Source organism: Danio rerio, chromosome 18 (assembly GCF_052040795.2).
Source record: "Danio rerio strain M-AB ecotype USA chromosome 18, GRCz13ab, whole genome shotgun sequence".
Taxonomy (NCBI): domain Eukaryota; kingdom Metazoa; phylum Chordata; class Actinopteri; order Cypriniformes; family Danionidae; genus Danio; species Danio rerio.
Window position 1 is genome coordinate 19,827,523 of NC_141038.1, and position 243,793 is coordinate 20,071,315.

General features: G+C 36.8%; 5 protein-coding genes and 2 long non-coding RNA genes across 21 annotated transcripts in view; 4 read left to right on the forward strand and 3 right to left on the reverse strand.

Moving 5' to 3' along the window:
• Positions 1–75,648, forward strand: part of LOC147832798 (uncharacterized) — a 273,558-nt gene extending 197,910 nt beyond the window's left edge. For 4 of the 14 annotated variants that reach the window (XR_015514851.1, XR_015514855.1, XR_015514864.1 and 1 more), the window contains exons 5-7: positions 15,029–15,278; positions 22,822–22,904; positions 24,476–29,841. The gene's annotated coding sequence lies outside the window, so the exon portion shown is untranslated. Of the gene's footprint in view, positions 1–4,641; positions 4,766–15,028; positions 15,279–22,821; positions 22,905–24,475; positions 29,842–43,147; positions 43,379–49,574; positions 49,767–50,516; positions 50,574–50,673; positions 50,711–54,401; positions 54,470–71,049; positions 71,166–73,157; positions 73,273–75,159 lie in introns of those variants that run through there. The other 10 variants (XR_015514854.1, XR_015514865.1, XR_015514856.1 and 7 more) reach the window with 8 other exon arrangements.
• LOC147832799 (uncharacterized) lies at positions 2,553–5,462 on the reverse strand. Its single transcript, XR_015514909.1, has 2 exons — positions 3,177–5,462; positions 2,553–2,725 (listed from the first exon to the last, which is right to left on the reverse strand). It is a non-coding gene; the product is annotated as an uncharacterized LOC147832799 (long non-coding RNA).
• Positions 75,649–101,359: 25,711 nt separating the features above from the next.
• n4bp1 (nedd4 binding protein 1) lies at positions 101,360–117,834 on the forward strand. Its single transcript, NM_199787.2, is given in 7 exon segments — positions 101,360–101,868; positions 104,886–106,408; positions 111,276–111,406; positions 113,118–113,214; positions 114,052–114,159; positions 116,150–116,251; positions 116,359–117,834. Coding segments are annotated over 7 exon segments (2,577 nt in total). The 5' UTR covers positions 101,360–101,559; the 3' UTR covers positions 116,666–117,834.
• Positions 117,835–122,822: 4,988 nt separating this feature from the next.
• Positions 122,823–129,557, forward strand: LOC147839703 (uncharacterized). Its single transcript, XR_015514903.2, has 2 exons — positions 122,823–123,374; positions 126,752–129,557. It is a non-coding gene; the product is annotated as an uncharacterized LOC147839703 (long non-coding RNA).
• A 4,807-nt stretch (positions 129,558–134,364) lies between these two features.
• On the forward strand, positions 134,365–166,580 carry siah1 (siah E3 ubiquitin protein ligase 1). Of its 2 annotated transcripts, none has more exon segments than NM_199521.3 (3): positions 134,365–134,530; positions 154,267–154,323; positions 164,409–166,580. In NM_199521.3, coding segments are annotated over 2 exon segments (861 nt in total). In that variant the 5' UTR covers positions 134,365–134,530; positions 154,267–154,313; the 3' UTR covers positions 165,260–166,580.
• Positions 166,581–169,977: 3,397 nt separating this feature from the next.
• Positions 169,978–224,422, reverse strand: lonp2 (lon peptidase 2, peroxisomal). Its single transcript, NM_001008573.2, is given in 15 exon segments — positions 169,978–170,597; positions 173,976–174,160; positions 181,920–182,127; positions 187,174–187,292; positions 194,337–194,464; positions 200,661–200,787; positions 200,987–201,137; positions 208,035–208,176; positions 211,183–211,441; positions 216,077–216,171; positions 217,600–217,763; positions 217,845–217,967; positions 219,549–219,680; positions 220,947–221,181; positions 224,093–224,422. Coding segments are annotated over 15 exon segments (2,523 nt in total). The 5' UTR covers positions 224,326–224,422; the 3' UTR covers positions 169,978–170,375.
• Positions 224,423–226,970: 2,548 nt separating this feature from the next.
• il34 (interleukin 34) lies at positions 226,971–243,153 on the reverse strand. Its single transcript, NM_001128701.1, is given in 7 exon segments — positions 226,971–227,805; positions 231,173–231,341; positions 231,484–231,684; positions 234,785–234,865; positions 235,325–235,431; positions 239,871–239,971; positions 242,893–243,153. Coding segments are annotated over 6 exon segments (642 nt in total). The 5' UTR covers positions 239,911–239,971; positions 242,893–243,153; the 3' UTR covers positions 226,971–227,761.
• Positions 243,154–243,793: the final 640 nt, after the last annotated feature.

The following is a 243,793-nucleotide window of genomic DNA, read 5'->3' on the forward strand; positions in this document are numbered from 1 at the left end:
TTAGCAGGATAACGCACCATGTCATTAAGCTTGAATCATCTCAGACTGGTTTCTTAAACATGACAATGAGTTCACCGTACTCAAATGGCCTCCACAGTAACCAGATATCAATCCAATACAGCACCTTTAGGATGTGGTGTAATGAGAGTTCACGTCATGGATGTGCAGCCGACAAATCTGCTGCAACTGCGTAATGCTGTCATGTCAATATAGACCAAACTCTCTGAGGAATATTTCCAGTACCTTGTTGAATCTATGCCACGAAAAATTAAAGCAGTTCTGAAGACAAAAAATAGGTCCAACCTGGTACTAGTAAGGAGTACCTAATAAAGTTGCTGGTGAGGGTATTAATCAGAAATAAATACAGTGCCTATATAAATATCATCATACCCCTTTGAAATAATTACTTACTTAATCACGCAGCCTGAAATCAAATCACAAACCAAATAAGTTTTCTAGCCTTTGAAATATCTTTGTAGCCTTCTCCCAACCTTTCTACAACTTTATCCCAAAGGTATTTTGAAAGTCTGGTGTAATGTGAGTAAAGGTATATTTTCATGTTATGATGATTTTCTTTAGGTACTGTATATTGTCGTTTTTGAAGTCCTGGAACAATATTACATATTTGTATATTCATCCGCTGTTATTACTGTTATTCATTTTGCAATATCATCGTTGTTAATAGGTCTGCAGTTTTGTTTCGTTTTTTTATAGTAGTAATTGCTACTCTATAGTTTTAAGTAATTTTTACTATTTTTAGTAATTGCTACCCTATAAATATTTGTAGTTTAACACATTATTTTACATACATTTAACAGTGCCAATTTTCCTACAAATAAACATCAGCGCTCTAGTGTTAGTAAGCATGCATGCACTCATATGTGTATTTGTGTTCGTGCGTGTTTAAATTCTGCTATTGGTCGTCCCTCTGGTGTTGTGTGTTGTGCAGTGACTAGTTCTGAGTAATACTCTGGTGTCTGTCAGCATGCATTAGTGACATTTGTTAACGTCATGCCCTACTTCCGCTGCTCCGCAAAGCTGTAGAGGTGCTCATTTCACTGGAGAAAAGCCTGCCTGCTTAACGATGATCACTGTTAATGAGCACCGCCAACAACATCACATTTCAGAGCATCGTAAAACCTGCAAAGCCACAGGGACTGTTAAATACAGTATGTTGAACAAAGTCATTAATGATGCAATGTTGAGCCATTGTTTCAAGATATAAAAGTTAATGAAGAATGCACGATGAGGTTCAGGTGTTTGAAAGGCATTTTATTGGAACTTCTAGAATAGATAACAGCATTGATATTTGGAGTAGGTAGTTAGATTTCAAAAACTGGATCTTGTGATTACATTTTTTGTATTACATGTCTTTAGTAAAGGGTTCCTATTTTACCCCTTTGACTAGATAAGCCTTTGGTGTCTCCAGAATCTGTCTGTAAAGTTTCAGCTCAAAATACCCATCAGATCATTTATTATAGCCCCCAGAATCTGCTCATTTTGGTGTCTGACTACAGTGTAGCTGTTTTTGTAGCCTTTGGATTTGAATCCAAATTAACTGCTTCTCCCCCCCCATTGTTTCCAGATAAACAGCAGTTAGATATAAAAACAAACTCAGATTAAGCTGAATTACAGCTCATTAGTCATAAATATCAAGTAAGTTTATTTCATGTGTCTTGTTTGAGTTTATTCAAGCCTCTCTGAAACGATGAATCACACAAAAATTAGAGTGTTTAAAATGTAGATTTTACTGTCTTTATTACAAACATTATCTGTTTTAAAAACTTTTTAAACTTATAAAAGTCATAGAGAGTTGGAACCGATATTTAATCCTAGTTTCTTTGCAAAACAATGTTCTTTGGACATGTGTATACATGTAATTATAGAAACATGGCACCTGTCAATCAAATCGGTGGGTGAGGAAATCCGCACTCCTGTGTCAGATTGTGGTCAGCCTCGAAATCACTGAGATTTGGGTCCTATTTTAACGTCAGGAAATTTTTAAAAAGAGACTTTTTGGGTTAATATCACTCCAATATGACTGTGGACACAGTATACCTACAGTTCTATCCAAACAGCTTACAAAAAGTAAATTTCATCATAGGTGCCCTTTAAGTCTTACAAGGTTCTAAATAAATCAAACACCAATACCCAAAATGTACCCCAGACATGTTTAGGGGAAAAATAATTAAAAGAATTATAATAATATTTTTTTTTAAAAATCAAATCAAACACCAATTCACATTCCACAATTTAAAACTTCCAAAGCTTCTTCAATATCTCAAACTTTTCACAAAGTTCAAAAACTTTATTCAAAACCACCTCACAGAATTATGATTTAAAATGCACACAATCTCATTACAATGACATTTTATGAATAACCCAATTACAATTATTTTAACAACATGGAAATGAATTATTGATAACTTATTGTCAATAATATTGTAATGTATGTCATATTAGTTAGTTTGGAATGCAGTGGTCCCTTGTTAATTGTGCGAGATACGCTCTAAAAAATAAACCACAGTAGGTGAAATCCTTGTTGTCGTCAGTTTTTTTTTTTTTTTTTTTTTACAATTATTTTATTATGTTTTAAGGCTATAAAACCTTTCATCTTTGTTGAAACTTATTGCTGTCATTCTTATGTTAAGTTCTCTCCTTCTTTATGTAACTAACCAAAGATTTATTTATTCCTTTAATACCTTTAGTATGTCCAGTAGTCCAACTTATTGTTCAATGGTTAGCATCTCCCTCTGCCTTTTGGGTGCTGCTACCGCAAATGCCTTTGACGCAAACATACAGTACAGCATTTCAGAGTCGCACTGCTAGCAGTCGAAGATTCATGTAGATTTGGCAAGCTGAATGCATTCTGTACTGTATAGGAGACATGGAACAGAGGAGATTACAGTTTTTCTCAGTGGCTTTGGTGCATTTCTCACAACACTATTCACTATTTGCTCAACAGTTAATGCATTTCTCAAACAATCAGTACAAACTGCAAAATCTAGTAGATAACCTGCAAAAGTGTGTCCCTTGAGGAATGGACAACTCATTCGTCAAAAGCAATAATTGATGTCAATGAAAGTGTCAGTGTCATCAAGATGAAAGTCCTGACACCATTGTCTATGAACAGGATAGTCAAATGGCTTTGCCATGTTTTCATTAGGACATTTTACTGTCCTAATGATTTTTTTTTCAATTCAAAAAAGTTGAAAATGTTCAAGACAGCACTATATACTATTTGCACAGCCATTTGAAAACTACAGTAAAGTTAGACATCACTGCATTTAGTGAGGTATCTGAGTCAAGACACTGAATGTGTATGTTTGACATTTTTACTTTATTTGCTCTTTGCACTTTTTTTTACACTAATTTATTCACAGCATTGCGCAAAAGAATAAATAAACCCTTATTTACAACAAACATAAACTGTAAATCATTCATGCAATTGTTCAATTTAGAAGACATTTTTAGAAAAAAAAGATTGTAATAAAATTTTCGTGACAAATTTTGACAACTAGTTTAAATTTTTGTTTGTAATGACTCAAGTAATGAAATAAGGACTATTAGTTTTATATGGAATGACTTTTAAGCATTCACAAGTTTAGTTCATTTTGATTGACATGACATAAGCAAATGATAATGTTATAAATAGCAGAGAGTTGTATGAAAGCAATTGATGCATGTCCAAAAGCGTCTGCAATTTGAAATGCATTAACTGTTGTGCAAATGTAAATAGTGTTGTGAGAAATGCACCAAAGCCACTGAGAAAAACTGTAATTTACAATGGTCTACAGCCAATCAGGATACAGAACACAAATTCACTGTAGAAAAAAAACGTTAATTTGTACTAAAAAAATCATCCAAACTGGGAAGCTGTTAAAGGTGAACAGCGTTATAGCAAGGGGCCACTGTATTCATAATATAAAGAATAGGCTATTTGAATGTCAATTCTATGCTTCTGAATTTTGGGAACAAAAGAATAATAAAGTTGGTTCAGAAGTACTTTAAAAGTAAGTCAAAAGAAGGTAGATTACATTTCCTAAACGTAATCGACAGTAGGTTAGATTACAAATGTTATTTGGAATCTATAACAGTATTAGTAATCCATTCAACACTAGACACCAGCTCTCTCAGCCAACTGGAACAAGTGGAGTGTATAAAATTGTATCTATTGACAGTTTAGACAGAATATTGATTCCATTCTCTGTTGTCAGGCTGCCAAAAAAGGTACTTGACGGGGAGTTATTACTAAAGAACTGAATGTTTTTCTATCTCTCTCTTCCTCCTTTTATTTGCCATAGTTCTGTTTGATGCTCACACACACACACACACATACACACCAGGGTGGCAGGTGTGAGAGGCTGGGTTTGATGTCACATCGGGGGCTCGTCCCTTCCCTATTAGGCTGAGCAGACCACCTGTCTGGCTCTTGGATGAAGAGCTGTGCTTCAGGCCCGCCGGACTCATTAAAGCCCCACGAGCAATTACTGCCTCCTCCTGCCGAGAAATCGACCCCATGCCCCACCGAAGCTCAGCTGAAATCCCTCAATCCTCTCCTCACCTCCTCCCCATCTTGTGTTTTACCAATTCACAAAAAAAAAAAAAAAACTACCTGCAATGACCCACATGTATTCATAGATCTCTTCCAGAAACACCTCCGCAGTCCCGATGACCTACTGCCCCGTCTCTGAAACTCTGTTGATCAATGCTTTTGATTCATGGAGATCCAGACTGATGTTCCCAGCACTTCTTTGTCACACAGGTAATTTTTTCAAGGTTTTGTGAACTTCCTCTGCTTCTTTAACCCTTGCATTTCATGTGTTGAACATTCAGGCTTTATTGATATTTCCCAATTCGTGTTGCTTCACCACAAATGAAGAGAGCACGCAAAAACATCATTAACCTTCAAAAAGGCACCACAATCGTTAGCATTAGCTACGCATTTCACAGCACAGGAGCTATTATTAACCTTAACTCTAGAGACAACAGCTTAGGCTGAAATGGTCACTCATTCCTGAGGGTAAATTATCAGTGGGCCCATATCATTTATAACCGACACTAAGCTGGAGGTTTACAAAAAAACGAACTGATTGGCTTTCAGAGTTATAAAGTCATCTGGGTCTGCTTTACTCAGTCTGTGTCTTATTTTCTGCAGTGTGAAAGAATTTCGCTACCTTGACAACAGAATCAATGTTGGCTTTTTTGAAGGTCCAAATACATATTTCAAAGTATTTGAATACCACAGAGTCCATTTGTGCTCACTTTAAAAAATCTTCCATGTGATTAACAGTGACCTCTGATGGATTAATTGTGTAGTCTAGGTTACACAATGTATTGATATCAGTTATTAAAAAATATTTTGAAATATTGACCTTGTTATATCAGTTTTTTCCATTGCAGAGAAAAATACTATAGAGAAGGTAAGTGTTTACTTATCCTTTACTTAGCCTTATGCGCACGCATGATGATTGAAATCTAATATTTGTTAACTTAGGGTGCTTTCACACCTGTGAATCGATTCAGTTGTTCCGAAACAGGGATTAAAATTGTTAGATTGTTGCTCTTTGCTCTTGATGCGGTTCTCTTTCACACTGCAAATTTTCCAAACGGACCAAAAGAGCTAAACCAAGTTATGTGTGAGTAAACTCTCCTCACATTGGTCACAGTTTCACAGTTATTTTGCAGGGTGCACGCGACGAGTCTGAAGAGCGAGGAGGGATGCGGTGGGGATGGGTTAGAAGGGTGCACAACGAATTTGAGGACTGGGAGGGAGACGCGTGATTAGCGGGAGAATATCATGTCTGCATTTGCGGGAGACTACCGAAACTTCTGGGAGACTTCGTATTTCTGTTGAATGACCTCCCTCCCTACTCATAATTTTCTCTTCTTATAGTGGTATGCCTATTACATATCCATAAAACACTGATATAACCGGGATCGGGTCGTTTGCTTTCTCACTACAATCGATCCGCTCCAGAGTTCGTTTCAGTCGAGCCAAGACCACCTCATTTAAGCGATCTCGGAGCAATTGATTTGGCGCGGATCCAAGAGCGATTGGTGGCTTCACATATGCCAAACGAACCGCTCTACCTGGGCAAACGAGGCAGGTTCCGAAACAAAAGTGTAGGTGTGAAAGCACCCTTAAAGTCAAGTGCTATTTTGGGGTTTTCACCTGGATTTTGCCTAACCAAATTAAAAAGCTTCCCATTTACAAATGCAGAGTTGTAAATGCAAAGGAAAAACCCTTTGAATTTTCATAAAACACTGTTTAAAGTGATTAAAATAATGGTATATGTTGTCTGATTTATAATAAACCCCTCCAAAAACAAGTTTTTTTTACTTAAATTTGAAAGTGTACCTTTTAGGTTCTGTGTGGTCAAGGTTCCTGCACACGTCAGTAATTATAAGAAAAAAGAAAATATCGCTCTTATAATCTATGCAAAAGTTGTTCAATTCCAACTGATGAGAGAGCGGAACTACTTATGGGGGTATTGGGCCAACACAGACCTTTAAAATTTGAAGAATGCAGAAGTAAATAAAAACACGGTATACCGTGTCCTGGAGTTTAGGAGATTAATATTCGGTTGTCAAAACCACTTCTTGATCTGTCGCAAATCTTTTTAAATAAAAGGATGTCTTAACGCATGTTAGAAGTGATCTGCTTGAGGTAGGTCAATTGAAGCATTGAACTTAAGAGATCATGCGCCAGACTGTTTCGTCGTGTTTCGCTGGTAGTGTTTTTAAATAAATAATTATTTAGACCTATTTAATTACTCATGTATTGTTTATGTACAATAAATAAGACATAAAATAAAACAGCAAAATATAATCAACATCGAAAATGTAAATGAAAACTGTAAATGAAAAGCTAATATATTGACTCTCTTAGTCCTATCACTTTAAAATAACAAACACTGTACATCTCTCTATATTTAGGCTTAAAAACTGCTTTATTTAATTATTTATTTATTTATTTAGACCTACTTATTTATATGTATGTTTGTACTTTCATTTTAAGCTGTGTTTAATTTCTTTAATTTTACTTTCCAAGATGAATCCTAATTTCACTTAACATGTTTACAATGAGAATAAAGCTTGTTAACAAGTTTTTTAATGATTAATGAAGGAATTGTAATGCTTTGTTTCATTAGTTCATCTTCATTTACAAGTAGCAGGGTATTTACAGCTACTGTATTTATCTGTCCGTTTGCATCCCGTCCCTTTGTGCCCCCTGGAGGCATAGTTGCAAACTGCGGTTATGCCTAAAAATACATTCTTACTCCATTGGTGCGGCAGTACCACTTGCGGCGGTAATGCTTTTTGTCACAAACTAACCTAAGCTAATTTAATGATGAAGTTAAATTTCAATGCACATAATAGCTCCACTGAGTATTGAAACAGTTTTGACTTGGAATTATTTGAGCACAACTTCAATAAGAACTTGAAAGACTTCAACAGCTGCGATAGCTATGGGGGAATAACAGTTTAGGTGCGATCATGTCCTACAGGTGACCCGCTGCAGGAAAAAGAAAGAGAAACAAAGACAAAAGGTAGCTGAACTATTTTTATCATTCAGTATTGAACTGCAGCCTTAGCAGAGCTACTAAAAGACTGTCATCTCTGCTCAGTGCGTACAGAGGAGAGGAATGAAGGATTGCTGACATTTATTTTCCACATTCTTCAGCAAACACAAAAAGAGAGAGAGCGGGCCAAAGTGCCTGGTGAGCGGTGTGTTTGAGCATATGTGTAAATAGGGGTGTGGTTTTACTGGAACAACAAATTCTCTTTCAAGGGAGCTGCGTCAGCACAAAATGCTTTTTGCACTTTGTCAGAGGTCATATTATGTAGATGCACACAAACACACAGCGTCGTCTGAACATCTGTTTGGGTTAAGTGGAAGCCTCTAACAGACTGGCTTCCCTGCAGCTTGAAAGTCTCCTAAGCCATTTTTTCCTATTATGCCACGTACAGGCAAACACACAATCCTACATAGTCACAAGTTTTTGCCCTTGACATTCAGACTTAGCACACAGCTTTTTATGTAAGAAGATCGGACTGAACTGTCTGTCCGCTAATGCTGTGGAGACTACTTGAGAAAAAGGAGATTTATTAGCTATTAAGTAAAATGTTAATATTTGTTTTATTTTATAACTGTCTGATAATCGTTATTCAATAGCCCCTTTTATACAGTGATACCGCTAAATATGCAGAAAATTTCAGAACGACTTTACTAGTTAATTCAAAAAAGTGCTGTTCACAAAGGCAAAGGCGTACTGGACTTTTTCAGGAAAAGACCATTCACACATCTATTCCAAACCACAGTATTGGGATTGGATCTGTATCGATTGATACTCAGAATTTTGGTATCGAGATCGGATACAAGTTTCTAGCGCCGCAGCATCTTGTTGTCATATTTCCATTACATTGTTTGCTGATTTTATTCAACCAAACTAGTATAAGCCTAGTATTTAGTGCAAGTTGTTGCTACTTTACCTTATGGTCAGTGCACTAGGTGACTGTGTTATCATCAATAACACTTGTTTCGCACAAAAGTAAAAAATGAAATCTTACCTAGAAAATGTTCTGTTTTTGTGCTTTGTTTTCTGTGTTTGCTCGTTACTACACCTGTACACAGCTCTAAAGTCCAGCATCTTCAGATTGGTTTTAGTCTTGACTGGTGCGGTTGAATGACTTTTGTCCTCGGAGCACTGTACAAATGTGGCGGCACTATTGACTAATGATTGTGAAAATGACTAACAACTAGCAGCTACAGGTGTCTGGAAAAGTATTCAAGGCTTTTTTTTATAAACAGCACGGATGTGAATGCATTTGAATGTTCTGATTGGCTGGAGTAGTCGTCTCACGTCAGCATGTTCAAGTCATGAACGCACTTTTTCCGGCAATTTTCCTTCTGCGTTTACACAGATTAGCATTGTGGCAAATTACTGGTAATGTTACAACTTCTCTTTCTGGAAAATTGTCATAAAGAATTTACCAGTATTTTCAAAAAGAGCATGTTTACACATGATCCCTTTTCAGAACAGTCTATATGTGTGGAAGGGGCTATTAAAGCATTTTTGTTGTTTTCAGAAAATAACGATTTATCAGAATATCATATAGGTTTCTGTTGTTGTGATTGAAAATCAAGGTTTTTCCACCAAACATTGACTTCTAAACTCTAAAGTGAAAACATTGGTATTGTGTTGTCTCTTATTTTCCATAGCTGTACATTCACATGCAGGTCTTTTATTATTCAATTGGCTGTAAACTGTTTTATTTTACACCAAGACAATATTCATTTCTCTCTCTCATTGTTTCACTAGAGAAGGCTGGGGTATTGCAGATTACATTTAAGCTGTCTAAATATGGATTCTGCACTGTCGAAAAATATTTGTCATTTGCATTACTACATATCTTGGAATGCTTTTCTCCAAAAATTCAGTTTCTTTTTGGCTGAATAGTGATGAGCAAAAACAAATTTCAGGGCGATGATTCCAAGGTGAGTCTGTCTGTTTGATTGGTTGATTAACAGATGCATGAACTGACTGATTTCCCTCTGTGAATTTGTCTTAGCTTACCTGTCTCAGAGCTTGCACTCCTTGCTGAGACCCCCTGTTCCCATAGAAACAGAGAACAGCTGGACTGTCAGGCCAGGTGTGTTTGATTGACGGGGTCACACTAAGCTGTCCCAGGAGTGGACCGGAGGTGGAACCCCACAGTCTTTTGACTGCTATGCTTTTAGTTGTGTGTCATGTACCTTTATTAATGATGCACAGTAAGTCTAAACGCCACTGGCTATATAACAGCAGACATGTTCTATTTCAAGTTTGACGTTGATGGTTTAAAGGAAAATCCGAACTATAAATATGTTACTATATTTGGTTGCAAATATTGTTTGTCACAGAGAGAGTAGTATTTGTATAAAATGACATAAGGGTGGACTATCGATAATGTAACTAATTTTTTGGTTAAACTATCCCTTTAAAGTACAGCTTCACATCCATTTGTACTGACACTTTATTAGATACACCTTGCTAGTACCGGGTTGGACCCCCTGTTGTTTTTCAAGCTGTCTTAATCCGTCATGGCATAAATTCAACAAAATAATGTGATGAAATCACACAGTTGCTGCTGTTTTTTACTGCAAATCCTTGATCCAATTCTACCCCATCCCATGTTAACCTGCAGAAGGAATACTAAAGATGGAGAGCCCCAAAGTCTAGTATTGTTGTATACACAGCTTTATTTGAAGAATTGTGTAACAGACAAGGATCAAAAAAGAGCATACAGTGCCTTAAGGGGTAAAGAGACTCATCACACATCGTTAAACACAGAAATAGGCTAAAATTAAGAACATGAACGGAGCAAAACCAGAATAAAGGAAACACTGAGAAACTATCCCAACATAAAACAATACTGAGCAATTAAGGTGTGTGGAAGTGGTGCTTATATAGTGTATGTGTAATGTCCCGCAGCTGTGTCAGTGTAATCAAAATTCAGAGGGGTAAACAGGTACAGGTGTGTGGGTGCAAAGTATTGTGGTCAGTGTAGTCTAGATAAGTGGCAGAGGGTATATGTAGATGGATAGTGATAATTGTAACAGGAAATTTCAGTTACTTTTGCCTTTATGTCAGCTTGAAACCGCTTAAACCACCAAGAAGGCGTTTTTGCTCATAGAACGATTAGAATGGTTTATTTTTTTAGACCATTCTCTCTAAACCCTAGAGATCCGCAAAGGCCTCTAGACTATGCTTATTTTAACAAAATAAAATATGATCATGCCTTGATTTTTAATTATTTAATTAGGACAGTAAGGTCTGACTTTGCTGAGACAAAAGTCTTGTCACTTAACTAGAATTAATGTACAGTATAGAATATAAAGTCATGGTGCAGTGGAAAAAGAATTAATTTTGTACATGACTCCGATGAGCTTGGACAACTGTATCCATACATCTCTGCAATGACTCAAATAACTTAATAATAAAGTCATCTGAAGTGACAAACGAAGCGTTTTTACAGGACTCACAGAGTTCATCAAGATTCTTTGGATTCATCTTCAATGCCTCCTCCTTTATCTTCTCCAGGCATGCAGTAATGTTCATGTCTGGTGACAGGGCTGGCCAATCCTGGAGCACCTTAACTTTCTTTGCTTTTAGGAGCTTTGATGTGGAGGCTGAAGCATGAGCAGGAGCGCTATCCTGCTGAAGAATTTGTCCTCTCCTGTGGTTTGTAATGTAATGGGCAGCACAAATGTCTTGATACTGTACCTCTGGCTGTTGATGTTGCATCCACTCTGCTGATCTCTTGCACCCCCACATACTGAATGTAACCTCACACCATGATTTTTCCTTCACCAAACTTGAGAAATTTCTGTGAGACTCTTGGGTCTATGCGGGTTCCAATAGGTCTTCTGCAGTATTTGTGGTGATTAGGATGCAGTTCAACAGATGATTCATCAGAAAAAAATCTTACCTTCTGCCACTTTTCCAAATGAACAACTAGAAGTCAAGTTATTATTTATTGCTGTTACAACTGAGATAGATGACAAGACTTTTGTCAGGTAGTGTAAATTATATATCAGCATTAACAAGCAATTATAGGTGTACCTGATAAAGTGTACACACTGAAAATGGAAATAAGCATTTCAGATGGCAATCCTTGTTTCCTCTATCACTTTGTAAAACAATTAAAATCAGAACAAGGTTGCGTGTGTTGTAAAAAAAATAAATGAGTGAAAAAGAAGAGAGAATCCAGTCCAGAAGACTCAAAACAAGCAGAATTTCTTTATTGGGACGTGTTGGTTGATTTGCAGTCATACAGCGTCTTTAGGATGTCCATGTGTCTGCAGGAGCCTCCTGGAGGTCCGCAGTCTGCAAGTTCTATCACAAGTATGAATTAAGACAAAGATTTCATGTCTATATTGTGTTCTTAGGAGGAGGGGAGATGGCTAAAGAAAACATGCAAATTCAGTTTTGGAGTCAGCAGGGTAAATTGGGTTAGAAACCGACTGACCACACAAGTTAATCAACACAAGGGTTTCAGTAATATAAATGCAACACCCGAAAAACCTGCCTGTAGCATTTGCATCCCTTTGGCTTAGCCAGTAGTCAGAAAGACAAAAGGGTAAATATCCCACCTAGCCGCGATGTTTATGAAATTATATAATTAAAAACCAAATAATAGAACTTTTCAGTTATATGTAGATTATTGTTCATTTGAAATTAGATTATATAAATTTATATTTCCACACGTGTATATTAAGAAATTAATCCTACCATAGTTAGGTTATTGGATTTGTGTGTCTTCCCTTCATGACAACTAACCCAGCTACATTCAGCCCTGGTGATATATATATATATATTCGCCAACCAAGGAGTGACAATATACTTTAGTGTGTGTACCCTGCTCCATGTATATTCAAAGCAAACACTGGTCTCATGCATTGTGAAGATGGGAAAGCACACACCGCTGGTTCTGGGATGAGGAGGGGTTGATTGAGTTTGCTTTAACAGAAGCTGGGACAGGAGGAGTGAAATATGGGAGTGACAATATTACAGAACACCGGGACACCTGGAGACCAGCCAACTCCCACAACTAATGTCATCATCTGTTCCAGCGAGTGTGTGCGCATGCTGGGGGAATAGAAGGGGGATCGTCGTAGAAAAACCAATGTGTGATTGAATGATATGGGTGTATGGTTTGTGTAAAGGTGTGAATATACACACAATTACATATAAACCGTTGTGTGAGTAATATGTGCGACTAAAAAGGTCTCATTTGCAGTCTGTGGCAGTAACATAAAGAAATAGTTCAGCCGTGTGTGTGTGTGTCTGTGTGTGTGTGTGTCACGGGTGTGATGTTCATAATGGAGCCCTTCTGTGGAAGGTAATTGCAGCTTTCAGGTCATTTGCAAGAAAGCCCCCAATTAATGGAATCATAACGCTGCATCCTGCTCCGCCTCCGCCTTCACCATACATTTGATCAGGAACGCCTTCCCACTGTCGCCTCTCTTACTCCTCCATCACTCGCGCTTTGTTTGCCCAGATCCCTTAGAACTGTGAAATAATGATAGTTTTGAATGTGCAGACGATATTGCATTAACACATGACTTTGAAGAGCACAGGAGGATGATCAGAGGAGGGGATTTTTTTCCTTTTTCTACTGAGAGTTTTGCCTACAGGGAGCGTTTTCTGCTGTGCGCTGGTAATGAGCGTGTGTGGATGGGGAAAGACTGTGCTTGACCCTGTTGGCTCTGTGTGGTTCTTGAAAGTCCAATATTTGAATCCTACATGTCTAAAAATATCATCGGCTCATAAATATTTGATCTGCTTTTTCTTCTATTTACAGAACAAAGATGTTTGTTGTTAACCTCTTGGTTTAAAATTTTGCAGTTAAATTTAATAACTGTAAAAAAAATGTCAATATATATTATGATATATATATATTAAAATATAATATAATTTTATATAATTTATACAGCCCATATTAATCAAAATTAAGGTAAATTTAAAATTACTAACAAAATTTTAGAAAGTTCTGCCTTTTTTTATTTTAGGAAATTTTAAATTAACTTTAACTAATTATAAAGAACTCGGTTCAGGCATTTGGAAAAATCAGGAAAGTGGAAAAATAATAAAAATATTTAACCCTTATGTACTGTTAGACATGTTTTCGTCCACTCTGGGGTGATTTTAAGTTTTAATTTGGCCATAACTTTTTCTTTGTTTCAGCTAGCAGAATGATTTTTGGGGACAGATCTTGTTTTGACATATATTTTGAGAAAATGCTTTGAAAATTGTTGAAGAACTCAACGATACACTCTGGGCAAATTTACTACCCTTTTATTATGTTCAGGATAAAAACTGAATTACTACTAAATTTAAATGCTGTTAATATGCATCAGATTTTTACATTCTTTTGCATAAATCTGTTACTCAACCTCAGTCCTGATAAAAAAAAAACTAAATTATCTTGGACATGTAAAACAACCTTTGATGCATTGTATTTGATTGATTTATTTTTACTTTTTTTCTCCCCAATTTACTGTTGGTGGCTGTTTTTGCTCCATTGACTTCCATTATAACCACATTTTTTTTCCATTACAAAACCATGACACAATATAATCATGCATTTTTAATTGTCATTTTCCCTGTTGGAAAGAGAACAATTTAGTCATTTTTGTGTTGATAGTTCACCATTAACCCTTTAGATGGGTTAATCTGTGCAAACAAGCTTAGTTTTTGGATTTTATGTGGAGTATAGCAGCAAATGAAAATGTGTATGTGTGTCTGTGAGAGTGACATTTGCACACTTACCTCAATGTATCTGAGAAAATCAAAACATGGATCTCAGGTCTTAGGACTACATGGAGTAAATAAAAATGAAGACTGTGTATTTATGCACCAAAAGATGTGGTTATATTAAAAGTCAATGAGACAAAAACAGCCACCAACAGTAAATTAGGGAGAAAATGTTTAAATCTAACAATGCATCAAGTCCAGTGTTGGTACTAATCTTTCACATGTCCAAAACTGTAATAAAAGGTAAAAAAAATAATAATAATTATCAACATCATTTTGTGTGTGTGTTTTTTTTCTACCAAATCAGTGACCAAATCATTTGTGAACTTGGAAATTAAAGAGTTAAAATCCTGTTATTTTTAAAAACATTTAGTAGTTTTGATCAGGACTGAGGTAGAGAAAAAATGATTGAAAAAATACATAATCATGCAGTACTGTACTTAGAGAATATACTTGTAATTTCTTTTTCTTTATATTAATGGGTTAACGTTGGGGCACATCTGACATTTTCTGGATGCTGATACCCGCTGTGACTAACCTAATAGCTAAATCCTGTCTCACCATGTTAAGAATGAACCCTAGTGATTGTAGTTCAGTTTATCTTACTCCGGCCTAACACTATAGCTACACATTTTCTCAGACCGAAGGAGAAAAACTGGTTTTGAGGTACAGTGTTTTACAGTAGAGTGTATTAGAAATCTCTTTCTCTCTCTCTCTGTCTGCAGAAGGTGAACTGTGCGGTCACTGAGGGGCAGTGGAGAAACTCACTGCAGAAGAAAAGAGGAAATTAAATCAGCGGGATGCACAGGTTTGGGGCAGATGCAATGAGTGCCAAGTGCAAACTAATTTAATTGTGTGTGTGGGCCTCTGTCCCTCGATGCCCGGCCCAGACCAACCACCCCACGACCTTCACCACCCTATAGCCTGCCATAGGGAGAGCACAGTCTGCTGCAGGGGGTGCTGGGAAAACTCTTGGTAAGTGCTCTGCACCTGATTTGACACGTTGTGTTTGCATGTGTGTGTAAATATGATTATTGTGTTTTAAATGCTCACACCAGACACTCGTTTACATTTTCTTGGCATATTCCAATTATTAAAGGGATAGTTCACCCAAAAATGAAAACAGCAGATTTCCATAGTTCTTTGAGTATATGTATTTACTTGTCTAAATGTGTGTGAATTAAAATTTATCCAGGTTTTAAATTAATTTCACGAATATTTTGTGATATAATAATAGTAATATTAAAATGTTCATATGATTCATTTACAACACAGTTTGTAAAGTAATATTATATAAGAGACTTGCTTTGTTTACCAAATAAGTGGATCTAATTAAATTTGCATTGTAAATATTAAATAAAAGTTAACAAGCTATTATTTTATTTCATATATTAAGCTTTTAGTTATGATCCTCCTAAAATCATTCCAAATAAATCCGCAGATTTCTTTACAAAATTCTCCACAGAAATAGCAAAAAATGTCCAAAGATTCTGTCTGGCCCTACTAATGGTCAGCATACCATGGAAAGAATGCTTGAACGTGAGGGGTTCAACTATATATTTGCTAGTTATTTTATTTTCAGTATCTGAGATAAACTGCTGGTGCTTTCAGTATTGCTATTAATGTCAATTAGTGTTGAAATGGTGATCAAATTTACATTACAAACATTTAAACACTGAATAAAGCACATAAGTACCTCTGGTTATCATTTTCAAAGTAGCTTATGATGCTTTTCCAGCCACTATGTAGCAGAAACTGAGACTGGTTGTAAAATAGACACTTTGTATGCCACTATCATGGCTGGTTAGGACAAAAACTCCTATTAAAATGGAAAACATCCATTTAATCATGTGTTGCGGCGTCACATCACAGTAGTTATTAATTAATTATAGCCTTTATTGTGTTCATGATTTTAGACATTTTAAAGCACATAAAACTCCAAATCATCAACTAAACATGAGCATAATAAAACATAATATAGCTAACCTAATGAAACATAATGAAAATCTTTTTTTAGACAATTTTCTTTTTTTAAATGCTGAAAACATTGCAATAAAATATTTTAAGGAAGAAATTAGGTACAATTTTGTTAATTTAATTCATGTTTGAGAATATCCTGTGTGCGTTTGCATGTAAGTCCAGAAACAAATTTTTTTTTTTTAAGTTTATTGCACACTGGATCCTCAAATTCCGTCTGTAATTTTCACACGTCAAAAAAATGTATTTGGGTCAGGGTGGGACCAAGCTGGAGTGCTTACTCTGATCCCCGGGGCTCTGCATTGGTTGGGGAAATACCAAGTTTAATCAAAACAAACAATTACTTAAGATTGGCTTAAGATTGGAAATTAAAATCCAGGAAATGCAACCAGAAGCTGGAAATTAAAAAAATTAATACATAAAATAAATTCAATTTCATGTTGTGTGTATTGTCTGTCATAATTTTTTTTGTTCCCATTTTTCCACATCTGAAAAGATGTTTTGAGGGGTGTTCTGACAATTCAGGGCTGCCGTACAAGCAAAAACCAAAACCCAAAATGGCATTTGAGAAGCTGACTTTGGTGTGTGTCTGTGTGTCTCCGTACCTTAGACAAGCTGCCAAACTTTGTTCAAGATCAATTGATTCACAGACATTGGTGATCTTCTTTTTAATATGTTATTCCAGTACCACTATAGCAAATTATCAAATTGAGGCACAGACATTTTGAAGTAAACTTTCAAAAAACGTCAGAACATTTCAGACTTCACTATGCGAAGACATTTACTGTTAAAAACTAAACAACATCTACCATTTAAAAAAAGCCTGCTTGCCTATTGCACATTTAGAGCAAAACTGTTCGGTCCAAATTTTTGGCCAGTTGATCATCTCTACTCATATGGCTGAAAAAGAGAGTGTTAGCTAAACAGAAAGCTGCAGAGAAAATGTAGCATCTCAGATGGAAAAACAGATAGAGAGGAAAAGAGTGAGATCGGGGTGTGATGGAGTGGTTGGAAGTGCCACAGGTTCGTTGTGATGGTGCATGCTGTTGTGTAAGCCAAACAAACAACAGGTGTTGAGCTTCTAAAAAACTCTCTTGCTCCTTACTGTGAGGAAATCGGAGTCGGCAGACCTGTGAAGTTCAAAGCAGGAGAAAAAAAACATTAAACAACAGAAGCAACATCACTCTCAGTGTGGATGGGAAATCAAATGCCATGTTAACGTGTAAACGCACAGATATCAAGTATACATCCATGGGAGCTGACAAATATTACATGAGAGGATTTTAGACTGAGAGGAATTTACAATTTCTAGGAATACACTATTCCATGTTTTTACTGAGATCTACGCTTTCATTCACAAATATGGGGTTGGTACATTTTTAAAAATTAATTCTAATGCCTATTAAAACTAAGTTTTTTAACTAATTTCAAGAGTTCCCACTTAGATATGCTTGGCATTTATAGCAGGTTTGGCATGCTGTACCGGGAGAGAACCCTGAGCTCGGAGATATTTGAGCCCAGGGCTCCCGCCCGGTCAATATCAGCGGATCCAAGATCAGGTAGGTCTCGATTGCTCCCCCTTTAGAAGGGGAGAAAAAGGAGGAGATGGGTGGAAGGGGGGATTCTTCCAAAACGAAGATAGAGGAATAAGGAGAAAGAAATCCATTTATATTAATCTAGGATCATTCTGATTGGATTATTACTGATTACGGATAAGTGGCCAGCAGTGCACAATCATATCACGTGCTCCTCTTGAAATTAGTTTGTGAATCTTCACTTTGAGAGGAGCTTGTTGTATGATTGATCGCGGCTTGTCTCTCATTCATTATCAGTAATATTTCAATCAAATTGATCCAAGCCTACTCTAAATAGACTGTATAAATAGGGCAGCTCTAAAGACCTACCTGATCTCGGAACCTTTTACATGCTTAAAAAAACCTGGCAGGAGCCCTGGGCTCAATTATCTTTAAGCTCAGGGTTCTCTCCCAGGACAGCATGCCAAAAAAGCTGTTTATAGCATCAAGCAATATCTACACTACCTGACAAAAGTCTTGTCATCAATCCCAGTTGTAAAAGCAACAAATAATAAGTTGACTTCTGGTTGATCGTTTGAAAAGGTGGCAGAAGGTAGATTTTTCCAAAGAATCATCTATTGAACTGCATCTCAATCATCACAAATACTGCAGAAAACCTATTGGAACCTGCACAGACCCAAGATACTACTAGAAATTAGTCAAGTTGGTGAAGGAAAAATCATGGTTTGAGGTTACATTCATTATGGGGATGTGCAGGAGATCTGCAGAGTGGATGGCAACATCAACAGCCAGAGGTATCAAGACATTTGTGCTGCCCATTACATTACAAACCACAGGAAGAGTTCGTAAACAGGATAGTGCTCCTTCTCATACTTCAGCCTCCACATCAAAGTTCCTGAAAGCAAAGAAAGTCAAGGTGCTGCAGGATTGGCCAGCCTTGTACCCCAGACATGAACATTATTGAGCATGTTTGGGGTAAGTTGAAGGATGAGGCATTGAATATGAATCCAAAGAATCTTGATGGGCTCTGGGAGTCCTGCAAGAACACTTTCTTTGCCATTCCAGGTGACTTTATTAATATGTCATTTGAGTCATTGCAGAGATAAAAAGATGCAGTCGTCAAAGCTCATGGGAGTCACACACAAAATAAATTCTTTTTCCACTGCACCATGACTTTATATTCTATACTCTACAATATTACTGTTTAGTGACAAGACCTTTGGGTAAGCAAAGTTGGTAAAATAAGCATAATATAGAGGCCTTTGCCTTTCATATAAGCCACTTCTAAAACCCAATGATCAACTAGAAGTCAAATTATTATTTATTGTTCCTGAAACCTGGATAGCTACAAGACTTTTGTCAAGTAGTGTAGGTGTGAACTCTTAAAATTACATTTTTACAGGATTCAGCATTTATTTGGAAGAATTTATTCATCATTTTTATTTGTTTTCCCTCCCTTTTGATTTATTTAATTCGTCATTGCTCAAAAGAGGTAGTTTTAAATAAAACATTAAATAGTCAGCATACTGAAATATATAAGAAAAGCAAACTAAGATGAAAAACTAGTTTTAAACATATTAAACAAAACATTCTTCCTGTACTATTGTTTTGTAGTTTAAAAGCAATTATTTAATATAAAATATAAGTTATTTGATAATTTTATGTTTTAAACTGTAGATTTATAAATGATCATTAAAGTGATAGAGTACAATCATGATAGCCATTCTGCATTTAATGAAATGCTTTATTTTATAAAATAATATTGACTATTTACAGGTTCATCTGCTGTTTATTTTGCCACAAATTAGTTTTAAACAGTTTTAACCATTCCCAAATGTTAGTAAAAGTGTTCTTATAAATAACAAATAAAACACAGCATGTTTAGTTTGACTCACTGAGGCTGACAAACATTTTCTGAAGGTTGAGTAATGACCATTTGTTGACAAAATGCTTCATTTTTAAAGAGTTTCAGGCTCTGTTTTGTACCCAATTTGCAGAAAGTGCCACTTGTTTTTATTTGCGCCTGACTTCCTGATGAGGAAGTCATCCTGATGAGTTATGTAATGAGGGGAGAAACACACATTCACTCATTTGTACAATGGCCATTATAACACAGAACTTAATAGCATTTATTTTTCCATTTATCATTAATATAAAAGGCTTCCATGGCGAATTTAAATGTTGGTTTGTTACTAAAGCTGAGCTCAGTGGTTCTTCCACTCATTTGCATTCTCTCTCACTCTCTCCTCTTCGTTCTGCCTTCCTCTCTTTACTTCCTCTTGTGTGAGTTTAAGTTGGAGTGAAGTTGGTCTTTCGGTCCAGCATGTGCTGTCATTCACTCTCAGCTGCACTGATTCAATTTTCAGTCCTTTCACGCATGGTAAATGGTCCTGTTTTTGGTCATAGTTAACCAGTAGGATTTCAATGAATCTCCTGCTTATTTATTACGCCTTCTGAAACATTTCATTGAAGAATGCTATTGATCATGTAACACATAACTCATGCATGATATTAAAAATCAAGAGTAATATCACATTCTCACACATTCATTTCATCTACATTGTTACACCTTTAATTAAGATGACTTAGAGTATTCAAGGATGTGCTAAATAATCCCATATTTAGCTCCTATACAATTCTTTAACATTGATAAATATGACTCAGATGCTGCTAACAGCACTTACCACAATTTAATTTTTTTATCGTCTGAAACATGCTGTGATATATTCCAGTACTACAATTACCATCAAGCAAATGAGCTCACATTTGTGGCAAACGAGAGAGGCACGTGAGATGCTGCTATTTTCAGTTTTCCTTTAACTCGTCAAGGCTTGATGTATTTTGCAAATGCTGTTTATATGTCACAATAATTTCTGTTTGTTTTATAATGAAATTATTAATTCAATTTTCTGGCCTGAATACTGTACAATTTCTAGAACTTGTTTTGGAACTAAAATACCTAAAATACTAGTGTGGAATATGGAACTGAAATGTATACTTTCAAGTTTGAAATAGACTGCATAATACTGTATATTGATAATTGATAATACTATATATATGAACATTATTTCAATTTCATTTAAATTTATTTAAACATGTTGTAGTAAAATTTTACCTACTATATTATCAAATTTTACTGCAAAGGTGAATCAGCCAATACAGCCTGATATCATGAGGAAACTTAACTGTTTTACATTTTGTCAATATATTGGCTAGTTTGAGTTTAGTCGTATGAAATTGTATGATTTTAAAAAAGAGGCGTGGCACCCAACCCCGCCCTAAACCCAACCACCGTTGGGGGATAAGTAAATTGTACTAAAATTCACGAATAAGATTGTAGGATTTCATACATGTTAGCCACTAAATCAAAAATTGCCATTAGATAGCATTGGCTAATCAGTTGTTTCAGTGAAATTTATTCAAAATTTTGAATAAGTGACAGTTGATGCTTGAACTAAGGAGAAATTTCAAAAGAATTTTATTTAGATAAACTAGGTTGGATCTTGAATCTAATTTGTTTTATAGAATCGTGTTAGTTGATTTTGTTTCATAGAGATTCAGGTAATTGAGAAGAGAATATTAACATTGATACTGCAACAAATCACTTCTGTTCAAGTGGTTGAGTGAAGATGAAAAATATCAAAACTTATTCTAATAGGCAATTGGTGTCATTGGCAGAATAATTGGTGGTTCAGTCAACTGTGGCAACCTCAGGGACTAAGCTGTTTTGTGAGTGATAACAAAGTGCCTTTAAGGCAAGTCATTTCACTCAGCAGCCATTTTTTGTTCTGTCAGAATGGGAAAACATCAAATTTTCCAAAAAGCTTTTTTCTTTAAGTGCAGTTGGTTCATTTCAAAATACAGAAATTAGCTTTATGAGAAAATATTTCTTATGTCTGTAAAACAAGGATTTGGTGAGATTCCAGTGTGTTTGTTGATCACAGAAACTGTCATAAAAGCACACGTCTGGTCCGAGCTTCACCCTGAAGAAATATCTGTCTATAGTAATCGATGATTGGCTCTTGTACTAGTCGGTGGGGCTTTATTTGCTATATCGACTGTTACACTTTTCCCTGTTCAAAACTATACAAGTGTATTATAGTCTTTGCTTATAGTGAGATGCAGTAAATATGGTATGATGATCAGAATCGACTGAGCTATTTGCACCGATGTTCCATGTTGCTGAAGATGAAAGATTTGAACATGCATTGGATGTTTTGATAAATATGGCTCATAATGCTTTGTGACCTTTAAAACACTTAATGCCAAGTGAGCCATATTGAATGCTGAAGTGGTTTATGTTTGTGTGTGTCCGATAGTGTGTTTGGATCGTCCTGGGCACAATAGGGCATCGTCAAACAGAGGGCACTCCATGTGGGTGCATTTGAGCCAGAAATTTGATGGAGAGCTCTTTCATTTGATGTTGTCTTTAAAGGGCTCTCCAGTTTGGGTTGAGGTGGGTGGTCTTCTCTAATGAGGAGACCAACCTTAGTCCAGGTCAGCCTTTTTTTTCCCCCTCTTTCTCTCTCTCTCTAACTCACTCTGATGCTTTCTCTCTCTCTTTTTCTGTCACTGGTCTGTATAGTATCATGCTGTTCTTAAGTAATGGCTCAGGATGGTGAGCTGTTATCTGCTATCATAGCTTCTTACACATTCAGTCTTTTGTAAAAGGTGCAGACACCGGCACAACAGACTATATTTTCAGATGATAATCTCTAAAAAAGCCTATATATATATGCATCTGGAAGTATTACAACTGTTTTTGTAAGCTGTTCTAAGTTTCAGGAGGGGTATTTGCCAAATTCTTTGGCAGATTTTGAAACCCTTTTTTTCAGCACCAATTGATTGTCACCACAGTTTGGAAAAACGTTTGAAAATTGGCATGGCCAACTGCATGACACAAATGCAGAAAAAATTAGCATATAGTCTGCTTCGTTTTATAAGATCACTGGAAATTTGGAAATTTGGAAAACCGCATATTTCATTTATTTCATTTATTCATTCAGGAACACTCCCAAAGCATGCGTCTGTGACCGAAGTGCGACCTCCGGTGGACAGCAGCAGACTCCAAAATGAGACACAGATTCAGGTAGATATTCCTTCTATTTTGTGCAATTGCTATTATTTAGAACACAATTTAAATCTGCCTTTAAGCTCGATCATTACACTCCTGTTGGTCATCAATCTGACAACCTGCTCTCGTGTTTGTTTTGATCCAGAAATGCAATACCTAGTTCAACCACTGGGTGTACTGCACCTTTAAGCAATTTGGTCATTTGGGCCAGTTAAACTCATAAAGAGTATAAATAGTTTTTGTGTCTAAGATACATGATCTAAAGACAAGAATACAACATAGAAACTCTTATAAAGCAAAAACAAACACTAAGCATTGTTCCATAAAACATGTTTCACTTCAAGCAATTTCACAGTTTAAAGTGTCTGTCATGGGAAATCAATGTGTGCTGTCATGAATAATTAAGCAAAGTATCTTTTAAGGTGAGAACATGCTGTCTCTTCAATAATTACGATGCACTTATGTGTTATTGATTATTGTAGCCATTTGCCACGTCACAACCTGTGACATCAACATAAGTTCAATTAAAACATTTTAATTTCTACAAAATTAACAGATACTTACGTTGTATTAATGTGCAACACATATGAATTGATGTGCAGGATAAACAACTTAAAATCTCTGAAAATTGTGTTTAATGTTTGAGTCTTTAAACAAAAGAGTACTAAAATTGGAATGACAAGTATTTGGAGGCCAAAACCCAGAATTGAGTTGTTCTGTTTTCTTGGTATTTTGTGGTTAAATGTCTGAAATAAGGTTTGTGGTTAGAACAAGTTTAAGATATTTTCACGTTTTATTGTATGCCATAAAATACATCAGCAATGCCCCCTTTTAAGACTTTAAAGTCTTGTCTTGTAAAATGCTGTTGCTAACAAGTGAAAACTGAATGTTGCTGGAGACATTAAACATCATCACACCAGTGAACCAATTTACTCACTAGCTGCTTTTACAGCCTCATTTGTTATGTCTATAAATGCAATTTTGCAAACTATTCTAACTGGGAGAGTTGTCTGAAGCCTAATGATGATAATTTTGAAGTAATTTGAGCATAGTGTAACTCATTTATAGTCTACATTTAACTGTTTGCCAAAACAATTGTGTTTAAGCTTCAAAAATAATTTTTAAGAAGATTATGAACAGTCATGTATAAAAAATACGTAAGAATAATATACTTTGTAAGTCGCAGTTGTCATTTTTTGCAATTCAGAAGGGAATTTCCTAAGTTCGAACGCACAATGTTTTTGTTTTGTTCTTTGTTCATTTTTTGGTTATACTTTATAATTTATGGTCTCAAAATAGACTATTCTGACTGTTCTGATATCAGCTTATTTAATTATATTAACGATAACTTGATAGTTTGCTAAAACGCTAAATATTCTAATCAGTTAGTTGCATGTAGTTTTTAAAGTTACTTTACTTTCAGTATACAGTATAGCTAACTGAACACCTAAATAAGGCATTTAATAATATGGTGTAGCCATTTATTTCTTCTTATTATTTATTTTATTTTTTACAATAACTGACCAGCCTCTTCATTTGAAACTAAACTGAAAAATCATCCCTTTAAATCTAGATCTTTTTTGCAGAAATCATTCTACCTTCTCTTGAAATCTCGGAAGGGTGCGTAATCAGGCAAAGCAAGTCAAGCACTTCATCATTGATTTGTGATTAACCAGGATCCAACAAAACAGGACAATTATATCAACAATAATGTTTAATTATTGTTCAGATTGGCTGATTCTGGTCTTTACACACTTTTCCTTTCTTTTCTCTCTCTCTCTCTCTCTCTCTCTCTCTTTTGAGCAAAATGAGAGCGGCTTTTTTGGGTGTTGAAGATCAGGGAGGACGTTGTGGCCTTTTGTGACCAGCAAGGTTTTCATTCAACCCACTGATTGAGCTTTCAGCTCTTCATTCATAATTGAAGGCCATTAACTCCCATGGTAAGTGCTTGTAGTTTAATTAGCTGGTCTGATGGCCGGGGTGCTTCACCAGTGAGCACTGAGCTTTAATTGAGTCTTCGGTCAGCGGGCAAACCGGGACAGTGATCTAGATCACCTTCAGCACAAATAGCAGTGAAGGTGAACATTTTAAATGCTGCCTTTTTAAGTTTCATTGCTCTACAGTGTACCAGAACATCCATGCATTTGCTGTCCTAAAAGTGTCCTTAAAGGCTAAATGAAAAGATGTGTTAGAATTAAAAAAGTAGTGCTACTAGTCTATGTTGTTGTTTTTTGTACTAGTTCTGATTATATTCTGTATTTTAGAGATGGTTTGCACACATTTGAACTATCAATAGTCTTGACAACAGCACTCATCCTAATAAAGTTTCACCCTGAAACTGTAAACACTGCTGACACGGCACTGTGAGAGTCATTTATGTAAAGGGAACACTGACCCATCGCTTTTATATATCAGGCATGCTCAAGTAAAGTTTTCCAACTATCCATTGGTTTCACCCAGAACACAACACAATTGTAAAACACGATTCTTAAGTTGTTTTTGAGACAGCCTATTTGTTTTATGTTTAATCTACTTACATTTGTAAAAAAAACAATTAAGTTAACTTAAAGAGCCATGAATCCCTCCTGTCTCAGCAGGGGTCAACCTCTAGTTTGAAAAAAGTCAGGAAAGTGGGTCCAGTTTTGTTTAGGTGAGAGTATCGAATGGCGAAAGAGGGAAAGGTTTGCATGAAAAGGGGAGTTTCAGTATGTGCACGCTGATTTTCAAAGGGGCAACAAAAACACAGACGCAGATCGAAAGTGATTTGGAGAGCAGCGTTCACAGCAGATCTGACAGCTGTGTGGAAGTGGAGGATTTTCAGTCCATAATATTGTAGTGATATTACTGTAAACTTCTGCTTGTAATTAAATCATTTTCACTAGGGTATGTCTTTAAAACCTGAAGTAGTACTGCTGACGATACTAACTAACTTTGCTACCTGAATAAACCTAAACACAGAACATTGATCACACACTTACCAAATCTGTAGAGACAGGACAATCAACACTGAAGAACTGGAACTGTGTCTTTTTTTAAAAGAATATGAGTGGCTAATCCGGATTTCACCATTTCCAAATGTGAAATGCCCACGGGTAAAAAATGTTCCTTAAAAACATTTTTTGTTGGGTGTTAGCAGACCACTGTAATCTACACAAATTGGGTCCATACGCAAGCTGTGCTTTCATCGCAGGGAAATGGAAACAAAACCTTCTTTGTGGCACATTTATAAACGTAACACTGACGACCCATGTCTCAACAATTCTTCTTCTTCTACTTGTTTGAATTACGGCAGGCAACACAACGTGGCATCTCTCTGTACATGGTAACAAGTAAGAAGTCTCCAAAGCTCTAGCATGTATATCAATGAAGTTGCATCTCGTTCACAATAGAGAGTGCTGATTCGAACCAAGTCTCTCATGAATTAATGAACAGATGTGCTGAAAACAAATGATGTCACTTTGTACCAGCCGATACAGACAGCCAATCTTCATGCTGGAATTTACACAATCATCTCGTCATCGTGATGTAGCTTCAAAAAAATTATATTTTTTTATTATGAAATTGCTATTTTTCAGATTAATTATTTAAACTGGGCTGAAACAACATAGTTGCTGAGTTTTTTTTAGGGGACAACCTAATAGACAAATAATCGGTTTGTAAACATTCAAGATGCGTGCGCAGCAGAAAAAAAAACCTGGAGCGCTACCATTTACAGCGAGGGAATGACATCCGATACAGTACAGAGTTATTGTTGTATTATATTATATATATCATTTACATAATGCTTTCAGCATATTATAACAGCTTGTCACCCAGTGATAAGCACTTATTCAGCAGAATTAACATTAAAGTGAGCGGCGTTCTTCTGACAGGTCCAAAAGCAAAATGCACTTGTACAGCAGTGTATGTGAACTTACTTTTTTACATTTCATTCTAAGCATTCAGTGTCTGCAGTTTAATTAACCATATTTAACTGTTTTTGCTGAAATCATACATTGCTGCAATCAAACAACAAGTAATGTGTATGAGTCAGCATAGTGTCAACTTACCTGATATAACATGAGAACTGCAGAGTCCGGCATCTTTAATTACATCCACACCTCATTCAGCTCTTTTGTTGGCTGTTAGCCAAAGACGTCTGCAGTTGGCATTCAAAGCAGTGTGGTGCAAGGTAAAATATGTTTTTTATTTTTTTTAGATTTTGGCATCCTACTGCACAACACGACATGTTTGCTATTGCAACTGGTCTTTTTTTGCAGCCGGTATGCATGGTTGAACCCATGTGACGTCATGTGTGACGTAGGTTGGTAATTACCCTATTGTTTTATATTCAATTCACTTAAATTTGTAAAAACTGAGTTAACTTAATTTCATGTCATAACACAAATCAATTATGTGGAACCCATCCCTTTTTCATAGTGTACAGACAATTGTAGTTTATAATATAAATAAACAGCGTTATTTACTCTGATTATTTTTATTATTATATCCCTGAATATTTATATACACAGCCAAATATGCCTCATTCAACCCCTTTCGGCTACAAAGTGCATAGGTTCTCTCCTAAAGTTGTGAATTGCTATTAAGCTGTAGATGATGCAGTCATTTATAACCTTTTTGAAAGAAAGTATTTTATGGACCTATGTCTTATAAAATATTTTGTGTTCAAAAGAAACATTGGTAGCACTTTAGTTTTTGTCACAATTCGCAGTATTAACAAACCATTAACTAATACTACTAGCTTAATAAATCACAAATTACTTGTTTATTAATAGTTACTAAGATGGGTTTAGGTTTTGGGTAGGATTAGGCATGCAGAATAAAGCTGCGGTCACACTGGGCTTTTCCTCCCATAGACTTCTATTCATGCGCAAGCGAATGCGTCACACCGGAAACGCAGGGTCATGCATCAAGTTTCGCAGGTTGCTGCGGTGCAAATTTCAGTCCCTCAGACCTGTGAAATCGCATCACTTGACTGTGTGAGACCAATCAAGGATCTCTGGACAGAAATTTAAAACATGGAGCAATCGCTCGCTTTTTTAAATGTCTAATAAGCTTGTTTATTCCCGCCCATTTTCGCAGCGCCATACAGCAGAATTTCGCACACACAAACTCTAGTGTGACCGCAGATTAAGCTCCTACTGTTACAAAAGAAACCAGGATAATCCAACTGCTAGTAAAGGACAGTTTAATGAAGTGCAACAATGAAAAAGTCTTAAAGTGCTCAAAAAGAGTAGAGAGACTTAACAGACTGTCGAGAAACAGACAGCTTCCACAGGTCCAAACGAACACGTCATCCGACAGTCTAAATTAAAAAGAAAACCTGGACATTACACACACAGGAACATGAAAACAACAACGGACTGATAACCAGCAGTGAAACACAGACTCTATACAATATAACTCGCAAAACAGGCATCAGCTAGAGCCCGCTGATTAGGTCAGCTGATCAGAAACCACGCTACCATGATAAGGTAAATAGACACACCCACCCTCACACACCACAACACACGACATAACACATAACATACAGAAAGAACACACAGACCCATAAACCGTGACACCTACTTTATAGCAACTAATGAACAGTTAATACTAATAGCCAGGTAATAAGCCAGTGGTTAATAGAATGAGTTGTGACCTAAACTAAAAAGTTACCGAAACATTTTTAGCATCATGAAAACGTGCTGCTTAATATATAATTTGTGGAATCCTTTTTTACGTTCAGGATAGTTTTATAAATGAAAAATTCAATTCTTAACAAAATAAATGTTTGGATCAGTTTTGATCAATTGAATTCATCCTTACAAATGCATGTACTATTTGTTTATCTGACCTCTGTTTTTTCCTTTATCTTGTTCCTCTTCGATGTCTATCACTTGTTCTTCATCCTTCTCTCTTTTTCATTTACTCTCTTCACCTTATCTGAGCTTCCACGCTCTATCACTTTATTCACTTATATATCTCCCACTTGCTTCCTACATCTGCTGGCATGTGTGTGTGTGTCTGTGTTTGTGTGCGTGTTTATGATTGTGTAGGAGTAGCAAGGAGGGGAAGCTCAGCTGTTCATAAGATTTGATGGGTATAGGTGAGGTTTTCTTACACTTTTCTCATTGCAGCGATGCCAGGGGGCAACTAATGTGAACAGAACAATAGACATAGCTTCTCCGCAAGGCCAGGCCTTATTGCGAACAAGGAACACAAAGCTGTTTCATAAAGCCTTCATTCATTTTGTGATGACTGTGAAGAAGTTTTTTTTTTTAACATGTTCAGTCGTGAGCATTTTCTTAGAAGAATGTATGCAATGCGTAGGCTACAGACACGATACAGCGCATAGGACAATAGCATGCATGCGTCAGAAGTCAGTGATTTATTTATTTTTTCTTCATTTAAACTGTGTCAAATCAGTAAACACATTCAATTTTAATTTTTCTAATGCAATATCATAAACATTTCCTTGCAGTTGATTTTCATTTCATGTATTAAAATGTATTGTTTTGGGGATGAGTTTTTACTCAGACTCAGAACAACAGCTGTCAGTTGGCTCACAACTAAGACACACATCCATGAGGAAACCAATGATTAGAGTTTACAAAGTTAAAATGCAAAGAAATAAACCATAATTTAACGTCCTGCTTCATATGTTTATATTCATACTTTCATATAAACATAACCACAATTTGTTATATCATTATAAAGATAACCTTGTTAACACTATAAATGAGGACTTCTCTCTTCCTAAATCCCTGGGTTTGAATGCAGACACAGGGAATAGCAGTGCAGCAGGTCTCTTGCCCTGTCTATTCCAACCATTAACCCTGCCGGTAATCTGAAGGATATTAACCATAGGCGAACAGCAGCACAGATATAGGTGATGTGTCTGAATGGTAACAAACTCAACTGATAAAAGACAAAGTCTGTCATCTTCCAATTCTTGTACAACTCTCTCGACAAAAAATTCTTGCTGCAAACCAACAGTTACAACAAAAACTCTGCAATCTGAAGAAAAAGGCCAAGGACAGACATTGATGCATTCTTGTCCATTTTCCTGAACTTTCTTTCCCCTCTGGTATTGATGAATATTCAGGTGTGACTGGTAACGAGTGTAGTAACGTTCGTTGTTGTGTGGGAAGAAGAAGACAGGGTCGGCGATAGCAGGTAAATAATATACTTTTATTTTTTTATTTATCAATGCACCACACGTGTAGCAGTTCAGGTGTGTGTGTGTGCTCTCTCCTCTCCCTGGCTGCTCCTTCTCTTCTCCTTAAGAAGGGTGTCTCGACGGCTCAATCACTAGAACAAACAGGTGTTATTTATTATTTCTGATTGGCCTGCTGATTAGCCGCCAGGCTCTGAGCATGCTCTCCCCCCTTATTGGGTGTTCGATCATGCTTACCTCTCCACATACCCCCACCGCCCGCCTCAGGCCGGGGAGCCGTCCGGCCTGCAGCCCTCCCCCCCCCGCCCTGGAGAGGAAGTCGGCTACAGCCATCTGTGCCCCCGGTCTGTGGATCACCTTGAATTTTAAAGGCTGTAATGCTAGATACCAACGGGTGATCCGCGCGTTGGTATCCTTCATACGGTGGAGCCACTGGAGAGGAGCATGATCTGAACAGAGGACGAATTCCCTGCCCAGGAGGTAATAGCGAAGAGTGAGAACGGCCCACCTTATCGCCAAACACTCCTTCTCTATGGTGCTGTACTTAGCCTCACTCTTACTGAGTTTGCGGCTAATGTACAGCACCGGCCGTTCTGCTCCTGCCACCTCCTGGGAGAGAACCGCCCCCAGACCCCGATCGGATGCATCCGTCTGTAAAATAAAGGGGAGAGCAAAATCAGGAGCGTGCAATAGCGGCCCCCCGCAAAGTATAGATTTTACCTTTGAGAAGGCCTGTTGGCACTGCTCCGACCATTGGACGGTATCCGGTCCCTCCTTTTTAGTGAGATCGGTCAATGAGCTGACAAGGGCCGAATAATTAGGGACAAAACGCCTATAATATCCTGCCAGCCCCAAAAACTGTCTCACCTCCTTTTTGGTCTTAGGCCTCGGACAGGTTGCAATAGCTGCAGTTTTATCAATTTGAGGCTGCACCTGCCCGTGACCTAAGTGGAAGCCCAGATACCTTACCTCCACTCGCCCAATTGCGCACTTCCGTGGGTTGGCCGTGAGCCCGGCCCGTCTCAGCGCTGACAATACTGCCCTCAGATGTTGCATATGCCGCTGCCAGTCATTACTGTAAATGATGATGTCATCTAAATAAGCAGCGGCATATGCTGTGTGAGGGCTGAGTATTTTATCCATCAGGCGCTGAAACGTCGCCGGTGCCCCAAACAGCCCGAACGGAAGCGTCACAAATTGGTGTAATCCAAACGGCGTAGTGAAGGCTGTTTTTTCGCGGGATATTGGAGATAAGGGGATCTGCCAATATCCCTTTGTTAAATCCAATGTCGAGTAATACCGAGCAGCACCTAACCGGTCGAGCAACTTGTCAATACGCGGCATTGGATAGGCGTCGAATTTCGACACAGCATTGACTTTTCTATAATCCACACAGAATCGGACCGAGCCGTCCGTCTTGGGTACCAAGACAATCGGGCTGGCCCAGTCACTGTGGGATTCTTCTACTACACTCATTTTCAACATATTACTCAATTCTTCCTGAATCACTTTTTTCTTGTGTTCAGGCAGGCGATACGGCCGGGTCCTAACAACCACGCCCGGTTCGGTCTCGATGTGGTGCTGAATCAAATTAGTTCGACCGGGCAGGGGTGAGAACACGTCAGAATACTCACGTTGAAGGTGCCGGATATCGATGAGCTGGCTAGCCAAGAGATGATCGCCCCCTGTGACCAGAGCGCCCGGCCGCTGGCGGCCAGTGCTCTCCGGCCCCAGGTCATCTTCATTTGTAACCAGTGTAGCCAGCATCACCTCTTCCGGCTCCCTCCACTGCTTTAGCAGATTAATGTGATATATTTGACGTGAACCAGCCCTATCCGAACGCACTACCTCATAATCGAGATCGCTGACTCGCCGTGTGACCACAAATGGCCCTTGCCACTTAGCGAGTAATTTGGAGCTGGAAGTGGGTAGTAGTACAAGGACTTTATCTCCCTGTGAAAATTTACGTAGTTTAGTGCCCTTATCATAACGCCGGCGTTGGTCATCCTGGGCCTTGAGCAAATTCTCTGTAGAGAGCCGCCCCAGGGTGTGGAGTTTTGCTCGTAGGTCCAGGATATATTGAATTTCATTTTTACTCTGTGAAGGTTCGTCCTCCCAAGCCTCTCTAACAACATCTAAAACCCCACGGGGCTGTCTGCCGTAGAGAAGCTCAAAAGGGGAAAACCCCGTGGAGGCTTGGGGAACCTCCCGCACAGCGAATAATAAGGGCTCTAACCACTTATCCCAATTTTTCGCGTCCTCGTGAACGAATTTACGGATCATTGATTTAAGCGTGCGATTAAATCTTTCCACCAGCCCGTCTGTTTGTGGGTGATAGACGCTCGTGCGAATAGATTTAACGCCCAATAATCCGTAAAGTTCGCGCAATGTGCGTGACATGAACGCAGTGCCTTGATCAGTGAGAATCTCCTTGGGGATTCCCACTCGGGAGATTATACGAAACAGAGCCTCCGCAACACTCTTTGCTGAGATGTTACGGAGCGCTACTGCTTCCGGGTATCGGGTTGCATAATCCACTAGAACTAATGCAAACCGATGCCCGCGTGCGGATCGCTCTAATGGCCCGATGAGATCCATACCAATTCTCTCAAAGGGGATCTCCATAATTGGTAATGGGCGCAAAGGCGCTTTTGGGGTGGCCGGTGGGTTCACCAGCTGACATTCACGGCATGTAGCGCACCATCTGCTGACATCACCGTGAATGCCCGGCCAAAAGAATCGGGTCATGAGGCGATTTAGTGTGGCCGCCTGACCTAAATGTCCGGCCATAGGATTAGAATGAGCCGCCTGGAAAAGCATTTCCCGACGGCTCTTTGGTACTAATAATTGGGTTGTATCCTCTTTTGTCTGAGCGTCTTGGGTCACTCGATACACCCTGTCATTAATTATCGCAAAATACGGATAGGAGAGGGGCCGATCAGGCTGAAGGTTTTGCCCATCTATAACCTGCACTCTTTCGAGTGCATGTTTTAGCGTTTCATCACGCGACTGCTCCAGGGGAAAGTCTTTACACCGGGAAATTCCCAGCCCTTCCCCTGAATCAGTACGCGATGCCACTGCTTGGGATTCCCCCAGCTGAGCGACACGCCCCCCATCTGGCGATTTCTTCTTCCAAGAAACACCCGCACATAAGACTCCTAATAATCTATTAAATCCAGGCCAATTTGTTCCCAGAATTAGCGGGTGTTTGAGGTGCGGGTTAACTGCTACCTCTACGCTATGCTTTTTACCCCGGAATTGAATATCTATCGCCGTTAGCGGGTAGTGAATTACATCCCCGTGCACACACCTTACCCTTACCGTGCGGCTCGTATCCAATGCCGGGTTTTGAAGCAGGCTTTGGTGGATGGAGGTCTGGTTACACCCCGAATCCACCAAAGCTTGATATGTACCCCCTTTCATACTCACAGGTATCCGGTATAGCCCGTCGCGACCGGGGGCGATGGTTGGTGTGGCGGGGACGCGGATCAACGCACTCACCTCCTTTGCGGAGCAACTCTTTAGTGCGCTATCCTCGTGCCCGCAGCGCCAATGCATCGGCCCAGACCTTCCCACTATACCCCCGGGGCCAGCAGGACCAACCGATTGAACCGGAGAGAGACCTGACGCTGTCTTAGAAGCAGCCAGGGGTCGAAACTCCACCCCTCCGTCCTGATAGGCGCACCCCCTCAACGGGACCTGCTGCTAATCCGCCTCTGTGCACTGCTGTCTGGGTGCTGGTGGTGGCGGTCTCCGCAGTCTGGGCCTGGGAACAGGACGGGGGAGAGAGAGAGGCAGAGAAAGAGGGGGAGAAGAGAGAGAAGTTATCTCGCCGACCCTGGACTTCGCCACCAGGTGATCCTCCGCCAGCTGGATGGCCGTCTCCAGATCCTTGGGCCGGTGGCACTGGACCCACTCCGATGTTCGGGAGGGGAGGCGGGCGATGAACTGCTCCAGCACCACGGCATCCATTATCTGAGCGACAGTCCGGCCATCTTGTAGTAGCCATCTGCGGCAGGCATCACGGAGCTGCTGGGCGAACACAAAGGGCCGACCGCTTTCGGTCCATTCCATCGAACGGAAGAGCTGGCGTTGCTCCTCTGGGTTGCGGCCGGCCCGCTGGAGAATGGCTCGCTTCAGGTCGTTAAACTCCAGGAGATTTTGGGTCGGTAATTGCTGTGCGGCGAGTTGGGCTTCGCCCGACAACAGCGGGATGACTCTTACCGACCACTCGGCCCGTGGCCAGCCACACGCCTCCGCCATCTTCTCAAAGAGGTCCAAGAACGCTTCCGGGTCGTCATGTGGCGCCATTTTGGAAAAATCGATGGGAGGGTGGGCGGCAGATGTCGGAGCGGGCCGGATCTCCTGGGTCAGCAGACTCCGGATTCGCTCGCGGTCCTCCCGCTGGGCCTCCATGAGGACTTGGAATCGTTGTTCTTGGATGTTTCTCATTTCCACCAGCGCATGATGTTGTTGTTGGTGGAGGACCGTGAGGGCCTGGATGGCTTCCGCAAATGGCAGTCTTGACGGAGTGGTCATTCTGGCAGCAAAGTTTCTTCTTCTTCCCGGGTTTTCGGCACCACTGTAGTAACGTTCGTTGTTGTGTGGGAAGAAGAAGACAGGGTCGGCGATAGCAGGTAAATAATATACTTTTATTTTTTTATTTATCAATGCACCACACGTGTAGCAGTTCAGGTGTGTGTGTGTGCTCTCTCCTCTCCCTGGCTGCTCCTTCTCTTCTCCTTAAGAAGGGTGTCTCGCCGGCTCAATCACTAGAACAAACAGGTGTTATTTATTATTTCTGATTGGCCTGCTGATTAGCCGCCAGGCTCTGAGCATGCTCTCCCCCCTTATTGGGTGTTCGATCATGCTTACCTCTCCACAACGAGGTTTTGTGCATTATCTTTGATAAATTTTGATTAAATCTAAACAGATGAGTAAATCTTTTAGTCACTGGTTAACTTCAACAAAATAATCATTCATTGCTCTCCTTTGGTATTTAAAGAGAAGGAAGAAATGTCTTGTGGTCACATGTATCCAAAGTTGGCCATAGTTCCATAACTCTCAAGTTCAACACTGCATAAGTTGGACTTCATAAATTGGACTTTACTTCTGAATTGACTTTTATTGTTTGATTCTGTAATTGGCATGATGCACTTTCATCTGGAAAATAAAGTGTTAAGTTTTGATGCAGTCTGAATTCTCCTGAAATCTTTTATATTCAGTAGGTTATGTGGAGGCTGCTGCTACCTTGATCTGTGTACATGTTATCCAAACGAATTGCACGAGACTATTTGGAGCAGTCGGCTCTTAAGCTCGGAGACTATTCGATTTCATGATTTAGCAAGGGGTGAGCAGGCGGCAACAAGACTAATTGGGTATGAGTTAACTTTGCATTCTCTGACTAACTTAAGAATAAAACACGTAAACCCCAAGGCGTGAAAACTCGGCAATGTTGGCATTGGGTCATTAGTAAACATAAAGCTGAAGAGTATGATCAGATATAATCAAAACTCTAAATTGATTCATGAACGACAAATGTGACCCATTCCTAATTAAAAATACAGTCTAAACTTGACGTTCACTTAAAATTGGAGTCAGATTGGAGAAAAGGCTTACACGCATTTAACCTTTGACCATCCATCTGATTCCATCGTTGGGCTGATAGAATGGATCTTATATTTATATCCATGTATTAAGTGTGCTAACATATGGTACTTCAGGTAGCCCAAGTTTGAGTCCTTGCTCTTGGATCTTACCCGATCCCATCCCTTTGTTTCTCTTTCCAACTTTTTCCCTGTTACTAAACTGTCCAATCCCAATAAAGGCACACATGTCAAAAATAAAACCTAAAATACTGTGTGTTGATATTATTATTATTATTATTATTATTATTATTATTATTAAGTAAATTAAGTTGCTTTAATGTTATTAATTGTTTGTTATACGTTATTTTGGGGGCTGGGGTATTTTCACCCACAGAACTGCTGCTCACTGGATCATTTCTCTTTTATAAACGTAAATCCCAGAAGATATATATTTATTTACAAAACACTTACATCTTTGAACAACAACATAGAATCTCAGGAACGACAAAGGTGTAGACAATACAATACCAGGTCTAAGGACTAACAAAACTCAGGGGTATAAATACATTACATGATTAAACTGATAACAAACAGGGGTTAGACACAAGTGGAACTAATAAACACTAACAAACTGCGGGAAAACATAACAAAGGTGTCATCAGACATAACAAAAACATATGGACCACTACACATGAGAAACACACAACTCTGACAAGATTAGCCCGTATGTCACATTCTCAAACAATCATGCCATGTCTGAGGACTCTTAAATCATCCTTTCCTCCTCATTGTGATCGTTCTGACCATGTCTTTATACATAAAAGCATTATGTTACTGTCATGTGATTGGCTAATTAGAGATTAGTGAAAAGGTGTACCTAATAAAGTGGCCAGCCAAAGTATGCACAGTGAAAATGCACCTCCTGTAGGCTGCGTGTGGTATTGGAAGATAGCGATAATAAAAGTAAGACATCATCACTGAACACGCTAAATGATATCACCTTCATCTTTGGGAGGGTGAATGAATGATTCTCACTGATGCCTCAAGGCTTTTGCCTTAAGATGTATGAAGATATACTATAAACATTGGACCAGACTGACTGTCCATCTGTCTCACCTCGAAGTGATGGTGTGTGTGTGAGTGTTGATAGACTCATTTGCAGAGCTCCTTAACAGGCTGTTTTTCAGGAAGCTTTGGCATTGACAATTGCCCTCTATTTCACATCTCTGAAAATGTGTGATTCTGTCAGTCTCTCTGGCTGAGAGGGATTCCTGTGGGGATCTGCAGTACCTCCACTACAATGCTGATATGATATTAGGCTGATGTTGTGTTACTGTATACTGGTGTGTGTGTGTGTGTGTGTGTATGTGTTGTTGTTGTACTTGTTATATCTCCTACAGCATTATCAAACCCTTTTCTTCTTGCTTGTTCTTCATTATGTGTATCACATTTTCAGTTTCAGTTAAAGGTCATTTTTGGACTCTTAATACACTCTGACTGTATCTTTGTTTGTTTCTGAGTAAATAAGCCACCCCAGAAAGAATGCACAGTCAGTGTGTGGAGTTTTGTGGAATGGATTTATACATGTAAAATATTTTTATATTGTAAAATGATACATTTTTGGGCGGCACAGTGGATCAGTGGTTAGCACTTTCACCTTACAGCAAGAAGGTCACTGTTTTGAGCCCCGGTTGGGTCAGTTGGCATTACTGTGTGGAGTACGCATGTTCTCCCCGTGTTCATGTGGGTTTCCTTCAGGTGCTCCGGTTTTCCCTACAGTCCAAAGGCATGTCATATATAGGTGAATTGAATAAACTAAATTGGCTGTAGTGTATGTGTGTGAATGAGAGTGTATGGGTGTTTCCCAGTATTAGGTTGCAGCTGGAAGAGCCTCTGCTGTGTAAAACATATGCTGTATAGATTGTCAGTTCATTCCGCTGTGGCAACTTCTGGTAAATAAAGAGACTGAGCTGAAAGAAAATAAATGAATGACACATTTTTTCTTATATTTTAAATAGACACAAGTGTACAACTCTTAATCATCATCAGTGGTGTAAAGTAACAAATTACAAATACTGAAACTACTGTAATTGAGTATTTTTTTCTCTTAGAAATAGCAATTGACTAAGTAGTTTTAAAAATGTGTGCTTTTACTTACCCTTTTACTTACTTTTACTTACTGTTCCTTTGCTTTGTGCTTCAGTTCAGCTTGCTCCGGCCCTGCATAAAAGGTATATCGCATCATGATGAACTACCTCACACCCAGCAAACACAAGACGTCAACATGACATCAGATTGATGTTCTACCCCAACGTCATGGAAATGTTGCATTTTGTTTATAAATGAAAATTCGGTTTACATCAGAACCCAATGTCAGGTCTACGTCAGTGTCCAACGGTCAGCCTAATATCAACCAAATATCAACGTCTAATGATATTATTGCTTGACTTTGAGTGGATGTAACCACTATGATGTCTATCAGATGTTGGATTTTGGTTGCCATACCTGACGAATAAATGTCAGTTTTTGATGTCTATGAGACATTGGTTTAAGATGTTGGCTCAACATTAGATTTTGGTCACTTTCTAACCTAACATAAAAAAATCTAAATATCGTAATTTGATGTCGATATTGGACATCAAGTTAATATTGTCCTTAGATGCTGGCTAGACATTGAATTTTACCTAACTTTACAACCTAAATCTAACTTTACAACCTAAATCTAACCTAATATTAATGTCTTATGACATTGTGTGCCTGCTGGGAAATAACTAAATGAACTACAGAATGTTATGTTTACACACACATGTAACAGTCAACTTTATCAAATGAAATGAGTGTAGTTAACTCAACTGACTGAAAGTTCATTCTAATAATTTAAAAAAGGAGTTTTGAACTCAGTGTTGAAGGTAAAGAGTTAATGGAATACTTCATTACTTCAACGTAACTGGAGTAAGTTCACAGTACTCATTAGTTTTTTATGGTTTGTAGCCCTCGGTTTCCTTAGATCAGGGGTGGCCAAACCTGTTCCTGGAGAGCTACCTTGCTGCAGATTTCAGTTGCTACCCATATCAAACACACCTGAACCAATTAATTAGCACCTGAACACCACGTGATAATTACAGGCAGGTGTATTTGATATGGGTTGCAACTGAAATCTGCTGGACGGTGGCTCTCCAGGAACAGGATTGGCCACCCCTGCCTTAGATGGTTTGAGTTGCCTTAACTTATTGGGTTTTACGGTACTCAGTTGGTTTGAGTTCTCTTCATTTATTGGGTTTTACTGTGCCAAAATTGCTTCTTTTACTCAAATGGATTAAGTTTCTTAACTTTTGGGGTTTAATAGTGTAGGAGTGTAGTAAAAAATTTGCTTATATTTTATCAATATATATTTATTATCAATATATAATATATTATTATTTATATATTTTAAAGGTTTGAGTGGTCTGGGGCCTGCTTGCATTGGTGATCTTCTTCACTGCATACTTGATCTAGCCTCATCTGCCTCTTGCATTTGTTTGTAATTCATTTTAATATTTACAAATACAAGTATGGATTTTGTGTGTTGGTTGATTTGTAGAGCATTTTGGTCAACATTTGGTCCCAATCCCAATTCTATTTTTGTAGCTCTTCCCCTTTGCCCTTGAAACACCTGCTCTCGTCATCATGATCTCTTACTTCAAATGAGATCGACAATCACAACTGCTTCCAGTTGCGTTATTTTTTGGTATTTATCTTTAGGAAATCACAGAAAGCAACGATATCATGTTTTCATAATGATTTAATAAGGCAATAATCTCGTAAATGTACTGTGCATTTGAACAGTGGCCATATTCATCTATGTAAACACACCAAAAACAACATTAACATTATAGGAGACACCGTAAAAAGGTCATCACCAGACAATAAACTTTTCCCCTTAGCCCTACAGCTTCAAGCTAAAAAGAATTGGGACACCAATTGGGTAAGGGTAAGGGCTAAGGAGCAGAATTGGGATCGGGCCTTGTTGTTTTTAAATGTGATATATAAATAAATCAAACAAACAATATATAGAGCATTGAGAACAGAAGCTGCTCCAATTCTGCTAAAATAAGAAGAGCTTTCTCCTGATTTCTGCAGGATTTTTTTTTTCTTTTAGGTTTTTTTTATGGGTAATAAAACAACAGTGATATTACTTTAATGTGATAAAACTGTTTAGTCAATCATTCCTATTAGATTGCCTTATAGTACTGCCAATAAATCTGCACTTCGACTTATGACTTTAATGATCTGTTTTTGACCTCAGGTGGCTTAGTTTACCCTTCAAACAACAATCTCTGTCCGAGGTGAGAAGAAAAGACAAGATTTGACAGCCACTGCACCAAGGGAGCAGCCAAAACTACAAGCCCTGACACCCTGAGATTGATTGATTATGTCTGTCTTGGCTCAAGCATGAGGTTGCAGTCTGCACAAATTTCGGCACTTTGTTTGTCCCAGCCCACTTCTCAGTTTCCCTCTGCGTACACCTCACACAAATACAGACGCCCGTCTAGTTTATTACATTAATACCAGGCGTTTCACCTCCTGTCAGTTGCAGAATGACAGTGGTGAAGAGTGTGACAAGGTCGGAACAGTCTAACTAGATTACATGGAAATTAGACGAGCGTGCACATTTCCACTGATGCCTGGGAAATGTGCTTGCAGCTCAGTGGAGTGTGTGTTAAACCACAGGATGACAAGACTGTCTGCTCTTGGGTCCCTGTGAGCCTTATTTACACAACCTGTTTATATTTAGAACCACATACTGTATCGTATAGTAAGATTTGGAACAGAGAAAAGGTTCTTACTGTTTGCACTTACTGTATATCCAAGTGTCTTGGACTGCTTGTTTAGAGTACGCTGATGATGTGTGTTTTAGGGATAGGCTGGTAGAAGGTTCTGACGGTATGATAACCTTCAATGAAAATATCACGATTTCACGGTATTGTAATTACTGCTCTGAAATATGTTCTTTTAAAATGTCTGGGTTAAAAACCCTAAAAGTTTGCACTTTGAACTCAATATATTTTATTTTGAGAAACATTTTAAATATATTGCGACAGTAAACGTAAAAAAATCACTGATCATACTGCAGTCTTAGTTTCAACAACACAGTTTTCTTTACCATTTTAAATGGCATCCTAGAATATAATTTTTGCTGGAGATACTGTTATCCTAAAAAAACAAAAAACTTAAATAAATAAAATTTGCTTTATTAATGGTTTAAAAAAATCAACAATACACTCTGGGCAAATTTACTACCCTTTTGTTATGTTCTGGATGAAAACATCAACTGAATTAAACAGCTGTAAAAATGCATCAGATAAAATATATATATATATTTTTTTCCCATTATTCTGTTAATTAACCTAAGTTCTGATCAAACTACTAAATTGTTTTGAAAATTACAGGATTTTAACTCTTTAATTGCCATATTCATAAATGATGTCACTGATTTGATGAAAAAAAAAACACAATGGCGTATTTTCAATATTAAAAGGTAATTGTGGACTTGATTTATTTTACCATTTATCAAAGTCTTGGACATGTGAAACGACCTTGCCTTTGATGCATTGTTTTTGATTATTTTTTTCTTTCTAATTTTCTGTTGGTGGCTGTTTTTGCCCTATTGACTTCCATTATAAGCACATTTTTTGATCGCAAAACCATGACACCATATAATCATGTATTTTTTATTGTTGGTGGTTCTCTCTGTTGGGAAGAGGTCATATTTGTCATTTTCACTGTTGATCATTAGTTGGCACCATTAAGCCTTTAGATAGGCTCGTGCAAAAAAAAAAAAAAAACTTAGTTTGGATTTTATATGGAGTATAACAGCAAATTAAAGTGTGTGTATGTGTGTCTGTGAGAGTGAACTTTGCGCACTTGCCTTGATGTGTAAGAAAATCAAAATATGCATCTCAGCTCTCAGAACCACAAAAACAAAGGCTGTGTATTTATACACCATTAAATGTGGTTATAATGAAAGTCAATGGGGCACAAACAGCCACCAACAGTAAATTAGGGAGAAAAAATTAAAATCTAACAATGCATCAAAGCCAATGTTGTTACTAATCTTTCACATGTCCAAGACTGTGATAAAAGGTTTAAAAAATCCAATCTACCTTTTATATTGAAATAACATAATTATTAAATAAAAAATTAAATAAATAAAAAATATGTATAGTTTGAGTTTGGAACTGACGGCTCTTTTGTGTTTGTTCTTGGTGAATAAATGCAATCAGTGTAGTAACAATGCAGCTAAAAATTATTCTGAAGAGCATATCCTTTTTATCAAAATGATATGCAATTGTTGTAGTAATGTGTTTACAATACAACCAATGTAGTCAGACTTCCAAATAAGACACACATCAGTTTTTTTAGTGAACAAATAACAATTAATGCAACTGATGTAATTCAATTGTGGGTATAGAAGGACCTGAATTATAGGTAAAAAATATTTTCAATTAATGATAAACATTCAACCAATGGGGTCATATCTCATTGTAGTTTTGTTTTGCTACAGATGACTCTATTACAAATAACCAAATACCTTTTTTTTTTTTGGTGAATAAAAATCTTACAACACAATATTAATTCTTTTTACACTGCAGCATGAGTTTATATTTAATACTGTACATTATTTCTGTTAAGTGATAAGACTTTGTCTTTTGTTATACGTTGCTGTCCTAATTAAATAATTGAAAATCAAGGCATGATCATGTTATATTTTGGTTAAAAAAAAAAAAAAAAGCATAATCTAGAGGCCTTTGCCTTTCAAATAAGTCACTTCTGATACCAAATGATCAACTAGAAGTCAAGTTATCATTTGTTGTTGCTAAAACTTGGATAGACTACAAGACTTTTGTCAGTTAGTGTATCTAAAGGTAATGCTTTTTTGTGTTTGATCAGTTTACAGATTTGTGAAACATGAATTTGGATACAATTTAGTTTTTTAGGGAATATACATTTTCATAAACTTATTATGGTAATAATAATTAATTATTCATACTTATATGCACCTATCCCTAATCATAACACACATCCTATCCCTTACCATATAGTAAGTACATGTTGTTACGTAATACTTAGTAACTATACTAATAACAACAGTATATTTACACTGTTACAAGTAATAAAGTGCAACCTGAATTAGTTATGCTGCCACATTTATTCTTTGTATGTTGTTTTTTAAGGTGAATAATAAATAGATAGTATATTTGTTGCCTCTAAATTAGCTGAGAGGTTATTAAAAAAAGAATAGTTTAAAAAATATTTCTGAAATGATATCATTTGACAATGAAGCTGCATTCCTCTTTGTAAAATATTTATTTATTTTAAAGTAGAAAATCATTGCTAATCTGCAGTGACTGTTATGGAAGCGGAGTTGTTCAATTCTTAATGATTCTTATCCCTACAGACTAGGCTCTGTTTTTGATGGATTGTTGCTTCAGAGCCGGTGTAAAATATACCGTGTTTCTGTTTGTTCTCAGGTGCCAGTAATGTCCTGGTGGTGCTGGACAGAGATGGGTCATCGCCTCCCTGTGTCCCCCACGTCCTGTCTGCTTGCTGACAGCGAGGGCATGGCCCGTTCTGACCCCTGGCTCTCAGTCCCCTGAGGTGGCTAACTTCATTTCTGCACAATTGAGTTAGAGCCCAGATTATCCCTGCATATTCAGCAGCCCTCCCTGTTTCATCTTCCACCTACACACCCATCAAAACAAGTGAGCAGACACTATTTCAGATACCTGTACATATTCATGTTTACCAACCTTGAAAAAGGCAGAATGCTCTATACATATATACTATATATATATATATATATATATATATATATATATATATATATATATTGTATACGTGCATATGTTTGCTTATGTGTGTGTGTGTTTACTCATAGTACCTGACTGGACAGATTTCATATGAACAAATTCTCCTGGTGTGTTTATAATAAATCAGCTTTACCAGAGTTGTGCAATGCACCATAAATCACTTATTGTCTTGATGCAGACAATTTTACAGGATCTCTCCCATCTTTCGCCCTCCGTTGCCATTGTGTGTGTGCGCAGGGAGCGTGATGCCTCGTCTTGCCTTGGCTCTTATGAAAGCTTTATTGGATTCCACCATCCCCGAAGGGAAAACGCTTTAAATGTCTTTGCAATTATACCTCTAATAACAGCGCTGTGCACTTGGGCCAAGCCAACGATAAGGAACTGCAAGTTAGTCAGTCAATAGAGGGGCTATTAATCTCTGTCACCTGCCTGTCAAGATGAGTCGAGCAACAGCAGAGGCGTCTCTTGACCTGTGTGTGCGTCCCGGCACCGTTGAGGAACTTCGTCAGAGCATCAGTCTTTATCAGAGAGGGTGGCGTGTGTGTCTGTGGACCAGAGCAGAGATTTGTACATGCTCTCATGGGACTCACTTTAGGCTGAAGCGTTCAGAGAGGGAGATGGTCATGAATGCAGACGATTATTGGTTGCCACTGTTTGTAATTTGCTGTGGCCTTATACGCTCAGCGGCATGTCATCACCTGTCTCTTGTTCTTGACATTGCCTTCATATTGTTAAAACGTGCCCTGAAGCGGTTATTCACTATATAATATGCAAATTAGGATAGATATCCATTTTGTGAAGTAGGCCTGTTTCAACATTCTAGTAAATCACCTTAAAATGATAAATTGTCATCATTTACATACTCTTATGACTTTTGTCTTCCATAAAACACGAAGAAAAAAAAAATGTTGTGGCCGACACACCAAAGATTATCATTTTGTGTGTGTTTGAAATTTAAGCTAAGATTTAAAGCTAAACTGCCAATTATTAAGGATGTAACAATACACTCTTTTAGCTTTTTTTTTTAAAGATCGTTAGCCTTAACATAACACATGAATATTATTGAGCATGTCTGGGGTAAGATGAAGGAGGAGGCATTGGAGATTCAAAGCATCTTGATGAACTGCAAGAATGCTTTCTTTTCCATTCTAGATGACTTTATTAGTAAGGTATTTGAGTCATTGCAGAGATGTATGGATGCAGTCTCCCAAGCTCATGGGAGTCATACACAATATCAATTATTTTTCCACTGCAGCATCACATTATATTCTATATTGCACATTATTTCTTTTAAGTGACAAAACTTTTGTCTGAGCAAGGTCAGACCTTACTGTTGTAATTAAATAATTGAAAACCAAGGCATGGTCATATTATATTTTGATGAGGCATTTGCCTTTTATATAAGCCACTTCTGAAGCATGATCAACTAGAAGTCAAGATAGATAGCTATCTATTTTGTGAAGTTAGGCCTGTTTCTTCAACAATGTAGTAAAACACCTTAAAATGATAATTTGTCAAAATGTACATACTTTTAAGTTGTTCCATATGTGTAACAGAGGCCAGCTAATGAAATGACTCTCCCATACGGAGAGTCGCTGGTTCGATCCCAGCTCGGAGCAGGTTGAGTGGTGTAGGACCGGCGGGGTTACATTGGTGCCATGACCCAGAAGGGAGTGAAGTTTGAGGATGAGTGTAACAGAGGCCAGCTAGTGAAGCGCTGTGCAGAGATGCTAGAGGCCATGGTCTTTAGCCTACTTGTTAGAGCAATTGACTCCCATGCGGAGAGTCACCAATTTGATCCCAGCTCGGAGCAGGTTGGGTGGTGTAGGACCAGCAGGGTTACTTTTGACTTTTGTCTTCCATGGAACATCGAAAAAAGATTTTTTTTTTTTTTGGCTGACGCACCAAAAATTATAATTTAAATATTTTAAAAATTTCTGTGATATTTTAGGCTATTATTAGGGATGTAACATTACACTCTATGCACATATTTTTGTATATTATTAGCCTAAACATTTTTTTTTTTCAACTGAAAAAAAATCTAAAATATAGCTTTGAACATTAGTTAACCATTATAGATTGCATATATTTATTTAGAGCAGTTGTTCTCAATTCAGAGAAGCCCGAACGAAGCTTAACACAATGATCTTGAGGAACTCCTCATAGAGAGACATTGCATGCTGCAGCTGTGCTAAGGCTGTAGGACATCCATGATCCAGTCCCATTACTATGATAATGATGCTGTGCTTTCCAGAGTCATTTTAAAACACTGCCATGTTCAACCAATATAAAGTGGATCACAGGTATGGTGGGCGGGTAGGAACAATGAGTAAATAAAAGCAGAAGCACACTTGAATTGACTTAGATTGACAGATCTTGATTTACCATTCACCATAATAGAAGTCCACTGGAAACTGGAAGATCAGCGCTCATCCACTAGCATCGTGTTGTTTCTTAGTTATTCTTTACATGCTCTTATGCAGCAGTTTACTTTTCCACCAAAACACAGCTGTTCCTTATTTGATTGGGTTAACTAGCCATCAATTTGAGTAAGCTAATAGGATCCATAATGACAGCCTCGTCATTGACTGAAATGTGGGGGTATTAAAAAAAGTTAAGCCGTGGCCACACTGGACTTTTCTCCCTATAGACTTCCATTCATACGCATGCAAATGTGTCAGACAAGTTTTGCAGTTTGATGCGTTGCAAAGTTCATGCTTGGAGAACTTGCATCACGTGACTGCATGAGACCAATCGAGGATCAACACATGACCTCTCTGGACAGAAATTTTAAATATGGACCAATCGCTTGCTTTTAAAATGTCTAATCATATTGTTTAATCCTGTCCCTTTTTGCAGCGCCATACGACAGAATTTCGCGTGCTCAAACTCTAGTGTGACTGCAGCTTTACTTTCAGACTATTAATAAACAGTGTTAATTTCTTCAATATAAATAAGGGTAAACAATTAGAACATGCATATAATTAGATACTAACAAAAACTAGATTAACTAAAATGTAGTCAAACAGGTAAAAACTAACCAGCATACATTTTTATTATAATGCCCTATATTGCTCTGTTCATTGATTAGTTTTCAGGTTGGGTTACTCACACAGCAGACCTGTCAAGCTTCTTTTTGTATCAAGCCTAAGGCAACAAACTTTTTTTTAAAAGAACATTGATGAAATTAGCACTGTCAGATGGTCGGCATGGCAAGTTTTGCATGACCAACTTGAACATGAGCAAAATCTGCAAGAGTAAGACCTTCATGTAAAACTCCCATCACACAAATTGTTGTTAGAATGACTGGACTTTACTTTTAAAATAAAAAACAGGTATTTTTTTTCTACATTCAGCTTCAAGAACACACACAGATCAGCCTTTTATCCAAACAACTGATTCATAAAATCAAGTCCCAGCCCTTCTTTTTTCTTTTTCAGTAATGAGTTTTATTTATGTCACAATAGGGAAGAAAGCACTTGTCGCTATGCCAGCACCAAAATATTGCCAAGTGGTGCTCGCTGCAAAGCCATTTGGGCGAGCTGAGCTCCGGCGAGGGGGAGCTTGAGCTTGAGCTCCACCTTTTTTGCACTTCTTCTACGAGTGATGTCACTGGGGGTAGGGTTAGGGGTGGAGTTGGTGTACGCACTAAAACAGCTTACAGGAGGAGGAGCGAGAGCTCATGCTCCCCCTCGCTGGAGCTCAGCTCTGCTCAAATGGCTCTGCAGCGAGCACCCTCTCAAATATTGTTCCAGCATTAATATCGCAATGTTCATTCATTCATTTTCTTGTCGGCTTAGTCCCTTTTTTAATCCGGGGTCGCCACAGCAGAATGAACCGCCAACTTATCCAGCAAGTTTTTACGCAGCGTATGCCCTTCCAGCCGCAACCCATCTCTGGGAAACATCCACACACACATTCACACACACACACATACATACACTACGGACAATTTAGCCTACTCAATTCACCTGTACCGCATGTCTTTGGACTGTGGGGGAAACCGGAGCACCCGGAGGAAACCCACGCAAACGCAGGGAGAACACGCAAACTCTACACAGAAACGCCAACTGAGCCGAGGCTCGAACCAGTGACCCAGCGAGCTTCTTGCTGTGAGGTGACAGCATTTACATTTAGTTATTTAGCAGACGCTTTTATCCAAAGCGACTTACAAATGAGGACAAGGAAGCAATTTACACAACTATAAGAGCAACAATGAATAAGTACTATAGGCAAGTTTCAGGTCTGTAAAGTCTAAGAAGGAAAGTATTAGTAAAAATTTTTTTTTTTTTTTTTTGAGTACATTACCTGCATTACCTGCGCCACTGCTTCGCCAATATCGCAATGTGTGAATCTGCAATAGTAGCATTGCAGAATGCGCAATGTGGATGCAGGATTATAGTTGACCAGGTACAACTCTACAGAACACGTTCAGTAAATTGTGAAGTCATTTCAGTTTAACCATGATAAAGTGAATGTTTATCAGTTGCTATTTTTAAGGTCTGTGATTAAAACATTTTAATCGAGTTTAACACATACATTTGTAGCTTTGATAAAGATTAATTAATTAAGTCATTCATTTTTTTAGTACCTTTTTTCATCTGGGGTCGCCACTATGGACAATTTAGCTTACCCAATACACCTATGTCTTTGGACTTGTGGGGGAAACCAGAGCACCCGGAGGAAACTCACACAAACACGGGTTGAACATGCTAAGTTCACACAGAAATGACAACTGATCCAGCCGGGGCTCGAACCAGCGATCTTCTGGATATGAGGCGATTGTTCTACCTACTGTGCCACCATGCGCCACTTAATAAAGATTAATTGTATTTCATTACTCAAGTTTTACTGGAGGTCTGGAAGCTTAATAGGAGGAGAAACAGCAGTGGAAAACATGAGAGAGCTAGGCCTGGATGCTTTAATTTTAGTTTTGCTATTAGTTTAGCAGTAGTCTCCGTGAAAGAATGTCGCTGCCTGTGTTTTTATGTTTATTGATCATTTTTTAAAATTTCATTGAAAGATTTAAAAATTTGTTGGTTCCCCGCCTCCTCCTTCCCAATGGCTAGGGAGTCATTAAACCTTATTACATATCGTATCAATGAAGACTATATATACTATTAAATACTCTTAGAATCCTTCATTTGTATATTTTTATATTTTACGCAGATTCACTCCTCTTAAATCAGCCCAACTAATCTGAAATTTACAATTATTTTTTAAAAGAGTTATTTAATTTATCTGCTGAAATATTCAACATAGGCTCATTATGTAATCACTGGTCAATCTGTGCTTTTAAAACACTATCGGGTGGGTGGGGGTATCAGTCAGTCAGTCAGTCAGTCAGTCGTCATCGGCCTCTGGTGGATTTACGTGAGAAGAGCTGGTGCGAATGACACCCGGGATAGAAATTTGAGATCTCAAAAAGCGTACACAGGGGCCTCTGGTGGATTTGCAAAAACAAAAACTGCAAAAAACCATAGCTCCTGGGACGTATTTGGCACTCTCCAGAAATGTATAGAGGGGTATGTTTTCAGAATGAGCCTGGGTTCAACATTTAGAGATAACTTACGAAACTTGATTGCAATAAAAAATATTCACAACATGCAAAGTTGCAACGCTGGCTCTCACAGGCTCCTAATTGGACAATGTTCCCAGTTTAAATATGCAGGAGTTTAAAGAAACACCCCATTGTTTCTTTATTCCTTTATTGCTTCCTCCCATCTTCTTCTATCTGGTCCTCTGAACAAAGTTGCCATTTCTCATTCCTGGATCAAACACTCATCATGACCAACCCTTGTTCTTTCCCATCTCCCAGCTCTCCGTGACCTTCCTCGGCTTCTCTCACTGTTTGATGAGCAGAATGCGATTTGAAATTGCCCCCTGCTGCCAGGCTTCTTTTAAATGTCCGGGTCACGCAGGCTCCGAAAGACGGGGAAGAGAAAGAACTGAGGGACGGAGGCGAAGAGAGAGTGGGGGAAAAGCATGATGTAGATGATTGCTGCTGCAGTTTACATAATGAAAGACGTGACCTGGAAGGTCTCTATATATGGAAATCTTTTTGAGATATTTGTTGTGATCTTTACAGGTTTATAAAGGTCACTGGGTGTTGTGAGAGCAAGCTGAAAGGGAGTTTGCTGTGTTAGTGCTGATCATAATGCCAGCGCACACCGTGACCCGCTGAAAACAAACAGACTGTTGAAGATATAGGACAAGAGCTAGAGAGAAACACGGGGAAGTGAAAAATTCAGCGTCTACGCCAAAGAGGAAGCACTGCAAGGTATAACACAGTGTTCCATCCAAGACATTCCACCTTTCTCCATTCATTTTTAATGTGCCATATATCTCTGCTACACTGAAACATGACATCTACCCTGAAGTGTGGGAGACTTTCATCAGGGATTCTGTGTGCGTCTGTCTGTGTGAGTGTGTATGTGTGTGTCTAGGTAATAGAAACAGATATAGAGACCTGTGAATAGTAATGCCTTTCCAATGCTTATTTATGTCGATGAGGATACAGATTTGCATGTGCAAAATGTATGAAAGATCAAAAATCAAAGCATAGTGCTTTAAGACGTGATGCAAGATGTCTTATTCACACACACACACACGCACACTTACACAGCCTTTCCATCATCTGTGCTGTAAAAGTTAAATGCCCTGGGCCGTCCCCGCCTGGCTCTAAACGCTGTTGAACGTCATTGTTTGACTGCCGCTGTAAAAACAGAGTGCCTCACTCGTTCTCCCACTTATCACTTCATCCTTCCATCTGATCCCTCCACTCTATATCTCATAAATCTGCTATCCTTGTGCGCTTGCTCTCCTACTTCATATAAATCCATATCGTATTCATTTATTCTTCAGTATGAGGTTCTCTCTTATCAACGTGAGCTTTGCAGCTTTATATTCTCTTTTGTATATTCACCTTGTACTTCTTTCTATCCTCTAATCATTTGTTTCTTTGTTTTCTAATACTTTAACCCTTTTTGTTTTCCCCATTTTTGTCTTCCTATTTCTTTATTACATTTAGGAATGCATGCTTAAATAGATGCAAATGTATTGCTGAAAAATGAGCATTCACCTCCTCGTAAGTACAAAGAACAACAACACCTATTTTCTTTTGTTATGAATCAGCAGAATAATTATTAAGAATGATTTGTGGACTGAGCAAAACTTTTTTTTTTTAGTGGTTAAATAAATCCCAAGATTTCACAGAGACCCCAACTGATATTCAGCAGTCTGGCTGATTAGACTCCTGTGTAATTTCGCCCAGTGGTGGTTTTTAATCATACCACAGGTAGTTGCCGGCACTTATTTGAGCAATTGCCACTTCTGAAAATTAGTGCATGAGATTGTGCCTGCATATGAGTGTATATTGAGAAAATATGCAAACGTGCAATATTTATGTTTGTGAGGATCATTGAGGACTTTAACGTGTATGGATTTTTTTAAATTCTGCATATAATGTGGTAACCAGCATTAAGCTTTTAAAAAGATGTAGATCTCAGAATGATCTCAGTATTTTAGGGGATTTGTAAAATATATAACAAAATTGTATCTACAGCTTAACAAAAATCTTAATCTACTTTGTTTGTCATCTGTATTCAACTGCTTGACTCTGCATTAGTGTCACAGTTCATGGCAACTCATCCAGTTTTGATAAATCAAGATGAGTAGCCATTTATTTTTCTCGAGAACTGGAACTATGCACTGTAAAAATGCACTCTGCTGGGTTGTCATAACACAATGTTAGCTCAAATATGAACAAACTCAACATTAGGTAAATTCATCCTTTTATTTATTCATTTTCCTTCAGTTTAGTCTGTTTATTTATTAGGGGTTGCCACAGTGGAATGAACCATCAACTTATCCAACATATGTTTTAAACATCGGATGCCCTTCTAATCGCCACCCAGTACACTATTTAGTTTATTCAATTCTCCTATACTGCATGTCTTTGACCCAGCCGTGGCTCAAACCAGCGACCTTCTTGCTGTGAGGCGACAGTTACCCATTAGGTAAATTCTTTTGAGCTATAGTTCAATCATACTTTTTAAAACAAAGGTTGAGTTTGTCCATATTTGGCCCAATGTTGGGCTAAAGTAACCCAGCAGTTTTATACTGGGCCTCTCAGTTGTCAGTCAAAAGGTTATCCATTCATATCTCCATAGATCTATGTCAGCGTTTGGATGCATGAATATTTATCATGGGCAACACAATGGCTCAGTGGTTAGCACTGTCGCCTCACAGCAAGAAGATCACTGGTTCGAGCCCCAGCTGGGTCAGTTGGCATTCCTGTGTGGAGTTTGCATGTTCTCCCCATGTTGGTTTGGGTTTCCTACGGGTGCTCCGGTTTCCCCCACAGTCCAAAGACATGCTACTGTATAGGTGAATTGAATAAACTAAATTGGTCATAATTTATGTGTGAATGAGTGTGTATGGATGTTCCCAGTACTGGGTTGCAGCTGGAAAGGCATCTGCTATGTAAAATAAGTTGGATAAGTTTGTGGTTCATTCTGCTGTGGCCACAGGGACTAAGCTGAAGGCAAATGAATGAATAAATAAGTATGTATCATGAAGATTATGTACATTGATTGCATTTTGTTTTGCACTTCAATTAAGCTTGATACTTTTTTGTCTGACCAAGAGTTTTATAAACAGAAATACTAAGGGAATTATCAAAAAAATTTATGTAACAAATTATAATTCAAGAGCGCACGGTGGTTCACAGCAAGAAGGTCCCAGCTTGGCCAGTTTGCATTTCTGTGTGGAGTTTGCATGTTCTCCCTGTGGGTTTCCTCTGGGTGCTCCGTTTCCCCCCACAGTCCAAAGGACTTGCTGTGTATGAATTGGATTATCTAAATTAGTCATAGTGTATGAGTGCAAGCGTGAATGTGAGAGTGAATAAGTGTTTCCCAGTTCTGGGATGCAGTTGGAAAGACATCCACTGTATAAAACATTTGCTGGACTAGTTGGTAGTTCATTCTGCTGTGGCAGCCCCTGATAAATAAGGGACTAAGCTGAAGGAAAATAAATAATTACAATTCAATTTGCTATTATTAAAAAAAGCAAACGCAAAAAAATGTCACATGACATGAAAATCCTTCTCTCATACTTATGCAGTCTATTCATGGTTATTTTCTGAAGGGTGAGCAGGACTTTATATATATATATATATATATATATATATATATATATATATATATATATATATATATATATATATATATATATATATATATATATACTGCTTTATGGCATTAAAATAACCGCAGACTAAGTAAATGACTGAGTTACACATGTGTGTGGCCAAACTAATTAAATACACCAAATAAATATAAAAGTATTAACACTATAAATAACTAAAATGTTGGCATCCACACAAACAATCTGTGTTGAGTCAACATTAAGGAATTAAGTTAGCTTATAGGTTTTGACAAATTTAAGTGGATTGAACATCCAACCCAAAAATGTAAGAATTGTGTTATTTCAGCTCATTTTAAATAAGCAGTTTAAACAAACAGCAAACCTGTGCCACTAGCATCAGGATTCTTGCTTCACCATACATTATTTTTTTAATATTTTGCAATATTCTGTGAAATGTTGCAACTTATTATCTTTATTCAACTTCAAATTATTTCCCCAAAGAACAACATTGTCAACATTCATTTAGTTGTTCAAGCGTGAAACGAGATGAAAGACTGTAACCAGCGCCATCAGGATCAGCAGGCTAGTGCAGAAACTCCATTAATAATAATGGGGTAAAATAAACTGTCATATTTTAAAGACATGGCGAGGGAAAGTAGAATTTATTTCAGTGCTTCTTGTCCAATCTGAGACCTACTTTAAATCGTATATCTATCAGGCACAAGACTTTTGGCCAGCGGAGAAATTAAAATGGTCGTGCCCAACTGAGTCTGGTTCTCTCAAGGTTTTTTTTCTTTACTCCCATCAGGTGAAGTTTTTTTCCCTCTCCGCTGTCGCCACTGCCTCGCATGGTTCAGGATTGGTAGAGCTACGCATCGATGAATTTGCTCTTCAGTGTTTGAACTCTCAGTAATGATTAAATCACACTGAACTGAGCTAAACTGAACTGAACTGAACTTAAACACTAAAACCTGAACCACACTGTTCCAATTACTATGACCATTTATGTGAAGCTGCCTTGACACAATCTACATTGTAAAAGCGCTATACAAATAAAGCTGAATTGAATTGAATTGAGGCAGTGAAGATCACTGATTTTTAAAGAAATCCGATATTAAATGTGGCAATTTTGTTTATAATGTAAAGACCGGAACCGGTTCACCGGAAGCGATGAGGCTGGCTGGCTGTGTGCATATACCGCTTTACCTTTTTCTTTCTTTAACATTTCTCAGTTTATCTCACTTTCAGTTTTAGCGCTGCAGTGCAAATGAATGGGATTATCAAGCAGATAAACTAGCCAACATTGTATTAAAAACATGTCTTAACTATGTATGCACTTTTCGGAGAAGTGCCATCTTCCTTATTGTACTAACTTATGACATGTTAAAGATATCCCCGCTCACCAGAAGGACAAAAACACCACCATCTACTGTAGTGGACTATAAAAAATCAACTATAATATTTAACCATATAATGTAATAAAGTATTCATGATCTTTCAATATCAACATCCATGTATCAATATAATATTGCCTTGGAAAATTTTGCAATACTGTTGCGTATCGATATTTTCTCTCACCCCTAAAAAGTATTTGATAGTGAATTGAGTGTCACTGCCACCCTGAAGGACCTTCTGTCACATTGCAGTGCTGACAGTGATGATGCAGACTGCAGTTCACTAACCCACAGGGGTCAGAGGTCATGCTAGAGGGGTCAGTGCAGGCTGTAAGCCCTGAGACAGTGATTGACAGATGGCTCTGTGTCTGCAGCATGGGTCAGGATGCTCAGTGTGGCACTACAGCGGGCCGACTGATGCAGCACTCGGCTGACGCAGCAGGTATGATTTCCACTTACTCTGTGATGCTCTTGTCCAAACTGCTGACATAACATAACACAAGCTGCATATAAAGATGTTTTTATAGTTTAGCTTTATTTAATTTATTACAAAGCAGAATGATTTTGAACATTTCTTAAAACATTTCTATTTTAAGATATCTAACCCTTTAGTGCACGGTGTCACCATATAGCAACATGATACTTAGGTTAATTTTGTTGCCACTGTTTCTTAAAGACCAACATATTTTTTTTTTGTTGGAAAGAGAAGACATTAGAGTAGCCAATGATGTGCTTTGGTTAAGTCACATTACATGCTGTGTTTTTCTGTAGCATGATTTGTGACAGACTGGCTTTTATTTTGAGTAGTTGCTAAATGCAAATGTAAATGTCAATAAAAACAAAGGATCAAATTATGTCAGATCCAACAAAAAATCTGAAACATCACCTTCATTAAGTTAAGATGACATATTCGCAGCTCAAAAAAAGTTTTTATCAAATTAGCTTCTTGCAAATGAATCAAATGTATGTGTTACCAAATGGCAACACTGTCCAATATTGCAATGGCTTAGCTAGCTAGCAAGGTCAGCTTTGAACTTTTAAGTTGTAACAATAACAACATTACAGCTAGTAATATCATGTTGATTACTTTTATGTTAATGACATTTGCATTATAGATAAAATATAGTTTTAATGACAATACTACTTTTGAATAGATATGAAAACAGGGAACAGTGTATTAGCGAGCACCACCATGTTCTATGGAAAAAGAAACAAGAAAAAGACAGAACTGGGTATGAAAGTGCGAATGAGGTGGGTTTTAGTGACCATGAGAATGATGCAGACTGGACATTTGATAGAGACAATTCAGGTAAGTTAGCTCAGAGGCAGATTAGACAGGCATAGTATAATATATAAACATTGTTAGCTAGTAACTACATTATTCTGATGCATCTGGATATACTAGACTTGTTATTTATTTGTTATAATATTTACTGGGGGAAATATTTATAATTACTGTATGTTGTATACATGATAATACAACATTGGGTTTGTTTTTAATAATATTCAGCATGGAATGAATGAAAGCTGTTGGAATAAGAGTTGATGGAAAGTATGTATAAGCTGTCATTTTTAAGTTCTGTGTTAAAGCTTATAATACTGCAACACCAATTAAATTATTTTAAACAACAAAATGATTAATTATAAGGAAAGTTTTATGTTTTAATTTTCTAAGTTAGATCCATTGTTGGACATTGTTGCCATATGGTAACATTTCATAAGATACTTTAAAAAAATAATTACAAATTTTTCAATTTTTTTTTTTCACAGCACTTAAAGTTAAGCCAATTTAAGAAAAGAAAAACAGTCAAATTTTTTTATATAGATTTATTATAATGTGTGCAGTAGAGGGTTACATTTTCAGTAGTCATTAGTTCAGTCCTCAGTGTCAAATGATAATTCAGAGGGCGATCTTAAAGGAATTGTTCACCCAAGAAAAATACAATTTTGTCATAATTTACTCATCATTTACTTCTTCCAAACCTTTTGAGTTTCTTTTTTCTGTTGAACACAAAATAAGATATTTTGAAGAAAGCTGAAGACCTGTAACCATTGACTTTAATAGTTGTTTTTCTTATTGATGTAAATGGTTACAGGTTTTCAGTTTTCTTCAAAATATCTTCTTTTGTCTTTAAAAGAATAAGAAACTTAGAAAAGGTAAATGTTTGGAAAACCTTGAGTGAGTACATTTTTATTTGGGGTGAACATTTTATTATATGTGTATGCTCAGAAATTAAGGTACAGGAGCTGTCACTGGGTCAGTACCTTTTCAAAAGGTACATACTTGCACCTAAAGGGTCCATAATGGTACTTCAAAGGTACTTTTTAGCCGTATAAACACATTTAGTTCATTTACTTTAATCATTACTAATGGAATGTGAAGAGACTTTCAACCAGCCCAACAAAAATGTTTCTGAAGACAATCACCTATTGCACCGTTAAGCAGGGCCGGCGCGTAAATAGAGCGGCAGACTAGAGAGGGCGGCCCTAGGCGGCCGCCTAGGACGGCAGACTAGAGAGGGCGGTGTCCCCTACACTACCCTCACCTCTCGCGCCCTTAGTTATAACTGTGTCTAGGGCAGTGTCCGCAACACTACCCTCACCACCCTCACCCTTAGTTATATCCACGTCTAGGTTGGCAGAATAGAGAGGGCGGCGTCCGTGACACTACCCTCACCACCCGCACCCTCAGTTATATCCGTGTCTAGGGCGGCAGAATAGAGAGGGCGGCGTCCGCGACAGCTTCCTCGCCCCCGTCACCCGTACCCCCCCCTTTCACTTAAGGGTTGTGGGCGAAGTCAAGGGTTAAGTCAAATTCTAGTAGAAGAAATGCATTGAATTTTACTAGTAACCATCAGTACATCTCTCACACTCCCAGATGCTCAATCCACTTATGCATTTAATTCTATACATTAAGTCTACATTAAGTCACTAGAGGACAGAGGGACTCCTGCCACACCAGTCCTCTCATTATTCATCAACAGCTTGCCAATGCTTTTAACTGCATCTGCATATTCACAGGGAATTGTGGGAGATGTTGTCCTATGGGGCCGGGACGGGGTGCCACATCTGCTTTGCTCTTGAGAAGTCATTGAGTGAGTCAGAGAGAGAGAGCGAGAGTCCAGGCATCTTCTCTGACTGCGTTGTCTTAAACTGCTCAGCTCCACAGCATTAAGCATCCTCTCTGTTTAATGAGCGTCTGCACAGCAAGGAGAAGCGCGTCCACACTCTCCTTTCCTGTCATTAACGTGCCGACAGAGGGGACACGGGACGGGCTGAAATGGAGAAATAATAGGCAATTTAGCGGTGCGTGGAGAGAAGAGGGGGATGAGAGGGAGGGCAGGGTCATCCCTCGCTCTGTTTTTAGGGGATCCTTTCCTGTCATCCCTGCAGAGCCGCGGGCAGATAATGAGGAGTTGCCTGCAGCATAAATAGGCTTAAAATAGAAAGAAGGAATAAATAACTTTTAATAGAAGAGTATGGCTGATGGGTGGAGAAGGGATAAGGTAGGCGGCCCCCCAATCCTTGGACACCTCACCACATGCTCTGTCCCTCTGTCCTGTCTCTGTCCTTTCTTCCAAATGCTGTCTTAGAAGGACAATCGTTGGACAAGGACAGAACAGTGCAAAATGGCTGGAAAATCTTCATTATTTCTGACTGAATTGTTTATGAGGTCTTGATTTTTGTAATTAAATCACACTTTGGATTTGGTAACTAGTTAGTTCATAACTTAGTCTCACGGTTGAATGTCAGATTTTAGGTTGAATTTAATTTAGATGAATTCAGAGAGCTTCCTTATCCACTATACTGTATACAACAAAGGTCAAAGCATTGACAATTGTCCAAACATCTTATGTGACTTCAGTGGTTTAAATGTAACCATACAAATCTACAAGAATAAACTACCTGACAAAAGTCTTGCTGCCTATCCAAGTTTTAGGAACAACAAATAATAACTTGACTTCTAGTTGATCATTTGGTATCAGAAGTGGCTTTTATGAAAGGCAAAGGCCTCTAGATTACACTTATTTTACCAAAATAAAACATTCTCATGCCTTGATTTTTAATTATTTAATTAGGGCAGTAAGGTCTGACTTTGCTTAGACAAAAGTCTTGTTACTTAACAGAAATAATGTCCAGTATAGGATATAAAATCATGGTGCAGTGGAAAATAATTAATATTGTGTATGACTCCCATGTTCTTCGAGGACTGCACTCATGCATCTCTGCAATGACTCAAATAACTTATTAATAAAGTCATCTGGAATTGCAAAGAAAGCGTTCTTGCAGGACTCCCAGAGATTCTTTGGATTGATCATTAATGCCTCCTCCTTCATCTTATCCCAGACATGCTCAATTATGTTTATGACTGATGACTGGGCTGACCAATCCTGGGGCTTCATGTATCAATGCTGCGTACGCACAAAAACTTTGCGTATGCCAGGTTTCACGCTCATGTTTGGATTTACTAACGATGAAATGAACGTTGGAATGTGCCGGATTCGAACCAGCAAGTTTATGCTCGAATGTATCAAAACATGTTGGTATGCGTTTTACGAGCTACGTCACTCACGCTATTAAAGCCACTACAAAATTTTACACATTTCTTTTTTAATCCACTCATCAAACACTGCATTAGCTAAACTATCCCACTTTATTTTTTTTCTTTTGTTACTAAATTCCGGAGAACAAACTTGCAAATAACACGGTTTTTCTCCGGTCTATCTCCGAAAGCAGCACCTCCAATTCACTTTCTGTTCATAGTTTCTCTTTTTACTTGCTTTTGCTATTGCTTTTTAGTTGAGTTTTGCCAAAGTAGAGTCATTAGCATATTCATACGGGGTAGCAGGCAGGGAGGGGTTTTGCGCTCGTGCATGTGCGCTCAGTTTCATGTTCATTCGGATGTACAAAGAGAATATGTGTGGGATTCGGCGTACACAGTGTTTCATACATCAGAATTTTTTACTGCGTACGCACATTTACAGCTTTGTGCATACGCAATGTTTTAGTATGATTTCAACGCAACTCTTCGTACATGAGGCCCCTGGTGCACCTTGATCTTCTTTGCTTTCAGGAACTTTGATGTGGAGGCTAAAGTATGAGCAGGAGCGCTATCCTGCTGAAGAATTTGCCCTCCTTTGGTTTGTAATGTAATGGGCAGCAAAAATGTCTTGATACCTCAGGCTGTTGATGTTGCCATCCACTCTGCAGACCTCTTGCACCCCCCACATACTGAATGTAACCCCAAACCATGATTTTTTCCTTCACTAACTTGACTGATTTCTATGGGAATATTGGGTCCATGCGGGTTCCAATAGGTCTTCTGCAGTATTTGTGATGATTGGGATGCAGTTCAACATTTGATTCATCGGAAAAATCTACCTTCTGACACTATTCCAAATGATCAACTAGAAGCCAAGTTAATATTTGTTGCTCTTACAACTGGGATCGATGACAAGACTTTTGTCAGGTAGTGTACTTGTGTGTGGCTAACAAAAACAAAACATATTTATAACTACTGCATCAGATCAAGGTGCGAATTTACAGCAGGGAATACAATGCTTGTGTGTTTTGCTGCTGACTCTGTGTCATACTATCCTCACCATAACATACCCTTTCCTGAGGCTGAAGAGAAGACATAGGTGAAAAAGTCTATTTTTTTGTTGTTTTTGGTGAACTAAAGTGTTTTCGAAGCTTTATATAATTACAGTAGAACCACTGAAGTCATATGGAATGGCAGATCAGAGCCAACTGGTGTCGTGCATTGGTTTGTGGTTACTCTCACAACTTGCAAATCTTAAAATACTGCAGGAGAACTCTCTTCTCATTCTGTTCTTAATTCCTGCTTTTGTTTGAAATATATGTTACTTGTTTTTTTAATACAGCCTCAACTAAAAGTGTAGAGGTCTCCAACTCTGACTCTGCTGAAATTTCTCCTACAGCTGCTAATACCGACACAGCAATTTAATTCAATTCATCTTTATTTCTATAGTACTTTTACAATGTAGATTGTGTCAAAGCAGCTTCACATAGAAGTTTTAGTAAATTGAAACAGTGTCAGTCCAGTTTTGAAATTCAGTTCAGTGTGGAGAAGTTGCAGGTGTGAGTAGGTCACCGGCTGGTGTTCAGGCTGGCCCACCGGATCAATGCAGAGACTCGTCTGTCACTGGGGTCTTTCAGGAATTCAGGAGTCTCATTGTCTCCACTCCACACCACAGCATCTGCTTAGGATACGGGCCGAGTCCAGGATTATGGAGACCTCGGGATAAGGAGAAACAGACTAACATCAGTAGATGTCGTTAAAATGATGTCTTTTGTGAAGTGTTCCTTTAGAGCAGGGGTCTCAAACTCGAGGCCCGCGGGCCATTTGCGGCCCTCAGTGCAATATTTTGTGGCCCGCGCCGACCGCTGTACACTGACAGAATCAGCGGAGCGGGGAGAGAGAGCGCTCCCCGCTCCGCTGATTCTATCCGTACACAGCGGTCACTGGCATTCCCCGCCCGCCGTGTAAACAAAGGGGCGGGGATGCCGGTGACGTCATCACGCACCCCGCCCCTTTGTTAGATGCTGTGACGGGCGGGAAGTGTTTAGGAGGGAACTCGCGCCGGCCAGAACCAGGGTAAGCTGTTCCCGCCCCTGCCTGCCACTTAGCTACCTATCTGCAGCCTGCCACCTACCTAGCTACAGCCTGCATCTTATATATATTATAGGTAGATACAGACTTGTACAGACTGATGTGACTGGAGTGGGGTGGGGGTGTTTTATTTATACATATATACGCCTTTTTTTAGGTGAGGGAATGGAAGTTTTGAGTGAGTTCCCCCACTTTTTCCCCAACTTGAAGCGCTGTCAAGTCTCTGGCAGCAAGAAGTAGGCAAAAGATGCCATGTTCAGAAGAACTGTTCATAATCTTCACTCAATGTTCTATTAATGTTCAGGACACTTCATGATAATTAAAACTGTTAATAATGACATTTGAGGACTTTTTTTTTGTGAAATCCCTTATGCGGCCCAGCCTCACCCAGACTTTGCCTCCTGCGGCCCCCAGGTAAATTGAGTTTGAGACCCCTGCTTTAGAGGATTGGGATTTCAAAAGTTATGATTGAAGTACTGTCTGAATTGGATAAGTGATTCCCAACTAATGCAATGGACCAGAGCTTGGCATGTAACGCTGTGTTAAGCTGTGACAAAAATGGCATTGGTCCTTTGCTAAGCAGGTATGCAAGCTTTAATGCCGCGTTCCAGACACAGTCAGAACTAGGAATTTCAGCAGTGAAAAATACCACTTGCATTCAAGTTAGTTGTGCATACCTGCACCTGAGGTGTGACTATTTAATAACATTTTATAATTAAAAGAAAATATAATACTGTCTGTCTTTTGAAAACAACTGCCAAAAAAACTAAATAATATTAAAGCTAATATCTTGTCAGAAATAGTCTTTAAGGGCTACCAGTTTCCCCGTACTTGGTTGAGGCTGAAATGGCATCCGCTGCAACAGTAGTTGGAAGTTGATACCAATGTGGTGACCCCTTATAAATCACACACTAAGCCGAAGGTAAAGGGTTTCTTCATATTTTGGCCTGTAAAATTAATTAAATTTATTTTTAAAGTTTCATGTACAGTAAGGTAGCTCAAAGATAACAATCCCACTGAGGAAAACAATACAAAGCACATAGGCTGTAAATAAATCAAAAAGTAGAAAACATATAATATATGGTGTGTAAAAAAAAAAAAACAGTCTACTGGTAGGTGCCCCCCGAGACCACCTCCTCTTGCAAAAAATATGAACTCTGCATATGGGCTCATCATCTTGCAAAGTCAGTGAAAGCTGAAAAGTAACACCAATAGCAGGGAGGTGTCTGGAGGTTTTTTACTTCAGATCTGTGTTCTCATTCAAATATCTAAAATTGTTCTTTTAAGGTCTGAGTACATAATATATTAATGAAATATACATTTTTTGTCTTAGTTCCTTTATTAATCCAGGATCACCACGGCGGAATAAACCACCAACTTATCCAGCATATGTTTTACATAGGTTGCAGCTAGAAGTGTATTTGCTATCACTGGAAAACATCCACACACACTCATTCACACACACACACACACTACAGACAATTTAGCTTGCGGAATTCACCTATGCCACATGTCTTTGGACTGTGAGGGAAACCGGAACACCCGGAGGAAACCCATGCAAATACGGCGAGAACATGCAAACTCCAAACAGTAACGCCAACTGACCCAGCTGAGGCTTGAACCAGCGATCTTTTTGCTGTGAGGCAATCGTGCTACCCACTACGTCACCGCGACCCTTAATAAAATATTGCTATTTTGTATCATTAAGTAATATATATTCAGTAATATTTCTCGATATTACTGTTTTCACTTTAAGCAAATATATTGAGCAGAGGAGGCTTTCACAAAAGTTACTGACTCCCTACAATAGTGTATTGTAAGTTTTGCTTGCTTGAATGATTAATTGAGCTCGTATGCACTTTCATTAGTATTTACTTCCCAAACATTTATTTACTTAATGTCATAACTAGGCTAATGTTTAAAAGTACACACAGCTGTCCTCTTGAGACAGGAAATCGCAGAAAGAATAACTGTCGCTGAACAGCTGCACGTCTGTTTCTAAAATTGCAAAATATCTCTGTTTGAAAGTGTGAAGGTACTCTTAACAACCAACACCTCTTACCGTTTCCAGGTGTAGCTGAACCCAAAGAATAACTGTGTTACCTCAAGACTGTGTTGTCTCTGATGTGATGAGACGTGATAATGAACATGTTTGGCAGGTGGGAACGGCAAAGCTGCAGGAATTTGAAAGAGTCTAAAGTTAACTTAATTACCAGCTTCTCGAAGCTAGCGTTTTTGTTTTTCGCTCTCCTCACCTGTGGCTCGGCCTCGTCTAAAGCGCTACCTCGCGACATCCACAGACAATTAGTAACTTGAATTTGTGTGCGCCATAATACATCAACAGGCGAAGGTGCACAGCTGTGAGAGAAGGATAACTGGGTTTCATTTCCAACTTGGTGACTCTGATGTGTGGCAGTGGCAGGGAGGGGAAGAGGAAATCGGTGTAATTATTCTCCGTGTGCAAGGGAACCAGCTGGGGACCCCTTCAACAACATAGGCTAATTTATATCTGCGTGGCACTTTCCCGGTTTCTGACAGAGCCCCTTTCTGCTCTCCAGACTCTCCTGTCCGCACTTCTGGGAGTCCTGCTTATAGACTGCCTCCAATCTCTTGCTGTTGTGTGGCTCTGCCGGTGAAGGAGCTAGTCATTATGGGAGTGAGCGGATGCCTCCGATTGAGTCACTCGCTCTCGCTTCAAATGAACTGTCGCCTCGTGAGACTCAACTTTTTAATCATTGACTTTTAAATGAGAGGTTGCGCTGGCTTTGTCTGTGGCTGATTTCTGTGTTTTATAAATACTTCAGTTTTCGTTCAGCCAATTTATACTGTTGGTTTCATGAGAAATTAACATGAGCTTTATTTTAAAAGTGGATGTAAATGAACAGTATTCCATTCCAAGAACATTTAACATTCATGAAACCTTTTTCATTCTACAGAAAATCTCACACTATTGTATTTACAAAATGTGAAATGTGACCACACCGGGTCCCCCTCCTGTCAGCTACAAACAGGAAACTGAGGCTACAATTCACACAGGCTCACTAACATTGGACATTAGAAGATTGGAAAATTGCTGCGTGGTCTGAGTCTCGATTTCTGCATCAAAATTTAAAAATCGAATTTGGCATCAACAAGCATAGAACCATCCTGCCTTGTATCAACGGTTCAGGCTGGTGGTGATGGGGTAATGGTGTGGGGGATGTTTCCTTGGCACACTTTTAGCAGCAACTGATCATCGAGTCAATGCCACAGCCTACCTAAGCATTGTTGCTGACCATGTCCATCCCTTTATGACCACAGTGTGCCCATCTTTTGTTGGCTACCTCCAGCAGGATAACACACCACGTCATTAAGCATGAATCATCTCAGACTGTTTTTTTTAACATGACAATGAGTTCACTTTACTCAAATGGCCTCCACAGTCACCAGAACTCAATCCTATATAGCACCTTTTGGATGTGGTGAAACGGGAGATTCGCATCATAAATGTGCAGCCGACAAATCGGCAGCAACTGTGATGCTATCATGTCAACATGAAATAAAATTTCTAGTACCTTGTTGAATCTATCATGCATTGATATACAGTATGTCTTGGGAAGTCATGTTCGGATTCCACTTTCTCACTAAATTATGCTTAAATACTTTGAACAATATAAGCATTTACAAATATGGACAAGCATTTTAGACCCCATAACAACTGATCAGATCTTAATAGCATGTACATTTAGCCCAGTGTTAATATAGATAATTACAGCTCATTTTGAATAGAATTTAGACCCGTTTCATTTTCCATTGACTGTTATTTATTTTGATTATTAAAAACAAAAGTATATCAATGACAGCAATAAATATAAATGACGTTTTGGCAAACAATCCCATCATAACAGGTAACTGCATTGCTGAAGTTAAAAAGTGCTATTATCTTCAGTTACAAATGTCTTAATGGGTTGAAAATGGCGTCAGCCTGAAATACAGCGGTGGACATGCTGAGAATACTGCCGTCTGTATGTGGATTCTGAGCACGGTTTCATATTTTCCTTCCATGTGTACAGCAGCTGTTGATTTGATCTTCCCTTTCAGCAGCTAATTAGAGTCTTTTAGTTCCTGTGAGAAAAGGTCACTTTCTCCCTCTGCACAGATGCATTAACAAGCCAAGTATTAATACACTCACCTCCATGTACAGGTCAGACTAGAGCAGACAGCTCCTTCACTTTAAAACAGCCTTTTCCCTTCGGCCTCTCCCCCCAATTTAACTCTCAATTAAACCGTCTATGCTTTGGATGTTACAAAATGGCCGGTGTGTATGCTAGTCTGTTTTTTTTTTCTCTCTCTCTCTTAGTAGTTTAAAGACAATTGATTTTCGGTTCAAAATAGCTCACATCTGTGTCCTTCAGAGGCTGTTTACATGCACCTGGTAGTAACATCCGTCTCCAATGTGTCTCTGAGAGCAGCTTTAACTGAAAGTCTCTGATTTCACTACCAAATGTACATTCAGTGACAGCCTGTAATCATGAAAAAGATGTGCCTATAGCAACATTTTTGCTAAAATATTATTACGTTGCGGCGAGGCAGTGGGTAGTGCTGTCACCTCACAAGAAGGTCGCTGGGTCGCTGGTTCGAACCTTGGCTCAGTTGGCGTTTCTGTGTGGAGTTTGCATGTTCTCTCTGCCTTCGCGTGGGTTTCCTCCGGGTGCTCCGGTTTCCCCCACAGTCCAAAGACATGCGGTACAGGTGAACTGGGTAGGCTAAATTGTCCGTAGTGTATGAGTGTGTGTGTAGATGTTTTCCAGAGATGGGTTGCAGCTGGAAGGGCATTCGCTGCGTAAAAACTTGCTGGATAAGTTGGCGGTTCATTCTGCTGTGGCGACCCCGGATTAATAAAGGGGCTAAGCCGACAAGAAAATGAATAAATGAATTATTACGTTGCAGTTATTGCACATACACAGCAGTTTCAAAATGAAAACGCAACTTCTTTTTATGGCAAAAGGTTCTTCACGACGTTTAAGTTTTTGGTATGACAATTTTTACAGTACTTTTACTGTAATTTGTTTACATTTTACATTAGCAGTAAAAAAAACTTTATTCTTAGTTTTCACTATTGAATTTAATAAATTCCAAACCAGCGACGAGCTTGTGTACAACCTTTTTTATTATTCAATGATAAGTAATTTTCAGAATAAGTAATTTTTATTTATCAATCTATCTATTTTGTAATACATTAATACATTTTGTAATAAATAATAAATGAATAAAACATTGATAAATTTGTATTTTTCATTTCAATTTCCTTTTTCATTTACATTAACTCTCATTTTTGTCTTCAGATACAGTAACAGTACTTGATAATTTTGATTACAGTAGAATGCTGCCAACTTGTAATATGCAGTCTTACTGTAAAAGTTTTTGAATGACTAACAATGCAGTGCATATTACAGAAGTGAATTATAAAGAATGTATGTGGCATTTTAGGAGGCGTTTTTGCTGGAAATAAATGTCAATTTGTGGCAAAGTCTAAGAGTGTAAAAACATGGTTTTAATACATAAATCCATTCACCCTATTCTTTGTGTACGAGCAGGCATAGCCATTTGAATCTTTTTGGCTTGAGACTTCCGGTCTCATTTACTTTTATTCGTTTTTAGACATTCAAATTGCTCATTATGCTGCTTGATGTTGCAAACTGATATTTTCTTATTATAAAATAACTCTTTGTATAGTCATGCAAACACTTGTTAATAGAGCAAGTAGTTTGACCGTTTTCAGCGTTTATTATTCCTAGTCATTTCTCCCTTATAGGCAACTGAATCGGAAGTTCTAAATTAAGGGCAATAGACTTAGCATTCCAGCTTAGTCTAGCAGGTACATACTATTTAATGGTTTGATTGATGAGTTAACATGCAATTTAAACGTGCTGGTGCATTTTAAAAAAAAATTGTGTTAACACATAATATGAAAAAAGTCAAATATTTATGAATCTTTAGTTTGCCACAAGAAAAGAATGTGCCATAGGAAAACCTTGTACCCTACTAAAGATTCTGAATCAGTTGGATGTACATGATAAATAAAAGCCTTAGTAACTTCCGGTTTACACAGCCTGTCAAATCTTTTTCAATAATTTGTCCCTACTCTTAAACCAGTATTGTTTACACTGAAAATGAAAAATGTGTGAAGTGTTATATGTATAAATATATAAATATAAGTGTATAAATATATATATAAGTGTTATATATATATATATATATATATATATATATATATATATATATATACACATATAATTCCGATTTAAAAACCTTTTTAGTAAATTTTCCACCCCTATCGATAATACCAACCATAATTATTTATGAACAAATATGTACAATATAAAGAAAAATGACAGAAAAGTACAATAGTAAAGTACAATCTTTTGAAAGTTTCAAGAGGAAAAACACCCTCCATGTTTTGGCATCATCCCTGAACCATTGTATTTGCTTAATTGCCATCATTTGCAAAGATGTCTCTCTCAGATATAAAGATATAAAACCTGGCATTGGGACAGTAGCTTTTCAGAAGGTACCACCACATTTGTACCCTTTTAAGGTAAATATTGATACAGGTATATAAAAAGTACATATGTGTACCTTGTAATACCTTAAAGAAATAAAAGTGTACACTAAAGGTTCAAAATTGTACCTTTAAAGTACCAATGTGCACCTGCAAGATACAAAAGTATACTTTTTGAAAAGCTACTATGACTATTAAGCCGTATTGACAGGTTTTGGACCTTTATTTCTGAGAGTGTGCTGTTCATTTCAGCTAAGCTTGCATGGGTATATTTTGGAGCTTTGCAAAAATGTTGGTAGAGGCACATGACAATACAACAAATGACCAAAAAAAAAATCTAATTGCATCTTTCTCCTCCATCAGCCCTCACTTCTTTCTCCACTGAAGGCTCAATTACAGTGCTGAGCATCAGAGGAACTGCTTAACCAGCCTGAAACTGTCCAGAACACACAATCGTGGTGTTATCTTCTCTGTTCACTCAATTCATGCAAGCACATTTACGCACAGAATTGCTCAAAGGGCTGTGCTCTGAGGTTGTTGTTTTTCTACACCACTGGCTCATGCTGTTTTCGTCTTCCCAGCAGTATTGATTTGCCTTTGGTTTGTCTGTAGCAAGTACCTATTCTTGTCACAGAGACACTTAGGTGAACATCCCTTTAATTGCTTGCCATCTATTCTGAAATAAACACTGCCCTGGAGTCCCGTCGCCTTTGCATGGCGAGATTTAGTATGGAGAAAGGGTGCAAGGTAGATTTTTTTGAGAAATCAGGAGGGGGAAGTTTTTTCTGTTCATTTGAGCTATATTGGTTCTTATAAATGTCTAATATTGACATACAGGGCTTAAAATGAACATTTGCCAGATGTCAAAAGCAAACAAATATTGGTGTTTGTGAAACAGCATTCCCAGCCCCTTGTCTGTGTTGGGGATAGGGTTAGCTCAGCTATTAGCATTACTATATTTTTCAGTAGCTTGACAATAGCTCAGCTACACAGTAAATTATTTTCTTAATTAACAGTTAAAGTACAGCTGTGTTTGCCAATATTTTACAGCTGTAAATATGCTACAAACCATAAAAGAAATTAGTTTGACTGTATTTCATAATATCTCCACATCATATCCTTTATTACAGGGACAAAAAACTCTATGGAGTAAAACTGTGTTCTGAGAGCTGAGCTGCTAATTTCTCAGACAATGCATTGACTTAACATTATGCCCTACTTTGACGTGTTATATTGCCAAGTGTGAATTTAATTGAAATATGTGGTATATACATATACTCCCCCAAAAGAAATTAAATGTTGTAGCCCTGGGGAGCTAAGACGTTCCAAAGTCTGCCATAGACTTAACATTGGCCATTAAAATCCATTCATTACATTGACTTCTATTATAAATGTCACACATTAATAACATTACAAAGCAGTGTGATACAGACTTGGGGGTAGAAGTGTGATGGATCTTAATCCATGGTTCCACACGTGACCCGCTGATTAATAAATCACTTGTAGATTATTCCTGAATTTGTAATGATCGAAGAGAGATTGTCTCTCACGTCATTCAATTCACATGTATGAAAGCATTTAGGCTTTTCTGTAAAATATAATGATGATGGAAGTAGCTGTGGTGGGTAATTCAGGATGTGGTGGGTTTCCTAGGTTAATAAAGGTGTTTTCTGTCACTGCTTGTTTAGCCTGCATTAATGCATTCAGTGCAAGCTGCACAATTAATCATTATAAGATCAGGATCTCAACACTCACGCAACATAAATTATATAATGGTGATTTGCATATGTTTATTAATTCTTTGAATCGCTGCATTCAAATCTGTGTTTGAAAAACACAAAAATCAAGAAAGATTCAGTCTTTAGCCTTTTGAGTTAGTTATGAAGTTAAGAACAGTCAAATAGCACAGAAGTACTGGGATAAGTTTATAGTTAAGATAAAACCACTGAGGCCAACCAGCCATCAAAAAATGCCACTGAACATTTCTTCAAAAAAGATCCATCTAGCAATGAAGCAAGTTTTAGGAGTGAATATCCTGGTCATTTATTGAAAATGGAACTGAAAAATAAATATGAATTGTAAAAAATGATAATGTTAGATTTCTACAATTAGCATAATCAACAACAGTAGTAACAGTGAATTTTTGGCAGTACTGAATATTTTACCTGCAACAGCGCTGCAACAGTGAATCTTTTATGTTGTTTTTGTAAAAAAATGGAAAGCAAATTACATTTGTCTCCTCCCTTTTTGGCTGATCCGAAAAATGGCCCGATCCTGTGAGAATTGTGATCCGTTACACCACTACTTGGGGGTGGGCTTATTTGACTCATGCAACCAATCAGCGTCTCAATATGATAATGAAGCTCTCAAAGCCACGCCCCCAATTTGATTCTTCAGACTTCCATTATAATAGGTGAATGTCTTTGCATAGTAGAGTCAAATAGATATGGGGGTGGGCTTATTTGACTCAGGCAACTGGTCAGCTTCTCAATATAATAATGTAGCCCTCAAACCATGCCCTATTTAAATACCCTTAGTGAGTGATTATGCATATGTTTAAGGTGTACAAAGCTCTCTCTTACACTCACACACATACACATGCACTATATATAAGCTAGAAACTAAGACCTTTTGCACTGTAACTGATGATCAGCAGTAAAAATTACAAATTTGACCTCTTCCCAATGCATGATTATATGCACTGTAAAAAAAAATTACCCACAATTCATTGTTCCACACAATTCATTAATGTTGTCCCACCACAAACTGATTACGTTAACTTAACACTTTTAACAAATTTATGTGGATTGAACATAAAAAATTAAGTTGTCCCAATAAAATCTCAAGAATTGTCTTGTTTTAGCCCATTTTAAATAAGTAGTTTGAACGAGCAAAAAATAAATAAATAAATTTGAGATTGGTGTCATGGCTTTGCAATCCAAAAACGTAATTTTAATGGAAGTCAATGTGGCAAAAACTGCCACAAACATAACAAAAGGGACATACATTTGCCCAGAGTGTATTATTGAGGTTTTTTTTTTGTTTGTTTGCTTTTTTATTTCCAAAGCATTTTCACAAAAATGAGTAAAAATAAGAGTTGTCAGCAAAACTTATTCAATTTGCTGAACCACAGAGAATGATGTGGCTAGATTAAGACTCAAATCACCCCAGAGTGGTTGAAAACCTCCCCAGCAGCACACAAGTGTTAACTAACTACTTAAAGTGGCTTGCAGCTTACAGATTAAGACTCTTAATCTGTTAGTTGCTAACTTTTTTCTTAAACCTGGAATGTTCTTGAGTATGTGATATAGTGCTATTATCAAATAGCCAAAACTATGATGTAATTTACCTGGTGGTGATTTCTTGTTTTTAATGTTTTGCTTCACAGCAAATGCTGCTTAACAAAAACATCATCTCTGCAAATGCTGTGAGCTTGAAACACTTGTAATGTGCAGTTGACAATGCAATGTGTCAAAAATCTTTCCAAGTTTTTAATATGAATAATTTATAAATCTGTTGTCAACAAAAGAGAAGTTTCCCTGCAGTTTCCACCAAAATGAAAGCTCTAAGAAAGCAAAGAAAAAACAACTATAAATATTACTTTTAAAAATACATATAATTTAATATAAATATTTGTTCTGCCTTTTTATGATAAAACAATGTGCATAAACTAATTGCCAGTAAAAGCAGTTATGGCTAGTATTTTTTCTTTAACCGCTGGCCAGGTGTGGGAAAAATCTGAAGTCTTTGAATAAATCTCTAAACTGATTTCTTCCAAAACAGATTTATTTATGAATTCCAGTAGTTTGGAGATTCTCAGCCGTGAATGCTTCTGTGTCTTCTGTAGGGTTTTATGCTGAATGTCTCAAAGAAGAAATGTGGTCTCATGGTCTCATCACAGAGAAAGTGTCAGAGAAAGTGTGAGCCTGCAGTGTGAAGTGGCATCAATCTACAGCTTTAAAGGTATTCATATAACCCAGCCACTTCTTTGCATTGTTGCTATATATATATATATATATATATATATATATATATATATATATATATATATATATATATATATATATATATATATATCTTAATATTAGAAAGAAAAAAAAGAAAAATAACTTTATGCTAACAAGATGGTCATCGCTTATGTTCAGCATAGCTGCATCTTTTATTTCATTTAAAATACAAAAACACATACATACAAAAAACCTGAAACAGAAGCAGTGCAACATGTTTATTAAAGATGATGTATGTAATATTTGCCTCAACTAAAGCATAAAAATGCCAAAATATGAGATTTTGAAAACATGTCAAGTTTACACATCCACCGGTTACTTTATTAGGTATACCCTAATGCCGGGTTAGATCCCTTTTGCCTTCAGAACTGCCCTAATCTTTCGCTGCATAGATTCAACAAGGTACTGGAAATATTTCTTAGAGATTTTGGTCTATATTGACATAATAGCATCACACAGTTGCTGCAGATATCAGCTCCACATCCATGATGCGAATTTCCTGTAGCATTGACACAATGCTCAATTTGTACTAATGGGCCCAAAGTGCGCCAAGAAAGCATCCTCACACCATTACTCCACCACCAGCAGCCTGAACCGTTGATACAAGACAGGTTGGATCCATGCTTTTATGTTGTTGATGCCAAATTCTGACCATACTCTCCAAATGTCGCAGCAGAAATCGAAACTCATCAGACCAGGCAAAGTTTTTTCAAGCTTCTATTGTCCAATTTTGGTGAGCCTGTGCAAATTGTAGCCTCATTTTTCTGTTCTTAGCTGACAGGAATGGCGCCCAGTGTGTTCTTTTGCTACTGTAGCCCATCCGCCTCAAGGTTGGACATGTGCATTGAGAGATGCTCTTCTGCATACCTCGGTTGTAATGAGTGGTTATTAAGTTACTGTTGCCTTTCTATCAGCTCGAACCAGTCTGGCCATTCTCCTTTGACCTCTGGCATCAACAAGGCATTTGCATCCACAGAACTCACTCTGTATTTTTTCTCTTTTTCAGAGGATTCTCTGTAAACCTTAGAGATGGTTGTGCACAAAAATCCCAGTAGATCAGCAGTTTTTAAATACTCCGACCTGCCCATCTGGCACCAACAACTATGCCATATTTAAAGTCACTTAAATCAGTCCATTCCCCATTCTAATGCTCAGTTTAAACTGCAGCAAATCGTCTTGACCACGTCTACATGCCTAAATGCATACTGTTGTTGCCATGTGATTGGCTGATTAGAAATCTTCGTTAACAAGCAGTTGGATAGGTGTACCTAATAAAATGGACGGTGAGTGTATTTTTTTTTTATATGCTTCAGACAATTATTTATAAATTCATAAACTTTAAAACTCATTTCCTGTAAGAGGGTCTGTTTTTGTTTTAGTCTGTTTGACCACTGCCGGTTTACACAATCTGGGTTGCCAGTTGGCAGAAAACAATGTACTGGAGTCATATAGGCAACAAACTAACTGTGTCAGAGATTGCTGAAAATATGTTACCCCTGGATGTGTCAAATATGCACAAACCTAGCCGTGCTTCAGTTTACAATTAATATAGTTGAAGACCAAATTATTAGCCCTCCTGTGAAATTTTGATTCTATTTTAAATATTTCTCGTGCTGTTTAATGGAAAGTTTTTGAATGGAAAGTTTTTTCAACACATTTTGATTTGGTTAATATGACGTTCAATAACGACATGAAATTATGTTGATATTTGGTTGACATATTGACGTCAAATACTGAACTTTATTTGTCAGGTATGGCAACCAAAATCCAACATAGATAGACGTGATAGTGGTTACGTCCACTCAACGTCAAGCTATAACATCAGTAGATGCTGAAATATATATATATATATATATATATATATATATATATATATATATATATATATATATATATATATATATATATATATATATATATAATTTTTTTTTTTTTTTTTTTTTTTGAGGTTGCATTGGAAAATAACCAAAATGCAAAATCTGTCCAATGTTGGACATTGACTTTGGCCTGCCGTTGGGTTCTGACGTTGTAACGACTGGGTGGAGTGACAGATACAACTTGAGGTAAGATCCAATATGCAGGTTTATTCAGCGTCAGGCAAGCAGTGGTCATACAGGTGCAAACGGGTATATATAGACTGTCCAGAATCATAAACGGTAAACAGGCAAAAGGTCGAAAGGCAGGCGGCTATACAGGATGACAAGGATACAAGGCTAGGTTCAAACACGGAGAAACAAGACAGGGAAACGCGTTGTAATGTCACACTGGGTAAACAAGACTCGGCCACCAGGGTGAGTAAATGAGTGGTTTATGTATGGTGTGTTATCAGTCTCTGACAGGGTTCAGCTGGTGAGTGCAATCAAGTTAGATGAATGAGCAGGCGTGCGTGTCTGGGAGAAGTGCATGTATGAATGTGTAATCCTGGGGAATGCGGAAGTGTAGTCCTGAGAGTTCGTGTGAGAACCAGCGATCTCTAAGAGCGATCGCTGGTTGTGTGACAGACGTCGACCCGATTTTCATTTCCAACCAAAATGTTACATCCCACAACGTTGGGGTACAACGTTAATCTGATGTCGTGTTGACAACCTGTACCTGCTGGGATGCTTTGTTAAACATGATTTGTAAAATATTTGAAAAAAGCATTCAAATTTAACATATAACAATTTTGCATGTGCATTTTAAAGCTATACTATTTTTCTACCCCATACATGGATTAAATCTGATCTGGTGTTAGCTAGCTGTCTCTATATCATACTGAAAATTGTGATACAGTTTTGTCTAAAATGAATCTAGAATGTCTTGTCTAAAATTGTAAGTGTTGACATTATACACATTTGGTTATTAAAGCAAAGTCACAAACAAACATTTTTAAAAGAGGATATTATCTTGCACGTCATTTGCTGATGCTAGAACTTCACTTGAAATATTCTCCGTATCTGTATGTGCTTGCTCATGCGGAAAAGGATTATTCAATAGTTCCTTGTGTGTTTCCTCATGTGAAAAAAGATTTGCAGGCATTGGTTTTTTTTATTTCATTCTCACCTGCACCGGGATCTTTACACCTTTTGTTGGAGCTTTGGATGGAGTGAATCAGGTGGAATGAAGGCAGCACACAACTAAATCCAAAGCATTTGAGCTGCGCAGAGGAAAATCTTTAAAACAAACACGGTAACTGCTAACAGATAGAGAGATTGAGTGAGTGAAGATGATGGAGAGTAGGGCTGGATCAAAAGAGAAACACGTGGAACAGAAGTGAAATGATGAAATCAAAAGATTTGCTCTGAAGGCTAACAAAGAGAACAGTGGAACATTTGCTCATATATAGTTGACAAATAGGCAGTAAAATGTGTGTTTTTTTTTTTTTTAAAGAAAATAGATGTATTTATGCAAGTTGAAGTTTGATGTTTCAAACATTTCTAATGTTACTAACATTTCAGTTTTTCAGTAATTTTTTTTTATTACTATTTTTACTGTACAGTTGCACATTAATACCTTTAGAGTATCACTGAACATCTTTGCCCAAGCTGCAACTCAGCAGGTTTGGTCGGGTTCAGGCTTAATTTCTATCATTGTACATAGGTCGGCTGGGCTCGGGTGTGCACTGTAAATGAACGGACACGTGATGCAGTTCATTAGCGTGAGAAAGATGTGAAAATGGATGCTGATGAGGTGAAAAGAAGGCTTGCCTCTGTTGATTACGTTTTTGATTTTTGACCTGCAACTAAAGCAAAGTCTGAGGTGTGGAAAAGTTTTGATCGTAATGAGAATGGTGGACACCATCAGTAAGCGCAGGGCCACACTAAAGCCATCTACAGTGGATTTATGAATGTTCCTCCACAAAAACATGTAGCCTAATCCTAAGATTTTTTAAATGATAATGAAATAATTATTCAATCATAAATTCTGAGTATATAGGCTAATGTTGCCATTATACTTTTATTACATTTCAGCATCTCCGTCACCCTGAGGCTGGATTATGAAGAGAAAGGGTGAAGCAAATTCCGCAGAGCTTTTCCTTGATTTCGTTATTTCCAAATACCAATCTTAATTTATAGGTAACACTTCAGAATTACTATTTGTTTTAACTAGTTAATAGTCCATTAATAAACTGTTAGTTAATGGGTTATAAATGACTTTTTAATTAAAAGTTAATAGTTTGTTAATTATATATAACTGTGCCTTATAGATAGCCAATAGATAACTTACAAGCTGTTAGTCAACAAGTTATAAATGACTTGTTAAGTGTATTTTAATGATTTATAACTATCCCTATTACATTAGTAATAGATCATGAACAAGCTGTTAGTAAATTACTTTCTAAAGACTTGTTAAGTATCAGTAGTTTCACTGATATTAGTAGATGGTAAAGAAACTATAAACAACTGATCTGTAAAGTGTGAGTTAATATATTATTTAAGTGTTAGTTATTAGCTTGTGTATGTTATTGGGACATTATTCTAAAACTATTGCAATGGTGTTTGGGACATGCTTGTCATTTGACATTGACCATTTGTTTTCACTGCTAAAATCAGACATTTGTCATTATCAGATTTCTTCTTGCATTATATTCAACATTATATAGGCTAGAGTAGCTATACTGACACAGTAAAACATTTATTTTCATGCACAACACTATGTGTTAGCTATGAAAGAAAAATCATCAATTGCTTGTCGTAATCATAACTGTAAAATGTGTTATGATCATTTAAATAATGTGTGGCCAGTTTCACTTTCTCTTCCTAGAGCGGCTCATGGCTGCCATCACTGTGATAAAAAACACACACACATGCAAATCATTCTTTCAGCTCAGCTCTCAAACAATCGCTCTGTGCAACAAACTGAATGTTATTAACAACTTTATTACCTGTCATTCACAGCCTACGCAGGTTCTTTTTACTAAAGTAGCTGTCATTGGCGTGCACGCTCGCGTTCAGCTCGCTTGTGATTTTGTGGCCGCGAATACATATTACATGAAGACAGAAATGACATTTCTGGGTGAATTATACCTTATAAACACAGTATGTGACACTTTTAACGCCATTTGAAGGTGTTCATGTTTTTGTGAAGACTTGCGCACAATATTGGGAAAATCAGACATTGCAATACTTTGTATTTCTTTGATGAATAGTGCGATAGGAATACAGGTTTATTGAATGCTTTGAATTAAGGCGTGTTTATTGACTCAGAGTAAATGCAATAGAGGATTGAATCATACATAATAATAATAAACAAATGACAAGTATTGTTGCTTTCTGGTTTTGTCAAACAGTACTCAGGTACAGAAATTGGGGGAAAAAAATCTAATATAAAAAAATTAAAATAAAAACTGGGGCGAAGCAGTGGCGCAGTAGCAAGAAGGTCTCACAGCAAGAAGGTCGCTGAGTCGCTGGTTCGAGCCTCGACTCAGTTGGCGTTTCTGTGTGGAGTTTGCATGTTCTCCCTGCGTTCGCGTGGGTTTCCTCCGGGTGCTCCCGTTTCCCCCACAGTCCAAAGACATGCGGTACAGGTGAACTGGGTAGGCTAAATTGTCCGTAGTGTATGAGTGTGTGTGTGGATGTACCCGAGATGGGTTGCGGCTGGAAGGGCATCCGCTGCGTAAAAACTTGCTGGATAGGTTGGCGGTTCATTCCGCTGTGGCGACCCCTGATTAATAAAGGGACTAAGCCGACAAGAAAATAAATGAATGAATAAAAAAACTGTGAATCGTCTTCATTGTATAAATGATCAAATAAAATGAATCTTTATAAAAGATACAAATGGTACAATTTAAGGCTGCAAGATAGTGGAAAAATCTGATATTGCTGTATTTTATTTTCCTGCATAATCATAGCATCGGAAATAGCATTATTTGATGGTTTTTTGGGCAGTCTAAACAGTACTCAGGTACAGAAACTGAGTATTGGCAATGCAAAAATGCTTTTCTTACTCTGCTTTGTCTCATTTCTAGTCCAAATATCTAAACAAATTACTGAAGTAAAAATATTGTTAAATTTCAAAAATCAGATGAAATTAGGCAAAATCAGGATTCAGGATTCTCTTAAAACAACAAACAGCAAAATGATCAGCCAGTGGGGTAATTTCACTTTGAAATGTTTTTTTGTTTGTTTGTTTGTTTGTATAACTCGTATAAATACCATTTAAATACACAGTTATTAAATATTATTCTGTAGCTCCTGGTCAACTATAATTCAGACTGGACATCTGGATATCTTTGTGATGTGACTAATGTGCATGTGCACATTGCAAAATCTATGCTGAAACGATATATTATGCAGCCCTAGTACAACTTATTGTGCCTGAATGCTTTAAACTCTCTTAAAATGTTCATACAGTGACAGGTTTTAAAAACAAATGCAGACTTAAAAAAAACACAAAAAAACATTGGCTTCAAGCCAACTATAAACCAAACTCAACATTGCAAATGCTGCATTATGACTATTGCAGTCGCATTATATATTGCGCAGCCTTAATGTGGACCTGTATGGACCTATTTGGAATCAAAAAAGTAGCAAAAAGGTACTGGCCGAGTGACAGATGTTTTACCTTTATTTCACAGTGTGTATGGTGTGACATAGCAAAAATGAGGAAAAATTACTATATAATTTTATATATATAACTATATAATTAAATACTGAGAGGGGTTATCTTCATTGTTGGACACTTATCCTGATATATTTAAAAACAGCTATGAAAAAATTAACACCCTTTACTAAAATAGCCATTTGTAAAATTAGGCCTGAGGGATTTATTAAGGATTTTATGATTGTGTTTTTAATTTATAAGAGTTTAAATTTTTTTGGATTGATGCTTGACACCTTTGTATAGTCAGGAGATCTAGCTCAAAACTATTAAAAACATAATAACACAGACATTTTTAAAACAAGAGCCCCGTATAAGACTCACTGCATTTTCAATAATGACAATACTAATTATATTGTAATGTTATTTTATATCTGCAAATATCAATCCTGACATCTGATAAAGTACAAAGTGAGAGTCGTTGTTCAGGGAAGCTGTTTTCTTTGTGTCAATTAAAAGCATTATTTGAAAAGTCTGCATAAGTTGCCATCCCTTCAGCTCACAGCCTCCTCCACTCGATGCAGGTGCATGAGGTTTTATCATATTTCTCTCATCTGAGTATTTGTCTCTAGTCGATTTCTAAAGAAAGCTTTGTTATATGTGTGATTACTGCTTAAATGCTGGAGTAGGAGTGTGCACACACACATACACACACAGGCACAAACTAATACTGCAACCAAATAATGCAAACTTCGAATATCCTTGATATATCAATCTCTTGAGGGCACATGAGAATATGCATATTATAATAGCAATGCTGCCTCTGCCTGAAACCCCCCAGGTGCCTGGTTGTGGGTAACATCATTAAGCAGAAGCTGATGGAACAGATAAATGAAGTGGTTAATCTCTGTCAGATTATTGTTTTACCCCCCACGTAGTCTGCAACCTCCACAAAATAAACCCATGCATGCTGAATATACACATTTAACCATCAAACAAAGTTGCAGATGGCTAATATGTATAGATTTTGATTATATACCAGGGGTGCCCAAACTCAGTTCTGGAGGTCCGGTGTCCTGCAAAGTTTCAACCTCCAAAATGTTCCAACCTTAATCAGGCAAACCTGGGCTAGCTAATCAAGCTCTTACAGGGCTTTCTAGAAACATCCTTGCAGGTTTGTTGAGTCAAGTTGGAGTTAAAATCTGCCAGATCTGACAGAGTTTGGACATCCCTGTTACAGTATATACTGACCAAAAAAGTAAGGGCTGTAGAATCAAGATGCAGGGTTGTTGATAAAACAAAGTAAACAGCATTACTAAATATATATGTTTATTTAAATTAAATAAAAAAACAACAACAGAGAAAGGTTAAAGAGAACCACAGCAAAGGCAACAATGAATAAAAAACAATGATGTTTTTCAAAATGGCTGAAATGCTTTATCACTTTTACCCCATTACTCATTAATTACCCCTAACACTATACTCCTTTTTGGTGTAACATTTGGGTGTAAAATCGTACAAATTAATACGAATTAGCCATTCAATTAAAAAGTTATAAATTGCGGTGAGACTGCATTGAGTTTAGTGAGGTGATAATGACATACTGTAAAGTTTAGTGTCAACAGTGTTTGGGTAACGTATAATAAATAACGCGAGTAATGTAGTGACATTCCTTTTCTAAGTAATGAGTAAAGTTACGTATTACTTTTAAACATAATATTTGTGTTACTTTTATTAAAAATCCAATGCAAGTTGGTTTTTAGTTTAATTTTAAAAATTGATGTATTAATCGCTTTTAAAAAATTTCTAAATTAAAATGATCGTGTTTAAAGTTATAATTAAATCCTGCACACAATGAGAGAATGCAGGAACAGGCAAAAAATGAAGATGCAGAGCCTTACATTTCTGAAATAAAAATATTCTCTTCATTTTGAGCACATGGAAGAAAAGGAAAAGAGGATCATCTGGACAGTGATTTTACTAAGATAAAAAGTACAAAAGGAGCAAATGCATTGCTTAAAACTTTCATTAATCTTTATATACAGCATGTATAGCTCTGGGGTCAGGAAGTTCTCCGAAGATAATATTATCCTACTTGAACTTTTTAAATGTTTTTTTTCAAGGTAAATGAAGGTTATATTGTAAGTTGTTAACTCCTCTATTTAAAAAAAGATGAAAAAAACCCTGCAAGTTTTGAAAGAGATCACCTCTCAGCCAGGTCAGGAAAAGTAAGGCAAAAGTGACTCAAAATTAATGTAACACATTACTAAACATAAAAAAAATAATGCTAGGGCTGCTCGATTATTGGAAAAATCATAATCACGATTATTTTGAACATAATTGTAATCACAATTATTCAAAACGATTATCAGCTAAAGTCAAAATTATTCGCCCTTCTGTGAATTTCTTTTATATATAAATGTTTCCCAAATGATGTTTAACAGAGGAATTTTTCACAGTATTTCCTATAATATTTTTTCTTTTGGAGAAAGGCTTATTTGTTTTATTTCAGCTAGAATAAAAGCAGGTTTAAATATTTTGAAACCTGTTTTAATACCTCAATGTTATTAGCCACTTTAAGAAATATATATTTTTGATTGTCTGCAGAAGAAACTACTGTTATACAACGACTTGTCTAATTACACTAATTAAGCCATTGAATGTCACTTTAAGCAGAATACTAGTATCTTGAAAAATATCTAGTAAAATATTATGTGCTGTCATCATAGCAAAGGTAAAAGAAATCCGTTATTAGAAATGAGTTATTAAATCTGTTGTTTAAACTGTGTTTTAAGCATCTTCACTGAAATAAAAATAAAAAAACGCACAGTGAGCCAAACTTAAATGTGTGTATTGAAATACAATGTTTAAGCCTACTGTTATGTTGAGATACTCTTTTTCAACCTTTTGATTTCCACCTTGTGAATTGGCAGAACCTTATCATCTCCTAAAATGCTAAAACTGTTTCTCTGTGTTGAATCCCCCAGGGCACAATAAAACTTCTATAGCCTCATATTATTGCAAGCTTCCATTAATTGTTAATAGCCGGTCAATAATCAGTCAGTTAAGTTAGTGGCCCGTGGACGTGCAAGAGTATTTGTTTTCATAGATTATTAATTTCCATCAGTGCAGAATTGCACACCTGTGTGCCATAAAGATCCCTCTCTTACACACATTGTTCACCCAGGTAGGAATGATCTGTGCGCCCCTGTTTATCCCTGAGCTCTCAGTGCTGAGAGAGAGGTCTATTTTTGTTGATTGCTGAGGGGAAAAAACAGACTTTGTCCATCCAATCAAAGCCCTCCACGCTTTCTGCCCACCATGTTGAAGAGTTAAATGTCATGAATTCTTAATGCTTAATGAGCCCATCAACCCTTGAGTAAAAGTGCTCTGTGGTGCTTCTGCTAATTGGCTCCAGTGGCTGCTCTCCCATGCTGGACTGGACCCTGGGAATAGGAGGAAAATACAGAAATAAAATGGGCAGTAGGGTGTGTTTTGGGAATGGGGTGCGAGATGAGAGGGTCGGTCAGGTCGAGTGCTCTGGAACAACTTTTTGTGGTATAAGTGACATAAATACACGTGAATATTTCTCTAGCACTTTACTGCTCTTTTAAGCTTGCATTGTTTGGGGGATGCTGTTATTTTTGTCTTTTGTTGACTTTGAATTTAATGAAACATATAAATGCAACAGAGAGAGACATTTTAACCCCTTCGGACACTGTTTTTGCTACAAAGGACAACACATGTCAGCCCATGTTTTTCTGCTTCCAGAGCATTTCATCTATTTTTAAGCCTGCAGTCCATGAGAGTGGACAATTGTCATCCAATCAAATGGCGGTATAAGGCTTGGCATGTTCTACTTTGAAAAAAATCCCCTTCACTGAAAAGCAGTGTGGAATTACTTCATTCCAGACACAAACATAAGTCATATTTACAATGTTTTTATTCAGATTTATTGTCCCTAAAAATAGGCGTTGTACTTACTAATTAAAGTTTAAAATCTGTTATAACGTTGCAAGCTTTAGATCAGGATTGTTTCAAATATGTCTGTCCATGTACAATGGGTTTAAAATTTGTTACTGAAAGAGTAATGCTGATTGAACTTTTTTATATATTGAAAAACAAACTTTATCGATGTAACTATTTCATATGCAGAAATCTTGAAGTTCTTATGTGGAGTGATGAGGAAGATAAAGATTTTGTTATAAACAAGGTACAATCTATACCACAAAAACCTCAAAAGGAAAGTAAAAATGTTGCAATCTTAATGTTTGTGATTTTGAAAATTAATTTCAAGATTATACCAGCAATCATGTATGTCTTATGTTGGTATAATGTTCAGGAAGTACAACTGCTCTGACTAGGGTGTTGAGTTTTTATTATTAGAATTTGTTCTCATTCATAGGAGCCTCAAGAACTGTGAAAACATACTTGTCCATTTTTTAGAAACCTGGAACTGAGGGGGTTAAGAATAGCTTATTTGAACATGCAATGCTACAAGCTAATCATATTTACAATAGCTAGGTTGAAAGTTTATCTAACAACAGTGATACTGCATTAACCAACATTGCTGAATTTATTCATCCTTATCTGATTTCAGACAGTGGCTTTCTGTCGTCTATGAAAAATATATTTTAACACATTTTTTTAATCAAATGTAATCAGTTTTGATAACCATCTTTTGATTGAACAAATGAAATTATTTTGTTAAAGCTATTAGATTTAATAAAACTCCCTTTAATTTAACACAGCAGTTGAGCTTGTCTAAACTGCATTAAAACTATGCTGGATTTTAAAGGACACCTATGATGAAAATCATCTTTTGTGAGAAGTTTGGACAGAACTTTGGTAGGTATAGTGTGTCCACAGTCACAATGGAGTAATATAAAGAAAATAAGTCTCTTTTTTTAATTTCCTGACAATGAAATAGGATCCAAATCCCTCCCATTTCGAAGCTTATCACAACGTGAAGTAGGAGTGCAGTTTCTCCGCCCACCGATTTGATTGACAGCCGGGTATTACAGTTTTTCTCAGTGGCTTTGGGGCATTTCTCACAACACTATAAACATTTGCACAACAGGTAATGCATTTCTCAAAACAATTAGTCATTTGTCCAAGTTGTGTACATCATAGTAGCAGTTTTTCATTCCTTCCAACAAATTGCAGATGCTTTTGGACATGCATCAGTTGCTTTCATACAACTCTCTGCTGTTTATAACATTATCATTTGCTTATGTCATGTCAGTCAAAATGAACTAAACTTGTGAATGCTGAATCGTCATTCCATGTAAAACTAACAGTCCTCATTTCATTACTTGAGTCATTACATACAAAAATGTTAAACTAGTTGTCAAAATATGTCAAGCAAATTTGATTAAAAAATTAAAATCTTTTAAAAACAATTGCATGAATGATGTATCGACCCGTGTATGTTGTAGGTTTGGTTCAAAGATGTACAGCAATATTGTTTACAGTTGTGCACAGCTCTGTCCAAAGGAAGTTTCTGTTTGTTGTATATAAGGGTGTGTTTATTCTTTTGCACAATGCTGGGAATAAATTAGAAGTGTAAAGAGCAAATAAAGTAAAAATGTGAAACATACACATTCAGTGTCTTGTACTCAGATACCTCACTAAATGCAGTGATGTCTAACTTCACTGTAGTTTTCAAATGGCTGTGCAAATAGTATGTAGTGCTGTCTTGAGCATTTTCAGGAAGTGTCACCAAAATCTGAATTTTTTTGCATTGGAAAAAATTAACAGAGTAAACTGTCCTAATGAAAACATGACAAAGCCATTTGACTGTCTTGTGTGTCAGGACTTTTCATCTTGATGACACTGACACTTTCATTGACATCAACACTTGCTTTTGAGCATTGAGCTATCCATTTTGAGTTAGTGACACGCTTTTGCAGGTTATCAACAAGGTTTTGCAGTTTGTACTGATCGTTTTGAGAAATGTATTAACTGTTGTGCAAATGTAAATAGTGCTGTGAGAAATGCACCAATGCGACTGAGAAAAACTGTAACATGTCTCAGTACTAGTAACACGTATAGTTAGATCAACAAGACAGAATGTGCTCAAAGCAACCGCGATTAAAAGATCTGTTCAGCTCTCTGTGCTCATCAATCATCATCAAATGTGATCAAGAATGTGTTTTACAAGTTTAAAATGCTTTTAAAACTGTGCCTGTTTGTAATAAATTACATCGATTTTACTGTCTTTATCACCACTGCCACTTTTCCGTACAGTTATAAAAGACGGTTCAATCCCAGTTTGTGGAAATCAGGTTTATTTTGTACATGAAGAAAACGAATATCCATACAGCAGTGGATATTAACGTGTATCCTGTCACATTTACTTGTAAAAACACTTGCACTGTATGTGTCTGTGTGTATGCGTGAACTTTGTAACGACACTTTGTGTGACTCATCATTGCAGAAAGGCTTGAAATAACTCCACAACAAATACATCAAATAATCATTGGTAAAGTTCTTACTGTAGCATTTCTCATAAACGTTACGTGAGATCTGCTTCCTTCATGTCTGTCATTGTGCTGTTTATCTGACGGAGACAGAGACACCCGTGGGAATGGTGGGCTGGGAGAACTAGCATTAAAGGCACAAGCTACAAAAACAGCTACATTGTGTTCAAAGCAGAATATTCCAGACTTCTGAAAGGTAAAATAAATAATCTGATGGGTGGTTTGAGCTGAAATTTACCTAAACATTCTGGAGAAACAAAAGACTTGTCTTAAATCTTGAAAAGGGGTAAAATAGGTGCCCTTTAATCAATATTCTATTGAAAATAGAAGCCCTGTGGTTAGCGTACAATTTTTTATCTGAATTTTAAATTCAACCATGAAATTTAGTCCATAATTTATCCAAATGTATGTTAAAGTAACCCAGCATTTATACACTGTACAGTCAGGCAGATTATAGTCAGTCATTGGATAATCATTTGATATTAAATTCACTTGATTATCCTCTCTTCAGACTGCAAAAATAGCATTCATCCCCTATTGAAAACAATCAAACCTGCATCAACTACTTTACAGTAATTTATCGCCAAAAAGCAACATTTTTAATGGTAAGCAGTTGCTCTCTCCATGCATAACTCAAAGCCTTTCATGTGAAGTGGCATGATATCCATAAATAAACAGGCTGTATTTCCTTTTGTTATTCGCTTTCATTTATTGAGTCCACCTGCGGTTCACAGAGGGGTGTCATTCAGAAGCGGCGTCAGCTCTAAAAAAAAGGTCTACAATATGCAAAAGCTTCAGGCTGGGGTTAACATATCAGACGGCCAAAAACAAGTGGATGAATAGGAGTTTAGACAAGAAGGATGGAGTGACAAATAAAAAAGGGAGAGGGAAGGGTGTGTAACATGAGGACTTTGACTTCTCATTGCGGCGACTCCCCTGCGCGCTCATTGACAAGTGTGCACCATCATGGCCTCCCGTGCTGTCCGTGGCCAGCTTCCTCTAACCACTACAATTGGCATGAGCGGCGAGCAGGCACACACCGTCCTCCCCAGCCCTCCCTCACCTGTGAGTACTGTGCCATTCCCAGCAATGCTACCAATTACCATCCAGCCCAGCTGCCAGCTCTAAATCTGTGGCAGAGCAGAAGAGGCATGTCTGCTGATTCAGCCCCTGCAGAGCCTTTAGTCCCTGAGTTGGGGATGCAGAGTGGGCCGCCGCCGCCGGTGGATGTCTAACTCCCTCAAGTGTGAGGATACAAAAGCCTAACCTTCCCACGTCACTGTGACAGCCAGATTAAGCTGTTCGCTACTCCGTGAACATCGATCGGATCAACATAATCATGTTGTGGATGTTGGATTCTCCATTTTCGCTTTGTAATATTTCATTTCTCCAGTTTCTGGTTGGTTATTGGCTGTGTTTGCTTTTGTCCGATGTTAGAATAGTGCTTTGTTTTGATGTGAGGTAGACACTCACCCTTCATTAGGTGAATTCGAGGTAACCCTTGTACTTTACACAATCATTGCAGTGGTCACTAGTAAAGGTAGAGCCTCAAATAATGTTTTTTTTGTTTTGTTTTGTTTTGCATGACAACAGTGTGCTGAAAAGTTTTTAAAAAACTGTTTTCCTTAGAAAATAATGTTGTAATAACAACTGTTCTCTTCAAATGGATCCACAAAAATGACCAAAAAACAGTATTATTCATTGTAAATTTGAGACATTACTCTTGGGTAATTTACCATTGTTGTTTTGGTTGTTAAGTAATAGACAGAATATGTAATACATGAGTTCAAGACTATTTCTTTTTTACAAAATCTAACTTTGTGTAGTGTACACAGAGATTACCACTATAAATGCAGTTCCAAAATTAGACTATTGGTCATTTCAAATTAAAACAGTACAAGTAAACATTAATGCAGCTGGAAGGGCATCCACTGTGTAAAACATATGCTGAATAAGTTGCCGGTTCTTTTCGCTGTGGTGACCTCAGATTATTAATTGGACTAAGCAGAAAAGAAAAAGAATTATTAAAAGTAAGCATTAAACAATGATTAAGAAATAAACTTTAAAAGATGATCTCAAAAAGCTTGGTCTAATTATAGCTTAAGCAGTACATATAAGCAGTGCAACTCACACTGAGTACGTTTACATGGACACCAATAATCTGATTTGAATGCGATTAAGACAATACTCTGATTAAGAGTCGACCATGTAAACAGCGATTTTTGATTAATTTAATCAGATTAAAGTCATAATCAAAGTAAAGAAAACAGTGCAGGTTCAGTGTAGACATGTACACACTGTAATCAAACTATTACAGTCATGTAGGACTTTTCACCGCATTTTGTGACAGGATATTCCACACACATACCCACATACACACGCGGCTGTTTTACACTCTTTGCACCTACCGAGTCAGTGCAGACTACAAACATCTGCATCGTGGAATGCGGATTTTTTTTCTTCCATTCAGCATGCGGTATGAACTTCCATTAAAACAACACTCTTCCTGCAGTTTATAGTTGCATCCAGTAACACCTGAAATTTCATTAAACTCCGGAGGAAATGCAGATAGCGTGATGACGCAATGACGCTAATCGAATTATATGCTATAACATGTAAAACAGGATCATGTTAGGAGCTTTCAAAAAGCAACTCATGTAAACACCTTAGTTTTATATTGTTATTATTGTCTTAATTAGATTAAGGCAAATCATTCGATTACTGATGTCCATGTAAACGTAGTCATTGAGTATGTTTACATGGACACCAATAATCCGATTTGGATACGATTAAGACAATACTCTGATTAAGAGTCGACCATGTAAACAGCCATTTTGAATAATTTAACCTGATTAAGATCATAATCGAACTTAACACAAATGGTGTAGTATGCTGATTTTAGTTGCATTATTGAAGTGCAGTGCAGACATGTAAACACCGCAATCAAACTATTACCGTCATGGAGGACTTTTTGCCACATTTTGTGACAGGATATTCTATACACACACGGCTGTTTGACGCTATTCTCTGCACTTATCGAGGACCACAGACACATGCACGCAAAATGCAGAGTTTTTTTTTTTTTTTTTTTTAACATATAGCATGCGGTATCAAATTTTTATTGAAACATCACTTCTCCAGTAGTTCATACTCGCATCCAATAACTCATTTGTAATGTGGAGCATGAAAGGGCCAAACTGCAGTTAAAGTCAACAAAATATAAAAGGAAATTACATGAAACTCCAGAGGAAATGTGGATAGTGTGGTGAATCAATGATGCTAATTGAAATATGTGCTATAACATGTAAAACGGAATCATAAAAGGAACATTCAAAAAGCAACTCATGTAAACACCATAATCATATTATTGTACTCAGATTAAGGCAAATAGTTCCCTTACTGATGTCCCTGTAAATGTAGCTATTATTGACTAACTTGACAGATCAAGTGTAATCTGGAACTTTGTTTGGAAACCATGTCCAATGACATGGTAACCCTTACAAATAATAACTGCAGCAAACTGAAGTAAAAGTTTAGTTCAACAGCATGTATGTAGAAGTAGAACTGCAGTAAAATTAAGTATAATTGCAAACTTGTAATACAATGAAGTATGAACAATTCATAATACAGGTCTCTCTCCCGGGACAGCATGCCAGACTTGTTTATAATCAATCACTAATTGAAATGCACTAAATGCCCAGAATGTTACGTCTTCACACACATGCACAAATGGCATGTAAACGCTTGCATATAACTCACTACTCTACTGAATACTTTTAAAGAAGCTACTTTGTACTCATACTTCGAGTAATATTTGCAACAGATACTTGAACTTGCACTATATTTTTGGGCAAGTAAGGGTACTTTTACTTGAGAATGATTTTTCAGTACTGGTCTTTGTGAACTCAGTTTGTTGTTGTAAGCTGTCAGAAGTGGCATCATGTGCTCTTCTGCTGCTGGAGCTCATCTGATTGAAGGTTGGACTTGTGTGTTCAGAGTTGCTCTTCTGCAGACCTCAGATTTAAAGAGTGCTTGTTTGAGTTACTCTTGCCTTTTTATAAGTTTGAACCAGTCTGGCCATGCAGTCCAGTCTCCTCTGACCTCTGCCACCAACAGGGCATTTTTGCACACATAAAACCGCCACTCACAAAAATCTTTATGTTTTATCTTTTCCTGAGCATTCTATGTATATCCCAGAGATGGTTGTGCCTAAAAAATCCAGAAATACTTACAGAAGTAATAATAAATTGGCAAGGGGGTGTACAGTATGTACTGTAGTGTCTGTTTTGGGTCACATTTTTTAAAGGGGTAGTTCTGCCAAAAATAAAAATGCTTGCACTATTTTCTCACCTGCAAGAGCTTTCAAACCTTTAAGAGTTTCTTCCTTCTGTTGAACACAAAAGAAAATATTTAGAAAAAAAGCTGAAAACCTGTAATCATTGTTTTATTCTATGGCATAAAACACATCAGTTCCATCACACTCTTGATTTTTTTTAATCTGTTAGATTTCTTTAAAAAGACGGTTGCTGTAAAGTTGCTAAATGAGTGGTGGTGTCGGAGACATTATACCTCATCGAGCTGAGCTGGTCTGGAATGCAGCCCTCTTAAGTTGGGCATTTGGATTTGTCTGTACTTTCATAAATAGTAATTATTTTTAAGTGTTTTTCTAATTGGGAATTCATATTGTGTGTATATAATGCCTTTAATTGCAAAGACTGTCAAGACAGATCAATTTGCTGATCATTTATTTTAGTTAAACGATATTATGGGGATACTGCTTACCAGTGCAGCTTGTCTCTTTCCTGCTCTCAGTAATGCAAATATGTGAATAAATGTGTAAAAATACAGACAGATTAACTCTCATTTTAAGGTGATCAGTTAATTTTTCTTTGGTATTTTCTTTATCTGAACACCTTTACCTCATAATACACTTTTCCTTAAATTTTAAAGCATATGTGACTGTATGTGCTGCTTTTCGCTTTACTTCGTGACAAAAAAAAAAAAAAAAAAGAATATTGAATGTTTTTCTCTATCTTTGATGGAACTTGGATGGAACTCACACCTCATTTCTGTCGTCTGTTACTAAGGTAAGCGGGCTGTGCGCACGCGAGCGATACACTTATTTAAATATGTCTTATGATAATATGTAGGCACAATTATATATATATACAGTTTTAAAACTTTTACAACAACTGTTAAGCAAAACAGAGGTATTTTCCACGTAAAAAATTATCCAAAAGGCACATAGGTCTATACAGATGTGTTTTTGCGTATTTATTTGTTTATAAAATATAGTGTGATTTATAATATGATAAACAGAGAGGGTATATCTTTGTCTTGACCATATTTCTAAAAATAAGCTTGAAAAGTTTGTAGCAGGGTGGTGCTGATGTCCCAGGCGAGCGCCCTGAAGGCACTGTAGTCCGTTTATAGCCTAATGTTAGCTTTTCAGTTCTTGCATTTGCATTTAAGATCCAAAGGTGCTAAAAGTTGTATTTTCGTGTGAGGATCAACTGGTTATGTGTGAGTGTAACAAACAGTGTTTGAACACAGAGCTTATTATTTGCGATCTTCGAAAAGCCTATGAGAAAATCCCATGACGATTTTATCGAGGCACCAGTTTTATGCTTGCAGCCGATAAGCCTACAAGATGACAGCTTAGTTCCTCCACTCTATAGTAGAAAAAACAAATATCGAAGTCAGGTATTCAGCATTCTTCAAAATATCTTCTTTTGTGTTTAACACTCATAAAGGCTTGGAACATGTGAATGGTGTGTAAATGATGACAGAATTTCCAATAATTGGCTTGTAATAATTGAGCAAGACCTAAATGAGTTGAAGCTAAACCCTGAGTGTCGTATGGGTTGCAAATGCAGAAGAAGAAAAAAAAAACACAATTGCTACATACATTTTCTCTTCAGCAAGTGTTTAGGATGCATGGTGTGACAATTTACTTTAATCAACAGACCAACCTAGTACATTTTCCCTGAAATCTTACGAGCCCCATTCTCGTACGGGATGGCGCGGACCGCCTGAAAGACCCTATTTGTCTCCCTAATCTTACACGAAATAACATTTGCATTCAGCCAGCTGCCTGTAATAAAGGCTGGCAGTTATGAGGCCTGCTTCCATGCATTACCATTAATCACAATTAAATAGAGCTTAGCGCTTGTCACATGAATATTTACAGTGTGGCCGGGGCCATCTCGCACTGTAAATTTATAAATCATTTGGCCAGATTATGGAATTTATGGCTGTTTTATTATTCATGATCTGCCTTTATGTGGTGTTATATTTATTTCCCTCTCCACCGGACGAGCACGTTGAGCTGGGTTTAGTGGGCTGTCCATCACACCTGTCAGACACACACACACACACATCTAGACTGTCACTGACACACACCTACAGGGACAACACACTTCTCTGTTCACTTCTCTTTTGCACGCAAGTTTTCTGTTCACCACAGCATGTCGGGGAAGCAAATTCGATTTTTCTGCACTAGAATGAGCGTGTGTGTGTGTGTGTTTGGCTGCATCCTAAAATAATCGAATCTGTCCTCTGCTGTTTCACGTTGTCAAGAGCTCCCTCCTGAGGCAGGGCCCAAAATGTTTTGAGGATTCACACAGCTCCTTTAGGACATGTGACAACATGAATTCCTCCACACGGCGTCACTTCCCCATCAGCTTTCCCTTTATATCCGACAAAGAGCAGCAGGTGGCTCTGCTATGTATTCCTATAAGAGAGGCTGTGAAGTCACCATCCGCCCCCTCCTTTTCTCACTCACGATGGGACAAGCGACTGAGGAAGAACGTGGAGGATTATAAAAGATTCGGAGTAAAAAAAAAGTCAAAACTGTTAATTGAAAAGTGTTCGTTTTTGTCTTCTGTCGTTTTTCATGCTCACCTTTATTCTTGGAGTTACTGACAAACCTAGAGTCAGCATGGAACAGAAATTATAGTCGTTTTTTCTCTCTACTGTGACATATATTCGATATGGGTGAGGAACAAGACAAATTGTAAGATGGGACTTGATGTTGGCCATCTGGAATTGATTGGATTGTTGTCACTTTCTACTGCATTTATGGCTGCCCACTTTTGTGCCATTAGTTCAGGATTCATTTTTGTATTCATTAAAAAACTATGCTAAAGCATTATGAGCCATAAACCCAATCAACCAGACATGAGGAGAATCGCAACTTTATAAACTTTGATTTCAATTCAATTCATCTTTATTTCTGTAGCACTTTTACAATGTAGATTGTGTCAAAGCAGCTTAACAAAAAAGTTTAGTTCAGTTCAGTTCAGTGTGGTTTAATTTCACTGCTGAAACTCCAAACACTGAAGGGCAAATCCATCAATGCACAGCTCCACAAGTCCCAAAACTAAACAGTGGCTGGGAACAAACTTCACCAAATGACCAAAGTGAAGGAAAAAAAACCTCAAAAGAAACCAGCCTCAGTTGGGCATGACCATTTCTTCTGTGACTAAACTTCCTGTGCAGAGCTGCAGTCTAGGCGCCAGAGGCTGAAGAACACTAGACGTCCATCGTGGAGAAGCTGCAGGTGTGTGTAAGTCTGTTTGTTCGTAAGTTTGTTTGTTTGTTTTTCAGAAGCTTTTTGTCGAACACAAATATATGATCTAAAACAGTTTCCAACATTCTCCAAAATATCTTGGAGACTAACATTTGGAGCCACTTGAGGGCGAGTAAATGGTGTATTTGTCAAAGATATTGCAATGGTATTTTAAACATGTATGTATACACATCACGTTATATTGCATTCCATAAAAATTGCCACCTCAAACTATGCATGCATGTCTATAAATACTAAAGAACCACATTCAATTTTTTTTTCTCAATAACAGTTAAAGAATCATCAACCTTGCTCTGTTAAACATCATTTTGGAAATATTTAAAAAAGAAAAAATCTAAGGTGGTTTAATAAATCTGATTTCTACTGTATGTGTGTGTGTAAAATATCATACTCTTCATTTTAAGATTTTTAGCCGTATTTGCCTTCCACATTCACCTTAGCACCATTAAACATAATAAAAAGATCTCTGAACTGATTACTGAAAACAATTGATTCAAATGCTTTGTGAATCAAGATGTTATTTTCAATAAAACTCAGCTCCTCTTTTAGAGCAACTTCAATTCAGAAATAAATCATTAGTTTACCTCTTGCTCGCTAATAGCTTCATTTTAGCAAGCTCAGCATTTTGCTATGAGACTATCTAATGAAAAAAAAAGATGGTTGAATGAAAAAGACAAATAGATGATATATAGCTAGACGGATGAATGAATGTGCAAGATGAATAGATGGGTTGTAATATAAATAGATGGATCGATAGATGACTAACTAGATGGACGGACCGTTAGATAAATTGATGGATTGATCCACAGCCAGATAGATAGATAGATGGATATATAGATGATGGATGGATGGATAGATAGATGGATGATTGAATGGACAAGACAAATGGATGGATGTATAGATGGATGGATAGATGAATGGATGTACAAGACAGATGGATGGATAGATATATAGATGGACAGCCACAGCCAGATAGATTCATACATACTGTACATACATACAATGGATAGATGGATATATAGTTAGATGGATGGATGGATAGGTAGATAAATAAACAACACCATAAATAACACTATAAATTATCAGATTCAAAATACATAAACATAAAATGAACAGTCATAGTCGAAAAAAAGATGACACAAGTGCGATGAAAAGATTGTAAAGTGCATGAATTTAAAAACAAATATTAATAATGACGTCCTCACATAAATCCTGAATGGTCTAAATTGATTTGGTGGTGACTTTATGGCAGAGATTTGCCTGAGCTTGATTCCAGTGATTAACAGCTGATTCAGCCGTTGACCTGCGCTGTGCACAGCTGTGGCCTGAGCTCAGCCAATCAGAGCTTAAGTGGACCATGTGTTCAGGGTCAGGCCAGGCTGAGCCCAGCGGCCGAGAGGCCACCAGCTGCCTTCAGCTTGAGAGCCAGCCAGAGACAGTCTGCACTACACCCTTAATCAATGCAGTAGAGCAGGTAAATCCTGGCTTACACTAGTCAATTTATAATCTTGCTCAACAAATCTTTTGCTTTTTTTCCATCATTATAAGTTACTGTTTTGTTTTCAGTATGTAAATGAGGAGAATTTTGGAAAGAAGATTTGGCAAATGCATTAATGCTGCTTTGTTATTGTGCATGCACAGATGTGATTCATAATGTGGATAAGAGGGGGTAGGCGAGCAGTGCTGTGTGTGTGTGCGCTCAGGAATCAACTGACTGGCAGGGTGTCAAAAACATAACTGATGCATTAAGTAATATTTGCACACAAACTGATCCTTCTTCTCATCCAGAAGTATGTTTGCCAATATTTCTGCTGCTTTTGTGTGTGTACAGGAGAGACGGCGTGATGGCAGATATTACAGTCACTCTCATCTCCCATTGGATGGACATACTTCCCTTTCCTTTTCTGTACTGTTCAACACTACACCTCTTCTCTGTGAACTTTAATAAAAACTGTATTCCCCTGATCTGTGCGTCTGGACTCCAAATAATGAAACATATCGATCTGCGAAATGCATCTCACTCAATAGTCAGACTGCAGCTGGAAGGAGGAAAAGCCAGACATGGTAAAAAAAAAAATAAGCTGAAGAGTGAGAGAAAAAAGAGAGTAAGAGTGCGCCATCTAGTGGATATAAAACAGGATAGATTTGTGTACAAATTCAGAGTAGATAGATTGATGGAGGGATGGAGGAATAGATGGTAGATATATTGACGGACAGATGAACGAATGGATGAATATACAGATGGACAGATGAATATATGGATGATTGATGGATGAATTGGGTGGCGCAGTAGGTAGTGCTGTCGCCTCACAGCAAGAAGGGCACTGGTTCGAGCCTCAGCTGGTTCAGTTGGCATTTCTGTGAGGAGTTTGCATGTTCTTCCTGGGTTCGCATGGGTTTCTTCTGGGTGCTCTGGTTTCCCCCACAGATCAAAAACAAGTGGTAAAGGTGAATTGGGTGAGCTAAAATTTTCCATAGTGTATGAAGGTTTCCCAGTGATGGGTTGCAGTTGGAAGGGCATCCACTGCATAAAACATGCTGGATAGGTTGCCAGTTCGTTCCGCTGTGGCGACCCCAAATTAATAAAGTAACTCAGCCGAAAAGAAAATGAATGGATGAATGAATGGATGGATGGATGGATGGATGGATGGATGAAAGGATGCACAGACAGACAGATAGAAAAATAGATGGACATTTAGATGGATGGATGGATTCATAGCTAGCCAGACAGACAGATGGATAGATGGATATTTAGATGAATGAATGTTTAGATGGACAGAGGGATGGATGGATGGATGGACATGTGGATGGATTGTTGGATGGATGCATAGCCAGACAGATGGATGAATATTTAGATGGATGGATATATATGGGTGGACAGATGGATGGATATTTGAATGAATGGATGGATCCATTGTCAGCTAGCCAGACAGAGAGATAGATAGATGGGTGGATAAAAATATAAATGGATGAACAGATGGATGGGTATATGAATGGATGGTATTTAGATGGATGGATGAATGGATGAATATTTAGATGGATGGATGGGTATTTAGATGAATGCATACATGGATGGATATTTGAATGGAAAGACAGACAGATGGATGGATATATGGATGGATGCCAAGCCAGACAGCCTGATAGATGGACAGACGGATGGATGAATAATTAGATGGATTAATGGATATTTGGATGGATGGATGCATAGCCAAACAGACAGACAGACAGAGAGATAGATGGATGGATGGATGGACATATAGATGGTTGGGTATGTTTAATGGATGGATGGATGGTTGGTTATATGGATGGACAGACTGGCAGACAAATGGATGATTAGATGGATGGATATATAGACAGATGAGTATTTAGATGGATGCATTCATTTATGAATATAGGGATGGATAAATGGTATGGACAGATAGATGGATATTTAGATGGATGGATAAATAGATGGATGGGTGGATATTTGGATGGATGGATAGATGGATGGATGCAAAGCCAGATAGATAAATAGATGAAGGGATGGATGGATATTTAGATGAAAGGATATATAGATGGATGGATGGATGCATAGCCAAACAAACAGACAGATAGATGAATAGATAGATGGATGGATTGATATTTAGATGGGTATATGGGTGGATGGATGTATATATGGACAAAAGGACGAACAGATGGATGGATGCAAAGCTAGCCAGACAGACAGACAAATAGATAGATAGATGTGAAGCAAATGTGAAGCAGGAGACATGATGGGGTGGAGCATGAGGTGTGTGTGTGTGTGTGTGTGAATGGCAGTTGTCTTTGTGCTGTGTGAATGTTTCTTGTATCTCCTCTAGAGAGAGAGAGCTCAGTGTGGTGAATGGGCTCTATAGCTGCTGCCTCTGCTTGTGTTGAAAACTACCTCGTGGCCTTGTCCTCCTCCAGCAGTCTACTTTTGTTCTAGCTCCTCTTCTGCTCCCCCCCCCCCCCCCCTGCACAGATGCAGAGCCCACACACTCGCTGTCCATGAGAGCTTCAAAGAAAAAGTGTTTAGTTTTATGCACAGGTTTTAGTTTTACCCTGAAACTTGGGTGTCTATTGCAGTTGAATAAATGTGCTGTCATCTCTGTAAAGGAAGAGAAGGGATTTTGTAAATGTGTTTAATGTGAACCGAAAGACTCAAAAAGCACCAAATTGACTCCACTGATCTGTATTAAATGTAAAAGAAAGAAAGACATTTCTACCACATCAGAAACAATCAAGCTTTGCTAAATTATGAAAATCATAAACAGTGAAATTATGACATAAAAAAAGCTTCTTTTTGCTTGACTTGCTTATGAATTTGTCATAATTTTTTTAGCATTATGACTTTTAATCTCAAAATTATGAATTGCATCAGAATGTAGCATTGATCACACATTATTTTAGTGCTAATCATACTATTTGACTGTAAATTAATAAATGAAACTGGAAGTTGCTTGAATTATTTTGTAAAATAAAATATAGTAAAAATGTAAACATGTTTACAAAAGAACCTGTCAGTTTTGCTGTATAAATTTGTAATAAAAGGATAGAGTCATTTACACAAACACAAAACATCTGTAACACATATCACTTACATAAAAGCTAAGTGTAAACAACTGATGACTAATATGAACTATTTTAATGGATAATAATAATAATAATAATAGGACAGTATGGTGGCATAGTGTGTAGCACAACCACCTCACAGCAAGAAGGTCGCTGGTTCGAGCCCTAGCTGGGTCAGTTGGCGTTTCTGTGTGGAGTTTGTATGTTGTCCCCATGTTTGCGTGGGTTTCCTCTGGGTGAACTATTGAACTATTAACTATTGAACTATATGAACTATTAATAATGATAATAATAATCTGCATAATAAAATGTGTAATATTGCAGAGGGATTTATGGGAATGTTTAAGACGTTACTTTCAAAAATGAGCAAGTTTAGCATTGACTCTGCTGTACTTTTTTAACAAACTCAAAAGGACTTATCCCTCTTTTCTAAAGTCCAGTAGACTATGGCTTCAAGTCATTGTTTTTTTTTCCTAGATACACCAAAACATCTCCAAAAACATAAATGTTTGCAGGATAATAATAATATTTTTGGGGATTGAATGTATGCTCAAATTTCTGACTTTCATTTAATTATAATTTGCCAAAGCATGTTTTTGTCTAATGTAATGCGTGATATCAATGCTGTTTAAAAAAAGAAGAATAATACTGTCCCCTTACACACAGTCTCAATAAACAAATGTTTGCGGGAGTATGTGAAACCAAAGACTATACAATGTAAGGACTTTGGTGAAACACGGAAAAGCAGAGAGAACAGAACAACCGATGAAACACAATTGTTGTGTATTTTATAAAGGAACTAATCATATACCACAGTAATGAAAACAATTTTTAATCAAATTTTTATGTGTATCGTATTTCTTTTTTATTTTGCTTTTTACATTTTTATTTATTTATTTGTTATTACTGTACTGGAGTTGCAATGTATGTACCCTATAAATACACCTGCTTTGCATATGACGCTTGAGGGCTTGAACCTTGATGTATGCAGACCATTAGCTATGTGCCGTCAGCCGATGCCCTTCCAGCTCCAACCCATCTCTGGGTAACATCCACACACACTCATTACCTACGGACAATTTAGCCTACCTGTACCGCATGTCTATGGACTGTTGGGGAAACCGGAGTAAATGCACGTGAACGCAGCAAGAACATGCAAACTCCTCACAGAAACGCCAACTTACCCAGCTGAGACTCGAACCAGCGACCTTCTTGCTGTAAGGCGACAGCACTCCCTACTGCGCCACTCCATACCAATACTACATTTGATCTATTTTATATTTTGTATTCTTTATAGCCTAATTATTTCTTTTCTAGCGTTTCTCTAACTATGTAAGAACGTCTAACGATCTAAATAACAAAATTTGTATTTCAGATTTTAAGATTTTCATAGAATTCATGTTCATAGAATAAAAATATTAACAGTTTACTTAAAGTCTCCTTGAACCGGAAGCTGTGGCTGTTCATTTATTTATTTCTTTTTGTATTGTGACGCAGTTCCTAGAGAAACAGAATATTAAATAAGAAAACAATGGGCGTGGCTGCTGTGAACTGAATGGATGTAGTAAAGTAGGCTTTTCAGTCAGAAAGATCAGGAAAAGGGTTTGGGGAGAGTTATTACAACCTATAGATACATCCTTCTTACCATTTCTGTTTGTTGCCAATTGGAGGGGCGTGGTTACATATAATAGCCACGCCCATTTGCTAATCTGAAATTTTAACTGAAAAAAAAGTGCATTTTCAGATTTCAATTAAAGGGGTGGTCCAGAAAGTAATTTTAAGGCTTGGTTGTGTTGATAAGATGCAAAGCAATGTGTGCTCATGTTTCACTTGAAGGAAATCGCGTTATTTTTTCATAAATCTCACTTTGATTTCATACAGCTACTCAGTTAACATGAACATGGGAGGGACACGATCAAATGCCTTCTCCAAGTCCACAAAACACATGTGGACTGGTTGAGCATACTCCCATGAACCCTCGAGCTCCCTGGTGAGAGTACAGAGCTGGTCCAGTGTACCACGGCCCGGACGAAAACCGCATTCTTCCTCCTGGATCCTAGGTTCAACCATTGGCCAGATCCTCCTCTCCAGTACCCTGGCATAGACTTTCCCCGGGAGGCTGAGGAGTGTGATCCCCCTATAGTTGGAGCACACCCTCTGGTTCCCCTTCATAAAAATGGGAACCACCACCCCAGTTGCCCAGTCCAAAGGTACTGTCCCCGACCTCCATGCAATGTTGTAAAGACATGTCAGCCACGACAGCCCCACAACATCCAGAGACCTAAGATACACATGGTGAATCTCATCCACCCCCGCTGCTTTGCCACTGCGGAGCTTGCAAACTACCTCAGTGACCTCAGCTTGGGTGATGGGCGAGTCCACCCCTGCATCCCCAGTCTCTGCTTCCTCGATGAAAGACATGTCGGTGGGGTTAAGGAGATCCTCAAAGTATTCCTTCCACTGCCCGACAACATCCCCAGTTGAGGTCAACAGCTCCCCCACTTCCGGTGTAAACAGCGTTGATGTGGAGATGTTTTTCGCTCCTGAGGCGCCAGACAGTTTGCCAGAATCTCTTTGGGGCTGACCGATAGTCTTCCTCCATCGTCTTCCTGAACTCTTCCCAGGCCCGAGTTTTTGCTTCCACAACCGCCCGCGCTGCAGCACGCTTGGCCTGTCGATACCCATCAGCTGTCTCGGGAGTCCTGCAAGCCAACCAAGCCCTGTTGGACTCCTTCTTCAGCTTGACGGCATCCCTTACTTCCGATGTCCACCACCGGGTTCGTGGATTGCCGCCCCGACAGGCACCACAGACCTTACGACCACAGCTCCTCACGGCCGCGTTAACAATGGAGTCGGAGAACATGGACCACTCAGTCTCAATGTCTCCAGCCTCCCTCGGGATCTGGTCAAAGCTCTTCCGAAGGTGACAATTGAAAATCCCTCTGACTTGGGGTTCAGCAAGACGTTCCCAGAGGACCCTCACAATACGCTTGGGCCTACCAGGTCTGTCCAGCTTTCCCCCTTGCCAGCGGATCCAACTCACCACCAGGTGGTGATCTGTTGACAGCTCTGCCCCTGTCTCCTCCCTGAACCACCACCTTATCGTGGTGGAGGTGTTTGAGTGCCTGAGTGATCCTAAGAGCTATGTTGTCGGGGGCTAATGCCCCTGGTAGGGTCTCCCAAGGCAAACAGGTCTTAGGTGACAGGTCAGAATAAGTGCAGTTCAAAAACCCCTTATGTGTTCTATAACATCAAGAACTGTGATGTCGCCCTGTATGGCGCAGCCGGGGCCCCACCCTGGAGCCAGGCCTGGGGTTGGGGCATGCGAGCACCTGGTGGCCGAGTTTTTTCCCACAGAACCCGGCCGGGCCTAGCCCGAAGGAGCGACGTGGGACCATTCTTCCGCAGGCCCACCACCTGCAGGGGGAGCCGTAAGGGGCCGCTGCATTGTGGAACAGGTGGTGGTCAGAGGTTAGAACCACGACAACCCGATCGTCGGACACAGAAACTGGCTCTTGGGACTTGGAATATTTATATATATACACTCATATATATCAAAGGTCGCATTTCTCATTGTCCATCATTTTGACAGAGAAAGTTGTAAAAATTCCGTCATAACCTGTTATTGACTGTGATTTAATTAGCATATTTTCTAATCGCTTTTTTAGTTTATATTTTAATAATGAACTTGCACGACGAGCTAATAGGCTAAATTATTCATTTATTTATTTGACAAACGAACAAAAACTCCTATCTGCCTTAACTCATATCTTCCTCCTGCGTCACCCTGAACTGGGTGCTTGCCTGTGCATAATCAAGCGCATCAAGGGAGACTGATGCAGAGGCAGTTGTCATTAAATTCTGTGTCTTTGCCTCAGAAAGTCGACTTCTCCTGACATTTTTAATTTTGTTCTGGCGGCTGAAGCTGTGTTCTGCTGCCACACTGGAGACCGGAATTACTAGAGAGCCACTTCAGCCAGCGTTTTATAGTTAGGAAATATTTATCCTAAGGAAGTGATCATAAGTTTGCTGGATTATCTGAATTTTTGTCTGTTTGTTCTTCATCGTCCACTGTATCACTTTCTCTTTTCCACCTTTATTAATAATATTACAACTATTTGGCCATATAAAGAAACTTCTCACACTCAGCTGATGTGACATGTTTGCAACTACGCAGCGGTGACAAAGAGGAGACTAAACAAGGGCAATCGCTATCAGCTGGACAGGAGTGGAAATTACAGTTAGCAACAAATTACAATAGATCCCCCTCAGCATAATCTGTGAAATGACAGATTACTTTTTGATTACCTTCACTGCTGAAAAATGGACGAATAACGGAAAATAATAACAAATAATGAATAATAATAACGAATGACGGAAAACATTATGCACGTGCATCCTGAATGTTTACAAACCGGTTATTCGACATACTTCATTTTCTCATTAGTGATATGCAGTCTATATATCCCAGTCTCTGGGTCATTCCGTGTAAAGATTTTTGACAATTTTTTGGACACTTTACTACTTTAACCAATTGACAAGTAAAAATAAAGTAGTGACTGCAGGTGAAAGAAAATAGTGAAGTATTGATACTGCACTAAAAATGTACTCATGGGAAGGTTTAAGTACACATTTTTAAAACTACTTAGTAAATTACAATTCCTAAAATTAGAAAAACTACTCAATTACAGTAACTGGAGTATATGTAATTTGTAATTTTACACCACTGCTCAATCGTGGGTCACTTAAAACATGGTTGGTATATCACAGGTTATTTCACAGTTTTATTAACATTTCCCCTCTCTCTCCGACTATGTTACCCAGCATTATTTTACTATTGTTTACAATAGTAACAACAATTGCAGTGTGATATTTTTGGCGTAAACAGTGTGGTGGTTACCACGAGCAACAGACTCTTATCTGTAATCATAGCAGATGACGTATCACCAAACGTCGTCGTCTGCTGATGACGTGCGATGCGCGGGGATTTCCGGGTGCGACGGGGATGTAAGCTACCAGGCTAACGAAAGTAACGTCAAAACACAGATACTACAGCGCTGTTGACAAACGTCAAGACAGAGCCAGCAGGAAGCGATCATGAAGGGAGTAAAAGATTCATTTTACAAGGAGTGTTTCTAAAAGTGAATGTACTTGTATTAGCGTAGATCGATACGGCTGAAAATAAAATGTCAACAACGCGGCCCCTCCTCGGGATGAAGCGAATCACCGAGGTAACCTGCACGGAGCCGCCGGGAGGCAGACAGTCACCGACCGCCAGCAGAGCACAACCCGATTCGCTCACCGTAGACGAGTTTACAGTGCACGAAGACAAGCAGACCGAGCTCAAATGCAGCAAACCGAAGGTCGAACAGGTTTTCCAAGTGACATTCACGATTATCGGGCTCCTGGATCATACTGGAGCCCACGGAAGTAAGGCTTCCAGACAGATCTGGCTCCAGCTGAAAGGGAAAAAGGAGGATGTGTATAAAGCGAAGGTAAATCAAAGTAAATCAAGATGTTAGTTGTGGTAATAATGTTTGTCCTTTGTTTTTGTTTATACCTAATTTTCACAAGAGAAATTGATGAACTTGCTGTGAGGCAAAGTTGCAACGTAATAGCTGGAGGAAGCTGAGATTACCCTGAACTCAGTCAGCTGCGTCAGTCGGCAACATGTTTGTCTTTATTTGACATTTACACCTCGCCTTATAGTATGCTGTTGTCTCTTTTGTGTCTGTCTGCCCCCACAAAATGATTTTAATCATGCTTTCATTTTGCCTACTAAAACCTTTTTCAAGACAGCGTTTTAAATAGAAGTCCACCAGAGTTCAAAGTGGGCTTGTGTAGTTCATTGCAAGTTTGCTTATCTAGTTCAGAAGAAATGAGCAACAGAAAGATTTAAAATGGTCACTCTATTTACACACATTGTTCCAGACCAACTTTTAATTAGGGTGGAACACAGAACTTTGGCTTTTTTTTGTTATCTTTTTTCGAAGAGAAGATAAACAGCAACCCATTGGCCATTTGTTTGTCTAAAACAAAATTACTTATTTATAGATCTGAGGTTGAAAAGTAACACCACACTCATCGTGATGTAGTATTACACATCAGCTTGGTTATGATTCATAAGGACAAATTGTTTTGGACACATACCATCTGTGCTTATTTAGGATCTCAGTTGTTAATTATAATGCTTAAATTACCCATTAGAGTTGTGCGTTATGTACATTTTGAGTAAGTTTCGCCGAACTACATAGATCCAGCATATTGTAAATGAGGTCAGTGTATTTCATAATATCTCAGCAGACAGTAATACATTTGTAAGCTTTCATACTCATGAAATATCGATCCAACCCTGTATATTATCATGAAAATGTTTCCTGTTAATGTGGTATCAAAAAAAAAGATTTACCAACTAAGACAGCAACAAAAGATGTGTTTTTACTAAACGTGTGGCATCATCGCCCAATCCTAACATACCATTTTTTTAAAAAGGAAATTACAACCCTCAGTACCAGTAAACCTGGAATATCCTTATTGTTAAGCCATGAAACGGAAACCACTCATTGGATGTGTTACACCACTATGTGCACTTCCTCTTTGTCAAATCATTTTGAATATATTTGTAATGCTTTTTCACATATGGGACTAGCGTTGAGAAATGTTCTGTGAAATTACATTCACAACCAAAAAGCTCCAGATTTGCACTGCACTGACTTTTGAATATATATGTATATATATATATATATATATATATATATATATATATATATATATATATATATATATATATATATATATATCCATTTGATATGTAATAGTATGACAGATAAAGGCTAGTATCTATGTCTCATACAAACTGTGTCATTTATTTTCTCATGATTCTTTGACAGAGGTCTATTTGCTTAGTCAGGACAAGATGGGAGGCCCCCGATGTATTTCACTTTCGTTTCTAGTAACTGCTCAGAGTAGAGTCTTTTAACCTGGCGTCATTACTGGTACTATAAATGAGTATTTATTTTACCGTAACTCAATCAAAGATCAAAGAAACTAAAAGATCAGCAGAGCTGTGACTGAATGGTCCACCTCTTGAGCTTCCTGTATTGTTTTTCATTTGAAAGTCTGACTAGCTATTTGCAGGTCCATTTACTCAAAGCCACGTGAGTGTCATGTCAGTATTGTGTGTTTTCATTTGTAGAAATACCAACAAAGCCTTATAACAATGTTCAAATTGAAAGAATGTTATGTATTTTAATAAAAGTTATACAATGAGCTTGTTTTCTAACCTTAAACCACTTAACTATTATTGGCAAACAGAGTTCATTTCCTTTTTCTTTTTTTTAATAATTCCAAAAATAAAATCTGATTAATTGTTTTGTGCCACATTGTGTTTTTGAACACCCAGCACCCAAGAGATGATTACAGGAAGTTGTATCTAGATCGAACACAATCATTCAGTGTCGTTGACAATGTTGTCATGAGCAGCTTATTTTTAAATGAACAGTGGCTACTTTTCCATCCACCTATTTTTATAATGTATGCACATAACGGTCGGATAAACTTTTTATTTGATCATAAAAGATGCACATAAACTACGATGGATACATTTTTACCAAACAAATTCCAGAATGCACGTTAAAAAAAGAGAATGTTATTTTGTTATGAGAGATCATGTGATAATGAAAATGTGTGTGAATGGAAAAACCAGCAGGCTGAGCACACTGTTAAACATCTGAAATGTTGTTTTGGTCATTCTAAAACACCTTACCATTTCAGTATTAGTGTTAATGTATTATTAATGACCTCCAGAACTGTCAAGAGCATCTGTGCTTTGCGTCTTACGCTTTCAAACACCACCACGCGTTCATTGCATGTCGGCATACTGTCTTCTTAGGCGCAAGTCATTTATTAAATTAAGAAAAGATTCACACAGCTTCACCTACCACAGCAAATTCAGTTTTTACTGTTGATATTTGGCGCCAGTTGATCAAGAAGTGATGATTTTGTTCTCTTTGACTTGTTGGAAGGAAACACTGCTTTACTCGCATGTCTTTTATGCGATATTCCAATTTTCCGCATAAATTTAATTCACATCTTTGGATGGAAACATAGCTAGTGTCTCACTTGTGAATCTAACTTGAAGAACTTTTAAACCTTTTGTTGATACTCTGTGTTGTCACATTGTCTAATGTGAAAGACACAGTAGCCCTGTTTTAGCCAGGAACTGTCTACATTTAGATATGGTGTGTCGTACTTGCATAGTTGGACGTGAATTCACACTTTCAATGATCTGACTTGTGGAATCTCCCTAAAAAGGTGATGATGTAACCCTTGGTCATTTGGTATTTTAGGCAAATCGTATGTACATACTTGTTTACTGTAAAGAAACCAGTTGGACATTGGATATTAATTAAACAGTGGTCTATTGTGTTGTCATATCTCTGCTGCTTGTACAAATGTTCTATCTTTCGCAATGTATGTGTTGTAATCTGGTCCTGCTGTGATTGTTTTGCAGGAGTATGTGAAAGGCCTGTGTGACCCAGAGCTTCAGAAGGAAGAATGGTACCCTGTGGACATGCACTGCATTTTCGCTGGTGCTCGGGGACTCTTTTTGGACCGGCTGCTTAGAGACACAAGTGCAGAGGTCCAAGTTCTAGAGCCAGGCCGCCTGAAGTTGAGCGGGTGTGCAGAGGCCGTTGTCATGGCTCAAAGTCGGGTTCAACAGTTTGTCGCTTTATTTCAGGAGAAGCGAAGTTTGCCAGCTGACAGGGAGCCATCAGTTAAGCGCAAATTTAAGACTTTTGTTGAGGACCGGGCTGATAAATATGCCATGGAGCTGCTGTTGCTGCCAAGTGCCCTCAAAGAGGAACTTTTGGGTTTGGCCCAAAGCCCCACACAGCCTATAGTTATCATAGACCTTGAACAAGACCGCTCTCAGACTAGCACACCTGTAACAGACCTCTCCAACCGTATCCTAGACACAACTTTTGAGGACAAAACCTCTCCAATCACCCCTGAGGTCATGCCAGGTCTGAATGGCCGGCCTTGCAACAAGCGGCGGTCCTCTGAAAGTGAGCAGAGGGACACTAAAAGACAATATTCGCTGGAGAGGCGAGAAGAGGAGCAGTGTGAAGAGCGTGAGCGAGAGCCAACTAAAACTTGGACTGTAAAGTCTGCGAAGGGGACGTTGGCTGCTAGTGAAATGACAAATGAAAGTGAGGCGGTAAGTCCTGAGACTAACTTACGCTGTCTCGTTAACTTTTTTCGAACGATGGGCTACCAGCAGGATGTGGTGGAGCGGGTGGTGCGGGAGACAGGGCAGACGGAGGACACATTTTTACTGCTAGAACGAATTGTTGAAGAGACTCAGAAAACCCAGAGCACACAAGGAGCCCAGCGCACCTCTCGCACACCCGATCCATCCCCTTGTGCAAATGCCTCATCCACCTCCACCAGCAACAGGCTCAAAGAGAAGGAGCGGGTGCAGATGCGCGCTCTCGCTGAGATTAAGTGCAAAGAAAACATCAGACCTCCAAGCACTAATGGCATCGGTCAGAAGAACCAGACAAGCAGTGTGCCACTGGCCTCGGCCACTCTTAAAAGAAACAATGGTGCACAGACTGACTTGTGTGAAGTGATCATCATCGATGATGAAGAGGACTTCACAGAAACCGAGAGGAAGCCCAGACTGACCCCACTTGATTTAAAACCAGAGTCCCGCTTTGATTACCTGCCACGTGGTAGCTCTCAAACAATGGTTCCTGTGCGTATGGAGACTGTTACCAATCTTCGCAGCTCCTCTCAAGGTCCTCCTCTCCGGACCTCAGACACACGGCCGGGCTGCTCTTACCAGACACTCCCTGGAAGGGCACCTTTACCTCGCTCAGAGGCACAATACACCTCTAAAGCAGCCCCTCTCACCGGAATGTCTCGTTTTCAGCAGTCCCTGAGAACCCCCTACCGACTAATCCTACAAAATGAACCAGGGTCCCCTAATCTGCGGCACATCATCATCGATGGCAGCAATGTGGCAATGGCGTAAGTTACAATGAGATTGTATTTGTGAAAAAAAAGGAATTCAAACAATAATAAAATAATTTATAATAAATGTTATTCAGTTTTGATTTGGGTTTTTGCTCCAAATTGCTGTTTAGACAGCAACAAAACAGATTACACAAAAATATGCGTGCAATTAAAGCTTCTATAGCTTTAGACTTATTTCATTTAGATATTGGTCTACAGCAGTCGTTGGCATTGGAGCAATTAGTAAAAGCCTTTAATCTCTTTAAATAGCAACTTTTTCTTTTATTTTGGGCAATTTAAATACAAATGTTAGTGCTTTTTGTAGCTACACATTAGGGCTGGGCTGATAAACCTTATATTGAAATATGATAAAAATTTTGTCATTAACAATAAGCTCTGGACTTTTTTACTCTGTATTGATCAAAGAGCCAATCACACTGCAGAAATGTGCAACAATGGGGATCTAAAAGTGTGATAATATTAGAGACAGTGTTTTATCTAGTATTTTTTTCAGCACAACAGTGAGTAATTTCCAGTAATACGAGCATGCAAATCTATTTGCTTTCGCTCCAATGTCCTCTGATCGTGCACAAAACTTCTTGAACGCCTTCAAATATACGCTGTTCAAGTGCAGATTTTCTTGTGCGCTCTCAAATAAACGCTGCTGAAGTTCAATTTAGAGTGTTTATATAGTGAGTATGTCTCTAACATATATTAGATTGGCTAGGAATATTTATGAATTTCACCAATAGACCTACAGAGCGGCATTAATGCATCCTGAAGTAAAGTGAAACGGCTATAAACTCCAGCTAGATAAAGTCATTGTATGCAGAGCCATTGACCTTTATCTATAAAGTATAATAATGGAAACTGTGTTCATCTTAACTTAAAGCTACGCGTGTTTGCTGTCCTCACGCATCACGCACCAGTCAGTCAGCATGCTACCTTAAATGGTTAAACAAATAACGCACAACACTGCTACAGTAACAGAAAAGTTTGCACTATTATAATTCACTTGCGTTTTAATATGTTTTGGTGCCTTTTTATAACCCGCTATTAAAAAAAACAATGACTGAATGTTTTGAATGAGAAGCTGTAATGTAGTGTAATGGCGGGATGAATTTTGGTGTGGTGCCCCGCTATGGAAGAATGAATGTAGTGGAAACCTTAAGAGATGTACCGAATTTTAGGCCACCAAAAATGTATCAGTCAAAAATGCTATGGCATTTAAAGGACCCTCTAGTTTTTGTGGCTTCAGTCATTGTTGGGGTACTCTTTTGAAATCTGGAAGCATTAACAGCTGGTATCAAATTATATATCGTTATTGTTCAATGTGGAAAATCATTATTGAGATTGCATTTTTGCCATATCGCCCAGCCCTAGTACACATCCTAGCCCTCTGTCTTCTAGTTACATTTTATGTAACAAGTTTAATGATAAAATTGGAATAAATTACGAATTTAGGGTGACCTAAAGTTCCAGTAAGTGTTTCATAATCAGCACTGTAATGATGTATATATTATGAAACCTTTGTAAAGCACAGATGTGATCGAAGCTTTTTTTGGGGACCATTTTTGAGGGAGTGTGAAAATGGTGGTGGTGTTAAAGCAAGTCACTTCCAGTAAGCTCTATGAGTGTATGTGCACTCTGTTCGGCAAGTGTTTGAATTTGACAACCTAAAACCAGGTGCAACCCCTCCTCCCTCTTCCTCTCTGCAAAAACAGCATCTTTCACACCCACGTCCCCTTTCTTCCCTCTCTCCCACGTAAAAGGAAACCTCTTAGTGGGTCTCTCCCCATATCAGCCCCTTTATTTTGCTCTTTGTGTTGCTTACCGGAGGTGACCACACTTCTTAGAAGAACCACAATGGAAACTGAGGTGTTAAAGAGGGGTGAAGTGAAGGAAAATATCTTTTAGACCCTACTGGTGATGACTACCTGAGAATAGAAAGATGTATTGTGGGGTGAGGTGTGAGATGGAAGTTTTTTAGAATGTAAGACCTTTACCACGATAAAAGAGGTGGGCATGTACTAGAAAGATGTGAAACATGAAGCATTCTTGTGTTTTAAGAAATGTTCCCACTCAAAAAGGATGAACCCGGAGCTTGTAATGCAAAGGTTTTATATAGCTACTTTGAAAAGCTACGGACTTCTGCAGAACAGTCTTACCTTGTCTAATTGCACCATATCATCCATGGAAAATTCTAAACATTCAATCTAAAACCTGTTCAGCCAGCCTTGAAGACAGCAGCTCGCACAGGGTTTCTCAAGGCTGTTTTGTATGCTTGCATGATATTTGAGATCTGAATCTTCAGGTGAAGTCTTGTTGCCATAGCAGCTCAAATATGCAGTTACTAAAAACCGCTGGCGCAGCAGACAGGAAGGAACCCAATATCTTGTAGTTGAAGATGAACTCGTGGTGAAGAAGAGGTCAAAGGTCATAGAGCAAAACAATGGCTCAGTTCCTGATTTTGCTGTGATGACGTTGCTCTGGTCTGGCACAAAACATTGGAATGAGTAATGAAACTCTAGTTTTTGTTCCAGTTTCATTACTCATTCCACTGTTTTCTCTGGTGGTTTGATTGTTTTGGATTAAAAATGTTCTTCAAACCCAGGGCCTGAATTGTAGAGGTGCCGGGAGCCAAATACAAGTAAACATTGGCAATTAATTTTGATTAACATGCAAATGATCACATTTCAAAGACTGTTGTGTAATTATATACATGTCTATGATCTACACTATGATCTTTTCATCCTTGCTAAGTTAATAATGAGAACGGTTTTAAAATATGTTGTCAGAGTAGTTTCTTTTCACTTTATACCAAAGATCAGTTGTTTAACATTTTAAAGCAAAGGGGGAAATGTACCTTAAAGTAGACACCAAATCAAAATCTATACTTATGTGTATATAGTAGTGCTTGTTATAAATGATGTTTTTTTAACTAATTTCGAGAGGATATGATTGAGCGCAGCTGGTCTCTCATCCGTAATCCAGTAATAATCCAATCAGATTGATCCAAGCTTGCAATAAATAGAACAATTTCACCCGACTGCCTTGCCTTTATTTTGGAAGTATCAGTGCTATATCCTTTTAGTGTTGCTTTTTGTTGTAGGTTGTGGTTCAAACGAATATGGTACGATTATTTCTATAAAATCCTTGTGCTCATCATCATTGCGCGTCTGAAAACATTCTGCACCAGAGGGTGCATGTTGATGGTGATTCTGGCGGACGGTAATACGCCACATTTGAATACAATCTAACGTTCCTATTTTTCTTCAATTTATTGGCAATGACCATCTTCCAACAATTATTAAAATATGAAATTGTGGACTTTTTTTCTGATTTCAGGAATAATTTGAATCCACGATTTTTATTGTACGCCACAATTTAAAACATTTTTGGATATTTTTTTTCTGCTGGAGATGATGTCGTCCTAAAAAGCTAACAAAAAATGTAAACCTGAGGAACGGTATTACAAAAAATGTTGGCGGTTTTAAAACCTTGACTTTTTCAAACCATGGTATACCTTGAAAACGGTTATCATCTCATGTCTACTTGACTTATTAACATAGATGGACCGATAGATCTATATGTGGCTTAAGTTTCCTGTACATTTGTCAAGTCTTCAGTCATTGGAAGGTCTGCAAAATGTTTTAGACCCTTCTCTCTATATCTAACACAGCAAACAGAAACCATGATGAGTTATTGTCTACGCTGAATGCTGTGCTTTGCCTCATCATAAATTACAGATAGTAATCAAATGCCCTGTTCTATTTCTGATGTACTCCACATGCTTGCGTTACTTTTGATAATGACATCGACTTTGTGTTTAATTTGCACATCCAGTCCTCACAAAATCATAACAGTGGCTCTCAGTGCAGATTCTCTGTCAGTCTTTACTGAGGTCTCAGACGTCTCTCGCCTGTCCTGTCAGTGTAAGATAATCAGCTCAGTCTACATTCACCAAATCAGATCTTCACTAGGATGAGTTCAAGGTGAACCACATGGGTTTTTTATTTGGTGTTTTTTGGCAGAAATGAAAGGTTTTTTGTTTTGCATATGTAGCGTTTTACATTTCCAGACTGGGAAAGTTATTTGACTTTTTTACGTCAGCCGTTGTAGATTTAGTAATGCTCTTCCTGTTTAAAATAACTTTCTCTCGTAGAGGGAACTTCCCCGTGACCCCCTCTGTGGTTCAGCTCTGTGTCTGTGCGCGAACGGGTGGGTGTGTGTGTACATTTCTGCACATCTGTATGCGTGTGTCATTTTGCCTGTACGTTCTGAATGGGTGGAGATGATGTGCGTCTATTTTTGCACCTATTTGCGTCAATTGTGTTTTATCGAGATAAAAAGGAAGTAAATGGTTGACCACTGTTCTCAAATGCATTTTCATATGCGCTTATCTCTCTATCAGTGGTTGCATTGTGAAATTGAATGCCGAGCCATTTCCTGATCAAGAAAATTGATATTCAGGAGGGAACTTTTGTCTTTGGTTGTTTGGTTGTTTTAGCATGTCTCTTATACTTTTTACAGCTTATAGCAAGTGTAATGCATGTGTTTCAAACAGTAGTTTAGCTTAACAACTAATATTATTTTTGTATTTTAATGTATATGTTATATATAATGTGTTTTATTTAATTTCTGTCAGTTATTATGAGTATTAAATGAAACTGTGGATCATGTATTTGGTCACACTTTCATTAAAGGAAAGTCAAGTTGAAAGTAGGTCATTGTGCACAACACTATCCCATTCAGTGTACTACATTTAGCTACTTTATTACGTCATCCAAAAATATTCATACAGTGCATGACATGTATTGCTACCAAAATATCTGGGTAATTTGGTAGCATAATATTTGACTTCAGTGTTTTGTCTCACCAGGCATGGACTCCATCGGGTCTTTTCTTGTCGTGGAATTGCCATCGCTGTAGAGGCATTTTGGCGCAGAGGACATCGAGAAATCACTGTGTTTGTTCCTCAGTGGAGACAGAAGAAAGACCCTAACATTACTGGTAAGAGTTTACTTGCCAACCTCTAACATAGATAGACCTGTAAGACTACCTGTTATGCCGAGTTCAGACTGCAGGATTTTCAAAGTATTCGTGTCACAGATGTTTTTACACTGCATGACTATCAGGGCTAGCGTTCCATTGCTGCTGTGTTTACACTGCAAGAGGGACCGGCGACAGGTTTTTTGTCGCACTGCATGACTTTACAATAGGAAGAATCGCCGACAATTTTGTCTCTTTCCGCAAACTGCATCTCACAACCAAACAGACGCGAGAAGTGAGTGTGACATGGAAACAATGCGAGGTCATGTAGTTTGTTTATTAACTACATAATGAGAAAGAATTCATGTAGTGGGCTAGAAAATTGACTTATTTTGCTCACCTGGCCTTTGAAAGCAATTGGCAATTTTCCTCAACTTCTTTCTTTTTTGACCTGGTTGTGTTATTGCTCAGATCACACGTAAAACAGACGCAGGTGCTCCTGCCTAATTTACACTAGTTTTTCCTCCATTTCTTGGGTCCAGATTAGGCATGGACCGGTAAAAGATTGTCATGGTATGATAACCTTAGATATAAATATGAATGAGCACAGATTTGCCTCTGATTTCAGGCATTTGTTGTTGATTTCTCAAAATCAGGTCTAAAATCATGCAGTCTGAACTTGACATTAAAGTTTGGAAGCATGTTTCTTCCGCATTTATTTATTTTATATTTATTTTTTTAATATTTAAAATATTTATTTTTATTTTTTGATTTACTAAACATGATTTGCATTGTATAATAAGTGTTTTCTATTTAAATGGCTTTTCACATGTTTATTTATTCCTGGAAATCTTCACAGTTATATGATCCTTCAGAGATCAGTGTGATTTTATTATATGTATCCAGTTCTAAATATTATAACCCAATTCACTCAGAAATACCAGTAAATTGCTTTAAAAATAATCAGAACCAATTTACTGATAACTTCCAAAAACACGCTTTTCACACACAGAAAAATTCCAGCAATTTACTGGTAAAACTACAACTTCTTCTTCTACAAAACAATTTTACATTTTGCTTTAACCACTTGTTCGTGTGGCTAACTGTGATATTGGTAACCTAGTAACCAACAGTAAACTGGGTAGGTATAATGGAGATTAGTGACGGATGCAATGTTTGCTACGTCAAAGTTTATTCTTTTATTATTTTTAGCACAAGTCTAAAACCACTTCAAGTGTGTAATTTACTGGTAGTTACAACTTCTCTATCTGAAAATTGTTGAAACTAAATTTCCAGTATTTTTAAAAATGGCCTGTTCACACATGGTCTCTTCTGCAATTTTCGGGAAAAGTCCGTATCTGTTAAATGGGCTTTTCATGAGGCATTAAAACAAATTTTCATGACATTGAAAATGTCACTTTTTATAAATTTTATGTCTCCCTGATAAAAAGAAGTATTTTAAAACGATAAAAGAAATGGTACTATATCATAGTTTGCACAAAAATATAAATCCACAAAACTCTTTTTCAACACTTATTAGGAAGATAAGAAAAGTTTCATGAACATCGAATCAATAAATTCACATGATTTCTGAAGGAATATGTAAAAGTGAAGACTGTAGTAATAATGCTAAAAATTCAGCATCAAATCACAGGAATAAATTATATTTGACTGTTTCATCACTGTATTTTTATCAGGTTAAGTGTGTGATGTGTTGTCCTTATGGTTATAGAGCAACACTTTCTGAACCAGCTGGAAAACCTACGACTTCTTTCTTTCACCCCATCTAGAGAAGTGTGTGGACATAGAATTTCCTCCCATGATGACAGGTACACAATTCGGCTGCTAAACAAATCATCTAGCATATTGTTTAGTTTGTTCCCTAAGAGGACGAAAATGCATGTAGTTATTTAGATTCATTTGCATATAGATTTTCAGCTATGAAAATGACTAAAAAGTGGTATACATTGAAGCATTTTACGATGTAAAAAAGCTGCATTCGTTTCACTGTTTGTTAAATGCTGTCATTGCGTCTGTATGCCATCTTTTTTCCAACCAGAAATGTAATGTTTCTGGAGCTTGGTCTTAGGCCATTCTTGGATTGTGGAAATGCTGCCTGTCGCAAGCCAGCTGTGTTTGAGGAACGAACCAATGATACAACACTGCTTTGTGCTTTTAATCTGACTGTAGTTAGTCTAAAAACAAATAATGCATGTTCCGGTTTTTCAGCAAGCAGTTCTGCACTTGTTCTCAGTATCATAAGTGATAAACTCGTTGCAACTGCCACTAAGATGCTTTATTTGCTTGTTTTGCATGCTGGGTAACTCATACACACAAAGTTTCAGATATTTAGATAAACAAAGTAATACAGTGCACCATTGTTCAGTGGTATCGCTATAAACCACATCAGCATGTTTACATCCTTTTTTTTCTCTGGCTGTAAACTGTGTGGAACAGTTTAAGAATGGAGACTGACCAGAAACCCACACCAGAACTTGTTGAATATGGAAATGATATGCAGATGAGCTTGCACATAGTAAAAAATAAATATAATGTGCTCTATTTAGGGATGTTTTAAAAATGGGATTACCTGAAAAGTTTTTTTAGGATGAATCGAGGACATGTTCTGTTTTTAACTATTGTTTGCTGTATGTTCTGATTCGCAGGTTCCTGCTTCACCTGGCTGAGAAGACCGGAGGAGTGATTGTCACCAATGACAACCTGAGGGACTTTGTGAGCCAGTCAGAAGCATGGAGAAGGATTATTCATGAGAGGTGAGATTTACTCCCTTACACATGTCTAAAAGACTGTCTCTAACCAGATTTCCATTTTAATGGGAAGCAAATTTTATACCAGTATGGAAAAAAAGAAAAAATCCCAAATGCAAATTAGGTCTGTTTCCAACAAGTTGTTAGAGAGGTTGACTGTGGTATTGGTAACCTAGCAACCAACAGTAAACTGGGCAAACATAATAAGAGATTAGTAACATGAATCTTAGTGATGTTAAACCAAAACTATAAGCGAGTATAAAAACTATTTCTTGTGATTCTTCTTCTTTTTGTTTTATTGTTTTATTTCTAAATTTTTCATTTCACTTGTTTTTCACTTTAAGATATGCACTAATACAGCATGATGGAAACCCAGCTACTGTTACTCTCAATTATTAACAGTTGAAGAAAAAATGAATATTCTCCTGTGAATTTCTTTTTTTTTTTCTTTTTCAAATATTTCTCAAATGATGTTTAACTGAGCAGGGAATTTGTCACAGTATTTCCTAAAATATTTTTTTCTTCAGGAAAAAGCCTTTATCCCCTTTATTTCAGCTAAAATAAAAGTAGTTATTTATTTAAAAAAAAAAACATTTCTAGGTCAATACTATAAGCCCCCTTAAACAATATTTTTTCTGATTGTCTACCGTTACACAATGACTTGCCTAATTACTCTAGTTTAGCCTTTAAATTACACTTTACGCTGAATACTAATATCTTAAAAAATATCTGGTAAATATTTTGTGCTTTCATCATGACAAACAACCACAATTTATATCATTATAAAGACAATTGTGTTCATATAAACACTATAAATGAGGGCCTCAATCCCCAGGTCTGAATGCAGACTTATTGCAGCAGGTCTCTTGCCCTGCCTATTTCAACCATTAGCCCTGCTGGTAATCTGGAGGATTTAAGTGAACACAGCAGGACGGCGATGTGTCCAAATGTGAACGAACACCACTGATAAAAGACAACGTCTGCCATTCTCCAATTCTTGTACTGCTCTCCTGGCAAAAAATGTTTGCTGCACACATGCTTTGCTGTATCGGCCCTTACATGATCGCGGGAAAAAACGTGCAACAAACCTAGTGGATCATGGAAACAAACAAATACGACCCTTCATGAACAGCTAAATACTGAGTGCCGTATGCAGAGTCAGTGGACGCGGTCTCATCCAGTCATCAACATAGGGTCTCATAGCTTGGCAGGTCTGTCTTGCCTTCAGAAAAACAGATGCAGTCATGAATAATTAAGAAGCAGGGTCTTCTCACAGGATAAGAAAACTCCGCTATGACTAATAATGAGAAACAGACATGTCATCACTTCACTTGCAGGTTTGCTTTACGTCACTGATTTTGATCCCACCCCAAAAATTATTTTAAATCCGGAAGCTGAAATTAGCTTACTAAAGCTCAAAATTATCCAGTTTTCCCCACAATTAAAGGTGACAAGTGTTAACATTGTCTTAAGTGATGCTGAACACACACAAATCAGTTAATTTTTAAGTACTCAAGGGTTTCTTGAACCTTTAAGCAGACAGTCTACTTGTATTCAATTGAGAAGTAATTGGCATGTAGTGCCAATGCAGTTTTTAGTCAACAAAATGTGCAATAAGGACCATCAAAATAGTGTTACCGAAATCAGTTATTAGTAATGAGTTATTAAAAATATTATGTTCAGAACTGTCTTTCCATTAAATGGAAATTAGGGAAAAAAATATACAGGGAGGCTAATAAGTCGTCTAACTTCAACTGTATGTTAAAGGGATTTGTTGTTTATTCTCCCTGATGTTTTTCTAGTGTTGTATGCTTTTCTTTCTCTTCTCAAGTTCCTGTTCACACTCATTCATATAATAGTAGTGAATAATGAATCACATTAATACTCAATAAACAAGGACATGCAGAATTGATCAAAACTGACAGTTAAACACCTTTGAACTGCACTCTTCATGGATGTGTCAGTGCTCAGATTGCTCATTGTATGTATTTGTCAGACTCTTGCAGTTCACCTTTGTAGAAGATCACTTTATGATCCCAGACGACCCACTTGGAAAACACGGACCTCACCTTGACGAGTTTCTACTTAAAGACAGCCGGTCAGTTTAAAAAAACACCCGAGTGGTCATTACACATTCATTTTATCTGTAACTCTCTAACACAAGAGAGCTGACTTCTGATAACTGTTTTTCTTGTCGCTCTACAGAGGTAGTCCTATAATCCCTCCTCTGAGAACAGACCTTCGGGCAACCCCGTCAGTTTACAGCCAGGCAGCACAGTCCACAGCACACCCCTCTTCCCCTTCACACTGGCCACACTCGGGCCCACCAGACTGGCACCTTCCTAGACCGTCGCCATCCCCACCCCCACAGCGGTCACCCTCAGAAACCACAGAGCTCAAGAGGAAGTTATACGACATCTTTCCTGACCAAAAGCAGCGTATTGACCGTATCCTCAGCGACAACCCTTATATGAGGGACCTAAATGCATTATCGGGCCTTTTGCTAGGCTGATCCACACTCACACACACACAATTTCAGTTTCCACTCTTGTGCATGGAGATCATAAGTCTTTTTTGTTTTTTGTTTTTTTTGGGGGGAGGTACCATGATGGAAAAGCGCTGCTATGAGCTTTTATTTGTTCAAGGGACTCTGTTCCGTCGACATTTATTTTTTCAGTTGTTATCCAGGCCCTCCGTTATGACTGCAAGCACAAAAAAACCTAAGTTATTAATTGTTTAGGCGCGAGCTTTAAATAAATGAGAATGTACAGTCCGAATGGCATATATTTGATGTAAATATTTATTCATCTTCCTTTCCTGTAAGTTATCGATTCAGAAATCTTTATTCTAAAAGGTGTTCCAGCTACACAGTTGTTTTGAACTGGCTTTGCTCTAATTACTGCTGAGGGACAAATGTTGCGTTGCTGTTTGATATGATTGTGCTTTCTCTAACCTTTTTTTTTTGTTTTTTTTTGTAAATATTAACATTTATTGAGCCAAACAAATACTAGTTTCTTTCTAGTCACTCAAAGTGCCCTACTGAAGTGCCCAAAATTGTTCATTTCCTGTTCACTAATTCAGTTCCCGTTAACTTTGGTGATGGTGACAACACAGTGTGCTGTTTCTAGGAATCTCTGGACACCCCCTGTGTGACCCAAGAGACCGTGAGACGAGTGAATGGCTAGAAAAGTTTCCCGATTACTCACTCCTCTTCCGCTGCCCTGTTGTGCAAGTCACCATCTTATAATAGCAAGCAGGAAACCAGAGCCGTCTTTATTGTAAACCTTTGTCCCAGTTACGGCCATCAGAGGGCGCTGTGGGATCAATGTTACCAACTTCATTATGTAATGAAACACTGAGGGCATGAACAAAATGCAATGCACAGTTGAAAACCATCACTGTGTCCTGTTAGCAACTTATTGCCACTAAAGTGAAAATGCGGTACATTATTTTCACTCTCGTTGTTATCACGTTCACTTTTTTGCTGTCTCTGACATTGTAGCGTTGGGTTTTGTGAATTGGTAATTCAATTTTGAGAATGAAAATGCAAAGGTTTTAAACCCAAGAAAGCGTCACAGACTACGCAGGCGCTGTGGGTATCTCACAGTATGGCTGCTGAAAACATTTGGCTTTTTTTCTGGAATTCAGTGTTAATAAAGGCCGATTATGTGTTTGTCAGGACTTTTGTGCTTTTTGCTGATTTTTCTATTTAGTTTTTTTTTTTTTTACAGTGTCCACATTTTCATATAGTTGTCAAAGATGGTATGTAGGGATTTCCACATGGGGTACAGAAAACAACCAAACATCACAATCCAGAAGTTTAAGAAATGTAAGAAAGGATCAAATACAAACTATTCTATAAATGGACCATACTTCAACTACAGTACTTTTAGCCTTGTGAAGTTGACTGAAAAAACTTGTTCAAAATGAACGCAACAGTCTCATAAGTTTAAAAGATTTGTCTAGTTTTAAGATCTGTAAGAGGACAAACTTAGATTAGGAGAAAAAAAAATTTTCCATTGTGAACTGAACAAATGTCATTTCCACCACATCTCAATATACAGCTTATATCAAAATGAAATAAATTATGACAGTCAAACATTGTCTATTGTATCTAGTTTAACCAATCTTTCCACAATATATATAATAATTATACATTTGTCAATGAAATAAATTAGTATGCTGTATGCTGAATTGTACACCAGTCACACTCTAAAATGTAATATTAATTTGGTTAAGAGCTTTTTAGAAAACAATTCTGAATTTGTATATTAAATAGAGCATGAACTGCATTATGAATACACTTAATGTGCGATGAGAACTTTTTAAATATTTTATAGAAATGCGTGGTGATGGAAATGACATTTCATCAGTTTACTGTGAGAAAAAATAAAATAGCTTCATCGATTAGCTTTGAATTGATACTCGCCTTTCATGTATACAAAACACTCTTATTTACCTTAATTTGTTTGTTTTTTAAAAACATCTTTGAAGGTACAACATGTTTGGAAATGGCATAGAATAAATTTATTACCTTATCAAGCAATATTTACCTTGATTTTTCTTCAAGTGTTGTTGATAAAAATTTAAATTTCCTCCATCTTAAACATGTTCTTAGATGACATTATACATTTTCATAGAAACCAGCTAAATAATCTTTCACACAAACTTTTTAAAACAACATTACATTGTTGTGGAAATGACTGATCCTGTGCGACAGCTATATTTTGTATAAAAAAATAATATTGGTAATAGTCTCACATTAATAACTATAAAATATTTACATTTTTTCACTAGTGCTCTATTAAAATACATTAATAGTTACCAGATAAATAATATTTTAAAGTGTTATTTTTATTGTTGAAGTTTAAGACTCTGGGTGTGTGACAAGATGAAAACAGTGATTTTGATCCCTAAAAGGAGGTTGAAAAATATTTTTAAAATATAATAGAAAGCTGGTAATTTTTTTAAGTAGGTTTTTTTGTTAGTTTGACAAAAAAAAGGGAGTTTGAACAAAATGACACATATTTTTGGATACATGATCAAAGGACATAAAAGTGCCCGTAGTTGAAGAATTACCCAAATACTGAAGCTACATTAATGATTCAAGGACATGATAAGACTAATCAAAACAATGCACTCATAGTTGTTTGGTAAATTGTCAAAAAGGAAAACAGATCAAACTAATTTGTTGCTTTTCAATTACAATTCAAATGTGTACTATTTTAACCCATATTTTGGCATCCAGGCTTTCCCTTTTCCCCCTTAACTATATGCATATGAAACAGAGGATGGTATTTTAAGCATCTTAAGCATACACAAAATAAACAAAACAAAATTGACATCTGACTATACATTCTATATTAAAGGTGCTGTATGTACGTTTTTGACTTTTCTAAAGCATTTAAAAAAACACCATAATATATTTGCAATTGTTTAAGGAACATGCTAAGTAAACTTGTTAATCTGAAAAACAATGCTAAAGTCAGTTATTCTGCTTTGAAAACGTCTATTTTATAAGTGCTGGAACATTTCTAATATATTAATTTGAGGAGTTGGTTAGAATAAAAACTCTTTAGTATGATCCTTTTTTTATTTGTGCTTTTATTTAGAGCACGATTTAAATCTGCCTTTAGGCTCGATAGTCAGACTCGTTCATTTTGGTCATCAATCTGGCACCCTGCGCTTGCGTTTGTTTTGAATCAGGATTGCAATACCTAGTTCCGTCACTGGGTGTTAAACTTACACACTGCACCTTTAAGTCTGATCATAATGGAAAAGTGTATTCTACCCATTTTCTCCATGTCTCAAATTCCTCGGTCTGTAAACGCCAATTCTTTGCTAGCCTCTCCATCTTATAGATTTTATAAATGATGTCACTAATTTGAAATATTTTCAGCTCTAACCATTTTTTCAACCTAACCTTATCAGCAAAACTTTTATCATTTCTTTTTGTTAGATTTTTCTTCTAACATAGGATATTTGAGGACTCCGTATAGCACTGAGAAATCAACGGGGATATGAAATACATATTCTCTAAACATTTATGAGAATCATACCAAAATGCCTTTTTAAACATTTACAGAATGTGTGATGATCATCTTCATTTGAGCCACACAGTCTCCTGCAATGTAAGTACTTCTTCTGCTCAGGGGTGGGGTGTTTTGTAAAACAAAAAAAAAGTTGAAATTGCATTTTTCCTTTAAGAAAATAGACTCAGTGGAAGGTCTTTCAACAGGAGGCGCTATCACAGGTTTCTTTAAGGTGAGCCTATACAAATAAACACAGATGAGACAAAACAGGGAAAGTAGAGTAGATTAAAGATAAGCACACAAATGCTGGAGAAATGGGCAGGAATGAGGATAACAGCAATGTTGAGCCAAAAGGATATGATAAGCCAGTTATTTTTTATTAGTCAATATATATATATATATATATATATATATATATATATATATATATATATATATATATATATATATATATATATATATATATATATATATTTTTTTTTTTTTTTTTTTTTTGCATCAATATTGGAATGTAGGTAACATGAGGGTGAGCATTATGGAGTCGCTGAGCTACTTAATGATACCTAAAACCCAGAATTGGTGCAAACCAAACTGAAAATGTACCGACTATTCCACTAATCTGGCTTCATGGTACAGGCCCCTGGTCAAACCTGGTCTAGTTTTCTTTTAGTCTTGTTTACCTGCACAGTGTTCACCTGGGGAGATGATGGTAGCAGAATGCGCTGTGGAACAAAGATGGAACAACTGAACATAGAGGATTGTATCCGCGTTCTCCAAAATTAAAGAATAGACTTGGGCCTATTGGTATGTGTGTGCCGTTGTTTGCAATGATTATTTATCTATAACCACCTCAGAGAATATTGGGGGTCGTGTGTCACTGGCATTGTTATTTTGCGGGTCGCAGGCTGAAAAGTTTGGAAACTCCTGGAGAGGATTTTTGAGGATTCAGCCATGATTCATGGTAACCTGCAGGATTTGAAGGATCTTCTGCTAATGTTTTAGTGCCAGTGGCCACAGGACACGTTTACGGGACTTGAAGAGTCCATGTCTTGGTTTTGAGTTCATCAAGTGAGGATACATGATCATGCTCCTTTGCCCTTTTTGTTGATCCAACATTAAGTGAAGTGAAATGGCTTAATTGTTAAGTGAGATACCTTTTGTTGTTCACACAATTTAGCAGTACTGAAGCGTGAAAACACACACAGACATTGCGAAACTGCAATTGAAGTTTCAGTGTGTTGCTCAAAGGCACTTTGCTTGTGTTGGAGAAGAGAGAAAGATCACCTTTAACTCCTGCTGGCACTGGGAGTTAAACCTGCAACTTTTGGGTTACAATCCCAACTCTCTTATCTACTAGTATTCCTGTATATAGGCTACCTTACAGTAGCTATAGTTCAGATAACTTTAAAAACAAGACAGCTTAAACTCTTATGAAACAGCTGTTTGGCTTTGTAACAACAGGGGTGTCCCTGTTCTTCCTTTGTGACGCCGCATGCAGCTCAGGTTCCCCATGTGCAGGATGAGGAAACTGAAACCTACCTCATTATGCAAACCGGCATGCCTTTAACAGAACTTCATTGGTCAACTGCGGGCTATTACATTGCTTGGGAAAAAATGTTTCTCTTTGGAAAAGCCATTGAAAAAGTCTTGACATTTGTAAAAGTCAGCTGACACTCATTTGGGAATTATAAGACTGTCTAGGTTAAGGTTAGTAGAATGAACTGGCATGTACATGCAAAGGCATTATAGTAAACAGAATTTGAGGAAACATCCCAAATAAAGTGCTAGCAGTAATTAAGTTTTCTTAAACTCTTATTGGCTGGTTCAAGACCCGGCTGGGTCAGTTGGCATTTCTGTGTGAAGTTTGCATGTTCTCCCTGTACTCACGTGGGTTTCCTCCCAGTGCTCCAGTTTCCCCCACAAGACCAAAGACCTGTGGCATAGGTGAATTTGGTAAGCTAAATTGTCCTTAGAGAATGTGTGTATGTACTGGTCCTCCAGATTGGGGGTTGAGCGTTGAGCTAACGACCCACCTCATAAAAATTTGATTGTACGAAACACCAACATGGTGTGACTAAATAGCAACTTCAATATAAACGGTCCTGTAAGGGCCTACTCACACTATGCTTTCCTAACCGTGCCCAGGCCCGTTTCCTAGATCGTTTGTGAAGTGTAAAGCCTGGTTTATACTTCTGCGTCAAGTGACCGGCGTTACCCACGGCGCAGGCAACGCGCGTGGCTGTGCATTTATACTTCTGCGCGCTGTCTCTGTCGGTCTGCATTAACACTTCCGAAACGCTAGTTGGCAGTGAGGTGTAAATGTTCCTCTGTGTCGAGTTTCTTCTCTTCTGTTTTGCTTTTCCTGAACACTTCCGGGATGTACAAGTGGCTCAAACTCGCTCATTTTAAGGCAGGAACCGGCGGACGTGCAACAACTTTAACTATGAGGTAAACACAAAACAAAACTTTCAATCCGGAGCTCCTTCACAGGACTCCACACTTGTAAACAATCGCTCGCGCCATTCGCGCGGCTCTCGGTCCCGCCCAGACTCGTCAGCGCTACCAAGCCGACCAATCACAGAGCTTACGCTACGCGTCGTTGCGACGTGTAGTTACATTTTTTGAGAGGTGCACGTCAGTGACGGCGATGGCCACGGCGAAGGGCTATGCGTCAGCGCCGTAGCATACGCCGACGTTTGACGCAGAAGTATAAATCAGCCTTAAGTGCTCTGAATCGGGCTCAGGCACTGTTCACTTGGCTGGCCCTGGCCCTGTTGGAAGAGCGCGGTTCAATTGGGCTTTGGCACGGTATGCATAGTGTGAGTGCAAAGCGCACCTGAGCTGAAGACAAGACTTTTGCGGGACTGTTTCATATGAATTTATTAATCATTCTTACTGTTCAATGAACACAGACTGTCATAGATTATTAAAGACGCAAACCCCTCACTACATGACAGCTGCACCTTCAGCAAACCTCCTAATTCCTGCAGCACGAGGACTTTATGATTGTTTATAAGCGTCAAAAGTGGCTGATCTGTTCGGCGAAATATTTCACTGCGTCACTGCATCAAACGATACAACTGAAGAAATCTCCACTGTGCTGAGCGAGAGCGCTACTCTACTGAACACCGCATCATCGTGAGGGGGGACAACCGCGATTTGGCCAGGTTCAAGGCAACTGTACATAATGTGAGTACGCCCTAAGTAAGTAAGTAAATAAAGTAAGTGAGTGAGTAAATAAGTAAGTAAGTAAGTAAAAGTAAGTAAACAAGTAAACAAACTCTTATTGACTGTTAGGTAACATAGTTTTATACTCGTCGCACACAGTACAAATCTGTCATTGGAGTGGTACTTTTTCAAAGGTACATTTTTGTTCCTAACAGGTCCTAAAAGTACATACTATTTTCTAAAAATGACAAATGTGTACCTCATAATACCTTAAATGTAGAAATTGAACCTTAAAAGTACAAAAGAGAACATTTAATGTACAAAAGTAAACCTTAATGATACAAAAGTGTACTCTAAAGTTACTATTGTCAACTGCACGGTACAAAAGTGTACTTTTGAAAACATACCACCCTAGTTTTGTTCCTTTATTTCTGAGTGTGTAGTTGTACACTCTATTAAGTGAGTTTTACCTTAAAACAAGCAAACCTGACAATGGTATAAGCAAACTAATGTTATGTCAAAAGGAAATCAAGATTATTTTGCTTGTTTTAAGGAAAAACAATTTTGACATTATTTCTTAAAGCAAGAAAATCTTTTTTGCTTGACTGGAAAATTCCTGATTTAAAATTATTTAGATATTTAGACTAGAATCAAGACAAAAACATTTAGGTAAGAAAAGCATTTTGCAGTGCATTGTTCAACCAAATGTTAGGTGTTTATTTTTGACCCAGCGTTAGCGTAAAACACCCAATGTTTAGAGATCAGTCTGTTTTTTCAGAATGTTACAGAATTCTAAAAAGTTGTCCTGAAAAGCATTTCCCTAATGTTTAAAGCAATAGTAAAAGATGTATAAGTAGTTGCAAGATTTAAGTAGTTTAAACTGTTGCCAAGGTATTCTTGGAGGTTACTTGATTGACAAGGAATTAGGGGGCTGCAGTTGCTTAAGTGTTGAAAGTATTTGGTAGGCACTAGGGTATTGTTAGGGTAATTGTGGGTAATGTGTTGCAAGTCAGTATGTGTTCTTGGAGATCGCTAGGTGGCTTGAAAACTGTAGGAGATTATGTTTTAAAGTTTGGCTACATTAAAGATTCTTTAGATATTTTAAAATGCAAATGTTAACCTTATAGTACATGGTAGTACATCTACATCTCATCCTGCAAATCCAAACTTTAAACCTTGAATATTGAAATACATATAAATACCTTTAGAACATTTAATTTAATGATTTAAATCCGGTTTGACAGCATAATCAACCCTCATAAAAAAACTTGAAGTTTTTTTTTAGATAATAGCTTATTGCACCTTTAAGATGAAGTAAGATTTTTAACTGATACATCTGTATCTATTTAAAAGGTATTTGCTTTCAGTGTACAAACATTGGCCACTGTTTATTCATGAGTGAAGTGTTTTGAAGAAACTGGTGCCTCGGATCGGGAAAGCCTTGATGATAATTTTGCAGACCTAAACAGTTCTGCTCCCCATCTGTTCCCAGTCTCTCTTCCTGTCTAACATAGTGAGAAAAAATGTTCTTTGTTCGGCCATGAGCGGGCGGTTCAAATACCGTCAACATTCCAGAAAAGCTCAGCATTCTCAAGAACACGGAATTCCATCTGACCAACTCAAATTTCCACTGGCTCTTTTAATCTTCATCTTCCTTTAGTTGGACGGCATGCTTACATAACTCCTCAAAGTAATCTCCACCAGCCAGCCCTCCCCCACTGTCCAGCACTGGTTTAAGCTTAACCAGTGACAATGGGGGCACCAATATCTGCTGGGATTACCGGTGACGAAGTCATATAGCCCTTTAATCTGAAACCATAAACATGCCACAGTAAAGATCTTTATTGCACCTAAATGAAGCAAGACTGACCGAACAGAAGATCTGAAGAGATCAGCAAGTCATTCATAAGTTGCAGAGGAATGCATGAAACATTTGGTTCTGATAGACTTCATTGAATAGAAGCATTGTTAGCACAGATTATCATTAGCGGGAAGGCTGAAGCGGGTTGGGGAATGTGGATAATATTAGTTCCAGAAGAAAACATCATAGTGTGGATAGTTTGTGGTTGTGGACCGTGTCCAAAATATGCTAATAGAAATGGTCCAAGATCACATGCTGCATGAGTGCAGAGGCCAGACTCATCTTTAGTATATACATTTTATTAATTATTTTACTTTACACTACCTGACAAACTTCTTGTCGTCGATCCCAGATGTAAGAGCAACAAATAATAACTTGACATCTAGTTCATTTGGAAAAGTGAGAGAAGGTAGATTTTTTCAATGAATCGTCTATTAAACTGCATACCAATTATCACAAAAGCTGCAAATACCTTATGGACCACAGATTGTCACAGAATCAGTCAAGTTTGGTGAAGTAAAAAATCGTGGTTTGGGGTTACATTCAGTATGGGGGCGTGCAAGAGATATGCAGAGTCAATGGCAACATCAACAGCCAGAGGTATCAAGACATTTGTGCTGCCCATTACATTACAAACCACAAGAGAGGGCAAATTTTTCAGCAAGATAGTGCTCCTCATATGTCAGCCTCCACATCAAAGTTCCTGAAGGCAAAGAAGGTTAAGGTGCTCCAGGATTGGACAGCCCAGACATCCTTCATGAACATTATTGAGCATGTCTGGGGTAAGATGAAGGAGGAGGCATGGAAGATGAATCCAAATAATCTTAATGAACACTGGAAGTCCTACAAGGACGCTTTCTTTGCCATTCCAGATGACTTTATTAATAAGTTATTTCAATCATTGCAAAGATGCATGAGTGCAGTCGTCTAAGCTCATGGGAGTCATACACAATATTAATTCTTTTTCCACTGCACCATGACTATATCCTATACTGGGCATTATTTCTGTTAAGTAAAAGACTTTTGTCTAAGCAAAGTCAGACCTTACTGTCCTAATTAAATCATTAAAAATCAAGGCATGATCATATTTTATTTTGGTAAATAAGCGTAATCTAGAGGCCTTTGCCTTTCATATAAGCCACTTCTGAAATTAAATGATCAACAAGATGTCAAGTTAATACTTGTTGTTCCTAAAACTGGGATAGGCAACAAGACTTTTGTCAGGTAGTGTATAGTGTATGACATCTATTAAATGTTTTTTTTTTTATTAATTAATTAAAAAGGTAAATGTAACACATTTGAAATTTTACAGTTTTTTTCTAATACACTGAAGAAGAAGAGAAAAGTTCACCAACATAATGTACTGGCAGAAATAACTTATATTTCCTTCAACTTTAAAACCACTTATAAAACAAAATATAATGAAAATATAAACAATTTCGTCCTTTCTTTCTTTCTTTCTTTCTTTCTTTCTTTCTTTCTTTCTTTCTTTCTTTCTTTCTTTTTCCTTCTTAATTTCTTTCTTTCTTTCTTACAGAAAGAATTTGCTATATTCGGGAGTTTGCTTACAAGGCAATTTGAAGCAGTGATGTAGTAAGAGCTGGATTATTTGAACACTCTGGGAAAGAGAAAAATGGCCTGTGACTAAAGGCTGTTTTGAATCATCAGTGTGGCACTGGTTGCTCCCGTGGCTAAAGGAGGGGCCGCTTTCATTCCTCCATCTGCTGCTGAGCTGTAAACAATGATGTCATTTCCTTTCACTGGCTGAGTTGGCAAATTTGGGAGCACAAGGCAAGACACTCAGGTGAAGTGTAAAATGTGTACTAATAGCTTTCTCCATACTCCCCCAGTTGATTGATTACATTAAGAAGTTTTCTAAAATGTTTAAAGGAACGATCCACTTATTGTCCTTTTGTTAATTTTACAGGTCACCTAGAATTAAACTGTTGAGTTTTATCATTTTTTAATCCACTCAGTCAATCTCTGGGTCTTGACTTTTAAGTTAGCATAGCATAAATCATTGACTCAGATTAGACCGTTAGCATCTCATTTAAAAATTTCAGATAAAAGTTTTGATGATTAATGGCATAGAAAATAGAAACTTTTCACTTTCAACTACAGAAGAGTCAAGCTTTAAATAGGTAAATTAAAAACACTTTTTTGAGTGAAATGCTAATGATCTAATCTGATTCAAGGATTTATGCTAAGCTAAGCTAAGGTATAAGTGCTCTCGCCAGACCTGGAGATTGCCTCAATTGATGGTGAGCCTCAACTTTATGGGTGACTTGTAAAATGAGCCTATTTCCAAAAATATAATTCCTATAAAAGCATAAATAATGCATAATTTAATTGAATAGGTAATAATTTGCATATATTTTAGCAGAAAAAAAATCTAAAAATTGAACTAAATCAGGTTTGTGTAATTATTTGACATACAAGAGTGAAATGTTTTTTACAGAGAGGTTTTTTTTTGTATAATTTTTTTTCACTCCATTATTCAGAGAGGGCAGTGCAGTAGCTCAGGGGGTAGCGCTGTCGCCTCACAGCAGGAAGGTTGCTGGTTTGTGCCTCGTCAGGGTCAATTGGCATTTGTGTGTGGAGTTTCGTGTTCTGCCCGTGTTCGTGTAGGTTTCCCACAAGTCCAAAGACGTGCTAAGGGTGAATTGGGTAAGCTAAAATTGTTCGTAGTGTATGTGTGTGAATGAGAATGTATAGATGTTTCCCAGTACTAGGTTGCAGCTGGAAGGGCATCTACTGCGTAAAATGTATGCTGGATTAGTTGGTGGTTCATTCCACTGTGGCAACCCCTGATTAATAAAGGGACTAAACCAAGAAGAAAATGATGAATGAATAATTCGCAAAATATTTTATTTCTAAAATAAAATGTATTTTATTTCAAGAGTTCACACTTAGCTGATGATTGATTATAAAGCTTGGTTGGCGTGCTGTCCCGGGAGAGAGCCCTGAGCTTATAAGATCCTCAAGCCCTGGGCTCCCTCCCATTGCAAGGCGAGAGGGGAGTTTGAGCTCAAGTAGATCTTGATGACTCCCCCTCCTGCTTATTGTAGCTAAGTGTCGGAGATGGATGCTGAGAAGGTGTATTCAGAGTTTGGTTAAAATATTTTGGATTAATTGTCTAGAGTGCTTGTTTTTGAACTGTGAGAGGAAACTGGAGGACCTGGGGAAAACCCACATGATCACAGGGAGAACGAGCAAAAACTCAGCACAGAAATGTTGCCTGGTTTGGAAGGAAATTAAACCAGGGGCATTCTTGCTGTGAGTCAACAGCACTGATCACTGGCCACTTTGTCGCCCGTTTGAAAGTAAGGTTGGGTGGGAGGGGTTTCTTCAAGACGAAGATATTAAGATGAGAAAGGTTTGGTTATTTATAGTGAGTTAAGGATCGTCAGATAGGATAACTAGTCACAAGCTGAAGTTGGAACAGCTGTGAACAATCATAAGCTCGTGATCCTCTTGAAATTTGTTTATAAATAAACTTCACGAATAAACATATATCTCTGCAAAAACTCTCAGAATACAGATATGAACAAAACTGAGCTGCTGGAGTGGAAGTTTATGGTTTGGTGCAGGAGAAAATGACCTTTAATGTAATTGAAATGAAAGAAACAAATTGATAAATGTTTTCTTTTCCCATTTGAAAAAAACTATTTATAAAAAGCCAAAAAACTGACATGAGACTAAATTTATAATCAGTGTTGGGTAATTCATTATATTATTTATTTATTTATTGCTGATTATGATAAGAGTGCTACTGTCCTCTTTTACTGTCTCTTATTTATTCTGTAGCTAATCTAAGCTTCTTAAAATAAGCTTGTAATGTATTTCAAACAAATGACTCATAATTACTCATTATGAATATACGACCGCAGGTGTGATCAGGTGATGCTTCCCCTTTATTCACACATTTCCACAAGGTGTGTCTAGTCTACAGTTTCAGACAGTGATGTTCTTTTGCATTAGTGGTCAATTTTGGTGTTTCCAGCAGACAGGTGTGTGTTTTTTCCATTGCCATAAATATGTTCAGCGCATTATCCACTCAGACACTTTCAACACCTGCTTTAGTTTAGGTAAATACAGTGGTTGCCCTGCTAATGTGTTTCTGGTAATGTCTGACAAAGGCATGAAAAATGTGTTTTTTTTCCTACTCTCTAATATTATGAAATGAAAGTGCAAGGTGCAAGAAATAGTAGAATTAAGAATTAACTCACTTTATGTGTTGGGTATTAAATAAAAATATTGTAAACACTTTATGATAAGGTTGTATTTGTTTATGTTAATGTATTTACTAACATGAACAAATAATAAACAACATCTTCACAGTATTTGTTCATCACTGTTAACGCTAGTTAATAATGTTCACTGTTAGATCATTGTTAGTCTATTGTTAATTCAGACCAATAACAAATGTGAAAAACCATCAATTTTAGTAAGATGCTAATGGTCTAATCCGATTCAATGATTTTCGCTAAGCTAAGCAAAAAGTACTCCCACCAGACCTGGAAATCAACTGAATGGATTAAAATTATGGTAAAACTCAACAGATTAACTGTATGTGACTTATATGTGACTTTGTATATGACGTAAAAAAAATTCCTTTAAAAAAAATCAAACGACAGAAATTTATTGTATACCATGCATCTAAATGCAGTCAAGACATTGTGACATTAAAACTGACTATCAGAATGAAGAAATGTTGGTAACATATGATTTTGATGGTCCATTTGAGTATTAGTAGACTGTCTGCTTAACATTTGTTGATACTGCTCCTTCAACAGACATTTATGTGACTATAAGAAACTTTGCAAGTACATGTCAACAGCCTACTTAAAATCTAACGTGTACTACATGCAATGCAACTTAAATTCAACAAATGGTCCATCAAACTAAAGTGTGACAGAAATGTTATGTGACAGATGTTGTCAGATGGGCTGGTTTGAGTGTTTCAGAAACTTATTGGATTTAACACACAGACATCTCTAGGGTTTATAGTAGTCTTTGGTTTGCATATACAGTGGTCAACATAGGATTTTAATAGGATAGAATAGGATAGGATAGGATAGGATAGGATAAGATTTATATAGGATACGATGGGATAGGATATAGGATAGGATAGGATAGGATAGGATAGGATAGGATAGGATAGGATAGGATAGGATAGGATAGGATAGGATAGGATGGGATGGGATGGGATAGGATAGGATAAACTTAATTTGTCCTCAAGAGGAAACTTGTCTCGGGCAAAAAGGTGCTACAGCATTGCTCTAAACAGATAGTCAAATAAATAAAAGAATCAAAACAATTAAGAACATACATTGTTTACAAAATAAAACTGTATATAAATATGATATATATAAAACACAGAACCCAGTTAGGTGCTAACGTACTACAGGTACAATGTTGTTGGTAGAGCTCAACAGTTTTATCGAGGTAGGAACAAACAAAAGCCTCAGTCTATTGGTTTTACACATTGGCATTCTCAGTCTTTTTCCTGATGGTAACAGCTGATATTCACTGAAAAGAGGATGTTTGGAATCAGCACTAGTATTTATGGCTCTTCTCATGACCGCCTGTATGGGCTCTGTATGGGCTCGTATTGTTTTATTCCTATGATTTTCATGGCTGTTTTTAAATATAAACCAATTTATTTATCAATTGAACAGACAGGTTTCCAAACCAGACTGTGATTTCATAGTGAATAAGACTTTTAAACATAGCTAGGTAAAAACAAGCAAGATATTGCTTCCTACCCCATACAATCTCAGCCTTCTTAAAAAATAAAGCCTCTGTTATAAGCCTCTGTTATAAGCTGTTAATGTGTGTTCTCCAACAAAAAACACACTGAAAAACACAATCAAAACACTGAAACATCTCAAATGGATAAAAAAAGAATTCTAAATTGTCCCATGACAAGAATGGGTGTTGTTCAATAGCTTAAGGACAACTTAGATAAAAGGTTTTGATCCACTTCCATCCAAATGTTGACTACTGTATTCACAAAATATCCAACCTTAAAACAAGCACGCTGCCACAGAGCACACCAAAAAAGAGCACACCAGGCCAGTCCTGTCAGATAAGAACAGCTAACTGAGATTACATTTCACACTGACTTAACACAATTGACCAATATAGGACTGGTAAGAGTTTGTCTGAGTTCACTTTATTCAAAAGGCCTCCACATTTACCACAACCCAATCCAATAATGCACCTTTAGGATGTGGTTAAATGAGAGATTTACATGAAGGATGATGAACAGCAAACAAATATCTCTCAATAATCTTGAATCTACTCAAATTAAAGGGAAAGTTCATCCAAAATAAAAGAAAAAGTTCCTCATCATTTACAAAATTTCTTCTGTTGAACAAAAAACAAGATATTTTGAAGATTGTTGAGGAAATACAGCCATTAACATCCATAAAATACTAAAAAAGCAAAACAGTAACTTTTACAGTAATCTTCAGAATATCTTGTTTTGTGGTCAGCAAAAAGAAAGAAACGTGAATAGGTTTGAAACAATTAAGAGTAAATGAATTTTCATTTTGGGGAGAACTACCCCTTTAAGGAGGTACTGAAGGTAAAAGAGACCCAAACTAGTACTAACAGACTGTACTTGCACAGTGTGCCCATGAGAACTGACACGCAGGACACTTTATAGTGATTATCAGTAATACAATAGGAGGCCTTGCAGTAGTACCCAATATCAGGTAAAGGTATCTCTGTTAATTCTAGACAGGGAACTCTCTGGAGTCCTCCATCTAAATAATTTACAATCCTTTAAATAGACAGACAGTAAAAAAATAGACTGTCATGTGAAAGGGAACTGATTACTTAATTATCACATTACAAACCATGGAAAGAGATAGTTTAACCCAAAATAAATATTCTGTCATGATATAGTAACCCTTCACTTCTCACAAAACAGTTTTAGTTTCTTTATTCTTTAACACAAAGAAAGATATTTTCAAAAATGTTGGAAACTGGTGCAGGGCAGTACCTGTAAAGGTGGGCCGGTTGCGATGGTCCAATCATATTTTGCATATGCATAGAGTACTGTTTTTATTTTTTTATTTTTTTGTGTTTAACAGAAAAACTGAAACTCATAAAGGTTGTATTTTTGGTTGAACTATCTCTTCAAAGTCAGCTTGAACCTAAGAGTTTTATTTCTCATGTTGACATACTGCCAACTGAAGCAGAATATATAGGTTTTTTTTGCAGTAAGAGGAGCATGGTCAAAAATATTGTGGCTGAAGCAGTCACTGAAAGCCAACCACTCACTTGAATTTTTTATTTTTTTTGCTCGTTCAAACTACTTATTTAAAATGAGCTGAAACAACACAATTCTTGAGATTTCATTGGGACAACTTAATTTTTTACATTTCAACTTAACTTAATCAATTTGTGTTGGGACAACATGAATGAATTTTGTGGAACCCTGCATTTTTTACAGTGTAAAGACAGAAGCAAATGATCAGACTTTGGTTGAAGATTACCATAACATGTTTTTATTGGATAATCTTCATTAACTGTTCACCTAAAGAATAACAATGAGGGCTCGTAAAATAAACATTGGACATTTTGATTTCATGTGGACTTTAAAAGAGACCTATTATGCCCCTTTTTACAAGATGTTAAATAAGTCTCTAATGTCTTTAGAGTGTGTGTGTGTTAAGTTTCAGCTCATCTCTTTGAATTTGCCTCTTTTAGGCTTTGATCCAAATTGGGCCATTTTGGTGACTGTCTCTTTAAATTCAAATGAGATGGTTCCCTTTTCAAAAGAGGGTCAGCGACAAACACATAAAAAGTGATTTTTGCATAACAGACCGCCTTTTAATCACAGACACACCCTTATAAGGCAAGTGCTAAGGTGGGTTTATACTAGCATTACACAATCCATATGAATCCAGTTCATTTCCCCCACCTACTGGCTGCTCAAGTTAGATAGTTTCCTCTCTATGCAACCTCCACTTTTCAGGTTACATAACTAAAACATCCACTTTTGCTTTTTTCAAGAACATATATTCAAGAAAATATTAAAAACTGAACCAGCTGCGTCAGATCTTTCAGCATTGTCGAACTACAGCTGCCTCATTGAATCATGTCTTTTAATCATATTCGACTTCGGTGTTTGAGATCCAATCATTGAGCTAATAGTACAACCATTTTATAGAAAAATGACTATCTTTAAAAGCTGATTAACACAACAGTTACAAATGTAGTATTATTATTATTATTTGTTTTCTTTTTATTAACACATGAGACAGTGTTGGTGAGATACAAATTTAATTTAGTATTGTTGAAACAGAATTTTTTTTATTTATTATCTAAATAGTGTTTCCAATAATCATTCATTCGTCTAGTTTTCAGCTTATTCCCTTTATTAATCTGGGGTCACCACCACAGCGGAATTAACTGCCAACTTATCCAGTTTTCCCAATTCACCTATACCGCATGTCTTTGGACTTGTGGGGAAACTGGAGCACCCGTAGTAAACCCACTCGATCACGGGGAGAACATACAAACTCAACACAGAAATGCCAACTGACCCAGCCTATACTCGAAACAGCAACCTTCTTGCTGTGAGGTGATCGTGCCATCGTGATGCCTTGCAATAATCAAATGTTAATAATACTTTATGTAGAAATATAATATATAAATACCCAATTTATATGTGAAAAATCTTGGAACGTTGTAAATTTATATTGAGCAACTTTATTACATTTTCAATAATGTAATAACATTTATTTATTGCATTTTTACTTTTTCTATATTTTTTATCATTTGTTTTAAGCTACAACTTGCATTTGTTTTTTTAATCTACTGTTAATTAATTGTTTTATTAAATTTAGATCACTTGTTAAAATCATATTTCAGTTTTTTATTTATTGTTTTAAAATCCTATGATATGTAGTTTATTTTTATCCAGTTTTATTCAATTTTTGTTTTATACCAAAGTGCTAATTTGTCTAAATAAAATATTACATTCTTATTACTCCTAATCTGAGGACAGTACTTCTTCCATCTGTGTGTTGTTGGCCCAACGTTGTTCTCCTTCCCGCGTTCATGTGTCTGAAGCGCGTTCGCGTATCCTTGCAGCGCCGTTCCCGTGAAAAATATATTTCAACAGCTTCAGTCAGTGCGCGACACCGAGACTGCCGGGCGACAGCAGCGTCTCTTTTTAGCGAATGTGGAAACACAAACAACCAAACGATTAACGGACATATAACCTAACGCTGCCCGACGTGTGGTGAATTATTTTTTACAATTAATTCGTTTGGCAGCAGAGGGATATTTTCTGGAGGTAAGTGCAATGTTTAAATCCTCCACTCGAGGATAATGGATCTGTTGTTGATTTTACTAGGCTTAGCGAGCTAGCTAGCTTAAAAAGCGGCTAGCCGACCATGCTATCAACAATTTTACTGCATTCCTCAGCAAAACACATCTTGTGAGTTCAATTTTTTCTTTAACACAATGTGATTCGCTGTGTGGTTCTTATCCAGTAACAAAATGCTTTTTAAATATTTTAAACGCCGATATATGGTCCATGTAGCCATTATTAGCCTGCCTTTGCTAGCTATATATGCTTGTGCTAAGTGAGACACACTGTTTATGTGACGAAATCAAATGTAATGCAACCAGTGCAGTGCTTTCCAATCGTAATTAGCGTATGTGTGCAGACGTGTTATTTCTGTTTATATTTCAGTCCCAAGATTAAGACCTCGTTTATTGTCAACGGATCATTTTTGACTGTTTCTAGCCATACAGAGATGGATTGACTGACAGAAACTGTATTAGTTTGCGGTGCAAAAGCAGCCTCACATTATATAACTTGAACACAGAGACCGATACCAACATGTGCTACAGAAAACATTTTATCACTGGTTATGGTCAATATAACATATGGTGGTGTTGATTTAGAAGTCAGCCCAAAAGGAAAAACATGCATAACGTTAAGGCTAACCATCAGCCGACACTGTGTGTAGGGTCGACACGATCAGATCGAGCATGTTACAGTAAAATCATCAGATGTGCTTGTGCATGTGACACCTAAAGGAGCTTAATGTCGTGAATGCTACACATGGGATTTATTTTAAGCTTTCGTGCTCGCAGACGCCTTGAACTTGGCTGCTCGATCACCACTCCGATTTGTTTACAAAGCGGCTGCAATTCGCCATGGAGATCCTTTGCTTGCATCGTTGTTGCGACTCAATTAGATGGTACTGTTTTTGTTGTTCTTTATCCTTAAGGATCCCTTTTAGCACCTCCCCTATCAATTACAGTAAACGAGGTTAAGTTGCAGGTGGTTGAAGCAATAGCTAGATAGGATAGGGTCAAATCCCTTCTGTAACTAACCCTATTGTACTAAAGGAAATCTTGTTGTGAAGATGTTTTGATGCATAAAAGATGCAATTTCGTGGATGTGACTTTTGCAGTAATATCTTAAAACTTAAATTTACATAGAAAGTATATGTTAACATTATATTGAAACATCTGTTCATATTTTCCAAAACAGCTCACCACTGAGTTATGGGAGCAGAAAATATCAATCTATAATTAAAAAAAAATTAAATGAGCAAAATAAACATGCGTTATGAATCGGACCAATGAAGTCTGCAAGTTTACAGTATACAACATTCTTTGTAGAAATTCTGAGAATGAAACGGCACAACCCCAAAGAAACAATGCTAATCACAAGGAGAAGAGTTGGCTTAATGTAGAACAAAAATTATTGATTTTATTTTACATTTTTGCATTTATGAAGAAAGAGCTTCGTTATGAATATGACATTTCTCCGTTATGGATGTGATGGATGTGAAATTAGCACTTGTGTGACATTGGTTAATCAAATATAATTGTTTAAAAACATTGACAGAAAGATTTTTAATGTGTTTTTTACTATGCAGTAAAATACAGGCCTACACAAACCTAGAAAGGGGTTCACTACTTTGGTGAAAACATAATTCATTTTTAATGGCAAGGTTAACATTTGCATGGGATTGTTCAAAATAAATCCAGGTTTTTAGAAAAGCTTATTTTTAAAAAGAACTGCTGAATGTTAGGAATGTCATGAGGTTAAACACAATTTTTTTTTTTTTTGTTTCATCCTTGTCCAGGTGCTTGGTAATGCAATCCTTCACCTTCATTCTCCTCACACCTCACAAATGAACTGTATACATATTATGTTTGGAAGCATTCTTCACAACATTTTTTGTTATTATTGTTTATAAGCTCTTCATATACAAATGTAGGCTCTCTGGCGGGATCTTTTTATGCTTACAAGCACAGAATGACTTAAATATGTCTTTAACTATTATATATATATATATATATATATATATATATATATATATATATATATATATATATATATATATATATATATATATATATTACTAACAATAGCAGTAGTTGTAGTAAAATTAATAATAATTAAATGATCTGGGTATGGCTGCACAATATATTGTTTCAGCATTAATGTGTGAATACGCAATAGTCATTTGCAGTTGTAATTTGTTGATTATATTTTACGCACTCCTCAACAAAACCGTCCCAATGTGTCTAAAATTATTAATTAAGCTATCTTGAGATAAATGGCAATATAAAGTGCAGAAAATGTAAATATCGCAATGTACATTTTTTCCAATATCCTGCAGCTGTATATCTGGGGATATATTCCTTATAAACAAAAAAACTAAACATTTTTGAATAGATGGTTTCTAGTTAAAAATGTCAATTTGTTGCTAGGATTTTGTACTATTTCTTATGCCTATTCTTAAAACCATGTCGAGTTGTTTCTTCAACCCTTTACCTATCCCACCAAGAAAAAAAATATTTGGATTACATTTCTCAACTCGTAATGTCGCTAATTAACACACTCAATGTATTTTTTTTTTTAACACATCCTATAAATTCTGAAATATCAATCTCTACCAAATGTTTGAAATGTTGGTTTATGGTAAAAATACTGAAGTTAACACAAATACTATGAGAAATTTGAAAATATGTAGAGTAAGACCAATTTACTTCAAAAATATTCAAATTAAAAAAATTTTGAATACTAAATCACTTTTATTTTTTAAAGTATGCTATAAAATATTTCAGATTTTCATCTAACATGCTTTCTTGTTTTTTTTAACAACAAAACCAAAATCAAGTGTGCAACAGGATTATGTATGTTTTGATTTTTAATATTAAACCAACAATGCTGTGTGTGTAAAACGGTCATTCTTTAAATTACTTTTTTACTAAACAGTAAAAACATGGTCAACTATTTGGTAGAGTGACAGTCAAAGGGTTAATGGCTTAATAATCTCAATGTAAAGTTCTTTTACTCTCCGTTTAGAGGTAATTATAAGGTTTTAAATACCTGAGCAATCGTATGCTGTTAGTGAACATCCTGACACGGCAAACACTGCTGACAAAAAATAAAATAATACAAAATAAGAAAGAGTCTTATCTCTGCGATAGTCAGTATAAACAATTATTGCTCTTTCTCTACTGTTTGTTGTGGAACTAAATGTTTTCCTAAAAAAATTTGTCATGGTTAGACATTTGGACCACTGCAGTCATGGACTGGAGTCATTTTATTGTGACTCTCAACCTGTCTTGTAGGAGCAGCTGCACACACTTGGTCTAATAAACTTGGTCACCCCCCACCAAAGTGACATCTGTCTTTTAGAGCTAGACTCCTCAGCTTCAGTCTAGAATAGCTGGAACAGAAGTATATGAGCAGCCATAGACAATTTCATACTCTGTAGTCCACAGCATAGCTCTTCTACTTCTCATGCATGTGTACACATTACTGTTCTCTTTAAAGTTCTGCTAGATGATCACTACTATTTATAATGCTGGTTGACCATCTGTCTGAACACAGACAACAAGCCTGATTGTTTATGATGTGGATGAGCCTGTGTACATGCATGGTGGGGTGGGTGGATTCATTCTTCAGTGTCTTAATACTTTTTTTAAATCGCTTTGCATATATTTGTTTTGATTATTATGTTTTTTCCAAGTGTTGTGTTGTTGTTGTTTTTTGGCTGTTAGTGTAGTTTTACTCTACCTCCTAAAATGAGCCCAGAACATGTTGTGTTTTTAGACTGAGTCTGCATTTTTTTTTTTTTGCACAGTACCGTACATGTGGATTGTTGAATTGATTTAGTTGGATTGGTTAGTTGGTGACTATCTGACATTTGTGGGCTGTTAATATTTTTCTACTTGGTCGTACATTGGAAATATAGGATGTTGTGTGTAGGCATGGGACGCTAGCCGTTTTCAAGGTATACCGCTGTTTGTATATATGTTGTTTTTAAAGGGGAAAAGGTTGTTTTTTATCCAGACATTTAAAAAGAACATTTTAGAACAGTAATCGCAATACAGTGAAACCATGATATTTTTATTCAAGGTTATTATACCATCAGAATCTTAACCGGCCCATGCCTAGTTGTGTGTTGGTGCTAATCCACTGTGGTCATGTTTGCATATGGTATTATGTTGCTTTTTTTGTTGATCTGATCACTGGTCTACAAGATCAAATACAAGTGTAAAATGTTTATAGCTCGTCCAATTTTGATGACTTCCAATATTAGCCAAAAACGCTTTCAAATAGATTTTGGTGTTCGTTGTGTAAAACAGTCGAAGCCACAAAATACCACTTACTCTCTGCCCAGTGCCTACTGACCTAATTCTTAAATGTGTTGTGTTGTTGAAGCACACTAGCCAGATGGGGTATCAAACTTGACATAAGATTGATTTGAAAGCAACAAAAAAGGAAAAAAAAATTAAATTTCTGATTCCAACACAAACCTACAGTGAGTGTTCAACACAGTTTTGCAGCTATCGCAGGAGAAACGAAAGCTGCTATATTTCTCAATATAGGCATTCATATGTAATTGGTAGAGGTGCAACGGTTCAATCTACTTACGGTTCGGTATGTATTAATGTTTTAGGGTCCCGGTTTTGGTATGGTACGATTTGTGCTATAAAAATGCCCACAGAACAATTCAAAGAACAATAAATATTTATTGGTTAACAGACACCTTACAATGCAAAAGCTTCACACATATGACTGTAGATTTGCTTGTTCTCTCATTAATTAAATAAAAGTAGGGCATTTTTATTTTGAAAATTGTATATTCAAATGAAACTCTTAAGAAAAATATAGAGAGAAAAAGCTTAAATTTCCCCTTTTTCTATTTTACATTTCGACTCAACAGTCTCAACCAATTATGCAGATAATAATTATGTCAACACATCTTAATAATTGAGCACATTGATAACTTCTGTTTACATTATGCTTGCATTACCAAGGCAACAATCCAAGGCAGCAATTTATTTACGATTTGAATATGATTCCAGAGGGCTCCATTTCACTTATCAGCACCATTGTTGTGAATGAAACGATAGAGCAAAGAGAGAGCGTTCGACTCTTCTCTCTTTATTCAACGGAAACAGTACATCAAGAAGAAAACTGTTCTTAGCAGACAGTGGGTAAACAGTGAATAGCGGGAGTGCTCGAGTGCGGAAGAACACTGAGCAGAAGCGGGACTGAAGTAAAAGACCTGCTGTATGTCCGCGTCCATATGGGACATTTCTGGGTCCGGACACGGACCTCGATCTGTCTGTCAGTGACCACTGATTTAGGTTATCTTTGCAACAACAACAAAAAAAGCATTCGTTATGTTTTTGTGTCTGTTGTAACACTGACGGTAATGGGCTGCGATTTGGCCTCCCCTGCGCATTGGCGCTTTATCTTTTTCACTTGCCTTGCTGAAACCCAGAAAAACTCCACACATCGACACGTGAGGAAAATGTGATGTCATCAACAGATTTACATACTAAAAGGTGATTGGAAAGGTCTTTGCACACGCAATGAGCATGAAAGGTAATTGGAAGCATAGGCAGAACTGCTTTGTCGAGGTTGTTTTTATTAACAAACCAATATTAATAATGCATATTCTGAACCGCGGATCACAGGATTCACCGAACCGTAGAAGGACAACAGGACAATACGTTTTTTTACAGAGAATTTTGCATCCCTAGTAATGGGGCTGCACGATATTAGAAAAAAATGTACATTGCGATATTTTTATTTTCTGCGATTTATATTGCAATATTTTACCAAATAACCTAAATAGCTCTATTTTGAAATAATTAATACATTTATATTGAATAAGAAGATTCTGTAAAGGAGTGCATCTGCAGAAAATATAATAGACTAACTGGCAGAAAAGATAAACACCATAAAGTAACGGTATGAAGGAGTCTAACAGTATTCAGGTACAGAAATAAAGTAATCAGACAAACAATAAAGTTGTATAGTCTGCATTATATCCATTGTTAAATCAAATTAACTTTTGATAAATCTACAACATGCAATAGTTCCTTGTGCCCAAGTACTTTAAGCTCATTTAAAATGCTTAGTCACAGGCATCAAAACACACACAACTAATAAACTTTCTCTAATTTCTAATTCTCTACTAAACTAAACTATAATAATTTTTATGGTTAAACTGAAATGACTCCAGAGTTGTACCTAGTAAACTATAATTCTGACTTCACATTACAGATCCTGCAATGTAAATGTTGCTCGTTCACACATTCTGATATAGATGCTAAAATGATATGTTGTGCAGCTCTAATATGTAAGTTGCTAAAGCTTAATGGCAAGAAAGATCAGAAAAGGCATTTATATGCAGCCTCCTATTGACCCTGCCCTCAAAAATTGGAAATTGAAAAAAAGTGTTGTGAAAAGAGTGCACAAGCAAAACTTATTGAAACAGCAAGTATTAACTAGAATATGTCCACCCTGTCCACTTGTATCTAATTTAACCATTAATTTGGCCTTTTTATTGGATGCGATAGAGGGGAGTTGAGGCAAGAATGTTTGGGGAAGAGAAAGAGGAAAAGCATCAGCAAAGGACCTCAATCTGGGAATCAGACTCGAGTCGATTGTGTTGGTGCACTTAACCACAAGGCCATTGGCAGGGATGACCAAAATGCTCAATCATAGGGCACTTTACACCTGGTATTAAAATGCATGATAATCTGATGCTAAACAAATCCTCTTGCATTTATGTATGGAACACAAATACAGAAAATGCCTCATTGTTTGTCTAGGGTGTCTAATGGTTTTAGCTGCCGGTTACCTTAGCAGTCCCTGCTCAGAGCCCTCACTGTATATAAAGTTACAGGATAGAGCTCTAATGGACTCTGTCCATTGAGAAGATATCTTGGAGATGAGCAGGAGATAATGGATGGGATAGAATCACTAATGAAGTGTGCATGTTATGCTTCATTTACCGCTGTTTGTTTTCAGGTGGAGAAGCTTCTGTTTCACTTTTGAATTTGCAGTAGTGATGAGCATGCTGATGATTATTATGCAGATGTAGTGCGCATGTAGTGTGGTCATGCTAATGTGAATTTTATTTATAGGCTCAGGAGGATGAAACCTTTTTTTGTCTGTGAATGCTGTCTGCCTTTTGATTGTAAATTGTGTTGAAATTTACACCAAATGATATGTGATGTAAGGCTGTGAATGACCTGCAGTCAGTTCATGTGTTTACAGTACTCGTGGATTGTATAATGGATTGTTTATATAGGCTCCGGGCCAAAGCAGTTTTTCATTCAATACAACTACGATAATGGTGGGTTATCACATGAGTGATAGTGACTTTTTTTTTTCTTCACTAAATTACATTTCCACTATAAAGTTGTTTTGCATTCTGGCTTTAGCAGAGAGAAGCTCTGGTGTTTTACCTACTAGGAGCATAAATGACCTGCATGTATATATCATGCCTGGTATGGGTGGGAGTTTCTAGGCACAATTGATTGGACTATGATTCGGAGGTCTGTGATGTGATTTCTAAAATGATTATCAATGCATATTTTATTCGAATACAGATTTAATTGTTTATCAAGGTCTATTAAAGAAAGTATCTCACTTCTACAAAAATTTGTTATTAATAAAATGTGTTTACAGAAGTGTTTTAAGAAGTCAACAAGGTTACATAGAACCATCAGTAAATGAAATGTCTGTAGCAGCATACTTGTAGCAAATGAATGTAGTTTTAACTAGGGCTGCAACTAACGATTATTTTAATAATCGATTAATCTGCCGATTATTTTTTCGATTAATTGATGAAACGGATAAAAACAAAAACAAGAAAAGCATTCATTTCCAATCCTTCATTCTAAAAAGGTCATCCCTGAGCTGTTATAATGATAGTAATAATAATCCAACATTTCTACGATTCTGCCAATAATATTTTCAAGATCAATAATCTTTATTATAAGCAATAAAGTTGTAAACAACATTCAGGTTGTGGAACAGAGTGATCCTTTGGGAGCCACGCGGGAAGTATGAACCGCACTCAATAGTGAAAATGAATCCGAAAGCGAGCACATCATTTAAATAATCATATCGCATTATAGACTTATGATTGCGACAAGCTTTTGATGTTTTTTTTCTTTCTTAGCGAGCATAGTGTTGTTCATGAGAATAAATGTTTAACAGTGTCAGTATAACTACTCTAACCTATAATGTTAAATATAATGCAAGAGGGAATCTGATTTTACCAGTGGAAAAAAATTGGTCTAATAACGTTGTCAATGACTGATTGCAAGCATATGTGTCAAACACAATATTTCAACATCAAAATTATGAATAGTTGTATTCTGATGTCATCACTTGACTGTGCATTAATGACCAGGACCAGTTTAATGTCTGTTCAAGTCCACCATTTCAAGTCTATACAAAGGTTAGCATTTTACCAACAGTAGACCCACAAGTAATATTATTATATATTTTACATAATATTTTTTTACCGTATGTTTGAAAAATAACAATAATAATAGTTCACTCATATTACCCTTTATTTCAGATCTACAGAATCGTTACAAAATCATGATTTTTATTTTATTTAGAAAAAAATCGTGACTCTCATTTTAGCCAGAATTGTGCAGCTCTACTAGACACATGAAGTAGCATAAGAAATTATGTCGTTTAAAAAAAACACCTCAAAATAAGTGATTACTTGCTTAAAACAAGCTAAATTATTTGCCGATGGGGTAAGAAAAATAATCTCAATAAGATATAATCTCAAGGTTTAAGCATCACTTAAGACACAAGTTTTAATTTTCTCATTCCGTTCTTTTTGTATAGTCTTGATTTAAGATTTTTTTAGATATTTGGACTGGAAACGAGACAAAATTACTAAGAAAAGCTTTTTACAGTGTAGCAATACATGGCAACATATGGAAAAATGAATTATCAAAAAAGGCGAGTGAATAAAAACGTGTCTTTAGTCTTTCAGAGCAAAGTGCAAACTAACTATACCTTACTATCCCATAGCTGCTTTATTGCTGGTATGAACCCTTTCACTGGTGAGTTTAAAAGATTCTGAAACCAGGAGTCAGTTATTTTAGGCGATCATTATTTTAGAACATTCACCCTTAATGTTCGCATCATGTTTGTCACGTGACACACCGCAGCCACAATAGCGATGTATGACAGATGTATCCCTTTTATTTATTTATTTTTTCCTCGTTTTATTTTAATATATTCACACGCATGCACATGTCATCAGCTACCTGATATTTTAATTCACAAAAACTTGTGTTCGTGATCTATAACGTGGGATGGGCGTTGCCATGTTTACTTGCAGCCATGCGTTTGCCTCATTCATAAAGGTGCATGCAGGATTCAGCATGTAAATTTATAAGTTACTCCCAAAATAAATGCAAGAGTAGCTGGTGAACTTTGAGAAGAATAGATTCAACTTTATAGTTACTTTCACTGTGAATCTGATATGAATAAAACACATCGGTAAATTATATATGAATGGATTGTTAGATTACCTTGTGTGTTTTACAAACTCTAAATGTCTTGTTTTACTAGTACTTGTGTGTATTTACATGTCTAAAACATAAACGCTGCATAATTGAGATAATGTGGCACGTCTTTCTCTGGCTCAGCGCCAGTCAACGCGTCAGCTCAGTTTGAATTTTTCAGTTGGCGCTCTAAAGGTAAACTAACTAACGCTAACTTGTCATGCTTGTCAAGCTGGATAACGAGTAAAACCGCCAGCACCAGGGACTTTATAGTCCTCACTGCAAAACGAAACAAAAGTAGGATTCTGTAGTGATTTACCCTGCTGTTGAACTCCCTTCCTTATCATCCCTGTCTTTGAGGTGCTGAACCCCGTATCGGTGCATGAGAGAGACTGTGTTTCGCGCTGAACTAATGGCCTGTTTCCACTGAGTACGGTACGGTTCGGTTTGGTTTGCTTTTATGGCCGTTTCCACTGTCAAAAGGCGTACCGAACCAAACCGTACCGTACCACTTTTTCGGGACCCTTTCGAAAGGGGTCCCAAACACAAGAAAGGGTACCAAAAGGCGGAGCTAGACCCGCAGCTGAACGCTATTGGTTTACAGAAGAGATACGTCATTCACTTACAACAAGCCACAATGTAAACAAAGGACCCGCCATGTTTGAAATACACAGCGAGAGATTACAGCGGAATTATATATTCATATATCATCGTCCTGATGAACAGCCACACAGCCATGGAGTAGAGCAGAATCTACCCTGTGCCTCACAGTTTTTTTTTTTTTTTTTTTTTTTTAACCAGCCAGTCTGACGCGCGAGCGGTTTCGCTTTCTTTCTTGCGCTCACCGCGCGTCTAACTTATATCTGAAATAACAAACTTCTTGAGCTGATAATAATAGCGTGCGCTTGATTATTGACATGCTTTGGAAACCCGATCCCGTGAGAAGCTGACAAACGCGAGATTGACATATTCAGAAAGAAAAAGACAAACGCGAGAGTGGAGCGCTGGAAATTCCCGGAGCACGTTATTTCTTCAGCAAACGTGAACAAACTGCCTTGTTTTAATTATTATCATCACCTTTTGGACTAATATGAACTGGGAATGATGGAATTACTTTCTAACAGAGGCTTCATGACATATGCTGCTGAAGATTACAGACACAGATGAGAGGTTTTTACTGACTGTAGGCTATACTTTGTGTTGTTTTGAACCTAATTACGAACGAAATGTGTGTAGTTTTTCTGCAGTTGGTAACATATCGGAGACTGTAAGGGGCTGTATGTGTTCATATATGTTCATTTATTTATTTATTTTATATAATTATAGACGTCACAGTAGGCTATTTTGCACTGTCAATGATCTGCAGTTATAATCAACTCCTGTTTATAGAAAAGTTAGTAATAAACATTTATACACAAGTATTTATGTGTGTAAAGCATCTGTTTTGTGAGAAGTGCTTTTAATATGATATGTGAACGACCTGTGCAGCTTTACTGTAGACATTTCCTCGCGAGAATGATGCGACTAAAACTTTGTCTTACACCACGCCCACCAAAAGGGTACCCTTTATAGTGGAAACGCAAGCCTGATAAAGGTGACCCGTACTGAACCGTACTGTACTGTACTGTACCAGTCAATGGAAACGAGCCATAAAGGGTTTTATTAACAATCAAATGTCCCTGTGTCACGCGACGCAACGAATCGATTATGAAATTTGTTGCCAATGCTTTTAATAATTGATTTTTATCGATTTAATCGATTCGTTGTTGCAGGCCTAGTTTTAACGCTATAGAACACACAAAAAAATTAATTACCTTCATTTTTTTTCTTCTTTAAGTGGTAATAATCCTTTGAGTTTTTTCTTCTGTTGAAATAAGATATTTTGACAAATGAATAGATTGTGGTTGACAGAATTCTAACTGTTTAAATTTGGATAAAGGGATATATTCATCTGCTCTGCTGTGATTTTAAGTCTTAATTGGGCTACAACCTTCTATGTTTTTAGCAAAAGGACTGCTTTTTGCTGACATCTTATTTTGACACGCATTTTGGGAAAATGCAAAGCCATGACACCAAGTGTAGGATTTTTACATGGAGTGAAAGACTTCTCTTTAAATAACTTCGAAATGTGCACTGTTTAATAATTATGCACAATACATACATGTAAATGTGTTATTAAAAAAAGCATACAGCTGATATAATTAGCCACATTTCCACTGTCGGGCCAGTGCGAGCCAGGGCTTTAATCAGGCTGGGCCAATCGCCTGGGAGGTTAAGCAGTGAGGCTGAAATCATGTCGCGTTTCCACTGTCGGGCCAGTAGCTCGCAGCGCGTCACGCTAACCCCGCCCCCAGAACGTCCCCCGAATCAAAACATCACACAGATGTTTTTTGTACAGATGTTTATTTGTACTCAGGAATGGAAACCCCTTTGTTTGAATTATATTTTGCTCAAAAAATGTTTAATAAAGTTGTAATAAAGGCTTTATCTCTCAAGTAACCCTTTATGGGAAAATACCGCATATATATCGTATACCTGTTTTCTCCTAAAAAAAACCGGGATATGATTTTTTTGCCAAGAAAACATGATTATATGGTGTCATGGCTTAGCAAATTAAAAAATGTCATCATAACGGCAGTCAACGAGGCAAAAACAGCTACCAACATAATGAAATGATAGTTAATCTAAACAATACGCAAGGGTTAATACAAAAATTATGTACTTGGTTACATTATAAATGTTGTCACATTAAATATTAATGAGCTCATTCACTTAGCCTTCTTCTGACAGCTGCTGCGATGTTTAGCAATGTCTGGACCTCTGTGGTCTCAGAGCTGGCTACTGGCTTGCATGATGCTGCTGGGTCTTTCCCCCTTCAATTTCTCAGATGTGAAAGTGCTTTTTTTAAGCTAAGTTTTCATGTAGACAGCACCAGTCAAATTTTTCGCTTCCCACCATTGTGCAACAGTACACTTATTCTTTTAAAATTCATGCTTTTGCATTCCATTAATTCCACTTTATCAATTAACATTCAGAAATAGAAAATTGGTTTTTGTCATTAGTGAATTGACTGAGAGGTGTCCACATCTGCATCACAATGCATTTAAGTATAGAACTATATTTATTTAGCATTTAACTATATTTCCCTTTTTCTGAGCCCTCATTTAAATGAAAATTTTTCACAGAATCTCTGCCCAGCCCTCAGCCCTTTTGTTTCCAAGTTCTTGTTCTGCATTGCTTGATGATTTGTATCATTAACAAATCATTCTGCTGTCAGCATATGGTCTGGGCCCATGGGGGCAGTGTGGATTATAATTGACATGACACTATAGGCCATGCTGGTTCCTTTCCCTTTTTTATTCAAATATTAGAAAGTATGCAGATCAAGCAGTTACTGACTTCTCATCATGTTTCAACTGTTTATGAACTAAGAAAAAACTATTTTAATATTTGAGAAAAAACATAAATTAACTGATTGAGTTGCACTGGTCAGCCACACACTGGAACAACTGTCACTTGACTGTTGGTAAATGGTTAATAATTGGTTTTGCTTTTGTACTATAATAAGCATAAAAATTTAATCAACAAAAAATGTTGTAAATTAGCATTTTTCTACTTTATTTCATTGTAAAAATAATGGAACTGAATGTGAAAAATCAACATTAGTGTATACTTAGTGTATAAGTTAAATATAATTCAAGGTATCGTTTACTTGTCCAATTCCCAAATTAATTGTTATTATTATAATAATTCATATTTTCCAAATTCAGTTTGCAGATCAATGTTGATCTTTCTTTCGAGGTTTCAGTGCAGAAATGAACAAAACCATAGGCCTTATACAAAATATAAGATTACAATATGGAAAAGGTATCAGATGGTAATTTCTGTCAATTTTCCTAACGGATAAACAGCATATTCATGAAGTGCACATTTACCACCCTGACATCCCACCCTGCCCATAATTCTCTCTTTATTCCTTCATTCATTCATTCATTCATTCATTCATTTTCTTGTCAGCTTGGTCTCTTTATTAATCCAGGGTCGCCACAGCGAAATGAACCGCCAACTTATCCAGCACATTTTTACGCAGCGGATGTCCTTCCAGCCGCAACCCATCTCTGGGAAACATCCACACATACACATACACTACGGACAATTTAGCTTACCCAATTCACCTGTACTTCATGTCTTTGGACTGTGGGGGAAACCGGAGCACCCAGAGGAAACCCATGCAAACGCAGGGAGAACATGCAAACTCCACACAGAAACGCCAACTGAGCCGAGACTCGAACCAGCGACCCAGTGACCTTCTTGCTGTGAGGCGACAGCACTACCTACTGTGCCACTGCTTCGCCCATTTCTCTCTTTATATAGCTCTATATGTGTTGGGTGTTACACAACCATAATACACTGCGATATACCCTGGTTCGTTAGTTCGTTGGATCATTTTGCTTTCTTGCTACAAGCGATTCGATCCAGAGTTTGTTTCTATCAAGCCGAGACCACCTCATTCAGAAAGTCTCGGACTGATTGTTTCGGTGTGGACCCGAGCGCAATTGTTGTATTCACATGTCAAACAAACTTTGCTAATTGTACAAACGAGACAGGTTCTGAAACAAACATCTAGGTGTGAAAAGCACCCTATTTGCACGCAATTGACAGACAGTCACAGCCAAATCAAACTTAAGTGACGAGATAGCACTGGCCCGATCGGGCCGGTAACTATACTGTCTACTATCCTGAGCGTATCCCCTGCATACTGGCCTCGGGCCATCGGGCAGTCCTTATTGTCGAGCCCTGACCCTGAGAGAAACCAGGCTCAATATGGGGACCAGTTCTTCTCTAGCCAAAAGTAAAATACATAGACGCAGTTTAGTAAAACGTTTGTGGCCATGAGAACAATTAACATCCATCGTGGTACAATTTGCAGGTCTAAGCAGGTACCTGGTGGGCATTCAGGCTAGACAAAATGATCTTTGTAAAGACTTTGTCCCCTCACCATGATCCTTTATTGGCAATCAGTCAATTAATCATTTAGGACATTGCTTTTTTGGCAAAGTGTTATGCCTTGCATTAGTGCAGACAAGTTGGTGAAAAATTATAATACGCACCTCTACAATGTAACAGGATGCCTGCAGGTGTTTGCACCACTGTTTGTGAGGCAGGACTGGGCAAAGCCTATTTAACATTCATGACCCCTCACATCTGCCCTTACAAATGTTAATGTAGCAGTACTGGAACAAAAGACTTGGCAAGTGGTCTTTGATCATTTCATTGGCTTTCATTTCTTTTGTAAGTGCATCATTGTATTTAGCAGCTCCATGATTAACAGACAGCTTTTACATAAATTGGGGGGTAAAAGCTCTGAAGATCAACACCATTTGTTTTGACTATAATAATGATTTTAATAAGAGGTTTCATGAGCAAGTCTGTGTGGAATTTCATGTTTTGGTTGTCATGTTATCACTAGTTAAACCTAAAGGGCATGTTTTGACAGGGGTGAGGGAACAAAGGTCACACAAGACACTCGGGGTCCTGTAATGTCACACTGAGGCGCAAATGGGGGTCATCGTCTAGGGCTAACGACAGTTTAAGCAGCAGAAAGCTCTTTTTTCACTTTCATACCGAGCTGTACATTGTGCTTATACACTCAGCATCTTCGTAGTAATTAAGATTGGGCATTTTGTACCGTGCCACATTTTCTCTCTCTTCATTGTTTTTGTTTGTGCTGTCCACGAGCAGCATGTGCAGTCATTGAGTGTTTTGTTTAAAGTTGCCGGCTGTCGTGAGGTGCCATGCTGTAAAGTCTCTTTGTCTGGGCAATGTGAATAGAGGCAGAAGGCTAGAGGAGGAGCTGTGTAATTTGACACGACTGGGCCCATGAACCAGTCCCAATCCTCCTCTGAGAGAGAGAGAAAGAGAGAGCGCGAGAGAGAGAGAGAGAGAGAGAGAGAGAGAGAGAGAGAGAGAGAGAGAGAGAGAGAGCGCATGCTGACTTCAGACTGACATTTGACTCCTCAACCCACAGGCAACAGTGGTGATGGTGCAGGCGGGACTCTCTCCTTCTTTCTGCCGTCATTCTGAGAGTTCGCTCCTCTGTGCAACAACGTGTTTCTTCCCTCAACATTTTATTCACTTGAATAGCTGACAGGATACCTTAAGTCCTGGGAGTGGTCTATCTGAAAACAATCGTGGAATGTGCTTTTAGAAGGCTGGTTAATTCAGCTCCTCTACACTGTTATTTTTTTCAATCTTTCCTGGGATTTCTGTCTCCTTCCAGCGGCTGGAAATTGGATCTGCTTGTGTAACATTCCTAGATTACAGCATACCCCCCTCACCCCACTTCTTACTCTACCAACTTTGTTTTTGCTGTTTCTGGGCTGTTTCTACTAAAGAGCAAGTCTTTTAAGAAGCAAATCTCCTGCTCTCCCAGTTTGAGGAACGGCTCCTGGAATTACGGGGATTTCGTGACTGTGTGATATAGGTGTTTTGAACTCATCCTATCCTCCTTTGGGGGGTAGGGGTGAGGATACATTACCGTGGCCCCCCTGGGCAACCTGTTGGAGATGTGTATTAATCTTGAGTTGGAATTTCAATCTTCACGCCATTTGTTATTCATAAGAAGGCTTTAGGAACAGAAGTGTGAAACAGGAAAGGAGTGGCCATCTCTTATGGGTATTTTTGTTGTTATGGAAAAAGCATGATGAAGAGTCAGTCTGCTCCTCATGTCGGCTACTGTTAGACTACAGCCTGTGTACTCATGGAAGGGGGTGCTCAAGCTCTTCTCTTGCATAGCGGCCAGAACTGCTAGTAAACCTAAAGGTAAACACACCATACTCTTATTTACTACCGCAACTAACAAGCCCTGGAAATTCACATATTTTGTCACTCATTAACTGTTTAAACCTGCTCCATTTAATTAAACCTTCCATTTACTTTAATATTTATGTTATTCAAAACTATTTTTTTCTACTTTACTTTTTAATACAGTAAAAGTCAAAAGAGTTTAATGCAAAATTAGACCCAATTAACTATTACTGTATGAACTGTATAAAGTTTTAACATGACAATCCATTGTACAGATGATGCATGTGTGTGTGTGTCTAGTATATGTTTTTCTGTAGAAGTAAAAAACTGCCCAATAGCTCAGTTAGTTTTCATTGGGCCTCTTCTGACATTCCTGCACTTTCTCCTGTTGACAAAGAAGGGAAAGGTGTCTGTTTTCAGAGACAACATTCATTATTTTCTTTTCTCTGTTTGTTTTAAAACGTCGAGGTCCCTCCCATCTTTGATTTGGTTTTCTTTGTGTGTGTGTGTGTGCTTGAGTCTGTGGCATAGCAGCACAGCTTCAATTGAGCTGTCATCAGACCTACTGTCTTCATTGTACTCTACTGTGCTTTCCTGTTCACTCCATTAGTAGTATATTAGGAAGCATGTATGTGTATTGGGTTGGAGTGGGAAGTTGAACAAGTTTGCTAGTGGAGCAGTACGGTTAGGGCAGGCTGGGACCTGTCTGTCTGCTCAGGGAACTCTGACTCATAGACTGGATGATCATGTATTTGGGATTTGTACATGTGTGATTTATATAAATATGATTTTTTTTATTTTTATAACAAAGCTATTTGTCTAAAAATAAGTAGAAAAAGAACATTTGTTTTCCTAAAGCGATTAGGATAAAATGTCTTGAGTATTTTTTTCGAACATGACATTGTAATTGAAATTAGTCTGTATTTTCTATTATCAGGATCCCTTTAATTTTAGCCTAAAATCATCCAGGTTGTTCCATATCTTTTTGCGAACTCCTCTCAGAACATTTCATGCCTTTATCTCATCTAATTGTTTGTTGTTTTTTGTCTCCCCTATGGCCAAAGCTTTTTGCTGGTGGCTAAATGAGCGCATTAGTTTTCTGTGTGATATAGAATCAGCACATCTCGGTCAGTGTATGACTCATGAAAGGATTCATAACTTAATCATGAGCTTCTCATACTACCAGCTGAGTCAATTACAAATGTTGATATCAAAACTAAATTGGGTTTCAGCTTTTAAGTCCCTGTTGGCTTTTAGTCATGCTCTGTCCATGCTATTGACCATCTGCCAGATTTGGACTTGTACACTTCTTAAACTGCTGAATAATTTCACCAGATACTTTAATGCATATTGATCTGTGTTCCATTCTGAATGGCTACTGATGAAATATTGAAGTGTGGTCTAATGTGGAAAAGTCAATGTGAGACCCAGTCTGTATTATGCTCTGCACTGGTCCTGGCCACCGTGAGGAACAGACTTCCATCGAAAACAAGACACAAATGTACAAAGTTCAGTGTTCAAGACGGGTGTTAAATTTATTAAATCAGTAAATGACCTGCATTAAGGTTGGGTAGATAGACGATGCCATTGTCCATTGCCGTTGGCTAATAGACATCATGATGCTGAGCCGGCATCTTTGATCTTCCGCTCATGAAAAATACACACTTAGGCCGCATTTACACTAATATGTCTTAGTTTTAAAATGGCATTTTAAAACAAAATGATCCACGTCCACACTTGCGTTTCATCTAGCATTTCTGAAAAGCGTATGCGCATGTCTGAACTCCAGCATTCTTGACCACAAAACCCCAGAGAGCAGTGTACGTCGAACAGTTTATCAAGGATGTAGGCTACTGCTGTATCGCGTCTCACTATAGTTGTTAAATGTAATATTTAATAATCTTGTCTCTATCTAATGACTCTTCGGTCTTTTGAATATATCAGGTCATGTGTCACAGCGTCAGTACACTGCTTCAGTCTTTTCGCTTTCGCTTTTTTTTTGTACTTAGTAGTTTTAGCGAAAACCTCAGATACTGTTGGTTGGTTGCTGTTGGTTGTGCAGCTTTTTTTACAAACCAAATGTTCAACGCCATTTTAATGACACCGATCACTCTGCCTATTCATACCAGAGTGATTGACAGGTGGTAGTTTGTGTGTAACTCATCTATATTTTTTCTGATTTGGTTATGGGTAAAACAAAGACCATGCGAGTCAGGTGGTTAAAACGGTAGTCTACAAATAATTAATTCGTTATGAATGAATGATTTATTCGTAAACTTTCATTTCACTGCCACCTACGACGACTATGTCATCGTCCATTGCAAAGTTTCACATTAGATATCGTACGATTCCAACATCGCCCAACCCTAATCTGCATACCAAAGCCATTTGAGAGAATGAGTTTGGGCACTAGAAAATGAATATTAACATTTGAACTGTAACATAAATATGAGATAATAAGATGATGAATGAGTATGCAAAATAGTTCTTTTCCCAAATGCTGGTAATTTTTTGCAAATCTGGGCCACATACTGGGAGAGCAGATTTACATGCTTCTGTGCCTCTTAGAGTAGTTCTGATTGCTACACATTCTTATTAGATTGTTGGCTTGTGGATGTAAAAAAAGCAAACATTCCTCTTGTTCCATTTGTTTGCTTCATTCTTATTCAATTTTGAGTGAGTGGCATTGCTACCTAGTGGCTAGTCCAGGCAACAACCCTAGTTTATGTTTATTCTTGCTTTTTTGTATTTGACAAAATAACAACACTTAAAATAACTGCTTAAAGTCATCATGCACCTTTGTCATGGGGTACAAAAATGAGTTCGGTTGAAGAGGCATGTCGGTGTTCGACAGTATGAAGAAATATCTGTTCTACTTGTTCTGTAGCTGTATTGTTTCTGGCTTCATTGACTTTGACTAATTCTGTTATTTTTTATAACATGGAAGGACTTTGTTTTTGTTATGCAATGAACAAACGGACTTGCTTTACTGCATTGAATAGTAGCGGGACCTGAAAAACCTGTCAGTTATAAAATAAACCAAAAAGCAGCTCAACCGTTGGAAAGCATATCCATGGATTATGATATTATGATCATTTTATTGATGTGTGATTTGACAATATTTCTTGCTAAAAGAACAAAACATGACTTTAGAATCAAATAGCATACACTTTATGATGAAACCAATTAGTAATGGGGTTTTGTCAATTTGTGTGCATGTCTGGTGATTCATCCCTAAATGAATCTGGGTTTGAATGTATCATCAAGACGATCACTTAATTTTCCACATACTGAGGGTTTTAGTGTTGTATTTACTCATCCAAATATATAAATATGATCTTTTTTAAATAACTGACTGTTGACCAAAGCTAATCTTTATTTTTGCTTTTTCTCTCATTCCAGAGGTCCACACATTTCAAGGAAAGAAGAAAGACTTACTTGGAAATCTTATGGACGAAGGTAAGTATTTCGTTTTGCCTCGCTGTGTGTGTTCTGTTATTGTATTTTCAGAACATGCAATGTTTTATGAAATTCAAACAGAGTCCTGCCAATGTGCTTTTTTTGTGGAAATGTAGGTTTGTTGCAACAGGTTAGGTTGTTCTTGGCTGCAATGCTTCAGTGCACATTCAGCTGATGTTTAGTTCAGCCTGAGTTCATGGGGATATGGAAGGCTTCTTAGTGGAGTGAAAAAAGAAATTTCTCAGGAAAGATAAATGATAGGGGTTTGTGCCTTTTGTTCATTCATAGTCTCCTTCTTGAATATGGATATATCTATATTTAGGTTTCATTTTCTCTCATAACCTCAGATCAAACATTTAGCCATTACAGACTGCTCTGTCTATTTGTGGGTCATATCACAATCATCTTCTAGTTCTTGATCTCTTCATCCACCAAATCTATGGATACCGAACTTCTTGTCTGTGCCATCAAATCTTGAAGTACCTCTTCCAGAGAACTGCTTTTGAGAATGCTGTTTACAAATGAACCTACACCAAAAGCAGTTGATTTCATTGGAATCAGTCCCAGGATATGTCCCACAAACCCCTTTTGCAATCATACATGTGTACTCTTTAAGTTTGTTTCCATAGCATGTGAAAGCCTCATAGAGAGATTGAAAGAGCTAGTCAAACTCAAATCGTAAATTTTAATAATCCACAAAGATTTTATTTCTTATTTTAAGTACCGACTTCAGATCTCAGGAATAAAACAGAGTCCCGTTACAGAATCTTGGAGACCACAGAAACTGCAGCATGCTAAAACACAATGCTAACACCTACTGAGTGAACAAAACAGTTGACCACAAACGTCTCCATGGAGTCTGGCAGCAGACCACATTGTTACTGTACCCGATAAAACAGCTAGACAGAGCTTAATAAAACTAAATTTGCTAACCATTGTTATGTAATAAAGTACGCCATTAATTAGTGCAACCCTCAATTTGTGTAGCTGTAAAAGCATATTAGAGTTATATCTCTCGCTTTTCAAAGTGCTGCATTGTAAGAAACCTCATTTGAGCATTTTAATTAATGTTCATGTTTAGCTGGGATTAGACATGCTACTTTGTAAAATGTCTAGACAAGATGCAGGAAGATCAACTCACCTGTGACATATTGTTTTTACCATTCAACATTTTACTTTGAAATTGACTTTCGTGCTTGTTTAGGTAATGGATGTATTTTGTTCTTGGTTTTAGTTGGTTGCATTTCTAAAATTTGTTGATTTTTGTTGAATCAGATAAAATCTAAAATTGTGACTGAAATGGAAAGATTGATTTAATATCTTTTTTTTTTTCAAGCTTTTATATGTATTTTGCCAAGTCATCAAATGCTGTCATGTCTTAGCCCATATCTCTTACCAGACATGTTGAGAAAACCTGCATTTTATTGGAATTTGACAGCAAAAATGAGACAATACGTGAGATATGAGACCATCACAATTATCTGTGTCTTGACTTGGTGATGAGTGATGATTCCAGCGATTGGTGCTTTTTACTCTTGCTGCAGGGTGTGGTGTGTGTGTGTGTGTGTGGTAGATCATTTTTCCCCTTTTATAAGGCAAGACTCAAATGTGTGGAGTTGGAAACGGTGCCATTGTATGATTTCATTGAAAAGTACCCTTATATTTTTATTAACTTCTTGCAGTTTCCTTTTATGCAAAGAAACATGTTTGAACTAATCATGCAGTTGCGTTAAATATAAAATATACATAAATATAAATATAAAAACACTTACTTAGTTAAAAAATTGCTAAGAAATTACTAAAGAATTATATGATACCAGAAACCTACTGGGCACAAGAATGTTAAACACTGGTGCAAATTGTTGGCCTTAGTATAGCAAGCAAGTTGTGCTGTTGTACATTATCCTGCAGTATTGGCTTATACTACCAGTGTTATACAAATTCATAATCAAAAAGTGAGCATGCATGCTTGCTATATACAATATTCCACTCCAATGTTGTTAAAAAAAGAAGTGTTGTCACAGATTTTGGTAACACTTAAAACCAGTTCATAAGACTACCATGAAACCTTTAAATTCATGTCAGGACATTTCAGATCACCTCAGGACATATTAAATATGAAGATGCCATTATTTGTTATGATACCTTGACAAACACATCACAACATTTTTTCGTCTTTGCAATGACAACTTGACATCCCATGACATGTATATGTATATTGACGTGTATATATACAGTTGAAGTCAGAATTATTAGCCCCCCTGAATTATTAGAGCCCCTGTTTATTTTTTTATCTTTGACATGATGACAGTAAATAATATTTGACTTGATATTTTTCAAGACACTTCTATACAGCTTAAAGTGACATTTGAAGGCTTAACTAGGTTAATAAGGTGAACTAGGCAGGTTAGGGTAATTAGGCAAGTTATTGTATAACGAAGGTTTTTTCTGTAGATTATCGAAAAAAAAAATAGCTTAAAGGGACTGATCATTTTGTCCCAAAAATGTTTTTAAAAAAATTAATAACTGCTTTTATTCTAGCCGAAAAAAAAAAAAAAAAAGACTTTCTCCAGAAGATAAAATATTATCAGACAAACAGTGAAAATTTCCTTGCTCTGTTAAAAATAATTTGGGAAATATAAAAAATAATAAAATCAAAAGGGGGCTAATAATTCTGACTTCAACTGTATGTCATTTTTTTAACCTCAACTACAGTGGTACAAGCTGAATTTGTCATTAAAATGACATGAAATATTAATGACACTCTTAAATAATTTCAAAATGAGTACTTATGCCAAGTGCAGCCTGCAGGATTTTCAAAGTATTCGTGTCACAGATTTTTTGACACTGCATGACTATCTGGGCTAGCGTTTTGTCGGTGTTGTGTTTACACTGCAAAATGGATGGGTTTTAACACTGTATGACATTAAATAGGGAATTTCTTGTGTCCAGATAGACTGAAAATAAGCTCTTTAAACTCCTCTCTCAACCTCCCGCTGGCCTGCAGATACCCATACCAGTGGATGCTGCTCTCTCATTGGCTGTAGGTAATCGCCGATGTTATTTTCAATCAGAACACATTTCTCACAACATGATATGAATCGCTGACAGGTTCAGATATTTAGCATGCCAAATATCTCATAGGCATCGGCGATTCACCAGCCATTCTCTCAGATTGTGTCTTTAATTGTTCACACTGTGTGATTGTTACTCACATGGACGGGCACATTTGCCTGTGATTTCAGGCATTTGTTGGCAATTAGAGATTTTAATGACAAATATAGATTGTTCCGCTGAAAAAGGTAATCAGAAAAAATATTAATCTCACAGTTATAATGGCCTCATAACAGTCATGTTTGAAAGATTTATGCAAGTCATTTTGTCTTGGTAATGTGAAGTTGTCATGACAAACATAAAGACCAGTTGTAACGTATTTGTTCAAGTAGTCATAAACTTGTTGTCACGTACTGGAATTTTGGTACCTGTCAGTACTCCAATTTTTTTTTTAAAACGTCCATTTCCTGCAAAGATTTAAGTGCTGTTAAATGCGCAGTCAATTCATCAGCGGATCTCTCGTATGTCAGCTCATAGGCAGACCGGCTGATCTTCGGCGATATAAAACGCTCCAGTGCCCCTGTATCTGTGTTAGCACTTAATGTAGAGCGGTGAAATGATGACCTTCACAGCCAATCACAGTCATTTCTGTTGAGCATGTGAACACAATGGAAAATCAGTGATGTTTAAGAATGCACTTAAACACCCAACACCATAACAAACAATGTCATCTTTGCATTTAAAATGACATACCTGAGTAAATGACACTTAATAACATAATCTCGTTGTCATGTGTCACGTCATGATTATAAAGGTTTCATGACAGTCTTATAAACACTCTCTTCTAGTAGTGTTACTAAAAATTATTTCCCATTATGAAGACTCCCTCACTGTGATCTCCCTACTGGAGATAGTTTCGATTTTTGATACTATTAAACCAAATCAGTAGCGAGCAAAACAGTTTTAACCTTCCAGACATTGCGTAGCTAAAAGTGTTGTGTTCACATACTTGCTGAGAGCCTATTTTGGATCTTGGACTTAAAACTTGACTTGTCTGGACTCAGCTCAGCACTAATGCTGCTGTTTTTGCTGAGGCTCCATTATCTGATGTATTAAAGTGACCTGGCCTAACAGTCTACCCAAGACACAACAACAGTCTGGGGTATTGCAGCATTTTCAAACTGCAGCTTGTGCAGAGTAGGCCAGTTGCTTTGGCTTTTGTTCTGTCTTCCCAACTCCATTAGAAGACCTGACAACGAGTCTGCTCTCTAACCACTTCCTCTGGGGTTACAGGATTTCCTCTTATATGTGATGGACTGCAAACTTTCCACTGACATAGCAGCGCAGCACTGCAGGAGAAAAAGAGACACGCCGCAGTCCTTTTGATTCCCAGTTAAAGAAGTTTACAAAGAAAAATGCCACAAGGACACTTACCACGCTTTTTGTTCTTCCAGAGTTTGAAGGCAGTCCTTAGTACTCTTTTAAACCTAAATCAGCTATTTGCGTCCCATATAATTTCTTCACAGAGTGTTCTCTAGACTTATGGAAAATGTGTAGGGAACTTACTTCTGGCACAATGGGCTAAAAAAAACAACAACACCATTACATTACATCCTGCCTAAAGAATAATGCAGATTGTACTCAATTTTGTGTATCATTAAATTGATTTAATGGGTAATTGACACTTGCTCATTATATTGAAGGTTATTTAAGATAAGACAAGTCATGAGATGGACGAACATGATGTTTAAACATGCTGCTCTGGAATGCTTCACTGTCTACCCCCGGAGAAACAGATTTGTGATGGATTGATATTTAGCCTTGGCAGAAGTAGCATATTTTGCCTGCCAAGCACAGCTTATAAAAGTCAGCGTCCAATAAATAATCCTTTCTCACCGTCTCTCAGACTCTAACTCCAAACTTGACAAGACCTATACGCTGTCTTTCCCTTCCAATTAATTTACACTTTTTCCTCTTAGTGAGACACGAGCATCACTTCAGCTGTTGTTAAAAGCTCAGCTTAATGGAGCAGCACTGTCGTAACAACAGCCATCAGCTGCTCACACTGCTTCATGGTGGGAGGTTGGCTGACTGTCTCTTTGGCTCAACGTCAAGCAGACGGACTGCCTTTGCTTCTTTATTGTATCAGTGACAACTGCTTTGGATATGAATGCACATCTCCACATAATCCAAGTCTGTCCAGTCTTAGAGGACCAATTTCAAGCATAAATTGGCTCCAACCTGCCCCAATATTCTTGTTTTAAGACTCTTAAGCCTGATTTATACTTCTGCATTAAGCACACACTTATACACCAGTGCAGCCTTTGCGTGGTTGCATACCCCTCATCGTGGCGGTCACTAATGCTGTCACGCACCGCTCAAAAAATGTAACTACACGTTGCAATGTCTCATAGTACAAGCTCTGTGATTGGTCTGCTTTGTATCGCTTATGAGTGTGGGCGAGGGTGAGAGCTGCGCAAACCCGTTGGAGTGAGTGTTTACAAGTGTCGAATGCTGTGAAGGAGCTGCAGTTGGAAACTGCTGTTTTGTGTTTACTTTGATTAAAGTTGTTGCACGTCCGCCGGCTCCCACCTCAGAATAAGTGAGTTTGAGCTTTGTTCAGAAAAAAAATCCAAGAAGCGTGACAGAGCATTATAAAAACCTCACTGCTAGCGTTTTGGAAGTGTTATTGCAGAGCAACACAAACAGCGTGCAGAAGTATAATGCATGGCAATGCTCAAGGCATGTGCCATGGGTCATGCTGATCACTCAACGCAGAAGTATAAACCAGACTTTAATATGTCAAATATGTTGCATTAAGTAGGTACTACATTTAATTAGAACTTCAGGAATATTTAAAAAATATGTTATATATAGGGCTGTCATCTCATACTCTGATATTGATATATATCAAAATAAATGATCAAATCAAAAGTACAGTGGTCCCTCGTTATTCACGGGAGTTACGTTTAAAAATAACCTGCAATAAGTAAAATCTGCAAAGTAATGTTTTATTTTTTTACAATTATTATAGGTGTTTTAAGGGTGTTAGAGATGTGCGCCGCGCACATGTCATTTAGAAGTAACACAAATTCAATTCAGTTATTTCTGTAGCGCTTTTACAATGCACATTGTATCAAACCTGACACGCACACAATCGCTTGTAATTAATTTTTTTTTTGTGAAAATATAAACCTTTGTTTACAATTCTAAAATGTGTGGCGTTGTGCTTCTGGTTTATGACCCCCTTTATGATGGTCTTTCTGTGGACAACAACTCTTTTTGCATGAAACTCACACTACTAGCGATTTGAATATTATTGTTAATTTGGTGAACACATTCTGTCCTGTACTGGAAAAAAAACGTGAAATTGCAAAGAAAAATCTGCAAAAAGATAAACCTTGTTATAGCAAGGAACCACTGTATACATATATTGAAAACCTGTGAAGGACAATTTATTTTTTACTCTCAGAAATTGACTCACTTTATTTAGAATTTCAGGGCAAGTGTTTGATTAAAAATCCAGAAATATAAAATTTATATTAATAAAATATTAAACGCTTTTAAAAAAACAACTTTTTACAGGTCCAACATAGAACTAAATAAATATCACTAAATTAAATACTGCGTAAACATTGTACTTTCCAGATGCCAACATCTCACAATGCTGTTATTCATGATTGTGTCTGCATCCTCGTAATGGCGTGTAGTATTGTGCGCATATAAATTATGAAAAAGTTTTTTCAGCTTTGTTTTCAACAATGTTCTTTGAAACCACATAATAAACATTAGATCATAATATTGAACTATAGACTTGGTGTATAGTTTAAATGCGAGTTGTATGAATGGAATTTTGATGTCCTATATTTGCCATTTGCTTTACCTTTAAATTCCTCCATGTGTAATACAGTCTCAGTGAAAGTAGTAGACCATTCTGGCAATTTTCCCCCACTGTTTTACGATTACTACACGTTTGAAAGCACTATGCACTTCACATACTAAATAGTAGAGAAGTAGGCTAGTTTGAACTTTGTTATACTAGTTCTAGTGTGTTTCTTTGTGGTTTTAGTTAAATGCTTCAGTACAGAGCTCCTCCAGACATGTGATCGCCTGTAAAATGTTTCTTTACAGTTATAAAACAAATTGAGGTTTTGTCTGGGTGTTTAACCACACATCTTACCATATCTTACTTTATTCTAGCAACATGAATACCATGGCTTTGGTCTTTATGGACTTACAAAAATATATTTGTTTAATACAGTGTCACTTTGGATAAGTGCATTTGTGAAATGATAATGCAAAACATGCCTCTGCATCTCCCTAAAATCTTGATCCAGGAACATGTGTAAATCTTGTTCAACATCCATATTTATGGTTAGCAGTGCTACACTTGGAAGCAAAACTATGTTTGTTTGTTAACCTTTCAAATCCACCAAGCCTAGACTACAAGCCTAGAAAGGCATTGAGGACGTGGTGCTAGCTGTTGTGCTCAGGCTAATTTTGGCCTCAGTTGTTATACTCGGAGAGCTGCTCCGTGAGGAGGCTAAAAATACTTGGGGCTTTATCAGAGCAGATGTGTTTACTAGCAGATTCTAAGCCACCTACATACACACACAGCTCACTGTCTGTCCGCACCCCCACTCTGCTTTCTGGCACGGTCCTGGTTCTCCCACACGAGACGATTTACTGCGCTCTGATCCTGCCACGCTGCTCCTTTCTTGTAGTCTCTTTATTCCTCACTTAATTGATGTCAGTGTTAAATCAGCAATCAGTCTTATTCATTTGCTCCCCTGTGCTGATTTACAGATACTTTTTTGCCTCCTATTGATTGCTGTGTAGATGTAGGTTATATATAGCGGTAGGGTGTTACAGCTGGGTCACACGCTCCTATCTTGCATCCATTGCAAATCCTATACTTCTCTCCACAGTTCGTCCCATACACATTTACACTTTGCTCTGCAGATTGTTGCCATAGGAACACTCCTGTAGCAGACATGCGCCTTGGCCCTCTGAGTCCACTCTCCATTTCTGGCTTTAAAGAAAAAAAGGCAATGCATGACTATCTGTGCATTTTACTCATGCCAAAAATAGCTTCCCCAGAGCCCCATGTCTGACTTATCGGTGCCACTAGATGGCTATATCTGAGCCACTGAGGGAGAAGAGACATTGCCAGGCACACTGCGCTGCTCAGACTCTTTCATAGCTCTATTTGAAGTTCATGCTGCTTGAATCAGCAGAATCTGGATGTACCTTTTATCCTGAGGCCATGTTTTAAAATGTCTATTGATTCATGTTGAGGAAACAGAGGTGCTCATGTGCATTAGATGCCATCTGATCTGTGTTTCTGTGTGATCAGTGTTTCCTGAATTCCTTCTTCCTATGGACATTCACAAACTAGCACAATCTTTAGTGATTGGAACTACACCTCTAGACCTGTTGGTAGCATAGTTCCTTGCTGTTATTTTCCGAGTTATCACCCTATTAATTCCACACACGTCAGCCAATTTGAGTGATTTTGAAAGCTTAAAGTTTTCTTGTTCACATTTGATGTAATTTCCAGACAGAAAAATTTTTTAGTTTTAGTTTAGCGATCCTCTGACTGACAATTGTGGTCTCTGCTTAGTGAACTAATGGCCCATTTCCACTGAGTGGTACAGTAAGAGCCAGTACACTTTTATGGCCATTTCTACTGTCAAAAGCTAAAAAATTGGTACCTAGCACAACAAAAGGGTTCAATCACAGCTAGACATGCAGCTAAAGCTATTGGTTTACAGAGAAATGTCACTAGCGCGTGCACAAGCCAGGAGAACAAAAACAAAGGAACCGACATTTTCAAAAACACAGCTGAGACATTACACCATGATAATATATACAAATAATAACAAGCCATGGTCTATCTGAACCTGAAACGAACCTTTTCTTCATCTTAATGAACAGCCACAAACCCAAGAAGAAGAGCAGAATCTACATGTGTCCTGTTAGTTACGAGGTCGCCTAAAGCACGAGTGGTTTCACTTTCTTCAGAGAGCTCGAGCTGTATTTGAAATAAACCTCTTGAGCTAATGATGATAATAACGTGCACGTCATTATTGAAGTGCTTCTGACATCTGATCCTTTCAGAAACGGACAAACACCAGAGTGAAACTTGAAAAAACAGGAGCAAGTGATTCTTTCAGCAACGTAAAACATGAACAATCTGCCATGTTTAACCATCATCATCACCTTTTGGATTATTATGAACCCAGAATGACTTTTTAACAAGAGGTTAACATTACATGTGCTGGTGAAAAATAAGATGAGAGGTTTGGACTGACTGTATTTGTTTTGATCGTTTATGAACACAAATAAGGCCTAAATGTAAGTTTTAGGGAATTGTTTATTTGTAATTGGTAACATTTTAGAGACTGTAAGGGTCTGTATGTGTTCATAACTGTTTTATTTTATACAACCGCAGATGATACAGTAGGCTATTTCACATTATCATTGATCTGCAGCTTTAATCAAATTCTGTTCATAGAAAGGCAGTAATACACATTTATTTATATAGCATTTGTTTAGTAAGGAGTGCTTCTCCTACGATATGTGAATTCAATCAAGAATGACGTCGACTGCAGGTTTCTGTCGAACGCCACGTCCACCAGAAGAGTACACGAGCCTTAAAGGTGACCCATACTGAACCTTACCGTACTGTACCACTCAGTGGAAATGGGCATGAAAACATTTATGCTACTCTTAATGCAGCAGTGGCATCTGCTCAGATAAAGCAATTGCCCCTTGATCATCATGGAAGTTTTGCATTTACCTAACCTGGTTCAGACTATCTCCAACAGAGTTTGTAAAACATCTGTGACTACATAGTTTATTTCCCAAAGGATGCCTCGTACTGTGGTGGTTTAGCTACGTGTTATACTTCATTGTTTGGGAAACACACCCCTGCTCATTGTTGTTCCTTGTAAATGCAAGCAGATCCATTACCTTTTGCCATCTGTGTTAGCCAGTCTAACTCTCTTCTTCTCTGTCTCCTCTTGTAGAAATGAGTCGCCAGACTGCCACAGCGCTGCCCACAGGAACCTCTAAGTGTCCCCCTTCTCAGCGCGTTCCAACTTTGTCGGGCACCACAGCATCCAACAGTGACCTCGCCAGCCTGTTTGAGTGCCCGGTCTGTTTCGACTATGTGTTGCCGCCCATCCTGCAGTGCCAGAGCGGCCATTTGGTGTGTAGCAACTGCCGGCCCAAACTCACCTGCTGCCCCACCTGCAGAGGCCCGCTTGGGTCGATCCGTAATTTGGCAATGGAGAAAGTGGCCAACTCAGTGCTTTTCCCCTGCAAGTACGCCTCATCGGGCTGCGAAGTCACTCTACCGCACACAGACAAAGCTGAACACGAGGAGCTTTGTGAATTCCGGCCATACTCTTGCCCCTGTCCTGGCGCCTCCTGCAAGTGGCAGGGATCTCTCGACGCCGTTATGCCCCACTTGCTGCACCAGCACAAGTCCATAACCACACTACAAGGTGAGGATATAGTCTTCCTGGCCACAGACATCAACTTGCCTGGAGCAGTGGACTGGGTCATGATGCAATCCTGCTTCGGCTTCCATTTTATGCTTGTGCTGGAGAAGCAGGAGAAATACGACGGCCACCAGCAGTTCTTTGCCATCGTCCAACTGATCGGCACACGGAAACAAGCGGAAAACTTCGCCTACCGACTGGAGTTGAACGGCCACAGGCGGCGACTCACTTGGGAGGCAACGCCACGTTCTATCCATGAGGGCATCGCCACCGCCATCATGAACAGTGACTGCTTGGTGTTTGACACCTCTATTGCTCAGCTGTTTGCCGAGAACGGCAACCTGGGCATTAACGTCACCATATCTATGTGCTGAGGACTAACAGCTGTGCATACTTGAACACATACAAACACACAGACACACATACACACACAAACATAAAACCAGACATTTCAAAACACCGCAGGATACCTTGAGTTGTGCTTGGGGGACGGGGGAAGTAGCTAACCTAGGGGACTTTTTGCTGTTGTACGTTCCAAGTAGTCCTAAAAAAACCAACAAAAAACTGTTATTGGTTGGATCTTGGCATATCCGGCCAGACATGACGCCTGGGTTCTCAATTTTATGCTACAATATTATATAAGTTAAATAATTAATGTATTCTACATCTTTGAGAGCAACGTTTATTGCCCTTGAAGGTATAGGAAAGCCACGTTTGTGGAATGGACCTTTTGCAAATGTGTCATTTGGGACAAGAGTTTGAGGATCGGCACGCCAGCCTGGATGGCGTTAGGAATATTGATGAATTTTTGGGGGTTCAAAAAGGCAACCCCTGGAGCAAGTTGTTGTTTCCCAAAACGTTTTGCATTTCAGTTCTGATAAAACACTAACTTTTATGTTCAAATATTAGCTTTTGTTTTATTCTAGTCTTGTCATTTTCCCCTTCCCCCACTTTTTTTGGTCCCCTCTAAATTCTCCTACCTTGAGTATGATACAGAAAAAGGTTCAGGTAATTGGTGCATGACCACTGGATACGTTAAAACAAGTCCAGATTTCATTTTAGAAGTCTTGTTTGTTTCTGCCTGTCACTGCAGTGTTTCTCCTGTTTGTTTGTGAAGGGATGGTGTCATGACTTGGCACATGCACATCAAGCTAGGTTATAAACACAGGCAAGTCTTTGACCATCAAGCCACACTTTATTTTCCTTTTTATATCAAATAAAACATATTGAAGTTGTTCGTTATGCGTGAGATCATATGGTTTGGATTTCTGACACACAGGCCTCCATTATAAACACTGGAGTAAACACTGCACTGAACACCAGGCTAGGAACGGGGCAATTAACACAGTTATTAAAATGAGATTATTGTCATAATTATCATTTTGTAATGACTTGTAAGAAAATGGAATGAAAAGGCTGTTGTAACCTCGTGGCTAATCTTCAGTGTTTGTAGATAGTGTTGTTCTTCAGAAGACCTCAGTCTTCTTTTTCTCTTTTTGTAAGTCAATATTTTTGTTGCTGTTGTTCTCTGTATTTCTGTTTTTGTTTTGTTTTGTTTTTTGCAAGGATAGGGTGAAGCAAAGCCAAACATCTCTGTGGATACATTGTACTGTTGCTAGTCCTGATCTCTCATTTTATTTGTTTTATTGTTTGTTTTGTTCTATTTTGCCAGTAAATAAATCTATCTTTTTCATACCCTCTGTGAAAATTTGCACTCCTCATTCTAAGCATCAGCTGATGATGTTGGCTTCATCTGTTCCCGCTGTCGCAGGGGAGAAATAAACATGAATATATGAAGTTTGAGCAAATAAGCAGGACATTTAGAACTTTGTATTTTTAGCTTGATAAAACGAAAACCCACTTTTTCAGGCTTTTGAAGTATTTTCGTGTCTTCAGCTGAATAAAGGAATGGCTAGTGTTGGCGGTAACGCATTACAAGTGAGTAACGTAATAATATTACTTTTCTAAATAACGAGTAAGGTAACACATTCATTTTAAAAAATAAGTACCAATATTTGAGTTATTTTTTTAATTCATCAGCATTTTAAAAAAATTAATTGCTAAATTAAAATGTCACAATGAATCATGCAGTCAATGAGAGAATAGAAGAAAAGGAAAAGGGGATCGTCTTAAATCAGGGTATCTCTCGTCCAATCCATATCCGTTTTCAAAGAAAAAAGAAAATGTCATACGTTTTTCTGTTTTTCGTTTGCTCACAAAAAATGAAATCGAGATTTTTGGCTTGATTTTCGTTTTTGTTAATTTAGGGTAGGAAAATGGATAAACGACTTCAAAATTCATTATCCACATGTAGGCGGTGCTGAAACGCCCCTTTTCCTCTGATTGGTCAACCAAATCTGAACTCGTGACATCAGTCTCAAAATAAGATCCTCTGTGGATCAGCACCCAGGCTTTAACTATTATTATTTAATTATATATAAACCAACTTAACATATTCTGCCGTTTGATCAGTTAGCAGGCTTACATCAATGACTACATCTTTGACAAACGCGCTGTAAAGCTATAAAGTATAAAAATAAAGTTATTGCACTTTCATCTTATTCTTCAGTAGATCTGTAAATGATGTATTTTATAAACTGATTATTAAGGACTTAGCTAATAATAACTGTAACTCTCCAAATAGAAAAGGCTTGATTAAAGATTTAAGCAGAATTGGGTTGAAGAGAACTTAATTCAGAATAGTGCGCTGATTTCTATGCGCTTTACACGCGCACTTCTCTTTTCTATTATTTCATGCAATAGTAAATGCATCAAATAAAGTGCAAACAATTTGGAACTGGGCCCGCTGCAAAATTTTCTAACGAAGAGCAAATGTCAAGTACAATAATAGCGCAACGCACGGACAGTTAGTCAGAACTACAAGACATTATTTATTATGGATTATGCATTTGTTTAAAAAGTTACTTTAAAAATTAGTTAATTCACTGTTTTAGAATGTCTTGAGTGAAAAAAAAAAAAAGGAGAAATAGCCATTGCAGCTGACCGTATTGTATAATTGCCCCTAAACTTCTTTGAGTTTAGCTCAAATGAGTTGGCTACCTGGAGATGTTGCTTGTGCACAGCCACTGACCCTATTTTTCTTAAACTCACTTAAAATATTCCACATAGCCTCCATGGGCTAGGCCTATAAATAAAATAGAAATTATATATATATATATATATATATATACACACACACACACACACACACACACACACACACACACACTAATCTAAATCAATAGGGGGAAATAAAATAATAAAAAATGGTACCCTTTGTTATAGCAACTGGTCTCAATGTGTTTTTATTCTGGTCCTGCTAACTATTAAAAAAAACTAAACAAAAAAAAAAACTAAGTGAACAATATTAATTGTTGTCTTTGCTCATCATCAGGTGCACAGCAGCAAGACGTTTGGCAGCAATCTATGACCTTATTTTAATGACAATTGTCTAATAATACTGCTAATTTACAATTTTTTAAAAATGTATGCATACGCAATAAATATAAGCCTGATAATTGATCAAATGATAGAATATGTACTTAGTTTACATATATAATTGAATAATAATAATTAAAGCCTGGGTGCTGATCCACAGAGGACTTATATTTGGAGGGAGACGTCACAAGCTCAGATTTGATTGACCAATCAGAGGAAAAGGGGCGTTTCAGCACCGCCTGCATGTGGTTAATGATTTTTTAAAGTCCTTGATTTGTTTTCCTACCCTAAAGCAAGAAATGAATAAAAGCTGAAGAAAAACAGCAGTTTCCTTAGGTTTCCTTTTTTGTTTGAAAACGGAGATAGAATGGACAGAAGATACCCTGACTGTCTTACAGGTCTGTGCATATTTTGGTCATTAGATTTCCATTTTAGAAACGAATATTGAAAAACGAGCTGTTTCTGCTATTTATTTTGAAATTCAAAAACAGAAATTGAAATACAAGGCGTTCTTCTTTTTCATAATGTAAAGGGGATAAGCTCATTTTAAAAATGATTTGATTTACATTTTTTATTTTGAATAACAAAAAAATCACCAGAAAACTAAAAGGAAAAAAGGCTCGTTTTATGCATTGTTTATTTATATTATATAATATATATTATATTTTGAATATTTTTTATATTTACATTAAGGCAAAGGGGGGTCCAACTTACTACTTGTAAGGTGTACCTAATAAAGTGGCCGGTGCGTGTAAGCTTATTCTAAATGTCAGCACTCATAGTTGAAAGGATTGTATTGAATGCAAGATTATTGTTAGGATTGTTATGATTTAGATTCCTTATACAATTATATGCCGACTTAAACCAATGATGTATTGCTTTACACGTGCCCACTTTCAAAGTTTTTGGAGTATTTTGGGAATATTTTCATTGATTGGATGAGATGAAATGTATAATTTCCAGAAAGGTTGATCACACTTAATTGACCCTCCTTATACATCTGATGCATAAGACAAGGCAATCATCCGATTGGTTGAATTCACCAGGATTCTGAGATGTGTGTAATGCGTCCACCTGTAAAATAAAGCCTGTAAACACTTTTATAAGCTCAAACTGTCTTTCACAGTGAAGCCTCTTTAAAAGAAAATGCATCAATCTGTTATTGTAGAGACATCAGAGTCACATTTTCATGAACTGTGATTGGTTGCTTCACCTGTCAGCAGACTTCCTCTCATCTGGTCCATCTAGTAGCACCAGCGTTTATATTTTTCTCTGACATTAACCTAAAAATAGTCTATAGCTGCGTCTACTGGTTGTAGAGTTGATCAAAATCAGATTGCGAAATGTGATTCTCCACGCCTTCATGTGGAGCTGACACACACTTCAACGAAAGCGGTTCTGCTACATCTTACGACATTTCCAAACATGCCTCGTGTTTTCAGGCCAAAGCTGTCATGCAGGTATTACAGTCGTCAAGAACACATTAACTGTTAATCGCTCCAAAAAGCAGGTCAAATGGCAGCTCTGTTTGCACTATCACATATCAAATGATGAGCTTCATGACAAAAAGAGCAGCCAAACGAGTTGAGTTGCCAAGAAGAATCACTATTACAGCATTTCAGTCTTCTCAGTGGGAACAGATTACACCAGTGTATTTGATCAATTATAAGTCCATATTTATTCAGAAAGACAGTTAGATTGTCATCATATGCTATCAACATCACTGTCATCTGCTAACCTCCATTTCAAAGATACTAATTAGACATTTCCATTCTTTATCAACATAAAGTTGTCAACATTAATCTTATTTTTAAGAATTTTGACACTGGTTAAGCTCATTTTGCTTCAAAACATTAAATGTAGTTGTCAGTTCTACAGGAACATAATTGTGTCAATAACACTCATACGTTATTAAATCACAAGTTAATCATCAATGAGGAAAAGAGAGAAGATAAACTGAATATCTTTCAAAGATGAAGTAAATTGAAGTGCTGAGTGTCAAACTTTCTCTATGAGGAAAACAGTTCATGAGCTCATCTTGCAAGGATTGTCTCAGAGTTTGCTTAGAACCTGTGGATGATTGACGGCTGAGGGAAATCCTCCATCAAAGGCAGCGTTCAAGACTTCATCCAGAGTGCCGGCCAGAACAAAATCCAGGTCTGCTCGCACATTGGCTGGTATCTCCTCCAAATCTTTCTCGTTGCGCTTGGGGATGATGATGCGTTTCAGATTGGCCCGATGCGCTGCCAGGACTTTATCCTTTATACCTCCCACCTGTAGAGAAACAAGACGTGTACATAGCGCACACCATGTGTATCAAATATTTGGCAAATATAAATTCCATACTCAAAACAGTAAACAAAAACAAGAAAAAGGAAACAATGCAAATAATACAAATAATACAAATCTAAAAATATAAAAACATCCCACTCAACGCACAGATATAAATATCTATTCTTATCAACAGTGTGTAAAATAAGCAAAAGAGAACAGTGAGAAACACAAAAATACAAACAAACACACAGAATAATGCAAGAAAAGAAATATAATATAAATAATATCATTTAAAAATAAAATAGAAAATGTAATTTTACTTGCAGGGAACATTATGGAATATTATCAAAATACTAGTTCTTATTTAAGTATAGACTAAAGGTGCAATATCAAATGGGCATGCATACTATCACCAACAGGGAGAACATCTAATCACAGAGATTTAAAGGTGCTATAGAATAAAAAACTGAATGGATAGTGTTCGACCCAGATTTTCAACAGTGTACACTAGATAGGAGATTTAAACAGTGGGTTTGGAGAGGAATCATCATTCAGTTCAGTGACCTCTAACGGACATTTCATGAGTTATCAGACCTTATCAGATACATTTGGCCAAGACAAGCAGGACTTTTACAGATACTTGCAAGTTAGAGATTACTTCAATAAAAAAAATAGAAAATAAATTTAAGGATGATTATAATTTGATCACAGTATTTTCGAAAGCATGCATAAAAGACGAAAAGAAAAAACTGGTCTCCAAATTATATGAATGCAAACAAAACAGTCAAACTCATTCATCAAATTACATAAAACAAAAATGGAAGAAAGAGTCAAACCAACAAATCACAAAGACTGGACAGATATGTATGTCACACATGCAAAAACAACAAACTCAAGAGCTTGGAGAGAGTTTGGATGGAAAAATCTGATGAGGTTCTTAATAACTCCTAAACTGCTAACCGTTTTCACGTTTTTTGGGCTCGCCCAAACATACAGACCTCCTGGTATGAAATAGTGATTGAAATAAAAAAGACAACTGGAGAAGAACTGGACTACACGTTTATCACATTATAGCTTGGGAAAATACCAGAAATGATTCTAACTATTGACAAATACCTAATTCAAATCCTTTTGGCAAGTAGCAGAAAAACCATAACTGGAAAATGGTTTCAGGCTGATGCTCCAACAAGGGCTCAATGGATAGGAATTGAAAAGGAAATACACTGTATGCCGAGACTGACTTTTAACCTAAGATTTCATTCAAAAAAGTGTGACAAGTACTGGCAAAAATGGACTGAGTATGTCATTGTAAACAATTTGTGATAATGTACATCAAATGTATTATGACTTGATTTTGTAACCCTTAAGGTAATTGCTTTGTTTTTTACTACTATTTTTCCCCCCGTCCTTTTATCTTCTCTTATTTCTAAATAAAATTTTAAAAAGAAAAAATTAAATAAAAAAGAATGAAAGACTGAATTAATCCAGGCATAACTGAATAATGAGAGTTCAGAACATGATAAAGACACACTGTGAATCTCAAACAACACTATTTTCCTGTTCTCCTGTAAATCCTGTGTGTGTAAAATCCTGGTGAGAATCAGGCCAATCCAAACACAACACTAACTGTTACTTAACACTCAGGATCATTAATATGCGCACCCCCAGAAGTATATGATTGGCCACCATGTTTCATAGTGAGATTACAACAATTACACTGTTTTTCCTTTTTTCTAAGTTTAACACAGATTATTACGTTTCCTATTAGGGTTGGGTAGATTGACGATGCCATTGTCCATTGCAGATGGCCGATAAACATCACGACGCTGAGCTGGCATTGCATTCCTTTGCCCCACCCCTGTCGCAGCAGCAACCCGCTCGCAAAAAATACACACTTAGACCCCGTTTACACTAATATGTCTTAGTTTTAAAATGGCATTTTAAAAAGAAAATGATCCACATCCACACTGGTGTTTCATCTAGCATTTATGAAAAGCCCTCCTTCCACACTATACTGCTGAAAATGCACATCACGTGACAACAAACACACACACGCACGCACGCACGCACACGCGAGCTCCAGCAGTCAGCGGGTGCTTTGAGCACAAAACCCCGGACAGCAGTCATTTCTGTCTTCATGGTAAGATGTATTCATGGTCACGAAATCGCACATGAGCTGACGCACTGTTTGTTTACTGCCGAGAACGCGGACGTGCATGCAAATGACGCCAACTTTAGTGAACACAACCTGCACAGGCTGTAAATAAAAGGTAATGAAGTTATAAATAATGTTCAGTTTGTTGCACAGAGCGATCGTTTGAGAGCCGAACTGAAAGAATGATTTGCGAGTATGTGTTTTTTTCTCACAGTGACAGCAGATATGAGCCGCACTAGGAAGTGAAAGTGAAACCTGTGCGCACATCATTTAAATGATCATATGGCATTTTAGAGTTATGATTACGACAAGCATTTGATATGTTTTTCTTTCATAGCGAACACCAAGTGTTGTGCATGAAAATAAATGTTTACTGTGTCAGTATAACAACCCTATCCTACAGTATATATAATGTTGAATATAATGGTCAAAAAAGTTGTCAATGAGAGATGGCAAGCATATGTCTCAAATATAATAATTCAGTTTTATAATTATGAATAGTTGTATTCTGATGTCATCATTTTACTGTGAATTAACAAACAGGACATATTGAAAGTCTGTTCAAGTCCACCATAATACAAAATGTAGCATTTTAAGCATACCAACACATAGGCCTAATATTATTATTGTTGTTTTACCATATGTTTGAGAACAATAATAATAGACTAACCATATTAACCTTTATTTTACATTTACAGAATCGTAAGAAAGAATCGTGATTTTGATTTTAAGCAAAAAAAAAATCGTGATTCTCATTTTTGCCAGAATCGTGCAGCCCTATTTGAAAAACTGAACTACCCTGATCCAGTTACTATGACCATTCATGTGAAGCTGCTTTGACACAATCTACATTGAAAAAGCGCTATACAAATAAAGCTGAATTGAATTATTTGTGTGCAACTTATCTTTATTTATTTATGATTTGGTTATGGGTAAAAGAAAGACCATGTGGGTCAGAAAGTTGAAAAGGTAGGCTACAAATAATTAATTTGTTATGAATTAATTAATTAACCGCTGCCTACCACAAGGATGCCATCGTCGATGTTTCACATTATACATTGTATGATGCCAAATTGGTCGACATCGCCCAACCCTATTTCCTATATATTTTGGGTTTTGAAAACAGCTTTTTACAGTTTAAAATACCTTACATCTATGGATGGAGCGTCCTCATCAGCCTCAAATAAAAGTGGTGTGTGTGTGATGTGCAGTGTGTTCCTCACCGGCAGCACCAGTCCTCTCAGAGTGATTTCTCCAGTCATGGCCACATCTGACCGCACCAGTCGCCCGCTCAACAGCGAGGCCAGACACGTCACTATCGTAACGCCAGCCGAGGGTCCGTCTTTAATGACAGCGCCTGCTGGGAAGTGCAAGTGGATATCGGTGCCCTCCAGAAGATCAGCACTTCCTACAAAACAAACATCAGGCAAACACACACATGGTGACACACCAGCCTCAGTGAACATGGAAATTTACTCTGAACATAGAAATGTGGAGTTTAACAGAAAAACTAAGACAAATAGAAAGAACAACTACTTATGGTCATCAATGATCACTATATGTACAACTCTGTAGCAAAGCTTGCAAGCTAGTAATTTGATTTAAACATAATTATCTTTTGCATTTGACTCTAAAAACAAGGCTTCGAAAAAAGCGCAGCACAGCAAGAGATCCACGTGACAAGATATTATGAACATGATGTAATAATGACAATAATGCCCATTTAGAAATATGAAAACAATAAGTTAAGCACATGAGGAGATGTCATAACTCAGGATATTCTGGACAAAGCCACAACAAGCGCTTCCTCCGCCCTGGTAAATAAAACAGTTGTCATGCCAACTTATAACAACAAACAGTCAACTATAAACAGAAGCGTGCAACGGTTGCCCCACCTCAGAGCTCTTCTAAAAGCACGGCTTGTGAAAGTTGAAGATCTTTCAACTTGACACGGTGTAAAAAAATGTGGTGCTTAAGTGCATTGCGCTTCAAAAGATGCTAAACAAGAACGTAACGGTCACACAAGTCTGTCAAGCGCACGTCTACATTGAAAAACAATAGAAAAGTAGAGGAAAACGCATTCTGTGTGAACTGCCCCTTAGTGAGCATACACACCCTCTTTCTATAACAAGATGTGCCAACATTAATTATGAAACACACTTGTGCTTATTCATTACATAATGGTACTTACTCATAAGATTTAATATTAGATCATAAGACTTGTTCCTATTAAATTTATACTATATTAGCACATATTCATTAGACATTCAGATGGTACTTATTAAAGGTGCAGAAGGTGATCTGCCTAAATGCTAACCGGTTAGCATTATATGTTTGAAACCCTGCTGTCCAAAGCCACGCCTCCTAAAATCATTAGATCATGTCATTCGCCAGTTAAAAAACTTTATAGTACTTTATAATACTACAATTCAGAACAAAACACTGGTACGTTTTTAGTTGTGTAGCAAGCAAAACTTGTCATAATGTATAATATTTCATGCATGCAAAGATCACTGATCCCACTATCATATGCTGTTCTAAAGCAACTACTGTATGCTTAGTGGTTGACCAGCAGCGTGCAGGAATTACATTTATTACTAAGCCATACTTGCATGCTATTTCAGACCGAATATTCAGAGTAGCATGATAAACAATATAGGGAGGTTGTCATTGTTCAAAAAAGAACCAAATGTGATGTGAATATAAAACCAACTTCACCTCAGCAAAGCAAGCTAGGCAGAATAGTGCTATTTACTGATGTTTTGTTGTTAAACTAAATAAAAATCTACATTATTGAGGCTGTAAAAGGTCTCTTGGCTGTAAAGGATGGCTGAGCAACACTTCTCTGCATATAAACCATTCATAAAACAACCCAATCTACATCAGCCTTGATTGACCAAAATAGTTTCAAGAGTTCACACTTAGATATTGCTTGACAGCTGTAAGCAGGTTTGGCATGCTGTCCCGGGAGAGAACCCTGAGCTTGGAGATAGTTGAGCCCAGGGCTCCCGCCAGGTCCATAGAGCATGTGAGGGGAGTACGAGATCAGGTGGTTCTCGAGAGCTCCCCTTTTTGTAAAGGAGAAAAGGAGGAGAAAGGGGGTGGATGGGGGGTTTCTTCGGAAAACGAAGATAAGGGAGTAATGTCTAGCTAGGCTACTTATAGTGGGTTAGGATAGATCTGATTGGCTAACTAATGAGTGTAGATAGGTGGCCAGCTGCTGTCAATTATATCACGTGCTCCTCTCGAAATTAGTTTAAAAACTTCACTTCAAGAGTTCACACTTAGATATTGCTTGACAGCTGTAAGCAGGTTTGGCATGCTGTCCCGGGAGAGAACCCTGAGCTCGGAGATAGTTGAGCCCAGGGCTCCCGCCAGGTCCATAGAGCATGTGAGGGGAGTACGAGATCAGGTGGTTCTCGAGAGCTCCCCAAATGCATGAAGCTCGGGACAGCAGCCGTGTATTCGAAGAAACTCCCCAAAAGGCTTGAAATGCTATATCCGGCTGCTGGATATAGTTATTTGAAAAAGAAAAGGTAAAGAGGGCTCCTTTGGAGCAAAGGGTGAAACAGGTTCCTGCGGGAACCCGAGCAGAGTTGGCTTGGGCTGTGAATACTCCTGCTTGAGTAGAGACTCGGGGAGACCCCTGCGGGGGTCAGAGCCATGGGGTGGGTGGGAATCCTGCTGGAGTCATTACAAGGGAAGGGGAGTGAAGGACTCCGGCTGGAGAGGGGGGTGAAGGGGGGCAGGGGGGGCGGGGACTCCAAAGGAGAAATTTGCTCGAGGAACACTCCTTGCGGAGATAGAGCTGGGAGGTGGCAGCACTATATATAATTATATATTTATATGAAACATATAGATATATAAATATATAATGGGGTAATCTAGGGCCTTGGGGGGGGCGTTTTTACTGACTCTTGCGAGAGTCGAAGCTCTTGGCTCGCCTGCGGGAGAGAGAGCTGTATGTGCCATCTCCAGCTGGAGTCGGGAAAAGGAATGGTCGGTGAAGCCCCAGCTGAAGGGGGAAATGGCAGTTGGGCGATGACCCCTGCGGGGGTCCGGTGCTCGGGATTGACTCCGCGGGAGTTAGAGCTTGAGGGTGACAGCACTATATATAAATATATATTTATATGCGTGGGTGCATATATATATATACATATATATATAAATAAATTTAAAAAATAAAAGATAAGTGTGAGAAATAAACAAAAATAAACATAAATAAAAGCTAGGGCCGGGGAGGGTCGGTGACATGACTCGTGTCACAGCTCGGGGTTGGGTGAGCTATTTAGTTGCTCCAGTAGGAGTCGGAAAAGATGAGGGGGAGGTGAAGACTTCTTACTGGAGGGTGACGGGCGGTATAGGTGCTCTGGGGGTGTTCCTGCGGGAACAGAGCGTGAGGGTGACAGCACTATATATAAATTCATATTTATATGCGTGGGTGCGTATAGATATAAATTTATATAAATAAAATCAAACAGAGAGAAAAATAAATGGTGCTATACTATATGTCATTATGGAATGACATAATATAAAAAGCTAAGGCCAGGGCAGTGAGATGATTCCTGCGAGAATCGAAGCTCGGGGTAACGCCCCTGCGGGGGCCAGAGCCATGGGGGGGGCGGGGTCCTACAGAAGTTAGAAAAGTTGGGGGGCAGTGAAAACTTCTGTGGCAGCGGCCGGGGGGGGCGGGGGTGACAAGGGGGCCTGGGCAGAGAGAGAACTCCTACTGGAGTTAGGTGAGTGAAAAGGGGGAGAAGGCTGAGTGCAAATCAGCTGGAAGGAAGAAAGGAAGCTAGATGGCTGGGTCATGCCCGCGCCCTTGGGAGACTGGGTAGTTCCTCTGCCCTCGGGAAGCTGGTATGGTTGGGTCGTATTCTCTCCCTGGACTAGGCCCATGCCCTTGGCCGCTGGGATTACTGCGTCTGCTGGTGAGGGTCCTCTGAGCTTCCCTGAGATGGCTGTGGCTGAGTCAGATATAAGATTTGAAGGCGTCGGGAGACTACTTTCCTAGTGTTTGTATGTGTTGTTACGATAGCCCTTGTGTGCTGCTGTGGTGGTGGCTCCAATTCTGAATGAGTGACTGGATTATGAATCTGGTGGGAAGCCTGAATGGTCCTATGACTTTAAGGTGTTATGACAACGGAATGTGTGGATGTGTTGAGCAGTGAGAAACTGATGAGGTGTTCTGGGGTAACTTAAAATGTATAAATGAATGCTGACGCAAATTGTGTATGCTGTGGTTATGGGATTATCATCTTAAAAGGAGAGATGGAGTCAGCTGCGGCTCTGCTTCTGATACCAGTTTCTGAAAATAAAGCAAAAGAGAGTCAGCGATTTCCTATGCAACTAGGAACATGTACAGAAGTTTTTTTTTTTTTTTTTTTTTCAGAATGTATTGACTTTATTGCCAGTTAGAAGCGCATTGGCGGCCCCGATAATATACCCCACGAAGGGGGCAGCATCTGTGTAAAAAGGATATACTGAGGATGAAATTGGATAGCTAATAAATGAATGGCTTCTATTCCAGCGCTTAAGGAAGGAAGCATAAGCAGGTCGCATGCTTTAAGCGCTACCTGATGGTTACGAACCTTTATGAATTTCATTTCTGTTAAACCAGGAGTCACCAAATATGGTACCGATGGGCACCAGATAGCTCACGAGGCTCTCGTGTGTCGCTCACAGGCCTGTTCTAAAATAGCTCACCATGACACCACTTACAAGTAAGCTTTCTCTAATATAGAAGTAATCATTTAAAAATGTAAATATTTGCAAAGATAAATAAAATAGTGTTGCACGTTGATATATTAATTACGGGGTATTTCCTACCCTGTTAAATCATTGTTGGTAATTTTGAGAGAATCATAACATGATCAGTGACTACACCTGGATGAATATTATTCATTATTAAAAAATAACCAAAAACTTTAATTATAATTATAAGTAATTTGAGCAATTTGTTATTTGAGAAGTGTTTATCCAACTGGTAGCCCTCCACGTTAATCGGTGCCCGAAAGTAGCTCTTAGTTTCAGAGGTTAGTGACTCCCGTGTTAAACGCTAAAGACAACATTTTGAAGAAAGCTGAAAACCTGTAACCATTGACTTTCACAGGAAGGAATAAATACTAAGGAAGTCAATGCGGCTGTCCGTAGTGCCCAGCCACAATTCATGACACTTCGTATTCTGCTGCGCCGCGGAGCGCTATTTGTATAATTGATTAGTTTATTTGATAAAGTATGAATGCTTGAGTCTGGTGCGCATTAATCTACTATTCTCTGTCGTAAGTGCGTCGCGTCACCGCGCCGTCGGCGCCTCTGGTGCGCGACGCCCTTCAGGCAGAGTTTGTTACGGCCAAGATCGGATTTAGATCATTTCTCTTCTATTCCGGAGATTGCTGCTGCGAGATGAAATAGGTGAGTGACGAAAAGGCATCCCTGCGGGATAATGCGCATGTGTGTTTGATGTTCTAGATGGAGAGCAGTTTATGCTTAGCGTGATATTTCTTCCAGAATATAAAGGGGACTAATTGTCGATTTATTCAAGTAGCTTATTAATGCTTGAAATTCTATCACTCCAAATTGATGCTTAAGAATTCTATAGAAGTGCTTAAGCCGGAGGTTCTTCCGCAATGAGAATGCAAATATTAGAAAACCGGTCACTAGTTTAGCTGGGGGATATTAGGGAGAGAGAACGGGAACTTGTAGGTGAATTACGTGCAAACACCGTAGTTATTGGCGAAATCCAGCGGATCGTTTTTAAGCATAAATGTGTGGGCTACTTTTGCATCCGAATGTTAAACGGACTACGAAATGTAATTGTGACCTCCGATTGCCAGAAATCGGGTGGCGGGTGTAATGTTGATTGCAACCGAGCGCTGCAGCCGTCTAGATTAGAGAGATTGCTTGGTTTATAACGTGATAATTTAAGCATATTCATCTGGCAGAATCATGCTGTTAAAGCTGAAAAAGGCAGAATTATGAGGAGATGAAAGAGCCGTTATTAGACGTTTTTAGAAACGTTCTAATGTCCATTTCAGTAGGGCTGGTATGGATGTGCTTAACAGGGAATTGCTCTGTGATTTCTGGTGTAGTGTTGGTGGACGACTAGTGAGGTTGTGGGAAGGGAGCGCCGAGATCGGCTGTGCTTCAGTAGACGAAACCTGGAATGAGAAATTCAGAAAATTAGGTCAGTTACAAACGTAATTCAGTAAAAGCATAAACATATTGACAAAAGTCGACAAGTAATTTCTATTTTATAATAGAAAATAATCAGCAGTAGCTGCGAGCTTGTAAAAATGAGAGGGGGAAAAGCAATGATACGCAAGGTAGAGGGGCGGGGTGCGTAGGTGGTAAGGATCGCTGAAAGAGGAGGACTGGAGTGTGCACTGGAATCGGGAGCTGCAGGATGGAAGAGGTGAGGTGGGATTCCCAAGAGTTGCTTTATTGTCCGGGAGATAGGTTTTATCCGTGTTTAGAATTATGATTGCTGCAATATGTCCAAATCCAATATTGCTTTTTAATCCTTTCCTTGATTCTCCGGGGAGGCGGAGAGATTGCGGGTTTAATGTCTGTTTAGGATAGGGGGTGTGGCAGGAGCGTGTTATGTCCTGGGGGTGGCGGTGAAGACGTGGATTCGCAAGTGTTTTGGGTTTAATGCAGCGGCTTTGAATTATGGTCCCGGCGTCTAGGAGTTTGGAGGAGTTCAGTGACAGTCGTTGTTGGATATGAGTGACACATGATGATGCTGGAGAAGGTACGTAGCGGAGCTGGGGATTGCATTGTGATCTGGCTGGAGTGGATAGGCCTACGGCCTCTCGTTGGAGCCTCGGTCTCGAGCTGACTTTCATGCTGGGCTGGTTGTTGTTAAGACGGGGCTGGTGTTTCAGGGAGCCCGGAGCTTTCTTTCTTGTATGTAGCTGCGCTGATGCTGTTGTGATCTCAGCCGCCGTCGCTGTTGTTGTTGTTTTTGTCATTTTTTGTAGTTGCTGACGATGGTATTAAAGGTGGTGTGGTATTGTAGTTGAATAATAGTAGGAGATGTGGAGGATCCGTTTTGTCCGTGAGTAACTTTTGGAGGAGCTAGAGCGGACCTGTCGTTTGTTTCTTCGGAAAACGAAGATAAGGGAGTAATGTCTAGCTAGGCTACTTATAGTGGGTTAGGATAGATCTGATTGGCTAACTAATGAGTGTAGATAGGTGGCCAGCTGCTGTCAATTATATCACGTGCTCCTCTCGAAATTAGTTTAAAAACTTCACTTAAAATCATAACATTACCTGTCTAACAGAAATACTTCAGCAATGGTGTCATCTATCCTTCAGCGTGCAAAAGTAACTCCAATATTGATTCAGGATTTTAAAAAGTGCAGATGGCAGATCTGCGTGAACGGCTGCGCAGTTGTAGAACTCTACATTTGTTGACAGACATTTTGGCTAATTATCAGAATTACAGGAATTATGGGTCCGACTATTTTTAATTAAACAAACCCTTTTTTTATCTTATGCACATAAAAATACATATAAACACTTTTAAATCATTTACTTTAATCATTACTATGATAAAATGTTTCTGAAGACTACTGCACCTTTAAACAGACACTAGCACCTGTTCACTGCAATCTAATAGCTAATAAATGGATAATAATAGTTATTAATTTGATTCTTGTACCTGTTTATAAAAAATAATAAACTTTTGTGCAACTGCAAACCCGAATACGCAAATGAAATATGGCCATATGGATAATAAAAATTCTTAATATAATAAATGGTCTACTAGACATCTACTATCTACCCAAGTTCTAGAAACTAATGAATTAATACTAGTATCTAATGAATATCTACTTAATAGGTAGGATTGCCTGAAGTAGTAGTATCTAATAAATGAATACTAGTATCTAAAAAGTAAGTAATTAATAGTACTTAATGAATGACATACTTCAATGAAAGTAGTTATGCTACATCTTATTAAATATATTGAATAATTCTTGTTTCTTTTAAAACAGAATAAGGACTAGTACCTTATGAGTAATACTTAACAAAATAGTTACTACTAGTATCCAAAAAAATAAGTACTGGTAGCATGAAAATAAATACTAATACACTTAAATGACGTGTCTTTTAAACAGTGGTTGTGTGTAGTGCATGTAGTGTAGTGCGTGTGTGTATCTCACCATCATTGAGGAGGTACGTCTTAGCATTGCTGCGCAGCCAGCTTATGGCTAGATGAGCGGATTCCTTCATCACATCACCCAGCTGACCTGTCAGAGTCAGCTGACCTTCACCCTCCATACGACTGGCCTCCACAAACATGATCTCTCCACCCATCGGGGTCCAGGCCAGACCAATCGCAACCCCTGGCAGAGTCAGGCGCTCAGACACCTTCAAACATGGACAGATGGGCTTACAATTTTAACATTCAAACAATGCCTAAAAGAGGGTTTTATGCCTCAGTAAATTTTCATGCTGTGGCAGCAGTTTATGTAAAATATTCAAGGATCCGATATGATATATTTTGACATTTTATTTTCTGTTAAAAGATTTGACAAATTAAATACATGTATTTTAAATGTGTTGTATATATAAAATTGGAAAAAAAAGAAATTGCGATGTTTTGTATTTCCGCGATTTGCAGCTGAAGTCAGAATTATTAGTCCCCCTTTGAATTTTTTTTCTTTTTTAAATATTTCCCAAATGATGTTTAACAGAGTAAGGAAATTTTCACTGTATGTCTGATAATATTTTTTCCTCTGGAGAAAGTCTTATTTGTTTTATTTCGGCTAGAATAAAAGCAGTTTTACATTTTTGTTAAACCATTTTAAATGTCAACAGTATTAGCCCCTTCAAGATATATTTATTTTTCAATAGTCTACAGAACAAACCATCATTATACATTATACACAATAACTTGCCTAATTACCCTAACCTTCCTAATTAACCTAGTTAAGCCTTTAAATGTCACTTTAAGCTGTATAGAAGTGTCTTGAAAAATATCTAGTCAATATTATTTACTCTTATCAGGGCAAAGATAAAATAAATCCGATATTAGAGATGAGTTATTAAAACTATTATGTTTAGAAATGTGTTGAAAAAAATCTCTCTGTTAAACAGAAATTGGGGGAAAAAACAGGGGGGGCTAATAATTCTGACTTCAACTGTATATTGCGATATGAATATAATTTCACAATATGACTTAAGTCACTGTTTGGAAAGAATTCACTATTTTACATTGATTGGGATGATTTTGTAGGGGAGTGCATCTACAAAATATCACAAAAAAATATATAAAAAATTTATTTTAAAAAATGTAAGCACAGATAAAAAGAAAATAAACAGTGCTTTATGGTTTTAGGTGGAATATTACAATTCTGAGTTAAATTCAATCATGAGAAATGAATCTGAGAAATTGTATAGTGTAGTCTTTATCTGAAAAATAATTTAGCTCAATTAATGTGCTAGTAAACTTGATTTTCTAAAATGTCCTGTTCACAAATGGTGTAAATCAGCTTTAAATCTTACAGTCACAGGCCTTAAAGCACATTTGGATTAAAAATAAAATTATATAAATCATAATATCTTATATTTATATAAAATTAGAATGAGAATATATATGTGTGTGTGTGTGTGTGTGTGTGTGTGTGTATATATATATATATATATATATATATATATACATATATACACACACACACACACACATATAAATCACACAAATATACTAATCACACTAATACTCAAACAGTCAATGCATCGCATAACGGTATGATGCATGAATGTGCTCCACGCAGGTGAGCTAGCTTGACAACAACCAGTGGGACCTTAATAAACCAGACATTGCGTTAAAAACTCTCATATGCTTTACATGTTTGTTTATATAACTGCTATTTTCATTTATAACACTTCATATTTGCGTCTTGTTTAAATACACTATGTACAGCAGCTACTCTTATTATTTTCTTTATTCTCTATTTCCACCTGGGGATACTCATTCTGAGGTCTCTAGAGACTATGCAACGCCAATGATGCGGTCCAAGACCTGTGAAGAGACGATTCCAAGGTTTCCATAATCCTGGACCAGGCTGCATTTCAAGCTGATGCTGTGGTGGTCATTTAGGAATGGAGTGCATGAGACTGATTCCTGAAAGACCGCTGTGACAAACGAGTAAACGTATTGATCCAGTGGGCCAGCCTGACCTGCCACCGGTGCCCGACTTACACCTGCAGCTTTTCCACGATGGACGTTCAGCTTCTCCAGCCTCCGGCGCCTAGACTGTACCCAACAGAGCCTGGTTTCTCTCAAGGTTTTTTTCCCTTCACTTTGTCAATTGGTGAAGTTTTTTTTTCCTCGCCACTGTCACCACCGGCTTGCTTGTGGACTTGTGGAGCTGTGCTTCAGTGAATTCGCTCTACAGTGTTTCAGCAGTAAAATTTAAACCACACTGAACTGAACTAAACTTCAACTCTGAAATCTGGACTTTACTAGAAAGTTAAGCTGCTTTGACCTAATCTATATTGTAAAAAGTGCTATAGAAATAATAGAATTAAATTAAATAATAGATTATGGTTAAAATACATGACTCAACAAATCTTATGTACTGAATTGTCATTTTTAGTTAATTATAACTAAATTAATCTTGCAATGTGACTATTGCGGATACACGTTGCAATATCGATGCTGAAACGATATTGTGCAGCGCTAATGCATATAATATCACTTTCATCACATTCATTTGACAGAAACAAAAATGTGAGTTCTCCAGTGTCTATTCTACATTTTGTTTATTTTGTCAGGAACGTATTTAAATGTTGTGTGGATTCTTGGGAGCATTTCTAAATTCCACAGAGTGGACGTAAACTTTAAAAAGTAAAGAGAAAATAATAATAATCTGTCATCACCTACCAACCCTCCACCTGTATCTTTATCTTTTTAAATGTAAAATATAAACTGCTAACCCTTCTGATTTTTATTTGCAGCACATATAAATTGAGAATTTGCCCATTAAGAGTAATAAAAAATGGGTCTTTTAAAAAAGACACTAACTTTTGATTGTGTGCTAGCTAAATTAATATATGTTAATAATATAATAATAAAGGCTAACACAAGGGTTTGGATGAGCAGGTCTTGGTCGGTTCTCAAAGGCATGGAAAGAATGCAGAGCGAGATAGAGAAAGAGAGAGCACAGCAAACACAAGACCAATGGCTCGCAGTCCAAAAGGTTTGTGGACAAATGAACAATGACACTACAGGACAGCACTGGTCTGCTCTCTGTTTGAAAGAACACAGATGGCTGGATTTGACATTTTCTGAAGAAAAGAGTCATGCTAACTTGCTGCTGTGATGATTGGGTTTTTTGGTGACTACATACCACAGCTAACATAGATACATGAACACGAACAAATGAACACACACACACAAACACACACATGCCATATTATCTCTTGGTTATATGTGACTCTTCTGTCATACTGGTGCATTCAGAGCCAGTCAATGAACATTAATGAGCAAACTGACTGTGTGCCTGTAAACATACTTATACATTATATACAGTTGAAGTCAAAATAATTAAACGCTCCTGTGAAATTAAAAGGGTGACACAGTGGCGCAGTGGTTAGCACTGTCGCCTCACACCAAAAAGGTTGCTGGTTTGATCCCCGACTGGGTCAGTTTTTGTGAGGCATTTCTGTGAGGAGTTTGTATGTTATGCCCATGTACTTGTGGGTTTCCTCTGGGTGCTCCAGTTTGTTTCCCCAACAGTCCAAAGACATGCGCTACAGGTGAATTGGCTAGGCTAAATTGTCCAAAGTGTATGAGAGTATGTCCTGGTACTCCAGGTTGGGTGTTGAGCGTTGGGCTAATGGCCCACCTCATAAAAATTTGATGTTGGTAAAACCAAACATGGCTCGGTTAAATACCAGCTAGATATTTAGGATAGATATAAACGGCCCTGGGAGTAAGTAAGTGAAATTATAAGTCTTTAAAAAATATATATGTAATAATTATTAATTAAATGATAAGGGAGAGACTTTTTCAACACATTTTTAAACCTAATAATTTAACAACTAATTTCTATTAATTATTTTATTTTGTCTTTGTTTTGGTGACAGTGCATAATATTTTTCTAATTATTTGGCAATCAATAAAACTGATATAAACATGTAAAGCTTGTAGTTTGTCAGTTCCCCCTAAATGGATCAAAGGTCTTATTCACCTCACCTCATACTTCAGTTTCTCATCAAACCTTACCCAATCAAATGCTCTCCTGTTTCTCTCTTGCTGAGTGTAGCTGTAGCTTAGCTCGCCTGCTCTGCTCTGCTTAGCTTGCCTGCTCTGCTAAGTTTGGTTTTTATTTTAAACGTAATTACTAGTCGTCATAATCACACTCCACCAATCATATTAAATACTTACTCAATAAATATTAAATACTACCAACGTGAGCTCACTGTGTTAGCATCGTAGCTAACATATTTCAACAGTCCAGCTGTAAGTATTGTTAGTCCACTTTTGAGCTCATCTTTGGCCTGTTTTCTCAGTCCTGTATAAATGTTTACAATCCCATATCAAGATTATAAAACTCTGTCGAGTTATTAGGGTTAGAAGTTATTAGGGTATTAGGGTAACTAGGCAAGTTAGTATAATACGGCAAGTCATCGGATAACAGGTTTGTTTTGTAGATAGTTTCTACAAGCGGGTTATAATACTGATCATATAAATGTTTTTTATATGAACTTATTTATTCCAGCCAAACTAAAAGTAAAAAGACTTCATGCAGAAAAAAACATTATATAGAATACTGTAAAAAAAAACAATTACAGTTTTTCTAAATTATTTATCTTCTGGAGAAAGTCTTATTTACTTTACTTTAATTGGAATAAAATAAAACGTACACATTTTTGGTCAAAACAGCCAATATAAGGTCAATTATATTAGCATCCTTAATAGTTTTTTTTCCAATTAGCTACAGAACAAGCCACTGTAGGCAACCTAACTTGCCTAGATAACCCAATTAAACTAGTCAGGCATTGAAATCATATTTTGAACTGAAAACTATCTTGCAAAATAGCTAACCAAATCTTTTGTGCAGTCATCACGGCAAAGACAAAAAATAAACTTTTTTTATTTTATTTAATTCACTCAATTTAACAGCACCTGGGAAATAACTGAAAAATAATTTAAATTTAAGGGCTAAAAGTTTTGTCATAAACTATATCTAAAAAAAAAAAACATATTGGGTTATAATAGTAATTACATGGGTAAGGTTAGGTTCATGGTTAGGTTTATGTAATGATGACTATGATAAATACATAGTTAGTACAGGTAAAATAGGACTGTAAAATAAATAACCACCCTTCATTTTATTAGACCCTGATCCTTTTTTTCTTTATGTATTTGAGACATAATGAGCTTTCAGGCATTTCAGTGATGCTAACCTCCATTTCAAAGAGCGGCGGTCCAAGAATATCCTTCAGGGCAATGTGGTCAATGACAATTGGCATTTCAGGAGGTGCTGCAATCCCAGAATCCTCCACCTTACTGTCTGTATTCTGCTCTGAAATGTACAAACAGAAAAGTACAGGTGGGTTTTATTTGTTTAAAACTTGTGTCGATATAAAAGAGGTGGGTAACTGACATTTCAGTTAAAAGTAAAGTTAAAAGTAAAGTCCATTTAAGCGGAGATACAAAAAAAAAGGAAAGTGAATTACAAGAGACAAATGGCGCTATAAAATTTGATCAGGTCTGCACTTCCATTATCACTTCTATTTGAAGCTTTTCATTAAGCAAGGTGACAGACATCGAGGCCAGAGGGGGGAAAAGTGAAAAGAAAGCAAAGGCGAGAAAGAGAGCTGTCTGGAATAATGGAGAATTATAGGCTGGAGAGAAAATGCCACAGGGGTCCAGTGAAGGGGGAGAGCAGGTGCTGTCTTCATTTTGGGAGGAAACAATAAGGTATTATGGGTTTTAATATCAAACATTATAACGGAAGCAGCTTCAGGGTGAATTGACTTTACAGGGTATGTCTGAGTTTTTCTGAACGTGACTGTTGTGTATTACCCTTTGGCAAGACACACTATTATATATATATTATGTATATATGTCCACTGTTGCCCACAAATCATGTGACTAGACTGTTAAATGAAAAGGAGGAGCATCATGTTCTGCAGAACAAAGAAGGAAAGGGCATATGCCTTGCTGAAAAAAGATTTTATTGTGCATGACTGATCAGTGCACATTAATCTAGAGAGAAAAGATTGCTTTCCAAATAATAAAAGCCATCTGCCAATCCTTCACAGACCCTGACCTGTCCTATCTGTTTGTACTTTTTGTAAGATTACAGATAATTTTTTTTCTTTGTTCATATAAAATGCATTAGTAGTGCACTTTTAAAATCTTTATTTTACTAAAATATTGGCTTTATTTCACTATTTTTTTTATTAAAGTTAGATGTAACATCTCCTTTATGACAAAATTAAAGCTATAAAAATGTACAAAAATGTATATAATAAATATATTAAGTAAAAATAAAATATAAAATTAAACATTAAATAGTTTTTTAATGTTTCATGCATTACTAATAAGCACTTTCATATTTGCTATTGTTTTATCAATTATATTTAAAAATGTTAAATTAGTTTATCTACTTGGCAGAAAAAGCTTACTTATGCACTACTATTAATTTTATATTTGCAATTGTTTTATTATTATATCAAAATATTTTTTGTTAAATGGCTAACAAATTACTTGGCAGAAAAAAAATTCTAATAAGGAAACACAGAAAGAACCCAATGTTTACAATTATGATTATAGGTTACTTCCAGCTATTTTAAATGAAATTTTGTATTTCATTAAGTTGTAAAGTATGTTTTTAAAAATGGCAAAATAATGAATGAAAATACAGCCCTAATGAAAGCAATTTTACATCAGGAGCAGGTCTGACAGGTCTGCAAACAAATTACACCTGCTTTATTTAACCACCCTATTACTGGATGGCATTAGCAACTGAAAAACTTTAGCAAGATGCCAAATCCACAGTATATTCCACATCATAAAATGCAACAAACAAAAAATGCACCTTTAAAAAACATTTTGCTTATTTATAAGAAATGGAATGGCTACCTAACAAACAGACTGTCTAATTTCCTGTAACTGCAGAGGTCAATGTAGACCATACGATGAACCATACGAGGACTGAGCTGAACTGAAAGTACAGAGAGAGCAGAGCAAACAGCAGGAACTACATGCGACAGCTGTCATGATGTTAAGAATAAGAACAACACCTGCTAGTACAAACCAAATAAAAAATAAAGAAAAAGATAAAACCTGATCAGAAAACAGAAAACAAAACCTGAGCCATGACTCATCACACAATAAATAAAACACAAATTATAATAGTATTCATTAAAACAACGTACAACAACATCTCAATAAGCACCCTTGTTCAGTGGTCAGGGCACTGATTAGGGAGTCAGCCATTTTAAGTGCTGTCTCAATTGCAGAATTCTTCCAGTGCTCTGTGCCCTGAAAAGTCCCACGATGCACCATAAAAATTATTGATACGCGCCCTTAATATAAGTTTAAAAGCATGAAATATGAATCTTTTGACCCAAAGGATCAAACGTAATGACAAACGAGAGATGTTTTCCTATAAACAGTCTGCTTTTTACTCATTTTTAACATGAACGACCACAGCTAGGAAATATCTAGCAATCATTTTACAGTTGTTTAATGGCTAAAATGATTGGTTTGAATAGTATATAAAACAATAAAAATTTTTAGCCATAAGGAGTTTTTAACAACTTAGTAAAATTAATATATGAAACGTATTAGTTTTGCTGTTGTTTATAAACACCAGTTTTGATGATTTACAATATTCTCATGTCATGCTCAGTGTGTCGCAATGTGTAGTGAATCAAGTTAAAAAATGTTCTTACCAGTGCCTGAATTCATCCAATCAACCTACTGATAAACAACCTTGGGAGCTAGTGGTGCTGATTGAGACGCACACATAACTGTAGCAAAAGCTTTACGTTTTAAAACTGGATTTTGTCTTATTTTTGTGTTTTGCGGCAAGTAGTCATGTAAAAAGAGGGATAAACTACATCCAAGGTGGCTGTTTTCACTTGTATAATTGCCTTCTGCTTCATCCCAGCAGCTGATAAGTCTGTCAGGATATATTCTGTCAAAACAACCGCCTGGATGTACATTATCCCTTACTTGTCATCACGACTTACCCGTGTCAGTTGTGTCACTTGACTTCACTATTCATGAATGAGTGCATCTTAATCATAATATAGTATGTGAAAAGTAGTTCGCTATCTCCAAATTCAATATTCAAAAACAGTATGCAAGTAGTAACCGGATGACCTACTACCATTGTAAGAATTCTAAAGTGTTCATCTAATGGACTCTTTACTATCCCATGAGGACACAAGAGAGAATTTAGCTGTTAATTGAGTAGGTATTACATTTGAATTTACATTAGCATGAGTAGAAAAGTATGTTCTATATGGTATAAATATGAGTGGTATGAAATGTGTATGTGCTACATCTGCCAGACTGTCATTATCAAATGACCTATCCACAACAATTGTGTTGCTTTTCTACAATTTATAAACACATGTGGCCTCATGGGATAGTGTAGCATTCACTGGATCTCCCCTAAGGCATTGTTTACACTAATACATTTTAATTTTAAAACGCATAAGTTTTAATCCATCCACACTACGCAGGAGATTCGAGCGGTGAACACGGAGCATTTTGGGAGCGCTGAAGAGGCCGGTTTCATTTTAAAACGCTGCAGCTGTTTTACTATTTTAACAATAAACTGAAAACATGTTATAAAGAAATGTCAACTTCATTTTGAAATTAACAACTTAACACACACCAAAAATGTTGAGGCGCCGTGTAGCTACATATTTATATGACCGTCATCTTCACTGTTCGCATATTTACAACAAAACGGAGCCTATAACATTACTGCCTTTTTTTATTTTCAGTAAAAATATGAAACATACCCTCTCTTTTGCTGAATATAAGTTTTAATAATCAATAATGGCCACTATAAAAGTATAAAGTACAAAAAGTGTATACATTATAGGAAATAAAGGCAAGCAATCAGTCAAATGTGCACAATCAGTGTATGTGGTAACATAAATTAATATAATAACTTATCTTTGCGCTCAGCCAAAACACGTTACTCAAGAACAAGTAATAAATTCAAATGACCAAAGTTGGGGAATATGTCATTAGATTTAATCAACAAATGAATTAAATATCACGTTTAATAAATATAGTGAGATTAGATCCAGCGGCAGATTCTTGATGAACCGTTTGACGTGCATGGCTTTCACCTGGGGTTCTGTGCTCAAAGCACTCACTGACTGCCTGGAGCTCAGACGCACGTATATGCTGTAGTGCTTGCCAGAGTGTGGATGGTCACGTGATGTGCGCTATTGAAATGTCAGTGTGGACGTGGATAAGTTTCGTTATAAAACTAAAATGTATTAGTGTAAACAAGGTCTAAGATAGCAAGTCATCCAGGTACGTCTCGCCTATGGTTTTTCTAATACAACAAATTTGGAGATACTACTCTGCTTTAACAAAAGTATTAGTATGAAATTACGTGATTTCTGAAGCACCAACAGACTTCTGAAAACCCTAAAATCTGGATCATTGCATATCCTCCTTCTCTGATTTGTTAAGCCCCGATCACATGGCTGGTCCATTTGTTTTGAATATTTTTTGTGCTCAAGTTAAAAACAAAATGAGAAAGCAAAAGTGCATCCAATGTTTTCTTTATTTTCAATTTATATGTGCTGAATGATGTCTTTGTCTTCTTATCTAAATGACTAAAAATTTTGTTGTTTTTTATTGTTACAATAATAAAATCTGTGATCCATTTTTTTCTCTCAACACAATTTAATAATCGCAACTACCATTGTAGTCTACGTTTTTATTTAATAACTGTATATAAGCTACAATTTTGTATTATAATTTTAAACCTATTTTTTAAGCATCTTTCATGTATTTTTGGTCATGGAGACGGAGATGTTTCTGAAGCGCAAGTATTATGCACAAGGACGGTTTTCAATTTAAAACAGTGAGTTAATCGGAAAGCACTCTAGTGTAAATGTATGCAGAGTCTGAACTTCAGTTTCAGAGGAGCAGCTGCTGCAGGACGACAGGGAGGGGGGGGGTTGGGGGTTGCTTTGGCTGTCTGTTAGCACACTTTACCCTCCTCCAGCCCTCAGGGGGCCGGTGCTTAGAGAGATTGATGACCAATATGTGCTTGTGTGTGTGCTGAGACTAGTTTTTCTGACTGTACGCTTGATATTTTCTCAGCGTGGGTTACCTATGTACACATCTTGAGGAAGTGTGTACTTGAATCTGTCGTTGTAGCACAGTAGGGTAAGTATGTGTTATGAATTGTGCTGAATCAGCCGTCTGTCTGTGGCAGCAAATGCTAAAGCCTTCCTGAGCTGCTGCTGCAGTCGGGGATTGAGGAACAAGATGCATGCAGAAAAGTCAACTTCAATTCAGTGCATCCTGATAGAATGTCATACCAGTTGTATAAATATAGGTCACAGTATTATGGAGAACATTTAACCCAATATCTAAAGAAAAAATAAAAAAGAAAATAAAAAATTTAAATAAAATAAAATAATTTCAATTGATATTAAATAAAGCAATTGTTGTTATTTGATAAATTTTGTTATAATTTATGTTCATATTTGTTCGTAATTTAACTTCATATTAAAAAGTAAATTGAATTAAACAAAATTTCACACTGATAATATAATAAGCCACTGTTTTTAATTCAATGTTTGGTATCCTTATTATAATAATTACTTTTTAATTTAATTTATTTAGTTTGCTTTATAAATTTAATAGAAAAAATCCTTTTAATATTATTCATTTTAGCAAATAAAACACTTGTCATGTTATACTGTATTGGGTACGCCTTACTAGTACTTGGTTGGATTCCCTTTTTCTTTTAGAACTGCTCTAATCCTTCAAGGCATCGACTCAACAAGGTACTGGTAATATTCCTAAGATATTTTGGTCCATATTGACATGATAGCATTGAGCCTTTGCTGCAGATTTGTCGGCTGCACATCCATGATGTGAATCTCCCATTCCACCACATCCCAAAGGTGCTCTATTGGATTGAGCTCTGGTGACTGTGGAGGCCATTTAAGTACAGTTTACTTATTGTCATGTTCAAGAAACCAGTCTGAGATGGTTTATGCTTTATGACATGACGCGTTATGCTGCTGGAAGTAGCCATCAGAAAATGGGTACACTGTGGTCATCAAAGAGATGGACATGGTCAGCAACAATACAGGTAGGCTGTGGTGTTGACATGATGCTTAATTGGTACTTATGGGCTCAAAGTTTATCAAGAAAATATCCCCCACACCATTACACCACCACCAGCCTGAATAGTTGATACAAAGCAGGATGGATGCTTTCATTTAGTTGAGCCTGAGCGAATTGTAGTCTCCATGTTCTTAGCTGAGAGGTGTGGCACCAGGTGCAGCCCATCCGCCTCAAGGTTGGACGCACTGGGTGTTCAGCGATGCTCTTCTACATACCTGGGTTGTAACGAGTGGTTATTTAAGTTACTGTTGCTTTTCTATCAGTTCAAACCAGTCTGGCCATTCTCCTCTCACATCTAGGCATGTGGACCCACAGAACCGCCACTTACTAGATATTTCCTCTTTTTCAGATCATTCTCTGTAAACCCTAGAGATGGTTGTGCGTGAAATTTTCAGTAGATTGGCAGTTTTTGAAACACTCAGACCAGCCCATCTGGCACCTACAACCATGCCATGTTTAAAGTCACTTAAATCACCTTTCCTCCCCATTTTGATGCTTGGTTTTAACAGCCGCAGATCATCTTGACCATGTCTACATGCCTAAATGCATTGAGTTGCTGCCATGTAATTGGCTAATTAGAAATTTGCAGGTGTATCTAATAAAGTGGCCAGCGAGTGTAAATATATTTTTATTTACCTCAATATTAAATTATCTAATAAAACATTTTATATTAATAGGAACTTGAAATCACTGTATTTTTTTTACATGTTATATATTTATTATATGACAATAGTTACATTTATAACATTATTTTATTATACAGAATATTTTCCATTGTTAATTTAAAAAAACTGTCTTTAAGTTGTGTATTTAATAGTACACTGAACAAAATTATATTTTCTTTTATAAAATCAAACATTTTTGAAGATGAAAAATACAATTTCATTTGACTTAATATTAATTTCAATTCCAAATGTATATATTTTTTATTAAATAAAAACAATTTATAGGTAAAAAATATTTTCATTTAACTTAATATTTATTTCAATATACTAACAGATTTTTCCTATTCTGAAAACAAAATACTTCATAAAGTATTATTCTTTTAAAATGCAGTGACAGTATTTTCATCCAATGAGATCTTGCCATCAGGATACTACATAAATAAGAAAACCCAGCGTGTAAGTTATCTTTGCTCAAAGACTACTAGCAATAATCCTGGAGCAGAGCTGGAGTAAATCTAGCAGTAAATAACATGACATGAAAACAGTCTTACCAGCATGCTGCTCAGTGGGCGCCTCTGATCTAGAGACCTTCTGACCTTCAGCAACCTTCACAGCCACAGCTCGACAGACAGCCCCGATCTTCCTCTCCAGAGAGCGAACGCCAGCCTCCCGTGTGTACCTGCAAACACACGCAAGAAAGTTCTTACAACATCAGTATCTTATAAATTCTGCTCAGGACGAGAAATAGCTTCCTGTGATAAAAAAAAACTATAAAACCTGGAAGGCTGATGTGACCATTTTTAATTTCATAAGCTTGCTTTTACAGCATAGAGGATGTAAATTAATTTAAATATAATCTTATTAATAGACTTAGGCTTTCATTTAGCTGTTCAAGTATTAAACAAGATGAAAGGCTGTTTAAATTAATCATTGTCAGAAACATCAGGAGCACTAAAAATACATTTCTATATTTTAAACACATGCAATAGATAAACAATTGAGTTTAATGCAGTGCTTCTTGTCCGTTTTGAGACCCACTTTATATCGTATATCAATCAGGTAGAGAAAATCATTGATTTTTAAAGAAACTAGAACTTAAACTTAAATGCCGGAAGCACTTGAGCTGGCTGACTGAAAATGAAAAGCCCCTGTGCATCAACCCTATTCTGCCTCGAAAATCTGGAAGTGGTTTGTTCAGGGCAGTAAAGTGTGACAAAAAAAAAGTTTGAGCAATGAAAACATTTAGAACAGCAGCACATGTGTGATCCAGTTTTGCCAAAAAGATTTACTTCAAATTCTTTCATTCAAACTTACTTCATAAAATCAATCAAGTCTTAAAAATGTATCTTTTTGTGAGCAGATGAGGTTTCACATCACAGAAGGAGTAAGAAATAATTTTATAGTGTTCTACAGTGAGAGAGGCAATGTTGATTAGCATTATAAATATATAGTTGATAAGTACCGCATTATAAATATATTTCATTCTGCTAAAAAAATATCCAGGACAGCTCGAAAAACACATATAAAACAAATCTTTTCACATCTGTTGTGTGTTTATTGTCATTTGGTTAGCAAGATTTATTTTATCTTATAGCTATAGAATAGTACAGGAAACCAGAAGTTTACATACACTAAAAAAGGATCATAACCATTTTTTTTAAATGTCTGATGGTAAATCATACTAAACGTTTACTATATTAGGTCCGTTAGGATTGCCTAAATGACTTTTTTATTAATTTCTAGACAGTCAAGTTAAAACATTTCCTTGTTTTTGTAGCTTTGCTTTTAGACTGTATAACTTTGGTCAAATGTTTTGGGTATCCTTCCACAAGCTTCTCACAATAGTTTCAAGGAATTTTGGCCCATTCCTCCAGACAGAACTGGTGTAACTGAGTCAGATTTGTAGGCTGTCTTGCTCGCACAAGCTTTTTCAACTCTGTCCACAAATGTTCTATAGGATTGAGAGCAGGGCTTTGTGATGGCCACTCCAAAACATTCACTCTGTTGTCCTTAAAGCACATTTTAACTAATTTGGCAGTATGCTTAGGGCAGGGGTGTCCAAACTCAGTCCTGGAGGGCCAGTTTGTTTTCAGTTTATCTAGTAAGAGCTTGATTAGCCGGTTCAGGTGTGTTTGATTAGGGTTAGAGCTAAACTCTCTAGGACGCTGGTCCTCAAGGACAGAGTTAGGACACGACTTGCAAATTGTAATCTGGCTTTTTTGTTTATTCTTGCTTCCCATGTTGTCACACAAGGAAGCAGTGTGTTTGAGGTTTTCCTTAAATACTATTCTACAGTTGTGCCTCCAATTAACTCAAATGTTGTCAATTAGCCAATCAGAAACTTTCAAAACCATGACACCATCATCTGAGCTTTTTTTCAGAGGCATAATAATTTTATTGTATGTAAACTTGACTTTCAAGCAAAGTTATAATAATTTCTCAAAAAAATCTCTCTCATTATTCTGCTATTAAGCATAACAGAAACAAATGTGATAATCCTAACTTACCTAAAAGAGAAAAAGTTTAATTCCATTAACATCTGACTTTTTTTAAATGGTTATGTGCCTTTTTATACAGTGTATTTAAACTTCTGGTTTCAACTGTATCTGTTCTTGTTCAGTTTTTGTATATTTACAAGAAAAAGACACAGCTTTTGCATTATAACAACAGAAAGAGAGTATTTAGGTAACTAAAATGTCTATTCTACTCTTCTCCCTATTAAATAGCCACTTGCTTTTATATATTTTTGAGATGTTGATGAACTGATGTGTCGTAAATCTTGCAGCTCTAATCTTTCCCTTGCAGTGTAAGAGGCTGCGAAGTGTCATGTCATAAACCAGACACTTCACCATTAAAAGTGATCCGTTCTAAATAGCAGTCACATTGAAAAACTCAAGTTGGGAGGTTCAGATGAAATATTTAAAACTTACGTGTGAAAGAATTGAATTGACTATGGATTAACATGGTCAGCTTCCCGCTACAAAAAAAAAAACTTTATTGTGTGCACATGTGCTTTGAGAAGTGGCCATATTAGGAGTTGCACCCTTAATGATGTCAGCAGAAACCATGTTTGAAAATAAAACCAAAACTAAAAATGTTTGACCAAGAAACTCTCTTTTATATATGCAAATTGTTTTTAGCACTTGGTTTATGATTTAAGGGAGAATCTAACACTTTAACACTGTAAATAAGTCTGAATCTGAAGGTTTCTATCTTCTTTTTACACCTTCTAGCTTCCAGTATGAATAAAAAAGATATTAGGTTACATGTGTGCTCATAACACCCTATTTTGGGTGGAAAGCTAATGATTAAAAAAAAATGGAAAGCTAATAGCTTTATTTGTGTATCAGTATATACATATGAAATATAGTCACTGATAATACTATTGCAACAAATAACAGAAAAAGTGGTATAATTTAAGTGTAAATCCCCCATCCATGCACACTACTCACTCTACCATCAATGCTGCTGCTGGGAACAGGCCATGTATTGATTGCTTTTTAGCGGATAATCATCCCAAAATTAGGAACCTCTAAGGTAATTAATTAGCTTGCTTTGCAAATGTTTCTAATTGAGGATCCCTGGTGGACTACAGACAATTAGAAGAGGAGTTTGGCAGCCTGTCATGAGATGTGGTTTTGAAGGATCGAGTGAAACAGCAGTGGATGTAGTTTACAGACTCGCCTGGGCCGTCCCATCTGTGACCCAAACTGCCCCTCTGTTCCTGCTCATAATCTCTCTCAGCAGAGTAAGACGCTGCACTCTCACAAATTATTCTCCTTTTTTGCCTGAAAACTATTTTCAAATATTGTGAACATGCAGGTTTTTTTTTAGCATTGTCAATGAAATCACGTTTGCTAACTGTTTTATAAACGTTTTAGGTTGGCAAGTCTTTAAAGATGAAAGAAGTCAGTAACACTTTATAATAACTACACACTATAAGCATTAACTCTACATTTATAGATGTTAGTTAGCAGTTTACAACTGAAGCTACAATTGCTGTATTATTGACTTATAAGCACACGAATAATGTGCTTAATGATTGTTTTCACACCTCATTAATTATTATTTTTCATTACTAAATTAAACATTGCATCATTTACAACCAGTTATTTGAGAGAAGTTGCTGGTTTTTAAGATCATTCAGAAAGCATAAGTAAATGATTTATAAACTAATTAAATTAACTTTTGAATATCTTATTATTCAGGCATACAGCAATAGTTAATTTGTATGGTAATAAATGCTTAATTAACTCAACTTCATCCAGTTTTGTGACCTAATCTAAAGTGAGGACTATTTATGCTTAATAAATCCCACTCAAACTCCCAAAGAAAATAAATGACTTTATTCATTTCTGTTCATTTAAAGATACACAAATGAAACTGTATCAAATGAAAAATAAATCTTTGCAATCTTATCTAAAATAAAATTACTGTACAGTTTAAACATTGCTAACTAACATTGAAATGTATCATAATGAATTGTTAAATTATTATATTGTTGTTTTATCTAATGTTCTTATATTTTAAAACTTCTGTTATTCTGCAATGTTTAAACTTCACAGCTTTTACTTTTTAGATAGGATTGTAAAGATGTATTGTTCATTTGATACTGAAGCTTTAATTGTCATTAATGTGTATTTGGTGACAAAACTGGATAAAGGTTAGTTAAAGAACCATCTATAAATATAAAAATTACATATATGCCTGAATAATAATATATAAATGTTGATTTGAATAGTTTATTAATCAATTACTAACTTATTACTAACTTAATAATGTGCATTTGTAGCTCCAGTTATAAAATGCTTATTAATGTCTATTAATGTAGAGTTAATGCTTAAAAGATAATTAATTAACTATTTGCTAATGCTTAATATATGATTCATATTTTGTAGTTATTATAGTGTTACCACAATTTTCACTGATATTTAAAATATAACTTTTTTTTTCCAAAATTAGAATTGTACATGTATGTACACTTTGAGACTTTCACCAAATGAAAACTCTGAGCTTCTCTGCTGGATTTACTTCATTTCTAAATTTTGTAAAATACAAATTGCATAGTATTCAAAATGTAAAATAAAAAAATTAAAAAAATCAAACTATGTACCTACCTACCTATAACCAAACTGCTCATATATTAGTGGTAGGCCGTTATCGGCGTTAACATGCTGTGTTACCACAAGACTCTTATCGTGCTAGAAAAAAAAACAATCTATTAATTTATCTATTAATCTATTCTCAAAGTTGGGTTGGGAGCTGGGTCTATTGTACGCAAGCTATGATGACTTTTACCTTAATATTTTAGCGAGGATGTATACCTGACCGGAGCCTTCTGACAAGAAAGTGCCCTTCTGAATCAAATCAGCAGGATGCCCTTCTGGATCTTTCACTTACTTCAAAGACACTACTGACTACGTTTACATTGACATCTGTAATCTAGGTATTTGCCTTAATAGACAATAATATAAATAAGGTGTTTAGGTGAAGTGCTTTCATGTAAAAGTTTCCTGTAATTTTGGGTGACTTTAACTGCAGTTCGGCAGTTTTACATTCACTCATGAACATTTCATTCATGTGTCAAATTGGGGCATTACATGCAAATAAGGAGTAAGGACTGGTGAGAGTGTTATGGAATTTAATAACGCATGCCAAACGAAAAGAAAAAAACTTCCGCATTTCTCAATGTGTATTTGTGTGCAGTCCTTTACTGACAGCCGTGTGTGTGTGAATCTTGTTGGAAAATATGGCGAAAAGTCCTATATGACGGTAAAAGTTTGCTTACGGTGTTTACTTAAATATCACCACTAATATTTGCATACTCCACATCTTAGTTTGATTTCTGTTTAGTTCAGTTATGACTTTAGTTGGATTAAGGTAATTTAAAATTCATGTTTAACTGAATAAACAGTTAGTAAACACAAGTTAATCTTATTTAAAATAATTTATTTTCATCACCAATTATCACAACAGAACATGTCTCAAGCAGTTTGTGATGCATGTTTAAAACAGGAAATGAGCCCCTGGTCTAATGCGACACCTGGCTTGAGAAATGCGTTCAAAGACATTTAGTCATTATTTTGGTAGCACACATATTCTAAATGCTTTTGGCAGAATTCGAATGAGCCATTTTAATCTAAATTAATTCCAAGATTAAAGTCAGATTAATCTCTAGATTAAAAAATGTATCTATGCCCACCTATATATATATAACACGGTCAACCATACAAGGCCCCAATGCATTAGCACCTGGATGGAAAGCTGGGTTCATTTGTTAGTTGTGTGATTGCTTCTTAATTAAAAAAGACTGCTCCTGTCTGAATATTTCATCTTGTCCTTCTGCAGGATAAAAGTGTCATTCACAGACTAAACCTAGAATATAAAACACTGTGTGTGTGTCTTTCTCTCTCTCTGTGTGTGTGTGTGTGTGTGTGTGTGTGTGTGTGTGTGTGTGTGTGTGTGTGTGTGTGTGTTTGTGTGTGTGTGTGTGTGTGTGTGTGTGTGTGTGTGTGTGTGTGTGTGTGTGTGTGTGTGTGTGTGTGTGTGTGTGTGTGTGTGTGTGTGTGTGTGTATGTGTGTGTGTGTGTGTTTACATGTTGTTGTGACATATCAATACACAAATCTGTATAATGACATAGCTATGACACAGGTATTACAAGAAGGTGGTGAAATATGAAGACATTGCTGATGTCCTGATGAACGCTTATAAATCACACAGAATGAGTTTTTTATTCAGAAAATAAAACACAGTTTCCTGTGATGGTTGGATTTAAGGAAATATAAAATACAGTTTATCCAGTATAAAAACAATGGAAGCCTATGTAATGTCCCCAAACAAACATCTGTGTGTGTGTGTGTGTGTGTGTGCATACTTGCTGATGATCTGCAGTGTGGTGTCCTGTGGGATCTGCAGCTGCTGCGGGGTCAGTCCGTGCTGCTCCAGCTGATGAGGGATCAGGTGCCGATGGGCGATTTCCACCTTCTCCTCCTGAGTGTACCCTAATGAGACACACACACGTCGATATTCACAACCCAAATTACAAGGAACTAATCAAGTATTCAACCGCAGAACCATCTGCTCAGCTGCAGGACAGAGTTAATTATGTTCAAGTTAAAATAGCAGGGAATTAATCACTAAAATGTCACACTGTCAATTGTGTCCTGCTGCCTTTTTTTGTGTGTGATGCTGAACTCTGACCTGGCACCTGGAGGACCTCCATTCTGTCCAGCAGGGCGGGGGGGATGGTGGCCGTGGTGTTCGCGGTGGCAATGAATAGCACTTGTGAGAGGTCAAATGGCACGTTGAGGTAATGGTCAGTAAAGCTGTGGTTCTGCTCTGGGTCCAGAACCTGATAACAAGCACAGTTCATTTGCAGTTGACATTAAAATTATTAGCCCCACTGTGAATTTTCTTTTGTTAAATATTTCCCAAGTGATGTTTAATAGAGCAAGGAAATTTTCACAGTATTTCCTATAATTTTTTTTCTTCTGGAGAAAGTCTTGATTTTTATTTTAATTTTATTTTTTCGGCTAGAATTTTACATTTATTTTTTAATTTTAAGGTCAATACTATTACCTTACCTTACATAAGCAATTTTTTTCAATTGTCTACAGAACAAACCATCGTTATACAGTGCTTTTTCTAATTACCCTAACTTGCGTAATTAACTTAGTCAAGCCTTTAAACGGCACCTATGATGAAAATCATCTTTTGTGAGAAGTTTGAGAACTGTGGTATAGTGTGTCCATAGTCATATTGGATTGATAGAAACACAACAAGTCTCTTTTTTTAAATTTCCTAACGTTAAAAAAGGATCCAAATCCCTCCCATTTTCAGGTGCATCGCAACGTGATGTAGGAGTGCAATTTCTCCGGCCACCAAATTGACTGACAGACACGTAATAACATTTCTCTGTAGTAACACGCATAATCATATTAACAACAGGACGCGCGCAAAGTAACTAGGATCTCAGCTCTCAGTGATCATCAATCATCATCTAATGTGATCAAGGAGTTTTGCAAATTTAAAACATTTTTCAAACAGTGCATGTTTGTAATGAATTACAATTTGAATTACAATTTCACCGTCTTTACTTCATCACCAAAGCCGCATGTCAGTACAATTATAAAAGAATAAAAGAAGGCTTGTCAATACTGTTTATTTTGTACATTAACATAACGGATATTCATACAGCAGTGGATATTAACGGATATCCTGCCACATTTGCAATGCAAAAACTGTGCAAAGTTAAACGAGTGAGCTGTGTGTTTGTATCCACTGTGTGTGTCTGTGTATATGTGTGAACTTTGTAACAACATTGTGTGTGACTTATTGCAGAAAGGCTTGAATTAACTCCACAACAAATACATCAAATAATCATTGGGAAAGTTCTCACAAATGTTATGTGAGATCTGCTTCCTTCATGTCTGTCACTGTACTGTTTATCTGACACAGCAGGAGACGAAGACACACTCTGACAGGCACGTCTGTTATTAAAGGCACAGGTAACAAAAACAGTTACATTGTGTGCACAAAAGTCTAATATTCTGAAAGGTATAATAAATAATCTGATGGGATTTTTTTTTAGCTGAAACTTTACAGACACATTCTGGAGACACAAAAGACTCATCTTAAATCTCGAAAAAGAGGTAAAATAGGTGCCCTTTAAATCAGTGGTCCCCAAACCCAGTAGTGGTCCATGGATCAGTTGGTACCGGGCCACACAAGAAATTATTCATTATTTCATTTGTATTTATTATCTGAGTCTGAACAATCTTTTATTTTGTAAAATCATTTATTTTAAAAAAATTACTGTATTTTCACAGTTATATAGACTATAGAATACATATAAAAAGTTTCTTTGTGAAGGGGAAAAGGCCCAGTGAAGGAACAATAAACTGCCAAAGAATGGATCTGCAACACATTTGTCAACAAACCAGGTGAATCCAGCATGTCTGTGCAAGGCCGTTCACATATAGCTTCTTTTCCATTCGCAATGTTGGTTAATTCCAATGGAGGTGCGTGGCTTGCACCGAGGTGAAATAAATAAAATAAAATAAAATAAAATAAAATAAATAAATAAATAATGTTTCAAGAATTTCACGAGCCATGTGACAAGAACTGACCGATCAGCTTCATCGGTCACCTAGCAATCCCCTAGTCACCTTGTAGATGTGCAGGGTGCGGTTTAAGTAGGCGTGTCTTAGGCATACACAAACAATTCAAATTTGAGCATGTTACATAAGGTACAGTTCAAGTGTGTGTCTGCACCTTGTCAAATGAATCTCAAAACATGAAATGATCTCGTTGTTGCCTGAGGAGGTTACCATAGCAACAGCAGGCTGCTCAAGCTCCTTCTGTTAGACTCATCGACAGAACAAACACTGGCGTCATTTTTGTTTATTTTTATTTGTAGATTCACATATTATGCATTTATGATAAATGCATGATAAGATAAACTAGCAGAGAGTGCAGGGGCCACCAGGGGGCTGCAAGGAAGTGCAAGGGGGTCCATGAAAATAAAAGTGCATAAAAAAGGAATACATAAATGAATGAACAATAAAAATGTTAAATAAAGAAAAAATAAACAAAGAAATAATCAGATAAAGATTAAATTGATTACAAATATAGATACAAAAACAAATATAACAATAAATAAATAAATTAATTTTTTAAATAGATGAAAACAATAAATATCCTCCTAAGACCCAAACATTTTTTTTCTTTTTCTTTTTTCTGTGATTTCCTACATCATGTGGAATAAAAAAAATCTACAATTTAGAGATTTTACATTTTTTTTTATTTTTAATTTTACAGCATGTCCACTGTAGTGGACCACAGGACCATTCCAGTTCGAAAAAAAAAAGGATGATATTTTGAAACACAAACAAGTTAACAACTTTGAAAGCTAAATATATTGTTCCTGACACTTTAATAAACAAATATATATGTAATAATAATAGCAAATGTTTTTTGCTAAAAACACTCCTAGCTCAATAAATGACTAATTAGTTTTTTTAATAGTAAGTAAGGTAGAAATTGAGTTTAAGTTTTGGGTAGGATTAGAGATGCAGAATAAGATCATACTTTAAAACTTATAATAAACAGTTAATATTTTAATAATGGGCAGGTAATAAGCCATTAGTTAACAGCATGTTACCAATGAGACTAACTGTTTACTCAAGAAAGAACACAGTTCTCAAAAACACACTATTTAGTATCTCATTCATGTAGCACACTCTCAGAAAAAAAGGTACACAATGATACAAAAAATGCTCCTTAATGTTGTAATGTTGTAAAAGTTGTACCTCATATGGTACAGAAAAGACCTCTTATGATGCTCTTCTGTACCCTTTATGGTACAATTGAAATGAAGGTACATCTGTGTATGTAAATCTATGAAAATAAATTTTACTGGATAGGCAAAGTGATTTATGAATAATTTCCATATTAAAACATGAATCATCATTACTTATTAAATTCTATAAAAACAAAAAAGCTGGTAAAACAAAACTGTATAGTAAACTAAACATTTAAAGCATTTTTAAGAAACATTTGGTAAGGATCTTCTGATAAATACATTTTCATTATTGATATCCGCACCTTTCTGTGTTTGCTTTCCACTACATGTGTGAGCTGGCAAAAGTCCTGCATATGTAGTGTTCAAGCAGACATTTTAGTATTTTAAAGATAATCAAACATTGTGCATATCCTGTTATAATTCTTGTATTGTACTGTATAATTCTATTTCTTATTTGAAATTACATAAGTGAAATTAACTTTTAAGTGACTACAAAGGTATTGTGTGAAAACTGGAGGAAAAAATGTTTTATATTGTACAATGGAGAATGTGTTTCAGTAACATTTTTGTGAAAAGCAAAGTGTTCAGCAAGAAAAAAAAAGATGTTTTGACTTCTGTTAAAGTATTTTTATTCTGTATTGTAAAGGGTGCATTTACACAAAAAGAAAGTAAAAAAAAACATTGTTAAAAAGTGTATTTGATGTTTTATATTTACTGAAAACAAATTGACACATTTTGGATGAAGTAAAACCCCTTTAATTAGTTCTTAAAGGAACACATTTGACATTGTTAAGGTACAAAGTGTCTTGTCATAGTGGTACCTTCATGGATCAAAATTCTACCTTTGAGCAAGTTACAATACTGTATCTGCAGCTTTTAAAAACCAAAAGTACATTTTGGTTTCCCATGGTAAAAATCAAGTCCCTAAACTGCAACGGTACAAATTTGTTTCTTTGTCTTAAGGTACAATTCTGTTTCATTAAAAGTTACTGCCCCAATGATAAGGGTGTGTCCCTTCTTTGGTTCAACATTGTACCATTTTGTCTGAGAGTGTAGGATTAGAGATGCAGAAAAAGATAATTGCTAATAAACAGTTAATAGCTTAGTAATGGGCAGGAAATAAGCCAGAAGTTAATAACATGATCCCTATATCTATAAACAACCACCCGAAAACAATTTATTCCTAAAAGTTTTCCTTAATAAACTGCACTGACAAACTAAATCACAAGCAGAAATCACGTTCTGCTGTGCTTCCCAGGTCACGTCCGCCCTGTGCTACGCCTCCACTTATCTCCCACTCTATCTGAAGCCCAGTGCAAGGGCTCACACGCATTACAGTATGGGATGAACGTCACTCATGGGATAATTTTTGAGTGGCGATCTACTGATTACAGGATGCAGACTGCTAATCTCTGGTATAATTGTAAGATGCATTTCTCCCTGTGTTGGATTATTGTAAAAGCTGGTCGTGCCAAAAGATAAGAGGATTACAATCACAGCTATACAGATGTTCAGAGCTCCATGAGCAGCTGCGTCAGAGTGTGTGCACGAGGAGATTTCTGGATGTTTATCTCACTGAAAACAAACGGGCTCACATGTAATCAAGTGTAAATGGTGGTGTGTGTGTGTGTGTGTGTGTGTGTGTGTGTGTGTGTGTGTGTGTGTGTGTGTGTGTGTGTGTGTGTGTGTGTGTGTGTGTGTGTGTGTGTGTGATACTTTGGATGGAAGAAAAAAAAGCATCCTTCTACCACACAAGAAAACGCTGCGAAATGCATTTTCTTTCAGTATGTTGGAATATTAGGTCATGCAGTGAATGTGTGTGTAGCATTCTGGAACAGAGTAACCTGACCTGACAGAAATATCTGTCGGCTTTGTCCAAATCCATTTACACATTTTTGAAAGCATCTTACATTCCATCTCTTTTCCATTATTTTTTAGGGCCTGTTTTACCTTTAAACTTGCGCATCTTAAAAGGTTTTTAAGCTTAAACATCTATCAATATATCCATTCATACTTTCCTCCATCTATCATCATCCATCCTTTCTTCCATTTATCCATAATCCATTTTTAGATCCATCTATTCAGCTATAATCTATTCTTACATTGATGCCCCCCTTTCATCTCTGCGTACATCATTTCATCCAACCAACCAACCATCTACCTCTCCATTTATTCATTCATCCTTCCACCAACGCATCTTTCTATTAATGCAACCATTTATTCCATCAATCCATTCATGCTTCCACAAACCCATCCACCTTTCTTATCATGCAACCTTCTACCCATCCATTCACTCATCTGTTCTTCCATCATCTATTCATCCATTCATCATCAATTTTTAGAATCCTCCTTTCATCCATAATCCTTTCTTAAATTCTTCCCTCCATCTTCTATCTATTATTCTTTTCATCTTTTATCCATTTATCATCCATCAACTGCCCATTCATCTTTTCTGCTTTCTTCCATCGATCACTCCATCTTTTAACTATCCTTACATTCATCCATCTATTATTCATCCATTTATCCTTCCACACATCAATCCATCCTTCCAGTCCTCCATCTTTTATTCATACTTCACTCTTTTCAGCTTTACATGCATGATTCATTTCATCCATCCACCTCTCCATTTATTCATCATTCCTCCCACCAATGCATATTTTTAATTATGCAATCTTTCTTCAGTCCATCCATCCACCCATCTGTTCTTCCATAATCCACCCATCCTTCCATTCATCCACTCATCTGTTCTTTTCTATTATCCACACATCTATTCATTCATCTGTTCTTCCATCATCCATCCATCCTTCCATCATCAATTCTTAGATCCATCCCTCATTTCATCCAGAATCTTTTCTTGAATTCATTCCTCCATCTTCTATCCATCCTTCCTTCTATTTATCTTTTATCCACTTATCAATCAACTACCCATTCACCTTACCTACTTTCTTCCATCAATCTCTCCATCTTTTAACTATCCTTACATCTATAAATCCTATTCTCAATCATCCATCTTTTATCCATCCATTAATTTTTCCACCAATCTACACATCCTTTCTTCCTTTCACCCATCCATCTTTTATTCATCCTTTATTCTTTTAACCTATGCATGCGTCCTTTCATCCATCCAACCATCCACATCTCCATTTACTCATCCTTTCACCCATACATCAATCTTTTCATTTCTCCAATCTTTCTTCCATCCATCCATCCATCCATCCATCCACTCACTCATCTGTTCTTTTCAGTTGAAAATTCTAGTGCTCTTCGACAAACACACGGCTGTGAAGATAAAATATCTGAAGTAATGTTAACCAAGTTTATTATAGTTACGCATTCTTAATTCAGTCTTTATTTCAATACTACTTTGACATTTGCTCTAAATTTCAGTTGATTTAGTTCTTTTCATTATTGCTCTTGTTATTTTAGGTTTCACTTTTATTTTGTAAACACACTGCTATTTAGTTTTAATATTTTTTTATTTGAGTTTCAGTAGTTTAACCAAAATTGAATCCAAAACCATACAAAAACAACTTAAAAGAAAAGGTATAAATTAAGAAGGATTAAGAATAATTTTTTTCATTCATAAAAAAAATCATGTATGTAGTTAAACATGTCTAGTTCACATTTTTTGGCTGTAAAAGTGGCATAATGAAAAAACCTTGCTGTCTGAAAATGTTGGCTTAATGGGCAGCAATTTTCAAGATTTTTCCCTTTACTGTGCTTGATGTAAAAAAAGTTGGTCGGTATGGTAGTTATGGTACTTGGCTAGTTCGAAAGTGACATTGATTAGTGCAGCATTTTACTAAAAGCTGAACATTCTTCAATTCATGGTGCCTGAAACAGATGTGCCATTAAGAAAAATGGCGCTCCCAATGAAAACAACTGTAAAAATATGCTAATATCTGGCAAAAAACACGAGGATACTTGCAATGTAGTTTCTTTTACCTCCAGCAGGGCGGCAGCAGGATCTCCCTGTAGACTCTTCCCCAGTTTGTCCACCTCATCCAATAAAAACACAGGATTGTTTACCCCGACAGTCTTTAGCCCATTTATAATGCGACCAGGCATGCTACCCACGTACGTGCGCCTGAGGACGGAGACATAGAGAAAGATAAAGAGGGAGCATGGAAAAAAAGTAGCAAGAAGAAGAGATTCGAGATGGAGTGGAACGTGATGAGAGAAGTAAATAGATTTGTATCAGTGCTCAGGTGGGCAAACAACAAAAAAAGAGATCACAATCATCCTATAAAGAGACCTGAAGTGCATCTGTTTTGACGCAGTCCCATTCAAACTGCTGTATGTTGTCAGTAGGTGTTCCTCCTCCTGGAACATACTTTGATAGGCTGCATGACACTTTACAACATTTAATCTCATTGCAATTACAATCTGAAGCTGCAAAAACACAACTAACTTCTTCAAGTTGTTTCTAGATTGGGTTTGTATGTGTTGGATAAAGTACACTAAAACTAGCATTTCGTCCTACGGAATTGACAAAAAGGCAGACAGGATGTAGTTGTGCCTTAATTACAGTGATTATGGGCAGTAAGCCTGTCATTAAACTTGAAACACTCTAATATAGTAAACTAATGCAGACCTTATAGATAATGCGATGATGAGACACATGCTGAAAGTGTGTGATAAGTTTTTTAAGAGCCGTTTGTCCTAAGGACACATTTTCCATGGGTGAGTGTGAAGTCTCACATCAACCAATCAGAAAACAAGTAAACCTCACTCTGGCCTGCAGGGTGAGGTGATGTTATCACCTTCTAGTCTCTATGGCGACAAGAGATCAGAGGGAACATCAAAGGAAATGATCGCAGGTCAAGGTTTAAAGTTTCTCTTATTATTGAAGGGACACTACATCATGTCTCTTTGTTGAGTTTATCATAGTCTGACAACCTAATCTTGACACATCTGCCCACGTTTGCATAGCCACATGCATCACATGTTGGTTATGACTCATCATTTGATGGCAAAACAACACTAAATGGATATATTGAGTTTCGGCATCTGAAGGATCTTGGATTAGTAATGTAACACCAAGGTTAATCACAGTAACAGCAGGATTGGATCAAAAGGTTTAGAAATTCTGTGGAGAAAGTACATTTTCTTTCAGTAATCATAAAAATGACTAATGTTTATGCTGTTAACACCATTTAAGAAATGGGATAGTTTTTTAAGTATAAATAATACTTTTCTTCATGTATTAAATTGATCAAGAGACTTTTAGATGAGCACTTTTTAAAATGTATTTTTGTACTAAAGAATCTTGATAGAACTGAAAAAGAGAAAAAAACACTGTGTCTATGACAAAAACACCTTTGCAATCATGCTTATGTTTTGAAAAATCTTACTTGCTTAGTAAAATTACTTATTTATATTTTACAAAAATGTAAATCAAGCGACTTTTTTTGCTTTCATAATTTTAATTATAGAGACATTATCTAACTGTATTCTAAAAGTTTTATCAAGGCTGTTTTATTTTATTTTTATTCATCAAAGTGTATTGGAAAAATAACTGCTACACAACTGCTACAAAAACATTAAGCAACACAACTTTTTTGGATTGTAAGATATGCTTCTTTAGCACAAAATTAGCAATTAAGGATTATTTCTGAAGGACTGTATGAAACTGAAGACTGCAGTAATGGATTTTAAAAATGTAGCTTTGCCATCACATGAATTAATTATGCTTTAAAGGGGAACTATCATGTAAATATCACATTTTTAATAGGATTTAAAGACATTTGTGTGGCAACATTTTGTGAAAATAACCAGCTTGCCTTGTATTGGTAAACATTTTTTTTTTTTCATTTTTAATTTTCACACTTTATAAAAACAGAAATGTCCAAAACTGCATACTTCCATACTATACAGTACGCTTAAATCAGTATGATGCCCCGTGAAAGAATTCATGAATAGGAGTGAAGTGACGCAACTGACGCAGGGAATGACAGAATGACAGAATGGTGGATGTAGTACATCCGAATTCCATTCATACTTCTTGCAGTCATACTGTATGGATTGTACTTTTCTAACAGCTGAGTAGTACGTTTAAATTCAAATGCACTACCTACTGAGTAGTAGGCTATTCGGAAGCAGACACAGTCTGCAGCAACGCTTTGATAGACATTCTCTCTTTGTATATGTCATCAGGTCACACCCTTTTTTTGACAATCACTCCCTCATTAGCATAGGAAGTTGTTTTTGAATTTGCCACTATGACACATAGGCATTTTAGCCCAGCCCCCTATTTTGAAAAGACAACAGAGAGCACAATCTCATTTGAATTTAAAGAAACAGTCAGAAAAATGATAGTCAGGATCAAAGCCTAAAAGGGGCAGTTTCAAAGAGTTGTAAAACATTTGTGGGATATTTTGACGTGAAAATTCACATACACACTCTAGGGACATCTGAGACTTATTTTACATCTTGCAAAAATAGGCATAACAGATCCCCTTTAAAATAAACTAAAACAAACAGAATGCCTTTATTGGAAATGGTAATAATATTTCAAAATATTACAGTTTTTATTGTATGTCTGATTAAAAAATATTTTAAAGTAAACATGTCAGGCTAGATAATTCAAATGAATTATTCACTTCTGCTGCTTTTATTAGTTTATAAAACACTAATTTCTTTACAATTAAAAATTGCATTTTGGATATCTTTTCTGCTGGAGACACTGAGGTCCTAAAAAACAGCAAACAAAAAAAACATTTTTAAAAATCTTACACATACTTTGGGAATGGTATAACAGAAAAAATTTGGGCTGTTTTAAAACCTTGACTTTTCTAAACTGCGGTAAACCTTGAAAACGGCCTAATTTCAGATCATATATGAAGTCATGGTGACTCCTTTTTAAAAACATTTAAAAGTGCTGATCAACTTTAAATGAAGTCTGGACTTGATGACTTATTATGGCCCACAAAAATGGCCCACTTAATCAAGAAGAGTCTATCTAAACAGCTTGTAAATTGACCAAGCTCAGATTCTCTTTCAAAGTAGTCTGACATTGAGACTGCATGTATCCTATCTCATGCCCGTTTGAAGATCAGACTTTGCGTCTGCTTTCTGTATGATGACCTCTCACCTGTGTCCACGGATGTCAGACTGATCACAGACTCCCCCCAGGGCTATGCGGTGAAACTCTCGGCCAAGTGTGCGAGCGATGGACCGGCCAACACTGGTTTTTCCCACACCGGGGGGGCCCACGAAACACAGTATGGGTCCTTTAAGGGTGCTTTTGAGCTGACGCACAGCCAGATACTCCAGTACTCTCTTCTTCAGCTTTTCCATGGCATAGTGATCATTATCTAAGAGCACACGTGCCGCACGGATGTCCAGGCAATCTGAAAAAAAAAAACATAATGAAAGATGCTATGAGTTCAATGTAATGTAGATATTAGACATTATTATTTTGTGATTCAGTATTAGTAGTTTAGTAGTCTGTCGGATAAATAAGTATGAAAGTAAAACCATCAGTAGATGGCGGCAAAAGCCTGGTCTTATTCATTGACTTGTTGATTCAAAAGATTTGTTCAAAATGGCTAAATCATTTAGAAAGAAAGTGATAGTCTTTATGAATAGATCATTGAGTAAATGCGTAAGATTGACTCAGGAAGGAAACTCTGTTGCTATGAGATTCACACATTCTTTTTCTATAATATTTAAAAAAATAATAATAATAATGCAGATAAAAACTTAATATTAACCTCTTTTTTCTTGAATTGCAGAGTAAAATCAATAGAATATTTGGAAAAATGACTATTACTTTGCGTTATTACCTAAATATGTTGCATCAATTTAAAAAGACTATTTCTTGCTTCATTTTTAGACTTAATTCAGGGTTTCTGCAGGTTTCACCAAACTAAATTTAAGACATTTTAAAGACCATTATGAAGGAAATTTTAGACTTATACAAGGCTAAATGATAAGGATTTTTTTTTTCGAATATCCGAGTTTAAAAGATTTTCACTTCCCCAATCAAAAATCATTATAATTTAATACATTTAATAATGCAATAATAATAATATTTTAATAATAAAATATATAGGTCAGGTCAGTATCCTCAGCAGTAAACAAATGGAGATTTCTTAAACAAATGTTACTGTAAAGAAAGTCATTAAAACATTAAGGTAAATTAAGTTAAAAATGCTATTTTTAAATAAAAAGTTTTATTGAGATTGGGATTGTTGGTGGTTGATGTTAATGGCCAGATTGGAAAGCTTTACATGAACAAAGGAAAATTAAGAGCTGTTAAAAAAAGATTTAGGACCTGCAACACAACATTTCAGTAGATTCAAGACTTTTTAAGACCTAGAATTTAGCTTTCGAGATTTAAGAATTTTTAAGACGCCGCAGATACTCTGTAATTCTAATGGGCTCACAATGAATGCTTTTAAGAGATGTTTGTAAGAGATGTTTGTAATTCGGCAAAGTTAGTGACATACTTGCATCCCATTAAATCAAATATTATTGTAGACAATTAATATTATACACCACTAGTGGATATAAACTGCTGTTAAAATGTGAATAATTTATTATTTTTATTATTATTTCAAAAAAATAACACCTTTTTAAAACATGACAGTAAAAAAGATTTAGATTTCAAATAAATGCTTTTATTTTGACATTTTTTCATCATTTCTACACAAAAAACATAAGCTGCTATGATGATAACAATACTAAACTTTAATAGTATTATATGTCTTAAGCTCTAAATCAATATGAATTTTAAGAATGATGTAAATATGTTGGTTTTGCCTTTACATAATTAAATTACACTAAATCCAATATAATTGATATACTTTACTACATCAAACATATGTAACCTTTTTAAAATGAATTTATCAAAAATCTTTAGTTTTAAAACACTTAGAGCAGCATGCAAATGATACAAATACAAAACCAAATTCTTAAAAAGACAAAGAATCAAGCAAAATGCTATTTATACAACAATACTTATTAGAACAGGAAGAAAATAAGGAAAATTAAAAGCACTAAGATAATAAATTCAGCAGGACTAAGTGTTTATGGAAGAGGCGTTTAATTACTGTCACAGATTTGGCATTTCGAATGGGGATACAAATAGGATAGTTTCACTTAATGTAATAACTAATAATTATTAAATTAATTCATATTAATAAGGTGTTTAGTGGTTAATGATTAGGGTTTTTAAATAATTTTATAAAATTTAAATTAATAATAACGCATTAAATTAACGATCCATTAGTTAATGTGCTTACTAACATGAACAAACTATTAGTAATACAGTACATCTTTGTTAATGTTAGATCATGTTAGTTCTTATTAACTCATGGTGCAATAACTATGTTAAGAAGCACAGTATGTTATGAGTATGTTAACAAGTACAACTTTGGATTTGAATAATAAATTAGTTTATGTTGAACTTTGATTATTAAATGCTTTACAAGTTAATTGATACTTAGTTTATGTTAGTAAATACATTACCTAACATGTAACAAATAAACAACAAACAAATTGTCCTGTCACTAATTTATCATGTTAAAAAATAACATCAGCATAGCTGCAGTCGTCTTTGATTGCACGCATGTTGTACAAATTTTGAAAGGAATGTGAGTGTTTTATCAAAGACATATGCATCTCCATCGCCTGATGTAATAAGATACAGACATAAGTGCAGCTGTCTCATAAAGCAAACTTAAACTGGCCCCGGAATTTTCTTCATGCTTCTCGCAAATCATGCAACGTCTATTTTGCATTTACAGGAGAGCATTCCTGTAAGGGCAGACCTCTCTATTCCCAGCTTTCAAGCGCCGACCTAAACCACTAAATCAGTTTCCTTCTAATGCTGTCTCACCATTGAGAACTGAGCTTTAAAGACTGTGAATTGCACTTCATGTACACGAGACTTTCCCAGCAGAACTCCAGGCCCAAGGTCTGTAACACATCTAGCAGGGTAGGTATGGCATTGAGTAAGTGTGTGTGTGTGTGTGTGTGTGTGTGTGTGTGTGTGTGTGTGTGTGTGTGTGTGTGTGTGTGTGTGTGTGTGCATGCATACCCATCACATGCACATGTTTGTTTGAGCCTTTCATGGACAGTCAGAGATCCTATTTCAAGGCAAGCTATAACCTTAGGATAGCAGTGTAATGCATACTTTTGTGCATGGCTCTGAATGTGTGAGTAGGTAAACAAAAAGAAAGCTGCACTCCTGTGCATGGAATAATAATAGACAAGGAGAAAACATGAATGAATATGAAAGTGTTTAATGCTTCTCAACATATGGTCAAACACTCTAGCTGTGCTTGGCAGAATAATATGTTGGAGATCTCAGAGTCCCTCATGTGGCCATGGAGAACAGGACAAGAATAACACGTGTAAACAGTTTAAATCCCTCTCCACCACTAGACCGACTTCACAACACGTGGTAAAAGACTCCCTCTACTGGTGACTGTAGGTAAAAGTGTGGGCAAAATTGTAAACTGATTTTACATGAAAAGGCAATGTAAAAGTTGGTTCAAATTATTCGTTGTCTTTATCCAATAAAATAATTCTGTTCTTCTATTAAACTTTTTTAAAAATAATATTTAACCAGTTTAGTTTATGCATAGTGAATAAAAACTCAACTTTTTACATTTTAGAAATATATTAATGATAGCAGTAATATAGAGAGATGTATAAAGTACTAGAGATTCAAACTTATGGTAAAGTACTAGGGATACATACTTAAGGTAAAGTGCAAGTGCTCTATCAAAAAAGTGACTTGAGCAAAAGTTGAAGTGCTGTTTAAGCACCATACTTAAGTGGAAGTACTAAAGTATTCAACATCTTTTGTACTTAAGTATTGTAAGTAGTTTATTCTAAAATATACTACTAAAATACTGAAAGTAAAGGTAAAAGTATTGTCTTATGTGGTTATAAAAAAAAGCAGTCAAAAGACTCATATTATTTTGTTTATTTTAAATATCTTTTTTGGGGCACGTGATTAAGCAGAACAAAATAAAAACATGGTTTACGATTTATAACATATATATATATGTATTAATATATGTGTGTGTGTGTGTGTGTGTGTGTGTGTGTGTGTGTGTGTGTGTGTGTGTGTGTGTGTGTATATACAGTTGAAGTCACAATTATTAGTCCCCCTTTGATTTGTTTTATCAGTATGTCTGATAATATTTTTTCTTCTGGAGAAAGTCGTATTTTTTTTATTTTGGCTAGAAAACAATTATATGAACAGCTTTTTACATCAACAAATGCAAACATGGAGGTAGAATTTCTGAGTTTTCCATGTTAAAAACATACTAAAGTGCTCTCAATGCAGGCAGGCAGCACTGTCTTCTTTGGTCGTCTGAATGATGACAGCCCAGCTTCTTCAAACCTGTGATAGAGCCATCTGCTGCTCTGACAGTGATAATGTGTGTTTGAAATGATTTGTAACATTTTTATAATTTTAACGAGTAACTATGCAGCACATAAAAATCTACCGGTGTAAAAGTTTTAAACTCATAGAAAAATGTACTGAAGTAAAAGTGGAAGTAGAAGAAAAAACAATACTCCATTAGAGTACAGATACAGCCTTTTAGTACTTAAGTACAGTAGTGAAGAAGTTCTACTTCGTTACTATACATCTCTGGTAATAGATATTTTAAAACAATATCACTTTTAAATCTTACTGACCCCAAATGTGTGAAAATAAGTATTCACAAATAAAAATGATCAAAGGAAGAAAAAAAAAACGTAATCATAATTGTAATATTTAAATATTTTAATAAACTGAAAAGTAACATTATACAGTTTACTTTATTATAGTTAACATTATAAAAATATGTATTACTATAATAATTTAATCTTTGGTTTAAGTATTTGTAATAATAATAACAACAACAACATTATTATTTATTTAGTGTTGACGAACTCTGTTTGAAAACTATACATTCAAATGTAAAACCAAACCATATAAAAACATCCATGTACTGATTTTGTAGTAAAGTAAGGTTTGTTACCTGTAGTGCTTTTACTCCAAGGCAACTCCACCATCATCTCTAGATAGTTGCGAGTGAGGGCGTACTCTGGCATAGACTGCGGCATCTTTTTTAATCTGTGAGCAAAAATACAATAGTATAATTTGAAAATATGTATTATTATTATTATTAAGTTAATCATTATTATTTGCTAAGATTTTTAGAAGATGGTGATAAAATCCTGGAAAGCAAAAGCTTAGTGGGGCGAATATGAACGTGTTATTATTAATTTATTACATGACTATCTGGAATACTTGATTCGGATCGTTTTCTTGTGACATTCCAAATATTATTCTGAGTTAAACACTACTAAAACTAATAACACAGGCTCGTGTAGGTACTTTTCAATCACCTTAGCCATCAGTGAATGAATAAGTTCACATCTATATACATGATTGTCTACCACAGTGGTTCTCAAAGTGGGGTTCGGTACCCCCTGAGGGGTCGCGGGGCAATGAAGGGGGGTCGCCTGGTGATTTCCAAAAATCGATTTATTTTTATTAAACCATAAGAATTAACATATTTTATCCATAACTATACTGAAAATAAAAATAGTTGTTTATAGTTACTATATACTATATAGTTACTATAGTAGCTTATAGTTACTAGTTCTATTGAATTGTGACCCCTGGGGTAATTACATTATATTAAAGGCAGCAATAGCGTCAGATGCATTTTGATTTTATAACATCAGGTTATACTTTCTGGCACATTTAAAGCACTGACACAAATTTAATTGGTGTGTCTGCGTCATTGCATGCAAGGTTTCTGTATTTATAACCACCTCAGAGGATATTGGGGGTCACGAGTCACTGGCATTGTTATTTTGGGGGTCGCGGGCTGAAAAGTTTGGGAACCCCTGGTCTACCACAACAGTTTTTGACTGTTTGGCGCCATCTTGTGACCATATAAAACTTAGGCTAGTCCATCAGCTCTATTCACCCGTTTTCATTTCTGTCAGCTTTGCATTTAATCAAAGAGTTAATAAACTATTACAGCTCAGATCTTTTTTTTTGTCTAATTTTTATGTTTTATAGCAAGTAGCCATAGAGTAATAAGCAGGAAAAAGTACACCAGGGGGGTTGCCTTTGAAGAATGAAGCCCTTAATAAGCCTGTCATACTTTATTCTGAGTTAGCAACCACTTGGAAGAACTTTATGCCTTACTTAATGATTAAAGTAAACAAAATTACTTTTAATTGGATTTTAATCCATGTAAAACAGGAGGGTATGATCCCGAAGAAGGGTCACTGTCCTACAGAGTTTAGCTCAAATTCTAATTAGCACATCTGATTAAGCTAACTAAGGTCTCTTTAGACTCCCTGAAAGCTTCTAGGCATGTGTTTTGGAACTGGCTGGATCTAGATTTATAAAACATCTGCCTTCCAGGAGGATAATTAGACACTCTTGAGGATCTAAAAACTACAGATAAAATGACAAGTCCCTTACTATTTAAAATGCAGCTAAAATATGAACATGATTAGCTGTAAAATGAGCATTACACACCGTCTGAGCTCTTTGAGACAGACGCGCAGAGCTGCCTCAGGCATAGCAGCTGCCTTCACCTTTCTCTCCAGCAGAGCAGTGTCATCACTGTCCTCATCCTCCACCTCTTCATCTAGAGAGAACTGGCGACCGGGGAACACACCACCTTTACGGATGGACAGAACCTAGGAGAAACCAAACAAAACTGTGACTCAAACAGGAAGCTGTGGATGAGTTTGTCTGTGCTAATTTTTATGTTGTCCTACTCTTTTATCATCATCCGGTCTGAGTTTGCGGGTCTTTTGAAGCAACTTGAGGCCCTCAATCTGTCTGGTGAGCAGCGGAAGGGCCTTCTTAAAGCGTTCCTCCAAGTCTACTGCATCCAGAACCTGCCATCAACACCAACATTAAGTTTTTTGAAACTATTTAACTTTTTTTTTTCATTTCTATTTACTTTTTACACCATGCCAGCAACAAGGCTATCGTAAGGACAACCTCTGAATAAACCAAAAAAAATTAAAGGGATAGTTAATCTAAAAATTAAAATGAACTTTATACATACTTTATAAAATATGTACTCACCCTCAAGTGCTAACAAACCTTTTTGTTAGATTTTTTTTATGTTGAACCCAAAGATGCCATTTTTTTTTTTTTTTACTTTGGAAATCATTAATTATTATTGAAAAACTAATACAAAATAAACACAATGGAGGTCAATGGTTACAGGGTTCCAACATTTTTCAAATTAACTTATTGTTTAACAAACAAAGCAACTCCAACAGGTTAGAGATGATTGAATTCTGAATAAATGATTACAACATTTCTGTTTTGGGTAAAATATCCATTTAACGAAAAGTTATAATAGAAAGAATAGATGTATCGCAGATTGCATACTTTTGCACTACTCTAAGCCATTTTGTAGTATAAATAGTGAAAATTCTAAAAAGAATACCCAGATGATGCACTTTTTCAACTGATTTCTAGCATTCATAAGGTTGGATTACATTATTTATTTAGGAAAGCTTAAAAAAATATTTTGCAAAGATTAAATTACACCCCCTATAGACTAAACAAACACAGTTTCAAGACCTCTGCCATGTGTCAAAAGTGTTAAATGTCTACTGGGACACTATTGTGCTCTGAAACTGTCCAGTTTTGGAGACATTCTAAAAGTTTGTCATTGCAACATCTTCTGAAATATTAAATAATTTGATTAATCCACATGCTAAAAGTTGGATATTAGGTGATATCAGTTCACTTTAATTGGCCCACCACAAAAGCTATTTTATTTTGCTTGCAAGAACTGCAGCTAAAAAATGTACACTTAAAAATGAAAATCTAAAAACCTGCCTGAGAGAAAACACTGGATTAATGAACTTCTATCTAACAGTACCCCAGAAAAAAACTATTGTATTCGGTATTCGGGTTTTATTTAAGACCCTTTTCTTGACATATTACCTCTATTAGACTTTAATAATTGATTATTTTGAATAATAACTGTTAGTTTTGCTAGTCCTTTTGTTTTTGTTGTTCTTACTTTATCTTATTTTATGTTATTGTTTTAATTCAATGTTTTATCACATTTTAAATGCAATTTATTTGTGCATCATTTCTGGACATTTTTGTTTTTATTTATCATTTCCATCAACCATTGCGAGTATCTTTATGTAACATCAAAATGAGCAATGTTTTGGCAAAATTTGTGACATTTACTCCATGTATGGATGGGAGGGGTGTATTTGTTTTATATGATTATATTATATTATTATTTTTCTTCTGCTAATTGTTAAAAAAAAATTCAGGTATTCTTTGCATTCTTTCATTCTACACAATGTTATGTATTTTTTCAAAAAACACTTATTTGAAAAAAAAAAAAGGATAGCGTAAGCTAAATTTTCCTATGTCCAAAATTATGCAGCATGGCCACACTTGAAAAAGTCTAGAAGAATGAACAATTACACTTCTTGTACCTGCAGTTTCTCTTTGTTGGAAGTGCGGATCATGGCAGCCAGGACATCAGGAAGAGTTTCTTTGGGCAAACTGTCCAACAGCCTCCTGAGTTTTGCGACCACAGGCACCGACATATCCAACATCCCAACCAGCTGAACAAAGAGAGGCCAGAGGACATTCTCAGAACACTGAATGAACAGCCTACATGCAGTGAATCATCCTGCAGCATTTGTCAAAGAATGAAGCCTTCATATCCATTCAGTGGTAAATTATGACTCACTGTATAGATGACTGGTGCCAAAGAAGGGGAAGACAAATCTCATTCATCTTATTTTCAGCCATTATAAAAAATACGTCATTGGATTTAATGCATTTTTAGCTGTATTTTGAGGAAATTGCTGGCTGCAATTAACAACCATTTTTAAATGGCAGACTATCAAAAACAAATTCAGCTAAGATTAATTAAGATTTTGTTATTGATTGATTGATTGATTGATTGATTGATTGATTGATTGATTGGTTGATTGATTGGTTGATTGACTGATTGGTTGATTGGTTGATTGACTGATTGGTTGATTGACTGATTGGTTGATTGGTTGATTGGTTATTAGTTCACTAATTGATTGAAGGTAATTAATACTTTTATTAAGAACAAAACCTATCAGTAAAAGAAGGTAAAGCTGTTTATGTACCAAATAAATATTGTTCTTTTTTTATATAATGATAAAAAACCAAAATACATCCAAAAACATGTCAACAAAATGTTCACAAAAACTCACTAATAAAGAGAAAAAAAGAGAAGACATAACTAGTACTAATTTATCAAACATGTATTTTTTTCAGTAACATGTATGATAATACAAGTATTTTAACAACATCACCACATGATATATAAATACAGACCTAGACTGGAAACAATAGGAAACAATAGGGAAAAAAGGAAAATTATGATAATTTACTATTAGATACTATTAAATACTATAGTAATGTTACTATTAGAATGATTTTCTTAAGGATCACGTGACCCTTATGGCTAAAAGTTTAGTTTTTGGAACGAATTCCATTCTATAAATAATTATATTATATTGAGAAGGGTCTTGACCAGGAGCAGATCAGGTGCAAGATGGACTGCATACAATGCTTTTCATGCGCACACCTAATCCTAAGCCTCACAGTGCCGTCACTAGCACCATTGAGTGCATTGTGTCTGACATTGCATGTCTGATATTTGCAGTCTCAGGTTGCAAATCCAAGTCTGCTTCCAGATAATATTAGATTTTATGAAGCTATATTATTATATTATACTATATACAATAGCACCAAATCAATAATATCTATGACTTCATGACACTGTGCAAAGCTTTTTATAGACTGTCTCACAGAATATAGAGAGAAACACATGTGGCTTAAGCACTGACCTGTACAGCCGCCTGATAGAACCTCTGTGACAGCTCTCCCAGCTCTCCGTCAGCTGGATCTCCCTCTGTGTACTGCTCTAGTTTGTCCAGCTGTTCCACCTCGGCCACGGGGAAGGGTCTCTCTCTCATCAGCTGGCTCACTCGAAAGCGACACAAGCCTGTGATGAGCAGTGTGTAGTGAGGCTTCGGCCAGTTGCTGCCCACAACTTGAACCGCCAATCCTGCTGTGCCAATACTGAGAAACCAGAAGCACAGATTGAAAAAATGAGATCTTGTTTTGCATAAAATCTAATTTGTGATATCTGTGTAGCTGTTCATGACAGGCACACACCAATACAGTTTTGCTCGTATGTTTACAAACTCTGCAATGGGCGTAACGTTAAAAATGTTAATAAAATAAGAGGAATTGCATGTTATTTTTATTTAAAATAGTGCTCAGCATAATTGAGTACACCCTATTTTGAAAATGAATATTTGTATCTATTTCTCAGTGAATATAGGCAATGTATTTTGGTGCATTTAAACAAAACTGATTTATTATACAGATATATTGATTAAAATAATATTTAATCACCAAACATATTTGGAAATTGAAAGATAATATGATTAAATCCAAGGAAAATATTGCAAAAGAAATAAAATAAATGAAAAAATTACAACCTACAAAATTTCAACTAATTTTTTCAATTTTTTGCTTCTCTTGAATTTTCCTATTTTTTTAAATTTGTATTTAATTTTTATCTATAACATATAAATTTGGGTGTGCTAGTTTTTGGACCGTTATTATCAGTTATTTTGTTAGATAAGGTCCAGATTTGCCTTTAGTACTGACTAATCTAATGTATTTGGACAAATATAATATTGTATAGCTTCCTATTTAAAATTTTAATTTTAAAAATAGATTTGTGAGGGGTGTATTTATATATGCTGAGCACTGTATGCTGAATAAGCTTTTTTACATAGCATGATTACGTGTAATCCACAGCATAAAATAATAACTAAATGTATAACAAATTTGTTCAAAATGTTAAAAGTTTCCATCCTCCCTGAATTCTATGTTAATAATACTGCTTATTCCTCATTGTAAAGATGTAAAAAGACATTGTAAAAATGGTAGAAATAAAAAGAAATTGCACTTTTTTTGCTACTCAGACAGAACAAACAAATGAACTTGTTTTTAAATTTTAAAAAAGTTTAAAAATTTTTAACTTATGTAGCTAACAATAACTAGGGAGAAATGTAAACCTTTGTAAAATATTCAGTTATAATAGCTTATTCAGAACAATGCTGAAAGAAAACCATGCATTTTATTTGATTGCCCTTCTTTTTTATTATTATTATTAACATTTTGCCTTTTCTGCAAGGAGTGTATAAACCTATGAGTAGAGCTGTACTTAAACAGGGATTTAAATTAGAATTATAGATAACAAATAAATAAATAAGTAAATAAATAAATAAATAAATCACACTATCAATACTTTTCTCTTGTTTCTACTTAAAACGTTTTAGACACTGAGTATATATTACAAAAGCTAAAGTTAATTGTTAAGTTTAAAAATGATTAAAGTTTATTAAAGAAGTTGATGTGCAGTATGTGACTGTATGCTGAGCAATGACATGTTTTGCTGCTTTTTGAAAATGAAAGCATTAAAACATTATTTAGATTAAAGCAGAGAGCTGTAAACAAAGAGAGCATTTTAAGGAATCACAACACAGCTCAAATATACTTTCACACTGGAGTACTGTGGAATACCTTCAATACTGGAGAAGCATTCCAAAGTTATTTAGATTTATATTTGTATGTGTATGAGGTCACTGAAATTAACTGATTTAAAAATGAATGAGGTAAAGTTGGCTTTATATTTGCACATTCATTCAATGACAACTTGTGACATACTTCCTACAGTATATTGTTTGCCATGGTACTTTGAATATTCTACTAATAATGTACTCTAGTATCAGTACATTCCACTGGGCTGCACAATAAATTGTTTCAACACAATATCACAATGTGCGCATTTGCAATAGTCACACTGTAATAATATGCAATGTTGAGTCTGAATTATAGTTGACAAGGACCCAAAGAATTGCAGAATTGTATTTAATAACTCTATATTTAAATGGAATTTATATGATTTATGCTAAATAAAAATAAAAACATTTCTTACTTAGAAATCTCAAAGTCAAAACAATATTATTTCACTAACCCCACTGGCAGATCATTTCCTTAAAACTCTTAATTTTCACTTATTTTATTCTGACTGTGAAAACTAAACAATATTTTTACTTGGTCTTTTTTGATATTTAGACTATAATAGAGACAAAAAGAAAGAAAAGCATTTTGTTTGCATTGTGATAATTACATTTTTGTACCTGAATACTGTTAGATTCCCCAGAAACCCATCAAATAGAGCTATTCAAACTGTTTTGTGAAACTGTATTCATATTGCATTTTTTAATCACAGAAAGAAAATATTGCAATATCAGATTTTTCCAATATCGTCCAGCCCTACATTTTACTGATATTTTACTAATTTCTGCAAATATTTCTCCATACAGACAGACAAATATGGTTTCAGTGTTGTTCATTGAGGACTTGGATTTATTTTCTTCACTTCATAAAGAGAAAAACCTTAGAAACTTTGATGCACTACAAAAATTTTCATGATTTTTAACATTTTATTACATTTCCATTATTTATTTGTTTACTTCTCACATTCCATTGATCGATGACAGAGCAAAGCAGACTCACAAGGTTAAAGTCCATCTACAGCTCAAACGATTTTTCTAGAAAACAAACACTGCTACACCGTCTCTGACATGGTCAAATAAAAATGAATAAGACTGTAGGTTAAAGTTAACGATCTGAGAGAGTAAAGTTCAGTACACATAAAAATGTAACTGTCATCCTCGTCAGCCATCACCATTACAATCGTCCCATGGAAAAAAAACACAGCTGCTCATTATATACTATAAAGTTCGCAATGAAATAAAAGTTATTATATTACTTATTACATTGTAAAACCAAAATTAAATAACAACTGAACCACCTTCAACTGGTTTCGCAACAGAAGTTTGGTAACTCAATGACAGCTGCACCGCACCAAACCAGCAGCGGGTCTGTTTTCCTCCGCCACCGAACCCACCTGTGTAAAGACGGCAGCTCGTCACTGTCGTGCTCAGGGTCTCGGGTGTTGGGAATAACCCCGATTATGGTGCTTTTCAGCGAGGTTCCCTTCAGCAGTCTGCTCTTCACTAACTGCATATTTCTCGCCGTATCGACGCTGACTCTCATGGTCGAGCCTGGTAACAGCACTCCATCATGAGTGCACAGCAAAGGTAGCCGGCTGGGGATTTGAATACCACTGTTGGATGACATTGTTAAGGGTTTGAATAAATGTTTACAGTTTAAAACTAGTAATCGCGCTGCACTATGGTGTCAGGAACGCCTTCATCGTACGACAAACTGGGGCAAATGAAAACAGGAAGTAGGAGCTACGGCAAGAGCGTTAGGACATTCTTGGAGTATGGTACAAACGAAAACACCTACTTGTGTGAAAGTACGCGGAAAGCGGCCAAATGTGTCCCGTGCTTTATCATTCGTAGTGTTTTTATAAGGCTGTAACTTGGGAGAACGCCTTTGCAAAGTCAGAAAACGGGGGATATTTGAGTCATGGGGAAAATTCACGCGGCTCTTTTCCAACGGGGCTGTTGGAAAACTTCAATGGTTGAATATTAAACGAGATAAGTGCCTAAAAAAGGCCAATGTTTACAACAGACCATAATGTACAATAAGTAAAACAAATATTTTTTAATTAAAATTATCCAAATTATATTCATTCAGTAAATCACAATCGCATTCAATAAATCACATTCACATACATATTTCTATAAATATATATTTGGTATATCCTTTTTGGTTTCTGTTAAATGAGTTATCAATTATAATCTATGAATAAAATGCATTATACAACACAATTATATTATTTATTACATTTTAAGTTTCCTTCGGTGTTTTATTTTATTTCCTTTGTAATTTAAATTTTTCAGATGCCAAGGAATTGGCTAATTTTAGATTAAATTTTTGTGTATATTATTTTATAATATATCCTGAGTAATATACATTTTAATAATGTAAATGTTATATATTAAACAGTATATTCTTAAAACTGTACTTTTTAGTCTAATGATACATTACCTAAGCACTTCTTTTAGTTAGTCTACACTGCTTAGTCAGCTTCATATAAATATTCCAGCAGGCGTCATCACCTTCACATAAAAACTGTGTCTTCTTGATACATTGTCACGAAACATTGCCAAACATTCATTCATTCATTTTCTTTTCGGCTTAGTCTCTTTATTTAACTAGGGTCGCCACAGCAGAATGAACCGCCAACTTATCCAGCATGTTTTACACAGCGGATGCTCTTCCAGCTGCAACCCATCACTGGGAAACACCCGTATACTCCCATTAACGCATACACTACAGACAATTTAGCTTATTCAATTAATCTATATATAGCGCACGTGTTTGAACTTGTGGGGAAAACCAGAGGACCCAGTGCAAACCGATGCAAACACAAGGAGAAGATGCAAACTTCACACAGAAACGCCAACTGACCCAGCTGAGGCTCGAACCAGCAAACTTATTGCTGTGAGCCGACAACGCTACCCACTGCACCACGGCACGGTCCCACAATATTATTTATTATAATTTTAAGTTTCCTTTGTAGTTTAACTATTTCAGATGCCAAGGAATTGGATAATTTTACATTACATTTTTGTGTGTCTGTAATATTCTTTTAGAATATGAGTAATATACATTTTAATAATACTTATAATGTAAATGTTATTTATTAAATAGTATATTTAGTCTTAAAACTTTACTTTTAAGTCTAACGATAAATTACTTCAGCCCTTCTTTTAGTTATCTACACTACTTAAAATCAGCTACATATAAATATTTCAGCAAGCATCATCACCTTCACATAAAAACGGTCTTGATACATTGTCACGATTCACTACTATATAATAAAGCCAGGCAGGCCTTAAAAAATGAGACAATTGTTTCAATCCAAACACAAAATACCCATTAGAGGGAAATATTATTGAAATTGAAAAAATATGGATACTAATTGTAAAACTACCTGGTCAATACCCTTTAAAGTTTGTCTTTTAAATAAGGTTAAAGAAGTGCATTTTAAAATACTTCACAAAATGTATCCATGCAAAGTAACTTTTTCTAAATGCATGGATATTGATAATCCCTGCACATTTGGTAATATACATGGGGAAAACTTATCTCTTTTCTATTTCTGTAATGTCTTTCTTCAATTTTGAAATGATGTTAGTGACGTGTTATTTGGGCAAAGAAATAGTAATTACAGACCCTCTTTAAAAGACATAATTTGCTCTTTTTCTCACACACACACACACACACACACACACACACACACACACACACACACACACACACACACACACACACACACACACACACAAAAACATTCTAGAATGTTGTTAATTTTTACATCTTACAAGGTAATTTTTTTTATTAATTAACAGAAAATTGCGAATTTTATACAAAAATGCAATATACATTTTAATAGAAACGGAAATGGAAAGTCTCTAATGCAAATTAAAAACAAAAAGAATGACTTGATGTTAAATTTCATGGAGGTATTTTATCCTGGTACTGATCCGCCTGGTGTAGTCAATGATTGTGTCCTAATTTATTTTTTTCTCATAGTACTTTGTAATACTCTATTTTATCTTTCTTTTTTCTTTTTCTCCACCTGTTATATTTTTGTTTTAATATTATTTCTGGATCTGTTTTTGCAATTCTGTAATGTTCCTGGATATTTATATCTGAATTTGTATTAATACCTTATGTAATGTTTCAAAGCTTATAATAAAACATTAAAATATAAAACAGGTAGGCCTACAGGCATGTAAGTGAAAGTTGACAGTGTATCTGAAATGAAACCAAACCCAGAATGACACATTCTGAACACTCGGGGGTGATAGTGAGAAGTTTATTCCCTAAGCCAAGTTACAACAGTTACCAGAACATTCTGTGGCAGGAGTCCAAATAAATAACCTACATTAAAAAATCTGTGTATAAAACATATGCAAACCTGATATCAAACCCTCTCGATCAATCTTTTAGAAAAAAAAGTTTAACAGGAGTACTTTGGTGCAGTCTTTCAACATTGAAACAGCAATAAAGCACAAAAGTAAACAGTCTCCGGGTAAAAGCAACAGTGCCGACTAAGCCAGCAGTCAGCACAAGATTTGCATGCTAATGAAATGTGTACAAAAAGAAGCTCCACGTTTTTTTACATCTCACCTAACTGACATTTACAACACGGCAATGCTAACATACTGCTTTGGCATGTGAAAAAATATCTAATTTCCTCAGAAATAAAAGTCACAGTGCAAAGACTTTTTGTGGAAATAACCAATATAAAATGCTACAGCAATTAGCCAAAGCTGCTCTCCTCCATAAAAGCACACGCACAGTGCACTGCACACATGAAGATTTATTAGCAAAATGCTGCCTAAATATGCAAGATGGCGGGCGGGTGGATGTATGGAGGTTTGAATGACGGAGAGCAATAGCTGCAGGGTCAGTAGAGTGTCTTCCAAGTGGTTTGACTGCTGCTGTGTTTTTCAATATGGCAAACACCGGTGGAGGCAGTCCATGACTTCAATAGGACAAGAGGCACACAAGCATGCTGCGTGTCACTACATAAACCAGTTAACACCCTACAACAGCAACACGGAGACAGGATTAGATCCGCTAAGATCTGCTGCTATGTTGTTTTCCTTTCTTTCCTCCTGTTATAGACTTCACAATCTAGAAATGAGCACAGAGAAAGAAGAATCTCTTATAGAATCAGTTAAAAAAACAAAACAATGCATTGTCATGTTATTAACATTAATGTTTGGGCTAACCACAGTTAAAGATATGACAAAGAATTGGGGAAAAAGCACAGACCAGGCATGTCCAGGCGAGTAAAAGCATGTGGGCTTTGCTTTCTAAGGTACTCTACGTCCTTTAGAAAACCTCAAAGCCTGAATCATGGCAACGTCTCATTCATCATGTAAAGGATAAAGACGTTGATTCAATACCCTAGTTTTTTTTTTTTTTGTCATTCACAAAGGCTGACGGTCGACCACAGACACGCATCAACAAACAGCAACATTTTCCGACTATTTGTTTTGCTACTGTGCATAAATTTTGGGGTTGCGCAACTAAGGTTATCAACAAATATTTAGCGGACTGGTGGAAGAACCCTATGTGTGGTTGGAGGCCAAAAATTCCCTGAAACTTTCCAAGTGGTGACAATCATTAGATGGACCTCAACTGTCTTACCTCAACCCCCCCAAAAAAACACCAATGAGTAAGTTGGAACCGTAATTCCCAAAAAAATCCAGATCCAAAAAAACATGCAGTCTTTGTTGGATGAATTGATTTAGTGGGTTTAAACAGAGATAAATGTATAGCCAATCAATAGCTATGTTTCAGTTCGAAACTGTTAAGTGTGCTGAAAATTTGAATGTTTTATCATGTGTGAATAAAATGAGTTTCAGCTCTGAGAGCAAAATTAGTTGGATTAAATTTACTAAAACGAAAGAACAAGTCTTAACTTGAGGCCATGATTTAAGTAAAATGAGTAAACAAATTCAAAAACTGTGGGCATTATATATATTATTTAACAAAACAATATATTTATTACTGGGGCGACGCAGTGGCGCAGTAGGTAGTGCTGTCTCCACACAGCAAGAGGGACGCTGGGTCACTGGTTTGAACCTCGGCTCAGTTGGCGTTTCTGTGTGGAGTTTGCATGTTCTCCCTGCGTTCGCGTGGGTTTCCTCTGGGTGCTCCGGTTTCCCCCATAGACCAAAGACATGCGTTACAGGTGAATTGGGTAGGCTAAATTGTCCGTAGTGTATGAGTGTATTAGTGTGTGTGTGTATGTTTCCCAGACATGGGTTGTGGCTGGAAGGGCATCTGGTGCGTAAAAACGTGCTGGATAATTTGGCAGTTCGTTCCGCTGTGGTGACCCCAGATTAATAAAGGGACTCAGCCGACAAGAAAATGAATAAATGAATGAATATTTAATACTATTTTAATACTATACAATACTATGCATTTAGTTTCTATTATATTTCTTTTATTAATCTAGGGTTGTCACAACAGAATAAACCGGCACTTATCCAGCATATGTTTTACGCAGCAGATGCCCTTTCAGCTGCAACCCATCACTGGGAAACACCCATACACACTCAATCACACACATACACAGTTTTGCTTACACAATTAACCTACAGCACATGTCTTTGGACTTGTGGGGTAAACAGGAGCACTGGGAGGAAACCCACGCACAGGGGGAGGTCATGCAAACTCCACACAGAAATGCCAATGGAACGAGCCGAAGCTTGAACCAACGACCTTCTTGCTGTGAGGCGATTGTGCTACACACTGCGCCACCGCATTGCTATACAATACTATATTTAATTTAAAAAAATGAGAATAAAGTCTTAATTTGCAGCCATAATTTAATTAAACTGTTGCTACAATTTACTATGACAAAAAACCCCATAAAGGTATAGTTCACACAACAATTACAATTTACTCACCCTCAAGTGAGTCCAAACCTTCATGAGTTTTTTTTTTTATTCCGTTGAACACAAAAAAAGATATTTTGAAAAATGTCGGAATACTGGAAACAATTGACATCCATAATAGAAAAAAAATACAATGGAAGTCAATGGTTACTGATTTCTAACTATTTTCTAAATATCTTCCTTTTCTGTTCAAAAGAATAAAGAAACTCAAACAGGTTTTGAACAAGTGAAGGGTGAATAAATGGTAGCAGAATCTTTATTTTGTCACAGACAGAATCTGGGGCCATTTTTTTGCTATTTCTGCTGAGAATTTTGTCAAAAATCTGTGGATTTATGTAGAATAATTTTGGAAGTATGTCGTAACAAACCTTAATATATGAAATGAAAAATATTACCTTCTTAACTTTTTATTTAATTGGTTTTATTTTATTTATCTAATTAGCTCCACTTATTTAGTAAACAAAGCAAGTCTCTCGTATAATATAGCTTCTAAAAGACAAAAAGACAATAAAAAAGTATTACTTTACAAACTGTATTGTAAATATATCATATAAACATTTTTATACAAGTCAATAATAATACTGAAAGTCATTTAAAAACTGAATGAATATAAATGTACATACTTTTACATAGACTCAATAATGGGCAGAAAATCTGCAGATTTCTGTGAGCGCAAGTTCTGTGTGGGCCTAGTCATGACTTAAATAAAAACAAGTGAACAAATGAGTAAATCATGACTGTATTTAACTAAAAACAAAAATTAACTAATATTATTTACTAATAAAATGCATTCAGTATTTGGGCTTCTGGCATAGTTTATGAACACGTTTTCTTCTCTGTACTATCTACCAATTCATTTCATATGATTTTTTTGCACATTTTAAGATTTTATGCCACCTTGACATTCCCATCTGACATTTTTTCAACAATGCACACACAAATACAGTTGAAGTCAGAATTATTAGCCACCCTTTGATTTTTTTTTTTCTTTTTTAAATATCTTCCAGATGATGTTTAACAGAGCAAGGAAATTTTTACAGTATGTCTGATAATATTTTTTCTTCTGGAGAAAGTCTTAATTGTTTTATTTTGGCTAGAATAAAAGCACTTTTTAATTTTTAAAAAACATTTTAAGGTCAAAATTAATAGCCCTTTAAGTTATAATTTTTTTTCGATAGTCTACAAAACAAACCATCATTATGCAATAACTTGCCTAATTACCCTAACCTGCCTAGTTAACCTAATAAACCTAGTTAAGCCTTTAAATGTCACGTTAAGCTTCATAGAAGTGTCTTAAAAATATCTAGTCAAATATTATTTACTGTCATTATGGCAAAGATAAAATAAATCAGTTATCAGAAATGAGTTATTAAAACTATTCTGTTTAGAAATGTGTTGAAAAATGTTTCTCTCCAATAAACAAAAATTGGGGAAAAAATAAACAGAGGGGCTAATAATTCTCACTTTAACTGTACATGGATAAAAACATAGATTTCTTTCAACGTTTGTTAGATCGATGTTTCATTTACAGTCTCTCAAATGTAAAAGCAAAAAGGTAGTTCCATTAGTATATACAATAGAAACACACTTACAATCATAATTGTCATCCTCTTTTGTGAAGCACTCTTTAAACAGGCAAAGCATGGTCCGATAACAGTTATCAAGGATTGATTTGGGTGTGACTGACTTCCATCCTTTATAATCTTGTTCCGTCAAGTGATCCCAGATGGTTTGTAAGCTCTCTGGACGTTCTCTGACATTCTGAAAGCATACAAAGACACGCTGATTACCACATAACAAATGTCAACAAAGCAAAAATGTCAAGCTGACTGTGAGCCTGATAGCACTAATAGTATGATTTATAATAAGCTGTTATAAAGTCAAATGATATCATTGTTCTAACCTCTTGGTCTTCGTGATTCCCTTCTTTAAAAACCGTCTCAAATTTTTTAAAGAGATTCTCCAGATCAGAGAGGTATTTACGCCGCGTTGGATGCCTCTCTGGCAGTACCCGTAAGACCTTCTTAATGCCCTGTTGACTCACGTAAAGCCACAAATCCTGGAGATCTCTCGGCAGCACTGGCTCTTCTTCATTACTCGTATTCTAGAGAACACAAAGCGAGAGATTAGACTATAGATATGACGGTTGAAGGAATGAGGAGCAGAGGAACAATAACAATTGGGAAACGTTCAACTTTTTGTGGTTCGCTTGTGATATACAGGCATGTATTAATTTTCAGCATCAGTTTCCAGTAAAATTGTTTAGGCAAGCGGCAACCCTCCGCTCTTCCTCGTGAAGCTAATACGGAAGTAAATGAAACTGCAATTCATCAAAATTCTGCTAGTCCCGGCTCCATAATAGAGCACATTTCTATTGAGCCCACTGTTAAAATGGCCAACTTTACAGCAGAAAAAAAGGTGTTTACAGGCTGTTACAAAAAACGATTTTTGATCATACAGCTATAATAACCCTTCATGATAACTGTGAGGGGGTGAATTTTTTATAACTCATAATTTTCCTTTATATTAATTTATATTAAGTTTGCATAATTAAGGGCGTGGCCACTTGAGTGAAAGCTAGTTCTCGCTGGTCGCCGTCATGTCACCTTAGCTGATTCCAGCTGATTAGCCACTGAACTCGGCGTATATATTGTATTTTTGTTTTGTTTTATGTGGCTTTACACAGTCAGTTGCTTTTTGGAATTATTTATTACAATTTTCAGATGATATGGCATGCTGTGTAAACTTAATTGTGCTCACAACCCATACACGTGGGCTCCATTTCCCAGGTGAGTGAAATTATTTACTTATATACCATCTTTATAAATGTTTTTGTTTTATTTAAGATCATTTATCATAAATACTTTTCTTTAGACCTGTAAAGCACTCCAGAATCTGACAGATTGATTAGCTGTAGGCTCTAGAACAGTCATCTGAAGCGTTGTCATACAGGGTTATGCCTGGATTTCATAAACAGCCTTGCATTTACTAACACAGACTATATTTGAAGTATTTGGAAGTTATTTGCATTTTCCTCCAGTAGAAAACACAACAGTGTTTTAAAAAGACTTAACACTTTAATGATATAGTGTACAACCAAGCACATGTGGTCAGAACATGAGTAATGAAGTATTAAGCGTTTCTCCCAAAGAAAAGCCCATCTAAGCAAAATGCTAGCAGGCGTCAGTAGCACCACTCACGCTCCGCCTCATTGCCCTTGTTTGGTATCCCCCGGTTGGTGCAATGACACACAAACAAAATGGCGCTGGTTGGCCCCGCCTACTTTTAGCTTCCTTTCGATCTTCAGAAACCTATGGGTGACGTCACGGATACTACGTCCATATCTTTTACAATCTTTTTGTTTAGGTCAAAGGATTTATGCAAAGTCAGGTTGAAAAAAGCTGAAATAACACCAGTTTGATCAATTATTTGACAATTATAATAAAATTTTACAATTATAATAAATTCTAGAATTAATAAAAAATAATAAAACGACATTTTAATCTGGATTCATTTCATTTCTTTATAATTTTTTCTTATTATTATTATTTGCCATTTTAAAAGAAACCTATATAGAATGATCATAGGATTTTTTCCTACATTAACACAAAAATGTGGCTAGATATTTATGGAATCAATCTTTCATAGACTATTTTGTAGATTAGTAAATAATGAATAAAATAATAAAATGAATAATAGTAAAATAGATAACATTAACTATTCAATAAATGTCTGATCAAATGGGTTTACTGTATTTTATTTACTGTATTCAGATTTACATTTATAAAAAACACTACTTTTACAACTTAATTTATTCATTTTCTTTTCTGCTTAGTCCCTTTATTAATCTAGGGTTGCCACAGCGGAGTGAACCGCCAACTTATCCAGCATATGTTATTATGCAGTGGATGCCTTTTTAGACGAAACCCAGCAATGGGATACACTCATACACTCAACACCCATACACTCTCACATGCACACTCATACACTACAGCTAATTTAGCTTATTCACTTCACCTATACCACGAATTTGAACTGTGGGGGAAACCGGAGGACCCGGAGGAAACCCACATAAACACAGGGGAGAACATGCAAACTCCAAACAGAAATGCCAACTGACTCAGCCGGGGCTCGAACTAGCAACCTTTTTGCTGTGAGGCAAAAGCGTTACCCACTGCGCCCCCGTGTCATCCTAAAAACACTTTCTAATATTTATTAATAAAAAATGTGGATAAATATTTATAAGATCAATCTTTCATACACTGTTTCAAAGTTTTGTAAAGAATTAATGATTAAAATTAATAATAATGAAAATTCAATTCAAAAAATAAATTCAATAAATAAATAAGATTAATAAATGCTGATCATATGGGTTTAATGTTTTTTACTGTATTAAGATTTACATTTATAAAAAACACCACTTTTAAAACTTACTATATTTATAGACCCGTAGTATTATCTATTTTTAACTACAGATGGCTGCAGCTTTTCCCCCAGATTTTTAAAAATCATTAATATTATATTTCAATTTGTTTAAATACATTTTATTTACATTTTATTAGTTAATTAGTTTATTAGGGGGGCAGGCCAGACTCACAGTGGCCAGATTGACCGTCAGGTCACTGGGAAATGTCCCGGTGCTCCCTATGGCCAGTATATGTATGTATATATATATATATATATATATATATATATATATATATATATATATATATATATATATATATATATATATATATATATATATATATATATATGTCAACATCTTAGAAAAAGTGTTTTGGTTTTTCGTGACCCTTTAAATACGCACAGTGGCAATATTTGCCTTTCAGTTTATCCTAATCTTACCAGAAAACACAGTGCAAAATTACATTAAAAATATTTTGATATAATCCTATAATACTAAAATGTTTAGCTGTATTTTCCCCTCCAGATCTAAATAAGCCTGAGCAGGTTTGTTTGCGATTCACCCTGTATTCAAAAATGCTGAGTCACAGCCCTCAAATCTTTCAGGAAGCCCTAAAAACCGTGACTCTAATCTGGCTGTATTGTAAGTCATGAGTCTCAAATCTGTGTTGATATGTGACAAACAGGAAAAATGAGCTAATTGGTGTGGGACGTTGTGGAGAGTGTGGCTTATGGCCATGGTGGAAACTGAGTCAGAGGGTTGGTTTGGGGACAGTGTCAGTGGGATAAAGGCTTACCACCAGTCTGCTGATGTTTCGCAGTCTGAACACCTCCTCATAACGCACTTGGACAGTGTAATTAATGGGAAAGTGCATTTTCTGTAAATATAAATAGAAAACCTTTCATTGACAAAGCGTTCATTCGGTCAAATACAAGGCATTTAAATGATGTTCACTTCATATACATGTTACGTTGATTCTGAATTATTTTAACCCAACTTTTGGTCAGGTAAAAACAAATGGTTGAGTTATGTCATTAACATTTGTCATTAACATTAACAAATGTCATTAACATTTTAGTATAGGTACACATTCTCACAATCATCTAGTTACTTATACACATGCTTATTATTAACACATTGGCTGTTTAATTGCACTTACAAAGCACATATTCTGCATATCTTCATAATAATACACTATTAATAAGTAGCAAATTAGGAGTTTGTTAAGGCAGAAGTCATAGTTAATAACGGTTTGTTAATAGTAATTTTTTAGCATTTAATATTCTCATTTTCTATAAAATAACGCTATGATTTAAAGCAAAAGGCATCTATTTACCATATAACGTCTCCTTAAGGTTGCATTTAGACTGTCTTGGACTGTTTTCAGAGGTCCACAGAGATCTGGAGCTGCACTACTGCACACTGGTAATAGACAAATAAAACCTAAAGAGAGAGAAGAAGAAAAACGTAGGCTTTAAACATCATATATTTTGCCAATCATGAAAATATTAATAATTTATTGTTTTGTACTTAAATTTTACATGAAATAAACAAATCAAATGAATTGATTTTGATTAGATTAGTCAGATTTGATGGCTTTGTAAATACTTTACAAACATACACTAATGAATAAGGATGGATCTGATATTTATTGGCTGATATTGGGTTGATTTAGTGATATTGGAAATAACATAAAAAGTCTGATACCAATGGTTAATAATTACATGGAAGCAATGATTTTAATAACCTAATGGTATTCAAAAGATGTGCAAAATGATTAATACTTGCAAAAACAAAATATAATCTGTACCAAATGTACTAATATGTACACCATGCTCAAGTGCTGGAAAAAAACTAATGGCTAGTTTGGCCTACAATTAGTATATTTCTGGAGCAGCTCAGTTTATAATGTGCATACTGTAAAGCAACAGCAGTGGCTTTGTTGGTTAAGTTTATTAAATCCTGTTTCAAGACATAGCCTACTGAATAGCAAAAATCCCATTTAAAGATTGCCATATTATAATTTGTTTTTATCTTAACTTGTCCCTCGAGGAATAGCTGTGACTGTAAAGTACTGTATGCAATTGATGCAAACCGATATTTTCTTATTATATTATTGCACTTTGCCTGTATATTCATGAACACAATTGCTTGTAGAGTAAGTAGTTTGACCATTTTCTGCTGTTTATTGTTCCTAGTCATTTCTTCTTTAGGCAACTGAATGGCAAAAACAAGCGCACTTCCGCATTGCAAAATAAGGTCAATAGCCTGGCTGCACCAACAGACTTATATGGCTCACTACTGATTTATTAAAACTTTTTGTTTATCTTTTTTTTTTTTAATTAAATGGAATTTTTCCCCATGATGTTATAACATCTATAGTTGAAGAATAAACCTCTAAATTGCAAGCTAGAAAAAAACAGCAGATCTCAAACACATAAACTAAGTAGCCAGAGCATCTGAAGGGGCAACAGCTTCAACTCCCTCATTCACTCACTCACTCACTCACTCAATCACTGTCCTTCGGTTTTTTCCCAACTTTATCAGGGGTTGCCAAAGCAGAATAAACCACCACAGCTTCAAACCACATGTATTAATTATAAGTCATTTTAAAGCCCTTATTTTAAAGCATGGCTCATGCCTACGATTAGCTAAATTATGCAATCTTAATCAAACTGTTGTAAACTGAGATTGACCCAATAAACCACCTAACATTAAAGCATGAGTAAACGTTTATCGTTGGCATGTGTTAAAGGTCTGATTTCTATGCAGATTATACACAATCACCCCAATCAATCTACCAAATTATCTCTAAATAGACCTTTGTTTTTATATGTCAGTATATTGCAGCCTTAGTTTCAGAAATTGAACTGTATGAAGCTTGTTTGAGGAGAGCTAGCCCTCTCTTTTAATTTAAAGTGATTTTAATCGTGATCCAAACATATAGCATACATGCATGCTTGGTTTGGGACTTGTGGAGCTGTGCATCGATCGATTTGCTCCTCAGTGTTTGAACTCTCAGCAGTGAAAATTAAACCACAGTCAACTGAACTGAACTGAACTTCAACTCTGAAAACTGGACTGACACAGTTTCAATTTACTAGAACTTCTATGTTAAGCTGCTTCTTTGACACAGTCTACATTGTAAAAGCGCTATAAAATACAGATGAATTGAACAGAATGCAGCATGTGCAGTTTTTAATGAGTAATTATACTGTAGAATTCCAAATCTGAAGAATAGTCTGACTTTAGTTTTGTGAAAACCTTTCCAGTAATTCATCTGAAGGAAACAGCAGACTAGCTAAATGAGATGCAGATTCAATCCAGCCAGCAGGTGGAGCTTATGAACAGCAATGATAAAGTGTTTCTTGGGTTACCACTGTAAACATATAAGCGCTTACCAACACTACAACAACACTTGTATATGAATCATTTAGAGGCACAATGAACAGAAAATAAATCCCACGTCAATTTTTCCAAAGACTGATCTGAATCATCACATATTTGAAACAATTCTCAAACGGCTCGCGGCTCATCTTTATATCCTAACAACCAAAGTTCCTTTAAGGTATGCTATATCAGTGGTTCGCAACCTTTTTTTTTTGAGACCCCCTTTTCCCCTGGAAAATATTATAAAGCTCCCCACCACATTTAATGATATTATCGCTCATATGAATTTGCAGTAAAAATGACAAAAATGTAGTTTTCAAACAAACCGTGTGTTTATTACTATTTCTAGATATGTTTATGCACAAATAATAGCCTAATGTAAAATATAAAAGCAAAACATCAGTAGGCCATTTGTAACTGAAAAACGAAAGCCTTTGTCCATTTTAAATTTGCCCTATTTGAAATTCAATAACAAAAATATCAGTATTCACACTGGTGTGTAAGAGAAAAAAAATAATATGGCTATTACAATTTACCACTTGCATGTCATTTGTTACGCTTCATCGATCAGTGTGAGGATTGCTGCTGGCAGTAAGTAATAATTTGGTCAATAAGTGGGAGTTGTCTGAGAATGTCTTACTATTTAAACAGCCTCATGCATTCATAAGCAAGAACTTTGGCGCAGATAATGCACTGTGGCTGGATCAGGGACTCTTTGCTTTGAGAAAATGGAATAAAACAATAGTTCAGCTAACTATCTTGGTATTTCCTGCATTTCTGCTTTCCAGTATTGCTAGTGCTGTGACCCGAAATGTTTGAAGCTCACTCACCTGGGTCTAGAATGCTTGGGTCATTACTATTAGTGAGACTTGGTGTTTTTTTGTTGAGGACGAATTACAAATTTGTCCATTTTTTTGGTGAACCAGGGGATAAAATGAGCTAAGGCAACGTGATCGTTCTCCTAATTTTCCACTGCTAAAAATGTAAAAATATGACTCGACTCCCCTACAGAGCTCACTGAGGCCCCCTTGAGGGCCGGGACTCCCCTGTTGGGAACTGTTATTCTATAACATTTTCTTCTACAAAGCAAACATACAGTTTTTTACAGTAAATACTATGCAATTTTGGATGCACCAACAGATTCTTAGGGCTTATTTAATCACGCAAACTTTTTCTCCATAGTAAAAAGGCTTGTGGATTTTAATTCGGTCCTCTGTATAGAATTAATACTAATATTCAAGTAAAATGCATACCTTTTTTAAATCTTTGATTTCAATTAATCGATGATACTCATATTATTGTTTACGTTTTGCTGATTGTGCTGTAGCCTATATTAGAGACAGGTCATTTCTTTGAAGGCAATGACGCATGAATTCGTATAAAGTATCAAAGGTACTGTGACAACACGCAAACCTCAAACCACAGCTCGACTTACAAAGAAAAAGATACTCAATTTTTCAGCATAAAAACAATTGAGCTCTGCTGAAAAAAAGAAACACAAATGCAACATCTCAATCTTCCCTATATTGATGCTTCAATATCTTCTAACACAATAAAACAACGCAACCATACAAAAAATGTAATGCGAACGCACCAGCCGTGATGCCACAACACAAGTTTCTGCAACCCACATGTGGTCAAAAGCAGACATAATATGCACGATATGATCAAGATCAAAAGCATGATCTGTGGTAGCAAACCTGAGGCTGATCCTGCATCTATTTTAACTGGAGTTCCTATTGTTAAAGATAAGTGATTGTGACTGGCCGGCCTGGGGTGGAAACACAGGGCACCGGCAGTCATCTGTCACTTTGCAGTGGATCAGTGCGGTTTGCCTCTGTGGTGGAGCTGCACTGCAGGCCAGTTACCCAGAGACTGGCAGTCAGCAAAGTCTCAGAGACCATGAAACAGACTTCCGAGGGACGGAGGAATTTGTTATGCCACAAAACCTGGGCTATTTACTGGCGTCCAACCGCTCAACCCCCCAACCTCCCGTCCGAGTTATTCTGGCTTCTTTGGCCTGGTATCCCCCTCCTTGTCCTCTCTTTTACCTTATGCATCTGTCTCATTCGTTCTTTCTCTCTGTCTTTCTCCTGAACAGGAAGTGGTGACACTAATAGTAACGTCTGAGTCCTTCGGTGGCAGCAACATATGCAGAAGCTCAAACATACAATTAGCTTGACACTCATTTCAGAAGAAACAAGTGCGCAGATATGCAGATGTTAAAACCACACACTCACTCTTAAGAAACATATTGCTTAATTTGGCTCACAGAGAATTTCTCGGATATTCGAACCCATCAGTCTTGTTTATCTTATTTGCGTAAATTCACAAGAGACTCTTGTTGGTTTACTAAGGAAGTGATTAATCAATAGAAGTTTTTTCGGCCACTATTAAAATAGAATATTTATGTCTAGTACTACCGTCTTATCCAAAGTTCCCACATCTGACATTTTGTCATTTTTATCAATTAATTATGGGACTTTACTTACCCAGCAGCCCCCTGAGAAGCCAGCATTCGGACTGGACCATGGTAGGACGTTTTTTCTGTGATCTAGATCTTGATTAAAGGAAATTGTTAGGTCCTCTTGTTCTAAAAAAAAACAAACAGAATTCACACTTTATTAAACACCTGCAAAAAATATCTGTTGGTTAACAGTCGTATAAATGTATATTTATACAAATGTTATAACTGTTGTACAAGTTTATATTTAAAATATATGTCGATTAATAGCTGTATATTTGTGATCTTGAAACACAAAAGCAGTCTTATGTTAACAGTGTCCACATATGGGTCAAAATTATAGATTTTTATTTCATGCTAAAAATTATTTATTGACAAAAAAAATGTACACTTGCGACTCCCTATATACCCTATATAATGTATCCCTATATACATTTCTGGAGAGCGCAAATTATGTAGCCAGAAGATTTCGTCTTTAAACCGAATGCTATGGGATAGTATGACGACGTTCCTTTTCGCGCTTACCAGCTGACCACTTGCCTCTGAAAGGACGGCTTTCCCACCGTTACTAGTTTGTCCATTTAGCTCGCCATGTATGTCGGTGCACTTGAGATGCAGAAAGAAGTTGGCCTTATGCCAACAGTTCCAGAAAGTGGGTAAGACAAAAACAGAACCCAAAAAATAAAATAGAGTAAATAACAGGGTGAGAATGTGGTAAAAATCAGGTGAGGGCTTGTCATTTTCTGGATTGCATTTTAAAACTAAGTTGGTTGGGTTTAGGGAAGGGTGTGAGCGGGTCAATTGGTGCTACTGAAAACACTACTGGTTGGGCTTAGGAAAGGAGGAGCGTGGGTCAGTCAGTCAGTCATTCAGTCAGTCGACAGCGGCCTCTGGTGGATTTACGTGAGAACAACAGGTGTGAATAGCACTCGTGAGAGAATTTTTAGATCTGAAAAAGCGTACACAGCTGCCTCTGGTGGATTTACATGGGTACAAGAGGCGTGAACGGCACTCGTGAGAGAAATTTAGTGGATTTAGTGGATTTGCAAAAACAAAAACTGTAAAAAAAACTTAACTCCTGGGATGTATTTGGCGCTTTGCAGAAATGTATATAGCGGTACATTTTCAGAATGAGCCTGGGTTTGATTTTGTGGGTGAGAGTGACATTTTAACAGAGATTCTCTGTGGCTTGTAATTCACAAGTGTCTTTATTCTTTATTGATGTTTTGGAATTGCATTTTGGGACATCTGCACTGACAACTTTTAATGTTGAACTCTGCAATTAAACAAAATGAACTGTACTGACATCTACTTTTGATGCCAGTTTGAATCTACTAAAATGTTGTCTGGTTTAATGTAAACATACTTTTGTTGTTGTTATTTCACAAATGTATCTCTTAGAGTGATTTTTGACCACAAATCATTTGTAAATAGTCAGGGATGACACATCTGAATTCATTTACTCCGTCTGGATGGTAAAATATTTCAATATCCAAAAAAGGCTGATCTGGCACATCTGATTTTAATGGGCAAAGAAAAGAAAAAACAAGAAGGAGTTGTAAAAACCTAAAGTGAAGCAGGAATGGGGGTCACTGTTCATCTGAAGGGCTGGAGCTCTATCATAATGTTCCACTGTTTTCGCCTACAGAACTTGTGCAGATGTGTAAAACAAATCCAGATGTTGTCTCTTTTTGTTTCTTTCGAAAGGAAAAAAATAAATTCCCTTTTATCCTTTAGGGAATATAATGGCATCTTGACAGAGACAGCAGGTTTCTGACTAATAGTCATGTGATGAGCATGAAGAGCAGAATGTGCGGCTGCATTTTTGGTAGATTAATCAGAAATGTCTTTAGCATTTTCTTGGATATGGACAAATGTAACACATGTTACAGTAAATATATAAATGTTTAAAGGATAACCATGTGAAGGAAACATCAAGTCCAAAAGTCCAGCTGAACAAATCATATCCTCGGTGTAACATCATATTTTATATGATGCAATAATTTAATTATTTTAACAGAATTCTCTATTTCGCAATCCTTTTTATGATTTGCTCCAAATCAATAGCAGATTTTTAAATCTTTTTAAATCTGAGATGAGCACAGGAAATCTGTGAAATACTAGATATTTATGATGTTGTCAATTTAAAACAGATTTTTATTGTTATAATAATCTTTTTTAGCGCTTTATCGGCCAAATAAGGCCAATATTATATGCTTACATTACACAATTTGGTAAACACCATTACAATATTAGCCTATTTTACCGAATTTTAGAAATACTGCATAACTTAGCCTACCTCTGAAACAATATTTTAAATTGTAAAATATGGGTCATGGTGTTTCTTTTTATTTATTTATTTATTTATCTATTTTTAATATTTTCTTTTTGTTGTTGTTTTGTTTGTTTTAAAATGTTAAAATGAATTTAAAAAATACATTTATGTTCAGAAATAAATGTATGTTCAAATCAAAATAATGAAGTATTGAGGAAATTCCCTCTTTTTTCAACATTTACACATCTGATTATTACATTTTTATTCCAACCACCATATTAAAATTAATAGTGGCTTATTGAAATGACAAGAATTATCAATAAAGCATGAGCCTAATTGTTATTTATCAATTCATGATGAATGGCAGAATCATTGATGTTATAGTCTATATAACATCATGTTATTCAGTTTATACATAGGCCTATATAAAACAATGAAGATATCATCAATGATTCCGACATTCATAATAAACTGATATCTATATTAGTACTTGGAAAATATATACATCAATAAAGCAATGAATAAGTATCAAGAAGAGTTCATTCATATAAAATTACATTAAAGAAAATGTGTACAGCCTTCACATGCGTGCTATCGGCTTTACTACACACAAGTCTTTCTGAATCGATCAGATATTGTTGTCAGAACATCTAGTAAATTGACCAGTAATCTGATCTTATCTAACCAGAAGCGATCTTTCAGTCTGCGCAGTTGATCTAAATTCCCACACAACGCGCGATACAATTCAAAGCACGAAATCAAACAAGCCACAAACCTTTCGATTCGATGTTCTAGTCTGCCTCAGTGGGAACCATCTGCAGAGGACTTTCAGTAAACAGGCAAGTGTTTGCTTAACCCTGAAGATATGACCGCTGACACTTCCAGGCGTGCAGGATACTGACCGAAGTAGTAAAATCGCCCCCTTTTCTATGCACCGTCCACCCAAAAGCGTCGGAAACTCCCTTTCTTTATGTCACCTCTTCTGTATGTTAAGCCGCTGTACATACAACACCCGCCTACAGCTCTCTCCGCGCGTAAAGAACCACGAGAAGACCACGCTGAGTTCAGAGCCACAGCCAGATGACACTAACGTTACTTTCACTTTTGAGTCCACATAAACTGTTAACTCATCAGTGGCTGGATGTGAGCATAATATTCGTAGATTTTATGAATTAAAAAAAAATGTAACGTGTGGAATTGTGGCAGAGTCTGAACCCCCTTCCCAATTAAAAATAAATGTTGGGGTCATTTCTTTATACTAGTTCTAACTTCTTTGCTCGCGTATGATCCTTCAGAATGCTTTTAAAACGTGTTTAAAGTATTAGCTATTTCTGAAACGACTTAAGCTAAGGCTACTTCAGAGTGTGGGAACATCTGAGGTAGCGCTAGAAACTGTCCATCTGTCAAAATTTTCACGTTAAAAATATTTGAACTTCACGAAATTAAAAGAAACTTATTGCAGTTTATGTGTGAAAACGTCTTTCATTTAATTTATATGTTTTGATAGCCGGGTGACACTGTGGCTCAGTGGTTAACACTTTCGCCTCACAGCAAAATGGTCGTTGGTTCAATTCCCGACTGGGCCAGTTAGCATTTTTGTGAGAAGTTTGCATGTTCTCCCCGTGTTCGCGTGGGTTTTCTCCATGTGCTCCGCTTTCTCCCACGGTCCAAAGATA